The sequence below is a fragment of the Argopecten irradians genome, chromosome 7 (genome assembly GCF_041381155.1).
Source record: "Argopecten irradians isolate NY chromosome 7, Ai_NY, whole genome shotgun sequence".
NCBI lineage: Eukaryota > Metazoa > Mollusca > Bivalvia > Pectinida > Pectinidae > Argopecten > Argopecten irradians.
The window spans coordinates 9,855,563-10,129,671 of NC_091140.1; the positions used below are offsets into that span (position 1 = coordinate 9,855,563).

The 274,109-nt window shown below is 37.0% G+C and overlaps 10 protein-coding genes and 2 long non-coding RNA genes across 32 annotated transcripts; 8 read left to right on the top strand and 4 right to left on the bottom strand.

Annotated features, from left to right (window-relative positions):
• Positions 1-641: 641 nt before the first annotated feature.
• LOC138327503 (anoctamin-7-like) lies at positions 642-63,520 on the top strand. Of its 8 annotated transcripts, XM_069273646.1 has the most exons (28): positions 642-797; positions 9,028-9,515; positions 11,019-11,087; positions 27,442-27,601; positions 28,666-28,766; positions 28,900-28,978; positions 36,363-36,446; positions 37,001-37,334; positions 37,750-37,833; positions 38,575-38,669; positions 38,990-39,111; positions 39,235-39,480; positions 39,956-39,992; positions 40,360-40,469; positions 41,326-41,471; positions 41,860-42,064; positions 42,711-42,840; positions 44,769-44,902; positions 45,056-45,136; positions 46,360-46,371; positions 47,198-47,230; positions 49,035-49,126; positions 49,431-49,469; positions 50,441-50,512; positions 51,225-51,481; positions 51,941-52,070; positions 56,391-56,476; positions 58,051-63,520. In XM_069273646.1, the coding sequence occupies exons 2-27, from the start codon at positions 9,132-9,134 to the stop codon at positions 56,452-56,454; spliced, it is 3,300 nt and encodes a 1,099-aa protein (XP_069129747.1). In that variant the 5' UTR covers positions 642-797; positions 9,028-9,131; the 3' UTR covers positions 56,455-56,476; positions 58,051-63,520. The 8 variants fall into 8 exon arrangements, with proteins under 8 accessions (XP_069129747.1, XP_069129744.1, XP_069129746.1 ...); XM_069273643.1 differs by lacking the exon at positions 56,391-56,476; XM_069273645.1 differs by lacking the exons at positions 49,431-49,469; positions 56,391-56,476.
• Positions 63,521-65,070: 1,550 nt separating this feature from the next.
• On the top strand, positions 65,071-65,589 carry LOC138327505 (uncharacterized). Its single transcript, XR_011209059.1, has 2 exons — positions 65,071-65,439; positions 65,479-65,589. It is a non-coding gene; the product is annotated as an uncharacterized lncRNA (long non-coding RNA).
• A 1,483-nt stretch (positions 65,590-67,072) lies between these two features.
• LOC138327504 (tyrosine-protein kinase Btk-like) lies at positions 67,073-102,329 on the bottom strand. Of its 2 annotated transcripts, none has more exons than XM_069273652.1 (18): positions 102,268-102,329; positions 88,659-89,180; positions 88,055-88,153; positions 87,448-87,541; positions 87,185-87,319; positions 86,284-86,438; positions 86,007-86,071; positions 85,269-85,328; positions 84,607-84,738; positions 84,107-84,228; positions 83,646-83,720; positions 82,835-82,899; positions 82,138-82,241; positions 81,738-81,826; positions 81,036-81,234; positions 80,613-80,731; positions 79,480-79,640; positions 67,073-75,125 (listed from the first exon to the last, which is right to left on the bottom strand). In XM_069273652.1, exons 2-18 carry the CDS (start codon positions 88,803-88,805, stop codon positions 75,033-75,035), a joined length of 1,914 nt encoding a protein of 637 aa, XP_069129753.1. In that variant the 5' UTR covers positions 88,806-89,180; positions 102,268-102,329; the 3' UTR covers positions 67,073-75,032. The 2 variants fall into 2 exon arrangements, with proteins under 2 accessions (XP_069129753.1, XP_069129754.1); XM_069273653.1 differs by lacking the exon at positions 67,073-75,125 and adding an exon at positions 78,929-79,131.
• A 189-nt stretch (positions 102,330-102,518) lies between these two features.
• On the top strand, positions 102,519-110,099 carry LOC138327507 (mediator of RNA polymerase II transcription subunit 7-like). The gene is made up of 3 exons (XM_069273655.1): positions 102,519-102,602; positions 104,804-104,950; positions 108,350-110,099. The coding sequence occupies exons 2-3, from the start codon at positions 104,825-104,827 to the stop codon at positions 108,890-108,892; spliced, it is 669 nt and encodes a 222-aa protein (XP_069129756.1). The 5' UTR covers positions 102,519-102,602; positions 104,804-104,824; the 3' UTR covers positions 108,893-110,099.
• Positions 110,100-110,634: 535 nt separating this feature from the next.
• LOC138327506 (uncharacterized) lies at positions 110,635-133,723 on the bottom strand. The gene is made up of 11 exons (XM_069273654.1): positions 133,253-133,723; positions 130,449-130,603; positions 126,722-126,901; positions 126,059-126,253; positions 125,251-125,373; positions 124,692-124,758; positions 123,961-124,136; positions 122,130-122,248; positions 120,210-121,769; positions 118,227-118,358; positions 110,635-115,381 (listed from the first exon to the last, which is right to left on the bottom strand). The coding sequence occupies exons 1-11, from the start codon at positions 133,641-133,643 to the stop codon at positions 115,165-115,167; spliced, it is 3,315 nt and encodes a 1,104-aa protein (XP_069129755.1). The 5' UTR covers positions 133,644-133,723; the 3' UTR covers positions 110,635-115,164.
• Positions 133,724-133,812: 89 nt separating this feature from the next.
• LOC138327508 (phosphatidylinositol 3,4,5-trisphosphate 3-phosphatase TPTE2-like) lies at positions 133,813-172,978 on the top strand. 4 transcript variants are annotated; one of them, XM_069273658.1, is made up of 15 exons: positions 133,813-133,925; positions 134,821-135,050; positions 135,957-136,157; positions 150,479-150,598; positions 159,834-160,000; positions 160,348-160,412; positions 160,641-160,701; positions 162,506-162,587; positions 162,895-163,045; positions 164,079-164,159; positions 166,111-166,216; positions 166,569-166,666; positions 167,428-167,523; positions 167,838-167,911; positions 168,989-172,978. In XM_069273658.1, the coding sequence occupies exons 2-15, from the start codon at positions 134,833-134,835 to the stop codon at positions 169,098-169,100; spliced, it is 1,632 nt and encodes a 543-aa protein (XP_069129759.1). In that variant the 5' UTR covers positions 133,813-133,925; positions 134,821-134,832; the 3' UTR covers positions 169,101-172,978. The 4 variants fall into 4 exon arrangements, with proteins under 4 accessions (XP_069129759.1, XP_069129758.1, XP_069129760.1 ...); XM_069273657.1 differs by having other exon boundaries at positions 133,824-134,074; XM_069273659.1 differs by having other exon boundaries at positions 133,837-133,915.
• Positions 172,979-173,256: 278 nt separating this feature from the next.
• LOC138327510 (translation initiation factor IF-3, mitochondrial-like) lies at positions 173,257-184,552 on the bottom strand. Of its 6 annotated transcripts, XM_069273667.1 has the most exons (4): positions 184,451-184,503; positions 179,429-179,480; positions 178,236-178,873; positions 173,257-174,895 (listed from the first exon to the last, which is right to left on the bottom strand). In XM_069273667.1, the coding sequence occupies exons 3-4, from the start codon at positions 178,812-178,814 to the stop codon at positions 174,755-174,757; spliced, it is 720 nt and encodes a 239-aa protein (XP_069129768.1). In that variant the 5' UTR covers positions 178,815-178,873; positions 179,429-179,480; positions 184,451-184,503; the 3' UTR covers positions 173,257-174,754. The 6 variants fall into 6 exon arrangements, with proteins under 6 accessions (XP_069129768.1, XP_069129765.1, XP_069129766.1 ...); XM_069273664.1 differs by lacking the exon at positions 179,429-179,480 and having other exon boundaries at positions 184,451-184,552; XM_069273665.1 differs by lacking the exons at positions 179,429-179,480; positions 184,451-184,503 and adding an exon at positions 184,276-184,395.
• A 91-nt stretch (positions 184,553-184,643) lies between these two features.
• LOC138327509 (pre-mRNA 3'-end-processing factor FIP1-like) lies at positions 184,644-217,737 on the top strand. 3 transcript variants are annotated; one of them, XM_069273661.1, is made up of 17 exons: positions 184,644-184,769; positions 185,249-185,279; positions 186,265-186,331; positions 186,942-187,039; positions 187,567-187,622; positions 187,845-187,988; positions 192,383-192,501; positions 192,742-192,802; positions 193,242-193,401; positions 202,084-202,214; positions 202,440-202,505; positions 208,880-208,913; positions 209,128-209,208; positions 212,476-212,556; positions 214,162-214,218; positions 216,269-216,388; positions 216,771-217,737. In XM_069273661.1, exons 1-17 carry the CDS (start codon positions 184,703-184,705, stop codon positions 216,904-216,906), a joined length of 1,509 nt encoding a protein of 502 aa, XP_069129762.1. In that variant the 5' UTR covers positions 184,644-184,702; the 3' UTR covers positions 216,907-217,737. The 3 variants fall into 3 exon arrangements, with proteins under 3 accessions (XP_069129762.1, XP_069129763.1, XP_069129764.1); XM_069273662.1 differs by having other exon boundaries at positions 209,131-209,208; XM_069273663.1 differs by lacking the exon at positions 214,162-214,218.
• Positions 195,598-198,958, bottom strand: LOC138327511 (uncharacterized). Of its 3 annotated transcripts, none has more exons than XR_011209061.1 (4): positions 197,943-198,642; positions 197,281-197,401; positions 196,050-196,982; positions 195,598-195,999 (listed from the first exon to the last, which is right to left on the bottom strand). It is a non-coding gene; the product is annotated as an uncharacterized lncRNA (long non-coding RNA). The 3 variants fall into 3 exon arrangements; XR_011209062.1 differs by lacking the exon at positions 195,598-195,999 and adding an exon at positions 198,817-198,958 and having other exon boundaries at positions 196,784-196,982; positions 197,943-198,022; XR_011209060.1 differs by lacking the exon at positions 195,598-195,999 and adding an exon at positions 198,709-198,928 and having other exon boundaries at positions 196,784-196,982; positions 197,943-198,022.
• A 2,967-nt stretch (positions 217,738-220,704) lies between the features above and the next one.
• LOC138327512 (thioredoxin domain-containing protein 9-like) lies at positions 220,705-223,650 on the top strand. The gene is made up of 2 exons (XM_069273671.1): positions 220,705-220,834; positions 221,507-223,650. Exon 2 carries the CDS (start codon positions 221,526-221,528, stop codon positions 222,192-222,194), a length of 669 nt encoding a protein of 222 aa, XP_069129772.1. The 5' UTR covers positions 220,705-220,834; positions 221,507-221,525; the 3' UTR covers positions 222,195-223,650.
• A 5,625-nt stretch (positions 223,651-229,275) lies between these two features.
• Positions 229,276-230,136, top strand: LOC138326893 (piggyBac transposable element-derived protein 4-like). Its single transcript, XM_069272875.1, has one exon. It carries the CDS (start codon positions 229,276-229,278, stop codon positions 230,134-230,136), a length of 861 nt encoding a protein of 286 aa, XP_069128976.1.
• Positions 230,137-230,344: 208 nt separating this feature from the next.
• LOC138326894 (piggyBac transposable element-derived protein 4-like) lies at positions 230,345-230,965 on the top strand. The gene has a single exon (XM_069272876.1). It carries the CDS (start codon positions 230,345-230,347, stop codon positions 230,963-230,965), a length of 621 nt encoding a protein of 206 aa, XP_069128977.1.
• The last annotated feature ends 43,144 nt before the right edge of the window (positions 230,966-274,109 follow it).

Below are 274,109 nucleotides of genomic sequence, written 5' to 3' on the forward strand. Positions count from 1 at the left end.
CCAATCGTATATAATCACCCTTATGTATATACATGTGTACTTGTACGCCACTAGTTGAAGAATATTAGAATAATCCTTTACGGGACGGACGGACGAAATGTGATTTGAATAGCCAAACATCTGATGATGGTGGGTTAAAAAATTATAATAAATGAAAAGTTGCAAGGTTAAGAAAACCTTTTCAAAAATTCACTTCACTATATCTGTCGATTGGAGTATGGAATTAAAGGTAATTTTTGTACAGATATATCTGAGAAAAGTTAGGGCCATATAAAAAATTAAACACATTCCCATGCTTCTAAAATAAAAACAAAAACAAACTGGCCGGTGCACATGCATTGTCAACTTACGGTAAACGCAATATGCTTTTTTTATCACTTTATGAAGATAAAAGATTATATATATATTATAGACTATAGTGTGTATAATTACAAAATAAACATGTATGGGAATTTTACATTTAACATAATGAAAATGTATATATTTGTTACGGGCCTGTGCGTTTTCTCCATTAAAAGACCCGATAATTTAAATAAAATATGCAAAACAAACAAATTTAATTCTGAATGCGCATGTTAACGCGCATTATTTATAGCAAATTTGCATGATGATGGTGTTTTGTAATGTCGGCAGCAAGCTATAGGATCGATTTGTTTGAAGATGGGAGAAAGCTGTCGAGCAGGTTCTAGCACGTCACCTGTCACCTCAAGTCGAGTTACCTCCCTTTACAACATGGCAACATGTCAACAGCTTGTCGCGTGCTTCAAAATATGACACTTTGTTTTCAACGGGAAAAGGTAAGTTTATGTCTCGTTCTCCAGCTTTTATAGAACTGTCATGTATTGTTTCATGTTAGAACTACCAAACAATTAAAACAAAGACACTTGAGCGTTGTATATCATTATAATGACATATAGAACGGTTACCGTTATTTACCTGTAATTATTAATTAGCCGTACCTGGCTTATCGGAAACCTGGTCGTTTGAACTATGGCTTGGATAAGATTTTGGATTGACGATCTGTTTAATGCTGTTTCGATAAGATTCATATGTTATGCGGCACTTGTTATTAAAATTATAAGTTTTATATATATACAGTATGGGAAGAAATGGTCTACCTGTTTCACATAAGTTGTACACTATAATTATGTTTACATACAATGTACACACAGTGTATTTTTATATAACGGTTATACATGTAGGTCCCTATATAAGGTAATTTGTACTTTGAATTACCGTTAAGAACGCTATTAACATGCTTGTGGACAGATAAGAGAAAAAACTATTGAAAAATTTAAATAAGGTACAATATGAGAATCCTTTTAGTAACTGCCTGTAGTTGATGTATCTGAAGGTAATGGCTGAATGAAATATTGATGTGCTGCCGACGATGATGTTAGCCACATTATCATGAGTATCTCAACCGTTAGCATATAAATGTGTTAGGTCTCAATCCTCTGATGATATGATACATCAAATACCAATACATTACAGCAGGCACATGAAGCTCCTAAACTGATTTCTACGTGTATAATTTTAATACTACTATACCTAATTTAATGTTACTAAAATATTGTGCTATATAAAGCAATTATTACAAGAGAATTCTAAACATTGTATTTAAACTGTACGGTGTCAGGGAGAAGGTGTCAGGGAGGTTGTATTAGGGTGACAGAGTCAGGGAGACGTTGAGGGTGACGGTGTCAGGGAGACGGTGTCAGGGAGAGAGATGGTGTCAGGGAGACGGTGTCAGGGCGACGGTGTCAGGGAGACGGTGTCAGGGAGACGATGTCGGGTTGTCAGTGTCAGGGAGACAGTGTCAGGGTGACGGTGTCAGGGAGACGGTGTCAGGGAGACGGTGTCAGGGATACGGTGGTCAGGGAGACGGTGTCAGGGAGACGATGTCAGGGAGAGAGATGGTGTCAGGGAGACGGTGTCAGGGAGACGATGACGGGTTGTCAGTGTCAGGGAGACAGTGTCAGGTGACGGTGACGGTGTCAGGGAGACGGTGTCGGGAGACGGTGTCAGGGATACGGTGTCAGGGAGACGGTGTCAGGGAGACGGTGTCAGGGAGACGGTGTCAGGGAGACGGTGTCAGGGAGACGGTGTCAGGGAGACGGTGTCAGGGAGACGGTGTCACTGGGAGAGAGATGGTGTCAGGGAGACGGTGTCAGGGCAACGGTGTCAGAGAGATGGTGTCTAGGAGACGGTGTCGGGTTGTCAGTGTCAGGGAGACAGTGTCATAGTGACGGTGTCAGGGAGACTGTGTCAGGGAGACGGTGTCAGGGATACGGTGTCAGGAAGACGGTGTCAGGGATACGGTGTCAGGGTGACGGTGTCAGGGAGACTGTGTCAGGGTGACGGTGTCAGGGAGACAGTGTCAGGGTGACTGTCAATGAGACGGTGTCAGGTGACGGTGTCAGGGTAACGGTGTCAGGAGATGGTGTCAGGGATACGGTGTCAGGGAGACGGTGTCAGGGATACAGTGTCAGGGTGACGGTGTCAGGGAGACTGTGTCAGGGTGACGGTGTCAGGAGATGGTGTCAGGGTGACTGTCAGGGAGACGGTGTGTCAGGTCTGGTGTGGGAGATGGTGTCAGGAGATGGTGTGACTGTCAGGAGACGGTGTGTCAGGGACGTGACAGGGAGACGGTGTCAGGAGATGGTGTCAGGGAGACAATGACCGGGAGACGCGGTGTCAGGGAGTCGGTATCAGGGTGATGGTGTCGCGGAGACCGTGTCAGGTAAACGGTGTCAGGGAGATGGTGTCATTGAGATGTGTCAGGGAGACGGTGTCAGGGAGACGGTGTCAGGGTGACGGTGTCAGGGTAACGGTGTCAGGATGACAGTCCTCCAGACGGTGTTGGGGTGACGGTGTCAGGGTGATGGTCAGGGAGATGGTGTCAGGGAGACGGTGTCAGGGAGAAGGTGTCGGGGAGAAGGTGTCAGGAGGGTGACAGACGGTGTCAGGGTGACGGTGAGGAGATGTGTCAGGTTGTGTCAGGGAGACGGTGTCAGGGGACGACGGTGTCAGGGAGACGGTGTCAGGGAGAGAGATGGTGTCAGGGAGACGGTGTCAGGGTGTCAGGGAGACGGTGTCAGGGGAGACGTGTCAGGAGGGAGACGGTGGTCAGGGAGACGGTGTCAGGGAGGCGATGTGTCAGTTGTTACGGTGTCAGGGAGACAGTGTCAGGGTGACGGTGTCAGGGAGACGGTGTCAGGGAGACGGGTGTCAGGGATGCGGTGTCAGGGCGACGGTGTTAGGGAGAGACGGTGTCAGGGAGACGGTGTTAGGGATATGGTGTCAGGGAGACGGTGTCAGGGTTGTCACGGCACGGTGTCAGGGAGACGGTGTCAGGGAGACGGTCAGGTCAGGGAGAGAGATGGTGTCGTGGAGACCGTGTCAGGTAAACGGTGTCAGGGAGATGGTGTCATTGAGGACGGTGTCAGGGAGACGGTGTCAGGGAGACGGTGTCAGGGTGACGGTGTGTCATGGGTAACGGTGTCAGGATGACAGTCTCCAGACGGTGTGGTGACGTGACGGTGTCAGGGTGATGGTATCAGGGGAGACGGTGTCAGGGAGAAGGTGTCAGGGAGAAGGTGTCAGGGAGAGAGTTGTTGTCAGGAGATGTAGTGACGGTGTGACGGTGTCAGGGAGAGAGATGGTGTCAGGGAGACGTGTGTCAGGGAGACGGTCTCAGGGTGACGGTGGTCAGGGAGACGGTGTCAGGGAACGATGTGGTTTGTCAGGGAGAGATGGTGTCAGGGAGGTACGGTGTCAGGGCGACGGTGTCAGGGAGACGGTGTCAGGAGAGAGATGGTGTCAGGGAGACGGTTGTCAGGGAGACGGTGTCAGGGAGACGGTTGTCGAGTGTCAGGGAGACAGTGTCAGGGTGATGGTGTCAGGGAGACGGTGTCAGGGAGACGGTGTCAGGAGACGTCGGTGTCAGGGAGACGGTGTCAGGGGAGAGATGGTGTCAGGGAGACTTGTCTGTGTCAGGGAGACGGTGTCTAGGAGATGGTGTCTAGGGAGACGGTGTCAGGGTTGTACGGCTTGGTGTCAGGGAGACGGGTGTCAGGGAGACGGTGTCAGGGAGACGGTGTCAGGGAGACGGTGTCAGGGAGAGAGATGGTGTCAGGGAGACGGTGTCAGGGAGAACGGTGTCAGGAGACGGTGTCAGGGTTGTGTCAGGGGGAGACGGTGTCAGGGACAGTATGTCAGCGGTTGAGACGGTGTCAGGTCGACGGTGTCAGGGTAACGGGTGTCAGAGAATGGTGTCAGGGATACGGTTGTCAGGGAGACGGTGTCGGGATACTGTGTCAGGGAGACGAGTGTCAGGGTGACTGTGTTCAGGGAGACGGTGTCAGGGATGATGGTGTCAGGGTGACGGTGTCAGGGTGACGTGTCTGTCAGGTGAACGTGTGTCAGGGAGACGGTTGTGTCAGGCGTGACGGGTGTCAGGGAGACGGTGTCGGGGACGCGGTGTCAGGGGAGTCGGTATCAGGGTGACGGTGTCAGGGGAGACGGTGTCAGGTAATGGTGTCAGGGAGTGGTGTCAGGGATACGGTGTCAGGGAGACGGTGTCAGGGATACGGTGTCAGGGTGACGGTGTCAGGGAGACTGTGTCTGGGTGACGGTGTCAGGGAGATGGTGTCAGGGTGACTGTCAATGAGACGGTGTCAGGTGACGGTGTCAGGGTAACGGTGTCAGGAGATGGTGTCAGGGAGACGGTGTCAGGGAGACGGTGTCAGGGAGACGGTGTCAGGGAGACGGTGTCAGGGAGACGGTGTCAGGGTGAATAATAATATAAATAAAAAATTAAAATAGCGGGTGTCAGTGGGGAGATGGTGTCATTGATGACGGTGTCAGGGAGACGGTGTCAGTCATGACGGATGACAGGTGTCAGGGATGACGGAGTCGGTGTCTGGGCGAGACGGTGTCAGGGAGACGGTGGTCAGGATGGGAGAGGGGTGTCAGGGAGTAGGGTGTCAGGGAGACGGTGTCAGGGAGACGGTGTCAGGGAGACGGTGTCAGGGAGACTGTGTCAGGGAGACGGTGTCAGGGAGACGGTGTCAGGGAGGTTGTATTATGGTGTGTCAGGGAGAACTTGAGGAGACGGTCTCAGTGACGGTGTGATAACGGTGTCAGGGGAGACATGGTGTCAGGGGAGAAGTGTCAGGCCACGGTGTCAGGGAGACAGTGTCAGGGAGACGAGATGGTGTCAGGGAGACGGTGTCAAGTGAGGCGATGTCAGGGGTGTCAGTGGTCAGGGAGACAGTGTCAGGGTGACGGGTCGTCAGGGACGGACGGTGTCAGGGAGCACGGTCTTCTTGTCAGGGAGACGGTGTCAGGGCGACGGTGTCAGGGAGACGGTGTCAGGGAGACGGTGTCAGGGATATGGTGTCAGGGAGACGGTGTCAGGGATACGGTGATGGTGTCAGGGTGACGGTGTCAGGGAGACTGTTTGTCAGGGAGACGGTGTCAGGGAGACGGTGTCAGGTGACTGTCAGGGATGGTTTCGGTGATGGTTGTCAGGGGACGGTGTCAGTGGGGTGACGGTGTCAGGGAGATGGTGTCAGGGTGGACTGTCAAGGGAGTACGGTTGTCAGGGTGTCAGGGGTACGGTTTTGTTGTCATGGGTCAGGGTGACGGTGTCAGGGTAGATGGTGTCAGGGAGACGGGTGTCAGGGTGACGGTGTGTCAGGGAGACGGTTTGTCAGGACGGGTCAGGTCCAGACGTGTGGGTTTGGTGAACGGTGTCAGGGAGACGGGTGTCAGGGAGTTCGGGTGTAGGGAGACAGTGTCAGGGAGACGGTGTCAGGGAGACGGTGTCAGGTGACAGGGGAGGATGGTGTCAGGGAGACGGTTGTCAGGTCATGTCAGGGTGACGGTGTCAGGAGAGAGATGGTGTCAGGGACGGGACGGTGTGTCAGGGTGACGGATGTCAGTGTCAGGGAGACAATGTCAGGTGTCAGGGAGACAGTGACGGTGACGGTGTCAGGGTACACGGTGTCAGGGTTGACGGTGTCACGGGAGACGGTTGTCAGGTTGTGTCAGGGAGGACGGTTGTCAGGGAGACGGTGTCAGGGGGACGGTGTCAGGGAGACGGTGTCAGGGTGACGCGTGTGGCAGAGGTTAGTCTGTTCAGGAGACGGTGTCAGGGGTGACTGTGTGAGACGGTGTCAGGTTGACGGTGTCAGGGAGACGGTGTCAGGGATGGTCAGGGTGTCAGGGTCATACGGTGTCAGGGACAGTGACGGTGTCAGGGAAGACGGTGTCAGGGGTGACGGTTGTCAGGGAGACTGTGTCAGGTGTCAGGAGATGACGGTGACTGTCAGGGAGACGGTGTCTGGGGTGACGGTGTCAGGAGACGGTGGGAGACGGTGTCAGGTGAGACGGTTGTCAGGGATGACGAGGTGGTCAGGGGAGACGGAGTTTAGCGGGTGTCAGGGTGTAGGTGATGTCAGGGAGACGGTGTCAGGGTGACGCGTTGTCAGGGAGACGGTTGTCAGGGAGACGGTGTCTGGGTGTTGCGGTGTCAGGGAGACTGTGAGGTGACGGTGTCAGGGAGACGGTGTCAGGTGGACGGACGGTTGTCAGGGAGACGGTGTCAGGGAGACAGGGTGTCAGGGACGGTGTCGTCAGGGAGACGGTGTCAGGGAGACGGGTGTCAGGTTGTCAATGTCAGGGTGACAGTGTCGCGGAGGGTGTCAGGGAGACTGGTGTCAGGAGACGGTGTCAGTCATTGAGACGGTGTCAGGGAGACGGGTGTCAGGGGAGATGGTGTCAGACGGTGTGACCGGTCAGGCGGTTGTCCAGAGGTCGGTTATCGGACGATTGGTGTCAGGGTTGAGACGTGTGTCAGGCAAGGGTGTCATGTGGAGGGGACTGGTGTCAGGGATACGTGTGTCAGGGAGACAGTGTCAGGGACCGTGTTCAGGAGAGTGGTGTCTGGGAGACGGTGTCAGGGGAGACGGTGTCGGTTGTCAGGGAGACGGTGTCAGGGAGACGGTGACGGTGTCAGGGAGACGTGTTGTCAGGAGACGTCATGTTCAGGGAGACGGTGTCAGGAGACGGTGTCAGGGAGACCGTGTCAGGGTGTCAGGGAGACTGGTGTCAGGGAGACGGTTTGTCAGGGAGACGTTTGTCAGGGAGACGGTGTCAGGTGGACGGTGTCAGGGTGGTGTCAGGGACGGTTTGTGTCAGGGAGACGGTGTCAGGGAGACGGTGTCAGGGACAGGGTGACGGTTGTCAGGGAGAGTGTCTTCAGGGTGAACGGTGTGTCAGGTAGATGGTGTCAGGGTGACAGTGTCAGGGAGACGGTTGTCCTGTCAGGTGACGGTGTCAGGTGAGACAGTGTCAGGATGATGGTGTCAGGGTTGACGGTGGACAGGGGAGACCGCGGTGTCAGGGAGTCGGTATCAGGGTGATGGACAGTGTCGCGGAGACCGTGTCAGGTGAAACGGTGTCAGGGATATGTTGTCATTGAGACCGGTGTCAGGAAGACGGGTGTCAGGGAGGAGGGTGTCAGGGTAACAGTGTCAGGAAGACAGTCTCCAGACGGTTTGGGGTGACGGTGTCAGGGTGATGGTTATCAGTGAGACGGTGTCCGGGAGAAGGGGTGTACAGGGAGGTTTATTAGGGTGTCAGGGAGTCAGGGAGACGGTTGTCAGGGAGACGGTGTCAAGGGTGACGGTGTCAGGGAGACGGTGTCCAGGAGAAGAGAGTCGGGTTTGTCAGGGAGACGGGTGTCAGGGAGACGGTGTCATGGAGACTGAGTCATGGTGAGAGACGATGTCGGGTTGTACAGTGTCAGGGAGACAGTGTCTGGGGATGGACGGTGTCAGGGAGACGGTGGTCAGGAGACGGTGTCCAGGATATCGTGGTTCCAGGGGAGACGGTGTCAGGGAGATTGGTGTCAGGGAGACGAGTGTTCAGGGAGAGAGAGTGGTGTCAGGAGATACAGTGTCCAGGAGAGACAGTGTCATAGTGACGGTGTCAGGGAGGTGACGTGTGTCAGGGAGACGGTGATTCAGGGAGACGTGTCAGGGAGAAGGTGTCAGGGAGATGAGATGGTGTCAGGGAGACGTGTCAGGGGCAGCGGTGTCAGAGAGATTGGTGTCAGGGAGACGGTGTCTGGTTGTACAGTGTCAGGGAGACAGTGTCAAGGTGACGGTGTCAGGGAGACTGTGTCAGGGGAGACGGTGTCAGGGAGATTACGGTGTCAGGGTGACGGTGTCAGGGAGACTGTGTCAGGGTGACGTGTCAGGGAGACGGTGTCAGGGTGACTGTCACTGTGCAGGAGACGGGTGTCATGGTGAGACGGTGTCCGGGAGAACGGTGTCAGGGATAATGTTGTCAGGGAGTACGGTGTCAGGGGAGACGGTGTCAGGGAGAACGGTGTCAGGGTGACAGGGTGACGTTGTCAGGGGAGACTGTGTCTGGGTGACGTGTCAGGGTGACTGTCAAGGAGACGGTGTCTGTCAGGTGACGGTGTCAGGGAGACAGTGTCAGGAGAGAGATGGTGTCAGGGAGACAATGTACCCGGGGAGACGCGGTGTCAGGGAGTCGGAATCAGGGTGGATGGTTGTCGCGGGAGACCGGTGTGGTCATGAACCACGTGTGTCAGGTTGAGGGATGGTGTCATTGCAGACGACAGTGTCCAGGGAGACGGTGTCAGGGGAGACGGTGTCAGGGTGACGGTGTCAGGGTAACGGTGTCAGGAGACAGTCCTCCAGACGTTGTTGGGGGGGAACGTGTCAGGGTGATGGTATCAGGGAGACGGTGTCAGGGAGAGGTTTCGGGGGTAAGAGTGTCAGTGGGAGACGGTTGTCAGGGAGACAAGTGAGGGACTGTGTCAGGGTGGTGACACGGTGTGACTCCAGGTGACAGACTGTCAGTTTGTGTGGACTATCTCTTATAAGTGTACGTAAGAACATTACAAATATTGAGTTATCTAAATATGAAAATATTAGATTCATTTATTTACAATTTTTCCTCTAAACTGCACTTAATTTCTCTTTATAGGAGTAACCAACTGTTTCAGAAAATGGATGTTAAGCTTGGATTGTGTTTCATAGCACAGGGAGAAATTAATAAAAAAAAGTCCATAGAAATCACTACTAGCAACCATGTCTAAGGTAACTAAACCCCGTAAAAGGGGTGTTGGCACCCAGAGAAGTAGACTGGGCACGCTCCTTGAAGCTTCTAGCAGGTTCAAACAAACCCTCAAAAAAGTTAATGAAAATCCAGTTAAGAAAAAGACAGAAAAACGGATTGACATGGTGCTGGTCCATGAGAGGAAGATGGATGATGAAAAGGAAGACGCTGATGAGACAAGGGAGCGTCTACGGAGGGACACTTTACGGAAATGTTTCGAAGATAGGTTACGAAAGGAACAATTCAAAATCAAGGAAAAAGAACATGGGAAAAATGTGTATACAATGTTACATTGTTCATTTGAGAGACTTTGTAAAGAAGCAGAGACTGTAAACTTGGAGATGAGATTAGACTCGGTAAGTATGTCAGAGATTACTTATGTGATGTTGTAGAGTTGACATTCACAGGAAATCATCCACTGACCTTATTTAATGGGGTAGAGGAAGGTGGGGGTTTGGGTTCGATTTGGTTAATTCAGCATCCTATTAACAGCTGGGTCATTTAAGGACATAATTCATGTATATTCACTGTAATTAGCGCACCATGGTTATTTTAAAGAGGTTTTTGCAAACAGCTTGCATTTTTGTTTCCTTATAAGCACCCCCTTTGCTATAATTTTTTTAAGCACCCTGGGTGCTAATATTACAGCTTATACGGTATGCCAGGTAAAATGGTGGTTGAAAGCTGGAGTAACCAGATAAGTCACCGAAGGTAAGGTTGTCACAATAATGAACAGTAGCTTTGCTATAGTTAGAACTAATACTTTTCATGGTATGTTCACAATACATTAGATTGAATTGTTAATTTCACAAAGTGCTGTGCTCCCTTGCTGTTAATGAACCAATCAAAATTTATATCTTAGAATCTATAATGTTTCAGCTTTAGTGTTAGTATTTGTGGAAAGTGCTATACTACTTCCATTACGACTGATCAAACCATTTCCAGTGGTATCCATTACGACTGATCAAACCATTTCCAGTGGTATATGTGTCAGTGATATGGTCAATATTGTTTCTTATTAACAATAGAAACAATCATGGAAATCAGTGATATTGATTTTCAAGTCCATCACATGGTGGGTTATCAGGGATTCACATCATCTCTTATACCTATTTCTTGAAAACACCAGGATTATTCTGGTTCACAAATGTGCCCATATCGGCATTAGAGACATTGAGCATTGACAGCCAAGTAGCTAAATCAGTGGAGGGTCTGACTAATGTTAGGAGGTCCTGGATGTGGAACTGGTCCGGCCACTGTATTTTATCCTCTCATGTTACACAAGTTAAATACCGGTACCAAATTCCTCTTGGTCTTAAACTATATAATTCCAAATTCATTCTGAGTCAGGTTCAGAAACAAATAGCCTGGCACACCATCTTTGATGTTGATCTTGTTCAGTTTGAAATATCTGAGATTTCAAAGAATTTTTACCTGAATCGTTTTGCATTTCTTAAATTTATAGATTCAGGTTTCCATTGGTATATCTGTTAGTTGCCATTCAACGTCTAGTGTGATTGATCGATTAACATGTTCAGAAATCAGAACGGTCAACCAATTAATTTACTTATACACAACAAAGATTTATCTGCCACCTTGATATAGGAGGTTGACAGTGTCCACAAAAACTATGTGAGTCAACTCCCTTTAAAAGTATTATCACAGTTTTGTTAAGTATTAATCCTTCCTTTCATGATTTTCACAACCATTCAGTAATTCAGAAACTCGACACCTATATGATGAAAATATGGAGTAAGCTAGCTTTGATCCCTTTCCATTTGAGACACTAATTTTAACTAGATTTCTGCAGATTCTGGTAACAATATTTTAGGAGTGGTCTATCAATTTTTTTATTTCAGAAAAGTACAGCAGAAATGTTGAAAAATGTACAAAAGAAAGAAAAGGCCAGACGAAAGTCTGTATATCAGGTAGAAATGCTAAACAGCATTTGCATGCTGCAAGATATATATATATAATATAGCCTTTGTGATTGGAATTTAATATACTGCATGTGTTGTACCATTGTTGAGAACTTGTTGTTTGTGCTCATTACTTTGGCTACAAGTACAGTTCATGTTTAATCTGCTAGAAAATATCAAATATGAAATGTAATGACTTATGGTTTCAAATGGTTTGATGACTGCAATCTATACATACATTCCGATCATGTCATTCTGTTCATACATTCCGACATGTCATACTGTACATACATTACGACCATGTCATACTGTACATACATTCCGACATGTCATACTGTACATACATTCCGACCATGTCATACTGTACATACATTCCGACATGTCATACTGTACATACATTCCGACCATGTCATACTGTACATACATTCCGACCATGTCATACTGTACATACATTCCGACCATGTCATACTGTACATACATTCCGACCATGTCATACTGTACATACATTCCGACATGTCATACTGTACATACATTCCGACCATGTCATACTGTACATACATTCCGACCATGTCATACTGTACATACATTCCGACTATGTCATACTGTACATACATTCCGACATGTCATACTGTACATACATTCCGACCATGTCATACTGTACATACATTCCGACCATGTCATACTGTACATACATTCCGACATGTCATACTGTACATACATTCCGACCATGTCATACTGTACATACATTCCGACCATGTCATACTGTACATACATTCCGACCATGTCATACTGTACATACATTCCGACCATGTCATACTGTACATACATTCCGACCATGTCATACTGTACATATATTCCGACCATGTCATACTGTACATACATTCCGACATGTCATACTGTACATACATTCCGACATGTCATACTGTACATACATTCCGACCATGTCATACTGTACATACATTCCGACCATGTCATACTGTACATACATTCCGACCATGTCATACTGTACATACATTCCGACCATGTCATACTGTACATACATTCCGACATGTCATACTGTACATACATTCCGACATGTCATACTGTACATACATTCCGACCATGTCATACTGTACATACATTCCGACCATGTCATACTGTACATACATTCCGACCATGTCATACTGTACATACATTCCGACCATGTCATACTGTACATACATTCCGACATGTCATACTGTACATACATTCCGACCATGTCATACTGTACATACATTCCGACCATGTCATACTGTACATACATTCCGACCATGTCATACTGTACATATATTACGACCATGTCATACTGTACATACATTCCGACCATGTCATACTGTACATACATTCCGACCATGTCATACTGTACATACATTCCGACCATGTCATACTGTACATACATTCCGACCATGTCATACTGTACATACATTCCGACATGTCATACTGTACATACATTCCGACCATGTCATACTGTACATACATTCCGACCATGTCATACTGTACATACATTCCGACCATGTCATACTGTACATACATTCCGACCATGTCATACTGTACATACATTCCGACCATGTCATACTGTACATATATTCCGACCATGTCATACTGTACATACATTCCGACATGTCATACTGTACATACATTCCGACATGTCATACTGTACATACATTCCGACCATGTCATACTGTACATACATTCCGACCATGTCATACTGTACATACATTCCGACCATGTCATACTGTACATACATTCCGACCATGTCATACTGTACATACATTCCGACCATGTCATACTGTACATACATTCCGACATGTCATACTGTACATACATTCCGACTATGTCATACTGTACATACATTCCGACCATGTCATACTGTACATACATTCCGACCATGTCATACTGTACATACATTCCGACCATGTCATACTGTACATACATTCCGACCATGTCATACTGTACATACATTCCGACCATGTCATACTGTACATACATTCCGACCATGTCATACTGTACATACATTCCGACCATGTCATACTGTACATACATTCCGACCATGTCATACTGTACATACATTCCGACATGTCATACGTATACTGTACATACATTCCGACCATGTCATACTGTACATACATTCCGACCATGTCGACCATGTCATACTGTACATACATTCCGACCATGTCATACTGTACATACATTCCGACCATGTCATACTGTACATACATTCCGACCATGTCATACTGTACAATACATTCCGACCATGTCATACTGTACATACATTCCGACCATGTCATACTGTACATACATTCCGACATGTCATACTGTACATACATTCCGACCATGTCATACTGTACATATATTACGACCATGTCATACTGTACATACATTCCGACCATGTCATACTGTACATACATTCCGACCATGTCATACTGTACATACATTCCGACCATGTCATACTGTACATACATTCCGACCATGTCATACTGTACATACATTCCGACCATGTCATACTGTACATACATTCCGACCATGTCATACTGTACATATATTACGACCATGTCATACTGTACATACATTCCGACCATGTCATACTGTACATACATTCCGACATGTCATACTGTACATACATTCCGACCATGTCATACTGTACATACATTCCGACCATGTCATACTGTACATACATTCCGACCATGTCATACTGTACATACATTACGACTATGTCATACTGTACATATATTACGACATGTCATACTGTACATACATTCCGACCATGTCATACTGTACATACATTCCGACCATGTCATACTGTACATACATTCCGACCATGTCATACTGTACATACATTCCGACCATGTCATACTGTACATACATTCCGACCATGTCATACTGTACATACATTCCGACCATGTCATACTGTACATACATTCCGACCATGTCATACTGTACATACATTCCGACCATGTCATACTGTACATACATTCCGACCATGTCATACTGTACATACATTCCGACCATGTCATACTGTACATACATTCCGACCATGTCATACTGTACATACATTCCGACCATGTCATACTGTACATACATTCCGACCATGTCATACTGTACATACATTCCGACCATGTCATACTGTACATACATTCCGACCATGTCATACTGTACATACATTCCGACCATGTCATACTGTACATACATTCCGACATGTCATACTGTACATACATTCCGACCATGTCATACTGTACATACATTCCGACCATGTCATACTGTACATACATTCCGACCATGTCATACTGTACATACATTCCGACCATGTCATACTGTACATACATTCCGACCATGTCATACTGTACATACATTCCGACCATGTCATACTGTACATACATTCCGACCATGTCATACTGTACATACATTCCGACATGTCATACTGTACATACATTCCGACCATGTCATACTGTACATACATTCCGACATGTCATACTGTACATACATTCCGACCATGTCATACTGTACATACATTCCGACATGTCATACTGTACATACATTCCGACCATGTCATACTGTACATACATTCCGACCATGTCATACTGTACATACATTCCGACCATGTCATACTGTACATACATTCCGACCATGTCATACTGTACATACATTCCGACCATGTCATACTGTACATACATTCCGACCATGTCATACTGTAAATACATTCCGACCATGTCATACTGTACATACATTCCGACATGTCATACTGTACATACATTCCGACATGTCATACTGTACATACATTCCGACCATGTCATACTGTACATACATTCCGACCATGTCATACTGTACATACATTCCGACCATGTCATACTGTACATACATTCCGACATGTCATACTGTACATACATTCCGACCATGTCATACTGTACATACATTCCGACTATGTCATACTGTACATACATTCCGACCATGTCATACTGTACATACATTCCGACATGTCATACTGTACATACATTCCGACCATGTCATACTGTACATACATTCCGACCATGTCATACTGTACATACATTCCGACCATGTCATACTGTACATACATTCCGACCATGTCATACTGTACATACATTCCGACCATGTCATACTGTACATACATTCCGACTATGTCATACTGTACATACATTCCGACATGTCATACTGTACATACATTCCGACCATGTCATACTGTACATACATTCCGACCATGTCATACTGTACATACATTCCGACCATGTCATACTGTACATACATTCCGACCATGTCATACTGTACATACATTCCGACATGTCATACTGTACATACATTCCGACCATGTCATACTGTACATACATTCCGACCATGTCATACTGTACATACATTCCGACCATGTCATACTGTACATACATTCCGACCATGTCATACTGTACATACATTCCGACATGTCATACTGTACATACATTCCGACCATGTCATACTGTACATATATTCCGACCATGTCATACTGTACATACATTCCGACATGTCATACTGTACATACTGTACATACATTCCGACCATGTCATACTGTACATACATTCCGACATGTCATACTGTACATACATTCCGACCATGTCATACTGTACATACATTCCGACCATGTCATACTGTACATACATTCCGACCATGTCATACTGTACATACATTCCGACCATGTCATACTGTACATACATTCCGACCATGTCATACTGTACATACATTCCGACATGTCATACTGTACATACATTCCGACCATGTCATACTGTACATACATTCCGACCATGTCATACTGTACATACATTCCGACCATGTCATACTGTACATACATTCCGACATGTCATACTGTACATACATTCCGACCATGTCATACTGTACATACATTCCGACATGTCATACTGTACATACATTCCGACCATGTCATACTGTACATACATTCCGACCATGTCATACTGTACATACATTCCGACTATGTCATACTGTACATACATTCCGACCATGTCATACTGTACATACATTCCGACCATGTCATACTGTACATACATTCCGACCATGTCATACTGTACATACATTCCGACCATGTCATACTGTACATACATTCCGACATGTCATACTGTACATACATTCCGACATGTCATACTGTACATACATTCCGACCATGTCATACTGTACATACATTCCGACCATGTCATACTGTAAATACATTCCGACCATGTCATACTGTACATACATTCCGACCATGTCATACTGTACATACATTCCGACCATGTCATACTGTACATACATTCCGACCATGTCATACTGTACATATATTCCGACCATGTCATACTGTACATACATTCCGACCATGTCATACTGTACATACATTCCGACCATGTCATACTGTACATACATTCCGACCATGTCATACTGTACATACATTCCGACCATGTCATACTGTACATACATTCCGACATGTCATACTGTACATACATTCCGACCATGTCATACTGTACATAATTCGACATGTCATACTGTAATACATTCCGACCATGTCATACTGTACATACATTCCGACCATGTCATACTGTACATACATTCCGACCATGTCATACTGTACAATACATTCCGACCATGTCATACTGTACATACATTCCGACCATGTCATACTGTACATACATTCCGACCATGTCATACTGTACATACATTCCGACCATGTCATACTGTACATACATTCCGACCATGTCATACTGTACATACATTCCGACCATGTCATACTGTACATACATTCCGACCATGTCATACTGTACATACATTCCGACCATGTCATACTGTACATACATTCCGACCATGTCATACTGTACATACATTCCGACCATGTCATACTGTACATACATTCCGACCATGTCATACTGTACATACATTCCGACCATGTCATACTGTACATACATTTCCGACCATGTCATACTGTACATACATTCCGACCATGTCATACTGTACATACATTCCGACCATGTCATACTGTACATACATTCCGACCATGTCATACTGTACATATATTCCGACCATGTCATACTGTACATACATTCCGACCATGTCATACTGTACATACATTCCGACCATGTCATACTGTACATACATTCCGACCATGTCATACTGTACATACATTCCGACCATGTCATACTGTACATACATTCGACATTCATAGTACATACATTCCGACCATGTCATACTGTACATAATTCCGACCATGTCATACTGTACATACATTCCGACCATGTCATACTGTACATACATTCCGACCATGTCATACTGTACATACATTCCGACCATGTCATACTGTACATACATTCCGACCATGTCATACTGTACATACATTCCGACCATGTCATACTGTACATACATTCCGACCATGTCATACTGTACATACATTCCGACCATGTCATACTGTACATACATTCCGACCATGTCATACTGTACATACATTCCGACCATGTCATACTGTACATATATTCCGACCATGTCATACTGTACATACATTCCGACCATGTCATACTGTACATACATTCCGACCATGTCATACTGTACATACATTCCGACCATGTCATACTGTACATACATTCCGACCATGTCATACTGTACATACATTCCGACCATGTCATACTGTACATACATTCGACCATGTCATACTGTACAACATTCCGACATGTCATACTGTACATACATTCCGACCATGTCATACTGTACATACATTCCGACATGTCATACTGTACATACATTCCGACCATGTCATACTGTACATACATTCCGACCATGTCATACTGTACATACATTCCGACCATGTCATACTGTAAATACATTCCGACCATGTCATACTGTACATACATTCCGACCATGTCATACTGTACATACATTCCGACCATGTCATACTGTACATACATTCCGACCATGTCATACTGTAAATACATTCCGACCATGTCATACTGTACATACATTCCGACCATGTCATACTGTACATACATTCCGACCATGTCATACTGTACATACATTCCGACCATGTCATACTGTACATACATTCCGACATGTCATACTGTACATACATTCCGACCATGTCATACTGTAAATACATTCCGACCATGTCATACTGTACATATATTACGACCATGTCATACTGTACATACATTCCGACCATGTCATACTGTACATACATTCCGACCATGTCATACTGTAAATACATTCCGACATGTCATACTGTACATACATTCCGACCATGTCATACTGTACATACATTCCGACCATGTCATACTGTACATACATTCCGACCATGTCATACTGTACATACATTCCGACCATGTCATACTGTACATATATTCCGACCATGTCATACTGTACATATATTACGACCATGTCATACTGTACATTAATACATTCCGACCATGTCATACTGTACATACATTCCGACCATGTCATACTGTACATACATTCCGACCATGTCATACTGTACATACATTCCGACCATGTCATACTGTACATACATTCCGACCATGTCATACTGTACATACATTCCGACCATGTCATACTGTACATACATTCCGACCATGTCATACTGTACATACATTCCGACCATGTCATACTGTACATACATTCCGACCATGTCATACTGTACATACATTCCGACCATGTCATACTGTACATACATTCCGACCATGTCATACTGTACATACATTCCGACCATGTCATACTGTACATACATTCCGACCATGTCATACTGTACATACATTCCGACCATGTCATACTGTACATACATTCCGACATGTCATACTGTACATACATTCCGACCATGTCATACTGTACATATATTACGACCATGTCATACTGTACATATATTCCGACCATGTCATACTGTACATATATTACGACCATGTCATACTGTAAATACATTCCGACCATGTCATACTGTACATACATTCCGACCATGTCATACTGTACATACATTCCGACCATGTCATACTGTACATACATTCCGACCATGTCATACTGTACATACATTCCGACCATGTCATACTGTACATACATTCCGACCATGTCATACTGTACATATATTACGACCATGTCATACTGTAAATACATTCCGACCATGTCATACTGTACATACATTCCGACCATGTCATACTGTACATACATTCCGACCATGTCATACTGTACATACATTCCGACCATGTCATACTGTACATACATTCCGACCATGTCATACTGTACATACATTCCGACCATGTCATACTGTACATACATTCCGACCATGTCATACTGTACATACATTCCGACCATGTCATACTGTACATACATTCCGACCATGTCATACTGTACATACATTCCGACATGTCATACTGTACATATAATTCCGACCATGTCATACTGTACATACATTCCGACATGTCATACTGTACATACATTCCGACCATGTCATACTGTACATACATTCCGACCATGTCATACTGTACATACATTCCGACCATGTCATACTGTACATACATTCCGACCATGTCATACTGTACATACATTCCGACCATGTCATACTGTACATACATTCCGACCATGTCATACTGTACATACATTCCGACCATGTCATACTGTACATACATTCCGACATGTCATACTGTACATACATTCCGACCATGTCATACTGTACATACATTCCGACCATGTCATACTGTACATACATTCCGACATGTCATACTGTACATACATTCCGACCATGTCATACTGTACATACATTCCGACCATGTCATACTGTACATACATTCCGACCATGTCATACTGTACATACATTCCGACCATGTCATACTGTACATACATTCCGACCATGTCATACTGTACATACATTCCGACCATGTCATACTGTACATACATTCCGACCATGTCATACTGTACATACATTCCGACCATGTCATACTGTACATACATTCCGACCATGTCATACTGTACATACATTCCGACCATGTCATACTGTAAATACATTCCGACCATGTCATACTGTACATACATTCCGACCATGTCATACTGTACATACATTCCGACCATGTCATACTGTACATACATTCCGACCATGTCATACTGTACATATATTACGACCATGTCATACTGTACATACATTCCGACCATGTCATACTGTACATACATTCCGACCATGTCATACTGTACATACATACGACCATGTCATACTGTACATACATTCCGACCATGTCATACTGTACATACATTCCGACCATGTCATACTGTACATACATTCCGACCATGTCATACTGTACATACATTCCGACCATGTCATACTGTACATACATTCCGACCATGTCATACTGTACATACATTCCGACCATGTCATACTGTACATACATTCCGACCATGTCATACTGTACATACATTCCGACCATGTCATACTGTACATACATTCCGACCATGTCATACTGTACATACATTCCGACCATGTCATACTGTACATACATTCCGACCATGTCATACTGTACATACATTCCGACCATGTCATACTGTACATACATTCCGACCATGTCATACTGTACATACATTCCGACCATGTCATACTGTACATACATTCCGACCATGTCATACTGTACATACATTCCGACCATGTCATACTGTACATACATTCCGACCATGTCATACTGTACATACATTCCGACCATGTCATACTGTACATATATTCCGACCATGTCATACTGTACATACATTCCGACCATGTCATACTGTACATACATTCCGACCATGTCATACTGTACATACATTCCGACCATGTCATACTGTACATATATTCCGACCATGTCATACTGTACATATATTCCGACCATGTCATACTGTACATACATTCCGACCATGTCATACTGTACATACATTCCGACCATGTCATACTGTACATACATTCCGACCATGTCATACTGTACATACATTCCGACCATGTCATACTGTACATACATTCCGACCATGTCATACTGTACATACATTCCGACTATGTCATACTGTACATACATTCCGACCATGTCATACTGTACATACATTCCGACCATGTCATACTGTACATACATTCCGACCATGTCATACTGTAATACATTCCGACCATGTCATACTGTACATACATTCCGACCATGTCATACTGTCATACATTCCGACATGTCATACTGAATACATTCCGACCATGTCATACTGTACATACATTCCGACATGTCATACTGTACATACATTCCGACCATGTCATACTGTACATATATTACCGACCATGTCATACTGTAAATACATTCCGACCATGTCATACTGTACATACATTCCGACCATGTCATACTGTACATACATTCCGACCATGTCATACTGTAAATACATTCCGACCATGTCATACTGTACACATACATTCCGACCATGTCATACTGTACATACATTCCGACCATGTCATACTGTACATACATTCCGACCATGTCATACTGTACATACATTCCGACCATGTCATACTGTACATACATTCCGACCATGTCATACTGTAAATACATTCCGACCATGTCATACTGTACATACATTCCGACCATGTCATACTGTACATACATTCCGACATGTCATACTGTACATACATTCCGACCATGTCATACTGTACATACATTCCGACCATGTCATACTGTACATACATTCCGACCATGTCATACTGTACATACATTCCGACATGTCATACTGTACATACATTCCGACCATGTCATACTGTACATACATTCCGACATGTCATACTGTACATACATTCCGACCATGTCATACTGTACATACATTCCGACCATGTCATACTGTACATACATTCCGACATGTCATACTGTACATACATTCCGACATGTCATACTGTACATACATTCCGACAATTCATACTGTACATACATTCCGACCATGTCATACTGTACATACATTCCGACCATGTCATACTGTACATACATTCCGACCATGTCATACTGTACATACATTCCGACCATGTCATACTGTACATATATTACGACCATGTCATACTGTACATATATTACGACCATGTCATACTGTACATATATTCCGACCATGTCATACTGTACATACATTCCGACCATGTCATACTGTACATACATTCCGACCATGTCATACTGTACATACATTCCGACATGTCATACTGTACATACATTCCGACCATGTCATACTGTACATACATTCCGACCATGTCATACTGTACATACATTCCGACCATGTCATACTGTACATACATTCCGACCATGTCATACTGTACATATATTCCGACCATGTCATACTGTACTTACATTCCGACCATGTCATACTGTACATATATTCCGACCATGTCATACTGTACATACATTCCGACATGTCATACTGTACATATATTACGACCATGTCATACTGTACATACATTCCGACATGTCATACTGTACATACATTCCGACCATGTCATACTGTACATACATTCCGACATGTCATACTGTACATACATTCCGACCATGTCATACTGTACATACATTCCGACCATGTCATACTGTAAATACATTCCGACCATGTCATACTGTACATACATTCCGACCATGTCATACTGTACATACATTCCGACCATGTCATACTGTACATACATTCCGACATGTCATACTGTACATACATTCCGACCATGTCATACTGTACATACATTCCGACCATGTCATACTGTACATACATTCCGACCATGTCATACTGTACATACATTCCGACCATGTCATACTGTACATACATTCCGACCATGTCATACTGTACATACATTCCGACCATGTCATACTGTACATACATTCCGACCATGTCATACTGTAAATACATTCCGACCATGTCATACTGTACATACATTCCGACCATGTCATACTGTACATACATTCCGACCATGTCATACTGTACATATATTCCGACCATGTCATACTGTACATATATTCCGACCATGTCATACTGTACATACATTCCGACATGTCATACTGTACATACATTCCGACCATGTCATACTGTACATACATTCCGACCATGTCATACTGTACATACATTCCGACCATGTCATACTGTACATATATTCCGACCATGTCATACTGTACATACATTCCGACCATGTCATACTGTACATACATTCCGACCATGTCATACTGTACATACATTCCGACATGTCATACTGTACATACATTCCGACCATGTCATACTGTACATATATTCCGACCATGTCATACTGTACATACATTCCGACCATGTCATACTGTACATACATTCCGACCATGTCATACTGTACATACATTCCGACCATGTCATACTGTACATACATTCCGACCATGTCATACTGTACATACATTCCGACCATGTCATACTGTACATACATTCCGACCATGTCATACTGTACATACATTCCGACCATGTCATACTGTACATACATTCCGACCATGTCATACTGTACATACATTCCGACCATGTCATACTGTACATACATTCCGACCATGTCATACTGTACATACATTCCGACCATGTCATACTGTACATACATTCCGACCATGTCATACTGTACATACATTCCGACCATGTCATACTGTACATACATTCCGACCATGTCATACTGTACATACATTCCGACCATGTCATACTGTACATACATTCCGACCATGTCATACTGTACATACATTCCGACATGTCATACTGTACATACATTCCGACCATGTCATACTGTACATACATTCCGACCATGTCATACTGTACATACATTCCGACCATGTCATACTGTACATACATTCCGACCATGTCATACTGTACATACATTCCGACTATGTCATACTGTACATACATTCCGACCATGTCATACTGTACATACATTACCGACCATGTCATACTGTACATACATTCCGACCATGTCATACTGTACATACATTCCGACATGTCATACTGTACATACATTCCGACCATGTCATACTGTACATACATTCCGACCATGTCATACTGTACATACATTCCGACCATGTCATACTGTACATACATTCCGACCATGTCATACTGTACATACATTCCGACCATGTCATACTGTACATACATTCCGACCATGTCATACTGTACATACATTCCGACCATGTCATACTGTACATACATTCCGACCATGTCATACTGTACATACATTCCGACATGTCATACTGTACATACATTCCGACCATGTCATACTGTACATACATTCCGACATGTCATACTGTACATACATTCCGACCATGTCATACTGTACATACATTCCGACCATGTCATACTGTACATACATTCCGACCATGTCATACTGTACATACATTCCGACATGTCATACTGTACATACATTCCGACCATGTCATACTGTACATACATTCCGACATGTCATACTGTACGTACATTCCGACATGTCATACTGTACATACATTCCGACCATGTCATACTGTACATACATTCCGACCATGTCATACTGTACATACATTCCGACCATGTCATACTGTACATACATTCCGACATGTCATACTGTACATATATTACGACCATGTCATACTGTAAATACATTCCGACTATGTCATACTGTACATACATTCCGACCATGTCATACTGTACATACATTCCGACCATGTCATACTGTACATATATTACGACCATGTCATACTGTAAATACATTCCGACCATGTCATACTGTACATATACGACCGACATGTCATACATACTGTACATACATTCCGACCATGTCATACTGTAAATACATTCCGACATGTCATACTGTAAATACATTCCGACCATGTCATACTGTACATACATTCCGACCATGTCATACTGTACATACATTCCGACCATGTCATACTGTACATACATTCCGACCATGTCATACTGTACATACATTCCGACATGTCATACTGTACATACATTCCGACATGTCATACTGTACATACATTCCGACCATGTCATACTGTACATACATTCCGACCATGTCATACTGTACATATATTCCGACATGTCATACTGTAAATACATTCCGACCATGTCATACTGTACATACATTCCGACCATGTCATACTGTACATATATTACGACCATGTCATACTGTACATACATTCCGACCATGTCATACTGTACATACATTCCGACCATGTCATACTGTACATACATTCCGACCATGTCATACTGTACATACATTCCGACCATGTCATACTGTACATACATTCCGACCATGTCATACTGTACATACATTCCGACATGTCATACTGTACATACATTCCGACCATGTCATACTGTACATACATTCCGACCATGTCATACTGTACATACATTCCGACCATGTCATACTGTACATACATTCCGACCATGTCATACTGTACATACATTCCGACATGTCATACTGTACGTACATTCCGACATGTCATACTGTACATACATTCCGACCATGTCATACTGTACATACATTCCGACCATGTCATACTGTACATACATTCCGACCATGTCATACTGTACATACATTCCGACCATGTCATACTGTACATACATTCCGACCATGTCATACTGTACATACATTCCGACCATGTCATACTGTACATACATTCCGACCATGTCATACTGTACATACATTCCGACATGTCATACTGTACATACATTCCGACATGTCATACTGTACATACATTCCGACCATGTCATACTGTAAATACATTCCGACCATGTCATACTGTACATATATTACGACCATGTCATACTGTAAATACATTCCGACATGTCATACTGTAAATACATTCCGACCATGTCATACTGTACATATATTACGACCATGTCATACTGTACATACATTCCGACCATGTCATACTGTACATACATTCCGACATGTCATACTGTACATACATTCCGACATGTCATACTGTACATACATTCCGACCATGTCATACTGTACATACATTCCGACATGTCATACTGTACATACATTCCGACATGTCATACTGTACATACATTCCGACCATGTCATACTGTACATACATTCCGACCATGTCATACTGTACATATATTCCGACCATGTCATACTGTACATACATTCCGACCATGTCATACTGTACATACATTCCGACCATGTCATACTGTACATATATTACGACCATGTCATACTGTACATACATTCCGACATGTCATACTGTACATACATTCCGACATGTCATACTGTACATATATTACGACCATGTCATACTGTACATACATTCCGACATGTCATACTGTACATACATTCCGACATGTCATACTGTACATACATTCCGACCATGTCATACTGTACATACATTCCGACCATGTCATACTGTACATACATTCCGACCATGTCATACTGTACATACATTCCGACATGTCATACTGTACATACATTCCGACCATGTCATACTGTACATACATTCCGACATGTCATACTGTACATACATTCCGACCATGTCATACTGTACATATATTACGACCATGTCATACTGTAAATACATTCCGACATGTCATACTGTACATACATTCCGACCATGTCATACTGTACATACATTCCGACCATGTCATACTGTACATACATTCCGACCATGTCATACTGTACATACATTCCGACCATGTCATACTGTACATACATTCCGACCATGTCATACTGTACATACATTCCGACCATGTCATACTGTACATACATTCCGACATGTCATACTGTACATACGACATTCATACGACGACATGTCATACTGTACATACATTCCGACCATGTCATACTGTACATACATTCAAGAGAAGTGCATGTGCTTACCTTTTGTCTTGTCTCCCATAGCTAGCTAGCTTCTGTTGTTTTTTGACCACATACATGTATGTAAATATATGTGCTGCATGTGCACATTCTGCGGTGGCTAAAAACTAGTTTTCTTTCAGCATGGCAGATCCTAACCTGAATATTAACCAAAATTTTATTTATTCAAATATTCACCTATAAAAAGTCAGACAATCTATGAATTCTATATGTTTCTGATGTTTAGTAACATGAGTAGAATTTAGCCCATACTTTTTCCCTACATAATTTATTTCTGTAGTTCCCAGTTCTTTGTTTCAATTTTCAGCATGTACCAGTATGTATAATCCCTCCCCCTCCCAACATTATATTGCTGTAGTTTGTGTGCCTCTACCCGTAAAGCTTTTGTATCACAAATTATTTTTTTACCTTAGCAAACATACAAACTTCATTTAAAATCAGTGAATTGTTTATTGAAGAAATAAGTTTTTAGGTGTTTTTTTTATTTATGCTCCTACTTGTTTTTGATTGTTTTTGTTCTCTAATTATATCATGTTATAATTTGAATGTTTTATTCAGGAGTATAGAGGTGAGGAACCTCCCCCAACATCAAGTAAACAGACGTGGAAACAGAGGAAGGAAACCAAGTCTGAAGAGGATAACCAATGCTGTGGCTCATTTCGGGGATGGCTACGGAAAAAAGAGAAAGATTTCTTTGACCCTGATCCTGATGATTTGGGTATGTTGTAATGTTTGTACTGTAGTTTGTAAGTCATGCTCTGTATTTCAATTGTTTATCATTGTTTACATTGATTCTGAAATATATATACAGTAAAACCTAAAATACAGTACATTGAAATTAACATATATGTAAGTTTTGTAGACTTTTACAAGTTGCTTATCCAAGGTGTGACCTTGACATTGATACCTTATTATCTGTAGTTGACCTTGTAGCCCGAGATACTCTGGCCTTGACACCAGACTTAGACATTATGACAGATAGATGTCTGGTTTAGGGCCAGAGCTCAGTAGTACTCGAAAACCTGGAATAAGCCGACGTTTGGTATCGGGCCAGGTACTCTCCGATTCAGACTACTCACAAAATATTACCACCGAGAATCGCCACTTACCTTGGTCTTTTAAACAAAGGAATAATTTATCTACTCATAGCCATCCATTTCATCACGCATGCACGTTCTATTGTGTCAACACAGTAGTTTCTTTTCCGCAACTTTAAATTTCCCTCGTTGTCGTCGCCATTTTCTTGTAGTATGCAAATCATCTTTAATCTCGACGGATTGCTATATTTGGGTAGATGTGATATTCATTTGTTGTATAGACTAAAGTTTGTGGTGCTTCTCGGTGATCAGTCTGAATCGGAGAGTACCTGGCCCGATACCAAACGGTGTCGGCTTATTCCAGGTTTTCGAGTACTACTGCGCTCTGGCCCTAAACCAGACATCTATCTGTCATAATGTCTAAGTCTGGTGTCAGGGCCAGAGTATTTCGGGCTATTGACCTTGATGAACAATATTTGCTGACACGACCTTGATGTCATATGATATTGATCTTAATCAGTATAATATTGGCCTTTACATTTCAGATTGTGTTCACCTTGACACTTAATGGTTTAAATAAAGAAAGAAAATAAGTAAATCTTTAAAATGTAGCATACAATGTACATGACCTTGGCATTATTCATCATTGCCCTTAACAAAGTGTTAATTATAAATATTGATCATAGCACACTGAATAGTTTCTAAAAGTCAGTAAAATCATATTTTTTTACTATATAATTTTCAGAGGACTTTGAAAGTACACCTTTCATTATGGACCGTTACCATATCTACAAGGGCCATGAAGACCCGAACACATTCTTCAGGCCTTCTATTAGGTCTCTACTGGTAGGTAACGTTTATTAAAAAATCATATTATTCCACTCATATGTCTATATGTAAGCTATATTAAGAAATGAATGTAGTTTCTTATCTGACATAGAATTATATAGACACTCAGGAAACCTTTTCTCTGTTTCAGGTAGAACATATTTTGATCAACTTAGATATTCGGCAAGACTTAGAGGCCATGGATTTTCAATTAAAAGATGAGAAAGGACGTGAGTAAATTCAAGAGAAGCCGTTAGATATCAAGGTGGTGTAATGATAGCTTTATAATTGTGTATATTTTAATACATGGTTGATGGGGAAAGGGTTGGATGGGGGAGCGGGATTGGGGGTTGGATTTGGGTCGGGGGATAGGATGCAGGGTCGGGGGATAGGATTGGGGATTGGATGTGAGTGCAGGGTCGGAGGATAGGGATTGGGGGTTGGATATGAGTGCAGGGTCGGAGGATAGGGATTGGGGGTTGGATGCGAGTGCTGGGTCGGAGGATAGGGATTGGGGGTTGGATGGGGGTGCAGGGATTAGGGATAGGGATTGAGGGTTGGATGCGAGTGCAGAGTCGGGGGATAGGGATTGGGGGTTGGATGTGAGTGCAGGATCGTGGGATAGGGATTGGGGGTTGGATGTGAGTGCAGGATCGGAGGATAGGGATTGGGGGTTGGATGTGAGTGCAGGGTCGGAGGATAGGGATTGGGGGTTGGATGGGGGTGCAGGGATTAGGGATAGGGATTGGGGGTTGGATGTGGGTGCAGGATCGGGGGATAGGGATTGGGGGTTGGATGGGGGAGCAGGGTCAGGGAATAGGGATTGGAGGGTTGGATGTGAGTGCAGGATCGGAGGATAGGGATTGGGGGTTGGATGGGGGTGCAGGGTCGTGGGATAGGAATTGGGGGTTGGATGGGGGTGCAGGGATTAGGGTCTAGGGATTGGGGGTTGGATGTGAGTGCAGAGTCGGAGGATAGGAATTGGGGGTTGGATGGGGGTGCAGGGTCGTGGGATAGGAATTGGGGGGTTGGATGGGGGAGCAGGGATTAGGGATAGAGATTGGGGGTTGGATGTGAGTGCAGAGTCGGGGGATAGGAATTGGGGGTTGGATGTGAGTGCATCGGGATCGGAGGATAGTTGGATTGGGGGGGTTGGATGGGGGTGATGCAGGGTCGTGGGATAGGGATTGGGGGTTGGATGGGGGTGCAGGGTCGGGGGATAGGGATTGGGGGTTGGATGGGGGAGCAGGGTCAGGGAATAGGGATTGGAGGGTTGGATGTGAGTGCAGGATCGGAGGATAGGGATTGGGGGTTGGATGTGAGTGCAGGATCGGAGGATAGGGATTGGGGGTTGGATGTGAGTGCAGGATCGGAGGATAGGGATTGGGGGTTGGATGTGAGTGCAGGATCGAAGGATAGGGATTGGGGGTTGGATGTGAGTGCAGGATCGGAGGATAGGGATTGGGGGTTGGATGGGGGAGCAGGGTCAGGGAATAGGGATTGGGAGGTTGGATTGGGGTGCAGGGTCGGGGGATAGGGATTGGGGGTTGGATGTGAGTGCAGGATTAGGGATAGGGATTGGGGGTTGGATGTGAGTGCAGGGTCGGAGGATAGGGATTGGGGGTTGGATGCGAGTGCAGGATCGGAGGATAGGGATTGGGGGGTTGGATGGGGGTGCAGGGTCGTGGGATAGGTATTGGGGGTTGGATGGGGGTGCAGGGTCGGGGGATAGGGATTGGGGGTTGGATTGGGGAGCAGGGTCAGGGAATAGGGATTGGAGGGTTGGATGTGAGTGCAGGATCGGAGGATAGGGATTGGGGGTTGGATGTGAGTGCAGGATCGGAGGATAGGGATTGGGGGTTGGATGTGAGTGCAGGATCGGAGGATAGGGATTGGGGGTTGGATGTGAGTGCAGGATCGGAGGATAGGGATTGGGGGTTGGATGTGAGTGCAGGATCGGAGGATAGGGATTGGGGGTTGGATGGGGGAGCAGGGTCAGGGAATAGGGATTGGAGGGTTGGATGTGAGTGCAGGATCAGAGGATAGGGATTGGGGGTTGGATGTGAGTGCAGGATCGGAGGATAGGGATTGGGGGTTGGATGTGAGTGCAGGGTCGGAGGATAGGGATTGGGGGTTGGATGTGAGTGCAGGATCGGAGGATAGGGATTGGGGGTTGGATGTGAGTGCAGGATCGGAGGATAGGGATTGGGGGTTGGATGGGGGAGCAGGGTCAGGGAATAGGGATTGGGGGTTGGATGTGAGTGCAGAGTCGGGGGATAGGGATTGGGGGTTGGATGGGGGTGCAGGGATTAGGGATAGGGATTGGGGGTTGGATGCGAGTGCAGAGTCGGGGGATAGGGATTGGAGGGTTGGATGTGAGTGCAGGATCGGAGGATAGGGATTGGGGGTTGGATGTGAGTGCAGAGTCGGGGGATAGGAATTGGGGGTTGGATGGGGGTGCAGGGTCGTGGGATAGGAATTGGGGGTTGGATGTGAGTGCAGGATCGGAGGATAGGGATTGGGGGTTGGATGTGAGTGCAGGATCGGAGGATAGGGATTGGGGGTTGGATGGGGGTGCAGGGTCGGGGGATAGGGATTGGGGGTTGGATGTGAGTGCAGGATCAGAGGATAGGGATTGGGGGTTGGATGTGAGTGCAGGATCGGAGGATAGGGATTGGGGGTTGGATGTGAGTGCAGGATCGGAGGATAGGGATTGGGGGTTGGATGTGAGTGCAGGGTCGGAGGATAGGGATTGGGGGTTGGATGTGAGTGCAGGATCGGAGGATAGGGATTGGGGGTTGGATGTGAGTGCAGGGTCGGAGGATAGGGATTGGGGGTTGAATGTGAGTGCAGGATCGGAGGATAGGGATTGGGGGGGGTTGGGGTGCAGGGGGCAGGGTCGTGGGATAGGGATTGGGGGATTGGATGGGGGTGCAGGGTCGGGGGATAGGGATTGGGGGTTGGATGGGGGAGCAGGGTCAGGGAATAGGGATTGGAGGGTTGGATGTGAGTGCAGGATCGGAGGATAGGGATTGGGGGTTGGATGTGAGTGCAGGATCGGAGGATAGGGATTGGGGGTTGGATGTGAGTGCAGGATCGGAGGATAGGGATTGGGGGTTGGATGTGAGTGCAGGGTCGGAGGATAGGGATTGGGGGTTGGATGTGAGTGCAGGATCGGAGGATAGGGATTGGGGGTTGGATGGGGGAGCAGGGTCAGGGAATAGGGATTGGAGGGTTGGATGTGAGTGCAGGATTGGAGGATAGGGATTGGGGGTTGGATGTGAGTGCAGGATCGGAGGATAGGGATTGGGGGTTAGATGTGAGTGCAGGGTCTGAGGATAGGGATTGGGGGTTGGATGCGAGTGCAGGATCGGAGGATAGGGATTGGGGGTTGGATGTGAGTGCAGGATCGGAGGATAGGGATTGGGGGTTGGATGGGGGAGCAGGGTCGGAGGATAGGGATTGGGGGTTGGATGTGAGTGCAGGGATTAGGGATAGGGATTGGGGGTTGGATGGGGGTGCAGGGATTAGGGATAGGGATTGGGGGTTGGATGCGAGTGCAGAGTCGGGGGATAGGGATTGGAGGGTTGGATGTGAGTGCAGGATCGGAGGATAGGGATTGGGGGTTGGATGTGAGTGCAGAGTCGGGGGATAGGAATTGGGGGTTGGATGGGGGTGCAGGGTCGTGGGATAGGAATTGGGGGTTGGATGTGAGTGCAGGATCGGAGGATAGGGATTGGGGGTTGGATGTGAGTGCAGGGTCGGAGGATAGGGATTAGGGGTTGGATGGGGGTGCAGGGTCGGGGGATAGGGATTGGGGGTTGGATGTGAGTGCAGGATCAGAGGATAGGGATTGGGGGTTGGATGTGAGTGCAGGATCGGAGGATAGGGATTGGGGGTTGGATGTGAGTGCAGGGTCGAAGGATAGGGATTGGGGGTTGAATGTGAGTGCCCTATCGGAGGATAGGGATTGGGGGTTGGATGTGAGTGCAGGATTGGAGGATAGGGATTGGAGGTTGGATGGGGGTGCAGGGATTAGGGATAGGGATTGGGGGTTGGATGGGGGTGCAGGGTCGGGGGATAGGGATTGGGGGTTGGATGGGGGTACAGGGATTAGGGATAGGGATTGGGGGTTGGATTGGGGTGCAAGGATTAGGGATAGGGATTGGGGGTTGGATGGGGGTGCAGGGTCGGGGGATAGGGATTGGGGGTTGGATGGAGGTGCAGGGATTAGGGATAGGGATTGGGGGTTGGATGTGAGTGCAGAGTCGGGGGATAGGGATTGGGGGTTGGATTGGAGTGCAGGGATTAGGGATAGGGATTGGGGGTTGGATGGGGGTGCAGGGATTAGGGATAGGGATGGGGGGGTTGGATGTGAGTGCAGGGTCGGGGGATAGGGATTGAGGGTTGAATGGGGATGCAGGATCGGGGGATAGGGATTAGGGGTTGGATTGGGGTGCAGGGTCGGCGGTTGAATGGGGGTGCAGGTGTTAGGGATAGGGATTGGGGGTTGGATGGGGGTGCAGGGATTGGGGGTAGGGATTGGGGGTTGGATTGGGGTGCAGGGTCAGGGAATAGGGATTGGGGGGTTGGATGGGGGTGCAGGGTCAGGGAATAGGGATTGGGAGGTTGGATGGGGGTGCAGGGTCAGGGAATAGGGATTGGGGGTTGAATGGGGATGCAGGATCGGGGGATAGGGATTAGGGGTTGGATTGGGGTGCAGGGTCGGCGGTTGAATGGGGGTGCAGGTGTTAAGGATAGGGATTGGGGGTTGGATGGGGGTGCAGGGATTGGGGGTAGGGATTGGGGATTGGATTGGGGTGCAGGGTCAGGGAATAGGGATTGGGGGGTTGGATGGGGGTGCAGGGTCGGGGGATAGGGATTGGGGGTTGAATGGGGGTGCAGGGTCGTGGGATAGGGATTGGGGGTTGAATGGGGATGCAGGATCGGGGGATAGGGATTAGGGGTTGGATTGGGGTGCAGGGTCGGCGGTTGAATGGGGGTGCAGATGTTAGGGATAGGGATTGGGGTTGGATGGGGGTGCAGGGATTGGGGATAGGGATTGGGGGTTGGATTGGGCTGAGGGTCAGGGAATAGGGATTGCGGGGTTGGATGGGGGTGCAGGGTCGGGAAATAGGAATTGGGAGGTTGGATGGGGGTGCAGGGTCAGGGAATAGGGATTGAGGGGTTGGATGGGGGTGCAGGGTCGGGGGATAGGGATTGGGGGTTGGATGGGGGTGCAGGATCGTGGGATATGGATTGGGGGTTGGATGGGGGTGCTGGGTCGGGGGATAGGGATTGGAGGGTTGGATGTGAGTGCAGGATCGGAGGATAGGGATTGGGGGTTGGATGTGAGTGCAGAGTCGGGGGATAGGAATTGGGGGTTGGATGGGGGTGCAGGGTCGTGGGATAGGAATTGGGGGTTGGATGTGAGTGCAGGATCGGAGGATAGGGATTGGGGGTTGGATGTGAGTGCAGGGTCGGAGGATAGGGATTAGGGGTTGGATGGGGGTGCAGGGTCGGGGGATAGGGATTGGGGGTTGGATGTGAGTGCAGGATCAGAGGATAGGGATTGGGGGTTGGATGTGAGTGCAGGATCGGAGGATAGGGATTGGGGGTTGGATGTGAGTGCAGGGTCGAAGGATAGGGATTGGGGGTTGAATGTGAGTGCCCTATCGGAGGATAGGGATTGGGGGTTGGATGTGAGTGCAGGATTGGAGGATAGAGATTGGAGGTTGGATGGGGGTGCAGGGATTAGGGATAGGGATTGGGGGTTGGATGGGGGTGCAGGGTCGGGGGATAGGGATTGGGGGTTGGATGGGGGTACAGGGATTAGGGATAGGGATTGGGGGTTGTTGGATTGGGGTGCAATGATTAGGGATAGGGATTGGGGGTTGGATGGGGGTGCAGGGTCGGGGGATAGGGATTGGGGGTTGGATGGAGGTGCAGGGATTAGGGATAGGGATTGGGGGTTGGATGTGAGTGCAGGGTCGGGGGATAGGGATTGGGGGTTGGATTGGGGTGCAGGGATTAGGGATAGGGATTGGGGGTTGGATGGGGGTGCAGGGATTAGGGATAGGGATGGGGGGGTTGGATGTGAGTGCAGGGTCGGGGGATAGGGATTGAGGGTTGAATGGGGATGCAGGATCGGGGGGATAGGGATTAGGGGTTGGATTGGGGTGCAGGGTCGGCGGTTGAATGGGGGTGCAGGTGTTAGGGATAGGGATTGGGGGTTGGATGGGGGTGCAGGGATTGGGGGTAGGGATTGGGGGTTGGATTGGGGTGCAGGGTCAGGGAATAGGGATTGGGGGGTTGGATGGGGGTGCAGGGTCAGGGTCAGGGAATAGGGATTGGGAGGTTGGATGGGGGTGCAGGGTCAGGGAATAGGGATTGGGGGTTGAATGGGGATGCAGGATCGGGGGTAGGGATAGGGGTTAGGGGGGTTGGATGGGGTGCAGGGTCGGCGGTTGAATGGGGGTGCAGGTGTTAAGGATAGGGATTGGGGGTTGGATGGGGGTGCAGGGATTGGGGGTAGGGATTGGGGATTGGATTGGGGTGCAGGGTCAGGGAATAGGGATTGGGGGGTTGGATGGGGGTGCAGGGTCGGGGGATAGGGATTGGGGGTTGGATGGGGGTGCAGGGTCGTGGGATAGGGATTGGGGGTTGAATGGGGATGCAGGATCGGGGGATAGGGATTTGGGGTTGAATTGGGGTGCAGGGTCGGCGGTTGAATGGGGGTGCAGGTGTTAGGGATAGGGATTGGGGGTTGGATTGGGGTGCAGGGATTGGGGATAGGGATTGGGGGTTGGATTGGGCTGAGGGTCAGGGAATAGGGATTGGGGGGTTGGATGGGGGTGCAGGGTCGGGGAATAGGAATTGGGAGGTTGGATGGGGGTGCAGGGTCAGGGAATAGGGATTGGGGGTTGGATGGGGGTGCTGGGTCGTGGGATAGGGATTGGGGGTTGGATGGGGGTGCAGGGATCGTGGGATAGGGATTGGGGGTTGGATGGGGGTGCTGGGTCGTGGGATAGGGATTGGGGGTTGGATGTGAGTGCAGGATCGTGGGATAGGGATTGGGGGTTGGATGGGGGTGCAGGTGTTGGGAGAGTAGCAGAAGAGGTAATAAATGAAGGGGAAGGACAAGGTTTTATTGTGGTATTCTTTTGTTTGATAAATCTATAATTGTGTGTTCATGTAAACTGGCGGCATCTCAATTTAGATGAGGAAATATCAAATATAAATGGGAGCTCTAGATGAATAAGGCTGAATCAGATAGTGGACATTCTCCCATTGCACACCTGCGTTTTGATGGGCATGTTGATTATTAATTCTACATGACCTCATAATGCCTTACACTACTGTTATCATCATGATAACAGTTCAGATTATCATGTAGAAAAAATCACTGGTGTTATCACATATCAATATGAGACTTAGATCATATATTCAAGATTGATTTCCCTTCGGGATAAGATTGTATTGAAGATCAGTGATAAGTAATCTTTTCTTACATGTAGTATTGATGGGAAACAAAGGAATCTTAGTCATGATACTTAATACAGAAATGATATGGATATAAGATTTCTGTTTTTTTTTAATTCCTGGATACTATAGCTACAAGACAGTGCTGTGTGTGTTTTGATGATGATGATGACGATGATGAAGACGATGAAGAAGAAAAGAAATTACAAAAGATAGGTAAATATTTTGTGATGCCAAAACCCTGTATCAGCTAATATTCTGTATACCAAAACAATTGAAGACGAATGCTTCTTATTCGAAAATGTTCATAATTCACAAAGGATATGACTTATAAGGGAATTTGAAAGTGTTGACTCAATGTTTTGATGTTATTGTTGCCCTACCAGACAACATGTATTATTAACATTGTAAACTTACCTGATCATTACTTTCATAATTAACTTACCTGGTCATTGCTTTCATAATCAACTTACTGGATCATTGCTTTCATAATTAACTTACCTGGTCATTGCTTTCATAATCAACTTACCAGATCATTGCTTTCATAATTAACTTACCTGATCATTGCTTTCATAATTAACTTACCTGATCATTGCTTTCATAATTAACTTACCTGATCATTGCTTTCATAATTAACTTACCTGATCATTGCTTTCATAATTAACCTACCTGATCATTGCTTTCATAATTAACTTACCTGATCATTGCTTTCATAATTAACTTACCTGATCATTGCTTTCATAATTAACTTACCTGACCATTGTTTTCAGCTTTACCTTACCTGCGGATGAAGGAAGTGTACACTGACTCTTTAATCCTCCATGATGTATCAAAATGCTCCACTAAATATGAGGAAGCTGAAAACAGGCTGAAAAAGGAACATAAAGAAGAACTAAAAAAGAATTTCATCTTTGACGATGACCCGAGAGAAGATTTAGATAAACGATGGACATCACTGTATAAATACCAGCCTCTCATGAAAATACGTAACTACTTCGGGGAGAAGATTGCCTTCTACTTTGCTTGGTCTGGTCTACTGATTACCTCCCTTTGGATGCCGACATTATTGGGGTTTGCCATATTCTTGTATGGTCTCTACCTCAGGTGAGTGGAAGCCTCATTACTCAGTTGACTTCCTACCTGGTGTGTGTCTGTGTGATGAATGTGTCAGGTACAATGTAAACCAATTAATTTTCATGGAGACTAAATTCCCCAATTTGGAGTCGTATGGTTCCACTTTACCTGCATTAACGACACATTTGTGATGATTAATTGTCATGAGTTCTTATCTCTCGCGAAATGCGCAAAACTTAATATCACACACAAATAAAAAGGGATATACATGTTCAAAGAATAACTTAAGAGGTCTACTGGTAATAAGTATGCTATGTTTTCCCCTCCTTCTTATACTAACACTGAAACGCTACCATACTTTACCTGACACTTAGCTCAATTCTACATACTCTATTTCTAATTGATCCATTGATGCTTTAATGATAGTTTCATGTTTCTTCTTCAGTATCACAGGCAAGAGTACAACCTCACCTAAATATGGTACAGAGGTCACGACCCTGGCTCCAAACACCACAGCCGCTCCAGAGGAGTAAGTACAACAGATTAGATCCAATAGGTTCCCAGGGTACTTATGATTAAAAGAAAAACAATAGAGTGCTTAATAGGCTAAACTTTCAAAATTATTGCACAAATGAAAGTATTCCATTTATCAATTGGGGAAAGAAATTAAATTGAGAAACCTACAGAGTTGTTTTGTAATTTAAATTTAGTCTGTAGTTGGTGAAATTGGGGCTTTTAAGATATGGATGGGTGCTTTTTGGGTCAAATTTGTTATTCTTGGATTATGATGCTTGACTCTATAAGTAACAATATAATTGATACAAAACAGAAAAAAAAGACATTCTTCAGGCTTGAATGTATAAATAATTGTACATTGCAGAACAAAGAGTTGATATCTTCTATGCATGTGTTAATCATTAATACATGTACATGTATTACATTTCGCTGAATAGTAATTCAAGGTAAACTTCCTAATAGCAGAAATTTATCCAATACAATGCATTTGTTATCATGATTTCACTGGGAATAATACATGTACCACATGATACCTGATAACAATTGTGCGGTACTTTTATCTCCAGTGGTGATGTAACGTTACCCTTTGTAATCTTCCCACTGAAATGACACAGTGTGGGTGGGATATCATCTTTTAGCTTCATTCCATCACCATTAGACACACTTATAGCTAGTCCTGCACAAAAGTTATCAGATATCACCTGGTCCCATTGCAGATCTTTACTGTGTATAATAATGAATCCACCTTTTGCAGAGTTTCCTCCCTTGCTGCGCTGGCCTTAGATGTTATCAAGAGTTCCTTTGACAATGAAGTCACTCCTTATTTTGCCTTGATTATATGTCTCTGGGGTAAGTTGTACCTGGTAACTACCCAACATCAGATGTTCTGGTTCATGATCTAGAGATTGAAGGGTTGTGATGACATGTCACAACACCATGACTACTAATCACACTACCATGGTCTTCAAGAGTGTTTTGAAGCCAAAATTGATATGAAGTAATACCTATAACTTGTCACACATAAGAACTGGAATTTCATATTAAGACCACTCTGAAAACTAAATTGTAATGCAATATGATATGTTCTTTTTTTCATTTTCATCTGTGTCACCTGTAACCATATAATGAGAATGAAAATTGAATCTGTTTTGTAATTAAATGTTGGATAGGTACTCTATTCCTGGAGCTATGGAAGCAGAAGTCAGCTCGCTGTGCCTACCTCTGGGATGTACAAGAATTTGAGGCCAACGAACCAGATAGGCCAGAGTTCTTCAGTACGACATTCAAGGAGGTAAGAAAGTAGTCATGGAGGTGACAAATACTAGTCAAATAGCAGAAAAATAGGAGATAAAAGAAATACTAGAGTTCAATAGCTGATATACTCATCATATCTTGTATTGGTTGTTTCCTTCAGGACCCTGTGACGAACACCAAGGAGATGTACTTCCCGTCACGGCGACAGAACATACGCTACCTCATCTCTTTCTCCACACTGATGTTTATGATTCTGATCGTCCTCACCAGTGTCGTCTCCATCATCATCTACCGTGTCATCACCAGTGTCGACTACTGCCCTAATATGGACTCCACCTCCTGCCTCCTAGCAACCACAGTGGTGTCATCTGTTCTCAACACTGTCTCAATCCTTATCCTGGGCAAGGTTTGTTTTACAAAGCGGCAAAAAACATCCATGATTATGGGTGGGGCTGGGATTTGGACTTTACCAACAATTCCCTGATTTTACGTTGTATCATCAAAACATGTCATTGTTGGACATGGTCAGATGTAAGAGGAAGACAAATGTCATTGAAGTACAAAGTTATACCTATATGATAACCAAATAAAACTTAAGTCAGAATTTTCTCGTATCACTCCTTTGATTAGCATGCCTTAGAATTGTGTCAGTTAGCTTATTGCAGACTTAAGGCCCTTTATTATGAGACCATGAAGCTGTTCGTGCCTAGCGTATGTCTACAGATACCTTATTTTACATTATGTCTACAGATACCTTATTTTACATTATGTCTACAGATACCTTATTTTACATTATGTCTACAGATACTTTATTTTACATTATGTCTACAGATACCTTATTTTACATGACAACATAAATACTGTTTGATTTACCTCCACAGATTTATGATTACTTGGCAGTTAAGCTGACAGACTGGGGTAAGTTATCTACTCATTTCTTATAACATCTTTCATGTACCGTATTCGACCCAATAACGCCCATGTCCCTATTAGCGCCCCTCCCCCTTTTTGAAGCCTCAATTTCAATTGCCCAGGCATAAATAAAGACAAAAACCACACAAAACTGTATAGATTTGCAATAACTTCGTCTTATTATCACCTTTTCGTTTCCTTTTTTTCTTCAATGTTTTAAATGCCCTGGGCGCTTATTGGATCGAATACAATAACTAATCTTCCAAACATTGTATTACAATGTACATGTAGTTACTTATAAGAGGATTTATCCTTACCATTAGTATATATTGCAGTAAAGTATTATACATCATTTTATAATTTCTTTTTACAGAAAACCATAGGACCCAGACAATGTATGATGATGCTTTAATCATCAAACTTTTCGCATTCCAATTTGCCAATAACTATGCATCCAGTTTCTACATTGCTTTCTTCAGAGGGGTGAGTATTAGTACGGTCAATATATATTGTTTGATATGGCATTAAACTCAAATGAATGCTATTTATGATCTCCCTGTTGAATGATATTCAACAAATGTCTTATAGCCTTCATTTCATTTGCCTGTTGTTGAATAATAATTGATTTTATTTTGAGAAATCCTAGAAGTAAACAGACTGCCCAATCTTTTATGCCTTTTGGAAAGTTCTTGGTTTGGGATAAATGTACCGTGACAGTTGTAACAGTGTTTGTATATTGTAATGTAGCGTTTTGATTACAATGGAATTCTGGGTCTAGGAGTTAACAGAGCACCCTGCAATTAAAGTTGTAACACTTTCTTATTTTATGATGTAGCATTTTGACTACACTGGAATTTTGGTTCTAGGATTAGAGCACCCCACAACTGCAGATGTAAAACACTTTCGTATTTTGTGTTGTAGCATTTTGATTACACTGGAATTCTGGGTCTGGGATCAGAGCACCCTACGACTGCAGTTGTTTAACACTTTGGTATTTTGTGTTGTAGCGTTTTGATTACACTGGAATTCTGGGATCAGAGCACCCTATGATTGCAGTTGTAAAACACTTTGGTATTTTGTGTTGTAGCGTTTTGATTACACTAGAATTCTGGGTCTGGGATCAGAGTACCCTACGACTGCAGTTGTTAAACACTTTGGTATTTTGTGTTGTAGCGTTTTGATTACACTAGAATTCTGGGTCTGGGATCAGAGTACCCTACGACTGCAGTTGTTAAACACTTTGGTATTTTGTGTTATAGCGTTTTGATTACACTGGAATTCTGGGATCAGAGCACCCTATGATTGCAGTTGTAAAACACTTTGGTATTTTGTGTTGTAGCGTTTTGATTACACTGGAATTCTGGGTCTGGGATCAGATTACCGTGACAGCTGTGAGGGGACCTGTATGTCACAGCTTTCCTTCCAGATCCTCACCAACATGCTACTCAAACCCCTCCCCAAGATGTTCAGTGACGTTGTCAAACCGTGAGTAGAGAATCTGTGTTTTAAAGACAGTAATGAATCTAGTGTGAATGCAGAAAGAAAAGTTCATGAGAGATGATGCCTATAATACTCTCTGCATATAACCAAGTATTTCCCTCCAATTCAGTTATATCTTCTTCTCTATAAAAAAAACCTCATTGTTTTCATAAATTTTGCAGGTGTCTGAACTTCAATTTACCAGAATATTCAATGAAACTGTTCTAGAATGCAATCTGTAAAGTTCAGTCAAAACTTTGACCAACTAATTTTAAACATCCTTGAGTCTTTGCATGAATTATACAAAAAGTTTGAGTCAAAATATGATAGTAGTTTCTGTACTTCTAAGGTTGCACATATTCAGATACTACATGTGCTGAATTTTCCATTACAGACTTCTGATCAGACTGTGGAGGAAGCGTCCATCCTGTATGCAGGGTGAGAAGCCAGAATTGTCAGATGACCTTGACATCCAGTCACGTGCCCTTCATTACCCAGAAACCTTGACCTTCATGGATAAAGAGTACATGAAGCCGACTCTTGGTGACTTCACTGTGGGAGAGTACACAGAGAAAATCATACAGTATGGATTTCTAATGGTAAGTGTTGATATCCAGAATTCTCAAACATAAATTTCTCACAAACTTTTTATAAAACTGATGAAGATGCCTATTACATGCCATTTCACTTAAAGAAGGGAATTATTTCACATAATTTGCCAGTATTTCAGTGAATTTGTTCGTTTACCGTATTTGCTTTAATTAGCCCCCCTTCCCTTGTAAGCACCCCTCCCTTTTTCTGGAGAAGTTGTATGAAAGCCCCATCCCATGGATTTAACAATGTTTTACAACCTGTGATGCCACTAACATCAGCCATGTATCCCATATTACATGACCATGAACTTGCCTTTTAACAAGACTTTTACATGTGAATCATGACATAATAATGTATCTCAAAGGATAAAGGGCATATACATGTTTACTGTTACAGATTATCATACCATGAGTACAGATAAAAGAACAAAACCACAGCTTTTTATAGCAATAAGCATGGTTTGACTTTTCTGTCAATGTTTTCTTTAATTTTAGGATAAAGTGCATTAGATTGAAGTTTGTTGTAATTCTTAATGGATGAACCTCATAAAAATATTTTTAGAACTCCTTTCACTTAAAGTTTAAATTATAATTGTCTTTGCTGAAATTATATGTAAAAATCAATGTTGGAAATGTTTCTATATACTTACAGCTGTTTGCTGCCTCCTTGCCCCTGGCGCCCCTCATCGCCCTGTTAACCCTACTCATTGATATCCGTGTTGACGCCAAGAGGATGTTGTGGTGGTATCGCAGGCCGACCGCCACCGTCGCACAAGACATAGGTACAGTATAGCATTGTTATAATAGTCCGACCGCCACCGTCGCACAGGACATAGGTACAGTATAGCATTGTTATAATAGTCCGACCGCCACCGTCACACAGGACATAGGTACAGTATAGCATTGTTATAATAGTCCGACCGCCACCGCCACACAGGACATAGGTACAGTATAGCATTGTTATAATAGTCCGACCGCCACCGTCGCACAGGACATAGGTACAGTATAGCATTGTTATAATAGTCCGACCGCCACCGTCACACAAGACATAGGTACAGTATAGCATTGTTATAATAGTCCGACCGCCACCGTCGCACAGGACATAGGTACAGTATAGCATTGTTATAATAGTCGACCGCCCCACCGTCGCACAGGACATAGGTACAGTATAGCATTGTTATAATAGTCCACCGCCACGTCGCACAGGACATAGGTACAGTATAGCATTGTTATAATAGTCGACCCCACCGCCACAGACATAGGTACAGTATAGCATTGTTATAATAGTCCGACCGCCACCGTCGCACAGACATAGGTACAGTATAGCATTGTTATAATAGTCCGACCGCCACCGTCGCACAGGACATAGGTACAGTATAGCATTGTTATAATAGTCCGACCGCCACCGTCGCACAGGACATAGGTAAGTATAGCATTGTTATAATAGTACTATAGCATGTTAAATAGTCCGCCCCACTGTCACACAGGACATAGGTACAGTATAGCATTGTTATAATAGTCCGACGCCACGTCGCACGACTAGTACGTACGCACACAGGACATAGGTACAGTATAGCATTGTTATAATAGTCCGACCGCCACCGTCGCACAGGACATAGGTACAGTATAGCATTGTTATAATAGTCCGACCGCCACCGTCGCACAGGACATAGGTACAGTATAGCATTGTTATAATAGTCCGACCGCCACCGTCGCACAGGACATAGGTACAGTATAGCATTGTTATAATAGTCCGACCGCCACCGTCGCACAGGACATAGGTACAGTATAGCATTGTTATAATAGTCCGACCGCCACCGTCGCACAGGACATAGGTACAGTATAGCATTGTTATAATAGTCCGACCGCCACCGTCACACAGGACATAGGTACAGTATAGCAATGTTATAATAGTCCGACCGCCACCGTCGCACAGGACATAGGTACAGTATAGCATTGTTATAATAGTCCGACCGCCACTGTCGCACAGGACATAGGTACAGTATAGCATTGTATAGCATTGTTATAATAGTCCGACCGCCACCGTCGCACAGGACATAGGTACAGTATAGCATTGTTATAATAGTCCGACCGCCACCGCCACAGGACATAGGTACAGTATAGCAATGTTATAATAGTCCGACCGCCACCGTCACACAAGACATAGGTACAGTATAGCATTGTTATAATAATCCGACCGCCACCGTCGCACAAGACATAGGTACAGTATAGCATTGTTATAATAGTCCGATCGCCACCGCCACACAGGACATAGGTACAGCTATCATTGTTGTTATAAATATGGCTCTTGTAGTGTTTGCTCCTATCTATTGCACAACATAAAGGGAGTAGTATGGCTGTTTTTCCCATTTTTAGTATAATATGAACAGGTTTGCTGTTCAGTGTTATGGTAGTATGATTTGTTAAGAGGATACTATAAAATGGGCAAGTATTTCCACTTTTACTAGGAGACACAATATGAACATTTATTGCTCAAAGGACACACTGAATACACTCAAACTCATTACATACATGTAAAAGGTTTGGTCATCCAAATGACCTTCAATAGTGATAGTACATTTTAAAGGAAATGTGCGTCTTACTTTTCAAATACAACCAATAGGGGAGTTTCACTGTTTTAATCAGTGTGATCTAGTACCTAGACAATCTTAAAATCACAAAAACATCTTTGTGTATATTTGTGTTTTAGGGACATGGTTCACCATTCTCCAAGTGGTAAATGTCTGTGGTGTTGTATCTAATGGGTTCATCATCGCCTTTACCTCTAGCTGGGGTCAACAGTACGACATTGTCACTCAGCTATGGATCGCCATTGGATTCGAGGTATAGTATCTTCATTGTCTGTGCACATGCAGTCCTTACATTCAGCTTTAATGTTACAATTTGTCTGAATACATTTCAGTCCTGTTCAGATTGTTAACTAACAATGAAACTATGTAATCCGATAACTCTATTTATGATTTTATTTTATTTCAGCACATTGTGTTCGCTCTCAAGTTCTTGCTGGCATACTTCATTCCTGATATTCCAGATGATGTAGCTCTAATGATGAGGAAGGTAAGAATGTAATAATTATTACAAGATTACATGTTGTACAATAGGCTATGTGTAGAAAGCTGTTCGTATTTAAGGCTTGTTCATAGTGAAAAGTTATAAATGCATCATACATTACAAGTTATATATATATACATGCTTATTAAAATGCTGTGTACTTGTACAGTGCAAACAATTTTTACTTGTATTAAAATATCAGCCATTTTCAAAATTTAAATAGCTGCCTTTTTATCCATATAGAGTTGCATGGGAATACTGCTTATCAATTGTACCATATTAGCCTGATAGTTTGGAAAAAACAACTAAAAAAAACACCATAGAAATAATATATAATCATAGATAAAAAATTTAGGAAAATGATGTACATGGACATTATATTATATTAGTTTGCAGGGTCATCTTTATATTTCAGTTTGCAATTTTTGGCATGTTTGCAATACCTTTAATTTCCATGTCTAGCTTTTTCACATATAGACTTCAGCTTTGTATGAAAAGGATTTGCAAATTTTCTTCTGGATCCAATATATTTTCTTATATCTTATGAATCAAATAAATTGTCCAGTATTTAAAAAAAACTTCTTTGTGTAACTTTGTGTAAGTGGCTTTTAATCTGGAAGCTATGAAATAGTATATATATGTACCTGAAAAAAAGTGTGAGGATGGGGGTAGGGCAATGGAGCCCTCAGTGATGATTTCAAAATTTACTGGCCATACTTTAATACATCATATCTGGCACTCGACTACTGAAATATATATGCATGGGCCAAGAAAATAAAGCTGATGGAGTACACAATTAAAAATGATCCTAATTATTTTGACTCTAAAGGGTTGCAATATGCCCCAAATAAACTTGGATACCAATTACCTTTCACGTTGATTTTTATTGTTACTATTTTCATAAGTAACACCTGCATTTTCTTTAATGTTACGGAGTGCAGCAAACAATAACCTCTTCATATAAATAGAAAGATAAAAAAATCAACATTTGTAGTACAAAATTGTTGCTAAATTCAATTATTTCTCACAAATTCACAAATATGAGTGAATGGATTGTACATCATGCAGATTTTTATTGTTTAGCTGACAATAGCTGGGCCATTGTTGTATTTAGACAGCTGACAATAGCTGTGCCATTGTTGTATTTAGACCTTGTAGTTTGGTGTGTTTTGCTATTTTTATTTATGCCTGTAGTCATGGTGATGTGTTTATTTCTTTGTGAACCACAGCATCAGCACTGGGTAAGATTATTGTCTGGCTTTATATGTGAAATCGTAAAAATCTTTGTATATCTGACGTGCAGATCCTCGATTGGTATTTCTATTGATCTGTGTCTTTAAGGTATCAATGGAGATTTCCCCACATGCCCTTACTTTGAAATCCATTGAAAAGCTATTTTGGGCCAAATTTGAGGGGCCTTATAAGAGTAATTATCAATTCTTACTGCTACTGAAAGATGGACAACTATATTGGTAAAGCTAATTTCTTTGAAAATAAATTGTTTTTGAGTTAGCTCTTCACGTATGTTAAAATGGTGTGTTTTAAAATTTGATTATCTCCCCTTGAGAAATAGTGGTGTGATTTATTTGATTATTTCCCCTTATTTAAACAGAAGCGGCCACTAATCATACAATGAGGGTGGGGTAGAACATTAGTGTATAAAAGCTATGTACCTTGTCACATCTTTTTCTGTAGCTTTCAGTCACAGTGTGTATTGACTATCCAATTGTTGCTTTTTCCTGTCTGCTTTACAGTGGGTTTTAATGTGTTAATGTGTTATCAGAAACATAGCAGGACATTTTGATAGAACTACATGTAATGTCCATTTTGATTTTTCAACAAGTGTAAAATATAGTATACGAGTAGGTTCATGTTTGGAAATTGGCAGCTACATGTACCATCTCCAGACTTAGCGGATAAGTACTATAAATGATCTGCATTACACATGCCCAAGTGAATTGAAATGAAAAATAGATTCTATAAAAGTACCCAATGATTTGTGACAAATAATAAAATGCCTTGTGTAATGTGTGTGCTTCATTAATTGTATAATATTGGTTTGTGTAGAAAACAACCAAGCTGGCCAACATATTGGAAGACGTATTATTTTATTGTCAACTTACAATTACCTTATTTGACCCTCTAAATGCCCAATCAATCAATCAATCAATCAATTCTTTTACTGTTTGAAGATGAGATTTTCAAACCAAAAGTAATTTCAAAACATTTTTCAATGTGCGTATCATACATTACACAGTAGTTATTTCAGCAGCTAATTTGATCCTGGTAAACTCTGAGTAAACAAATTCCTTCTAGAGAATCCATTTTTGTGGTTGTAAAACTTTCTGGACATAAATTCCAAAACCTATGCTGTCATTGAAGACAACTTTGTAATATTCCTGTGATTATATATATATATAACTTATTCTTGAATGCTTCACTTGTTCAATGCTTCAAAATCCATTCTTAATAATGTTCTCAAAAAAAGTTCAAGTGAAAGATTATCTATGTACATAATTCAGGTCCATATGTCACGAGAAACTTTGTAATAAAATAATTTCTGTCCGCTTTAGTGAAATGGCGTTAGAAGTAAAATGGAGAATGGGATCGATATACATTTCCTCGTAGTTTTTACATACTTCTTCATTCCATATTGTAGTGTAGGTTAACATTTTGACTAACATTTCATTAAATTCTTGCACACTAACAAAGTAAGCCATTAATCAATTTGCAAAAGAAATCAATTAAAGAAACCTATACAGTTTTCATAGTTTCGATCGATGTATTTAATCGTGGTAAATGAAATTTAGGGTCACTTATAGGGCAGGGATGCTTATTGGGTCAAATAAGGTGTATTTCATATTCATTTATTATATTAATTTGCAATGCTTATTAAATCCATTTTGGTATTGATTGGAACATTTTTATATCTTTTCTTTGTTATTTCTGTCTAACAAATGCTAAAATGTTTTATATACATGTGTTAGAAATTTGAATTACCTATTAAAAATGAATTTTAGATTTGATATAAAAATAAGAGTTTGTCTTTATGAACCTTATACTATTTGATATGAGAGTCTATAGAACAATAAAAACAAAGTATTAATAATTGCCAGTAAGAAAATTTAGAATCTTAAAAAATATGTTTTCACGTGGAATAAAAAGCTAAAGCAGTTTTTGGACATACCAGTACTTGAAATGAAAATTAATTTACCTCCCCCCTACTGGATATTTTAATTTTTTTGTTCAAAACGTATTGTTATAGATCAAATAGTACATATTTCTACTAATCTTCCATGAGAATATGATAATTTAATAATATTTTCAATATTAATTATTCAAATTATAATTTAATTGGAGTACATTTCGTGTCAGTGAAATGATAAGACTAAATCATCCCCCCTCTCAAAAACAATTGTTTTGTATTTTATCAGTGTTATTTTAATCTTTGTTTATCAAACTACTAATATCAGTGATCCATATCAAATAGAATTTGATTAGTTGTAATATTGGTGGAGAACCATTCCCCTGTTCTGTTTAATAAGGTGATCAATGAACTTAAGCTGAAGTATTTCTAATGAACACATAAAATGTAGTATTGATTCAATCTATTTGCAAAAAAAATGATTATAATAAAGAACATTTACCAATAACAGTAACTGATTTCTGTAAGAAAACTAATGATGAGGATGGAATCGACAGAGAATGTTAATCATGAAGAACTATAAGTCAGGGGAGAAAATTAAGAAAAACAATATTTCACAGTAATTCTTTAAAACCTTGGCACAACAATATATTTTGTCATTTTTTATCAATTTATACCGAATCAACTTTTGGTTTTATTTGTGTATTGTTCTCTTTACATTTTAGATTCAGTATTTAATTCTTGGTTGATATTTTCCAGAGGACACACAAACTGGCCCAGATCCTGGAGGACGATAAAGATAAGGAGAGAGAGACCTTTAAGGAGAGTCTGCTACAGAACATTATAAAGAGGTGAGTTATTATAGAAATGGGCAGTCAATCAAATGATAACACTGTTTAAATATCAATTAATAACAATTAATTCAGTCTGCTACAGAACATTATAAAGAGGTGAGTTATTATAGAAATGGGCAGTCAATCAAATGATAACACTGTTTAAATATCAATTAATAACATTTTATTCAGAAAGAATGGAAAAATAACATTTTTATGGAAATTTAAGGAGATGTTTATTTTCTGTAGAGGTTGTTTAGTTACCATATATGATAAGTTACAAATATTTTCTCACAGTTATATTCCAATTTCTACAAAACAGAACAGAGTCATCCGAACAAATTGGTGTGGAAGTGTTCAGGTATATGTCGTGTTAACAGCTTATCAGAATTGTTTTGTAATTATAGTGGAATCCTCTTAATGTCATGTTCCATTTGTCAGACAAAATATGATACTAAGAGGAACATTAGATTAACAGATGGAAGCTTTTTGGTCATTATCATGCATCAATACAGGTGATGTCACTATATTAATTCATGAAAAGTTTCATATTAATTGAAGGTTGTCTTGAATAGGAAATTCACTGTTAAATTTATCTATCATTTCAGAAAGTGACATAAGCCAACATGATATAAGTGGCTTCCACTGTTTAATGATTTTAGATATTTTGAGACTAACTGATTGAGACAGTTTTGCTAAGAACATGAATAATTAAGCTACATGTATATAATTAATCTGCTTACTTTGGCCTTATTTTAACATGGCTTTGGGTTTTAAGTTGATTTAATTTTTTCAAGTGGAGTGCAAAAGGGAGAGTAATTGCTGATCTTTCTTTTCTGAGCTTATACACTTGCAAAAAGTAAAACTGTGCTTTCGTTTGTTTGCCGTTTCAAGTAAAATGAGAATTGTGAGCGCATTAAGATGACAAGTGTACTGAAAGTTAACAAACCAGCTTACATTTTTGTTTGAGTTTAGCCTCTGTAAAGAAAGTTCTGGGATCTCTGTACCCTGTACTACCTTAACAAGTTTTTATTTTTGCAAGCCTTGGCGAAATGAACACAAATTTAAGATACTTTTTATCACATAACTACAAATACCTACATAACAAAGAATTTCACTTCAAAATGAATTCTGAAAATCCAGCAAAGGCCGCTATTTTGTCCCGCAGTCCTCGTAATCCTGACATCACGTCATTTTTCCTGACATTATTTTATTGTTTCTGCCTGACGTCACAATGAATTTCCAGCCAATGATTTTGGAGTAAGCAATATGAAAGGAGGCTTACAAAAACTGAATAAAAAACTTCAATTAAGATATTGTTTACATTTTCAGCGAGGAAGAGTACAGGCGTCGTCAGAGTCGTGGGGGAGACGGTGATGGTGGACATACAGAACAGGTGTACAGGTAAAATGGAATCAAAGTCACAAATGGGTGGATGGGAGGGCTAGGGGTTGGATTAGGAGTGTGTGGGGTGGGGGAGGGAGGAGGGGTTGGGTTTGAGTCAATGGTGGGTGGATAAACCTGTATACAGGTAAATAGTATTGAATGTAATCAAAGTCAGAGGTGGAGGTTGTTGGGGTGGATATACAGAAACATTACACAGGTGGTAAGTACTGTATTCTGATTGAAGCTTCATTCTTCTCATACTTTGTTCAGCTTTATAACACATATATGATATCATACATATATTATATCTGTAGGTTGATCAAATAGAAGGGATGAAGATATAATCATAAAACCACTTGGCTATGACTTAAGTGTTTTGGCAACCGTCATAATGATATGTGCAATAAAGGGCCTCAGTGGCCAAGTGGTTAATATGTCCAGACATAATTACCACAAGTCCTTCACCTCTGTGGGGAAGTTGCCAGGTACGGACCACTGGTCGATGGTTTTGCTTTGGGTACTCCATCTTTCCTCCACAAACAAACCTTGTATATCCTTAAAAACCCTGGCTGTTAATAGGATATTAAACAAATAAAAACCAAAAACTAAATGTAAAATGATAACTGAATAATGAATGATGAAACCTTTAATAATCAGAGAAGAAAGACTGGATTAATATTTAAAATAACAAAGAAAGCACTCTCTAGAATTGTATTTTAACAACTTGCAGAGGAGAGGAACCAAAAAAAGAAAAGAGCAAGCCTGAAGTTGAGAAACCTGTAGCTTTACCTAACCGTAATGATCAGACTCCAGTGGAACAGCCAGAACCTTTCCGTGGAGGTCCTGACCCCTTGACCCCACCAGAGAGCGAGTTCAGAGGTCGATACTCTATAGATCGGCACATCTCAGATGAGGATAGGGAGGAAACACATGTAAGGAAAATGAGGAAGAAGAAAAAGAAGAAGGACAAAAGAAGAAAGAATTACAGTGAGTTTATATATGCAACATTGCCTATGTTTGTCCTGTCCAATCCTCCACCTCTCAGTTCATCTAATCTTGACTCAACACACCTGGTTATGTACGTGTACCAAACTTGATCCTCTGTGACGTTATGCATAGAAATATATAAATATACTTTGTCTACAATATTTTACCTGATTAAGTATCCAAAGATGGCCATTATATTCTTTTAACGTAGTTGATAGAATTGTGTTGTATTATGTGGAGTTAGAGGTGTTTTTATCTTTTAAGAATCAAACTGATGTGCATTAAAATTAATAGATGTAGTTCGAGATCCACAAAATCATGCAGAAAGTTGACCTGTAGATTTAAATATAATAATATGTAACCTGACCACTTATCTTATCAGTTATACATTGTTTTAATAAAAGATCATTGTATATTCAATACAATCAATTACAACAAATATTGAATACTTCTCTCTAGGTGAGGATCAGCTGATCATTGACTGTGACGACTACGAACTCGAGGATCAGGGTGTGAGGTCTAGGAGGCGTGTCGCACCCCTTACTCCTCCCCACCTTGATTCTACACCAGCCAATCAGAAACTTCCAGGGTAGGTATCTAGGTAAAACTTTGTTGTACAGGTGATAGATACTTCTAGAAAGGAATCAGAGAATCATTGTATCAGGTGATTGGTCTGAAGTTCGCCATTCTGGAATGTAAATTATTCAAGTTGCCTATAACCTGTAGTTTGACGACTAGACGATCAGACTTCTGATCTATTATTCATCTGTGAACTTCTCTAGAATTCTTTGTTGTGATAAATGCCTCTTTAGAGATTTGCAGCATCCTTAATTGGTGAAATTAAATGATATTTTGTTAAATCATTGAAGGTCCCGCAAGGGGAACGAGGCACAATTGGAAATGTATAGTATAATTGCCAAAAAAATGATGTAATATAGCAATCTTTGAAGAATCCTTTTACAATAAAAAATGTATAAATTATTACAGTAATAATCCAGAGGTCTTCCAGTATGGAACATATCATTATCCATTATCTAGATAATTCTGTTTTTATCTTTGAGTATTGCAGTTATTGAGTGGTAAGATGTTTTGACATATTACCACAAGCCCTCCACCTCTGGGTTGTGGGTTTGAATCTCTTGCGAGGCAGTTAATTGCCAGAAACTTCACCACTGATTAGTGGCGTACAACCTGGCGCGTCGTCCTTAATTGTCCCTGGCTAATAATGCACCAATCAAACCAAATCTGTTTTGTCTACAATAAATCTGGTCCTAAATTTTATCAAACAAAGGCAGTCTAACTTATAATTCATTTACACTTAGAGTAAAACATGTTTACAAAGAACACACTGACAGTGAATTCATTGTTATAATGTAGTAATTTCCATTCCCAGTCAAGGTTCCTATAAAACGTATATAGTTCATGTTTATAACAATAAACTATCCTTTTAAAGAGGTAGTGTAATGTGGAAGCAAACCTTAAATAAAATCATTGATTAACCATAAAAAATACTATAACACGAAGCAAAAAATTTTCCGGTGCGTCATTTCACATATAAAAGGCGTAAAAGTAATCTCCGTTCAAAAACATACCTTTAGAATTTTCAACTTTAGGGAATTCCCCTTTTTACCGGAAGTGACGTACTGTGAGCAACAGATTACGTCTGTGTTGTGACAACACGATGGCTTCGTGCTCGATGCGTATCCATTTGAAAACATTGTATTATAACTCATCGCCTTTTTATATTTGAATTTATCTTTTTACGTACGTATACAGTTTTTTGTATTCCTAAGCTGAAGTTTTTTTCATGTAAATGTGATAAAAATGGCAAGTTTTCGGCACAAAGGATGACGGTGCATTGTTGCAGCAGGCTGCAGCGGTATCAGGACATCTCGCACTTGGAGACCTCGGTACTTGGGTTTTTTTCACCTCGACATTTTCCCGATATCTCGGAACTTGTCGGTATCTTTGTCGGTATAATGATATAAAGATACATCATTGGCCTAATATTTAATGCCTCAACTATAAATCCTTGTTATATGAAATACTGCAGTAGATTCTACCCCTTTTATAATTTACAGAATACGAACATAAATTGTAAAAATTAAGATTGATTATAATTTTCGACACTTGTTTATACATGTACAAGAATAGTTCTCTTTTCTTTTAAAACTCTAACCAACGACGAAGATCTAAATCTTATGTCATAAACACACACGTGTTTCATGGTACAATAATAATGTACATTGTAGTTCAGACTTCCGAATGTGTCAATTTACGATATATTTATACATATAAATATTCATTAACAACCTTAATGCATGTTATCATTTTTCTTTCAAGTCGGTTAATTATAAGCTCTGCAGTTATCTTTCATATCATACAATAATTAGTTTACGGCAAATTAAATCCTTAAAAGTATCTGTCAGTGATTAATGGTAAAAGATACATGGAATGTAAATTATGCTGTCGACAGACTTTTGAAGCGTGTAGTAACTTACAAAATATCGACTTAATCCCGATCTTAAGTACTAGTTAATCGGTAAGAGAACGAAATATGCTTCAATTTCTTGATTTCAGCATTTTTGAAGATGACCTCTGACAAGTGGTATTTTTTTCTCTATCAAAAACAAGAGAAGACGACTTTACACTTAGTATTACAAAAGTTACTTGCTTTACATCATTACCACCATTGAAAAGTTTGAGCTTCTAATTATACTTCAAGATAAAGATATAAAAAAAAAATAATTGCATCCCGAAAAAATCTGTGGCACTATGTCCTATATGCAATGAAGTACTGAATAAGTATGCACCAAATCAAATTAATTTATCATTTGTGTTAATTAGATACATGTATATACATACGCGATTAAACACCAATTATAGTTCAAATGGTGAGTATCGTTTTATACTCTGTCGGCGGTGGAGCATCTTGAATAAATTGGCTGTAATTTATTTTTCTGATATTCACAACTGGAATATTTGCAATATATTGATCATCGTATCGCTATAAGTCTATACAATGTAACAACCTGTCATTTGACACGAACACATGCATTTTTATGTAATAAATCTTGTACCGAAGTACATGTATATGTTGGGTATTTTTTTTTTTTTGCGGGAGGTCGCCGTAGATCTAGAGGTCCCGCCCCCGCCATAGCATTGGCTACAAGCCTCGATGTTCACGTGTCAGTCAATTATAATTACCAACTGATTGACGAGGTGTGTTCCATTGGTTACTGAATCATTTATTTCTGCAACCAAATCGAAGCATATGATATGAAATGTGTCGCTATACAGAAATCTTCAAGTATATGTTGCAAAAAACTTTAATTTACGTTCCCCGGACTTGTATTTTGCATAACCAGAATAAAATGCCTATCACTGTAAAATCTACTAAATTTGATGTATACGCCGTAAACTCCCTATGAACGGAGTAAATAGTGAACAGCTAACTTTAATTTGATTGCTGTAAAATCTTGCGATATTGGAAATTAAAGCTCAGATATGTCAATGTCTGAGGCACGTTCATGTCTTCTCAGTAACAACTTACAAATGTACCTAGCTTCAGTTAACATTTTATGCAGAGAGAACGTGGTAAACTTTCTTGTACATATATGTTTGTGGTTAAAAAAACTGAAAAGTTACGTGTATTTGGCCTATGACATTGTCGAAATCAATTCTTTACGTTTGCAAATTGCAATTAATTGTAAAATCAGATTTCCTGGTATTGTATAATTTTTTTTTAATATATTTCATGCCTTTTGACATATTTTTAGTTGATTGTCACAGTTTCGTTATTTAACCAAATTTAATTAAATTCCGTATGATCGTAGATTAAAATTTGCAGATTCCATAATAATGGTATGATTTTCCGTGGTCTATTTAATTTATATTTTAATGTTACATGCATTTTTATCGCCAGCGGAACATGATATTGACGTCAATTTTTTGTTAAGCACTAACACAGAATTTATGGAAAATTCGTTGAAAAACGAACGTGAAATTCGACTGAAAATTAGTCAAAATGCATTAAATATCATATATAAGAAAAGTATCAATAATATACTAAAACGAACATTCTTAAAAGTGTGCAATATAGCGATTCCCCCTAATAAAAAGCTATTCCTTCGTTCGCGGTACCGCCAGGTGGTCGCTCTCACTGCCTTGAATGTTGCTCATATGACGTCACAATGCTTCGAAGCCAAACCGGAAGTTGCGTTGATTGTTTTTCAAACAGGTGCAAATGGGCAAATTTCGATCTTAAATATCTCGAAGATTTCTGGATCGATTTTCATAATTATTTTTTTGTTTTTGTTGGATTAAAATTTTCTTTCTGAATAAAGGAAGGAACATTTCCATTACACTACCTCTTTAACAAAGTGATTTTGTTGGTCCTCAAGGCTGTGAGAGGTTCTTTATAACCGTGTCGTACTGTACTTTGTAGTGTTATGGTCCTCGTTGTAGAATGTGGTAGACGATATTACAATATTACAATTTTGTTTGAAGTAAATGATATCTTTTTATACAGTTACTGTTGCTATGGTGATTTGTAGACCATTTCATTATTTCTTACTGGTGATTTGTGGTAGCTAGATGATACACTGTTGCAACAGCAGAAATTTGTGGAATATTTTATATGCATTGTTTCCATGGTAACTTGTGGTAGATGGTAATACATGTTCACACTGTCCATTGCTATAGTGATGTAGTAAATCATTTGTGGAAGAAAATTACACTGTTGCTATGGTAACATTTGTTCAACCATACAAATTACTGTAGTTTTAAATTTCTATGGTCACTTGTACCGTAGTAGCAATATTTAGATAAAAATGATAATTTTACATATGCACATTGTTTCGATAGAGATTTTATGAATGCACTTACATCAATGCACAATTTATTTCAGTGAACTTGCACCAGATGAAATTATAGCAATGATGAGAGCAAAAGGAGCGATTATACACCATTAGTTGCTTATGATAGACTACACCTGTAAGATATGTGGTCCTTATCAAGTGTTTTGTTTTCTTTTAACTTCCTTTTAACCTTTTGGATGTGAATTCTACTGATTTTTGGAGCTAATAAGTTATTTGTTATAGAATAGTTTGTCCATTTTTTACAATGTTGCTCAAGCTTTCCTTACATCAACCAAACACATCCAACAATAAAATAAAAATTTATTCAAAATTCTCCAATATGAGTATATTTTACTGTAACCATGGATATTTCGTAAGGTGCTTATTATTTGCAATTTGCATGAATAAAACTTTTGCAATGGGGTTATCTTCACCATGCATATAGATACACAATCAAATAACCTGTTCATAATTAATGTAAATTTTCCCTTAGCATTAATTTCTAAGTATGCAGTTTCAGTTCAAACTCAAAGTCAGCCTCAAAATGTGAATTTGAATTTTATCAGGTCTTCCCTTCATTTTGTCTTTTGCATTTACCATACCTGTATACATGTACAAGGCCTTCGTATATACTTGTACACAACACATAAATATAGGTCACAGTGACTTGGTTTTGGTATGCAGCAGATGTTCCATCTTACTTAGGTGGACCCACATACCAAGTATGAAGGTCCATTTCCTGATAGCATAGGACCTTAAAGAGTCCAAACAAGCTTATTTTAGACTGAGGATAAATTTAAGGTCAAAATAAAGGTCACATTGACCTACTTTTAATATATCGATTGACCTACTTTTAATACATCGATTGGACCCATATGTATACCAAGTATGCCTTATAGAATAGGAAACATCTAAGATAATGATAATGCTTATGGACGAACACTACACAAACATTATCCCCCAATTCCAGTATTCAACTTAATTGCAAATAATGATTTGGATGTTATGATTGCTTCTAGCACCGATGTAGATGTTTCTGTTCATATTGCTTTGCATTTAAAAATGTTGCTGCCTAGATATTTTTCATTTAGTATTAATTCCCATATTTGTTTTCTTATTTGTTTGTTTATTTCTTACATTTTTTAAATTGGTTTTGTCTTGATAGATGTTATGAGTAATATTTATTTGTCAAATGTTGTATCATGTGCTGGATAAACATTTTTCATTTTCATTTGCTTGCTTACTTTTCAATAGATAGAATAAATGTCATGATGCTTAATTAAAATTTTAATTAATTGTGTTCTTACACTTTTTCTGTGATATAATGTTAATATTCAATGTCAGCATTAGAGATTTTTTTTCTGAATCATGTGTTTATAAGGTTTTCCTACAACTTTAATATAAAATCTTAGATCATTTGATTATAATAACTTAATAGTTTATGTGTTGTTGTTTGTTTGTTTGTTGTTTTTTTTTGGGGGGGGGTTTAATTTTATACAATGTATGTATTAGTATATATAAACTGAATTGAAATGCAGAAAATGAACATATATCATTACCAGAAAAAACTTATTTCATTTTCAGAAATTAAATAGGCACATACATTAATATCATTTACAAGACCTTAGGATATAAAACTATGGATACAGATAAAATGCCTTTAAGATAAAATATTCATATATATCTATTTTAAATATTTGTGTTTTTCAGCCAACTGTCATTTCGAGTAAAAGGACCTTCCGGTGAGGATCTCGGGGAGTATGTTCATGCATCAGAGAGGCGATACCGTTATTACCATGACGACTCTGTCGCCTAAGCATGTGGGAACATGCACTTAGGCAAGAAATGGCTGATTTCTTCAAGAATTTTAATCACTTCCAAAGATGACTTTTGTTTAAATATTTTATATACCTTACAAATAGCAGTTATATTCCTGTGTCCATCTTCCACTCTATACATAGACGGAACATAATGATAAACAATGAAGAACTACAGCATTCAACTGTTCTACAGAGAGATGTTATGTATTAAGATATTACAGAGTTATCCGCCTTTACAGATATTGGTATCGGTTGTAGAGACAATGACGAGAGTTTCACTCACAAAATAATGACGTCACAATGGATACCTACTAGCAAGGGGGGTAACTCTGTAATAAAGATAGAATACCTATTCTGTGAACTCTAATTTGTGACTGTTCTGGCAGCTTCATGATTGTATTCCTAACTTACATAATTTTTAGTGTCTATTTATGTCTAATCATCTCTGTGATATATTGTATATCAGACTGGAAACTTGTTATGTAAAACTATGACCTATTAGATACTTTCTGTTTAGATATGCTTTACATTACTATGGGCAGCAGAGCCAAGAGTTTTGCACATATCTGTTTGTATCTGTGATATTTGTATAGATACACTTGAGGAGACATTGAAGGTGATGGATGTCGTATGATATAAATGTACATGTAGTTATGTTATTTATTTGTTAATTGTAATAAACTATAAGGTGTATATAGGTAACTAATTAGTTAATGATAGTGCTTTATTTTCAAACCACCTAACGAATATTGTGGATGTTTGCTAATAGATTTACTGTATAATATATTGTATTTTTATATCAAATCTATATAGTTGCTATATTCTGTAAAGTTATATACAGGTTATGTATAGTACATTGTCGGTAACCCACGAGTCACCTCTCTACGTTTGTCACAAACTAGAGCTGTAAACGTAGAGTGGTGACTTGTGGGTTTCCAACGGTGTATATAGTATAACTTGTCCAAACCGTCCCTTGTCTAATGGATACCTTTGTATACTGAAGATGTTTATAGTATAACTTGTTCAAACCGTCCCTTGTCTAATGGATACCTTTGTATACTGAAGATGGTTATAGTATAACTTGTCCAAACCGTCCCTTGTCTAATGGATACCTTTGTATACTGAAGATGGTTATAGTATAACTTGTCCAAACCGTCCCTTGTCTATCAGATACTTGTGTATACTGACAATGTATATGGTATAACTTGTCCAAACCATCCCTTGTCTATCAGATACCTGTGTATACTGACAATGTATATAGTATAACTTGTCCAAACCGTCCCTTGTCTATCAGATACTTGTGTATACTGACAATGTATATAATATAACTTGTCCAAACCATCCCTTGTCTATCAGATACCTGTGTATACTGACAATGTATATAATATAACTTGTCCAAACCATCCCTTGTCTATCAGATACCTGTGTATACTGACAATGTATATAGTATAACTTGTCCAAACCGTCCCTTGTCTATCAGATACTTGTGTATACTGACAATGTATATGGTATAACTTGTCCAAACCATCCCTTGTCTATCAGATACCTGTGTATACTGACAATGTATATAATATAACTTGTCCAAACCGTCCCTTGTCTATCAGATAACTGTGAACTGAATTCTGGTGTAATTGTATGGCATTTTCCTTCTGAATATATAGCAATTAAAACTTATATAAACAGGTAACCTCTCTATGTTGACCAAAAATGCTGGTTCTGTGACATTTGGTTTAGGCAAGTTACGCTGTACATGTTTGTACAGGCTAACTTAATGATATTTGTAGTTATATATATATGTCATGTAGCCAAAAGACTGTGATGTTGTGGAATTATAACGGCACATTAGATTTTATATTACTGTGCACTTGTTATTGATTTGTTGTGAAACAGACTCACTTAAACAAGGTGATACCATTCATCAAACATATAGGTGCCCCACCACCAACAGACCATAAACGATACTCATCATTTGAACAATAATTTGTGTTTAATCGTGTATGTATATGTCTTATTAACACAAAAAATAATATGAAATAATTTATTGTGCTTTTGGTAAATGCGCAATCAGTACTTGATTCCATATAGGATATAGTGCCACAGAATTGTTTTAGGACGCAATTAATTATTTTTAATATATATATAATAATAAGCTCAAACTTTTCAATGGTGGTAATGGTGTAAAGTAAGTAGGTTTTGCGACTGAAGAAAAATGAGTAAATCGTATGCTCCTGTTTTCGTTAGAAGAAAAATCCATTTGTCAGCGGTGGAGCATCTTTAATTAACGGTACATATGACATGATCTTCTTAATGATTTTTGTTGTGTATATGTTTTCTAAGATGATCAATGGTATCTCTTTGTTTACATGAGAATATCATTTTCATCTGATATTTAAAAAAAAAATTATATAACAATTAATGATTATAATATACTGGGTTGGATCAAATTAAATAAGAACAAAATCGCTAACTGTCATCCCTTATGTCTTATATGTAAATAAATATTTTGTAAATAAATGCCCGATAGAAATTAGAATACCATAGTGCCATGTAATTTAGCTGTGCACCTTCGTATAGCATAGCTCTAGTCCATTGTAACATATTTTATAATAGAAAATTGTTTGTCTAGACAGTCCGTTTCATTTTTAATGTGTGTATATTTTCATGTAACTATACAAAATTTTTACATTCCTTTATCTTCTTAAAGCTATTAACTTTTTACACTGCGACTCGATGGGAACCTTCAATCCGAAACTAAAAATCATAGAATCTAATTTGTAGATTTTTTTTATTTTTAGCTTGCTCAAATATCTGATGGTGTTACGTGTTTGGTATATCTATATACATGTACTGGTAAATGACTTTTTAACTATCTATTTTCTAAGCAAGAGATATCACTTATATTTAGTGGAAGAAACTCTATATTGTGGGGTTTGAAAATCGTAGATATTGCATAGGGGGACTAGATCAAAAGGACTCAATTTGTTTGCCTAATGATAAGAATATCTTGTACTGGAAATCAGAATCAATCAATATGTGTGTCTGATAGTATCCCTAGAACTTTACAATATAGTTTATACACAGTTTTGTTATTAGCATGACAAGTTTAACTAGCGGTGATGGTACATATATTTATATAGACAGTGATATAGCTATATTTTTATTTATGGATGGGGAGTTTCTAAAACCTTTCATTATTTTGTGATTTCCTATTTCTAATAACAAAATTGATATATTTCTGTACATATTAGAGGAGGTTGCAGTGGCTGAGTTGTTAAGATGTCTCGACTTGTTACTACAAGACCGCCACCTCTGGGTTGCAAGTTCGAATTCCAAGTGGGACAGTTGCCAGGTACTGACTGCTGGTCAGTAGTTTTTCTCCAGGTACTCCGGTTTTCCTCCACCAACAAACCTGGCATGTCCCTAAATGTCCTTGGATGTTAAAGTTATATGTGCCGTATTTTTCATAGTCGTGAATCAAGAAGAGCTTTTAATATGTTAATATGGTATTCAACTCCAAAAGTTACCAACATTTTGAGAATTTCAATACTTTCAATGTATAGGTTTTAATTTTACAAATACAAAAGAGAGCTGAAAATGATTTTTGGTAGTATTGTCAAAAATCATTATATTAACATCTTTAGTGTAGTGAAATGAGTTCATACGGTCAGACCAGGAAGCCATATTATGTCCACAATTTCATTGCACATTTTTACAGTATTATTAATAATTGTAAAGTGATTTCTGAAGGTATGTTTCCATCTAAACGTGTATAAGGCATAAAAAAACAAGAATTTCACAGTGCATAACCAATGCGTTCCAACTAACGTTTATAAGGCATTATATAGGTTTGTCTGTCCATTTGAATGATTTTTACAGCTTTATTCATTAAAACTTATGGTTTTAAATAAATAATTGAAGAAAAAATAACATGTCCAAATTTTCGGCCAGTTCTGCCACCAGCACATATAACTTTAATAGGACGTTAAACTAATAACCTAGTGCATATTTGGGAGAGATGTGTTGCACCTTTTAGATAAATAAATCAAAATTATATCTGATTTTCTGACATTTTTCGCATCCTTTAAGAAATATATGATCCCAAATTTATTTAATTTGACAGACAGATTGAGCTTGTCTATTTGTTTTTCTTTTTTACTCTCTGTGCTCAAATTTTACCCTATTTTACAATTTGCAATTCTGTGTATTGATATTCATGTTTTTATACATGGCATAATGTTCATACTATATATAGGATGACCTCTGACCTTGTTGTCACTGATGTTAGGTTGTTTTTTCTTTGAAGCCATAATCATATCACAGGGTTACAGAGATTTGTAGTAAAACAAGCATACTGTAATACAAAAATGTTCTATTTTCTTTTTTATTTTTAAACTTGTTAAAATTCGAATTTTTTTTCTTGATAGCTATACTGCTCCTACTTCTAACTGTATTCCTGATAGTCAATATTTTCTCAGTTGAAAGCTTTTGACAAACTCTAATGAACTAAAACTATCTTGACCATGTGAAGACGAGCTGCTAACCTCAACATGTAATCAAGTTTAAATAAAGTCTATTATTATTATTAGATGAGTATGCTTGAGCCTGATTTAGTTATACACTGACTCAGGAAAATTGATGAAATATTCTGTGTACTCTAGATATTTCAGAAACAATTTACTAGTTAAAACCAACAATGGCATTATGGTGCTTTGGGTGAAACTAGAACTTATAATTTTGTAGTTATAAAGAGTAGTTGTTGTATTCTATAACCCAGCTGTTTATAATAAGAGTGATTCTAACCTGGGTACAGGTGATTTGTCCTTGTAGTATAGACTTCATTTTTTACCTCGTATAAACTGATGTTTTTTTTATTTCAATTTTAAGTAGAATGGTGAAGCATTGTATTCAATGAAAATGATTGAACAGTTGTAATTTCAAATACTTAATCATTTTATATTTCTAAGTTTACTTCAGATCGACCCATTACAAATATATATGGTTGTGTTGTAAATTTGCCAGTAAAGTATATGTACAACCAAATACATTATATACATGTAGGTGATGTCAACTTTAAACATCTTGGAGGCCACTATCAAACTCCATTTATATTATTTGATGTAAGCAATAAAAACATTTTGTTACTAATGTAGTACATGTATATCTGTGTATTTCTCTGTGATAGATCTGCTGATCAGAAATTTGCATCCACACTAAAGCTGTACTTAGGAATTGTATATGTCTCAGATTATGTGCAGGAGTAGACTTATCTGCAATACATGTATTTTTATGTTTTTAAAGAAATATTTATGATATTATATGCTTTAGTAATGATAAAAACTAATAAAGATAAAAATTTAAAATTGTGTTGGTTGTTATCTATCATGACCAAGCTCTGAGACACAGACTAATTTATCCTTCTAATGACTACAGCAGAAAATCTATAAGGCCCAAGTTGACAACACTAACAATCAAAGTACTGAAAGTACTCAAACATATAAAGTGAGTTTTGGTAACTGCCCATTGAAATACATTTCTGACTCCTTGAAGGATAAGAACATGTCATGGTTAATTCCAGGACATAACATTTGCTATTAAAGGAGAAGGTACGTTAAGACTCGAATACGGCCGCAAAATTAATTCTCCAGTAAAGAACAACATATTTTGCCATATAACAGTTGAATACATTTGCTAACACATTACATCCCGAAAATATCCCGCATGTGCTAATTACGTTCACTATGGCGTCATCAACATGCAGTTTCCCGCCATTTTTTACAAAAATCCTTGAAAGATCATACTTTTTGAGTGGTTTTCTCTAAAAATAAATGTGGCCGCCTTCATGGAGCAGAAAGAGATTTTCACACATTGTGTATCGTGTATTTACGCATATCCATGCAAAATATAAAGTTGCTCCAATTAAGGTAGCGGCCAAATCTATTTCAAGCCTTTTCTAACCTAAAGATGATGAATTTCTAGCAAAATTTGGCGAGAAAAGGAAAATCATCAATTTGATGACGTCATAGGTGGAGCACATCGTGTACATGGTTATAAAAAGTTATGTTTGATGAATGGCAAGTATGAGAGTATTTATTGATGTGAAATTGATGTGGATCAGAGTTAATATTTTTCGGCCTGAAAAATTAAGGCCAAATACTGGTCCTATCATATCTAGTCCTTTACTCCTGAAGAGGTATTCTCAATTCAATACCTCAAGTTTCACACAGGTCAAAAAGTCAAGGTCAGAATAATGTATTTTGTCAACATTTGGGCTTGAAAGCAATTTTTCATTTCTTAACTATTCCTACCCAAACACACAGAGAATGGATAAAATATTCTGAAAACCATGGAAACATAAAACAGAAGGTGACCATTCTTTCTTCATTATAATAGTTTTATTGTGTATTGAATCGACATATTATCAGGGTATAATCAGAAACTTAACATTGGTAAACAAACAATTCATAAGTGGGTCTATGTAGGCCGTATTATATATCTTATTACATTCATAGTATCAAATCATGGACATGTCTAGGCCATGATGGCTATAGGGTACTAGGCTCACCTACAGTGATGCAGTTATTTAACTTTTCTTCATGTTACAGAATATGTTATATCATAGATATAAGTGTCATGTACGTATATATCACCACATAAATATACATTATTGTATTCATATATATATGAACAGTTCAGCATATCCTACTAAATATGCATTTAAAAGCTTAAATATGAAATAAGAGAAGTATGAAGCAAATAAAATCACACCTAAACACACAAATGAACTAAGATTTGATACTAATTAAAATCTAACGAGTTTCTATCTCGAATCCCTAATTACAAACTTAGGAATGGAGAGGTGGATATGTAATGTATCTGGACTGAAAGAGAGCACAGAGCATTTTAAGGAATGGAAATCAAAGTACAAGTTTGCTCATGAAAACAAAAGGCTCGCGCTTAATACACAGTAACATAGAAAGAACAATTTTAGATACTAATAAAAATGTAGATTTGCATTGTACCCGAATTGAAAAAAAGAACATGGAACATTTTAAGGAATGGAAAGAAGAAAATTAAAGTAACATCAAGTGTGTGTTTGTGTATGTGTGGGGAGGGGGGGGGGGGGTATGTGCATGTGTGTTTTCATGAGTTGAATATGGTAGTATTACTACATAACAGAATCAAAGTAGCATATTTTCTGTTATATCTACTACTAACTCACAGACATGCTTAAAATATACCTCTTCATAATAGATGAATCCATTCCCTTATTGAAAGAAGGGTAAAAAATAGATGAATCCATTCCCTTATTGAAAGAAAGCTACAGTGTACTTACGATAATTATAGATTCAAATATAATAATATTTGAGGAAAAGAAAAAAGAAAAATATTCTCGTACAAAACTTAAATTACAAGGAAAACTATGAAAATTTGTAAAAAATAATATTTCAAATCTATAACAAAATTACAATATGCATGCACATTTCTAGTTGGATGATCATCATTCAAAGCCATTTAACAATAATCTAAAAATATCCATAAATTAAATACATAGCAAATTAATCATCTTCAAAATATAGTTTCCTTTCTTAGTCAATGTAATCTCTAACGAAAATATTTCTTATTCATTGGTTGTGTGGAAAGCACCTATGTGTGTATTTTGGCATTATATGGAAGCATATTTCATTAATTTAATGAAATCCTAAGTATTATTACAGGTATACTGGACTACAAAACAGACACAAGTGACTATTAACATACCTGGTGATGGAGAATACATGTTAATATATATATAAAAACACTCAAGCAGCAGTTTAATATGTAATTCAATCTTTGCACGTCACTTAAATATCTGCCAATGCAGGTACATACTGATTGTGACATTATTTTTTCACAAAACCTGGATGTGTTTATATAAACACACTCAAGATGAACAAGACAATACAAATTTACCAGAGACACAAGGGCAGACAACTCTGTAATATGTAAATATGGAATATGTCACAGTAGCTAATCACTAGTATATAGATAAATATGCTAATCAACAAACATGTTATTACATAACAGAACTCATGATACCACACACATTCCATCAAACTTTTGCGACAAGCCAAATATATACAGAATGTTTTACAAAATATGTTGTACACTTTATAGATCTTCTCCATTACATTGCACACTATCACACCGTCCTCAGTTACAGTAACATCTTTAGAATAGAATTGAAGGACAGAATTACTATAACGTAAATATTTTAGTGTTAACCTTGTTTTTGCACTTTTCACTCCAGCATTGTTGCCCTAAAATATGATTGAGTGAATGGTCTTTCTGTATATTGTCTATATTAACCTGGTAGCCATTTTATGGTAATGGTGGGAATTGATCTTTGCACTAACCTGTACAAGATTGTTTTTGCCCTAAAATTTGATTGAACTAAAATAGGTATGTTTTCAATATGCCATTTTAATCTTTGTCTATAATCATATCATATATATATATTATTAACAAACTTGTCTGATAAGTTGTGATATGATTTTCTTTTTCCTACAGTTTTGTCAAAGATATTAACCATACAAAGTCACAAATGTAACAACATTTTTAGAGTGAATTGAGTCCAGGGCTATCTAGCATCCACTTGTAGAACAATGAACAGCTGGTGGGATCAGAGAACACCTTCAAACCTAACAGAGGAAGCTCTATAATAAAACAGGCCTTCCTTACAGCTGGTGGGATCAGAGAACACCTTCAAACCTATCAGAGGAAGCTCTATAATAAAACAGGCCTTCCTTACAGCTGGTGGGATCAGAGAACACCTTCAAACCTAACAGAGGAAGATCTATAATAAAACAGACATTCCTTACAGCTGGTGGGATCAGAGAACACCTTCAAACCTATCAGAGGAAGATCTATAATAAAACAGACATTCCTTACAGCTGGTGGGATCAGAGAACACCTTCAAACCTATCAGAGGAAGATCTATAATAAAACAGACATTCCTTACAGCTGGTGGGATCAGAGAACACCTTCAAACCTATCAGAGGAAGATCTATAATAAAACAGGCCTTTCTTACAGCTGGTGGGATCAGAGAACACCTTCAAACCTATCAGAGGAAGCTCTATAATAAAACAGTCATTCCTTACAGCTGGTGGGATCAGAGAACACCTTCAAACCTATCAGAGGAAGATCTATAATAAAACAGACATTCCTTACAGCTGGTGGGATCAGAGAACACCTTCAAACCTATCAGAGGAAGCTCTATAATAAAACAGGCCTTCCTTACAGCTGGTGGGATCAGAGAACACCTTCAAACCTATCAGAGGAAGATCTATAATAAAACAGGCCTTCCTTACAGCTGGTGGGATCAGAGAACACCTTCAAACCTAACAGAGGAAGATCTATAATAAAACAGACGTTCCTTACAGCTGGTGGGATCAGAGAACACCTTCAAACCTATCAGAGGAAGATCTATAATAAAACAGTCATTCCTTACAGCTGGTGGGATCAGAGAACACCTTCAAACCTATCGGGGACAGGTCTATAATAAAACAGGCCTTCCTTACAGCTGGTGGGATCAGAGAACACCTTCAAACCTATCAGAGGAAGCTCTATAATAAAACAGGCCTTCCTTACAGCTGGTGGGATCAGAGAACACCTTCAAACCTATCAGAGGAAGCTCTATAATAAAACAGGCCTTCCTTACAGCTGGTGGGATCAGAGAACACCTTCAAACCTATCAGAGGAAGCTCTATAATAAAACAGACATTCCTTACAGCTGGTGGGATCAGAGAACACCTTCAAACCTATCAGAGGAAGATCTATAATAAAACAGACATTCCTTACAGCTGGTGGGATCAGAGAACACCTTCAAACCTATCGGGAGCAGAACTACAATAAAACAGTCATTCCTTACTATCATTGGTTATTGTAAACTACATATATACAATGTGAATGGTAGATTAATTAAAGTTATCTATCTTTGTGGGTACCATTAGCTTACCAGTTGTCCTCTTCCCTGAAAATGCTCGCAAACATTTGGGCCATTTTCGTTTATATGACTTGATTAGTCTGAAAAAGTAATTGTAAAAGTTTGTAAAAGTAAAAGTAATTATTTTAATTATAAATCCTGATGGAGCTGCAGATTTTGATACTGGCCTATCAGGGCTTTGTCAAAGCTTGTCTGGAAACCATTATACAAAATCACCAGGTTTGTCATTAATTCAAAAGGAACAACCACCGTGTAGGTCAGATCCAGTAGTCCAAAAATATAAACGAAAACAGCTCATATATGTCACAATTAATTCATATCCACAGGAGCAGATAACTCTCCAAATGCATTGTAATTAAGGTTCTGAACTACAGATCAGATATAGTCATACATTGGATCTGTGATATTACAGGTTTAACTCAGTCAGGACTTAACGACAATCACAACATCTTGGAGAAATTTCTGACAATCTTCGAATATAGGTTGATAATTTCTAAAGATAGTCGGAAATTTCTTCTAGATGTTGCGATTGTACAGAAGAAATGAAACAAAGGCAAGTAAGTCTGGATGAAGATAAGAAAAATCTGTCGTTTCTTTGACAATCACAATTATGCATTTCCCCACCAATTGTCATGATGCTCTCATAAAAATTAATGCAACAATTAATACCTACTCACCAATCATGAAGCTGATTAATTACTCTCAGGCAAAATACACAGGATAACTAGAATATTGAAATGTTTACTGATCATATAACATAAATATGACATCATTTTGGGAAAAGATGGATATGGACAAGAATATTCATAAATGATAAAAAGCAAGTAATTAGAAACATTTTGTTACATGGAATACAGACTCGGCTATTTTCTGAGAGTAAACAAGTTGAACTCACCGAACTTCATGAATATTTGAATCTCTTGATACATCTGTATGAATGACATCACTCCTTGGCCCAAGAACACAGATTTTAGTATATGATATACTATTCAATAGCTAGTAAACTTAATCTCAAGAGTTGAAAATAAATGTAAAAGATGCAATTATACTGCCTTAAAGACAGATAAAAATAATTATTATGACTTGTGATAAACATTCATTAGTGCAATTAGCACTAAAAACATTTAATTTCAGGTTATAGACAATGTCCATACATACATCTACCCCCTCCCCCATCACAGTAAAATAATGTGTTATAACCTTAGCTACTTGTAAATAAGAATTCAATTACACATACTGGTACTATTATGTTTTCATAATTATTTACATGTTTTTGACCATGAGATGGGATTAAGGTACATTATATATGTTAGGTAGGATAATCTCACATCCAGAAGTTCAAATGAATGTCATACGGTAGGTAATTAGTAGCACATCATTTATAATCGTTTTGATTGCATAAATTGTTGACAAAGCATATACATGTCTGTAAACTCTATAAGTTATGGGAATTAGTCAATTGATAAATTCTTCCCCAAACATATCATAGATTTCTCATCATCATATAGAATTTCAGATTCCTTATTTGCTTAAGTTTTACAACTAATTATATAATTCCCACAAAGGTATTAACTATTTTGGTCATATATCTATTACACTGCAATTCATTACCTTCTTACCTGTTTGTAGGGGTTTTAAATTCATTTAATTAGTTTCCTGGTTTATCCTTAGATGACATCGCCTATTACTACGCTCTGTCTCTGGTAATGCCCGGTAGCTAGGGACACTTTTACCTGCCCAAGTAAAATGCTTTTTATTCTCCTATGTTAGTTAGTATAGTGATATTTTACGGTAAAACACTTATTAATTTACATCAACAGAAATGGCACCACAGATTCTGAGACAAAAGCATCCTTTGACATGAACTGTTTGATAATGATAAAGACAGCGAATCATTTACGAGGCTAGCTTCCAAAACTGGAAATCTATCTTTGATGTTGCATTTGATTGGGTTAGCAATATGACAAATTGTTGAAAAGAAAGCACATCCGGAATAACTTTATAGAGAATATGCATAAATACTGACGATTACAACAAATCTATAAATAGGAATAAAATAAGGCATCGGCTTGGTATAAATATGTATAAAAACAGCACTACTGGAATGTATAGCTTGTATCAAACTGATTGTAAAACAGCAAATCCTCTACAATTTATACAAGTAGGTCTAAAGCATTATATATGTACATAATATACACGCTGTACAATTTTACACACACCTCACTCCAACATATCTGTAAAACGCAGTGATTGAGCACAAAATATGTAGTAGTTCTTAACATCGTCCTTTCATTAAAACAAATTTCTTTTGACTAATAATAATGACTTTATACTTTCTCACATGAATATAATGTGAATGAATGATAAATCTTAACCTAATTACTAGTTAATAATGATATACACATTTTCTTAAGACAGATTTTATAATTACCTGTAACAAGATAAAATTACTGTACTTGTAACAGGTAAATTTTCTGTTTCTACACAGCACAACTCTGGCCATATAAAGATAGTTTTCACATGTATTTCTGAAATCATATTGGTTGGCTTTGTATGATAAACTGGCCACTATAATCCAAGCTTAAGGTATTCCAGTATTCCAAACCTTGGTTACTATAATCCATGCTTAAGGTATTACAGTATTCCAAACGTTGGTTATCCCACTAGCTTTCATATAAAGATTATATATACATATACAAGTATCATGCAAACCAAAATTACAAAATCTTAATTTTTTCCTTATAATTTCAGATTAGCTGTTTCACAATAATTCATTCGCATGTGTTTTTGAAAATCTCAATAAAAATGTATTACTAAGTAAAACAAACCGTAAGAATTCATTAGCTGAGGAGATCCAGATAGTTTCAAATAAACAAATTGCTTTCTCTTGTACCTAATTAATAAGAATCTCGGTGCTATACATGTACACACTATTAAACTGTCATGAGTAAATTTCATAGAAAAATTAAGTTATAAAAAGAAAGAAAAAAAGATATTTTAAGTATAAAATTCATTATTTTGATTAAAGTTTTCTGTTTCTACGGCTATTAAAAAAAAAATAGATAAGTTCTATAAATAAGTTCTACGGTTAAGGTTTCAAGCATTATAAAAAGAAAACATAATTATAAGGAATGTTAAATAAAAAGTAAAGGTTTATGAAAATATGCAGCCAAGGTTTACATTTTATCATATCACAACATGAAAATGTTATTAAAGCACAGGTTTTTGGATCATGACAGAAATGTTCATTTGCCATGTCCAGGTCTCTTAGTCTTGCCATAAATCTCTCAACAGAAGTTTGAGACAATGGACCACAATATAAGTATTTGAGTTAGGTTTCACTAATTGAGGAAATAATCAATATGATCAATTGGGGGAGAAGGGGGGGATGAAAAATCACATTCTTTAGCTTGAGGAAACCATAGCTTTGCAAATTAATCCTTTCAAGGTATTGGAATATCACAACATTGCATTCATACTAATTTCTTTAAAAGCTAAGAAATATGGTAACATAATGTCAATGATTGTGTTAAAACAAAGATCTCTTCATGGTACAAAATATATCATGATACAGTAATTACCTAGGAATTAAAACTTATAATAATCAATACTTATGATACAGTATTTGAAATACATGCAGTGCCTTTACTGCAAGCTCTATATAATATTGCATGATTACACATTCTATTATATTATATGTATTCTGTATGCAATCCCCTAGCTTCTAGTGATATATGTACATGTACCAGGAATAGTTTACGATGTCCTCACAGTTTTATATGTACATGTACCAGGAATAGTTTACGATGTCCTCACAGTTTTATATGTACATGTACCAGGAATAGTTTACGATGTCCTCACAGTTTTATTGCTATGGTTATTAAGTTAAATATAAGTGAATATATGATAAATTAATGCATGACAAGGGAGTCAGATAAGTACTTTTACCACATGAACGTTATTATAGCACAATCTCTCAGACACTTGTCTGAATTTTTATAAACAAACATTTGACTGAGGCAGCAGTGCAAAATTTTGACTTATTTCATTGTTATCATATAAAACAAGAGGCCCAGAGGGCCTGTATCGCTCACCTGGTTTTTTGTTAGTAATTATCACAAGACTCGGACAATTAGAAAAATAAGCAAAATTGACTCCCAAAGTTTAATTTTGAATCACAACCATACAATGATGCTATTGATACCATACAAATATGCTATCCAATACATAGGTTCAGAGACAAAGTAATTTATATGTAAATAGTAGCCTAATTGACCTTTTGACCTCGCATCTATTGCCGTCTAAGGCCCCGGGGGTCAGCCCTATCATTTGTACAATTTCAAATCCCAACCCTATAAGGATGCTACCATTGCATTATAAGTGCTCTTCCATTCTTAGTTGCAGAGAAGAAGTCGTTTATATGGAAATAGCTAAATTGACCCCTTTTGACCCCACCCTTCAGGCCCCCGGGGGGTCAGCCCCATCATTTGCAAAATTTTGAATACAAACCCTATAAGGATGTAACCATTGCATTATGAGCGTAATCCCATGTTAAGTTGCAGAGAAAAAGTCATTTATATGGAAATTGACCACTTTTGACCCCGCCCCTCAGGCTCCCGGGGGGTCAGCCCTATCATTTGCACAATTTTGAATTCCCACACTATAAGGATACTACCATTGTATTATGGGTGCTATACCGTGCTTAGTTTCAGAGAAGAAGTCGTTTATATGGAAATAGCCAAATTGGCCACTTTCGACCCCGCCCCTCAGGCCCCCTGGGGGTCAGCCCCATCATTTGCACAATTTTGAATCCCCACCCTATAAAGATGCTACCATTGCATTATGGGTGCTATACCATGCTTAGTTTCAGAGAAGAAGTCGTTTATATGGAAATAGCCAAATTGGCCCCTTTTGACCCCGCCCCTCAGGCCCCCTGGGGGTCAGCCCCATCATTTGTACAATTTTGAATCCCCATCCTATAAGGATGCTACCATTGCATTATGGGTGCTATCCCATGCTTGGTTTCAGAGAAGAAGTCGTTTATATGGAAATAGCCAAATTGAACCCTTTTGACCCCGCCCCTCAGGCCCCCCGGGGGTCAGCCACATCATTTGTACAATTTTGAATCCCCAACCTATAAAGATACTACCATTGCATTATGAGTGCTATCTCATGCTTAGTTTCAGAGAAGAAGTCGTTTATATGGAAATAGCCAAATTGACCCCATTTGACCCCGCCCCTCAGGCCCCCGGGGGTCAGCCCCATCATTTGTACAATTTTGAATCCCCACCCTATAAGGATGCTACCATTGCATTATGGGTGCTATCCCATGCTTGGTTTCAGAGAAGAAGTCGTTTATATGGAAATAGCCAAATTGACCCCTTTTGACCCCGCCCCTCAGGCCCCCGGGGGGTCAGCCACATCATTTGTACAATTTTTAATCCCTACCCTATAACGATACTACCATTGCATTATGAGTGCTATCTCATGCTTAGTTTCAGAGAAGAAGTCGTTTATATGGAAATAGCCAAATTGACCCCATTTGACCCCGCCCCTCAGGCCCCCGGGGGGTCAGCCCCATCATTTGTACAATTTTGAATCCCCACCCTATAAGGATGCTACCATTGCATTATGGGTGCTATCCCATGCTTGGTTTCAGAGAAGAAGTCGTTTATATGGAAATAGCCAAATTGACCCCTTTTGACCCCGCCCCTCAGGCCCCCGGGGGGTCAGCCCCATCATTTGTACAATTTTGAATCCCCACCCTATAAGGATGGTACCATTGCATTATGGGTGCTATCTCATGCTTAGTTTCAGAGAAGAAGTCGTTTATATGGAAATAGCCAAATTGACCCCTTTTGGCCCCGCCCCTCAGGCCCCCGGGGGGTCAGCCCCATCATTTGTACAATTTTGAATCCCCACCCTATAAGGATGCTACCATTGCATTATGGGTGCTATCCCATGCTTGGTTTCAGAGAAGAAGTCGTTTATATGGAAATAGCCAAATTGACCCCATTTGACCCCGCCCCTCAGGCCCCCGGGGGGTCAGCCCCATCATTTGTACAATTTTGAATCCCCACCCTATAAGGATGGTACCATTGCATTATGGGTGCTATCCCATGCTTGGTTTCAGAGAAGAAGTCGTTTAAATGGAAATAGCCAAATTGACCCCTTTTGGCCCCGCCCCTCAGGCCCCTGGGGGGTCAGCCCCATCATTTGTACAATTTTCAGTTAGTAGCCCATAAGGATGCTACCAGCCAAATTTTGTTGAAATCTGACCAGCGGTTATGGAGAAGAAGTCGATTGTTGACGGACGGACGGACGGACGGACGACGGACGACGGACGACGGACGACGGACGACGGACGACGGAAGCCGGACGCCACGGTATGGCATAAGCTCACCTTGGTCCTTCGGACCAGGTGAGCTAAAAATGTTATAGCCAAAATTTCTTTCAAAAACTTTCCTTTCTTCTTTGAAGAAATTGAATTTCATAGTTGGCCATCATATACTCTTGCATTTTGGGAATCTCACTTCAGAAAGATCACCCCAAGGTCATCACACAGATGATAATTATTGCTATCCTAGTTCATAGGTCACTTCAGAGGTCACCTCAAGGTCACATTAAGGTCATCACAGAGGTGATATGGTTATCCTATTTCATAGGTCACTTCAGAGCCAAAAGGTCAAAGCCACATTAATGGCATCATTGCGGACCTGCTGTGTAAGGGAATTTGAATCAAAAGTCATGTTAAGGTCAGCTCAGTATAATCCTGCACATTTGTTTGTAACAGAACAACAGTCCTTTTCCTGTACACATCTTGTGGTGCTGACAATATGAATCACAGATACATCAGTTGTATTTAAAGCTTGATTGTTCCGTCATCACATCAATTCGGAGCGATGAACGGATAATTGCCACTTTCTAAAAGTCCACTAAGCATTTTCAGCAAGTCTACAAAACTTGGGCGCAGATCAGTTTCCTGAAACACAACAGAAGAACAACATTTAGATATTTATTAACACATATGTTACACACATAAATAACACATATCACTTATACATATGTTACACACATCAATAAACACTTACACATATGTTACACACATAAATAACACATATCACTTATACATATGTTACACACATCAATAAACACTTACACATATGTTACACACATCAATAATCACTTATACATATGTTACACACATCAATAATCACTTACACATATGTTACACACATAAATCACATATATCACTTATACATATGTTACACACATCAATAATCACTTACACATATGTTACACACACATAAATAACACATATCACTTATACATATGTTACACACATCAATAAACACTTACACATATGTTACACACATAAATAACACATATCACTTATACATATGTTACACACATCAATAAACACTTACACATATGTTACACACATAAATAACACATATCACTTATACATATGTTACACACATCAATAATCACTTACACATATGTTACACACATCAATAATCACTTATACATATGTTACACACATCAATAATCACTTACACATATGTTACACACATAAATAACACATATCACTTATACATATGTTACACACATCAATAATCACTTACACATATGTTACACACATCAATAATCACTTACACATATGTTACACACATCAATAATCACTTACACATATGTTACACACATCAATATAACACATATCACTTATACATATGTTACACACATCAATAATCACTTACACATATGTTACACACATAAATAACACATATCACACTTATACATATGTTACAACATCAATAATCACTTACACATAACATACACATATCACTTATACATATGTTACACACATCAAAATATACACATATACACACATCAATATCACATACATATGTTACACACATCAATAATCACTTATACATATGTTACACACATAATAACAATATCACACATATATGTTACACATCACTACATATGTTACATACTAACATATGTTACACACATCAATAACACTACACATATGTTACACACAAATTATCACTTACAATGTTACACACATCAATAATCACTTACACATATGTTACACACATCAATAATCACTTATACATATGTTACACACATCAATAATCACTTACACATATGTTACACACATCAATAATCACTTATACATATGTTACACACATCAATAATCACTTACACATATGTTACACACATCAATAATCACTTATACATATGTTACACACATCAATAATCACTTACACATATGTTACACACATAAATAACACATATCACTTATACATATGTTACACACATCAATAATCACTTACACATATGTTACACACATCAATAATCACTTATACATATGTTACACACATCAATAATCACTTACACATATGTTACACACATAAATAACACATATCACTTATACATATGTTACACACATCAATAATCACTTACACATATGTTACACACATAAATAACACATATCACTTATACATATGTTACACACATCAATAATCACTTACACATATGTTACACACATCAATAATCACTTATACATATGTTACACACATCAATAATCACTTACACATATGTTACACACACATAAATAACACATATCACTTATACATATGTTACACACATCAATAATCACTTATACATATGTTACACACATCAATAATCACTTACACATATGTTACACACATCAATAATCACTTATACATATGTTACACACATCAATAATCACTTACACATATGTTACACACATCAATAATCACTTATACATATGTTACACACATCAATAATCACTTACACATATGTTACACACATAAATAACACATATCACTTATACATATGTTACACACATCAATAATCACTTACACATATGTTACACACACATAAATAACACATATCACTTATACATATGTTACACACATCAATAATCACTTACACATATGTTACACACATAAATAACACATATCACTTACACATATGTTACACACATCAATAATCACTTACACATATGTTACACACATAAATAACACATATCACTGAACTGGTTGTTATACTGTAAACCAACTTTCTTTCACATCCTCTTATACTTCCGCGTATTTCGTGATCAAAGTAAATTCACGAAAACTTGTCTGTACAAATTAATATCTACACCATATACATATTGTATATTGGAAGGACTTACCAATTATTAAATCCACGAATATTAATCTTCACAAACTTGTTTTTATGGATTTTTTTTGCCGTGAAACAAAGTTGGTTTATCGTATTATGTACCAAATATGATAAAGAGGGTTTTGGTATTAATAATGATAATAATAATAGACTTTATTTAAACTTGATTACATGTTGAGCTTAGCAGCTCATCTTACACATGGTCAAGACAAATTGATTTATAAATGTTAGTGTTTCAACCATATCATGTCATATAAATACCAACACCAAACAATATCACAGCATGCTACTGTAAAAGGTAAGATGATGAGTTCAAAATATCACAGTATCAACAACAAATGATGAACAAGACTACAAGCTGAAAGCTCCAATAGAATAATGAACTAGAAAATTTATTTAACTGTACTATTTATGAAATTACATAACAAATTGCACACTTTGTTATTTAGCATCAGATCATGATGAAATTGTTAAGAAACTGAGATTTCACTAATTTCTTCTAAGTATGGTAAACATTTAATCAAACGTGGATATCTGAACCCTCGGCAAGCCTCGTGTTAGCCAGACAAAATCTTACAATTGGGTTGTGTTATCTATGTCCACTTGTTAAACCCAGGTAAATTTATGTTACCTGGTAGTCTATTTAAGGATAATCCACTAAAGTTTATTGTCAGTGTTACTATGGACAGTTCATTTAAGCAATAAACTGTTACCAGATTGGACATACAGTTGATATGAAGCCCATCCGGAAGGAAGATAAATAGAATGGCGCCCATTGGGCACCATGAATATATATTTTCGTAGGGATGGGATTCATATCAACTGTATGTCCAATCTGGTAACAGTTTATTACTCATATTTGCATTAAGATCATTCAAATTCAAAACTATACATGTATATCCTTTGAATTTTCCGCTTGCCCTAGTGTTGATGTCACCAAGTTCAATAAACGGAACAGCCATAGCATCAGCATCGGAATACAGTTCGACACAAAACGGTTTAAAACAAGCGAATAAATGAAAATTATGCAATGATATTTTTTAATACATGCTATTTTGTCAGCACGATAATACTATTAGATTTCATAGACCGCACAACTTTAAAATAGCTTTTTAAATCATTTGACTGTTATGTATAGGCGTATTTATACACTACAAATTGTCAGTGACGCGGCGGAAACGTTAAATATCCATACACTTGACCAGATTGGAGTTCATAGCCTGATATATTGCCCATCTGGTTTAACATAGATCAAATGGGAAACTGAAAGTAGAATGGAAATATTGTTGTATGATAATATCGCATTGAGACTTAATTACTATGTACATAGTTCTCCTCAACAAATGAAAATATAGGTATCACGTATACATATGTACTTACCATATACACAATACAATTATTATACAAGGAACTGACCAATCCTGATAGATTTCTATATTAAACTGGATACAATGTACATAGTATTTGTGAATAAGTAGATTCAAGAATACGCATAGTGTATGTATTTGAATACATGTAAATTCAAGATAATACATGTATATATTGAAAATACAATTAAGAAAATTTTCATTATAATTTCAAAAAGAGATATATATGTACCGGTAATGCTTCAGTGAACACAAATACATTCTTATCAAACAGGGGAGTGTTATGCCAAGCATACAGTAGTAAAAGAGGATTAACATGTTAAAATACCCTCATTCTCCAACACAAATCTTAATACCCTAACCGTCCAATTCAATCAAGATCTGCTTCAGTTCCTCAAAATCAGGGCGCTTTTCTGGAGTCTGTACACAGTAAATGATCAATATTACATATCATTGTTACGTATATTGAGTTATGGCTAATGATTCCTATTGTCTTGTCTCCCCTGTACAGTAAGGACTGATAAATACTGCACTGTTTATGTGTTAAGAATCTCATCATGTATCAACAAATCTTAGTAAATACCTAGGCTTTTTTTCATAAACACAGCAAATTTGTTTTGTGGACTATTTATAACAAAATTACTGTTTTACATGGCTCAGAGTTAATCCTATAAAAGAGAGGAGATGGTGTGTTGGGTCGACCCTTCTTCTAAATCTGCACCTGCTGAATGACATTCATGTATATATTACATAAGGAATTATACTGACCTTGTGCCAACATTGCATCATGACTTTGTAAATTTTTTCCGGACATTGAGCTGGTTTTTCTAATCGTTTTCCAGCTGTACACACATAATCCACAACATCCACATTTTTCATTTTATCGTACGGCATCACGCCTCCCGTAAACACCTCCCACATAAGAATACCTGTGTACATAAAATCTCATATTAGGCTACCTGTGTACATAAAATCCCATATTAGGCTACCTGTGTACATAAAATCTCATATTAGGCTACCTGTGTACATAAAATCCCATATTAGGCTACCTGTGTACATAAAATCTCATATTAGGCTACCTGTGTACATAAAATCCAATATTAGGCTACCTGTGTACATAAAATCCCATATTAGGATACCTGTGTACATAAAATCCCATATTAGGCTACCTGTGTACATAAAATCTCATATTAGGCTACCTGTGTACATAAAATCTCATATTAGGCTACCTGTGTACATAAAATCTCATATTAGGCTACCTGTGTACATAAAATCTCATATTAGGCTACCTGTATACATAAAATCCCATATTAGGCTACCTGTGTACATAAAATCCCATATTAGGCTACCTGTGTACATAAAATCTCATATTAGGCTACCTGTGTACATAAAATCTCATATTAGGCTACCTGTGTACATAAAATCTCATATTAGGCTACCTGTGTACATAAAATCTCATATTAGGCTACCGGTGTACATAACATCTCATATTAGGCTATCTGTGTACATAAAATCCCATATTAGGCTACCTGTGTACATAAAATCTCATATTAGGATACCTGTGTACATAAAATCCCATATTAGAATACCTGTATAGTTTTACAGAAAATCCTAGATTAAAGAATTATTTAGGATTCCCATGCCACATTCGATTTGCCCTCTTCTTCAGTACTTCTCGAATATAACTTTCCATCACTTGATCTGCTCTGTAGACCTCTTCCATCTATATACTGTAAAATTTTAGACTTCTCTTCTTAGAAGAGCACAAACTGAGTTGAGCTCTGAGGGGTCAGATTTATACATTCCTGGAATTTTCCTGAAGCTACTGGTATTAAAGTGAAGTTTGAGTTAGACATTAACAAATCATCTCGTCTGTGTCCTTGCACAACACCTTTACTCACCCATTGACCAAACATCTGATTTGCTGCTGAAGCGTGTGAAGCTGAGAACCTCTGGTGACGCCCACTTCACAGGAAACTTTGTACCCTGAGAGCTCTGGTATTCATCATCTAGCACATACCTAATGAAGTAATCAGCATGGCATTATTGTGGATCTATATATAGAGCCTTAATCATTGATTCACTGACAGGTAGATTAAAGTGTATGATACATAATAATTATTTCAATATTAAAAATATCACATATTTTTTCTAAATCACATTATTCTTTATTTGCTCTGTCAGCACTATCCAAACTCAGATGTAATATGTATGGATGGTGAATTTCAAAGTTACAGCCTTGACTTGTCGTGCAGTGATCGTCAATATTCTCAATATTCTTCTTTTTTTTTTTTTTGCAAGAAATAAATCTTAGTGTTTCTTACCTTGCTAAACCAAAGTCTGCAACTTTGACGACTGTATTGTCACCAACAAGACAGTTTCGTGCTGCAAGATCACGGTGAATGAAATGTCGCTTTTCTAGGTAAGCCATTCCATTACAAACTTGGATACACATGTCTAATAGAGAGGCTGTCTTCGCCAGTAGACGAGGCTTATGTCGCCGAAGGTAGGTTAATAAGGAGCCTAAAAGTGAAGTACAATAAATTAGTGCTATGTCATATCACAATTTGAAATTCAGAATTATTGTTGATGGAATTTGAAATCTCCTGTAGTCAGGACATCAAACAGATTGAATGCTGTCTTAGATTAGCCTGACTCAAGATTAGTTATCTGTTCGTTTTTGATAAGATATGTAAACAAATTACTTTCATACAAATGTTATTATCCCTAGTGTTGGATAGTTCAAACTTCCTCAAAACATTTTCTATATAGCCAATTACTTCTGTGGGCCACGATTTTAGACTAAAATAGAGAAAATTACATTTCATATTTAGCGGTTTCTAAATTTTGCTACGTACCGACAACACAGTATTAATTAACTGTAATGAAGGTAGTGAAAAACTACTAGTCACAACCGCATGTGCAGTAAAAAAAAAACAAAAAAAAACAGATCTTGTTATAAAATCCTATTCATATCAAAGAGATGCGTAAAATAAAACAATGTTGCTGCACTGTTAGGTACTCACCAGAGCTCATTAATTCTGTGATTATAAGTAGTGGTTTTGATTTGATTACAATACCATATAATTGTACTAAGTTGGGGTGATTAAGTTGTCTGAAAAGGAAAAAAAAAAGAATTTTAAACATTTCATTCAGTAATTCTGTCTACAGTGCTGCATTATTTTAATCTCAATTTTTTATCCCAATCAATTTAAAATTTGACTTGTGATTCAGTTCCACTGCGATAGTACGTTCCGAGATGCCAGGGGTCATGCTGAAGTGACCCTGAACGGGGAGTTGCTGGATCTTGTAGTGGAGCGTATCGTAGAGCATCCTAGTGGAGCAGAATTACAAGTCTAATTTTAATTAAAATTGCTCGGTAAGAAAAAGTAAAATTCCTTAATTGAATTATTTCCAGTGACTTACGTCATCGTTTTCGCTTCGTCTATGAAACTGTCCTCTGACATTGTGCCTTCTTTTAACAATTTAACAGCAACTGTCATTCCACGTAACTTTCCTTTGTGAACAGCCTATCAAACACAAGCATTTAAAATTATTGTAACTGGTTCCAAATGCTGACTGCATACAAACAGATATTGTATATTAGTAAGGTGACTTTCTCTTAACTAGTCTTCCAAGGTTATTTATTACTTGGCACAATTAGGAGAGGCTTCAGTGCTCCAATCTGATTGGCCTACGATGGTCATAGGATCACATTGGTTGAATGCTTTCACTTACAACCTTGTTAATTTCAATTATTATTAATAACATGCTGAATATATATACAGAAAGTAAACTAATACCATTACTGCTTTTGAATTCATGGTATCTGCTGTGACTGTCAAGGTTGGTTGTTATTGTCTTTAGATTTCATAACTTTACGGGTTGATAATACCCTGACCAATTTTCAAATGGTATCAGTCTAATTGGGAAAAGTTTGGAAATGGTCAAAAATAAAAACTTGACCAAACTGCTTCAAAATTGCCTCTTAAACGTTTGAGCAAAATTCCACAAATAGAAGTTGAAAGGTTGAAATATGACAAGTTTACAAACGATGTAGGTTTGACAACGACAGATCAAGCATGATAAAATAATCAATAGGACATCTTGACCCTCTACATACCCCAAAACAGCCAGATCCTAACTCTTCAAAAAGTTTAACATCACGCGCATCAATTTCAAATTTACCTGAAAGTACAAACAGTTGATATATTGTAAAACATTAACAAGTCAACATATTCATATATTATAATGACTTGAATTTTGAGAAAAATCTCCAATATAAGCCATAGTACTGTAAACATGGATATTTTTGTAAGTGCTTGATTTCACGACCTGCAAGCATACACCTATCAAGGGGCTGTCATTTTCGCATCCAATATAAACTTTTAAACCTTTGATTTTCAGAAACACAGTTAATATATCAACAAAATGTTCTGCAAAGGAAAAAAAATTTTGCAGCAAAAAGGGCTTTGTGTAATAAGTGTGAATTCATCCCACCAATGGGAATGATGGATTCCTGGTCCTTTGTGTAACATGATTAGATGACATGAAGTAAAAGCATTAATCTATTGTAACAGGGTTGATATTTCTTCTGAAGAATAGATGATAGTACTGAAAAGGTTTTACAGGCTTCAGAATTAAATTACTTTGTATTTTATTGGTGTATTTAATGTTATCTTTTGCTGCAGTACAAATGACAGTGTAACATAGTAGAAAGTTAACAAAATTGAGGTAAAAGCATTAAGTAAATTCATTGGCTCTCTTTCTTTTGCTACAGAAGATATGTGACAGTAAAGTGTAGTTTTAACAGATTTCAAAACTCATTGTTAAACTTAAGCACATTAGTACATGTATATCCAAGGGTTGTTCTCCTTAGTTGCAGAAGTTGGTAGAATTTGATTTTGTGTTCGTACAAATCACAGAATACTTACTATGGCCCATTCCTGCTGTAGCTGGAACTGACCGACCTTCTCGGTTAGGTGGACATTTTAACCTGGTAGCTAACCCTATAGAAACAACAAAATACATGTACCTTACAATATTGTATTGATATAATTATTTACTTCTGGTCGTTCAGTAGAACACCAAGTATAGTGCAAGTTTAATCACACCCAAATTATTTGGGATAGATTTTAGTCTTTTGAAGAAAAGGTTACTAAGTTCTTCCAACTTTACACGGAATCAGGCAATAAATGAAAGATGCTGATTTAGGTAACACCGGTAGTGACTCGAATCTGATTGAATTACAGATCCTGATAGAGGATCTGACAACAAGGTCCCATAAAGCACAACAAAGCTAAATGTATAATCATCTGGCATATACCCCACAAACACTTCATAAGAATAAAATGAATTTGAAGTCTCAATAATAGTAAGCTAAAGCCTTTATTACCTCCTGCGTTGTGTTTGTGGTAGTGGATCAGCTCTGATATTGATGCAAATGCATACTTTTCTGATATGAAATATTTTCCGTCATCATTTTTCTTTATATGATAATGCCTCACCATGCCATCACTGCAAACAAAACAGACTTAATCATTACGCAAAATATACATATCGGTTTTTTTTATTGCTACAGTTCTATAAGAGATCTTCAGAGCCCCAAATGAATCTTTTATAGGTTTTATGAAAGATTTTTTCTTTACTTTTGAATTAAATTTTATAACATTGAAACCCTTCATACCAATAAAATCTAAACCAAATCCAAGAAATCATATCCAAAGTAAACTAGGTCATTTCATTGAACGGGTAAAACAAAGGAGTAAAGGGAATCTACAAATAACACGCAACATTTCAAGAAATGCACTTTTACATTAAATGATGGCTTTAAACTTCACTAATCAAAATCAAAGATGGCTGCCCGTCTGTCATTTTGTTTCCAAGGATACTCACTGTTCTAGTGTATACAGAGATAAGGTAAACATTCCAGGAGTACTTGACTCCCGTACCAGGAAACACCCCTCACGCCCTTCATCCTTTAGTACTGACTCACTTCTTTCTCTCGAGTAATTCTTATAATACCAACTGAAACAAAATTAATGCTTTACATGATATATTTAATGAAAGGTAGCGATGTTAGGCAATGTCATGTTTTGTTTAGTGAAAGAACAAAATTATAAAGCTGGAGAAAAACCTCCAGTCTACAACTAGTACCTGGTAACAATCCAACTTGGATCTGAAGCTGATGACCTAGAGGTTGGGGGCTACGTTTACATGTATTGAGGTAAAATGTCAAACAACTTACAGGTAATAATTGGTTGATAACTGCTGCACTACTGAGTTACTTTATGTATATATAAGATATTGCAGGATTTAGATTATAAAAGCATTCTTACCTTTTGAACATAGCCCAATATTACTTTAGATTTATGAGTTTTTACTCAAATCACCAACTGAGCAATATTTACTATCTCATGTTAAACAGAAATGATATAGAAAAGACTAGACAAAAACAAAGAAAAAGAAGGAATCACAGATCGATTCTGTCTTACTAACTTTACATTTTGGCGATGTCAAGAGTCTGAAGAGCTTTATCACCATAAAGTGATACTTACTCAAAAATTTCTAAATCAAATTTTCTTTTTACATAGTTGGATGGAATGTAACCACTTTGGCTGAAAAACAGAAAAGGAATAGAACATCAGTGTAATGCACTATATTACAGGTACTTCTCTCAAATATTTAAACTTGATATTAAACACTACATAGCATTCAGAGTACTTTACATTATTTTTTTGTACATCATTAACATCTTATTGACAGCTGTTATAACAATTCAGACAAAGGGGAAGGGTAGCTGGATCTCATGGAGAAATATCCAAAAATATACTTCTTCAATGTGCCCAAGAAGTGGATTTAGTGTAAACAAAACTACCCTGACTCAGAGGTAAGAAGGTGAAGTAACAAAAGTTCAGATAGTTAACAACTTTGGATGCATAAATTGTCTTTATATTACTACACATATACATTAGGAAATTTATCTTCATATAATCAATGATTTCGTACAGAGATATACATATAAAACAGTTGCCTTTGCTATCTAAATAATCCATGCTATCGCTGCAAGAGCTTGAAATAATTGGGTATTGTTATCCTAAATGAAGCTTTTGCCTACTTTTGAATGAGTCAACTACAATGTCATGCCTTGTTCTCCCTTGGTACATAATTATGTAGGAGTTTCCCCTCGCCACTGAACCATAAGACTATATACAAACTTACCTCCCCTTGTTTCATAACTATGAGAAATAATCTCCAGTATTCCTGCCTACCTATAAGATAGTGTGAAAACTTACCCTCTTTTATTTCGTGAGAGCCACCAGTGTTCTTTAGAATCATCAATTACTTCATACTCTTCCCCCTGTTTATAAAGATATAATATATATAATTGGTGTATTAAAATTGGGACATATAATTTTATACTTTATCTTTATATATTTATCATAAATAATACAGATAAATAGATATTTGATCTCTTCTAGTACCAAGATTGGAAAGTTCATTTTGCAACTTCAGGGTCAACTGACTTCAATGATCCATCCTTAATGACAATTTAAATAATGCTTTACTCACCACCACCAATTCCAAGTCACCTTCCTCTGCTGGTGTAAAGTTAAATATAGCTACAAAGATTTTTTTCTCCTTGACCTCCTGACCCGGGGCAGGTGTTGACCCTGGTACAGCTGGTAGGGGCATATTTGGCTTGTGACTTTTAGTGACAGATACCGCTGTAACATCAATTAAAATTCATTCTTGAGTCTATAATATAGAATATAGGGAATTTAATGTTGTGTGTATATGAATGTACTGTATTTTATTGTTTGTTTGATCTTTAATGGTAAAATCAATCTGATTAATCTACAGATCCTTATAACCACTCCGTTCAATAAAGGAACTAACATTATCCCATACTTGGTAGTGTTCTGATGCCCTTTATAACACCTGTACTTCCAATTAAGTGCATTTCTACACCTTGCTACATCAATTGTACATTTGGCTTTGTTTTGCTCTTTGGGTGAGATGGCTATATGTACATGCACATAATTCAGGCAATTTCAACTCAGTCAAGATCCTGGCAGCAGCAATTCGATTGGTCATTTCCAAAGGTCACCAGAATGTGACCCCTAATGGAATCTTGTCATGCAGATGCTCTAATCAAACGTACTGATAATAAGAATGTATTTTTAATCAGATTGCTGGTACAATGTAAGGTGAAGAACACACATCAGTTCATTCTAACTTTCATTTGATGACTGGTTTGTCAGTTTTATTCAATTTTTGTTAGTTGTAGATATTGAAACTGTTTATCAATTGATCAAATGAAATCTAAACACAACGCCAATTATTTAAGACCTTTACAGGCCTTATGTAAAATCCATTAAAAATTTTATGAATGATATTAATTATCTGAGTACAATTTATCTTAATCAGTATAGATTTATCATGTTGACAAATATAAGAAATTGTTGTTTACGTTTTTCGCTTGTTGTGACCATACAGCCGGGAGCATTCCTGTCTATCTGGTCGCAACAGCTGTATTTCCCTCTACTCTTTGTCCATACACCGTTGTGGTACTTAGGGAAGAAATCCGCTCCTCTTTTTATAGCGGCTGCAAAAACAAGAAAATATCCTCATTTTGTAATATTAAAAAAATACTAGAAAAATAAAAACTTTGAAAGAAATTTCATGAATCTGTTGTTTGTGATTGTAGTTCAATTGTATCAGTTATTGACATACCCTCTCGGATCTCATCTACCCATTCTTTCCTTTTCTGGTCTGACATTGCCACAACATACAGTGTGTAGAACTCACTTCCTTCTGAGTACTGGATCTGTGTACAATAACAAGTCATTTACCTAATTATTACAGATGCTCCACTGCAGACAGAGCATAAACGACACCCATCATTTCAACAATAACTGATGTTTAATTAACACAAAAATACATATAAAATAAATTATGTTGCTTTTGGTACATAGGCATAGTCCCATGGATTATTTGGGACACAATGAATTATTTTTAATATTTTTATCTTGAGGAAAAATAAGGAACTCAAACTTTTCAATGGTGGTAATGGTATAAATTAAGTAACTTTTGTAACTGAAGAAAAATACTAATTTGTCTGCTCCTGTTTTTGATAGAGAAAAAACACCATTCATCAATAGTGAAACATCTTTAATTACTTCTGACATGGGTGTATATGTTTTTGAATGAAAAGATCTTCACATTTTCAATTTTCTGTGACCTAGCAATACAATATGACATTGAAAGTATCTATTATTCACCTACAATGGGATGTTGGTGGTACCAGGCAAACTATAAATTTCACGGTCTGATATTTTACCTGGAAGACATTTTCCTTGTTATCTAAGACATGATCGTCGATATTCTCCACAGCCTTCACTAATTTGAGATCAATAGAACCTTTCACTTTTCCTTGTTTCTGAAATGAAAATTCAAAGAAATTTCACTTTTAGATAAACTGATAAAGCCATATTTCAATGTCATGATGTTGAAATTTTAAACAACTTATGCCTTTATAGAAATTAATTTTAGTGTAATTTAAGTGTGGTAAAAAAATTCAAAATCACTTTGGATTATTGGTTTTAGAGTACCCTGGGAATGGCAACCTGTCACTGCGACCGCAGTAACTACCATGCATCTATAATTAATTATAAGTATGTTGATATTTTCCATGTAAATGTTTCAATTTGTGCATTATTGTATGGACTTAATGTAAACCAACGTTCTTTAGCATGCGATTTACTATTCATTTAAATTTGTCTCCATGAATGATTTTTACAATGAACATATATTCACATTTAATTTCATTCACCCCTTAAGACACATCATATAATTAAGACTCTTCTAAATCAAAGAATAGACCATTATGAATTTCCGGGTGTGAATGAGTTTATGTATTTCTTAATCTATCTGTATAAACCTACCTCTAATGTGCCCTCGTAGTATCTTACATATTCATTGTCCAGGACAAACCACCGAGCTTTGTAGTTCTCTTTTGTTATGAAGGTGCTCTTATTTTGAGACCTTTTCATCATATAGTCCTTTTTATAGCCAACCTTCGCCATTGTCATAATTTATTCAATTGACACTCCACAAGAATTTAAAGTTTAAACTGTTGCTTGCTAGCTTGAATTTTCTCAAATCTGCTTTGGTGAAGGGAGATTACTCCTCCTACTATTTTCTTTTACAGAAAACTATATTCTAAAGTCTCTAATTACATGAATGAAGACTATTTTGCAGGTCTTTTGTTGAGAGGAGACAAATTCTCAAAGCTTTTCTTCTAAGGGGAGACAACTTCAGGTTGATATGTAAGGGAGGACTACTCTAAATTGGTTGCTATATATGAATGGCAGCTATTCCAGACTTGTCAAATATTTGTACCACGCACTGCAGTAGTAAAACATCTTTGTAAAGAGTCTGTCTTCCATCTTCTGTTAAAAAGTGATCTGAAAAATATAACAAAAATTAAAATAAAAAAAACATTACTTAATTTCAAAATATATGGATTCTCTTAAAAGGCATCTTCAAGTTATTGAAAATAATTCACATGCATTTAACTGAAAGATTGCTGTGTTCACACCAAAATGTACATGTATATCAAGCATAACATAGTAGTCAAAACCACTCTCATTGATGATTAACAAAATCTGTAGCAAGTTAATCTGTAATGCTCATGATCAGGAATAAAGAAATTCTTAAAGCAAATGTTGATGTTGGATTGCTTTAATCTCCTACAGTATTACCCCAGGTATACACATACCAGTAGTTGTTTTAATCAGCTACAGTATTACCCCAGGTATACACATACCAGTAGTTGTTTTAATCAGCTACAGTATTACCCCAGGTATACACATACCAGTAGTTGTTTTAATCAGCTACAGTATTACCCCAGGTATACACGTACCAGTAGTTGTTTAATCTACAGTATTACCCCAGGTATAAACGTACCAGTAGTTGTTTTAATCAGCTACAGTATTACCCCAGGTATAAACGTACCAGTAGTTGTTCTTAATCAGCTACAGTATTACCCCAGGTATACACGTACCAGTAGTTCTTTTAATCAGCTACAGTATTACCCCAGGTATACACATACCAGTAGTTGTTTTAATCAGCTACAGTATTACCCCAGGTATACACATACCAGTAGTTGTTTTAATCAGCTACAGTATTACCCAGGTATACACATACCAGTAGTTGTTTTAATCAGCTACAGTTTTACCCCAGGTATACACTACCAGTAGTTGTTTTAATCAGCTACAGTATTACCCCAGTATACACTACCAGTAGTTGTTTAATCAGCTACAGTATTACCCCACAGTACCAGTAGTTGTTTAATCAGCTAGTATACCAGTATACACTACCAGTAGTTGTTTTAATCAGCTACAGTATTACCCCAGGTATACACATACCAGTAGTTGTTTTAATCAGCTACAGTATTACCCCAGGTATACACATACCAGTAGTTGTTTTAATCAGCTACAGTATTACCCCAGGTATACACGTACCAGTAGTTGTTTTAATCAGCTACAGTATTTACCCCAGGTACCAGTAGTTGTTTTAATCAGCTACAGTATTACCCCAGGTATACACTACCAGTAGTTGTTTTAATCAGCTACAGTATTACCCCAGGTATACACATACCAGTAGTTGTTTTAATCAGCTACAGTATTACCCCAGGTATACACGTACCAGTAGTTGTTTTAATCAGCTACAGTATTACCCCAGGTATACACATACCAGTAGTTGTTTTAATCAGCTACAGTATTACCCCAGGTATACACATACCAGTAGTTGTTTTAATCAGCTACAGTATTACCCCAGGTATACACATACCAGTAGTTGTTTTAATCAGCTACAGTATTACCCCAGGTATACACATACCAGTAGTTGTTTTTAATCAGCTACAGTATTACCCCAGGTATACACATACCAGTAGTTGTTTTAATCAGCTACAGTATTACCCCAGGTATACACATACCAGTAGTTGTTTTAATCAGCTACAGTATTACCCCAGGTATACACATACCAGTAGTTGTTTTAATCAGCTACAGTATTACCCCAGGTATACACATACCAGTAGTTGTTTTAATCAGCTACAGTATTACCCCAGGTATACACATACCAGTAGTTGTTTTAATCAGCTACAGTATTACCCCAGGTATACACATACCAGTAGTTGTTTTAATCAGCTACAGTATTACCCCAGGTATACACATACCAGTAGTTGTTTTAATCAGCTACAGTATTACCCCAGGTATACACATACCAGTAGTTGTTTTAATCAGCTACAGTATTACCCCAGGTATACACATACCAGTAGTTGTTTTAATCAGCTACAGTATTACCCCAGGTATACATATACCAGTAGTTGTTTTAATCAGCTACAGTATTTCCCCAGGTATACACATACCAGTAGTTGTTTTAATCAGCTACAGTATTACCCCAGGTATACACATACCAGTAGTTGTTTTAATCAGCTACAGTATTACCCCAGGTATACACATACCAGTAGTTGTTTTAATCAGCTACAGTATTACCCCAGGTATACACATACCAGTAGTTGTTTTAATCAGCTACAGTATTTCCCCAGGTATACACATACCAGTAGTTGTTTTAATCAGCTACAGTTTTACCCCAGGTATACACGTACCAGTAGTTGTTTTAATCAGCTACAGTATCACCCCAGGTATACACATACCAGTAGTTGTTTTAATCAGCTACAGTTTTACCCCAGGTATACACCTACCAGTAGTTGTTTTAATCAGCTACGGTATTACCCCAGGTATACACATACCAGTAGTTGTTTTAATCAGCTACGGTATTACCCCAGGTATACACATACCAGTAGTTGTTTTAATCAGCTACAGTATTACCCCAGGTATACACATACCAGTAGTTGCTTTAATCAGCTACAGTATTTCCCCAGGTATACACATACCAGTAGTTGTTTTAATCAGCTACAGTATTTCCCCAGGTATACACATACCAGTAGTTGTTTTAATCAGCTACAGTATTACCCCAGGTATACATATACCAGTAGTTGTTTTAATCAGCTACAGTATTACCCCAGGTATACACATACCAGTAGTTGCTTTAATCAGCTACAGTATTTCCCCAGGTATACACATACCAGTAGTTGCTTTAAATATCCATCCCTAATACTCATCTTTGTCAAGATCATTTCCGCAAAATTAAGTGCCCACTTAGTAAAATAGCAAGAATGATGTTAATATATAAATTAGGATTTGTAACTTAATATAATAAGTTTTATTTCATAAGATACTGATATAGACTTACAGCTATTCGTGTGTGTCCCAGGTCTAAACATATATATACTATCAGTTATCAGTGCCATGCGATAGCTGGCCAGGTCTGTACATAATAGTCTGGGTTATAGGTATAGGTTTCTCGTTGTTGTGTAATGGTATGTGGTGTCTGAACATCTTATATGTAATGCTAATTGTGAAACTGGTCAGTATTAATTGGTTCAGCGTGTTACTTATGTTATACAGTAGCTATCCATGTATCAGATGTTTCAGGTGTTGGATATCATGGCCAAATACTGATCCCTATGCTCTCGTTGTTATGTATAAATAGAGCTGAGAAACTTATTGGAGCACACACCTTGTGTGTGGCCCCATTTTGGGCCACATGTATCAACAATGACTCTATGTAACGTATGAAATACAGCAGAATAAAATGTGAACCAAAACATCAGAGTCAATCATCATTTCAACGACAATTCTCAACGCACAAGAAGTTATACGGACCCAACAAACAAAGACTACATATACCTGATGGCCACCTATACAACAGCTAAATAATACGACTTTACAAAACAAGATTCAAAAACCATTTTATTATACTTGTAAAGCTTTTTACAGTTAAAATGACTATATGGATATTTCTCCTGCCAATAAGTACCAGAAAGAAGTGGAACTTTTCTTCCCTACAAAAACATTTACATTCATGTGCCACTTCTACTATATACTACCAAGACAAAATGAAGACAAGAGGCCCAGAGGGCCTGTATCGCTCACCTGGTTTTTTGTTAGTAATTATCACAAGACTCAGACAATTAGAAAAATAAGCAAAATTGACTCCCAAAGTTTAATTTTGAATCACAACCATACAATGATGCTATTGATACCATACAAATATGCTATCCAATACATAGGTTCAGAGACAAAGTAATTTATATGAAAATAGTAGCCTAATTGACCTTTTGACCTCGCATCTATTGCCGTCTAAGGCCCCGGGGGTCAGCCCTATCATTTGTACAATTTCAAATCCCAACCCTATAAGGATGCTACCATTGCATTATAAGTGCTCTTCCATTCTTAGTTGCAGAGAAGAAGTCGTTTATATGGAAATAGCTAAATTGACCCCTTTTGACCCCACCCTTCAGGCCCCCGGGGGTCAGCCCCATCATTTGCAAAATTTTGAATCCAAACCCTATAAGGATGTAACCATTGCATTATGAGCGTAATCCCATGTTAAGTTGCAGAGAAAAAGTCATTTATATGGAAATTGACCACTTTTGACCCCGCCCCTCAGGCCCCCGGGGGTTCAGCCCTATCATTTGCACAATTTTGAATTCCCACACTATAAGGATACTACCATTTGTATAATGGGTGCTATACCGTGCTTAGTTTCAGAGAAGAAGTCGTTTATATGGAAATAGCCAAATTGGCCACTTTCGACCCCGCCCCTCAGGCCCCCTGGGGGTCAGCCCCATCATTTCCACAATTTTGAATCCCCACCCTATAAAGATGCTACCATTGCATTATGGGTGCTATACCATGCTTAGTTTCAGAGAAGAAGTCGTTTATATGGAAATAGCCAAATTGGCCCCTTTTGACCCCGCCCCTCAGGCCCCCTGGGGGTCAGCCCCATCATTTGTACAATTTTGAATCCCCATCCTATAAGGATGCTACCATTGCATTATGGGTGCTATCCCATGCTTGGTTTCAGAGAAGAAGTCGTTTATATGGAAATAGCCAAATTGAACCCTTTTGACCCCGCCCCTCAGGCCCCCCGGGGGTCAGCCACATCATTTGTACAATTTTGAATCCCCATCCTATAAAGATACTACCATTGCATTATGAGTGCTATCTCATGCTTAGTTTCAGAGAAGAAGTCGTTTATATGGAAATAGCCAAATTGACCCCTTTTGACCCCGCCCCTCAGGCCCCCGGGGGGTCAGCCACATCATTTGTACAATTTTTAATCCCTACCCTATAACGATACTACCATTGCATTATGAGTGCTATCTCATGCTTAGTTTCAGAGAAGAAGTCGTTTATATGGAAATAGCCAAATTGACCCCATTTGACCCCGCCCCTCAGGCCCCCGGGGGGTCAGCCCCATCATTGGTACAATTTTGAATCCCCACCCTATAAGGATGCTACCATTGCATTATGGGTGCTATCCCATGCTTGGTTTCAGAGAAGAAGTCGTTTATATGGAAATAGCCAAATTGACCCCATTTGACCCCGCCCCTCAGGCCCCCGGGGGGTCAGCCCCATCATTTGTACAATTTTGAATCCCCACCCTATAAGGATGCTACCATTGCATTATGGGTGCTATCCCATGCTTGGTTTCAGAGAAGAAGTCGTTTATATGGAAATAGCCAAATTGACCCCATTTGACCCCGCCCCTCAGGCCCCCGGGGGGTCAGCCCCATCATTTGTACAATTTTGAATCCCCACCCTATAAGGATGCTACCATTGCATTATGGGTGCTATCCCATGCTTGGTTTCAGAGAAGAAGTCGTTTATATGGAAATAGCCAAATTGACCCCTTTTGGCCCCGCCCCTCAGGCCCCTGGGGGGTCAGCCCCATCATTTGTACAATTTTCAGTTAGTAGCCCATAAGGATGCTACTAGCCAAATTTTGTTGAAATCCGACCAGCGGTTATGGAGAAGAAGTCGATTGTTGACGGACGGACGGACGGACGGACGGACGACGGACGACGGACGACGGACGACGCCGGACGCCACGGTATGGCATAAGCTCACCTTGGTCCTTCGGACCAGGTGAGCTAAAAATGAAGAATATAGGGGTATAACTGACACCTGAAATGTGACATTATATGATGTCACTGATGTTGACATGGTAACATCAACTGATCACGCTGACAAAATGGCTGTTCCATTTTGTGGATTAAATTGTCTTTGATAAACGATTTTCCTGGTCTAGCTTAAACAATATGTTAATGCAGAGACCCTAACAAGAGATCCCAGAGGGATCTTGGCCCCCACCTAAGAACGATCTTTGTCTGACAAAGGAAAGAGGGATCTTTTCTCTGCTTTTCAAGCTTTTACTACATATTACTACACATGAAATTTGAGAAAGATCCTTTGACTACTTTCTGAGATATATAACAGTAACAAACTTCAATTATCAAAATCCAAGATGGCTACCTGCCACCATCTTGTTCACTGATCTGTCCTAAAATGCAATATGCAAAACTAGACCCCTAGAAGAACCTGCATATACAATTTAAGACACTTAAAATCCCTTCAGTACATTCTTAGACATAGCGGAAAAAACCTTCAATTGTCAAAATCCAAGATGGCGTGCTGTCGGTCATCTTGTTCACCAATCGATACCAAAATGCAATATGCATAACCAGGGACCTAGGGGAACCTGCACATGAAATTTGAGACAGATCCCTTCAATATTTTCTAAGAAATAGTGGTAACAAGCATCAACTATCAAAATCCAAGATGGCGTCCTGTCGGCCATCTTGTTCACCGATCGGTCCGAAAATGCAATATGCACAACTAGACCCCTAGGGGAACCTGCACATGCAATTTGATTCAGATCCCTTGAGTACTTTCTGAGAAATAGTGGTAACAAGCTTTAACAACAAAATCCAAGATGGCGTCCTGTCGGCCATCTTGTTGACCGATTGGTCCCAAAATGCAATATGCACAACTAGGCCCCTAGGGGAACCTACATATGAAATTTGAGAAACATCCCTTCAGTACTTTCTGAAAAATATGGTGGGTTAAAAATGGGTTAATAATGTAAATAAACAAGAGGCCCAGAGGGCCTGTATCGCTCACCTGGTTTGTAATGCCTAGGAATGTTCTGAATACAGGTTCATTGTTTCTTTTCTGAAGGAATTTGGATATTTACCTCTAATTCCCCTATTGGGCCCCACTCTTTCTGCTCCAAGGGGTCAAAGCCAAAATTTATACAAATTCTGTTAACCCCAAGGATGTTTCTGGGCCAAATTTGGTTACAATCCATGCAGAACTCTAGGACAAGTAGCGATTTATAGTATTTACCTCTATTTCTCCTATTTGGCCCCGCCCCTCCTGCCCCCAGGGGGTCAGAGCCAAAATTTATACAAGTTCTGTTCCCCTTCCCCCAGGATGTTTCTGGCCAAATTTGGTTACAATCCATGCAGAACTCTAGGACAAGTAGCGATTTATAGGATTTACCTCTATTTCCCCTATTGGGCCCCGCCCCTCCTGCCCCCGTAGGGTCAGAGCCAAAATTTATACAAGTTCTGTTCCCCTTCCCCCAAGGATGTTTCTGGCCAAATTTGGTTACAATCCATGCAGAACTCTAGGACAAGTAGCGATTTATAGGATTTACCTCTATTTCCCCTATTGGGCCCCGCCCCTCCTGCCCCCGTGGGGTCAGAGCCAAAATTTATACAAGTTCTGTTCCCCTTCCGCCAAGGATGTTTCTGGCCAAATTTGGTTACAATCCATGCAGAACTCTAGGACAAGTAGCGATTTATAGGATTTACCTCTATTTCCCCTATTGGGCCCCGCCTCTCCTGCCCCCAGGGGGTCAGAGCCAAAATTTATACAAGTTCTGTTCCCCTTCCACCAAGGATGTTTCTGGCCAAATTTGGTTACAATCCATGCAGAACTATAGGACAAGTAGCGATTAATAGGATTTACCTCTATTTCCCCTATTGGGCCCCACCCCTCCTGCCCCCGTGGGGTCAGAGCCAAAATTTATACAAGTTCTGTTCCCCTTCCGCCAAGGATGTTTCTGGCCAAATTTGATTACAATCCATGCAGAACTCTAGGACAAGTAGCGTTTTATAGGATTTACCTTTATTTTCCCTATTGGGCCCCGCCCCTCCTGCCCCCGGGGGGTCAGAGCCAAAATTTATACAAGTTCTGTTCCCCTTCCCCAAAGGATGTTTGTGGCCAAATTTGGTTACAATCCATGCAGAACTCTCTATGACTAGTAGCGATTTAAAGGAAATGTTGACGGACGGACGACGGACGACGGACGGACGACGGACGGACGACGGACGACGGACGCCGCGCCATGACATAAGCTCACCGGCCCTTCGGGCCAGGTGAGCTAAAAATATTATATTATCTTCTATGGAATCTATGGCCTATATATATACATATATATAAAGATGCCAGAGCTTTGCAGACAATTAAAAAAAACATCTCATAAAAGATTGTCTGTAAGTCTTATAATCTATATATATAGACCATAGATTCCATAGGAAGACAGTTTTCTGCTTAAATAACAACAATACAGTACTGTATTTCATTTTGAATTAGTACTGTAGATGCAGAAGATTATACAGTGATTCCTATATATCACTACCATTGTATAATGCACTTACAGGACTTGTTACTTCCTTATCAAAACCTCCAAGTTGTACCAGCAGGGTAAATATGATAATAGTACGTAGATAAGTACAAATGTACAGGATGTGTATTCTTGTAATATCTTGAAGTTCCCCTTGAACAAGCCTATGTAAACAGCAGGTTCTTATATATATATTGTATTATTATACCTCAAGAGAAAAAATCTTGAATTCTAATTGGTCCAGATATATTTAGCATTCCACACAGCAGTTAGCATTACAACAATAGGAGACAATCGACATGTTCATAGCAACCCCCTAGCAACAGGTGATACATTTCTGTAGTGTATTAAGTTTTTACAGTGCAAAATGTTAACCTCTTGAAAACGATGAGCACTTGTTTCTTTTTTATGAAATCTTTGTTTTTTTATTAAAACTTCAAATTTTTTTTTAAACTATTTATTTATACGGCAGTTTTGCCAAAGAATCTGTTTATCGTTATCTTCTGTCAAAGTTCACAGCTTACCGTTTATCCCTTTTCGCTTTCCCTCCAAACACTGTAAATATGTCAGTTTTTATTACATGTATCCCATCAGTGATTAAGAGAACGGAAAATGTACAAATCTTACAAGCGCCTTCAAGACATTGCTAATTTTTATTACAGACAACAGGACGAGTAAGAGTTTTGCTATTTACATTACGTTTGTTACAGTGTTATGGAAGCTGATTTGTTATTTTACTGTCGATGGTAAGTTTTGGACTTTTGCTATTAAATAATATAAATACTACCTGCATTAGGGGTTGACAATCCCTATAGTGTCACCCTATGGATATCACCGAGGTGAAGCTGAGGGTGACAGTGATATTCAAAGAGGTGACACTAAGCACTGTCAGCTTCTAATGCAGGTACATAGTAATTTATATAACAATCCTGATTTTTATGGAAATCCCAGGTTAGCTATACTAAAGATGCAATGATAAAAGCTTTTAATCACTCATCATGCGATAAACAGCTCCCCAATTATTATAATTTGATATAAAAACAAGAGGCCCAGAGGGCCTGTATCGCTCACCTGGTTTGTAATGCCAAGTAATGTTCTGAATACAGGTTCATTGTTTCTTTTCTGAAGGAATTTTAATATTAACCTCTAAGTCCCCTATTGGGCCCCACCCCTCCTGCCCCCAGGGGGTCAGAGCCAAAGTTCTGTTCTCCTTCTCCCAAGGATGTTAATGGTCAAATTTGGTCACAATCCAAGCAAATCTCTAGGACAAGTAGCGATTTATAGGATTTACCTCTATTTCCCCTATTGGGCCCCACCCGTCCTGCCCTCGGGGGGCCAGAGCCAAAATTTACACAAGTTCTGTTCCCCTTCCCCCAAGGATGTTTGTGGCCAAATTTGATTACATTCCATGCAGAACTCTATGACTAGTAGCGATTTAAAGGATTTACCTCTATTTCCTCTATTGGGCCCCACCTCTCCTGCCCCCAGGGTGTCAGAGCAAAAATTTATACAAGTTCTGTTCTCCTACCCCCAAGGATGTTTATGGCCAAATTTGGTTACAATCCATGCAGAACTCTAGGACAAGTACCGATTTATAGGATTTACCTATAATTCCCCTATTGGGCCCCGCCCCTCCTGCCCCCCGGGACCAGTGCCAAAATTTATACAAACTCAGTTCTTATTCTCCCAAGGATATTTCTGGCCAAATTTTGTTACATTCCATGCAGAACTCTATGACTAGTAGCGATTTAAAGGATTTACCTCTATTTCCCCTATTGGGCCCCGCCCCTCCTGCCCCCGGGGGGTCAGAGCCAAAATTTATACAAGTTCTGTTTCCCTTCCCCCAAGGATGTTTGTGGCCAAATTTGGTTACAATCCATGCAGAACTCTAGGACAAGTAGGGATTTAAAGAATTTACCTCTATTTCCCCTACTGGGGGCTCTGCCCCTCCTGCCCCGGGGGGGTCAGAGCCAAAATTTATACAAGTTCTGTTCTCCTACCCCCAAGGATGTTTATGACCAAATTTGGTTACAATCCATGCAGAACTCTATGACAAGTACCGATTTATAGGATTTACCTATAATTCCCTTATTGGGCCCCGCCCCTCCTGCCCCCCGGGACCAGTGCCAAAATTTATACAAACACAGTTCTGATCTCCCAAGGATATTTCTGGCCAAATTTGGTTACATTCCATGCAGACCTCTATGACTAGTAGCGATTTAAAGGATTTACCTCTATTTCCCCTATTGGGCCCCATCCCTCCAGCCCCCGGGGGGCCAGAGCCAAAATTTATACAAGTTCTGTTCCCCTTCCCCCAAGGATGTTTGTGGCCAAATTTGGTTACAATCCATGCAGAACTCTATGACTAGTAGCGATTTAAAGGATTTACCTCTATTTCCCCTATTGGGCCCCGCCCCTCCTACCCCCGGGGGACCAGAGCTAAAATTTATACAAGTTCTGTTCCCCTTCCCCCAAGGTTGTTTATGGCCAAATTTGGTTACATTCCATTCAGAACTCTATGACTAGTAGCGATTTAAAGGATTTACCTCTATTTCCCCTATTGGGCCCCGCCCCTCCTGCCCCTGGGGGATCAGAGAAAAAATTTATACAAGTTCTGTTCCCCTTCCCCCAAGGATATTTATGGCTAATTTTGGTTACAATCCATGCAGAACTCTAGGACAAGTAGCGATTTAAAGGATTTACCTCTATTTCCCCTATTGGGCCCCGCCCCTCCTACCCCCGGGAGACCAGAGCTAAAATTTATACAAGTTCTGTTCCCCTTTCCCCAAGGTTGTTTATGGCCAAATTTGGTTACATTCCATTCAGAACTCTCTATGACTAGTAGCGATTTTAAAGGATTTACCTCTATTTCTCCTATTGGGCCCCGCCCCTCCTGCCCCTGGGGGATCAGAGAAAAAATTTATACAAGTTCTGTTACCCTTCCCCCAAGGATATTTATGGCTAATTTTGGTTACAATCCATGCAGAACTCTAGGACAAGTAGCGATTTAAAGGATTTACCTCTATTTCCCCTATTGGGCCCCGCCCCTCCTGCCCCCGGGGGGTCAGAGCCAAAATTTATACAAGTTCTGTTCCCCCTCCCCCAAGGATGCTTGTGGCCAAATTTGGTTACAATCCATGCAGAACTCTATGACTAGTAGCGATTTAAAGGAAATGTTGACGGACGGACGGACGGACAGACGACGGACGACGGACGCCGCGCCATGACATAAGCTCACCGGCCCTTCGGGCCAGGTGAGCTAAAAATGTTTTTACACATACCTGGAATATTGTGCTAGCTCAAAAGACTTCTACACAGATAATAAAATCTGTTACCTGTAAGTGTTTTAATAACTTAAAGATAATAGATTTTTTTTTCTCGTGCCTCAAAGATATAATAAAACCCATCTATATACCAATGTAAAATTATCTGGTCTTTGGCCTCCTGGTTCAAAGCTGATGAATGGCGTAAAATTTCGCCAATAATCGCGTAAAAGGTACCAGATCGATAGATTGGACGAGATAGAAAAATAGATAATACAGAATACATGTATCTATAAGCCCGAAATATTTAGAAACCTATAAAAGGAATAATACATTTTCAATACAGAGTGATTTACTACAGTAGTGCTCCACTAGCACATATGTAGGGATCATTTTGTATCTGGTTAGAAAGCATTGTAAGTCTACTTTTACACATTTTCTAATCTGAACTAGATTTTCTATGGCAATGCTAGGTCATCAACTCCATGGGGATATCTCTATATGTTTGATATAAGGCCATGAACTCCATGGGGATATCTCTTTATGTTTTATATAAGACCATCAACTCCATAATGATATCTATAGGGTTTTATATAGGACCATCAATTCTATACGGATATAAGGTTGAATATGTAATTAAGGCTATATCTGTTCCATGTTGTTGTTGGCGACATCTGGGAGATTTCTAATAAAGACCATCAACTTTTATTTATATATCATGTGGATATCTAGTTAATATTATAGGTCATCAACTCCATGAGGATATCTATTAGCTAGCTAGGCTATCAACCCAATATGGAAATCTTTTGATCTAGGATTATTGCTACACCAATTATATTCCTAGGATAATTATATCATATATAGGTACTTTGCAATTGTTGACCTGTAGTTCAATTGGAAGCTAGAACAATATCTAGCAAATTTGGTACCAAATTTACATGGAGAGAATGCAAGTTAGAATTACCAGCTAGAGTATAGGCGCAAATGTAACAATGTTGTTGAGTATATAAAATATTAAATGAGCTGTCAAAACTATAGATAAGAACAAGCTATTTACACAGTTAGTCACTAGAAGCATGCAGTGGTAACACTGAAACTATATAAGAAGCAGAGTAGGACCTCAGTAACACAAGGAATCTTTGGTGAGTGGCGGATCTGTGAAACTCTTTCACAAATTCTTTAGTTGAAGCCCCAACTTTAAATGTTTTTAAAAATCATTCAAAGGATGTTTTAAGTTTTATTTTATTAGAGTTTTATTTATATTAGAACATAGTTTGTGCATAGTTTGCTAATTCAAAGTAGATTTTAACAGATCCTAAGATCCTAGATTCTAGCTGTATTATTATGATTCAAATAAAATCTTCACCAAATTTTCTCAGTCATTTTCTGGTACATATGTATCTATTCACTGCATTAAAAGTTAAATCTTAATTTAAAATAATGACAGCAATTAAATGAAATTCATTTTAACCACTAATGTCATGTATTTCAACTCTCTTTTTACTAGGAAGTTAAATTTTCTTGACCTAACTTACACATTTTAGTTTTGACATCAGATTAGAGCGAAAATTGCTAAAAATTGAATACAAAAGTGACTTTTAATAATAAATATCTGTATGCAGAGCCATGCATCAGCAAGATAAGGATTATATAGAATCAAAAGAAGTCAAATAAACTTTTACTTTACCATAAGTCACTTCCTACTTGTCCTCAGAAACATACAGTGTTATTTCCCCTGTCAAAAACACATCCATTTCTAATTTCCGAAATCAAAAAAACAAACGGCATTAAATTTGAAACATAACACCACATAATTTTAAATATACAACAAAATATTTTCATAGTAATATTTCATATTATAGCGCAGAAATAACATACTTCTAAAAACATGAATAAGTCTTTTAAAATGTAAAATTGACATATTGATTTGCTATTGCGTTCCATCATATTTTACATTTTTTAATATTTACTTTCATTGCCTTACTTCCGGTGGAAAGTTGTGCATGATGTTTTAAAACAAAGGTTTGTTTTTACTGATACTTAATATGCAACAAATTATTATTTGTTATTATTTTTACATAACGTATACTGCTTATGCCAGCTGTATGATGTAACAGTAATATGAATATTGCAGCACCCTTAACAGACTGAAGACTGTCGTTCACTTGCATTGTTCAGTCAGGTTACGTTGGGCACATGTAAATGTATTGTTGCTTTTATCAGGTTGGGCACATGTAAATTTATTGCTATTATAGCGATATATAGCTATAATAGCTATATATAGCTATACAAAACTGACTGTAAACAACATTTTTGAAGATAAAAATGCTTCCGCTCAAAACCGATTCCTGAAACTTGCAGTGGTTGTTAATAACTATCATCAGTGATCATTCAAACATATTGAAAGCAGTTTTGATGAGGTATAATTAAGCTAATTAAGTTAATTATTGCTCTATTGTTTCGAACGAAAAGTGGTTGCATAGTGTTCAAATTATCTTTATACACATTCCCTGCAAGTTTCAGGAGTCGGTTTTGAACGCACTTAAAGCATTTTAAATCCAGAAATGTTGTTTTTCGCTAGTTTTGTATAGCTATAAATAGCTATTATAGCTATATATCGCTATAATAGCAATAAATTTACATGTGCCCAACCTGATTATAGCTATATATACTGCAGTATCTATAATAGCTATTTAAAGCTATGCATAATGAGGAAAAACGGTATAAAGCTAGTATATTAATAATCCGAAATAAAAGGCCAAAATAAATAAATTCAAAGCAAAATCAAAATAATTTCTATGGAATATATATTCAGCCACTATAGGGCCTTCTTCAGTCCGAAATAACACTAACACAACGTGTTCGTCTACATGTTTGTTTACATCTATTGTGTGCAGGTACGAAATGTCTCGGCCCGTTTGATGTATACGGCGGGTTATTTCGACCCAACATGCTATGTGCACTAAATCAACCCCAGTGTTTAAACAATGGTTATAACCACAAGATACTTTATCAGATAGACTCGTGTAGCCATAAACATAACACTGACGTATCAAAAGGGGATATTATATGCAATCACATGCACGGTCGAAACGTCCGACATACCAGCTTTTCGAGGTGGCAATCGAAAGAAAAGTTTGACAATCGACTAAGAGTATGTTATTGTTTTGAGACAACTCGTACCTCACACTATTCTGTAGACATAGTGCCTATAAAGCTATGCAAAACTGGCGATAAACAACAGTTTTGAAGATAAAAATGTCTCCGCTCAAAACCGACTCCTGAAACTTGCAGTGGTTGTTTATAACGATCATTCAAACATATTGAAAGCAATTTTGATGAGGTATAATTAAGCTAATTAAGTTAATTATTGCTCTATTGTTTCGAACGAAAAGTGGTTGAATAGTGTTCAAATTATCCTTATACACATTCCCTGCAAGTTTCAGGAGTCTGTTTTGAGCGCAAGCATTTTTTATCTCCAGTAATGTTGTTTTTCGCTAGCTTTGTATAGCTATAAATAGCTATTATATAGCTATATATCACTATAATAGCAATAAATGTACATGTGCCCAACCTGTCAGTTGATATTTTGCTGAGTAGAGAACTAAACATCATACATGTTTGTAAAGTTTTCATGCATTTTTCTATATTTTCTTGTAAAGTGCTATTCTGGCATCCAATTGGTTTTTAAGCATGCAATGTTTTGCATTAAAGCTAATCCCATATATTGAATTTGAAACAGAAAGGGTTGGAAATATTCAACAGTTCAATTGAGGTAACAATTCATTTGTTCAAAGAAATGAAACAGTAAGTTCTATACATACTATTTTATATTTGTCCTGCAACTGCCCCACGTACTGACGGATAACTACTGCCAAATAAACTTGTGCTTTAACTTAAAATGAAATAAGAAGCTCAAACTTTTCAATGATGGTAATGGTGTAAAGTAAGTAACTTTTGTAACTGAAGAAAAATGCTAAATCGTCTGCTCCTGTTTCTGATAGTGAAAAGTCACCATTTGTCAGCTGTGGAGCATCTTTAATCATATGTAAAAAGATTTTTAGCTGTACAAATTTAGGGCACTTGCTATTTTTAGCAAGTTTTAAAAAATGTAAAATTTAAGTCCTTGTTGACAGAATGTCATGCTCCTGTGTATACACTTATACACATTATAATTAATGTTATCTATTTGATAAACTGGTTATAATGCTTTTGTGATTCAGTCCACAAGACACATCAGCAACATGGGAGATACTGGTAATCAGGGCGTCAGCACTAGTGCTTTCCCTAATCCTCCCAACTACTACAAACAGTACACTGATGAAAATGTGCGGAGAGGCCTGGCACCACCCCCACCTCCAGCTGTACAGGTAAATATTCTTATTGGCAATAGCTAGGTAACAATGGGCAAATTCCAATGTTATAGTAATCACAATCAAATCTCCCAGTTTTAAATCTAGATCTACTTATATATACTAATACTACAAGTAAATTTATCTATCTAAGCATTAACCATAATGAACATTATGGTTAACATGTCCACCTAGCTTATAGGTAACTGCTGTCATTTCTACACATAAATATGTCCACATTGTCAAATCTACTGGTAAATATGCCCACCTAGGTAACCACTGTCAACTCTACAGGTAAATATGCCCATCTAGATACATATATACTGTCAAATATACAGATAAACATGTCCACCTAATATGCCCACCTAGGTAACCAACTGTCAACTCTACTGGAAAATATGCCAATTCTTAGGTAAATATGTCCACCTAGATAATTATATAACCACTATCAATACTCAGGTAAATAAGCTCACCTATGTCACCACTGTCAACTCTACTTAAATATGACCATTTATGAAACCACTGTAAATTCTTAGGTAAATACACTCACCTAGGTATAGACTGTCAAATATAGAGATAAACATTTCCACCCGGGTAAGCACCATCAACTCTCATGTTAATATGCTCACCTAGTTCACCACTGTCAACTCTACAGGTAAATATGCCCATGAAGGTTTACCACTGTAAATTCTCAGGTAAAAATGTCCACCTAGGTAACCACTGTCAATTCTACAGGTAAGTATGACCACCTAGGTAACCACTGTCAATTCTACAGGTAAGTATGACCACCTAGGTAACCACTGTCCATTCTACAGGTAAGTATGACCACCTAGGTAACCACTGTCCATTCTACAGGTAAGTATGACCACCTAGGTAACCACTGTCCATTCTACAGGTAAGTATGACCACCTAGGTAACCACTGTCCATTCTACAGGTAAGTATGACCACCTAGGTAACCACTGTCCATTCTACAGGTAAGTATGACCACCTAGGTAACCACTGTTCATTCTACAGGTAAGTATGACCACCTAGGTAACCACTGTCCATTCTACAGGTAAGTATGACCACCTAGGTAACCACTGTCCATTCTACAGGTAAGTATGACCACCTAGGTAACCACTGTCCATTCTACAGGTAAGTATGACCACCTAGGTAACCACTGTCCATTCTACAGGTAAGTATGACCACCTAGGTAACCACTGTCAATTCTACAGGTAAGTATGACCACCTAGGTAACCACTGTCCATTCTACAGGTAAGTATGACCACCAACGTAACCATTGCCAAGGTAAATATGCTCACCGAGGTCATCACTGTCAAATCTACAGGTAAATATCCACACCTAGATATAACCTCTGTCAATTCCTAGGTACACATGTCCACCTAGATAATTATATAACCACTGTCAATTCTACAGGTAAGTATGACCACCTAGTTCACCACTGTCAATTCTACAGGTAAACATGCTCACCTAGGTAACCACTGTCAACTCTACAGGTAGATATGCCCACCTAGGTAACCAACTGTCAATTAACTCTACTGGAAAAAATGCTCACCTAGATAACCACTGTCAATTCTCAGATAAATATGTCCACCTAGGTAACCACTGTCAACTCTACAGATACAACCACTGTCAATTCTGAGGTAAATATGCCCACCTAGATTACCACTGTCAACTAAGTACATGTGTCCATCTTATTCTAGGTAACCACTGTCAACTGTACAGATATAACCATTGTCAATTATGAAAGTACCCCATATGCATGCTAGGTAACCATATCAGCATTACTCACCTGTGTATCCACTGTCAACTCTTCAGTATAGATAATTAATTAAGTAAGTGTACCCATCTAGTTCACCACCGTCAAGTCTACATTTATATACAACAAAAACGCAATCAACAGTTTACCTGTTTATTACTACAGTAAACATAAATTTTGGCAATCAGGGGCTACTCACTCAATACATAGCTATATACATAACATACTCTTACATAACTAAAGTAATAAATAGAGAAGAGGCTTGACCCTGTCGAAACTCCAGAGAAGCGACTTGACTCTAAGTATAGAACTACATAAAGAAGAAGCTTGACCCTGTCGAACTTCAGGGAAGCAACTTGACTTTACGTATAAAAGAGATGGCTAAGCATATATAGAGAAGAAGCTTGACTCCCCAGAAGTGTGAAGAAGCAACTTGACTCTAGTGTTAGCGTAAAAAGAAGACATGAGAAAAAGTTTGACTCTGTACTAGGAGCCAGAGAAACTTCTTGACTCAAAGTATTCTTGAAAATATAATGTATGTGTTACTGATTTATTGGGGGTAATAATTCCCTTGGAATTAAAAGCCAGGGAATTAAAATTAAAAAACTAATGCAGAAGTTACCAAATATTAAAAGCTGGAACTAAACCATACACGCCTAAAGAGTGAGTAGCCCATAACAAAAAAAAAAATACAGACAGTAATGAACATGAGATAAACAGAAGAGAGATAAACATAAGACAGAAAATGGAATCCATAAATAGTACAATGGTGACGCAGGGGATGGTGGGTGGGTGCTTAGAAAAAATGACAGCCACCTCCTACGTCAAACACTGCCTCAAGCTATGGTCAATAATGGTGACCCCCTCTAGGGGATAATCCTGATTGGTCAGTCGCAACCCCTAAACTACTCATTAGCATAATCTATACATAGTACTGTAACATTTGCATACATGATAAGAACAACATAGTCACTTACATAAATCAGTCTAAAAATTTCAAAAACCTTTAATAAAACAAACAAACAACAAAAATATAAACTTAATTAATCCATATAATATATAAAGTTAATTCCAGAGCAAAGGGAAATAACTGTTGTATACAAACTGTAATTTAACATTTAACATGTCAAATTATCATTGTAAACTTAGTAACTCTAGCTCAGATAAATATATATCCACTTATAGTTATCTGACTGTTGTGTGCTTTGTTTGTCCAGTGTTTAAAAGTCAAAAGACTGTTTGTGCATGCCAAATGTGGTTAAGCCTCTCAACAAAGAGGGGTTGAACCTCCTATGAAAGGGAGGATTTCACTGAAAATTTTCTTAAAATTCAACTCCTCTCAAACCTGTAATTGGATTACAACCACAAATTGAGTGTGAAATATGATTATGAGAGGTCAACAGTCAAACCTTTCTAAAACCACCCAATGGACAGAGAAAAATATCTTTATAGTCATGTGGTCTTTATACACAGGTTGAATTGTGTTAAAATTGCTCATTTTGGACTCTAGAAAAGTGATCTTATTAAGTAGGTACCTTTTTAAACAGAGGTGGTCACTGAGGCAGGTTTGACTATAATGGAGTAATTAGGCCATTTGTGTGATGTAGTATATGTTGGTATGAAGTTTTGTAAATATGTGGGTTTTTTCTGTCCTCAGGATTCCTACAGTATGTTTGGTGCCCAGTACACCTCTGAGGATGCCATCATCAGACCACTCGAGTCATTAGGATTCCGACGATTACATCCACAGAACTACGACCATAAAAGAGAACTCAAAAAACTCAACCATTCAATTGTGGTGAACTTTCTTGACCTCATTGATATATTGATAAAGGCTCCAAACTCTCCTAAACGGACTGAGAAATTGGAGGATTTAAATCTTCTGTTCATCCACATGCACCATCTCATTAATGAATATCGTCCCCATCAGGCTAGAGAGACTTTACGGGTGATGATGGAACACCAAAAAAATCAGAGACAGGAAATCGGAGAGCGTTTCAAAAAGCATTTAGATAAAGTGAAGGAGTTGATTCAAACTAGCATTACTCACCTGTCTGATGACTATAGCTTTGATTCCAAGTCTCTGGTGAAAACAGAACTGCTCCAGGCTGGCCACTCAATGGCAGATTACAATATGGAAGTAGAACCATGTGACCAGCTCGATCGCATGATGTGTGACATTGTAGACAGTATGAATTGATGGCATACTTTGTGTTTTGTAGGTGGATATCATAGTAATTAACATAAAATTCACAATTTATAATATATATATATATATAATTCAAAATTATCTAAATTGTAAATTTTGTATTGTTGATCTAAATGTTGTAGATATAATGGTAAAGGCCAAGACAAGAAATATTGTTCTTTGATATGTAAATAAAAGTAAATAGATTGCATATGCATGTGAAGTGCATTTTAAGGATGTATTCTTCTGAGGTTTCAGTCCCGTTGAAGTCTCGTTTCAACATAGATCAAAGAAGTTATGAGATTTTCAAATATAATTTATCAGTATATGTAGCAAGTTGCCAGATGCAAATTTTGTCAAAAAATTACATTTCTATTTTTAATAGATTTTTTTTATACGGGGATTATAAGAAATGGCCCATTTGGCGGCCATTTTGAAATTGTGTCTTTTTTCGCTTCAAGTAGAGCCACAGTTTTACCATTTTTTCCTGAAATTGTTTTTACTTAAATCATTACTGCGCCATCATTTTAAGCTGTATTTAGCTAATTTTTGCTGCAAATCGTTACTAGGTTCGTAGTAATTAAAATATTTAGCATTAATATGTGAAACGATACACTTTTGTGACTTTATTTTAACATTAAATGATAATTTTGGCACTTTTTTTTTTTTATCTAAAATACTGAAAAATAACAAAATTTCAATGGGGCAAAAAAGTAAGCACACAGACCCCCAATTTTTCTTCCTGATTTAGAAAGAACAACCGTTTCCCTATTGATATGCAAAATAATAACAAAAGTTTAATACCAGAACTTTTTCTGTAAAGGGTTGAATTTGGCAAAAATGGCTTCAAATGGTGCATTTTGTAGCTCAAAATTAAGGGGTAGGGGTAGCATATGTTGTTATTCTGAGAAAAAATATTAGTCTATCTGATCAAAACTGGTATATTTTTAAAGAAGACTAATAGAAAATGAATTCTACAAACATTCATACATATCAAACACCTCATTAGGAAATTATGGCTTTAATCTATATCTTATATGGTCAAAACGGCTAAATTCCCATAAAATCCAATATTTTGTCAACTAGGTGTCTTTAAGGGACAAAAGCTCAAAAACGAGCACACGGACATATGTTTTTTCTTCCATTTTCTTTCATGGTATGAACTCCTTTTTCTAAAAATCTATATGAGAAAAAAAGTTTAATACAAGAAAATTTTGACTTCTCATGTGAAGTGCATTTTAAATCATTGAAATTAATGATTGCAATTACAAGAGAAGTCTTTGATATGCAATATTCCAGCTAGGGCTGTAAAATCTATTAATTATATGATCATTAAATAATGTTTTAAAATACTGGCTTAGGAATAATGGATTTTCTGAATAAATTTCAAAGTTTTAAACATTAGTTTGAACTGAAAAGATCTGAAAAGTTTTAAATCTTAGATTTGAAAAGAAACTGAAATAAGTTATTTTAAATTATCTTCTCAAATCAAATTTGTTGAAACCCTTAATTGTTTTAATTGTTGAATCATGTGTAACTTGAAGTAATTGATTGATGTTGGAATGCAACTGTCTCTTGTGAACAAGGGAAAAATAGACAGTTTGAAAATAAAAACTGTTCCAACATAGTTTGCTCTTCAATGTTTCTTGCTTGCAGCTTATATATAGATTGACAAGAGCTGTATATCAAACCTATTAACGTAGTTATTTAGAAGTTTTTGTTATTTGAGCAGATGAACTAAAAACTCTAAAAACTAAAATGCATAAGTGTAGTTTATTTGACAGTTTGAATCCAAGATACATAATATTGCATTATAATCAAAAGAATTCTAAAACTGAAGATTGTTTCAAATATCACTAAAAACAGAAAGATTGCTGACATATACACAATGCATACCTTATTCTCCCCAATAAGCATCCATCTCCCTTGAAGTGTCTCCCATTTCACTCCTCATTTCTAACATACCGTCAAACCTGTATTAGCCACCACACAAGGGAGTAACAAAAAATGACTGCTGAAGTGTCGAGTGCAGTCTGTGATCATATTACTTATAAGAAGATACATCATATTATGAAAAAAATAATTTCAATTAACTGGGACTATCTTGAAAGACTGCAAGTATAAAAAGAATTATTATACATCAACGATGAGTCACAGTTGCTGATTGGTCGAGAGACGTCACGTGTGAGGGCGACAAAACATTGTGTATCCCGCTGAACGGTTCAAAAATCATGTTTCCCCCATGCGGAGTCCCTCGTACGTTTAGCAAGAGTTGTCATTCGTGTAACGGAACTCTCCGAGGTATTCCGATAACAAACAATGGATAACAGACGACGCTTTCGTCCGAGAAAATGTATTAATATTTGTATAATAAAGGATACAGATAACACAATTACACTTGATGTAATGTTTATATGATGTATCGTGCTAAAGGGAGTTGATTTGGGCTGAAAGATACGATAGGTCTAACTTCTGATTTAACAAAAACTATAACATTAGCCCAACATGACAACAGTGTTTTGGGCAAACAACTTAGAGTCTACTTTCTTCTGTAGCCATTACGTTAGAATTGTATACTAGCGCGAGAAAACTTTATTTGTTTGGTATAATAAACAATTTATTGCCCTGTCGGTAGGGAGACATGGCGCTTAGTTTACCTGCGGCAAGTCATATTTCCCTCGGGCTGCGCCCTCGGGAAATATGACATGCCTTGAGTAAACAAAGCATCATGTCTCCCTACCGTCAGGGCAATAAATGTATAGTGTAGTCACATAACAATTGAGAGTAAATTCTAAACAACTTAATAATTGTTTTCAGTAAGCGATCGTTAACAGGACATCATTTCAGTGGCTGCTGCCTGCACAAAACAGGTCAAAAGAGTTGTACACCTATTATGTTTTTGAAATGGAGGGCCGTAGATTCACCGCTCTAGGCAGGTGACCATATATTAAGGTGGCTGTTAAAGACAGGTTTGACTGTATATCACAACGTTAAGTAGTCCCAGTGCTAATCTCCTTTAACACCACAAATTACAACAGATTACACTCACCGAGAACAGTAGCTCTGCTCTTCCTGTTTTGCTTACCAATTAGAGCTTCTCCATATTTCCTCCTATTTTGTTCTAAGGAGTCCCCTTTGTGCTAATTGGGTCAAATATGGTATGTTCAACAAATAAAACTAGCTACCTGCTTATCTAGTACATGTGGCTAGATATAAATTAATTAATATCACATATTGCACAAAGAGTTTCACAACACTTCACTGTATAATTCATAACAGCATGAACACAACTTGGTCAAAAGAAAATAATTGATTCTGATCAATTAGAATGTGATGAGATTCACAGTACAAGGAGAATGAAAACAACAACACTCATTGAACTAATGACTTTTGATTATATGGAGGCCACTTCTACCAAAATTTACTGTAATGTTTCTTACAATAAATACTCATGAAGGCAACAAGTTTTAGCTTTAGCATATTAATCAATTTCAAACACTGATCTGACAAAGGAACAATAAACTACAGAAAGACTTGATTATACTATACATCAGAGGGGATTTACCATACCACCAGAAGGGTTATTATGCAGTAAAAGTGCACCCTATTTATATTAATTATGTTATTTTGTTTTTAAGAGGTATTTGTAAAGGTGCATCAATCTTAGAAATAATAGGTTAAGTACTGCAATACCAAAAGTAACTCCCAACAATTACTAAATTTACAGTGACATCAAGTTCTAAATTCCATGTAAATTCTGGTTTGATATTCTACCACAAAACAAGAGAATTCTAAAATTTCATTTATATGTCAGTTGAGAATATGAGATTCAGTTTATTGTATGAAACTATTATTTTCATATTGTAAATAAAATTTATCATGATTTAATAAATGCAACTGTATCATGTTAATAACAGTTTGTTGAAAAAGAAAAAGATTTTTTTTTTAACTTCATGTCATTACATTTAGATTAATTCTTGATGTGATAATTATTGATGTCAGCAGACTGTGATTGACAAGACCACTTTACCGTGTATATATCTACTGGTGGTAAATTGTTCATCTACAAGGCAAAACAATATCAATTTGATGTTGGTTTAAAGAATTACGTGGTAATCATTGAAACAGGGAATCAAGATTTTTGAAGCAAAAGCAACAAATTGATACTGAGTACTTTTAGCACTGTGTACAACAACATACCAAAGTAATGCTGACTTAATTAACATTCACCAGGCCTCAGGATCATGAAATTGAAATACAACATTACATAAAGTTAGGCCAAACAAAAAAATATGTCTGTTTAGACTTACCCGACCGACCCTTATTTGTTACCCCCAACCCTATTTTTTTCCCACATTTCTACGAAATTTTTGTTGTTGTTAAAAGTCGTGATTTCGATATCAATTCCGGTTCCAGCCATTATTTTAGAGTGAAAGACACTAAAAAAAACTACAAAAAACATTCCGACCAACCGACCCTATTTATTTTGCCAATGTAACCCTAAACAGACATATTATTTTTTTGTCCTTATGTTATTAATGATCGATTAAGTCTAAACTTACTAAGAGTAAGTCTTAAGACTTCTTCATGATCCTGGAGCCTGAAGTTGCTCTAAATGAAAAATCTACATCTTTACACATACAATCCTTCAGTAAGTAGCTGTCAGATCAGTTTGTAGAAATATAATCCACATCACAATTATACAATAGTCATTCAGCTTTCCAATCTTCCCACTTCAAACTAACGACAAATTCATCCACTTCTGGCTACAAATCCTTTCTACTGTGGTTCATACATATGCATCCACTCACTTCTGGCTTATACAGCAAGTTTTCACGATAAAGCTTAAAATTCTGCATCATTTCGGCTTGCATCCCACAGTCCACTTTCAATACAATATCAGCAACTTAACATTCACAGTCACATCGCCGGTACATTCTAAGCTTACAGTACAGTATACATGTCTATCTCAGTTTACAACTTATAGCAATCAACATTCTTCAAAATTTAAATATTTCACATACAGTTCAAGTTTATGATATACAGTACTTTCATCTAACAAGCTTACAAACAGCTACATCCTATTATTTTAAAGTTAAACATATAATCATATAATTTGGAGACCTACCTCACATGATTGGATTTGAATGAAAATAAAGCTCACTTGTGTCAAACACGCCTCCAATGAACACATAGAATGAATAGAATTCTTGTAAGATCCTGATTTGTTCTCCACTTTATCTGACATTTATTATATAAACACTGTTAAATTGAATACTGCAATACATTGTGTGGTCCAGCACTTATACAGTGTACCAAAAATTCCATTTTTATGTAGAACATCAAACATGTAGGTATAGTAACTAAAAAAAAACCACCCAAAATTACATTGGGTTCAAAATCATGTTCTGCAATATTTTGAAAAGACTTTCAATCTTTGTTGCTTGATGAAACGTAAAAATAAAATCTTGAAATAAAATAAAATCATTATTTCATTTGCACACACATCATTTATAAACACAAGTCTCCATCATAAAAGCAGTACATTTTTTGTATGTCCCGATTGTCATTATCCTCAAAACACTCATCGCTCAATATTTCTGTCCGGCAGCGCTCAGTTGTATTTGTGTAAATGAACCAGTACACACAACCATACACATACACTATTATTAGATATAGCAATTAGCTGTCCCTACAGAAAAGAGGAAAATAGGATGTGGACATGACCTTAAGCCATATATAACATCTAAATACTGTATACTAGCTAGTGTATGGTAGCCAGTTATTTTTGCAGGCAGGATATTTTTGGGGACATTCATATATGGTTGCCGAATTTGAACCTTGAAATTGAGAAAGGAATAAATTACCATACATATTTTTATACATTGTATTTTCAAAGCCAGATAGTGAATTTTAAAACTGCTTAAAGGTTTCTTTAAAATTGTGAAAAGCTTATCAACTATATATAGACTATCCCATGTAGACAAAGACTTTTGAGTATATTTGTCAACCTATTACTGAAGCTGTGTAGAATACACCCATTATAGGAAAGCTTGTTCAGAGTTAAAACTTAAGCATTTCTGTAAATACAAAAAAAACCACTAGAATCACATCAGCTGTATTCCTTGTCATCAGATTCAATTTTCCCTGCCAGTTCTTAATATCATGCACTTCCCATTGGTTAAAATCCAAATATGTAAGTCAAATATGTAAGCTTAGTTGGTATGAGTCAACTTAACCAGGTTTTCCGAAATATCCATACATAGAGGTCAAAGGTTAGGGAATCAGTTGATCATTGACCAGCGGTTCTTCGGCCCTCCTGGTGAGAACAATTGTGTCCGAATGTTGGGCATAGTGAGACTTGAGGACATGGAATGTCTTGGACTCCGCGGAGCTACAGGACTGAATGTGATTGGACTGTCTCCCTGGGGTCTTGCTGAACCAAGAGGGAAACTTGAAGAAAGATTGGACTGCTTTCTCGCCTTCGCTGGACTCTGCCAACTAGAAATAAGAAATAAAATATACTAATAATACTAACACAGGATATTTAACAATCATCCAATTATCTTTTATTGTTCTGAGACTACAGAAGATGAAAAATATTGAGTTCAATCTATTGCATTGTATACTTTGGTTTATTGATCTGTCTTACATCTATTGGATGCCATGGTCATATAAAGATATTTCTGATGCGATGTTTTTTTGGCATAGAATCCCCCGAATTGTATGTCAAGAGTACACAGGGAAAAATATCAACTTGCTCAGAGCAGTAGAGGGCTATATTGGTATTATGTCTGATACCTGTAGTAGTTAACATATCCTGACATATAATACCACAAGCTCTCCACCTCTGGGTCACAAGTTTGAATCCTGAATGCAGTAGTTTCCTGGTACTATTTGCTCTTGGTAGTTTTCTCTGGGTACTCCAGCTTTCCTCCACCTATAAACTTCCTTAAATGGCTTTGGCTGTTAATAGGATGTTAAACCAATCTAACCCAACCTATGGAGCCTCAGATGTCAGCTTTACAAATGAAATATAGCAATTATTTTGGTTTGAAAATCTTGTTAACTTTTATTACATCATATTAATTAGTTATCTAGCTTTGTCCATCTACTTTGTCATTTCTAATACCAAATTATTACAGTGTATGTGTTATAACTGTAATTGTTTATGATGTTATTAAGTACAGTTGTACTGCTAGTGTATCAGATCTATACTAAGGACTAGTAACTATAAAATGTACATATATAGAGTGAATTATTTTTGAATGAATGTACAGTTAGTATGTATAAATCACATGATGATTTCCTGCTGATGTGTTATATTTCCTGCCTGTTTCCAGGGAATGTTCCAGGTAGTCTGTGTACTATTGTCATCTGTACTAAATCTTACTGCGTACACATCATTATCCACGTGCGTTAATGAAAAGTGAAAGCGATTTTATTGGTTCCCTTTACTTTTTTATCCTTCTATTATAGTCAATTAAGGACATGTTTTAGGAGGTATGAAAGCAGAACTAGGGGAAAAACCAGAGTCAAATACTCAATACCTGCTTCCAACTGCCCCAGGAGGGTTTCAAACTCCCCACAGGTGGAGGGCTAGTAGTAATGTTGGAGAGTGTTATGTTTTCATTTTTGGCAACAGCTGCAACACCTAGCCCCCCGCCACTCCCCGCCCCCGTAATAAAATTAGTTTATTGTGTAAGTGAGAGTGAGTACCAAGATAGTTGGTTGCTTGTCTTTCTTTTCCATTAAAAGTTTTTTTATCTTAAAGCTGACAATGCAAGTTAAAAAGTAAGCATTTGAGATTTTTAAAAAAATTCAATGTTTTTTTTTTTAATTTGTTTCTGAGACAACCCCTTGCATTTCTAAGGACTAGCAGTTACCATTTTGTTTTAACTCTGCTTGGATACAACACCGGGTACCGACCCTATATATAAAGCATGTGAAACACACACAAATGCAATCAGTCGAATGCTCGCTGTTCAAGGTGTAACAACTAACACCTGACCGGCTCTAGATCTACTATACTATATACTCAAGACGTATTTACTTGTAATCTGAGGCCGTGTCATAAGAATAAAATGGTTAACACGGTCAATGTTTTCTCAAATTAAGTTTCTAAGAAACATATGTAGATCTATACAGTTAAATAAAAAATAATGGATGAACCCATACCTTCTCCATACCTTCTTTCCATGTGCGAGATCCATTTTGATTACAACGTAAACAAACTAGGAAATTCTAATAGCAGATAACATTGTCAAACTAAAAATAAACACTGCACTCACTTGACAAGGTTTCATTGAAGTAATTTTGTCAGCTAGATCCCAAAACATGTGAAATACGAGCTAATAAAACACTTCAATATATATATTAGATATTACACGCACATGTACACGCGTGTGCTTCGGTAGTTTATATATGGAAGCGTCACTAGTTCGGGACGGGTGGTCACTGCACGTGGCCGGTCGAGTACATCAGGTACGATATTATACGTGGAGATATGTGGACAGATTATTATTAGGATTTCGATTCATTTGTGCGAAAACTTCAATTTGTAATACATTTGAATGACAGCTTAGAGGAGTTGACATGTAACATATTTACAGGTAACGGGTTTGTTTATGTTTTAGTAGATGATACACAGTATAGGTGTATATGTACGTGACTGAGTGTAAGTGTGTGCATTCACGCACTTTATATAGGGGTCGGTAGGCGTATTGTATCCAAGCAGAGTTCAAACAAAATGGTGTCTGCCCGTCTTTAGTAACACAAGGGGCTGTCTCAGCAATATTTTGAAAAAAAACAACATCTGCAATATTTTTTTTTAATCTCAAAAGGATATTTTTTAACTTGCATTGTCAGCTTTAAATCAGTACAGGGCATAAACAGGGAGCGTAATTATCAGATGTTTCAAAAAGAATGTAATTTCAATTTTAAATCAACTTTATATTTTAAAATTGCCAGTAATTTCAGGCTAAGCATTTTGAAAATGAAGTTGTTGCATTGATAGCAAAAATGGTCCAAATAATTTTTCAAGTAAGTGTGTTGTGACAGGAAGTGCTCCCAGAAAATTTATTTAGAGTTGATTTTTGAAATTTGACTTCCAGATATGGGAAAATACAAACTCTAAAATTACCATAGGTTATAGTTGAAACTTCTGATTAAGCTATAAATATCCTCTTTGACCATTCATATCGTAATACATGTTCAGTCAAGAATTCAAAATTGTTGAAATTACAGTAAAACTTTGTTAACCAACAACCCTTTGAATTTGTGTGTACAAGTTTGGGTTGATGAGATTTAACTGTATCACATTGTCAGTTATACATCTTTTATTTACCTGAAAGTAGAATCTGTAGCATAGGACAGAGTTTGTATTCTCCATTTGTGAACTGTTGGGTAGCGGTCAGTGTCCACAGGAGCTCCTTCCATGGCCCTATAGGCATCAAGGTCAGCCTTGGTGGGGCGATACCTAGTATAGACAATATAACAATTGTAACATGTAGTTATGTCATTGTGAGGCTGCAAAATGCATGAAATATACAAAGTGAATTTACATTTCAAACAAGAGGCCCATGGGCCTTAGCGGTCACCTGAGTTAAGATACAGAATGAAACAAAGACACAAAAACACTATCTATTGGCCCACCAGGCCCTTGAAAACCAGTCAGTGATTTTATAACTGACTTTTCAATCTATGAAGAGTATCTGGTTCCATCAAATCTGTGAATTCAGAAGATTTTTTTCCTCTTATTTTAGTCAGTTTGACCCCTTTTGGCCCCACCCATCTACCCCTGGAGGTTGGCCAGGACCAATATGGATATGATGCTAAAATGCTATCACAGGGTAATAATTCTAACCAAGTTTGACCTATTGAAAATTAAGCAAATAATGCTCATAAATGTATTTTTCCAATATCAATTAAAATAGATTTGACCCCTAATCAGGGGAAAGTCTAAGATGCCAGGGTCATGAAATTCACAATTTTTGTAAAGGGCCATAAAAAGACCTTCCAATCTATTAAGAGTATTTGGATCCATCAAATTTGTAAATTCAGAAGGAGACTTTTGAAATTTTAGCCATTTTGACCAATTTTGGCCCCACCCTCTGGCCCCTGGGGGTCAGCCAGGACCAATATGGATATGATGTTAAAATACTATCTCAGGCTAATAATTCTAACAAAGTTTGACTCATTTCCTATTACACATGACCAAATAATGCTCAAAAATATGTTTTCTCTATATAAACTATAGTAAACTTGACCCCCCTCCCCAGGGGGAACGTGAGACCCCAGGGTCATATAATTCACAATTTTTGTAAAGGACCTCAAGACCTTTTAATCTATGAAGAGTATTTGATTCTACTATTTCTGGAATTTCAGAAGAAGATTTTTGAAGTTTTAGCCTATTTGACCCCTTTGGCCTCACCCCTCAGGCCCCTGGGGGGCTGGGAGCATATAATTCACAATTTTAGTTGACCTTAGGCTATGGAAGGTTTCTGCAAAATTTCAACATATTTGGTTCAGTAGTTTTGGAGAAGAAGTCGAAAAAGTAAATTGTTTATCGCCATACGACGAACGACGACGGACAAAAGGTGATTAGAATAGGTCACTTGAGAGTCTCAGGTGACCTAAAAATATAAGAAATTAATTTCAGATGGTACATGTCAACGAATCATTTTTCTTTGATTAACAATAATTTTCTAACACCCAAGAACCATAATAATATGTCCTACCCTTCAGTTATTCTCTATATATGATTGGTTTTTATTTCTCTATGGTCACCTTTACATTCGCATACATGTTGTAACTATATCCTGACCATTTCACTGAGGAATAATGATTCTCATGATCATGGAATCATTATGGTAACTTAACCAAAATGAATTGTATACTCAGTGATTTTTCAGGGTTTATTGGGAAAAATGTTTTTGTAAAAAATTGGGAATTTTTAATCGCAAGAAGAGCAGTGTTGGGAAAAAATTTCACATTACTGAACATGGTATTATAGATGATTAGATATTGTAAAACAGTAAACTGAGTCAATTTATCAAAGGGTGACGACAATCACAACAGTTTCTGATTAGTTTTTTTTTAGATTAAATGGGAGGAGAGATTTCCAAATGTATTTGGTTTTCAGCAATTTGATTTTGGAATTTTTTATTGTAATTGGGAAAAAAATAGCGGGATTTGGCATTGGGAATGGGGTCGTTTACCGACCCCAGTTATATAAGGAGAAAAATCACTGATACCGGTATTTATCAAAATGCATCTATGAATATGCTTATCATTTCCATATCTAGTTAGATCTTATCTCTTAACTTACCCATGAATGAAGAACATCTTTGACTTGAGACTATTACCAATAGCCAGTGCCTGTGTGACATCACGTCCAATGAAATTAAACTTCACATCAATAATAGCTGGCAAACTAGCCTCCATATCTATACCCTTGTCCATCTCAATGTCATCGTGGATGACCTTGAATGGAATGTCATTGAAAAGGTGCATCTCTGCTACACTACAGTGGAACGGTATCACAGCAACATCAGCGACAATCGTGTCACTTTTTAACAATTGTTCCCCTTTCAAGTCTACAACAATGTCTTGTCTTGTTATAACAGGAGCAGACCTGTAATTACTCACGTTCTCTAAATTCTTCCTCTCATTCAAAGTTTCAAATAATGATTCGAACACAATGCCTGAAATTTTATCTCTGTCCATTTCTAATGTGACATTGAGTCTATTAGTGGCGTTCTGCCAATCAATACTGGATCCGTCCTCTGAAGGGTCAACAGCATTTTCTTGATCCTTCACATCTATTTTCTTCTTAAAATTGTTAGTCAATTCATTTATGCCATCCTCTAATTCTGAACACTGAGTCAGCAGAGATGGGTCAGGGTCACTTTCAGAACCAAGTGAAGGTTGTTTGTTGCTTCTCCAGTTCATATCAGAATTTGCAGCTGTGGACTCCTTCAATTTTTCTGATTCAAGTGCCTCACGTTCGAGTTTTGTAAGAGGTGGCCGTTTCCAAACACTAACTGGGGCATTGTTTTGATTACTGACTTCTCCGGCTTCATGGGCGGCAATGTGTTCATTATATGTGTCATTAGCCTCCTTAAAGTACGGAACTTTAGAGTAGGGTTTGGTTGACATATATGAGGCGTCCATTGGATAATCACCTGGGGAGGCAATGTACTGGGAACGATTCCCCATACAAGAGGTACACGATACAAACTTAGAGATTCCTCTGGGAGAGGAGCGTGACCGATCCAGGAGAGACAGCTTGGCAAACAAAGCAGACAAACAGGAAATAGGACTACCACTTCCTGTTATACTGTCAGTGGACTGGAACATTAAGTCACTTCGTTCCATTGACCGATTAAGGAGACCTGCTCGTCCATATCCGTAGCTGTCCCCACCAACAGGAGTACTATACAGGTTCTGGTTGTTACGGAGAAAAGAACTTCTCATAGAAGGTGGCGTTCCATTGGTGACACCGTTTTCAAGTTTACATGCACCGCCATTCTGAATATGAGGTTCCCTTTTCGGAGAGTTAAACACTTCTTCATCTAAATCGATGGAGTCAAAATCATTTTCTCTATTAGAGCTTTCTAAGTCTTTTTCAACTTCTTCTCTCAATGCCAAGAGATTCCATGAAAAGTTGCTATACTGGCTTATTCCAATGTCATTTCCTGTTCCACTAACATGGCTCATAGCCAATTGGTCAAGTTTCTCTATCCCATCAGCAATACACAGAGCAATTCTTTGTTTCTGGAAATATTCCTCGAGAAGGTCTAGTCCATCTTCTGAAGAAAGGTCGGCATACGTCTGTAAAAACTCCCAGTACTCAAGCCAAGGAACCTGCATTTGGTGTGCCAAGTCTCTGTGTTAAAGAAAAGGTTTAAATAGCATATGCATATTGGACATTTCAAATTACTATGAATTGTTTACCTTTGTCCTAATATTATCTGAACCAAATTACAAGTATTTCAGAACAATAAAATGTAGCAATGTTAACATTTTTTTTGTTAGCATTGACACTTCTTGAATCCAATGTGAATGTCACTATTTTGTAGGAGTAATGAAAAAGACTAGTCAGGGAAGTTCTTTTCAATTGAAAATTTGTTATACTAACATCCTGTAGATTAATTATCTTGTCTTGTGCCACAGATGAAATGAACATATCATCAATGTTAACTTAGCATATGAAAATCTTTCTCATAACTATAAATTGAATACTGACCGTCCAAGCCGTTCCATGCCTTTGTCGCTGTCCTCACGCCGTGTTATAACAAACTTCCTGCGGATGTAATCCGGACTTCCACTGGGAGGGGTGGTCCATTGTTTGTGGAACTGTTCCGCCTGTAACATGTACAATTGAGATTTATGTGAACTATATGAACAATGTTGGAACTAACAACGAATGAAACTTCCATAATGGAAAGGTATTCCAATGGCCCCTTATATAAAATTGGTTATTTGAATGGCACTTGTGGGTATGTATAGTCAGCTTTCACAGTGTACATATAAAACATTTCTGCCTTCCAAACTTCAGATACATAACAAGAGATCCCAGAGGGATCTTGGCGCCCACTTAAGAACGATCATTGTCTGACAAAGGAAAGAGGGATCTTTTCTCTGCTTTTCAAGCTTTTACTACATATTACCACACATGAAATTTCAGAAAGATCCTTTGACTGCTTTCTGAGATATATAACAGTCACAAACTTTAATTATCAAAATCCTTGATGGCTACCTGTACGCCATCTTGTTCACCGATTGGTCCTAAAATGCAATATGAACATCTAGACCCCTAGAAGAACCTGCACATACAACTTGAGACAGATCCCTTTAGTACATTATTAGACTTAGCGGAAAAAAACTTCAATTGTCAAAATCCAAGATGGCGTTCTGTCGGCCATCTTGTTCCCCGAAGGGTCTGAAAATGCAATATGCACAACTAGACCCCTAGGGGAACCTGCACATGCAATTTGATACAGATTCCTTCAGTACTTTCTGACAAATAGTGGTAACAAGCTTTAACTATAAAAATCCAAGATGGCGGCCTGTCGGCCATCTTGTTAATCAATCGGTCCCAAAATGCAATATGCACAACTGGACCCCTAAGGGAATCTGCACATGCAATTTGAGACAGATCCCTTCAGTACTTTCTGAGAAATAGCTGTAACAAAGTTCAATTGCCTCCACATGGGAATTCGAAAAATCCCAGAGGTGGAGGGCTTGTGGTAATATGTCGGGAACATCTTATCCACTCGGGCCACACGCGGCCCCTACTTTCTGAGAAATAGCTGTTAACAAAGTTCCGGTCAAAATCCTAGATCGCGCCTGTCGCCATCTTGTTCATCGATCGGTCCTAAAATGAAATATGCACAACTAGGCCCCTAGGGGAACCTGCACATGCAATTTGAGACAGATCCCTTCAGTACTTTCTGAGAAATAGTGGTAACAAACTTCAATTGTCAAAATCCAAGATGGCTGCCTGTCGGCCATCTTGTTAACCGATTGGTCCCAAAATGCAATATGCACAACTAGGCCCCTAGGGGAACTTACATGTGAAATTTGAGAAAGATCCCTTCAGTACATTCTGAGAAATAGCGGTAACAAACTTTAACTATCAAAATCCAAGATGGCTGCCTGACGGCCATTTTGTTGACTGATTGGTCCCAAAATACAATATGCACAACTAGGGCCCTAGGGGAACCTACATATGAAATTTGAGAAACATCCCTTCAGTACTTTCTGAAAAATAGCGGTAACAAGAATTGTTAACGGACGGAAGGACGGACGGACGACGGACCACAGACAAAAAGCGATTTGAATAGCCCACCATCTGTTTATGGTGGGCTAAAAAACCATCCTAATATAAAATTGGTGCACTGATTATACCATTTGCATAATTGAGTAATAAAAGTACAAAATGTACAAGATCTATATGCTCTTGATCAAAGGACATATAATGAGCAAGACAATATCCTTAGAGCACTAAATGTATTTCATTTTGTCAATAAATGCCATGATGTTTTAATTTCTGTCTTGCCATCATATTTACATACCCTTGAAGGGGTCATAGGTCCGGCACATGCCTTAACGGCCATCAATGGATCCTTAGGGCTCCATGACGAAAAAGGAACATTCATGGCCGGATTTTTACTGTCAGGTGACCAGGGTGGACCAATCACAGGCTGTGTAGTATTATCTTCAGACCTGACCAGCGGCACATAATACTGACCTGAAGACAAACATACATTTTACATGGATCACCAGGTGCCCAAATGGCGTGTAAAAGTTTTCTCCGGGCACAAAGATGTATCATGTATGTATACATTGTTTTTTGGTTTTTTTTGTAGTGAGAGCAGATTACTATGGAATATACACAGGTTCACATCTTTTCAAAAATCAGGTTCCTTGTGTCTTGTGTGGCTATATATACTGTATATTAAATTTTGCAGGGAGAAAATTTCAAGATCATCCCTTTGATACTAATTTTTGTCAATTTCTGATATAGAAATAAGCAAAACAGATTAATTACCTTACTAGTTATTCTTTCACTCGCAAGTATTTAAAAGTTCACGGAATGCTCCATTCTGAATACAAATTTTTATCTCCTTTCAGACTTCAGGCAGACTATCTCAACTGAGCCTGATGTCAAACTGAGACAAGATTTCTTTTTTGAAGTCAAATTTTAAAGATTCTCCAGAATTGAGACAAAGATGTGGACATTTCATGATGAGTCGTATTGAGAAGTTTTGTGTAAGCAATTCCAGGTCAAACAGAACAATTATACCTTCTAATAGTTCCTTTATTTCATCCTTCAAAGTTTCATCTGGGTTTGTACATCTACTGCAAATCACCTGTCAAAAAATATCACATCAATTAATTCAAAATCTATCAGACTGTCAAAAAATAGCACATGAATTATTTCAAAATCTATCAGAAATCAAAAGACTTTAGCTTGGACAATATATCGATGGGTTATTACTGTATTCGACCCAATAACACCCTGGGCATTTACAAAAATAAACAAATGAAAAGGTGCTTAATAAGATGAAATAATTGTAAACCTAATCAGTTTTGTGTAGTTTTGGTCTTTATTTATGCCCATGCAATTGAAATTGAGCCCTCAAAAAGGAGGTGGCGCGCATACAGGGACACGGACGCTAATTAGATCAAATACGGTATATTTTATGATCCTCATCAAACTCACAGATTTTTTTTAAAAGACATTTACAACACTGATATTACATGCCTTCAATTATATTTATAAGCACTGAAATTTTACAATTACCAAGTATGCGAAGATGTATTTAATCAACATATTGTAGTCATGCAGGACCAATACTTACATCAGAAGCAGTTTGTCCGTTGTTGTTACGGAAGAATCTGTCAACTTTGGGGTGAGACACAATCACAGATACACAATCCTTGTGTCCAAACTTACAGGCAAAGTGTAATGGCGACTCACAACTCTGAAATTACAGAGAGAACAAATTGAGAGATTGAAGTTGTAATCACTGTATGTTATAATAACATATTGCTTCACTCTTTACATGAAAAGTATATACAACTATGTCATTGGTGATGTTTTACTATAGATTCCATGAAGTTAACAGCAAAAATATTTAAATACTGAAACTATGTAAAAGCTACCAATTTTGACCTAACACTACAATGTAAGAAAAAATCCAATTTGGAAGAATAAAGAAATAAATGAATGAATAAATTGAATGAATGAATGAATGAATGAATGAATGAATGAATGAATGAATGAATGAATGAATGAATGAATGAATGAATGAATGAATGAATGAATGAATGAATGAATGAATGAATGAATGAATGAATGAATGAATTATTTCAACCAAAGCAAACTTTTGTCTTGAGCAGTCCAGACCATAAAACAGCATAATGGAGTTGCAAACGAAATCTCAATATCAAAGATATTGTGGTGGTTTTTTTTATGCAATACTGAGAAACTGTTCCAATATAATAAACCATAGTGCAATGTTTAACTCATTCATACGTAAAAACACATTTAAACTCTTAGAATTTAAAGACTTAAACAGTTCATTGTGAATGTTCGGGAGTAAATGGTTAAATATGTAAAACTTCAAAGATAAATCAAGCCATGTGACAGTTGTAGATGTGACCTACCCCTTTGTCTGGAGTGTTGAGGTATAAGTCTACAATGAAGTTGATCCTGTTTGTCCTTGTCTGCTGGGTTTCTTTGGTGTGTGCGTAAAGCTTATCAATTAAGTTTGGATCCTCCAAGGTGTCCAAGATCAGCTGACACATAGCTGGTTGGTTACTCTTGGCTGCCACATGGAGAGCATTGTAACGGGCACTCTCCTAAAATGTCAAAACAGAACAAATAGAGGTAACTATAAATGGTCCAACTGCTATAAGAAATCAGAACAAAAGGCTAAGGGATAGGACTTGGTTACAATAACTTATAGCCATAGGAAGAACTGACAGAGGGATATCACTGAAACATTTGCATGGGATATACGTGTATTCAAATTTTATCTAATCAATTCGATCTTCAGCTCATGTCAACAAAACTCAATGTGTTTACACAATTATCAATATATATTGACATATCTTTGTCACTTGTCATGAATCTATTAACATTTTTTCTAAACTTAACACACAGAATCAAGTTTGTTTTGATAATTTCATTTTTGTACAAAGGGCCATAACTCAAACAAAATAAGTAAATTAATCAATCATAAATTGCTAAGTCTCCTGCAATACCTGGAGAATTTGAATGGGCTTGGAATGGCCCGTTATCACCTAGAAAGAGGACTTCTCCATTACCTGTAAAATGACAGGGGTATCACCACTGCTGATCAGCATGCGAGGGTTTTCCCAGAACATGTTTTCTACCACTCGACATTCTCCCTGCTCTATCTTCTTTCTAAGGGCAGTTAACTCTTGTATCTTCGGAGCTTTGTAGGGACAGCTTTCCACACTTACTCCAGAGGTCTCACTGGTAGCCTTTTAGGAAAGAATTACAATACATATAAACTGAAACCAAGCGGCTACATGAAATGTTGGAAAAGATAGTAAGCAAAGTTACAACGTTAACAGTACCCACTTTTCTTAAACAAGAGGCCCAGAGGGCCTGTATCGCTCACCTGGTTTTTTTTTAGTAATTATCACAAAGACTGACAATCATTAGAAAAATTAGCAAAATTGACTCCAAAAGTTTAATTTTTAATCACAACCATAAAATGATGCTATTGCTACCATAAAAATATGCTATCCAATACATAGGTTCAGAGACAAAGTAATTTATATGAAAATAGTAGCCTAATTGACCTTTTGACCCCGCATCTATTGCCGTCTAAGGCCCCGGGGATCAGCCCTATCATTTGTACAATTTCATATTCCAACCCTGTAAGGATGCTACCATTGCATTATGAGTGCTCTTCCATGCTTAGGTGCAGAGAAGAAGTCGTTTATATGGAAATAGCTAAATTGACCCCTTTTGACCCCACCCTTCAGGCCCCCGGGGGGTCAGCCCCTTCATTTGCAAAATTTTGAATCCAAACCCTTTAAGGATGTAACCATTGCATTATGAGCGTAATCCCATGTTAAGTTGCAGAGAAGAAGTCATTTATATGGAAATTGACCACTTTTGACCACGCCCCTCAGGCCCCCCGGGGGGTCAGTCCTATCATTTGCACAATTTGGAATACCCACCCTATAAGGATGCTACCATTGCATTATGGGTGCTATCCCATGCTTAGTTGCAGACAAGAAGTCATTTATATGGAAATAGCCAAATTGACCCCTTTTGACCCCACCCTTCAGGCCCCCGGGGGGTCAGCCTCATCATTTTGTACAATTTTGAATCCCCACCCTATAACGATTCTACCATTGCATTATGAGTGCTGTCTCATGCTTGGTTTCAGAGAAGAAGTCGTTTATATGGAAATAGCCAAATTGACCCCTTTTGACCCCGCCCCTCAGGCCCCCCGGGGGTCAGCCCTATCATTTGTACAATTTTGAATCCCCACCCTATAAGGATACTACCATTGCATTATGGGTGCTATCCCATGCTTGGTTTCAGAGAAGAAGTCGTTTATATGGAAATAGCCAAATTGACCCCTTTTGACCCCGCCCCTTAGGCCCCCGGGGGGTCAGCCCCATCATTTGTACAATTTTGAATCCCCACCCTATAAGGATGCTACCATTGCATTATGGGTGCTATCCCATGCTTGGTTTCAGAGAAGAAGTCGTTTATATGGAAATAGCCAAATTGACCCCTTTTGACCCCGCCCCTCAGGCCCCCCGGGGGTCAGCCCCATCATTTGTACAATTTTGAATCCCCACCCTATAAGGATGCTACCATTGCATTATGGGTGCTATCCCATGTTTGGTTTCAGAGAAGAAGTCGTTTATATGGAAATAGCCAAATTGACCCCTTTTGACCCCGCCCCTCAGGCCCCCGGGGGGTCAGCCCCTTTTTTTTTTACAATTTTGAATCCCCACCCTATAAGGATGCTACCATTGCATTATGGGTGCTATCCCATGCTTGGTTTCAGAGAAGAAGTCGTTTATATGGAAATAGCCAAATTGACCCCTTTTGACCCCGCCCCTCAGGCCCCCGGGGGGTCAGCCCCATCATTTGTACAATTTTGAATCCCCACCCTATAAGGATGCTACCATTGCATTATGGGTGCTATCCCATGCATGGTTTCAGAGAAGAAGTCGTTTATATGGAAATAGCCAAATTGACCCCTTTTGACCCCGCCCCTCAGGCCCCCGGGGGGTCAGCCCCATCATTTGTACAATTTTGAATCCCCACCCTATAAGGATACTACCATTGCATTATGAGTGCTATCCCATGCTTGGTTTCAGAGAAGAAGTCGTTTATATGGAAATAGCCAAATTGACCCCTTTTGACCCCGCCCCTTAGACCCTCGGGGGGGGTCAGCCCCATCATTTGTACAATTTTGAATCCCCACCCTATAACGATACTACCATTGCATTATGAGTGCTATCTCATGCTTGATTTCAGAGAAGAAGTCGTTTATATGGAAATAGCCAAATTGACCCCTTTTGACCCCGCCCCTCAGACCCCCGGGGGGGTCAGCCCCATCATTTGTACAATTTTGAATCCCCACCCTATAAGGATGCTACCATTGCATTATGGGTGCTATCCCATGTTTGGTTTCAGAGAAGAAGTTGTTTATATGGAAATAGTCAAATTGACCCCTTTGGACCCCACCCCTCAGGCCCCCGGGGGGTCAGCCCTATCATTTGAATAATTTTGAATCCCCACCCTATAAGGATGCTACCATTGCATTATGGGTGCTATCCCATGCTTGGTTTCAGAGAAGAAGTCGTTTATATGGAAATAGCTAAATTGACCCCTTTTGACCCCGCCCCTCAGGCCCCCAGGGGGTCAGCCCCATCATTTGTACAATTTTGAATCCCCACCCTATAAGGATGCTACCATTGCATTATGGGTGCTATCCCATGCTTGGTTTCAGAGAAGAAGTCGTTTATATGGAAATAGCCAAATTGACTCCTTTTGACCCCGCCCCTTAGGCCCCCGGGGGGTCAGCCCCATCATTTGTACAATTTTGAATCCCCACCCTATAAGGATGCTACCATTGCATTATGGGTGCTATCCCATGCTTGGTTTCAGAGAAGAAGTCGTTTATATGGAAATAGTCAAATTGACCCCTTTTGGCCCCGCCCCTCAGCCCCCTGGGGGGTCAGCCCCATCATTTGTACAATTTTGAATCCCCACCCTATAAGGATGCTACCATTGCATTATGGGTGCTATCCCATGCTTGGTTTCAGAGAAGAAGTCGTTTATATGGAAATAGCCAAATTGACCCCTTTTGACCCCGCCCCTCAGCCCCCTGGGGGTCAGCCCCTTCATTTGTACAATTTTTAGTTAGTAGCCCATAAGGATGCTACCAGTCAAATTTTGTTGAAATCCGACCAGCGGTTATGGAGAAGAAGTCGATTGTTGACGGACGACGGACGACGGACGCCGGACGCCGGACGACGGACGACGGACGCCGGACGCTGCGGTATCCCATAAGCTCACCTCGGTCCTTCGGACCAGGTGAGCTAAAAACATTTTGATGAGTAATGATCATCATGAATCAAAATTAATTGATAATGCAGTTAAACCTTGAATGAGAATCTAAACCTTATAACACAAACATACTCGAAGCATGTATTTTTCATTAGATTTTAACTATATCTTATGTTATTGAAACAATTCAAAATTCAACAATGACCTTGCAATTGACAACTTATCAAGATGCCATGGTTAAACTATCACAATAAGAAGTAATTATAAATAAATTAAAAACAATTTGTATAATCAAAATCTTGTAATAATTTGGTTGCAGGATTCATTATACTTGCATAGATATGTAATTCAATTTTTAATTCTGTACACAACAAATTACAAAAATTTCAAATATTTCTGGTATATCAAATTAAAACTGTTTTCCTCTCAGAATTGTGGTTTAATTAAATAATCAGAAATACTAATTCACACAAAATTTAATACCTTTGGTTCTTTTTTCCAAGGTGAATTGACATCAGCAGAATTTAAGGAAAATTCATCTGCTTCCGACTTTGATTTGAATACTTTAAAACGTGCTCCAGTGTATTTCTTAACTGTTTTTAAGGCTAAATCTTTATCCGTGAAGACGAAGCATTTATCTGCAAATAGAAACAGTGTTATGATTATATACGTAAAAATACTACTGCTGCACATTAGGGCTTGGTATTGATCAACAAGAGGCCCAGAGGGCCTGTATCGCTCACCTGGTTTGTAATGCGTAGGAATGTTCTGAATACAAGTTCATTGTTTCTTTTCTGAAGGAATTTGAATATTTACCTCTAATTCCCCTATTGGGTCCCACTCTTTCTGCTCCAGGGGTTCAAAGCCAAAATTTATACAAATTCTGTTAACCCCAAGGATGTTTCTGGGCCAAATTTGGTTAAAATCCAAGCAGGACTATATGACTATTAGCGATTTACAGGATTTACCTCTATTTCCCTTATTGGGCCCCGCCCCTCCTGCCCCCGGGGGGGTAAGAGCCAAAATTTATACAAGTTCTGTTCCCCTTCCCCCAAGGATGTTTGTGGCCAAATTTAGTTACAATCCATGCAGAACTCTAGGACAAGTAGCGATTTATAGGATTTACCTCTATTTCCCCTATTAGGCCCCGCCCCTCCTGCCCCCAGGGGGTCAGGGCCAAAATTTATACAAGTTCTGTTCCCCTTCCCCCAAGGATGTTTGTGACCAAATTTGGTTACAAACCATGCAGAACTCTAGGACAAGTAGCAATCTATAGGATTTACCTCTATTTCCCCTATTGGGCCCCGCCCCTTAAGCTCCTGCCCCCAGGGGGTCAGAGCCAAAATTTATCCAAGTTCTGTTCCCCTTCCCCCAAGGATGTTTGTGGCCAAATTTGGTTACAATCCATGCAGAACTCTAGGACAAGTAGCGTTTTATAGGATTTACCTTTATTTTCCCTATTTGGCCCCGCCCCTCCTGCCCCCGGGGGTCAGAGCCAAAATTTATACAAGTTCTGTTTCCTTCCCCCAAGGATGTTTGTGGCCAAATTTGGTTACAATCCATGCAGAACTCTATGACTAGTAGCGATTTAAAGAAAATGTTGACGAACGTACGACGGACGCCACGTCATGACATAAGCTCACCGGCCCTTCGGGGCAGGTGAGCTAAAAATGATATGAGACATAATTTTACATATTGTCAATTCAAATGCACTACAATTTTGATGAAAACTCCTGTAATCTGGCAAAATGTTTGGAATTGATTTCCCCACTTGACATTATCGTCTAGATATGACTATTTGTGTTAAACTCTGTCACTTTGCATATAATCATTAACTATGAAAAGGCATTTCTGGTGTATCGAGGGAACACAGATTTTTGATACTTCCTTCCGATTGAAATACTCTTACTTGAATGATATCTTAGAATAAATTTATATGGACAAGAATTTCTGAATTTTAACAAAAATGTAAGTTAAGTTGTTAATATATACAATATAATTAAAACATGTTTAAGTAATGATAACCGATTTGTACCAGCTGTATATTGGATATATATATTGATCCAACCTTAACTTGATTCCTTTTTCTCAAAAAGGTTTTTTTTTTCATTAAATGAAAGAATTTAATTAGGGGATATTGATGTTACATCTATTTTAGATTGTACAACATGCATATGGCTAACTTTAATAGGCTTGTATGACACAGTTGATAGAGCCTTTAGCTGTAGCTGGAGACTTGGGTTCAGTCCCTGGTTGGGGCACTCGACTAAATAATCAATTTATTAACATGGTTTGAGTCTCTGCTGAGATTTAGGGAATTTTAAGGAAAACAGGGGGAGTAGTGTAAAAGGAGCAGATTGGTACTGCAGTAGTGACTTAGCTGATGATCCATTGATTACAGAGTTGTGGATTTTCACACCAGAGATCTAGACCCATTTTTGAATCCTGGTTGGGGCATTCAATACAGGAATGTGTATTTCCCACTGTCCTTCTTCAGTTCATAAATAATATAATTATAACTTCATATATTGTGTCAAATTATTTAATATGAAATATTAAAGTAATTACCATTAGCTTTGAAGTGGCATTTATTAGCTTTAAAATTGATGCAAAAAAAAAAATATTTTCAACCAGCATAATCCAAGGCAGACAACACATCTAACAGTTTTTCTCTCTCAATTATTTCCATATGTCATCAAATTCAGTACAACCTGTCTATAAAGAGTTAATCAAAGGCCACTCCATGGATAAAGAAAAAAGCCTCCATGGATAAAGAAAAAAGCCTTTTGTTTTAAAGTTAAATGGTGTTTACATCTAGTCAAATTGTGTTGAGATTGACCATCAATATTATAATAGACCAAAGATCTTATTTGGAGCCGTGTTCGTGGTTGCTTTAAGGTAATGATTCATGATCACTGTACATAGGCATGTATTTCTATAACATGACTCATTGTCACCATGAACATTCCCTTTAATTCATTAGTCTACAAGTAACAACTATTATGATTTTTGACTAAACAATAAAATAATGCATTTAGGATTTAATTTGGCCATGATTTTTCATATTTTTTTTTATGTTTCAGATATAAACACATCCAATTTACTTAGACTGGCTTTTATGACTGAAGCAATACCTCGGATTGTCAACATAGATAAGCTGGGGAAAAATCAATAAATATCTTTAAAATAATTAGGTTACTGAACACTCTATTGTATAGCTATAGCCCGACAATGAAAGTACCATCACAATTAGAATAATTATCGTTATCAGTGGTGTAGGGTTTCACCTTCTATATCATCCTTCTGGAAAGCATCAGGTAAACTGACTCCATAAAAACTTGATGCTTCCAAATCACAGTCCTGGGATTTTTCACCCTCTGTCGAACTTGTAGGCAAACCATTTGACATTGGTGCACCAGATTGACTGTTAGCGGCTTCGACGCATTCATCATTGCTTTTGTCTACATTATTCTCATTAGACGACGAAATCTGTCCACTGTCTTCAGGTGTTCTCGAATTTGTTGTTTGTTGGGATGCAAGGATTTTTCTTGCCAAACGTTTTTGAAATAATGCAATCGTCGTAGGTAGGATCGGTCCGACACTCTCCCCATATTCTTTCAGTTGCGTCCTGAGATCGTCTGCACTAAGTTTTTTCACTTGATCTAAAATGTCCTCCATTATTTTTAGTTAGCCGACGTAACTAACCTAACGAGAATCCCCTCGCCTGATATTTTCATCTCATTTTCGCCACTTCCGCCTCTTTACTACCAAACTTGTTTCGTTAACGGTTTTCTGATTAGTTCACTGTTAAACGTCATCCAATGAAATGTCTCGTTACATTGTTACGAGATACAGAGTTGAGGGACGAAAACGAAAAACGTGAGGACAGTTGCCTCTGGCGATGTGAAGTCCCGAACTTCAGTGGAAAGTTTCTAAAAGAAGTTTCAGCTGTTTGATAAGGTTTATACTAACTTTTGTTTTATGTATTTTGCGTAAAAATTAATACGTTATTGTGTAAACACGGATTCATTCGGCACCGTTCACGGTGTGAAGCAGACGCTTTTTTGGAGAGTTGAGAAACACCCCCTTTTTCTTTTGATCATTTTCAAGTGTGTTCACAACAACAACTTTTGGAGGGTTGTCATAAAATCTCACATGTGTAAAATGCTTTAATATAAATTGAACAAGATGTCTTCTACACACAAAACAGTGTTTCATTGATAAACTGACAATATAGGGCCTATAATAAGTCGTCATATGAATAGTAGCTAAAATTAGGGTCTTTGAAATTTAGTAAAGTGAATAACATAGGCTAAGGCTACAATGCATATATATGGAACAAATATGTACTCCTAACCATATGTTATACAAAGTCTATTCAAATTGTTGAATTTTTAAGTCAGTCTGCATCCTTTTAATTTATATCAAGACACATAAAATGAATAATATAGAATATCAATTAGCAAAAGAAAATAAAATAAAAGTAAACAAAGAAAATAAATACAATACACTTTTTCAGATAAAGTAGTTTAAAGCTGCTTAAAAATGATTTTTAAAAACATGAAAAGGAGAAATTAGACTTCTTTTTTTATTTCAAAAATCATACATGTATTCAAAAGCGGAAGTGTGCATGTTTTCTTTTAAGTTGAAATATTATTTGTTCTTATTGCTGAACTTTATAACATGATATCAAATTTGTCCTTACGATAATTTCCCAGTTCATATCCTAGTCTAGTAGTCTTTATTACTCTAATAAGTAAAATGCTGTTTTGAAAATCATATTATAGTTTAAACAAGTCATTTACATGTACAAATGTACATATTTTGCACATGTATACATCATGATGTTTTATAGGTGTTTGCCATCATGAGTAACTATGAACGGTTTGGGTCTGACCGTGGGGAGCCGGAAGGAGCAGCTGAAATTGATGTCACCACGGTGGAAGGCCAAGATATTAAAGACACTCATATACAAGTGGATGACAAGGATGATGGCAGACAAGTGAAATTCTATGATTCTGAAAACAAAGCTGGATTGGAATACATTGAGGATCCTGCTATGAAGACTGAACTTACTGGAATAAAGTATATACATAATTGTGGTCAGAGCTACAAATCAATTAATTGAATGTCAATCTGGTTAGATAGTATCATAGACAAATCCTCTAAAATTACTTCACAATTAATACCCTAAAAGAATATACTGTATTTATTTCTAATGGAAATTAAGTGTTAAACACTTGTTGATCAATGTATTAAGATGTAGATTTTGAGTAAGAAAATTATTTCAATGTTATGTGAAATGATAGCATACACAGCATTCCAAATTAACGTCTGTCCATCTACCAGTGATCGGCAATTTCACAGTAGCTTAAAGATGCTCCACTGCTGATAAATGACATTTTTTCACTATCAAAAACATGAGCAGACGATTTAGTATTTCTCTTCAGTTACAAAAGTTACTTACTTTACACCATTACTAAATCGTTTGCTCATGTTTTTGATAGTGAAAAAATACCATTTGTCAGCGGTGGAGCATCTTTAAGGGCAGACAATTTTTGCCATGCAACTGGTCCTTTGATCGGCAACTTTTTTCGTCTAGTTCTGATAGAGTACTAAAGATATACAAAACAAAAATAGCAGTAGCATTGTAGAAAGGTTGACGATCAGACTGTACAAAACTAAATTTCATAATATCTGCATGGTTTATAATTTTCAGTCAAATTTGTTGAGAGCGCACAAAACTAAAACAGATATGTGGATTTTTTTGTTAGTAAAACTATTACTTTGCTAGTACATTTGTATATAAACTACAAGTATGAATTTTAACTTTGTAAGGACCAGTAACTTTTAATGTCAACCTGTCCTTATGACCAGCTGGAAAATATCCTTAAGGGGGAACAATTATATATATAGGCATACATTTTTACCGTTATCAAGTCTATGGCCCACATCAATATCATAGATGATTCTGTTATTTTTCCTCATCAGATTTATCCAGTCCCAATTCAAGGCAGTCATCGAGCATGTGATTTTCCGTATAGTGACTGTGCTTCTGATCCTGCTGGATTTCATCTTAACCATTATCGGTTTAGCTGACACTGACAATGCCAACAGTGGTCTGGAGATTGTTTCTCACTGTATCATCAGTTATTTCCTCCTGGAGGTGGCAGCACGTATCTTCTACCAAGAGTAAGTTAAAGTCCTGCTGTATACAGTAAAGGCCTATTTATTTTTTATGTGTAATTTAAATCTTGTCCCCCATACAGGCTCTGAGTATCCACTTATCTTAAAGGATTTGTGCAGCCTAAATTTTTTTTTTATGATACGTCAGGATATTGCTTTAGATGAATGAAAAATCAAGTCCCACCCAACGAATCGTCTAGCTTTTAGCGCTATCGGTTGGTTTTGGTCGTGATTTACGGGTAGTGTTGACTGCAGTTCAGAGGTAATGAGCTAGGCGGTCACGTGGTCTTGTGATGTCAGAGTAGTCCATGGATACACCTAGGTATGCCTAGTACTATACATGTATACAGCATTTATACATATACGTTTATAGATCTACAATATGAGTTTTTCGAATAAATGGTTATTCTAGCTTTATGATGTAGATATTTTCAGTTTCAAAACATTCCATTTACTCCATTTCAGACATTCAAACAAGCATTTATCGAACTTTAGATTAGACAATCAGTCCAATTTTGATAGATATATCAAAATGATGTCCGGATCAGTCTGGACTGAGATTAAGATAGCATATTATGTAAATTTCTGTGTATTAAAAACTGTATAATGTAATACTACATTTTTATGAGTAAACTCACAAAAATAAGCACGATTATATCTAGAATGCGTGTTTTTATTTCAAACTTCTGTCATAACGATGCAAATATGGCATAGTTTTTTGATTAAAATAAAATGTGGACGGTTGTCAGTAATTATGATATATTGGAGTAACGGTACCGAACTTAAACAGAAAAATGATATAAATATCTATATTGTTGCCTTTGAAACTTTATCCATAACGTTAACTAAAAAGCAGAAATACATCATTGATATTTCTGATATATGTTTTTAAATTACAGTATAAGTGTAGATTAAAAAAAAAATATCATTATTTCAAAATTATACTAAATCCTTAAAGGCCCATTACCTTTCCGGAGCAAAATATAAAGGTTTCTTAAAAAACATTAATGACATCAGAAAATGCATACCTATGACCTAAAATAAGGTTACGACACCAAACATATGCAAGATTTCCTTCGTAATATATGAAAACATTTGAGAGTCAATTCGCTGTTTTGCCGTCTGGCGCAATGATAATCAACTACAGCGCGGTACTTAGGACGACGGCGGGAAACATAATACGACCCGCTTTATGAAAATAAACATTTTATTTATTCTAATCAAATCGTTCAGAAGGTGATGATAAATGTAGTATTAACGGAAAGCTAATAACTTTTGCAACTCTACAAAATTATCGATCTTGTTTTACATTCCCATTTTAAAAATTAAAAGCCGTTTCGGAAAGGTAGTGGGCCTTTAAGATAGCCTATTTATTGTTGATCCTTTTGTATATATCATACCGAGATTTAAAAAGTGTGATATATGAACATACTTAGTGATATTTAAATACCTTATAAATAAGTTTCTCCAGCATGTGAAAACTTTTGAACTTGCAAATGTTTACGGAAGTGAGTGTAATCCCTCATGCAGAGCCAGCAAATTAAATACGAAACTAAAACCTTCCTAAATTAACACTGACCAATCGGCACTATAAATGATGGTATGACTGTAAATTTTACTCTTATTACTATCTTTTGAAATGGTTCTGTAAGATATCATCCTGATTTCAATACTAATTGAAATAATTGAGAATACGGAAGCGTGCAGTCAGTAATCAAATATGGCGGCCACCTGTGGTTGATTGGCCTACTCAGTCGGCTTTCCAGCTAATATCTTGGACAATGATTAAATCTAAATGCCGAACAGATACACAATAGACTTGATTGATACCACTTGGAATTACACAAGGTATGGTTAATTATTTGATTGTAAAAACATCGTTGTTGATATCCTCATTATAGTTTCACCGGCAATTCACAAGCTAACTAGGCCTGCCATTGTGTAAACAAAGTGTCAATCATCGTGTCAAACTCCTCTCGCCAGTTAATTTTAATGAACAGAATGTTGTTTTAAGCACTGATAAACAATAAGAACCGTTTGATTTTGTTCTTCAAAAGTGTTTGGAGGCAATGCAAAATATTGTGAACGAGGATACAAAAACTGAGATTTTTTTGTTGAGATTTTTTTGTGTAAATATTTTTTTTTTCAAAATGAAACTCAAAAACGCACCTGCGCACTATACGCGGGTGCGCACTATACGCGCAAAAATACGGTAAGTATATTTAGTGTGGTAATGCTGTAACCCTTCTTGTATGATCATGACTATACATGTAGATTCGAAACGGTGAAAATACATGCTTAGAATTCTTACTAATACCTTAGAAATTACGGAAGATTGCTATATGCCACGATTCCGTTATTACAGTATTTGATTTGAATATTTTTTAAGGTTAAACCTTTAGTTGAAATAGTTCTTAGAACCATTTTTGTTTCTGAATAAGTCAACTTCCATTATTGTTTTACCTGTGTACGACATATATATATATGTGTGTGTGTAATATATATTCCTAGGTATGATCAAGGATATTTCATTTCCATTTACTTCTACATCTTCATTTTAAAAATGGAGATGACAATAAAAAACTAGCATAGAAGTACAGGGTTTCCATAATTCAAATCACAATCCAAATAATGGATGCCCTAACCTGATTGACAGTAAGACAATACCAAATACCCGATACAGTCCACCGAATAGCAAATTGCCCGTGGCCAGGTAATTACAGGTGAGTTTGATGAATGGCGTTGTGTACAGGTAAACAATATCCTGGTCCAGGTATTACATAACCATCAAACCAAAGGCATGGCTAATTATATATCTATATCGGTGTATCTATTCCTACATCGATTTGAAATTTAAAGCGACAGCACTGTCTAAAATAATTTGTTTTGCTTAATATTTCAATATTTTGATCTTTTAAAATATAAAAAATAAATTATTTCTACCACATGTTGAAACGTATTACGGTATTGTAATAAATGTATATCAATTTATTCGGTTAGCAACACACAACACAACCATCATATCCTTGATGCTTTAATCAAGGATGTCTTTACTTGTTACGTAAAATTTCATTTTACAGTCACAAACTTTGTAATTCACAATGTATCAAAGATGCAGCTACAGAAAAATATCTAATTAAAGCTTATTCGTTGCTGAACTCCTCGACAAAAAAAATCCGAAACTTTTATTTCTGTGCGGATTTTCTTTCATAATTACACGAAGATACCTGCTATTAGAGCATAAATTAGAGTATTTGAAACATCAAATTTCACTCTATTAGTTATTTACATTCAAGCCAAAGTTATTGTACGATTAACTTCACTCAAAAGTAATCTTAAAAAATCGTTGATCGGCTTTTCCTGTGACCGTCGATATAAGTGATACTGTAAAATCATTACCTGGGTAATTTTCGTGGGGGTTTAATTTTCGTGGATTTCGTTTTTTGACCAAAATCAACAAATTTACATCCCCACCAAAATACATATACCTTTACCAACGAATCTACATCCCCACGAAAATACATATACATACCTATACCAATGTCATGTAAGTTTATGCGTTCATACATTGTAGGATGATTAGTACCTGAGCACTGCATAAGGTCTATTTAATTCGAAATTTAAAACAAGAATGACAAGTTCAAAGTTGGAAAATATTGTTTAAACAAAGATAGTTTTCAGAATTTCACAGACTTCAATTACATGTACCAACTAATGATTGATTGAATATATCATGAATCTATCAATGTGACACGGTAATTGTTTGTTGGACACATCTGTATAAACACTAGCTGAGTAAGAAGCTTAAAGTCCCAACATCCGTATCTGTCTTATTTTTTTAGCCCACTATAATCAGATTGTTGGCTATATTCAAATCGCCTTTTGTCCATGGTTCGTCGTCCATCTGTCCTTCCATCCGTCCATTAACAATTCTTGTTACTGCTATTTCTCAGAAAGTGCAAAAGACATTTTTTTCAAATATGATATGTAGGTTTCCCTACGGCCCTTGTTGAGCATAATGCATTTTTGGACCGATCGATCAACAATATAGCCGACAGGCGGCTATCTTGGATTTTGATAGTTAAAGTTTGTTACCGCTATTTCTCAGAAAGAACTGAAGGGATCTGATTCAAATTTCATGTGCAGGTTCCCCTAGGGTACTTGTTGTGTATATTACATTTTGGGACCGATCGATCAACAAGATGGCCGCAAGCAGCCATCTTGGATTTTGATAGTTAAAGTTTGTTAAAGTTTTGTTACAGCTATTTCTCGGAAAGTACTGAAGGGATCTATCTCAAATTTCATGTGCAGGTTTCCCTAGGGCCCTAGTTGTGCATATTGCATTTTGGGACCAATAGATCAACAAGATGGCTGACAGGTCACATCTTTTTTGGATTTTGATAATTGAAGTTAAACGTTTCTTACTGCGACATATCTCAGTAAGTAATGAAAGGATCTTTCTCAAATTTTATACAGTGGACCCTCGATAATCCGGACACCTTCGTTCCCAGTCTAAACCGTCCGGATTACGAGTTTTCCGGACTGCCGAATTCCGTGCTCTTAGTCAATTAAATTGTCACGTACGAGTTACTCCCCTTGACCTTGTTATCGATGACAGGCTTTTATGTAATATATGTGTATTATAATCAATACTTCGTTTGTTATGTTTTATAGGTATTTATATATCATTACGTTAAGAATAATAAATAAACGTGTTTCTTTTTCAAAATACGAAACCTAAAGCCATAGTTAATTGTATACTATGTATGCATATAGCAACGTATCCCACTCTTGATCTGTCGTACGGCAAATTGCCTAACCAAAGATCAATATCATCTACGTTGTTGGCATAAAAAAACTATGATAACAAATAGTTGTGAACACTTTAGGAACTCAAATAATTGTTATTTTGTATAATGTGTGTTTTTAATGACAATTTCTACAAGTCTTTGCTTTCTGACTTACAGACGTGTGTAACAACCACGTGCCCGCGTTCACTTCCAACTTCGTGCACAATGTCACACACTTTATGGCATGTGCCGGGCGCCGTAGCCTTTATATCTTATACCACAGACGATGAATTATAATAGATTTACATACATTTAAAACTCTTATTAATTTTGTAAGTATTATCTCACTTTATTGTATCTGATACTCATATCGATATATTCTGCACGCGAAACAAGTAATGTATCTACAGCATATGTACCCATACTCAATCTCAAACTTCATGTTTAAAAAGCGTGTGGCTAAAAATATATATTGCGTATCTCAATTACAACACTGAAGTTTGATCTCCTATAGAAAACTAATGAACCGTTACATGACTGCATGTACCCGTGTGAAAGGTGTTCAGGTAAACGCCCGTGGCTATAACCTGGCAGCCGTCGTTATGACAACACACTCAGTGTCAAATGATAGTGTGTATTGTACACATGACTGAGATGGCCTTGGATTTTCTCGGCACGTGGCGACAACAAATTGTCCGGATTATTGCGAGAATTTATTAACGAAAATTACGTTCCGTTCCCAAAATGGAGTTCCGGATTCGGAATACGAATTTCCGGACTAGTGAGTATAAATAACGTTACGGAAATCCGTTCCCTGACATTTCCGTCCGGATTGTGAGTTTTCCGGACTATCGGCGTCCGGATTATCGCGGGTCCACTGTATGTAGTTTGAAGTAAAAGTTAGAAAAGCAGAGAAAAGTTCCCTCTCTCCATTGTCGGACGTATATCATTCTTTGGTGGGCGCCAAGATCCCTCTGGGATCTCTTGTTATGATTTTTAAGGATATTTAAAAAAATGCTGTTGTAAATCATGAAGAGACAGGACTAAATCAAAGTTAAGATGAGTGGTAATGATTCGGAAACTTTTGATAAAAGTCAAATAAATATTGAACATTGCTAGGTCGGTCCCATTTTGTCAAACAAACCGAAGTTAGCCGACATTGTAACAGTGTTTCCGAGAACATCATGTGACTACAGTAACTATGTAACATCTGTTCGAACTCTTCTGAGAAAGGGTCATGTACTTTCTGACTTCTGTTCAGCAATAATCATAACTTTTATGGCGACCAGTTTAAAATGAAGGCATGTTTACAAGTATTGATTTAAAGTCACTTTCAACAACTGCTGTACCAAAGTTATTAAGAAATCATTATGAATATTCTTAATATGATATAACTCTATTTCAGCTACATCTACAAATGCTAGGGCTTTTAAGCTCACCTGCCCCAAGGGCAAGTGAGCTTATATGCTATGGTGCAGCGTCCGTCGTCCGGCCGTCCGTGTCAACTTTTCCATTTAAACAACTTCTTCTCCAAAACTTGGAGACCTAGAGTCCTGAAATTTGACATAGCATGCTGGGATGAAAGGCTACCAAGTTTGTTCAAATGAATGACCTTGACCTTCATTCAAGGTCACAGGCTTCAAATAGGTGAACATCTTTAACAGACTTTTTCTAAATAACCAAGAGGCCTAGAGACCTGAAATTGGGGATGTAACATGCTGGGATGAAGGACTACCAAGCTTGTTCAAATGCTTGACCTTGACTTTCATTCAAGGTCACAGGGGTCAAATAGGCTATAATCTTTAAACGACTTCTCCTTAATAACCAAGAGGGCTAGAGTTCTGATATAAGGCACGTGGCATGCTGGGATAGAGGGCTACCAAGTTTGTTCAAATGAATGACCTTGATCTTCATTCAAGGTCACAGGGGTCAAAAAGGCTAACATCTTTAACTGACTTCTTCTTGATAACCAAACAGCCTTGGGACCTGATATTGGGCCTGTTGCATGATGGGATCAAGGGCTACCAAGTTTGTTCAAATGAATGACCTTGACCTACAAGAATAACACCTGATAGTGCCACTTCCATTGATATTATCCTTACAAACAACCCCAACCTAATAACTAATACTTTTGTATCACCACCATTCTGTAGTGACCATTCATCAGTTCATGCTCAAATTTCTCTTTCTGTTTTTAAACAGGTGACTTATAAAAAAACTATATTAAAATATGACGAAGCTGATTTTGAAAGTATGAATAATGCTCTCCTTAATATTGGCTGGTTGAACTTATCAACACTTCAAGACCCAGACACATTTAACTCATTTATTATAGACTCAATCACCGAACAAGTCAGCAGTTTCATTCCGACCAAAATTATTACTGTGCGCCCAAATGATAAGCCCTGGATGAATATATAATACCATCAGATTAAAAATGAGACAACGCAATAGAATACATAGAAAAGCTAAAATAATTAATACCCCCCACTACTGGGAACGATTTCGTTATCTTAGGAATGAAACAATGGACTTGATTGGTGTGGCTAAAAAAAACTACATCAAAAAGCTTGAAAATTGTCTAAATGAAAACTCAGTCCCTCCAGACAAATGGTGGAAGATAGCAAAATCTATCACTAACTTCACTAATAAATCCTCTTCTATTCCACCTCTTGAATCTGATAATCAAACCATCAATCATCCTATTGATAAAGCAGAAATCCTGAATAATCATTTTAGTAATATTTCTACATCTTCACCAAACCTTGAATTACCTCAGTTAGCACAGCCCTATATACCTTACTCACTTACTAATATTCAAATCACTCAACAAGATGTATCTGACCAAATTAGTAATCTTAATGTAAATAAACCCCCTGGACCAGACGGTATAGTTCCTAAAATAGTAAAACATTTGTGTAACTCACTTATTCTCCCTCTCAGTCTTCTATTTAATAAAACTCTGGATTCAGGAATAATTCCAATTAGTTGGAAACAATCAAATGTAAATGCTATATATAAAGGGAATGGGTCATCTAATGATGTTCAAAATTATAGACCTATCTCGATAACCTCTTGTTTCAGTAAAATAATGGAAAAAATAGTATTTAAATATCTCTACAACTATCTAATGGACAACTCTATATTATCTAAGCATCAGTCTGGCTTCATACCAGATGATTCCACTGTTAATCAACTATTGTTTATTTATAATGAAATTGTTAGCAATATGGACCAGGGTAAGGAACTTCGATTTATTTTTTGTGATATAAGTAAAGCTTTTGACAGAGTATGGCATAAAGGTCTTTTACATAAACTCCAGATGTATGGAATAAATGGAAATTTACTTCTATGGTTCGACAATTACCTATCTGATAGATTACAAAGAGTGACCACAGAAGGCTACTATTCACAGTTCAAGGTTGTAAATGCTGGGGTACCCCAGGGATCAGTACTCGGGCCTCTTCTTTTCCTCCTCTACATCAACGATATCACTGATAATCTTTCAACTAATATCAAACTTTTTGCAGATGACACCTCCTTGTACGTAATTATAGATGAAAACCCAGCACAAGCAGCTCAAGCACTAACAACTGACCTCTCTAACATTAGTGAATGGGCAAAAACATGGGACATCAAATTTAACCCTAACAAAACTAAATCAGTACTATTTTCCAGAAAACATAACAAAAACAGCCCCCCAATAAACTTCCAAAACAATCAAATTACTGACACATCTGAACACAAACACTTTGGGCTTACACTAAAGGACGATGCATCATGGAAACAACATATCCTTAACATATATGAAAAAGCATACAGTAGATTAAACATTCTTCGTTACATTAAAAATAAAGTAAATCGTCAGTCATTAATTAAAATTTACACAGCATTTATTAGGCCAATCTTAGAATACGCAGATATAATATGGGATAATTGCACGCAACAATCAAAAGACCTTTTAGAATCTGTCCAATTAGAAGCAGCCAGAATTATTACAGGACTTAGGTCTGGAACATCTCACAATAAACTTTATACAGAACTTGGATGGGAAACACTATCAGTAAGAAGACACAAACACAAACTAATAATGATGTACAAAATAATGCATGGCCTATCACCACAATACTTACAAGATATCCTAAATCCTTTCAATAACATTAACAATCAAAACAATAATGGCTATGCTCTCAGACAAACAAGAATATTTAATCCACCAATATGCAGAACTAATAATTATTTTGATAGTTTCATCCCACTAATGTGTCGCACTATAAACACTTCTGATAACAATCTCTTTAACTCTCCTTCTCTCTCAGCCTTTAAACACCAACTTAATAAAGATGTCCCAGTTGTAATTGAATCGACCAAAATTTTTAAAACAGAAGGTGATAGAAGAGCTAATATTATTCTTTGTCAACTTAGAAATTTGTGTAGTAATCTTAATTCCCACCTATATACTGACCATCTATCTGATGATACATCTTGTGCTTGTTCTTTTGAAAATGAAACTATATCCCACTATTTCCTCGAATGTCCTTTATATGACCAACATAGACTTTCCCTGTTCACCTCCATTAGTAGTTATGCAAATCATAACCATATTGATATCAATATTCTTCTTCAAGGCTGTCCTGACTGTGATAAAACTATAAACAGACAGTTACTTCACGATGTTCACCTATATATATGTAAATCTAGACGTTTTAATCTCTATATGATTTAAATTAGCCATGACATAAGTTTTTGACATAAGTTTTTGAAATAAGCTTTTGAAATTTTAAGATTCTCTTTAAAAAAAAAAAAAAAAAAAAAAAAAAAACAACAACATTTGAATAACGTTGTATAAATTCTACTCTAATTATCCTCTGATAAAGATATACTTGGAGTATTTTGTTGAGCATGGTTGTTTTAATACGGTTACTTTGTTTTATTCTATATACAGCATACACTTATCTTATTAAAAGAATATACATGTATATTTTCAATTATTTTCAGGAAATTTAACAGTATTGAGAGCAATGACAAGTGTATATATATACACATGGACTGTTGGTCATTGTCTGTCAATATCTGAGTAACATTTGGTCTAATTAGTAATATAACATGTTCTTGTATTAAAATAATAGCTGTATTTGTATTATGTGTGTTGTGTGAATGGAGTATGCAAAAGAGTTATCTCCCTTTATCTGTTGTAAAATTTCATTTCAAAACTTAAATATAAAATCTATAATTGATGTAAGTTTAAACTATTACTTTTGCCACCATTGGAGAGAATTTATATAGGCTTTGCCTGTTATTTAATCCATTTGACCTGTAACATCTTTGTCAATAAAATTTGTTGAAATGAAATGACCTTGACCTTCATTCAAGGTCACAGGGGTCAAAAAGGCTAAAATCTTTAAACGACTTCTTCTTAAATACCAAGAGGCCTAGGGACCCGATATGGGGCCTGTGACATGCTGGGATCAAGGGCTACAAAGTTTGTCCAAATGAATCACCTTGACCTTCATTCAAGGTTACAGGGGTCAAATAGGCTAAAATCTTTAAACGACTTCTCCTTAATAACCAAGAGGGCTAGAGACCTGATATTGGGCATGTGGCATGCTGGGATAGATGGCTACTAAGTTTGTTCAAATGAATGACCTTGACCTTCATTCAAGGTCACAGGGGCCAAAAAGGCAAAAATCTTTAAACGACTTCTTCTTAATAACCAAACAGCCTAGAAACATGATATTGGGTCTGAGGCATGCTGGGATCAAGGGCTACCAAGTTTGTTCAAATGAATCACCTTGACCTTCATTCAAGGTCACAGGGGTCAAAAGGGCTAAAATCTTTAAAAGACTTCTTTAAAACCAAAAGGCCTAGGGACCTGTTATTGGGCCTATAGCATGCTGGGATCAAGGGCTACCAAGTTTGTTCAAATGAATGACCTTAATTTTCATTCAAGGTCACAGGGGTCAAAAAGGCTAAAATCTTTAAAAGACTTCTTTAAAACCAAAAGGCCTAGGGACCTGATATTGGGCCTATAGCATGCTGGGATCAAGGGCTACCAAGTTTGTTCAAATGAATGACCTTGGTCTTTGTTCAAGGTCACAGGGGACAAATGGGCTAAAATCTTTAAACAACTTCTTTTTAATAACCAAGAGGCAAAGAGGCCTCTAATGTGCTTAAGGATGATATAAATTCTTATTTACTCTATTTGTTAAGTATGAACCATATATGATTACCAGATTACAGGTGAGCGATTCAGGCTCATTGGGCCCTTGTTATAATTTTTTGAGGTGGAAAAAAACAACATTTTATTGCCCAGACAATTTTAAAGAAGCTGCCAGGGTTAACGTTGGGGCACTGGGGTTAGCCTCCTCACAAACAAATGTCACCACACACGAGGGCTTTCAATCATCACACACACATTCATCCCCACCTAAACACATACAAAACTCTCAACCCTTTCATTCTGAAGTACATAACTTACATATTTAACATCAACAAAACTTTCATCCTGGCTCTCACTCAATTTGATTCTCACTATCATTCTTTCATACAGTACCATTATGATATCAACTTTTCTTATAATTTATATATTTGCTGTAAAACCAAAAACATAAATGAGTAAATAAAATATAAACAAAGTGATATGAAAATAACTGACTAGTAAATTCATAAATAAATACTTTTTATTAAGTAAATAAATAAATAAATAAATAGATAAATAAAGAAATATAATTAACTTACATTATATATAATAATAATAATAAAAATACTGTAATAGATATCTTCATAATTAAAATTGTTCTGAAATCAGAATGATTTTTTTAATACAACGCGACTAGCGGTTGTATTAATGCTATCTGGTTTACTATTGATGTGTAAGACTGAGTAGGACTTGCCCTACAATGACATCTAGTGGTGACCTCTTGAACCATTTCATTCATAAACTTCCATTCATAAATTCCCTATTCATTGAATAATATTCCTTTGGACCAATCAGTAGTCATGGGAAGACTGCCTGCTGATTGGTAGAATACACAGAGTGTGTATAGAATACACAGAGTGTTATATAATACACAGCCCATCTAGGTCAACTGTTGCTTGCTGGTGACTCCTCTGTCCAACTTACATAATCTCTGTTAAATGATAACTTACTATCTAAGGCTTATAGACATAAGAGTTTTAAAGTAAACTAATCATATGCCCTTTTTGTGTACTTTAAAATAATGTTTTTAAATGAATGTTAAACACAGATCTGAGGTAGAGGCAGAATAATGTATAAGGCTGCCCTCATATGTGCATGGTTTTACCAAAATAGGTGTATGTGCAACATAAGAAACAAGAGTATATTGAGGATAAAAACTCATTTTAATGAAGACTTTTGTTTTCTTTGTAATTTTCATGTAGGAACTTTAATGAAGAAAAATGTCAAACAAAACATGTATTTTCTGTGATCAGTTGAATGTTCTTGAAATAATTGATATCAAAGTCTTTATAATATGGTTTATATATTTTGATTTTGGAAATTCATCTGATTTCATTTTTATTTTTCTGTTTCTGTTGCGTTGTATTTTGCAGTACTTCGAGTACTTTGATTAAGTGTTCCAGCTAAATTAATGTAGTGTAACTTACTCACACTTTTGGAGAAAATCGACTTTTTGTGTCCCTATTTCCCTTATGCAAATAGTCACTGTTGCCATACTTAGAAGGTCTTTATCACTTTGGTGTTTATTCCCGTGGAAAACAAGCGTTCTGATGCCCTTTGCGGGTTAAGTCCATTTTACGAATTTTAAATCAACAAAAGAAGCGGGAAAATATCAAGAAACAATGCATTTTCAGCACTAATATCGACATTAGTCGGGCACAGAACTCGATACCGGATAATAGGAGTTTCCTGTAATAGTTGCAATAGGAAAATATTACGATGTCAGTAAATAAATGCTTAATTTCTTTCGTTTGATTCAATTTCTAAATTTGATGACTTGATCCCGAACATTCCAGTGACGTCACTTTTAGTAGGAATGAATGAAACGGCAGGCAGTCCCGTCAAACAGTGACGTCACAGTCACCGGAATGACATCGCTTGAATATTTCCCACGGTAGTAAAAAGGAGTACACACTCATTCTGTTTAGTGAATGCATTCTTTTCTTGATCATCAAAGAAGCGTTTCGCCTTGAGCGAAATTGTGTAAATAACAGGCAATTTGCTTTCGTTTTGAATACCATCTTCTGTATGCATAATGAAAAAAAAATACAGGATTAACAGAATACACGGTCACTATCTTACAATACAAGTTTTATTTTGGTGTCGACAGGGAAAACCGAGATAACTCGGCAAAACCTCCTCATCTCATCTCATCGCACAAACGAAACCAGCATCGATATTAATTGTAGCAAAATGAAAATGTCCAGCGTTGGAAATATTGCAAGTACATTCATTTTTTATATACACAGTAAGTAATTAGAATAATCATTTATTTCATCTAGACTAAATAATTTGCAAATCCCATACATCGCTTCCAAGGCGACGTCCTTGGCCTATCGCTACCCATGATGCTCTCGATCGTGGTCTTATATTATGTAACTTTTTTGATGGGATATCAAATCTAGATTTATCTGTTTTCGACAGTTAAATTTCTATGAACATGTGTAAAACAAGCAGTCTCAACTGCTATTCCGAGACCGTTAATGCAATCTTGGTCACCTCAGCTACAGGGGCACGCAAATTATGACAGAAACGTTTACTAGTAAATTGATAAGTATGTCATTTAAAAGTATTGGAGACCTTTTGATATCCACGTGTAGACTATATCATGACGTTTCAAGTGACAGCTCGTATTATTTTTTGTGAAAAATGAATTATACATATATGTTATAAAATTCGGTTAGTTTTTTTTTATTGTCATTATTGTTATATACACTGTATGTGATATTTAAACGAAAACACATATTTTACCTAGGAAGCCAATGATATATATAATGTAAGTATCGGTTAGCTTGATAACAAAAATAATAATAATAATAATTGCCATGGTTGGTATAATGTATATATATATTAATTATAAGTGGATTGATTGTAGATGTCATGCTATAGACTATGCATATTATAACAGAATAAAAAAAAAAAATAAAAAAAAAAAAAAAAAAAAGTTATGTTTGCGCCAGTTATGTGCAATGTATCTTGTATACATCACAAATATAACTAAACATAAATGACATCATTAAATCATCAAAACATAATCATTAATTTATCATACATAACAGGCGCACATTGTTATTCAGGTATTAATTTACAACATAAGAGGAAAGCACTCTGACATGGATAATTCATAAACTACTTAAATTAAATCAAATGGCCCCCAAATGCTAGTGCTGACTTGTACACGAGTCTATATTTACAGTCAAACCTGTGTATAATGACCTCCAACTGGACCATGAACAAATTATCTTTGTAGCCATGTTTTTTTTGATACACAGGGCTAATTTTGCTGAAACTGACTATTGAGATAGTCTTTGTATGTAAATCATTTGATCTGGTTTTAGGAAGCAGTTTTTTACAAGCGTGTTTGATGTGATAGATGGTGTAGTGGTCCTTGTCTCTTTTATCCTGGATATGGTATTTATTGCGCTGTCAACGAGTGATCCCGACCTTGATTACCTAAGGTAAGCATAATCTTCAGCAATAAAAGTGAGTGGTATCAGATGATATACTAGATTTGGATGAAACTGGTAAAGGCTCATTGTTATTGCTATATTGTTTGTTTTCCACAATATTGTGAAGTCACAAGTTATAGTTACTGGTATACCTTGTTACATAGAAATACAAATAGAAATCTAAAGGAGTTTTCTCTATGCCCTGGCACTGGCAGTGTAGAAATAAATTTATTTTATGTTCCTGATTATATACCCTTACCTAACAAGATAACAAAATTTTAAAACCACTTATATTTAATTTTCTCCTTTTCCATTCACACACTGCAGATATTTGGACTTGCATAAATAACCAGCTATTCTGTATTTGCATGTTACAGAGTTATCTGCTCTTGCAGGTAGGTATTGATTGTGACGTCATGTGTTTGCGAGCGTAACGTCACATTTCAGAGAAAAACAACGTGAATTGCGCTCACAAAAATAATGACGTAACAATCGATTCCTACCTGCAAGGGAGGAAAATTCTGTAATATGCAAAGACGGAATAGTGAAACATGTTTATAATGAACATGCTTACAACAAATTCATGGTTATAACATAATGATACTTATTCTCCATCAATGTTTCTCTATGATGTCTGTAATATACTACAAACTATGTCTATAATGAAGTGTTTTCTTTTTTCCTCAGAGGTTTGTTATAACCATGTTTTAGTGTATCATTCATGAAATAGATTTGTGTCTTCGGCGGCATGCTTCAGTGATATAGCACTATAAAAAGGGCAACAGTTCCACTATACAAGAAGACACAACACGAACATATAGCATTCCCCCGAAACACGCACCTCGCACAACATACACGCAACACACCGCATACATGGGAGGCCGTCCTTCACATGACCATAGCTGTTAATAGGACGTTAATTAATCAAACAAACAAACAAAAAAGTTATAACCATATTTTAACTGTAATGTATCGTTCCTGAAATAGATTTGTTATAACCATATTTAACTATAATGTATCGTTCCTGAAATAGATTTGTTATAACCATATTTAACTGTAATGTATCGTTCCTGAAATAGATTTGTGTTATAACCATATTTAACTGTAATGTATCGTTCCTGAAATAGATTTGTTATAACCATATTTAACTATAATGTATCGTTCCTGAAATAGATTTGTTATAACCATATTTAACTGTAATGTATCGTTCCTGAAATAGATTTGTTATAACCATATTTAACTATAATGTATCGTTCCTGAAATAGATTTGTTATAACCATATTTAACTGTAATGTATCGTTCCTGAAATAGATTTGTTATAACCATATTTAACTATATACTGTATCGTTCCTGAAATAGGTTTGTTATAACCATATTTAACTATATACTGTATCATTCATAAAATAGGTTTGTTATAACTATATTTAACTATATACTGTATCATTCATAAAATAGGTTTGTTATACTATATTTAACTATATACTGTATCATTCATAAAATGTTTGTTATAACCATATTTAACTGTAATGTATCGTTCCTGAAATAGATTTGTTATAACCATATTTAACTATAATGTATCGTTCCTGAAATAGATTTGTTATAACCATATTTAACTATAATGTATCGTTCCTGAAATAGATTTGTTATAACCATATTTAACTATAATGTATCGTTCCTGAAATAGATTTGTTATAACCATATTTAACTATATACTGTATCGTTCCTGAAATAGATTTGTTATAACAAATATTTGTTAACATATTTAACTATGTATCGTTCCTGAAATAGATTTGTTATAACCATATTTAACTGTACGTTCCTGTATCGTTCCTGAAATAGGATTTGTTATAACCATATTTAACTATATACTGTATCGTTCCTGAAATAGGTTTGTTATAACCATATTTAACTATATACTGTATCATTCATAAAATAGGTTTGTTATAACTATATTTAACTATATACTGTATCATTCATAAAATAGGTTTGTTATAACCATATTTAACTATATACTGTATCGTTCATGAAATAGGTTTGTTATAACTATATTTAACTATATACTGTATCGTTCATAAGATAGGTTTGTTATAACCATATTTAACTATATACTGTATCGTTCCTGAAATAGGTTTGTTATAACTATATTTAACTATATACTGTATCGTTCATAAAATAGGTTTTGTTATAACCATATTTAACTATATACTGTATCGTTCATAAGATAGGTTTGTTATAACCATATTTAACTATATACTGTATCATTCATAAGAATAGGTTTGTTATAACCTATATTTAACTATATACTGTATCGTTCATAAAATAGGTTTGTTTATAACTATATTTAAACTATATACTGTATGAAATAGGTTTGTTATAACCTATATTTAACTATATACTGTATCGTTCATGAAATAGGTTTGTTATAACCATATTTAACTATATACTGTATCGTTCATAAGATAGGTTTGTTATAACCATATTTAACTATATACTGTATCGTTCATAAGATAGGTTTGTTATAACCATATTTAACTATATACTGTATCGTTCATAAAATAGGTTTGTTTATAACCATATTTAACTAATACTGTATCGTTCATAAAATAGGTTTGTTATAACATATTTAACTATATACTGTATCGTTGAATGAAGATAGGTTTGTTATAACCATATTTAACTATATACTGTATCGTTCATAAAATAGGTTTGTTTATAACTATATTTAACTATAATGTATCGTTCCATGAAATAGGTTTGTTATAACCATATTTAACTATATACTGTATCGTTCCTGAAATAGGTTTGTTATAACCATATTTAACTATATACTGTATCGTTCATAAGATAGGTTTGTTATAACCATATTTAACTATAATGTATCGTTCATGAAATAGGTTTGTTATAACCATATTTAACTATATACTGTATCATTCATAAGATAGGTTTGTTATAACCATATTTAACTATATACTGTATCGTTCATAAGATAGGTTTGTTATAACCATATTTAACTATATACTGTATCGTTCATGAAGATAGGTTTGTTATAACCATATTTAACTATATACTGTATCGTTCATAAGATAGGTTTGTTATAACCATATTTAACTATATACTGTATCGTTCATAAGATAGGTTTGTTATAACCATATTTAACTATATACTGTATCGTTCATAAATAGGTTTGTTATAACCATATTTAACTATATACTGTATCGTTCATAAGATAGGTTTGTTATAACCATATTTAACTATATACTGTATCGTTCATAAGATAGGTTTGTTATAACCATATTTAACTATATACTGTATCGTTCATAAGATAGGTTTGTTATAACCATATTTAACTATATACTGTATCGTTCATAAGATAGGTTTGTTATAACCATATTTAACTATATACTGTATCGTTCATAAGATAGGTTTGTTATAACCATATTTAACTATATACTGTATCGTTCATAAGATAGGTTTGTTATAACCATATTTAACTATATAATGTATCGTTCATGAAGATAGGTTTGTTATAACCATATTTAACTATATACTGTATCGTTCATAAAATAGGTTTGTTATAACCATATTTAACTATATACTGTATCGTTCATAAGATAGGTTTGTTATAACCATATTTAACTATATACTGTATCGTTCATAAGATAGGTTTGTTATAACCATATTTAACTATATACTGTATCATTCATAAGATAGGTTTGTTATAACCATATTTAACTATATACTGTATCGTTCCTGAAATAGGTTTGTTATAACCATATTTAACTATATACTGTATCGTTCATAAGATAGGTTTGTTATAACAATATTTAACTATATACTGTATCGTTCATAAGATAGGTTTGTTATAACCATATTTAACTATATACTGTATCGTTCATGAAATAGGTTTGTTATAACTATATTTAACTATATACTGTATCGTTCATAAGATAGGTTTTGTTGTTATAACCATATTTAACTATATACTGTATCGTTCATAAGATAGGTTTTGTTATAACCATATTTAACTATATACTGTATCGTTCATGAAATAGGTTTGTTATAACCATATTTAACTATATACTGTATCGTTCATGAAATAGGTTTGTTATAACCATATTTAACTATATACTGTATCGTTCATAAGATAGGTTTGTTATAACCATATTTAACTATATACTGTATCGTTCATAAAATAGGTTTGTTATAACCATATTTAACTATATACTGTATCGTTCATAAATAGGTTTGTTATAACCATATTTAACTATATACTGTATCGTTCATAAGATAGGTTTGTTATAACCATATTTTAACTATATAATGTATCGTTCCTGAAATAGGTTTGTTATGAACCATATTTAACTATAATATACTGTATCGTTCATAAGATAGGTTTGTTATAACCATATTTAACTATATACTGTATCGTTCCTGAAATAGGTTTGTTATAACCATATTTAACTATATACTGTATCGTTCTAAAATAGGTTTGTTATAACCATATTTAACTATATACTGTATCGTTCCTGAAATAGGTTTTGTTATAACCATATATTTAACTATATACTGTATCGTCATCCTGAAATAGTTTGTTATAACCATATTTAACTATATACTGTATCGTTCCTGAAAATAGGTTTGTTATAACCATATTTAACTATATACTGTATCGTTCATAAGATAGGTTTGTTATAACCATATTTAACTATATACTGTATCGTTCATAAATAGGTTTGTTATAACCATATTTAACTATATACTGTATCGTTCATAAATAGGTTTGTTATAACCATATTTAACTATATACTGTATCGTTCATAAGATAGGTTTGTTATAACCATATTTAACTATATACTGTATCGTTCATGAAATAGGTTTGTGTTATAACCATATTTAACTATATACTGTATCGTTCATAAGATAGGTTTGTTATAACCATATTTAACTATATACTGTATCGTTCATAAGATAGGTTTGTTATAACCATATTTAACTATATACTGTATCATTCATAAGATAGGTTTGTTATAACCATATTTAACTATATACTGTATCGTTCATAAGATAGGTTTGTTATAACCATATTTAACTATATACTGTATCGTTCATAAGATAGGTTTTGTTATAACCATATTTAACTATATACTGTATCGTTTCATAAATAGGTTTGTTATAACCATATTTAACTATATACTGTATCGTTCATAAGATAGGTTTGTTATAACCATATTTAACTATATACTGTATCGTTCATAAGATAGGTTTGTTATAACCATATTTAACTATATACTGTATCGTTCATAAAATAGGTTTGTTATAACCATATTTAACTATATACTGTATCATTCATAAAATAGGTTTGTTATAACCATATTTAACTATATACTGTATCGTTCATAAGATAGGTTTGTTATAACCATATTTAACTATATACTGTATAAAGTTGTTCTATATACTGTAAATAGGTTTGTTATAACCATATTTAACTATATACTGTATCGTTCATAAGATAGGTTTGTTATAACCATATTTAACTATATACTGTATCGTTCATAAGATAGGTTTGTTATAACCATATTTAACTATATACTGTATCGTTCATAAAATAGGTTTGTTATAACCATATTTAACTATATACTGTATCGTTCATAAGATAGGTTTGTTATAACCATATTTAACTATATACTGTATCGTTCCTGAAATAGGTTTGTTATAACCATATTTAACTATATACTGTATCGTTCATAAGATAGGTTTGTTATAACCATATTTAACTATATACTGTATCGTTCATAAGATAGGTTTGTTATAACCATATTTAACTATATACTGTATCGTTCATAAGATAGGTTTGTTATAACCATATTTAACTATATACTGTATCGTTCATAAGATAGGTTTGTTATAACCATATTTAACTATATACTGTATCGTTCATAAGATAGGTTTGTTATAACCATATTTAACTATATACTGTATCATTCATAAGATAGGTTTGTTATAACCATATTTAACTATATACTGTATCGTTCATAAAATAGGTTTGTTATAACCATATTTAACTATATACTGTATCGTTCATAAATAGGTTTGTTATAACCATATTTAACTATATACTGTATCGTTCATAAAATAGGTTTGTTATAACCATATTTAACTATATACTGTATCGTTCATAAGATAGGTTTTGTTATAACCATATTTAACTATATACTGTATCGTTCATAAGATAGGTTTGTTATAACCATATTTAACTATATACTGTATCGTTCATAAGATAGGTTTGTTATAACCATATTTAACTATATACTGTATCTGTATCATTCATAAAATAGGTTTGTTATAACCATATTTAACTATATACTGTATCGTTCATAAAATAGGTTTGTTATAACCATATTTAACTATATACTGTATCGTTCATGAAATAGGTTTGTTATAACCATATTTAACTATATACTGTATCGTTCATAAGATAGGTTTGTTATAACCATATTTAACTATATACTGTATCGTTCATAAGATAGGTTTTTGTTATAACCATATTTAACTATATACTGTATCGTTCATAAGATAGGTTTGTTATAACCATATTTAACTATATACTGTATCGTTCATAAGATAGGTTTGTTATAACCATATTTAACTATATACTGTATCGTTCATAAGATAGGTTTGTTATAACCATATTTAACTATATACTGTATCGTTCATAAGATAGGTTTGTTATAACCATATTTAACTATATACTGTATCGTTCATAAGATAGGTTTGTTATAACCATATTTAACTATATACTGTATCGTTCATGAAATAGGTTTGTTATAACCATATTTAACTATATACTGTATCGTTCCTGAAATAGGTTTGTTATAACCATATTTAACTATATACTGTATCGTTCCTGAAATAGGTTTGTTATAACCATATTTAACTATATACTGTATCGTTCCTGAAATAGGTTTGTTATAACCATATTTAACTATATACTGTATCGTTCATAAGATAGGTTTGTTATAACCATATTTAACATATACTGTATCGTTCATATATAGGTTTGTTATAACCATATTTAACTATATACTGTATCGTTCAAAAGATAGGTTTGTTATAACCATATTTAACTATATACTGTATCGTTCATAAGATAGGTTTGTTATAACCATATTTAACTATATACTGTATCGTTCATAAAATAGGTTTGTTATAACCATATTTAACTATATACTGTATCGTTCATAAGATAGGTTTGTTATAACCATATTTAACTATATACTGTATCGTTCATAAGATAGGTTTGTTATAACCATATTTAACTATATACTGTATCGTTCATAAAATAGGTTTGTTATAACCATATTTAACTATATACTGTATCGTTCATAAGATAGGTTTGTTATAACCATATTTAACTATATACTGTATCGTTCATAAAATAGGTTTGTTATAACCATATTTAACTATATACTGTATCGTTCATAAGATAGGTTTGTTATAACCATATTTAACTATATACTGTATCGTTCATAAAATAGGTTTGTTATAACCATATTTAACTATATACTGTATCGTTCTGAAATAGGTTTGTTATAACCATATTTAACTATATACTGTATCGTTCATGAAATAGGTTTGTTATAACCATATTTAACTATATACTGTATCGTTCATAAATAGGTTTGTTATAACCATATTTAACTATATACTGTATCGTTCATAAAATAGGTTTGTTATAACCATATTTAACTATATACTGTATCGTTCATAAATAGGTTTGTTATAACCATATTTAACTATATACTGTATCGTTCATAAAATAGGTTTGTTATAACCATATTTAACTATATACTGTATCGTTCATAAGATAGGTTTGTTATAACCATATTTAACTATATACTGTATCGTTCATAGATAGGTTTGTTATAACCATATTTAACTATATACTGTATCGTTCATAAGATAGGTTTGTTATAACCATATTTAACTATATACTGTATCGTTCATAAGATAGGTTTGTTATAACCATATTTAACTATATACTGTATCGTTCATAAAATAGGTTTGTTATAACCATATTTAACTATATACTGTATCGTTCATAAGATAGGTTTGTTATAACCATATTTAACTATATACTGTATCGTTCATAAATAGGTTTGTTATAACCATATTTAACTATATACTGTATCGTTCATAAAATAGGTTTGTTATAACCATATTTAACTATATACTGTATCGTTCATAAGATAGGTTTGTTATAAACCATATTTAACTATATACTGTATCGTTCATAAAATAGGTTTGTTATAACCATATTTAACTATATACTGTATCGTTCATAAATAGGTTTGTTATAACCATATTTAACTATATACTGTATCGTTCATAAGATAGGTTTGTTATAACCATATTTAACTATATACTGTATCGTTCATAAGATAGGTTTGTTATAACCATATTTAACTATATACTGTATCGTTCATAAAATAGGTTTGTTATAACCATATTTAACTATATACTGTATCGTTCATAAGATAGGTTTGTTATAACCATATTTAACTATATACTGTATCGTTCCTGAAATAGGTTTGTTATAACCATATTTAACTATATACTGTATCGTTCATAAGATAGGTTTGTTATAACCATATTTAACTATATACTGTATCGTTCATAAGATAGGTTTGTTATAACCATATTTAACTATATACTGTATCGTTCATAAAATAGGTTTGTTATAACCATATTTAACTATATACTGTATCGTTCATAAAATAGGTTTGTTATAACCATATTTAACTATATACTGTATCGTTCATAAGATAGGTTTGTTATAACCATATTTAACTATATACTGTATCGTTCATAAAATAGGTTTGTTATAACCATATTTAACTATATACTGTATCGTTCATGAAATAGGTTTGTTATAACCATATTTAACTATATACTGTATCGTTCATAAGATAGGTTTGTTATAACCATATTTAACTATATACTGTATCGTTCATAAAATAGGTTTGTTATAACCATATTTAACTATATACTGTATCGTTCATAAGATAGGTTTGTTATAACCATATTTAACTATATACTGTATCGTTCATAAGATAGGTTTGTTATAACCATATTTAACTATATACTGTATCGTTCATAAGATAGGTTTGTTATAACCATATTTAACTATATACTGTATCATTCATAAAATATTCAATAATATTATCCTAATTCTGATTGGTTTTAGGTTAGTTGTCATTGGTCGAGTGGTTAGGATTATTAGAGCAATGAGGATTCTTTATCTGATGGTACAACAACGACGTCATGTAGCCACAGCCTCTCGTCGTGTTGTATCCCAGAACAAGCGGCGATACCAGAAGGATGGATTTGATCTGGATCTCTGCTATATCACAGGTAAAATGACTGTTAAGTAAATTTCATTGGCAAAGTGTCATATCCATTATATCATTGCTACTGGAATATGTTATACTGATTATACCCCAGATTTCCGCAGCAAAGTACTTGCAGCAATGTTAGGGGGTTGGAGGAGAGTGGTAATGGATTCAGGTTGTCCTAATGTAGGCATAATGATTGACTCAACCGACTTCTCCTCCTTAACTACTGGAGAGATTTCTATAAAAATTGGTAGCAATAATCCTTACACCGTGTAGATAAGATATATGTAACTGTTTTCTGCATTTCTTCTTTTTAGATAAAGGTCATTCAGAATAGAGTTGCTAATTATTGTTTTATTTTTACAGAGAGAGTGATTGCTATGTCATTTCCATCTAAGGGTATGATGGCAATGTACCGGAATCCAGTGCGAGTAAGTCATACATTGTGTCACTTTCACTAGAAATTCAGATTAAAAGTTTGAAACGATCAGAAAAGCTAAGCATTTTTCCAGTACCTAGACCTAACACAATTTGCAAACAATATATTTTTTATACCTCTATTATGAACTTAAAACATAGTGACAATAGTTCATGATATACAGAATAATACATACATGTTTAAGTAATATAAATAATGTTTTTATTACATTTCCTTTCAGGAAGTTGCACGATTCTTTGATGAAAAGCATAAAGATCATTACAGAATTTATAACCTTTGCAGTAAGTTTTGTTTCTATTTATGCAAGTATTTATTTGTCAATGATCTCATGTTCAACTTTTGACTGTGTATTGTGTGCCATTTTCAAGAATCATCTTTACCAATTTACCATTAAACAATCATCTCAACATAATAATAATCATATGGCCAAGAGTTTTCATAGCATGTTTGAATGGTGAACTTTGACCTTCATCCATATGATCCCTTGGGCCTAAAATCTAAAAAGACATGGCACGGCGTCCGTCGTCCGTCGTCCGTCCGTCAACATTTCCTTTAAATCGCTACTAGTCATAGAGTTCTGCATAGATTGTATCCAAATTTGGCCACAAACATCCTTGGGGGAAGGGGAACAGAACTTGTATAAATTTTGGCTCTGACTCCCCGGGAGCAGGAGGGGCGGGGCCCAATAGGGAAAATAAAGGTAAATCCTATAAAACGCTACTTGTCCTAGAGTTCTGCATGGATTGTAACCAAATTTGGCCACAAACATCCTTGGGGGAAGGGGAACAGAACTTGTATAAATTTTGGCTCTGACCCCCCGGGGGCAGGAGGGGCGGGGCTCAATAGGGGAAATAGAGGTAAATCCTATAAATCGCTACTTGTCCTTGAGTTCTGCATGGATTGTAACCATATTTGGCCACAAACATCCTTGGGGGAAGGGAAACAGAACTTGTATAAATTTTGGTTCTGACCCCCTGGGGGCAGGAGGGGCGGGGCCCAATAGGGGAAATAGAGGTAAATCCTATAAATCGCTACTTGTCCTAGAGTTCTGCATGGATTGTAACCAAATTTGGCCACAAACATCCTTGGGGGAAGGGGAACAGAACTTGTATAAATTTTGGCTCTGACCCCCCCCCCCCCCCCCCCCCCCCCCCCCCCGGGGGCAGGAGGGGCGGGGCCCAATAGGGATAATAGAGGTAATCTTATAAATCGCTACTTATCCTAGAGTTCTGCATGGATTGTAACCAAATTTGACCAGAAACATCCTTGGGGGAAGGGGAACAGAACTTGTATAAATTTTGGCTCTGATCCCCTGGGGGCAAGAGGGATGGGGCCCAATAGGGGAAATAGAGGTAAATCCTATAAATCGCTACTTGTCCTAGAGTTCTGCATGGATTGTAACCAAATTTGGCTTGAAATGCATCCTTGGGGGAAGGAGAACAGAAAATTGTATAAATTTTGGCTCTGACCCCCTGGGGGCAGGAGGGGCGGGGCCCAATAGGGGAAATAGAGGTAAATCCTATAAATCGCTAATAGCCATATAGTTCTGCTTGGATTTTAACCAAATTTGGCCCAGAAATATCCTTGGGGTTAACAGAATTTGTATAAATTTTGGCTTTGACACCCTTGAGCAGAAAGAGTGGGGCCCAATAGGGGAATTAGAGGTAAATATTCAAATTCCTTCAGAAAAGAAACAATGAACTTGTATTCAGAACATTCCTAGGCATTACAAACCAGGTGAGCGATACAGGCCCTCTGGGCCTCTTGTTTCATTTACAAAGAGATCCAGAAACTGGATATTGGGCCTGAGGTGAGCTGGAGTGAAAGGCGATATTATGTTTGTTTTAAGTGATTAACTTGTATCTTCACTCAAGGCAACAAGTGGTCTAATTAGAGACTTCTAACTTATTAGAATTTTAAGAGACCTGATGAAGGCCGTTAGAATGTTACTGGATGGAGGCAAAATATCTTCAAATGATATATGGTAGGGGAATAACTCTGATTACATTAAGCTGAGTGAGACTTCTAACTAAAGCTAAAAAGGTATACATGTATATACAAGTGAAGGTATAAATCTGATTACAGGTGAGCGAGACTATGACGAAGAGTTGTTCCATAACCGAGTAGAGAGGGTTTTTATAGACGATCACAATGTTCCAAGACTAAGGTAAATTAGATGTTGTTTTCATAGTTATTTGAAATTAATTGTACTTAGCAATTCAGTTCATGGGTGTGAATTTAAGTTATTGGTTAACGACAGCAGTGGTGTATGAAACTTGCTTTGAGGTGTCCTGATTTTAATTGTGTTTTTCCTATGGGTCAAATCCATCCTTTCAAATATAGAAGAATTAACAGCTAATTTTGTCTGTGGAATGATCAAAAGTTGATTCAAAGTAAAATTACAATGTAATAATTTCCTATGAAATGTTACTGTGTTCTGCAAACTTCTATATATGATGTTTTAACATTGACAGTGAGATGGTAGATTTCTGCGCCAATGCCCGTGAGTTTATGAGTGCCGATCCACAGAACGTGATTGCTATCCACTGTAAGGGAGGAAAGGGAAGGACCGGTACGATGATCTGTACCTGGCTCATCGACTGTGGTCTGTTTGAGGATGCAGAGGTAAAGTAGACAGCAATATCTGCCATAGTTGATAGTGTTATCCCCTGTTGCTAGAGGTAACTGTCTTTTCCCAGGTGAGGAAAAAGACAGCTCATGCAGAGCCCATTGTTGACAACATAAGCAATTTTGATACATGACAACACTCTTCTGTGATTATGGCATAATGAATATGTTTCTGAACGATTGTAATTTCATTATCTGTTGTTAAGATATGGGAGTGAAAATAATCAAACATGGGTTTGTCAAGTGAGAGATTTTGAATGCCAGCACTCTGCAAGCTTGTGTTGACTAGACAAAATCTTCCAATCAGGTTGAAATATCCCTGTCCACATGACACACCCATGTAAGAATCTATTGGTCAAAAATCATGATGAAAAAAATTGTCACACCCATTGATGAAATTGGACAGTGGGGGTTATAATGTTACATGAGTTTATCCTATCTTCTGATATCCTATCAGCTAGGTCGCAGTATACAGGATTTGGAACATTAATTTGTAATAGTTATTGCTATTTTCAGTGATACTGAACATAACAAGTTTATGCTGTCAAATTAATAATAATATAATGGTGTCAAATTAATAATGTGGTTCAAAGTAATAAAGAACTGATGTGAATACAGGTTTCAGTTTTTTAATTGCACACTTTGACAGCACATGCTTGTGTTTAAACAAAATTCTGGCAATGCAAGCAACGTGCTGAACGGCAAAAATCTTTCATTCTGGTTATGATATCTACCGTTATATCAACTTGTCAGTATTTGCTACTCTCAGACCAATAGAAGGTTCTGTTCATTCTAACATATATTCCAGTGCCTTATCAACTTTTGATGTCCAAAATATAATTGTTCTCAGTTCTTATCTGACATATGGAATTATATTTCCATACTTCTACCTAGCCTTCAATAGATCAAAAGTGAAATGGTAAGAAGGCCTTATCCTGGTATGTAGCTTTACAAAGAAGTAACTGAATGAAGACTGAATATATAATTATTGTAAATTGAGATTATCATCTTTGAATTTTATATTTCACAGGAAAGTCTTGACTACTTTGGGGACAGAAGAACAGACTTGACAGTTGGCAAAACGTTCCAGGGTGTCGAGACTCCAAGCCAGGTATCGCTAGGCAATAGAACTTATATCTCCTGAGTAAAGAATAGAATCCCTCATCATTTATTAGTGAATACAAAAAACTGTAGGAAGAAAAATACAAATATTTCATCACTGTGTGGACAGAAAATTATAGATTCCTAAAATTCATGCTTTAAAATAATGAATGAAATTGTGACAGCAACAGTAACCCACAAACTTTACTGTTAATTAAGTTCACGTCTCACATACAACAATTTGATTTTATCATAACTTTTTTGGCTTATGTATTTGAAACATATTTCTTGATATCTTTAAATGCACACAAAAATTGTTGGTTAAAGTGAATAGTCGCACAAAGGGAGGATAAAGTCGGTAAAATGGTGTTGTAATATATCCAGTATAAGAAATAGAAAAATAAATCTTACTACCAAAATCGCTCTGCATGCGAAGAAATTTATTTATATTATAGGAATCCTAAAATGTCCTCCTGGCTAGCTATGTCTGTGTTGACATTCCCACAAATGACATGTTCATATTTTCAGAATTTATTTTTAGAACTGAGCTAAATTTACATGGGGCTTTTCCACAATTTCAAAAATCAAAACTGTACAACGTAAGCAGAACTTGACCGTTGTTTTGATATATTAAGACTTTTGGAAGGCCGACAAACACATTTAGATTGGTTTCAATGCCCGAATTTTCACTTTAACAGTAATGAGATAGCATTAAATCTTTACTAAATGATATGACTGATAAGCCTTTTGTGAAAATGAAGAATTCTACTACAGTAAAACCCCTATAACTCGAACAGCAGGGGACCAGATCAATAATCCGAGAAATACAGGGTATTCGACTCATCCGAGTTTGGTCATGATCGATCATTGACAGTCAAAATGTCTGGTCTCCCTATGACAAGCAATGCATTGCAATGACATTTTAATTACATTAATTTCAGCATTTTTGATTTTTTTATGAAAGTGTTTTTTGATAGCAATATCAAGTTGAAAAAATATGTATTACATAAAATGAGGTTTTGAAAATACTGACGACAAAGTAAATCAAATGTAAACGATCGTCAAACGTTGTACAAAAAATTACCATATTGGTTAAAACAGACAATGTGTACAGTTTTGATGATTTAATTATCAAAAATCATTTAACACATTTACAATATAAATACACACTATAAAGTTATTACCCAGCATAGTTACTAACAAACAACAATACCTTTCTTAAAAAAGCGTTAGGTTACACGTGTTCAGGAGGAAAGTTACGAAAATACAATATGCGGGAAAAGATACGGAACACACGGGAAAAGATACGGAACACACTTGTAAAAACGAATATGGGTCAATGTGATTTGTACTTAGCACTATCAAATATTGGTATCGTTTATATTTTTTGAAAAAAAAAACCTCACAGAAATTAAAAATGATATTGAACTTATACAGGAAGTCAGACGTCAACGATTTTTTCCGACTCTTTTGTCACTTCACAATGCATACTTTCTATTAACACGAATCAACATCTTCCGTATTTTCGTATTTAAGCGAAGATTATTAGCCTTTTCTGAAATATTCAAATATCGTGTATGTAGGTAATAGTGACACCGTTAATCCCTTAATTACTTGGCTTGATACGATACCTGTATAAACAAAGGTCGTGAGCTATTATCCATGACGGACGGTGCAGTCAAATATGACACAGGTAAAAAATTATCAAGGGCCGAGCACCTGTTCGACGAATGCATGGGGATATATTTCTGTTCAAGGAATAAGGGGTATTCGACGAATAGCTGTTCGAGCTATCCAGGGTTTTGTTACATAGATTATATAGGGACATGGTCGGGACCGTACGACCAGTTCGACGAATAGGAGGTATTCGAGGAATCGGGGTTCGAGTTAAAAGGGTTTTACTGCATATAAAATGGACATCAAGAATCATAAAATAAATGTTTCTATTAATTGTTTTTCAGAGTAGGTATGTGGGATATTATGAAAAAGTGAAGAAAGATCTGAAAGGCCAACTACCTCCACGGAAAGAGAAGAAAATGACGTCTGTGAAAATTGAAGGTCTTACAGGTAAGATATGCTATATGGCAATTGGAAACTCAATCTGATTAAAATACAGATCCCCATTATACACTACGTAGTGTATAATGGGGATCTGTATTTTAATCAGATTGTTGGAAACTAATACTTAAATCATATTTCTTCATTTTCTTGACTTTTATGTCTACGCCATGAAGTGTCCTCCTGTTCTCTATCCTCGCCCCTCTCATTCCTGGCCCGGTGTCATATGGAGGCGGAGTTTTATGTTACTAAAATTTCAGTCTTATAGAGCTATTTCTATGTGATGATTCAATATGATTGCCAACATTCCACAATTCACATATCACAGTGGGTGAATCTTGTTTTGTAACTGTGATTACAGGTGTAGGAAATGGAGATGGATCTGACTTTTCTATGGAGATTCGAGTTGACGGACTCCTCATATATGAATGCCGATTTGGTGACAACATTAACTGTCAGGTAAGACAGACAATATCATCAATAGATTAAATGTTCATATTTTACACCTATATTTTTTTTGCTCATCTAAACTATCAATAATAGTTTAGTCAGCAAAATATTGTTCTTCAACATCTGAACCAATGATAGTGTCAGGAATCTTCAAGTTGTGTGGACTCATGGGCAACATTAAGTTTATCTGTGTATTAATATTTAAGTGACTTAGCTTGAACATCATGGAAGTTTTTATTGTTATTAAGGAAATAATTCAAACTGATCAAAATGAGTTCAGATTTATGAGGTTCACATGCAATTGTTTGATACCAAGCCTCTCCAGTGTGAATATTATGTTGATATTTTAGTTGTAACCAACAAAATGCTTGACAATGTACTAATTTAGAATTTATTCATTTTGAAATAATTTGTTCAAACTTAATAAAATCTTAAAAGTTGTACAAGCTCACAATTGCAATTTTCAACTGCATTCATTTTGAATTAATGATTAATCATATAATAATTTCATAATCAAGTACCGTAATTTTAAACGTAACTTACCAGTATTAAGAAGATCTTCATGAGGTGCAGCCTTGTTTCTCTTTTGTTTGGCCTTACAGTGATAGAAGTTGAGACTGGTAGACTGATTGGGTGGTTTGTTGTAACGTCTGATATTAAAGGTCAATTAGTAATGGTAGATTGGTAGGACTGATCCTGTGCTAATACCACACACTTTTGTCAATATCATTAAAATACCTCAAAATATCAAAGATCTATTCTATTTACAGATGATGAAGTACACGGACAGTGATAGTATTGTGGTGAACCTACAGAATTCTCCTACCTTATTTGCTGATGTCAAACTTCGGTTCTTTTCTTCTGCAGTGAGTACTAAACGCTACTGTAGGCAATTAATCTGTCGTTATAAGTGATTTGCATGAAAATCAGATGAATAAGTGAACTTCTTTTGTATTCAGTTAATTTATTTAAGTACTTTAATTTTATAGCTGTCTTATATGCCAGTCTGATGACTGATTAATTTTATTGTCAAATTGTCGATACAAAAACATAATGATGATACCGACATTTCACAAATTAGATAGGTATACATATCTTATTATACATTGTTATTTTCACGGATAACTGTCTAGTAAATGAGTTACTACTTTTATTACCAGACTCATCATATTTGTTTCAGAAAAACATTCCAAAGATTTATGACAATTGTGCCTTTTTCCTCTGGTTCCACACCTCTTTCATTGAAGATAATCAGTAAGTATAAGCCATTTTAAAATACTACTAGACCCAGAACTCTTTTCCTTGATAAAGAAACAAGACTCCCATCCCTTGGTCCTTCGTTTTGCACTTTTCATTTCGGGATTTATTTTAAAACAAGATGGCCAACAGGTGATTATCTTGAATTTTGAGTTTGTTACTACTTAATATGAGAAATCAAGAAGGGATCTCATTCAAAAGCAGAAACAAATAATTCATATTTCATTTCCCTCAGATAGATTATTAAGTAGTGGGTGCCAAAATCACTCTGGAATTAGGTCAATTAGTAAATACTGGTGCAACCAATTCTTCCCCTGCCCCCACCCCCTCCACCCTGCTAAACATTTCACCAGGGAAAGGATCGGCTAGCTGAAAATTTCCCTGGGTAGAGAATACCGTTAGCTAGTACTTTATTTTCCACAAGGGAAAACATTGGCTACCTGATTTCCACCCCCCCCCCCTAAAAATAGGTTTGGGAATGATCAGCTAGCCAATATGATAATTGAGAGGACAGGGGAGAATCAGCTAGCCAATTGTTTCCCCTTGAAATCAAAACAAAAGACTAGGCGGAAGAATCAGCTAGCCAATAGTTTCCCCTTGAAATAAAAAGACTAGGAGGAAGAATCAGCTAGCCAATAGTTTCCCCTAGAAATAAATAGACTGGGGGGAGAATCAGCTTGCCAATAGTTTCCGCTTGAAATAAAAAGACTTGGCGGAAGAATCAGCTAGCCAATAGTTTCCCCTTGAAATAAGAAGACTTGGCGGAAGAATCAGTTAGCCAATAATTTCCCCCAAGAAATAAATAGACTGGGGGAGAATCAGCCAGTCATTAGTTTCCCCCAATTAAAAATAATCCAGACAGGGGAAATAATCAGCTATTCAATAGTCCTCTTCCCCCCTCGAAAAAAATTGAGGGGAGATGGAAGAATTAGCTAGCCAATTCACCTCGGAAGAAAAAAATACTAGGGAGGGGGTGGGGGAATCAGGAAGCCAATTCTTTCCCTAGGGAAACTCTCAGAAGGGGAAAGAATTACAGATTATTGTATTATTTTCTATTGATAATGTCTTTTGCAGGCTCCGCTTGACAAGAGATGAAATAGATAATCCACACAAGAAGAAAGCGAAAGAAGTTTACAGAGAAAACTTTGCTGTGGAACTCAAATTTGAAGATGCTGACGACGATTGAGCTGTGGAGTATAATACTGACCGAAAAATGTTTAAGTTAAGGGTTTTGTATGTATTCTGAATGGGAAGGTATTACTTTAATTAAATTGCAGCTGTTACTTTTGGATCAATCATGAGAGAGAGTTTTTTTTCCATGTTGTCAGTTTTTGCTTTGCAGTGAATCCTGAATTGAGAAGAAAGGGGGAGGTTCAACTTATTAATGCTTTCTGATCAGGAGTAAGAGGTTTATTTGTGAACCATGGTAAGTTTTCTAATTCTGGGACAGTGTTTGATTGGAAGAGGATTATTGAATTTTGGATTATAAGATCTATATGGCAATTGTATTTACTAGTTACTTATTTCTCAACAAGTTTTCAAGGAGAAAATATTCTGGCTATTATTAAGTGACACAAAGTGAGACATACGATATGCATTACTTTGAAAATTGCTAGCAGATTTCTTTCACATTAGTACTGATACAGTGAAACATACTGGTTACTAAAACCAGAGATGTGATAGTGAATTAAGAGTATCAGAGGAAGAGTACAAGAAGAAACGAGTTTTCTGACTGTAGATGATTTCTCACAGGGAATCAGATCATAATGATAGTGTATGATGATATCCACAAGGTTTTCTTAGTGAAATCATTTTTGAAAAGGTTGATTTTTGACTGAAAGAGAATAATTGTCTGCTGATTTTCATTTAGTTTTGAGGAAACATTTTGTCTGTACATTCTACTTTGAATCATATCTCTGTACCTAATGCTTTGGAAAATGGGTAATGCTCATCTTGTTATTCATGTAGTTATCCTTTCAATATCTTATACATCACTGGGTAAGGAGAGGATAATGGAGAAGGATTGTGATAATCATGTTGTACGTGCATTTAAAAAGTAAATTAAATATGGTGTAGACTCAACTACAAACAGAAAACTAATGCCTAATGAAATAATATTTGACTGAATCAGTAATGAGATTTTTTACTTTAACCATTCCATCATCAAGATGTTGTGACACAAGTTGTTAATTAGCATGTACGCAAAATTCAATATTGTATATTTCTATACATAAAGGGGAGACAATCTTGTTATTGCTGGCAATAACAACCCACAAGTACTTTTGCATTGCAAAAATTATATTTATATTTTCATACACGAACCAGTTTTGTGATCCTGTTTTTATATACTCTACATTCCTTTGAAAGTTGAATTTGTTACTGTAGTTGACAACTATTAAACTTCATTTTGTATCAGAGGTTTAGATATGTACAAGTTGTTATGTGTACAATTTATGTGTTTATACACAATATTAGTTTACCAACAATTGTTAGTGAGGTTCTGTTTAACAATACATATTTATAGTTTTAGCTGAAAATGATTGAATCATTTTCTCTAGTCACTTGGAGTGCCACAATAGTATTTGTAACATTTGATCTTCACATCTACCCATTTATGTATAAAAAATTTGTTAGTAATCAAATTAAGTTTATGAAATGCTTTTACTTTCAGTTTACTTTCAGATATTGCTTACAAACAATGCTAATCACAACTTCTAGTTGTGTTGACAGCCACAGAAGTTTAAGTTCCAAAATTATGTAGAAATTTGTATAACTTAGTGTTATGATTGTGTATTTGGTACACGGTATATAGTTTGACTATTTGACTAATTCTGTTAAACTGTTGGTGTTATTTGAGTTTTTTCCTGATAAGTATAATCCTTAACATTATAAATAATAAGTATGAAACAAGCAATAATTTGCAATTGAAAAATTCTAGTCAATTTTATACATGTAACAAAGAATTTTATTTTGTTGATAATAAAAATCAATAATCATGTATTCTACTTTTATGTCACTTGCAAGGTGTTGAATTTCAGTGTTATTAAATTGATTTTCTGTCAAATTTGATATGATTGGAAGGAACAACGTAATTTAGCCAGTACACACACATTCTGATTTCTTATGATTCTTACAGTTTTGTAATTAGCTGCTTTAAATATTACTTAAAATTATGATATTTGATCAGTTATCAAATTCAATGCTGCTAAATGGAATGTGCAATGCTTCTTTACAAAAAAGCAGTTGTGATATTCAAGTGTAATTAAATATACTGTTAACGGATTTTTACTACAAAATTAGTATATGCTTTACATTAACATGTATGGGCTACTTGTACACATATATGGTGCTTGCAGTTTTTTGTTGATATCTTGTTTTATTAGAATCAGTAAGAGGAAAATTTTATTCATCAGCTCATAATAATGTAGCTAATATATTAGTGCAATTTATAGTTCTTTGAACAAAGTGTTTGATTATTATAAACTTTTATTTTTTTCAATGCTCCATGAAAGCAAAGTTTGGTCAGTATATATATTCTGATGATTTTCAGTTTTGAAATTATATTATAAATGTTATTTAATATCTGTTACATGATAATTCATTATATCATCGTGAAATGGTCAAGTTAAATGTTTTTAAAAAAAAGTTCTATTATATTAAAGATGCTCTACCGCAGACAGAGCATAAATGATATTCATTATTTGAACAATAATTGGTGTATTATCGTGTATATTTATGTCTAATTAACATAAAAAAAAAATATAAAGTAATTTATTTTGCATGTGGTGCATGCGCAATTAGTACTTCATTCCATATAGGATATAGTGCCACGGAATTTTTTCGAGATGCAATTAACTATTTTTCATATTTTTAACTTGAAGTAAAATTAGAAGCTCAAATTTTTCAATGGTGGTAATGGTGTAAATTAAGTAACTTTTGTAACTGAAGAAAAATACAAAATCGTCTTCTCCTGTTCTTGATAGTGAAAAAATACCATTTGTCAGCAGTGGAGCATCTTTAATGGCCAATTGTGCAATGATTGTTGTCACTGAAAAATTAGACAGAAAATATTATAACAATAACAGTACTATATAAAAGCACTGACGGAACTTGATTTTTTTTGTTTGTTTTTGTTTTGCCTCGCTACTTGCCGTTTAACTCCTAGCTCAACTTCAATGTAAAGAGAACTGACTTAAGGTTATAAATTAAACAATTAAACAATACTCTGTACTGATGATCAATGTAAAGAGAACTGACTTAAGGTTATAAATTAAACAATTAAACAATACTCTGTACTGATGATCAATGTAAAGAGAACTGACTTAAGGTTATAAATTAAACAATTAAACAATACTCTGTACTGATTAGTGTATTGCATCTTAAATTCATTAGGAATCAAAGACCTTTAACTTCAGTTTTGGCTGTAGGTTCTCTTTCATGCCCTGAGGGAGTTTTAATCCTAATTAATGAGTTATTCATAATTAGTACGACTTATTGAAACGGCAGTTACAGCACTCGGTACAAACATAGCACAGATTGAAAATAATTATCAAATGCAAGCTTCTGCTTAAAATTTTTTTATACAGCTGTATATTATCTCACTTCAGTATGTAAAGAGAGGAGTTCTTTGTTTTTATCGGTTTGGTTGCTATGTAAATGCTGCAGGTCATTTCTTTTGCATGGCTTTTTTATTACAGAAATAGGGAAAAAACGTAACTAGCTAGCTATATAGAGATCGTGTGATAATAGGTCCAACCATTAAGTAAAATGTTTAGTGCAGATGTTTTCATTTTAGACACATGATTATATTTAATTTAATATTAGTGATTTTTCTGAACTGCTTCATAGGACCATTCATTGAATGAAGTTACATTTTTGTATATATAATGGAGCTTTTAATGTGATAATATAAATCAGCATACTCCCAAATCATATTCACAATATACTCATGTTTTGACATATTGTCAAACTTTAACAATATGTAAGGTTGTTATTTTACATTCCAATGACTACCATATTATATGTTTATATTTTCACTTATAAAATAAAGATCATTACATGTGATCATTTGTTTTTGTATGATTATGTATTTTAATTATTTTGATGGCAGTAATTTCCAGGTCGACTGTTAAGGTGTCAAAATCAGTCAAGAAGGGCATTGCTGAGTTTCAGTTATATAACAAGGTTCAACTGGATATCACTCTACCAAGCTACATAATCCTGAATCACATCCAAGTTACTAGTATACAGATGAAAGTCCTGATGTATAATTATATAGCACATCATTATAGTGGATAAACAGCAGAAATAATTCTACTTGAAATGAGACATGAGAACAGAAATTTAAGATAAAATAGACTCATTTATTACAACGTACAATAGATCTTAAGGACATTGTATTGTCAGCTTGTTGTTCAACTATGGCTGATGTCGTGTCTCTACAGCCGTCATCTAAAATACAGTTCAAATTTATTCTGACGGGCATGGTTAAATATTTCTGGTTTCTATACAAAGTGAATGCAGAAGGAGTGATATGAAGAGAAACTGTTCCGAAGATGCAAAAGAAACAAAATTTAAAATTAGTGTTTCTGGTACTAGTGATGTCACCCAGATTCATCCCCCTCTGACTCAAAAAAACCAAGGACATAGTCATTCAGATCCCCCGCCAATGGAGAGCTAAATCAATTAATGCATTAATTTTATATGCTAGTAAGAGTATAGGGAAAAATTTTAAAACCCAACTGCAATTGAAGAATACATACAAAACATATTTATGTTTTTTTTTTAACAAAGTGAAACCATCTTTGAAAACATTTGCTTCTTTGAAAAATACCAGAATTGATCTTAGCTTTAACAAAGTTCAGCATCTAACAGTGTGATTTTTTATTTGTTTTAAACAGCGATGAGTTACATAGGAATTAAGTGAATGTTCATAGTAATTGAGTTTGATATATCTGAGTTTTACTGCATGCATATTAAATAAAAAGTAAAGCATAATACAAAATTAGAAGTCCTACATAAAATGTGTCTATGAAGTTTCATGGAAATATCTCTGCTGGTTTTAGTGTTGTGCTCCGGAAACGATTCTTACAAAAAAATCTGCCATTTTCAGCAATGTTTCCATGGTTACAGAAAAAAGTACAAAAAGTGAAAACCTTAAAATAGCAAAAGGCACTACTAGACCATAAGACCAATGTGTCTATGAAGTTTCGTGGAAATATCTCTTCTGGTTTTAGAGTTATGCTCTGGAACGAACCTGGTACAAAAATATGATATTTTCAGCAATGTTTCCATGGTTAAGGAAAAAATGCTAAAAATGAAAACCTAAAAATAGCAAAAGGCACTACTAGACCATAAGACCAATGTGTCTATGAAGTTTCGTGGTAATATCTCTACTGGTTTTAGAGTTATGCTCCGGAAACCATTTGTACGGATGGACGGACAGACGGACGGAACCCATTTGTATATAATAACAGCCTGTTATAGATCAGTGGACACTGCTGTCTGGATAATACAATAATCTTTACATAAACAAATAAATATCTGAGCAATAATCCTTCATTAAGATATGTCATAGACATTAATCCTCTTTAAAGTCATTGTGGTAAAATCAAAAATACTTCATAACTGCGTGTCTGAAGTATTGAAACTACACTTCTGTGTGATCAATATCAGAGAAGGGAACACCAACACAGATTTTATATTGTAAGCAATAATGACACAGTTCATTGTAAATTTTTTTCGCACTGATGGTTCTGTTTTCTATTGGATCCTTATAATCACCTCTGATTTATTTGTTAACTTGTGCTGTCTTCCCTATCACAGTTTCATTACTCTGGTTTACTTTGGCTTGTTTTTCTCCTGATTCTGAAATTCTATTACGTAATTCCACTTTCCCTTGACTACCCTCGTCACCAAGGTGATGTCCTTTAATGCCTCCACACATAAAGCCATGATTTTCTCAGCATCCTCCTTTGGCTTCTAAGAAAACAAAACAAACATACATGTATTTACTAACAGTATAGAATGACATTTCTAAGACTTAATATTTTTAGCTCACGAAGGGCCGGTGAGCTTATGTCATGGCGCGGCGTCCGTCGTCCGTCCGTCCGTCCGTCCATCGTCCGTCCGTCTGTCCGTCCGTCCGTCAACATTTCCTTTAAATCGCTACTAGTCATAGAGTTCTGCATGGATTGTAACCAAATTTGGCCACAAACATCCTTGGGGGAGGGGGAACAGAACTTCTATAAATTTTGGCTCTGTCCCCCCCGGGGGCAGGAGGGGTGGAGCCCCTCAGGGGAAATAGAGGTAAATCCTTTAAATCGCTACAAGTCATAGAGTTCTGAATGGAATGTAACCAAATTTGGCCACAAACATCCTTGGGGGAAGAGGAACAGAACTTGTCTAAATTTTGACTCTGGTCCCCTGGGGGCAGGAGGGGCGGGGCCCAATAGGGGAAATAGAGGTAAATCCTTTAATCGCTACTAGTCATAGAGTTCTGAATGGAATGTAACCAAATTTGGCCACAAACATCCTTGGGATAAGGGGAACAGAACTTGTATAAATTTTGGCTCTGGTCCCCCGGGGGCAGGAGGGGCGGGGCCCAATAGGGGGAATAGAGGTAAATCCTTTAAATCGCTACTTGTCGTAGAGTTTTGAATGGAATGTAACTAAATTTGGCCACAAACATCCTTGGGGGAAGGGGAACAGAACTTGTATAAATTTTGGCATTGACCCCCCGGGGGCAGGAGGGGCGGGGCCCCATAGGGGTAATAAAGGTAAATCCTTTAAATCGCTACAAGTCATAGAGCTCTGAATGGATTGTAACCAAAATTAGCCACAAACATCCTTGGGGGAAGGGGAACAGAACTTGTATAAATTTTGGCTCTGATCCCCGGGGGCAGGAGGGGTGGAGCCCCTCAGGGGAAATAGAGGTAAATCCTTTAAATCGCTACAAGTCATAGAGTTCTGAATGGAATGTAACCAAATTTGGCCACAAACATCCTTGGGGGAAGGGGAACAGAACTTGTATAAATTTTGACTCTGGTCCCCTGGGGGCAGGAGGGGCGGGGCCCAATAGGGGAAATAGAGGTAAATCCTTTAAATCGCTACTAGTCATAGAGTTCTGAATGGAATGTAACCAAATTTGGCCACAAACATCCTTGGGATAAGGGGAACAGAACTTGTATAAATTTTGGCTCTGGTCCCCCGGGGGCAGGAGGGGCGGGGCCCAATAGGGGAAATAGAGGTAAATCCTTTAAATCGCTACTTGTCGTAGAGTTCTGAATGGAATGTAACTAAATTTGGCCACAAACATCCTTGGGGGAAGGGGAACAGAACTTGTATAAATTTTGGCTCTGACCCCCCGGGGGCAGGAGGGGCGGGGCCCAATAGGGGTAATAAAGGTAAATCCTTTAAATCGCTACAAGTCATAGAGTTCTGAATGGAATGTAACCAAATTTGGCCACAAACATCCTTTGGGGAAGGGGAACAGAACTTGTATAAATTTTGGCTCTGGTCCCCCGGGGGCAGGAGGGGCGGGGCCCAATAGGGGAAATAGAGGTAAATCCTTTAAATCGCTACTTGTAATAGAGTTCTACATGAATTGTAACCAAATTCGGCCACAAACATCCTTGGGGGAAGGGGAACAGAACCTGTGTAAATTTTGACTCTGGTCCCCCGGGGGCAGGAGGGGCGGGGCCGAATAGGGGAAATAGAGGTAAATCCTTTAAATCGCTACTAGTCATAGAGTTCTGAATGGAATGTAACCAAATTTGGCCACAAACATCCTTGGGGGAAGGGGAACAGAACTTGTATAAATTTTGACTCAGGCCCCCCGAGGGCAGGACGGGTGGGGCCCAATAGGGGAAATAGAGGTAAATCCTATAAATCACTTCTTGTCCTAGAGTTTTGCTTGGATTGTGACCAAATTTGGCCATAAACATCCTTGGGGGAAGGGGAACAGAACTTGTATAAATTTTGGCTCTGGTCCCCCGGGGGCAGGAGGGGCGGGGCCCAATAGGGGAAATAGAGGTAAATCCTTTAAATCGCTACTTGTCGTAGAGTTTTGAATGGAATGTAACTAAATTTGGCCACAAACATCCTTGGGGGAAGGGGAACAGAACTTGTATAAATTTTGGCTTTGACCCCCCGGGGGCAGGAGGGGCGGGGCCCAATAGGGGTAATAAAGGTAAATCCTTTAAATCGCTACAAGTCATAGAGCCCTGAATGGAATGTAACCAAATTTGGCCACAAACATCCTTTGGGGAAGGGGAACAGAACTTGTATAAATTTTGGCTCTGGTCCCCCGGGGGCAGGAGGGGCGGGGCCCAATAGGGGAAATAGAGGTAAATCCTTTATATCGCTACTTGTAATAGAGTTCTACATGAATTGTAACCAAATTCGGCCACAAACATCCTTGGGGGAAGGGGAACAGAACCTGTGTAAATTTTGACTCTGGTCCCCCGGGGGCAGGAGGGGCGGGGCCGAATAGGGGAAATGGAGGTAAATCCTTTAAATCGCTACTTGTCATAGAGTTCTGAATGGAATGTAACCAAATTTGGCCACAAACATCCTTGGGGGAAGGGGAACAGAACTTGTATAAATTTTGACTCAGGCCCCCCGAGGGCAGGACGGGTGGGGCCCAATAGGGGAAATAGAGGTAAATCCTATAAATCACTTCTTGTCCTAGAGTTTTGCTTGGATTGTGACCAAATTTGGCCATAAACATCCTTGGGGGAAGGGGAACAGAACTTGTATAAATTTTGGCTCTGACCCCCTGGGGGTGGGAGGGGTGGGGCCCAATAGGGGATTTAGAGGTTAATATTAAAATTCCTTCAGAAAAGAAACAATGAACCTGTATTCAGACCATTATTTGGCATCACAAACCAGGTGAGCGATACAGGCCCTCTGGGCCTCTTGTTATATTAAGTTTTCACTTAATCAGTCACTACGTATCGGTGATGGGTGTCCATTTACTGGTGTCCTTTTTTGTCTGTATATTAAAGTTGTTTAATGCCAGAATCAAATCAAATGTCAATATAACTTTTTAATAAGCAAAGAATAAGCTTTGAAAGAGCTTGAAGAAAAATCAATATCTAGTTTGGTATTCCTTGTATATATATGTGCTTATAATAGTTAGTTTTCATTCCATGATCAGAAAATTATATAAATAGCTTAATTAGAATGAAAGTAATTTACAAATACAATGTATAACAAGAGCTGTGTGAGTAAAGATTGCCTCTGACATGTTTAAAGACCTTATAGTTAATCATGCAAGTACATTTTAGTATAAACATGCCACCTGATCCTATATACTTACTCCTTCCAGAGGAGTTCTCCCTTTTTTTGCACCATATCCTTGAGAAGAAAGGATAACTCTCACAGCCAAGCCTTTTTGAACATGTCGCAAAATTGTTTGTAGTTTTGTACTCAAGTCATGCTCTTGAATATTAACTCCTAGATTAAATTCTTTCATCTTTTCAACTTTATATTTCAAAATTTCTTTATGAAAATCATCTGCTGATAAAAGTTTATATTCATCCATATCTCCTGCTTCTTCATCTGGGATGTGGAACAATTTCTTTCCTTCCTTGTGTGCCAATATTTTTGCTTTCTTTAATGTCAGTTTCTGTCTCGTTTTGTCATCTATGACAAGCACCATTTTGGATTCTGCATCTGTTGAAAGGAAACGAATATCTCTAAAGCTCTGGCTTCCCTTCAGTTGCCGGTAAGAATCAAAACAGACTCTAGATTCAAACTGTGTCCACTTGGGCATACATTGTGAAGTGGAAATCTGATGTAGGTCAAGTCTATTCAGTAAATGGATTTTTCTGGGTATTAGAGAGTGTACTGTTGCACACAGAGTCTGAAGTCTACAGATACAGGGAGAGGCAATCATCTTGTTCAGTTTGTCCTCTTAGTTCATGTGATCAGTTATCATTCAATCCCAATTAATATCTGAAAAGAAATCAAACATAATTAAAATAAAAGACACAATTATGACACTTTATACAGGATTTTCTTTCCTACAGAATTTGGAGACGCATTTTGGCCCCGTTCTCCATGAAAAGTCTCTATTACTCCCAGTTCACATTCTGATCTTTTTTAGTCACTTCCCTTGTTTCACTCCATCAGTACCTCTGATTTTGGACAAAATTCTGTTAACAATCCCTTTTGAAGGTCTATCATATGAGGTCACTTTGCGAACGGCTTTTGGCCAGTTCAAGCTGTGCTTTCTATTAGAAATATGCCGTTGAACTCTAGCGTAGGTCAAATCTGTCACATGATTAGATGTTTTTATTAGGTAAAGAAAGATGACTATATATTATATAGTACAATTAGACCAAAAAGAAAGAAAAAGCAGATTTATTTGACTACAATGTTGGGGGCTTATACAGGGGTACTACTGTATATGATATGAGAGGTCAGCCTATTTTTATCCGACACTATTTTGATGACCGTGCCGTCAGAGAGTATGACGTAATGTTTCAAAAGTGTCTCATTGTGCTATACCTCTATGATTGTTGGAGTAAAAGTAGAGGCTATGATGACTCAGTTGTGTCTCCTGTTAATAAAGGTAGAATTGTGTAACAGTTTTGATTAGGATTGCTGGCAACCAGGAAGTTCAATCAGTAGAACGTAAGGTTAAATGTAGTATTTGTGAGGCCAGCCCTGGATTAATTATGTGCCTTTTACCAGACCTACTGAAACTGTACTTAAAGATGCTCCACAGCCGACAGAGCAAAAAATGATACTCATCTTTCGAGCACTAATTGGTGTTTAATAGTGTGTATATATGTCTAATTTACACAAAAATTAATACAAGATCATTCATTTTGCTTTTGGTGCATGTGAAATCAGTGTTCATTCCATATAGGATATAGTAGCACAGATTTTGTTCGGGATGCAATTAATTTTTTTCATTTTTTCAATCTTAAAGTAAAATGAGAGACTGAAACTTTTCAATGGTGGTAATGGTGTAAAGCAAATAACTTTTGTAAATGAAGAAAAAAACTAATTTGACTGTTCGTGTTTTTGATAGAGAAAAATACATGTACTTTTTGTCAGCGGTGGAGCATCTTTAAAAGTAAACTAATGAGTCGTTTTATTACTAGGCATTCAAACCACGTCATGCCGATGTAAGGCTTTTTTTACTCTTTACTTTATAATATAAACTTGCTCTGTTGTCTACACATATATATATTCCGTCAGGTGGCTAATTCTTAATAAAACAACATACACAGAAATATTAAATTCAATTGCCACAAAATATATTCTAATCAAAATCCGAAATATGTATTCCAGGAGTTTGAATTCAACTTATATTTCCAATATAATCTGAATAGTAAGTTAGTAACTACATATGTATATAGTAAATTTCCTCAATGTATATTCCGAAAAGCTGAAGCGAAGTAAAATAATTTTTATTAATTAAAAGTATGTTTCCCGAAGTATATATCGAAATAATTATAAGATGTCATAGTGTTACAAAATCAGAAACTAAACTCACTATACACAACACAGTTTTGAATAATATCTATAATCCCAGTACTACACAAAACTTCTAATCTCTCCAACAACTCTTTTCATACCGGCTATTTTGAACTAATAATGACATATCACTTTCTACATTTAGATTTACATGTACTACAAAATTCTGAGTTAAGAATGACATCATATACTCAATATAGAACCCTCCCTGGAAGTGACCACCACCACAAACTACCCCCTCCCCAAATGACCTCATACTTATTTTTAACCCAAAAGTCGAAGCTGTGAGAAATTGACCAACTAAGCCCAAATCAGAACCCAGCATTCTGGGAACTGGGCATTCTAACTCCCTAACAATGACCTCCTAGTTATTTATACACTACAGTGTCCAGATTCTGTATTATGAACTAACACACAAAGGACAGTTATACATTCACTACACATTAACTAACAAATTCTAAAATCTACTGATAATGCTAACTCAACTAGAGAACAGTGAGAACACTACATGAACTCTTATCTATCCTATTATATTATTAATTAGGAATTACTTCATACAATTATCGCTGACTATAAACTGACACCACACAGCACAATCAAAAACCAAAGGGGTATAATCCAAGGGACATAACATAGTTAAGGGACATAACCAAGTTAAATACTCCAAAAGGAGTACAAATGATACAACTTTTGATCTGAAAAAATATCAGGCACAACAGCAATATGGCATACATAAACATGTATGCCACATTGCTGCTATGCCTGAGCCTGAGGAAAAAAGGATACTCATACTGTAGCTAGACTAGTCTACATAGTTGCTTTTCGTAGTTTGGGCATGCACACTCCCGCATATGGGGAAATATAGTCATTATATATGCCATTTAAAATTATGACATCCTTTTTGATAAAAATGTTACATCTTCACAACTTTATACATTTTCATTTCACAGAAATGCTCCAGCATTTGGACAAGGATTTATAAGTGAGAAGAATTTGTCACTGTCTCTTTACACTACTAAACACCATGCAAGATGCCTATGAACTGGGAACTCAACAAATACTTGTCTTATTGAGTCAAACGAAACACCAATGTAAAGTTACATGTAATTAAATCTAAACTTGCTTTAAGGACAGAAGTTAGAAGAAATGTCTTAATAAGGGCGCAGCCCTTCGTGCCCGAAGTGTGAAAAGCACTTCTATGGTAACGCATACATGAAAATATAAGAAACAAGAGGCCCAGAGGGCCTGTATCGCTCACCTGGTTTGTAATGTCAAGTCATGTTCTGAATACAGGTTCACTGTTTCTTTTCTGAAGGAATTTTAATATTTACCTCTTATTTTCCCTATTGGGCTCGCCCCTCCTGCCCAGGGGGTTCTGTTCCCATCGGGGGGCTCTCAAAATTTATACAAGTTCTGTTCCCATTCCCCCAAGGATGTTTGTGGCCAAATTTGGTTACAATCCATGCAGAACTCTAGGACAAGTAACGATTTATAGGATTTACCTCTATTACCCCTATTGGGCCACGCCCCTCCTGCCCCTGGGGGGTCAGAGCCAAAATTTATACAAGTTCTGTTCCCATTCCCCCACGGCTGTTTGTGGACAAATTTGGTTACAATCCATGTAGAACTCTAGGACAAGTAGTGATTTATGGGATTAACCTCTATTTCCCCTATTGGACCCCGCCCCTCCTGCCCCCGGGGGGTCAGAGCCAAAATTTATACAAGTTCTGTTCCCCTTCCCCCAAGGATGTTTGTGGCCAAATTTGGTTACAATCCATGCAGAACTCTAGGACAAGTAGCGATTTATAGGATTTACCTCTATTTCCCCTATTGGGCCCCGCCCCTCCTGCCCCTGGGGGGTCAGAGCCAAAATTTATACAAGTTCTGTTCCCCTTCACCCAAGGATGTTTGTGGCCAAATTTGGTCACAATCCATGTGGAACTCTATGACTAGTAGCGATTTAAATTAAATGTTGACGGACGGACGGACGGACGGGACGGACGGACGGACGGACGGACGGACGGACGACGGACGCCGCGCCATGACATAAGCTCACCGGCCCTTCGGGCCAGGTGAGCTAAAAACACAATCTTCAAAATTCAATCCTACACACTGACAGCTTCAGTTTGTGGCCGCCATTTTTTTATCCATTGTAAAAAATCCTGACACATGAATGCGATGCTTTGAAGTGAGCTCATTATAGAGAGCGCAGCAAACTCTTGTGATAGAGGTGTCTCAGTAACGTTATTCTATGTAAATCATCCAATAGTAGAGTTGGAAAACTTTCTCAAAAACCGGTAACAGGAAGTCAACAAAAGATCCAGCATCGCGCAAGGCAGTATCCAAAGTCACACTCTCTGTCTCGTGTGATTACAAAATCACTCTCGCGTGATTACAAACAAGTAACGCTTGGAAAAATTCAAAATGAAAACATTAGTGAAAGATAAATCTTTCAATTTATTCTTACCTGAATCTAACAATTACATTTTGTCCTGAATTTTAACTTAAAAGCCGTTTTGCGTGAGCAGTTGCTTCAGAATTTTCCGCTTGGCAACAAAGAATGACGTTGAGATATAATTTGTAGCCGCAGTCAAGTATTTTTGCAGAAAGTGAAAGTAGAAGTTTCCTATGTTTAATATTGTTTTTCTTGTTATAAACTCAATGGCAGTTATCCAGGAAAGCTATGATTCTAATAATTAATAATTATATAAATGGTTTCTATCAGTACAGTTAGTCAGCGCACACAATAAGCAATTAGAACAAAACACATGTCAATATCGTTAAGACTGATGGGTCAGGGGAGATAACTCTTTCGCCGTTAGAAATCCTTTATTTACCTGGTATATTTCTATTTAGTAACAGTTTTAAAAAACCAACAAACAAACGAATGGATTAACTGCTGCGCTCTCAGAAAGGCTTTGCCTTAAATTATATTATAATCAAGCGATTCAAATGCTTTTAAGATACGACGAACTTTATCTTTATCCGGCAGAAGCTCAGTGCTGTTGCTCTTTATTTACAAGTGTTCAAGCGATAAAATACATACAGTCCAATATAATATCACTTGACCAAAAACGGCATATCTGTTACGGAAAAAAAGTTTCTTTCTTCTCTTATGTAGGGTTCCTTCTCAAATGGGGGGTTTGGGACAAAGATAGAGTGTGAACATATGAATAAAAAATAAACAGAAAATTCGGCTCTATTATTTTAATAAATTGAACTTTTAAACATTGCATAATTAATATTAATGCTTACTGAAACATCTGGCGGTGCTCTTTAAGGCCTTGCCTTCAGTCATATTAATTTTGTTAAAAAAAATACGAGAGCTCATGAAATGACAGCATGCTTAAGAAATTAAGACGGTAACCCTCGCACCCACAAGCTACATTAAAGTCTGTGCTGGGGGATATCAAAAGAAAATCAGTGACCGCCCAACGTCACGGTCAGTGCACAAACACAAAAGCTCCTGCACCGTACTTGCCCCAAACTCAGTGTGACTTATTCTTCTCATATACGTATTTGATTTGGATAACTAAATGATAACTCAAACTCAGGGCTTTTCTTATCGGTAAGCTTAGTCGTGAAGGAACATGTACAGTAATCGTGATTTAGGGGGAAAAATCCACATAAACATTTATAACAACACAATCATGAGGTATTCGTCAACAGCTCCAGACTTTCGAAAATCTGGACACACAATAAAATATGCAAACAATCACGACTACTGCTCCGTCACGACTACTGGTTGGGTCCCAGTACATGCCTACAGTACAGCAGTAGGTCTAGTTTGGTTACAGTACAGTGTATACACATACGTAGCGTTAACTCTTATCGTGCACAAATACTTTTGAGGACAAATGTCACTTAACCATAAATCTCCCAAACTTCCTAGCTTATCGAGTTTGCTATGAGATTGTAAGTCATTTTTGTTAGTACAGAAAGAAGGTTGCCAGGTCTTCAAAACATACGTGACATGTAACATTTGAAAATTGTAAGTCATTTTTGTTAGTACAGAAAGAAGGTTGCCAGGTCTTCAAAACATACGTGACATGTAACATTTGAAAACCTTCAAATGTCAACTGGGCGCTGCCATTGCGAGCCTGGATGATACGACCGTAGTTTCGTAATACCACAATTTTATCTTTGTTATTCATTTGGGATAAAGCTTTACGTTTGTAATTTATCAAAATATATCATCAAAAATATGTCTTTGAAAAGTTTATTCAGGACCATATATAAATACATATCATTCTCCAAAAATATCGAAACTAAAAGCTGGCATTTTAAAATATAAAAATGGCGGCGGTTGAAGCACCGGCAGCGCCAGTCGCAGGAGAAGACGACGAAGCCTGGCTTTATGGGGGTATTACATTTGGATATGAACAGTGGTTTAATTTTTCTTGGTATATGCAGGAGTCAGTATTTCACATATTGTATTTGTCACGCATCAAGTGTTACCTTATGGCGGAATCCTTACTACACGCACATGACTTGTCCAGGTTGGGGAAATCTGCCATATTCAGCTATATAGCTGATATCAGCTACTCTAGCTCATAACAGCTACTATCAATAGCTCATTTCAGCTATTCGGAAACAATATGTTTGTCGACGTGTCAAATACACAAAGTCGCATTACAAATTTGCTTGACACACATGAATTATAACATTTTCACCGCTGTATGTTTTGCAACGCTATTATCAACGAGACGTAGCTCTGTCTGACGACGACCATCTCAGAAATCTTTTGTGCGTCGTTCAGAGCTACGTCATCGCAGCTAGTCCTGAGTCTGCTTTATAAGTTATTTTGAAATAAGATAATAATTACTTAATTTGGTCTTTCAGATGAAAACAAAGAAGGAGCACAAGAGAATGGGTAAGTGTTATATTACTAGCATGGAGAGACATGTTTACCTAAACCATTATGTAAATTTGATACTTTATTTATCCTCATCATAGCAACCTACAGTACTATTGTAGCAGAAAAAAATATCACCTTCTGTGTGACTTACAGTAGACGATTATCTTCCGCTACAACGATATTGCTATCCTGATCAGGAAGCTAGCTGAAAAGCTAATATGAATCATGCACGGCATGGAAAGAGCGAAGCTCTACTTGTGATTTTTATTTTCTATTTCATGTTGAAGACATAATTTAGAAATAAAAGGACGTACTTCAAACTAAAGAAGTATATGATATTATAATTGTCTAGAAAACCAAGAAGTGAACACAAAAATTCGGATTTCTCTGTGTCCATGCAAGGCCAGGAGTGCCGCGTCATCCTCAACTCATCTGGTATTATGGCGAGAATATATATCTATGTAATTTCCCCCCGAGGAGTTCCGGATGGTGCCGCGTATGCGAATCCTACGATTTCGCGCCATTTGGTGACGTGTTGTGACGTCATGATTCCTTGTGCTCATCTTCGCTTGAAGGATATTTTGACTACATATCATAGCTTTTAATTTTCGAAGTGATATTATTATTATTCAAAAAAATAATAAAAAATGTTTCATTTCTCCTGTTATGAATTTCCATTAGTTAAATATATATTTACATGGGAGAGCAGTACCGGAGCAACGCAGGTAAAACCGGAAGTACGAAAAGATTTTAGCCATCCATGCCTGCAGGTCATTGATCTCAATATGTACTTTTGCTTACGTACATGTTACCGGAACAGAGCTTCGATTTTCGACGCGCTTCGAAAGAGCTTCGCTCTTAAAAGTCTTACAATATCAACTAATCTGTTCCCATATAATTATCCATTTGTTAAGTTAGAGTTTTAGATAAGTTTTACAATATCTATCAATCCATTCCTGTAGCCATATTTGTTAAGGAAAGTTTATCATTCCATGAATAGTGAGGCCCCAGAGGTAACAGAGGGTACAACAGAGGAGAAGAAAGAGGACAGAGAAGCAGGAGAACTGGTAAAAGCATTTCAGATATATTTCTTACATAATCTATGGTCATTACATGCTTGTCTTCTGTTATCTTGATGGTAAGAAATTTCATAATTAATATTTTGATTTAGTTTCATGTATAAATTACATTTTAAAGTATAAAATGATCACAATGCATCTTGCATTTTTTGTTTATTGATGCCCTACAGTATTTTATTGTTGGCGGAAAGATTATTTTTCTGAGAGAATGTTCCATGTTTAACTAAATGCAGACCAAAAACCTTTTCCTTGTTGTCTAGTATAGAGCCTAAATGCAGACTTAAAAACTTGATCCTTGGCTTCTGTTCTTGCACTTGAGTTCACAGATATCTAGAAAATTTATGTACTACAATGTATGTCCATTGTAGATCAATAACAGTGATATTTGAAAATTTGTGGTCGTATTATCCATAATTCTACAAATTTATAGATGTAGCTGAAATATTATTATTTAGATAGTAATACTTTGGAATTGGTTAATATTTAACATTGCTTTCTTCAGGAATGAAAAAAAAAGTTATTGTGCATTCATATATACAATGTATGCTTAAATTCTTAGAAAAGTAAAGTTTCTTGATTTATTTTATTTGATTTACAGAGTGGGGAAGAAGAGTCCCAGGAGAAAGATGATGACGATGATTCTGATGATGATGTTCAAGTGACAATTGGTGACATACAGACATTTCCTTTGAATGAGTAAATTATTATTATTGATTATTAAGTAGTAGTGTAACTAGAAATAGTCCCTTAGGTATATGTTCGATCATTGAGTCTAAATTCACTTGTGAGCTTATACATCATAATGAACCAACTCTACTGGGAAGTAGGTTTTGTTTCTTAAGTTGTACAGTTATCTCCGCAGATCAATTAAACAAAACCAAAAACATTGACTGTTCTTATACTAGTTGTAAAGACTGCCTTAAAGACTTCTGTCTTGGTAATGTTAGATAGACTATTTAAGAATTATATCAATGGTAGTTCAGAAAGTTATAATCTTTTGAAATAATAAATTGGAAACCAATTTGTTGTTGAATGATCAAGGATACGCCCTCTAGTTTCTGATGCAGCTGCATATTATATAATTATGACTCCTGTAATAAAACTTACACGAGGAATCATATATTACATTACGTCGGGTATATTTCTTGTTCTTAAATTTTCTTTTTTACATAATAATTCTGCCAAGATTACATGGACACAGACCTGTTTTATTTCTATTTTAGAGCTCCCAGAAATTTGTTCAAAGCTCAAGGTGGTTATCAAAAGTCAGCAGGGGCAGGTAAGCAGGGGATATGATTAATATTTTACTGGTCAGCAATGAAGACTGCTTCTTATTAGTTAAACATAATCCAAAACACATATTCTACAGGGAGTCCAAAATGTGATCTGAAGTTCTTTTATCAATCAGAAGTAAACATTTAATAATTAAAGTCTCAACTTTTTTCCACTGACAGGCAAGATAACATTTCATGACACCTAACTGTTTTATAAACGTTTACAGCTGCTGCATCAAAAGCCCAGACTGGAACCACTACCACAGTGAAGGGTGTAGACTTAGACGCTCCCGGCACCATCAATGGTGTTAATCAGTTTGAATTTGATCTGGATGGACTGCAGGCTGATGAGAAACCCTGGAGAAAACCAGGTATTCAAGTATACAAGAATTTTCAATTCTCTTGAAATGCCTTATTTTATCATGAAACCTGTATATGCAAAAAAAATGATATTTTAGTGGATGGTCCTATATAGTATAAATTTCTTTATTCAGAAAAGATGGCGTGACGTCACAGAAAGTTTACATCCGGGTCCTCAAAGGTACAAACACAGTATGGCGACTAATAAAAACAATAACAGATACGTACATCCCTGCTACACAATCGATACGTTGACAAAAGTATACACTTTCATACTTGCAAATTCTGATTTTAGAATGTTTTCTGATTGTTTCAGAGGTTGACAGACATTTATATTTTTATATTTACAATTGTTTATTGCTAAATATATCTGTAGATTTAGTGTTGAAGCCAGCTTGCGAAGCGGTGCCGGGCCGTCACAAGTACCCGTTTTTTGTTCACGCGTAGAAATCCATGTAGTGAAAAAAGTTATGAATAGATAACTGATTTCAATGTATTTTGTTTCTGTTATACATGAAAAAGCTGTTCACAATACTATTTAATATAAATATAACGAATGTGAACCACCTGGCCAGACCACGGCCGCTCGTGCATGGCTTCGCTGGTAGATCACCTCGGGCCACAGCCCATAGTTGGGAAATTAATAATATTAATACGTAATTACCAACACATATCTCAATAAGTACTTGTAAAATATATATATTTCGTTATTTTCCATGTATATCTTGTTTTAAAGGAATGGTATAAGCCACTGTGTTACACGTAAATGCAGATCTATATGTACATGTACGTGCACGTACAGTATGGCTGCCGATATCTCGAAAAAATAAAATGGTGAAATCGTTCAATTTCATGCTGTAGAGAGTTTTTTTTTTTAATTTTTGGTCACTTTTATTCCATGGGCTGCTATGTGAAGTCCCACATTGAAGTGATGTTACTTTTAAATAATTTGAATACATGTTAGATAGACTACAATATAGCTAGATCGTAGTACTGTAAATGCCGACCAGGACACATTGCGCACGGCTTCGAGAATCCTAAATTACTCGAAGTTTTGTTTTAAAATATTATAAAAAGTAACTATAAACTGACTCATTTGTATGTCATTAACTAAATTCCAAAATTTCTGACGAAAAAGTTATCCAGAATACGTAATTTTGTGACTCTGAAAAATGACGAAATTCGGGATCTCGGCAGTACTGTACGTAATGGCTGCCGTGCGCTTGGGGTAAATTTTAGTTTGGTCATAATCACACATCATAAGGTGTTTACCAAGTAAGACTTAGACAACAGTAATCGCTTATTAAAATGTCAGTATGATATTTCGGGAAACTTGGAATTAAATTTATAATTTCAAGCTGATATTTTTAGCTCACCTGGCCCGAAGGGCCGGTGAGCTTATGTCATGGCGCGGCGTCCGGCGTCCGTCGTCCGTCCGTCCGTCCGTCCGTCCGTCCATCAACATTTCCTTTAAATCGCTACTAGTCATAGAGTTCTGCATGGATTGTAACCAAATTTGGCCACAAACATCCTTGGGGGAGGGGGAACAGAACTTGTATAAATTTTGGCTCTGTCCCCCCCGGGGCAGGAGGGGCGGGGCCCAATAGGGGAAATAGAGGTAAATCCTTTAAATCGCTACTTGTCCTAGAGTTCTGCATGGATTGTAACCAAATTTGACCACAAACATCCTTGGGGAGGGGAAACAGAACTTGTATAAATTTTGGCTCTGGTCCCCCAGGGGCAGGAGGGGCGGGGCCCAATAGGGGTAATAGAGGTAAATCCTTTAAATCGCTACTTGTCCTAGAGTTCTGCATGGATTGTAACCAAAATTAGCCACAAACATCCTTGGGGGAAGGGGAACAGAACTTGTATAAATTTTGGCTCTGACCCCCCGGGGGCAGGAGGGGCGGGGCCCAATAGGGGTAATAGAGGTAAATCCTTTAAATCGCTACTTGTCATAGAGTTCTGAATGGAATGTAACCAAATTTGGCCACAAACATCCTTGGGGGAAGGGGAACAGAACTTGTATAAATTTTGGCTCTGTCCCCCCGGGGGCAGGAGGGGCGGGGCCCAATAGGGGAAATAGAGGTAAATCCTTTAAATCGCTACTAGTCATAGAGTTCTGAATGGAATGTAACCAAATTTGGCCACAAACATCCTTGGGGGAAGGGGAACAGAACTTGTATAAATTTTGGCTCTGGTCCCCCGGGGGCAGGAGGGGCGGGGCCCAATAGGGGAAATAGAGGTAAATCCTATAAATCGCTACTAGTCATAGAGTTCTGCATGGATTGTAACCAAATTTGGCCACAAACATCCTTGGGGGAAGGGGAACAGAACTTGTATAAATTTTGGCTCTGACCCCCCGGGGGCAGGAGGGGCGGGGCCCAATAGGGGAAATAGAGGTAAATCCTTTAAATCGCTACTAGTCATAGAGTTCCGAATGGAATGTAACCAAATTTGGCCACAAACATCCTTGGGGGAAGGGGAACAGAACTTGTATAAATTTTGGCTCTGATCCCCCGGGTCAGGATGGGCGGGGCCCAATAGGGGAAATAGAGGTAAATCCTTTAAATCGCTACTAGTCATAGAGTTCTGCATGGATTGTAACCAAATTTGGCCACAAACATCCTTGGGGGAAGGGGAACAGAACTTGTATAAATTTTGGCTCTGATCCCCCCGGGGCAGGAGGGGCGGGGCCCAATAGGGGAAATAGAGGTAAATCCTTTAAATCGCTACTAGTCATAGAGTTCTGCATGGATTGTAACCAAATTTGGCCACAAACATCCTTGGGGGAGGGGGAACAGACCTTGTATAAATTTTGGCTCTGACCCCCCGGGGGCAGGAGGGGCGGGGCCCAATAGGGGAAATAGAGGTAAATCCTTTAAATCGCTACTTGTCCTAGAGCTCTACATGAATTGTAACCAAATTTGGCCACAAACATCCTTGGGGGAAGGGGAACAGAACTTGTATAAATTTTGGCTCTAATCCCCCAGGGGCAGGAGGGGCGGGGCCCAATAGGGGTAATAGAGGTAAATCCTTTAAATCGCTACTAGTCATAGAGTTCTGAATGGAATGTAACCAAATTTGGCCACAAACATCCTTTGGGGAAGGGGAACAGAACTTGTATAAATTTTGGCTCTGGTTCTCCGGGGGCAGGAGGGGCGGGGCCCAATAGGGGAAATAGAGGTAAATCATTTAAATCGCTACTAGTCAAAGAGTTCTGAATGGAATGTAACCGAATTTGGCCACAAGCATCCTTTGGGGAAGGGGAACAGAACTTGTATAAATTTTGGCTCTGACCCCCCGGGGGCAGGAGGGGCGGGGCCCAATAGGGGAAATAGAGGTAAATCCTTTAAATCGCTACTAGTCATAGAGTTCTGCATGGATTGTAACCAAATTTGGCCACAAACATCCTTGGGGGAAGGGGAACAGAACTTGTATAAATTTTGACTCTGGCCCCCTGAGGACAGGACGGGTGGGGCCCAATAGGGGAAATAGAGGTAAATCCTATAAATCACTTCTTGTCCTAGAGTTTTGCTTGGATTGTGACCAAATTTGGCCATAAACATCCTTGGGGGAAGGGGAACAGAACTTGTATAAATTTTGGCTCTGACCCCCTGGGGGCAGGAGGGGTGGGGCCAAATAGGGGATTTAGAGGTTAATATTAAAATTCCTTCAGAAAAGAAACAATGAACCTGTATTCAGAACATTACTTGGCATTACAAACCAGGTGAGCGATACAGGCCCTCTGGGCCTCTTGTTAATATTCTGTCAATGTTTATACGTAGGTCTAATGGCGACCTTGTTTTTTTCTCGTGGCGGTCGAAAATGGAGTATAAACAGAGTAAAATATATGAATGCCAGATGTTTATATTTATATAATATTGTTAAATATTATTATTTACACTTTTAAAAATTAAAATAACGCAATGGTTCTCGGATTGCCGTACTATTTATTACAATAAAATGTAAACAAACATCTCAAGCGGCTGTGTTCCCACATGTTTATGTGTACAGATATACGGAGTTGTACCTTTGAGCGCCCGGATGTACCTTTGTGTGACGTCATCGCCATCTTTTCTGAAATCTCCTATTGGTTTTATATTGCCCATACAAACCATGCTATTTTGATAAGGGAAAGTAGGATTTGCAATCAAAGAAGGGCTGATACATGCAGGCATTAAGACTCGCTGCATTAATTTCAATTATGATACAGTAAAACAGCTATAGCAAACCTGTGGTAACTAATAAAATTGCTTCATTATAAGCATAGTTTGTTACACCCATTACAAACATCTTATTGGGACCTTGGTGTGGAGTGATAAGTTCTACATTATAACTATGAATTTGTTGTAGGTGGTCGTTCTAAACATGTTTTAATGTAAATTGCTTTGGTATTGTATAGGTGCCGATATTACAGATTATTTTAATTATGGCTTTAATGAAGACTCGTGGCGTATGTACTGTGACAAACAAAGAAGACATAGAATAGACGCTAACCCCGGAACAGTTACCAGAATCTATGTAAGCATGCACAGGTTTCTCTGTATGGCCGAAACAATAGTCAAGAGTGTAGGTAGTGGTGATGGTGATAATGGTACATATGCATTTTGTTTTGTGATTTACTGGAAATTTAAAGGAAAGAATAAGTCTTGATGCATGAGATGATAACTTTTAATCAATGTAATTTATATGTAATTGAATTCCACTTGTGTTTAATAAAAAAAATATGATTTTGTCTTATTCCTATAAATTATGATTTAGGTACACCAGCCAACTTCTTCAATGAGCAGGAATGACAAGAAAGATGTGCTACACCCACCAGGTCTGTTACTGATAGTAATGGTTACCATCAATAGCTCGGTTTCTCCGCTATTCATTCCTGGAAAGAAGTAAATAAGTAACAGGATGTTTAAGTTTATTTCCAGCATACACCTGGAACAACATATTAACAATTTATATTACTTTTATTTATAGTCGGAAATTTTTATCAGCCGATTGGCTGATTTCAGCCTTTTTGACTTTCAGAAAATAGGTCCCTGGTACATGTAGTTCCATATAATTTTCCCCCAAAACATAAATTTCAGCCTTTTTCAGAATTTATATTACTTTTATTTATAGTCGGAAATTTTTATCATTTCATTAAGACCAATCTATTTGTAATTAGAAATTTTGAAATTCAGAAGCTAAAAAATCTGGGTAATGTGATTTGATCTTGATCTGAGTAGAAGTATATATGTTTATGGATATATTTATCACTCCAGGTACAGAGACTCCACAGACAGTGCCTGTAATTGGTTCTCGTGGCAAGACTAACCCTACGCCTAGAAAGATGGCTGGGACGATTGATGTTATAGGCAGTACAGCAAGGGACTCCCGACGGCCAGACACATCATCTATGGGTGACCCAATACCTGTGGCAGGGTAAGTACAGCCAGAGACTCCCGAAGGTCAGACACATCATCTATGGGTGACCCAATACCTGTGGCAGGGTAAGTACAGCCAGAGACTCCCGAAGGTCAGACACATCATCTATGGGTGACCCAATACCTGTGGCAGGGTAAGTACAGCCAGAGACTCCCGAAGGTCAGACACATCATCTATGGGTGACCCAATACCTGTGGCAGGGTAAGTACAGCCAGAGACTCCCGAAGGCCAGACACATCATCTATGGGTGACCCAATACCTGTGGCAGGGTAAGTACAGCCAGAGACTCCCGATGTCCAGACACATCATCTATGGGTGACCCAATACCTGTGGCAGGGTAAGTACAGCCAGAGACTCCTGATGGCCAGACACATCATCTATGGGTGACCCAATACCTGTGGCAGGGTAAGTACAGCCAGAGACTCCCGATGGCCAGACACATCATCTATGGGTGACCCAATACCTGTGGCAGGGTAAGTACAGCCAGAGACTCCCGATGGCCAGACACATCATCTATGGGTGACCCAATACCTGTGGCAGGGTAAGTACAGCCAGAGACTCCCGAAGGCCAGACACATCATCTATGGGTGACCCAATACCTGTGGCAGGGTAAGTACAGCCAGAGACTCCCGATGGCCAGACACATCATCTATGGGTGACCCAATACCTGTGGCAGGGTAAGTACAGCCAGAGACTCCCGATGGCCAGACACACCATCTATGGGTTACCCTATACCTGTGGCAGGGTATGTACAGCCAGGGACTCTCGATGGCTAGACACACCATCTATGGGTTACCCTATACCTGTGGCAGGGTAAGTACAGCCAGGGACTCTCGACGGCCAGACACATCATCTATGGGCGACCCAATAACTGTGGCAGGGTAAGTAAATCCTCTCGCTATAATTTCAATGAAATAATCAGCAATCAAGTTTATATTCGTGAATTACATGTAATATAGAACATTATAGCATTATAATGAGCATCAGTCAGTCTATAAAATATCATTTAATCAATCTCTATAGCGGCAAACACCACGAGGTCTTAATCCGAAAGTTTACAAAAATAAGGCTTCGGTGAATTGCATCATGGAATACACAGTTAACACACTAAACGAAGTCGATTGATACAGTAACTCTTTACACAAAGATATATTTAATACACAAAATATATTAAAAAATAAATATATAGAGAATACATGGTTAGTATCTTACAATATAGACTTCAACTTAGGAAAAGCCACGATGACGTGGCTTTGCCGAGTCATATTGGCTTTCCGTGTCGAGCACCAAAATAAAACTTGTGTTGTAAGATACTAACCGTGTATGCTGTTTAAATTATCCTGCAACAATTATGACATTTAAAACGAAAGCAAATCGCCAGTTATTTCCTTGATTCTCTCAAAGTGAGACCCTTCTTTGATGCGCAGGAAAAGATTCGTTTAGGACACCGAATGAGAGTCTACTCCTTATTTTACTGCTGTGGGAAATATATAAGCGCATTCGCAAACAGTAATAGTATTTGTTTTCAGTTTGTAATATCCCTGAAACAATGTGAAAATACTGGAAAAAAAAACTATTTACCCATCAAAGAGTTACTTTACAGTAAATACCTTTATTATGAGCCAAGAAAAAGATGACACCGCCATAAGAGATTTTCGATATCCTAAAAATGGCGTCATTCCTGTGAATTTGACGTTACTTTTTAGCAGGACTGAATGATGTTTCATTCATCGTAAGGTTAAAGTTCGGGGTCAAGTGAGGAAATGTTCCGTCAGATGTGGAACAAATTCACTTGATGGTATTGATGGATAAAGCATTTCGTATTGACGGATAAAGCACAAGTTTATCCGGCAGTAGTTATCTGTCAGTATGTCGGGCAGTTGCAGGATAAAATCCATTCCTATGCATATTGAAGAAAGTATTTTACCGGCGTACTGAAATATGAGTGAGAGAGAAAACATGATCTGGAACTTGCTCACATGTTACACATATGTCGGTCAACAGGGGAATTTTCCAGAATCTTGTCGCTATGATTTCAATGAAGTAATCAGAAATCAAGTTTATAAACGTAAGTCACGTGTAATTTTGAACATTATACCGAGTGTAAACATCACACAGTTATATCAAAATCATTTAATCGATCTTAGTAGTGGCAAACACTACGAAATCATATCCGGAAGTTTACAAATACTGGGCCTATCCCATACCGAAATAAAGTACAAAAAAAGTACACTAAAAAAAGGTCAAAAAAAGCATGCTTTTTTTGACTCAATTTGGAACCGAACTTACCTCCCGGTTCCAAAATGAGTCAAAAAAAGTACAAAAAGTACTAAAACAGGCTCATAAAAGCATGCTTTTAGTACACTCTATTGTTTTACACCATACAGAAAAAGTACAAAAAAAGTACTCTGTGGGGGGAAAAAAGTACAAAAAAAGCACACATGACCGTGGCATGTGTACTTTTTTTGTACTTTTTTTCATCCAGAAAAAGTACTATAAAAGTACAGTACTTTAATAGTACTTTTGAAGGTAGGCCAAAAAGTACTAAAATAGTACAAAAAGTACAAAAAAAGCACACTGTGTACTTTTTTTGACCTTTTTTTCATCTAGAAAAAGTACTAAAAAAGTACAGTACTTTTTTTGACCTTTTTTTCATCTAGAAAAAGTACTAAAAAAGTACAGTACTTTTTTTGACCTTTTTTATCCAGAAAAAGTACTAAAAAAGTACAGTACTTTTATAGTACTTTTATAGGTAGGCCAAAAAGTACTAAAACAGTACAAAAAGTACAAAAAAAGTACTTTGTGGCGGAAAAAAAAAGTACAAAAAAAGCACACAGTGTACTTTTTTTGACCTTTTCTTTTGTCTAGAAAAAGTACAAAAAAAGTACAGTACTTTTTTTAGTACTTTTCTATGTAGACCAAAAAGTACTAAAACAGTACAAAAAAAGTACAGTACTTTTTTAGTACTTTTTAACAAGCTCAAAACAAATTATAAACTGTATGAAAAATTTACTACTGATGTTGGTGGAAAAGTACCAAAATAATTAAGAATACAATATGAAAACCCAGGTGTACTCTTTCACTAATTTCAAATACTATGATAGAAATCTTATTTATTGATGGTTATAGGTGCCTCAGCTCACCTAGATGGACCTATTAGTATCTCTTATAACACAGAAAAAGTTTAGCAATGTTTTTCTTAAATGAAGATGCAATTCAAGGTTGTTTTTTTTTTGTTCAAATAGACTTGTCTTAGTTAGTGCAGTGTTTTTTATGTGACACACAATCCAACCAAGATGGACCCACACATCAAGTTTAAAGATAGTACCTGGACATGGTAATGCACAGAAGAAACAAATAAATTAAGGGCCACACTCTGTTCAATATTTACAACACAGCATTGTATTCAGAGATAAAACATGTGTAAATTGTTGAACATTGGCATCAGGTTTTGTCACAATGTTGTCTACAATATAAATTTCAATATGTCAATGCAATGAAATCCTGTCCAAATCTTTTCCCCTTGATCACTGTCCATTACATGCTGTTTTTCATTCCATTTTCCTGGCAGTGAAAGCCTGAAAAAAGACAAAGACTTGTGCTGGAACAATAATGTTTATGGATATATTAAAATGTCTTATTTTTTTGTTTGGTTCAAATAAATATTTGCTTTAATTTTATACCATGCCATGTGTATGTATGTAACAACGTAAATTCCTCCATTTATTTTTCGAAGCACCCGCCTATATGAACGTACAATGAAGCCAGATACACTCCACACAGGATTACTGAGTTTTAGTGTCTAAAATGGCATCCATATTTTTACATAATTGCTAGTAATAGCAATCTGAAACCAGGATAGATTGAAATATTTACCTGCAAAAGTGGCTTGATGACAGCTGTGGATTTTCAGTCTCTTTGATGAGGTGCATTCATTTTCAGTCATCAGCTATTCATTTGTTTTTGTTGACTGTTTCTTCTTCATAATTACTGTATTCTGAAAAGAAAGAAAAAAAATAGGATGTGCAATATGGATACAGTGTGAATGCATATGGTACAATAGTATACTCATAAAAAGTTCACACATGGCTAGATTAATTAATCAAAAATAAATTTACAGAACTAAATTATTTTAGTGTTTTTATGTACGCATGGCGCAGCGCCGTGCCCTTTTTACCTGACGCCATGCCTCGATCTATAACCCAGCCCTGTTTGTCCCCAGTACAGTTTTACTAAACTACCAAAATACCAGGCAGTCGCTTGATAATTATGTAAACAAAAGAGGTGTGACCACTCCCTGACCCCTGATCAACACCCCAGTGACCCTACTGCCATTCTGATAAATGACATTTTTCTCAGAGTGTTAATTCACTTAAATTGTAAGTCTCAATGAAATATTACTTAACAAAAAAGGAATGCAAAGGTTATGTTTAGATGGTAAAATAACTCTTTTTATAATGTTCATACATTGTGTATATCAGTCATCTTAAAATATTTAAATATTCACATGTTACCACCATCCTTTTATTAATATTTACCTGTTTAAATTAGGCATATTAATGTTATGTCTTTAACCAGTCTGCCCTCGATCATTATCACACACTGATCTGCAATTTGCCTGAAAGGAAAAATATGAGGTTATATATACATGACCTGATTGTATGGAAACACATGTATGAATGTGTATACACATTTAGATTTAATTGCAGGACTTAATTGACTGATGGACAGCAAAATGTAAATATGATAGGATTACATCATTGAAACATCATACCTTCTTGTCAAAAAAATGTCGTGAAAACAACGATATAATTGAATATGAGCATCACACTCACATATTTAAGTTAATAATGTTATTTCATTACCCATGTTTTCAAGAAAACAAATATTATTTCCCAATCTAATTAATCACGATGAATAAAGTAAAGTTTAAAAAAAAAAAAAACATAAAATAAATTATGTACCACAAAACGAAATTGTGGGCGATAATGAAGTGAAAATGATATGGAAAGTTCCATAGTTTTTTAATAAAACTTGTGTCCAGATACAATTTGTTGGATGTTTAATTGATTTATAACATTTAAACCCCCCTGCCGTGTACATTTTCTTGTGATTTGAAATTGGAAATGTTGAAATTTACAACTGAACGGCAATGAAATAATTGCCAAGCCCATTCAAAAAGAAAGCACAGCTATGTAAACAAAAAACGATGTCTAACTTATTTCATAAACTGGGTGTTTTAATTGCATCCAAATGCTTTCAGAACGAAGTAAACAAGTAACAGAGTAAGAGAAATGAACTTACCGTAACTCCATCGGTACTGTGTTCACCAGCTAGAGTTTGAGGAGATCGATGGTATTGTAACAATAAACAAAAAATAAATAACCTCGTGTCTCTGTGCAAACATCCTACCTTCTTTCGTTGTTGGCCCAGCAGCCAGTTATATTTGTTTGTTTACATTCTGCAATCAGCTGACAGACGTAAACAAATATGGCCGCCAGCCAGCTGTTTCACATTCTGTGTTTCCCGCTCAAATAATCACGTGACAAACACATGTGGGACCGCTTACGTCTTTCACAAAGGAATGCTGTACTATAATATTTCTAAACAAAATCTCTCAATTCCTCACATTTTATTATTAACTTAGGACAAGGAATAAAAAACGCAAACAAATGAACTGGTATGCTGATAAATCCACATTTAGTTGCTGTATTACAAACAGACACCTGTAGGCCTCTTACGTGATTCAAAAGAATGTTGTACGATCCTATCGTCTAAACCAAACCTCTTAATTCCTAAATTTTTGTTGAGAGTTTGTGATAATATATCAAAACAGAAAATATACGAACTATTATATTAATAAATCCACCTTTTGACGCGAGGTGTAAACCAATTTATAATCACGACAACAGAGTATTTGTAATAAGAACCATTTCCGGCATGTCGTGAAAAGATCGAGATTTTTATATAAAAAAAAAGATAAACAAAACCCTTGTTTTGGCATGGTTTGGAGGAACTTTTTAAAGTATCAATTTCATCGTTGTGATGCTGGAAAGATTATATAGTCACAAGCTATTTATCATCGTATAAGACCATGTATCTGACCAGAAACATCCAGGCCTACGTAAACATGAGCCGTGAGTGTTTTGTTGGTTAGCCTACTATGATGTCCGAGTCGGTGTAAACAAATGAGTTGATAAAATTCCATTGACAAATTCATCTATGATAGCTTGTATTTCCTTTTACATATAAATCAGACCGATAGAATATTTACGTCAACAGTGTGTGCAACGGAGTATCCCCGGCATGTCTATTTCTTTTGGTTAGTTTGTTGAGATTTTATACTGAAACCATTTAATCATTATATGAGGATGGAAATACTTTCACTAACTATTTATTATCGTATGGGACCATGAGTCTGACCCAGGGGAGAGTTTTGTTAGGTCCGTGCAGAACAACTAATGTACATGTGTTGGCTTGTTTACCTGGTTGTAAATCGTTATTGTGTGTGAAACCACTGGTCAGAGACAGGCGATTTGTGTGTCAGTGTGCACGTGACTGTCGATAATTAAGACTCTAATTTTAATGCATCTTATGCTGATCACATAGGCATTGGTTTTATGTAACATATATATACATGGGTCTAGTGTATACTACTACATTTTAACTCATTTAGAGAGAAAGGGAATTGGAAACACATTTCAATAATATTTTAAGGTGAACACTTATATAAACACATTTCAACAATATTTTAAGGTGAACACTTAAGTGATTAGAAATAATTTAAACATTTATGGTAAAGAAATGAAAATAAAAACTTAGCATTAAGAATGTAAAATTATTCAAAACATCATCTGCAACATTCACTTATTAAATAAACATCTTAATTACCGGTAGTTGAATTATATTTCTTTCTAATGTTCAGTTGTAAACAATTTTTAATTAAATATATAATTTTGTTAAAAAAACTCTCCCTAAAAAAATTGGAGTAGAAAAAAAAATCAAAATAAAAGTACACTGAAATGGTGATGCCTTATGAAAAATTCTAAGTCCCAAAAAAGTACAAAAAAAGTACACAACATTTTTCATACTCTGTGAAAAATTCTAAGTCCAAAAAAAGTACAAAAAAAGTACTCTGAACATTTCCCATTCATCCTGTGAAAAATTCTAAGTCCAAAAAAAGTACAAAAAAAGTACTCTGAACATTTCTCATACCATGTGAATAATTCTAAGTCCAAGAAAAGTACAAAAAAAGTACTCTGCAAAATGACTAAGTCCCAGAAAAGTACAAAAAAAGTACTCTGCAAAATGACTAAGTCCCAGAAAAGTACAAAAAAAGTACTCTGCAGAATGTTTAAGTCCAGAAAAGTACAAAAAAAGTACTCTGCAAAATTTCAGAGTCCAAAAAAAGTACAAAAAAAGTACTCTGCAAAATTTCAGAGTCCAAAAAAAGTACAAAAAAAGTACTCTGCCCTGATGGTGTGTCCGGAAAAAGTACTAAAAGAGCATGCTTTTTTTGTACTTTTTAGAAAAAGTACTAAAATATGTCACTAAAAGCATCATAAAAGCATGCTTTATTTCGGTATGGGTTCAGTGAATATTGCATCATGGGATGGCAAGTTAACAGAAAACACTCTAAACAAAATCAATTTTAGGTTAATGATGCAAGCCTTGATAATAACAGTAAACCTTTACACATCAATATAATTAATACGTGAATTATATCAAAATAGAGATAAAATAAACTCATATGCATACTGAAGAAAGAGAGTAAGCATGGATTCATACAGCCGCTATGTTTGTTTACATACAAGTAGGCTTACATATTGGCAGAGTAAACAACAAACGGAAACATGACCAAATCCATTTTGATGAAGATATTTACATCATTGTGAGTTTTATTTGTTACATATTTACAGTACAAGTTTACGGTTGGATTATGTTACAGTTGAGTGAATCTTTTAATTGGCGTAATACACATGTACACAAGTCTGATGGGCAGTGGTAGAAAAATTGTGAAGCGTCAGATTGACGCACGCCATGTAAAGATCATGCGTCAAAATAAATTTTGCTGCGTCAATGACCTGAGGTCTCAGGTTAATGGATGCCCTGGACAGTTTTCGTGATTTTAATCGATCGATAGACATTACCGTACTTCATTAGAGATCAATCGTATACAAAGATGGTTATGTGGGTGCATGAGCCTAACTTTTGGGTGCGGCTTAATATATAACAGTGCGTCTCATATGTGTACAAAACTGAAAAAAATCGTAAAAAAAAGCCTCTGCCGCTTATACACAGGTACGGCTTATTATCCGGAAAATATGGTAACTATGTTGTGATCTTGGGAAAAATGACTGCACAAAGGAAAATTATTTTACCTCTCTTGCTTCCTATTTTGACCCATCAAGAACTTTGAAAGGTCATCTGAATACCTTTGTAAAACAAAGCGAGAATAAGGATCCAAATTTTAATCAAATTGACAAAAAGTTCCAGACTCCTAATAAAAGATATGACTATTAAGGTGTTTCCAAACTTGATGTTAGTAATGTGATCATCCTTTGGAATTTCATTTACACTAAATTAAGACTATAATTCATGTTCATGCTTGCAAAAAATGAGCAAAGTCTAACCAATGCCTTGTGTTATTTTGTTCATGTATAAATTGTATATTTTCAGCAATAGGAAGACGTACAACACCTCTGTGCCTCCCCCGGGGATGTCTGTACCACCCGGAATGCCACCGATGCCAGACTACTCTATACCCCCTCCAGGCATGCCACTGCCCCCAGGGATGCACCCACCCCCAGGTAACACACTGCAATATATCCTTCAACATATTTCTATATTTTCTATAATTTTGATATATAAAAATACTTATCTCATATCTGGTATTGTCACCAAGGATATTTTGCCCCATACCTGAATCTGACTCCATATATATTTTCTCATCCAATAACACATAGTTATGATAATATCAGTTTATTATGAAGCCCCTATAGGACACATTTTACGGACTTTTATCTTCTTTGCAGGAACAGCCCCTCCTGGTGTTCCACCTGGCATACCACCTCCTGGATTTCCTCCTGTCGAATTTGATGGTAAAATCGATTTTTTTTCCAGGCATTAATCGTGTTCTTATACATGTATGACTGGTTATTATATAGACATGACTGATTATCTTTAAAAGTTCCTTTAATTGTCTTTAAAAGGAACAATTAGATATTAATTGGTTCTTTGTTTAATCTGTTTTGAATATTCTAACAGTTTGTTTTTGGCGAGGATCACCTCGCCATTGTGATCGTGGTTGCAAAATTCTCTTTCAGTCAATTTCCTCAATATGATTGGCTTAGAACTTGCTCGCAGATACTAGCGCTCCTAACGGCAGTGTATTCAACAACTTTGATTTTACCGGGAATTTTAAATAGCAAATTTTGAATATGAAAGTTACTGAAATAAGCGTATCTGTAATGTTGAAATAGGAGAAGTAGATAACTGCTTTCATATCCTTACCATATACACTATCCAAATGATCTTAGATTGGAAAATTTTCACTTGAATTGTTTACAATGTATCTAGACTTTCCGTCCCGAAAATGTTGTTAACAATGCATGAAGACGTTTCGTCCCGAAAATGCTTCGCTTCGCCCCACGCGTTTTGTCCCTACTAGTGACAATTATCCCGCAACGGAAAAAAACGAAATCAATGTTTCACCTCAAACATCAAAATTTTTACAATAATGATTTTTGTAATTTGAATCATATTAGTTCGGGAGCAAATAAATCTCAGGACGAAATGGAGATTTGTTTATCACGGCTGCGTTATGCCACATGTACGTGTAAATCCACAATGGAAGAAAGACAACTCTAAGAAAATTTAGGATAAACTTTGTAAACTGATCAAATAGCGCGTGAGAGACGATGAACATTTTCTAAATGTCCAAGGTGGCGTAATCTTCCAACTTACGGCAGTTAATAAGGTATGAATATTTACCACATCCATAATTATCGATAATTTTATAAGCACATGTATACATTATCAGATTATATATACATATTATAGCACGTATAGAGGTTGTCACTAAAGACATTTTAGCCACTTTCATCACATGTAGGCCTACAGGAGCTTGACGCTCTGATAATATATATAACGTATTCAGTAAACTACGTAATTAACGAAGTATTTTTGGTCCGAATGACAAAAATCATACATGTTCGTATAACTCGAAGTGAGATTTTCTTGGACTACTTCATTTGTAGATCGATGAAAATGCCGATTTCTTTTTCATAATTCTTCCGTAGAACGGCACTTAAAAAGCTGTTTCAATCTACAACAAACGTGGAGAAAACGGTTAAATGTTTAGCAATTATCCTGAGTTATATTATCAACAATCAGAGATTAGTTATTAAAACTTACATAAACATACTCCCGATTCTCACTTGCATTGTGTGATCACTCGAGCGGAACTAATCTCTACCACCTGGCACAGTCTTACAAAGGGGTGTTCTCTTAACGCCAACATATTTATCAACAACAGGTAGGTGTTGTTTTAGGAAACAATAGGAAGGCAATTATATACTGTTTCATATAAGCTGTCTTTATTTTCACCTGTAAAGTCACTTGAGATTTACCTGTATTTCAATCAGTATCATAGGTAACATTGGTGGGTTTTGGATAAAAATTCCTTCAATATATTCCGTATTATATACAACGTAAATTATTAATCAAAGATAATCAGTGCTTTAATATGCTAAGAATTAATATGGAGCTACATGTGGATTATTAAGAACGATGCATTTTGAGTTCCAGGTGAAATATTTTTTTACAAATCATATCTTAATTTTATCAGAAAAAACAGGTTTCTTGATCAGTGTATATTCTAATGTAACAGTATTTTGTTTTGACATAGGAGTTCCAGTAGGGCTACATTCTTAGCCAACTTTCATTTCTTGTGACCATACATAGTTGCGCATGATTTCTCTTATCGCATAGACGTACACCGTGAAGTATTTGGTTAGAAAATGAGTGGAGAAAAACAATATAACAAAAGTTTAAATTAATATTGTCGGAAATTTTGACCTGTTGATTATAGTTTAAGTTGGTAATCTATTGAAGCCGACACAAACACACATATATGATGTTTTATAAACATTGGTAATAATATATCATTGGGGTTTAATGCTCTATATGTATTTTTGATACAAAATATTTTTAGAAGTCACTTAATAATGTAAAAATACTAAATGAAATGAGATTGAAGACTGTTACTTAGGGTCTTAACCATGTTCATTTTAATACACATTATAGATGTTAATGTTGCAATACTGGCAAAATTATTTCAAGTCCATATGTTGAAGGTCTTGTAATTCTCAAAATGTTGCAAACTTTTAGTGCTCAGAATACCAAATTAACAGTTTTCTAATTTTTTTCTGTTTAAAGATTATAGTACATATACCAATTTGTATCTAGTAACAATGTTTGACCGAAATTCAACCATAGGAAAGAAATTTATATGTTATTTCTAACATGCACAAAAATATATAATTTTACTGCGCTGTTAACGGACAACAGTTTAATTATTGGGTGCTCTTTTGCTATAATGATATACAAATGTACATGTACATTTACATTGTAATGTAACATCACGCTGATCTAGAAATACCATCTTAGGATAAGAAAGCAGGAAAATTATATAATTATGATAAATGATGCATCCTAATGCAACTTTCAAAATATATTGTATGTTCTGTTAACTTAAAAAGGTCAGTCAAGTACAAGTAAAATTTGGAAATCATATTTGACATAAATTCACTTACTCTTTGGTAGGTTATTAACGCAGATGTTACATGTACATGTACTATATATGTATATAAGGTCACTTAACAGACATATATGGAAGACCTTGTTGAAATATATCACGTTTCAACAGGCAAAAGGCTTATATTATTTCAAACTTTTAATCAAATTGGTGTTACACTAAGTTGAAATTGGATAATTCCTTTTTGGATTTTTTCTTTGATATTATTGAATGGTAAAGTTACTTCCATGTGAAATCAGTTTCAAAGAATTTTGCTGATTTTAGTATCAATCTATTGAAAATCTAATGAGAGTTATACCAGAGATTTTAGATATATCAAGGAAATCTTTAAAATTCTTGAAATAAAATCATTGTGAATTTAATTTAATTTCATTCATAGATTCTATTGTTATATTTTCATAGATATTAACAGAAACATATTATGTATATATGTATTTGATATTAAATATGAACACTTATTGAAATGAAAATTAATCAATATACACTAAGATAAGTATCAACACCGGTAACTTTTACAGGTAAATTTACCTGTGGCATTGGGTCTGCCTTTAGGAAAAAGACTATAACCACTGTCACAACAAACTACCCTACAGCTAAATCCAAAATGTTGGCGTTCAGAGATACACCCCTTACAAATGCAATCACACAAAAGCCTACACGATCACTGTTTTTGGTGCGATTACATCTTTGAGTATGAACACTACTAGTTCTTTGAACTTTTTACTCGGCAAAATAAACTTATCACCGTGCCCATGCACACATGCATATGCATATACTTATACTTCTGTGTGCACATTATCAGATACATTATATGACAACTGCTGTATTACAATCAATTTATGAAGGACAAAACTCTAAAGAACAGGAGGACTAAAGAACAACAGAAAATAAATTTCAATAATATTTACTCTAAACTGGTATTGTTATTTATAAAAAAAAAGTTTAATTATATGATATTAGCCTTTTCGGTAATTACTCTGTTAATACATTTATTGTTTTCTATGTTTTACAGAATGTCTACATGCAAGTATCATTTCAATTGGAACCAGTCCAGGAGAAAAAATGTGTGAACAAAATGAAAGAAATCATTTTCAACTGTGGTAGCTTAATACTGTAATAGTTTTTTATATGAAAATAATTAATATCATCATATTCAAATTCCATATATATAATACATTTAATGTTGTAAACATTTTTGATCCAAATAATTACCATCATCATCTTCATTCCATATATACAATACACATTAGTGTTGTGATTTGTGAATTTTACTTTAAAATGCATATACTTGGTATTTGTTTATTTTCTATGACATCTACATGCTTGAAATAAAAAGAATAAATAAAACATTAAATTTATAACACAATATGACATTAGTTGTTAATATTTTTAGAAAACATATTAAGATTATTGTTAATAATACACTAATCATCATCTTCGGCATACTTTATTCAAAATAAATTAGATATTAATTTGCATAACACAGGTTGTCTTATGTTTTCCCTCCTTGACTATCAATCTTCTCTGATCACTCTGAAAATGGTGATTTTACCTTTTTCGGTCGCCACATGAACTGCCCTTAAATCAATTATATCCAATGCAATGAGACAACTGCATTTATTATAACGCTGTAAGGCAATTCTTCAAGATCAGCTTACATTGTTAATTTACATTGAACATATACGTGCACAGCATGGTACCTTATTTATATCTCCTTTCCTATTTTCAATATACCTTGATGACTTGGAATCTTATCTGGCGGAAAAAGAATGTTAATTGTCTGACAACTATTGACAAATTATTTACAGATAATATTGAAATGTATCCCAAACTTTTATCATTTTATATGGCGATGACACTGTTCTACAACAAATGTTAAACGGATTTGAATAATATTGCATTACATTATTGCATTACATGGAAATTATAATCTAATATATCAGAAAGATAAAAGTTGTAATATTCTCAAAACGTAAATTGGCCCAACAACACCAGTTTACGTTATGGGATATAGAATTATTTTGATAAGAAGGGTATACATATCTATGTATATTTTTTAACATTAATGGTAGCGTTTTTTAAGAAAAGGAAAAAACTGCTGAACAAACAATTAAATCAGTGTCTACTATTTTTAAGAAACAAAGGAAAGTATCCCTTCCTGTTGATTTTAAACTGAAAATATTTTAGTCACTTGTAATGCCAGTTTTGTTATACTCATCAGAAGTATGGGGATTTGAAAATACAAATATTGTAGAAAAAATCATTTGTAATTTCCTCAAGTTAAAAAAGTGTATAAAACAATTCATGGTTTATGGCGAGCTAGCAAGACACCCAATTGATATTGGAATAAAATGTAGAATGATTACTTTTTGGCATAATATATACTTAACATGAAAATAGACCAGACGTTTTTAGCTCGCCTATTCGAAGAATAGGGGGAGCTAATGTTGTCACCCCGGCGTCGGCGTCAGCGTTGGCGTCCCATTTCACGTTAAAGTTTTTGAGCAAGCTTCTGTTTCGTCAATTGTTTAAGCTTAAGTCATCATAAATGTTTCTGATTTTATTTTCCTAATGTGTATGGATGCTGAACGTGATAATACAACCAATTTTGGGCCCTATAGGGTTTTTTTGAGTCTGTTAATTTGTCATATTTCACGTTAAAGTTTTTGAGCAAGTTTCTATTTTGTCTATTGTTTAAGCTTAAGTCATCATAAATGTTTATGATTTTATTTTCCTAATGTGTATGGATGCTGAACGTGATAATACAACCAATTCGGGGTCCTTTAGGTTTTGTTTTAGTCTGTTAATTTGTCATATTACCATGTTAAAGTTTTTGAGCAAGTTTCTATTTTGTCTATTGTTTAAGCATAAATCATCATAAATGTTTATGATTTTATTTTCCTAATGTGTATGGATGCTGAACGTGATAATACAACCAATTTAGGGCCCTTTAGGTTTTTTTTTAGTCTGTTAATTTGTCATATTTCCATGTTTAAATAGTGAATACTTGAACAACAACTTCTTCTGAATAGGCGAGCTTTGCTGTTCTCCGACAGCTCTCGTTTAAATGGCTGTAAGATGTTTAAGATATTTTATCAGAGCTAGTTTAAATCATGTTTGGATATATTAATCAACTTGCTGTTTTACAAAAGACTAATTACATAAACTTGTTAAAAGTAGACCAATTGACCAGTTTATTCAGAAATGGTATGACTATATTGATAAGTCTTCTAGAGGACTGACATATTCTATATTTAAGACATTTTGGCATAGAAAAATATGCCTCTTGTCTGTCTCTGCTGCAAAACAATACTTGTTAACTGATACTTTGGTCCCAGGAACTTTATGAGAATAGCAATTCAGAATGGATATTTTAATTGGCATCAAATTAACAAAGAAAAGGTTAAAGATGCTATAAAGTCATTTGGCATATAACACCATAGGAAATATTAGAATGGGCTCCTAAGAGTGTAGTATATATGTTTCTTATTTAACACCTTGGTGTCCAAGGAATCCTCAAAAGTCCAAACTGGAAGGAACAATAGCAAACTTTATTTCTTATTGTCCAAAAAAATGTTGACTTTAGAAATATATCCTCCAATCATTGAGTTTAATCTGTTTTGAATATTCTAACAGTTTGTTTTTTATGTTTTCCAGCCTACTACCCTCCTACAGGACAGACGTCTGTTAGGTAAGTATATAGAAAATCTTAGTTTTACTCCATGCAATTCATTTTAGACTTTGTTATTATTGCTCAGTTTAACTTTGCAAAATATTTAATACATTTTTAAAGTGAAATCATATTTTATTTAATATAATGATACTTGATAGGAGTTTGATTTATCAATTTGGTCATTGGAATTAATTTAATTATTAAATTTATCTACTATAAAAAAAATTTTTAGCAGCCATTATGATGACAGAAATTTCTCATCTCACTCTACATACACGTCCAGTTACAACCAATCAAATCCCTGGGATAACAAGTAAGTCCAATTACTGTGATCTAATACTCTTATCCATTAATCCTAGTCATTGACTTAAGATATACAAGTCAAGCCATATCGTATAGTCGTTATTTTCACAGAGATGACATTGCTTTGATCTAGGTTTATAAGTTAAGCCGTACCGTATAGTAGTTATTTTCACAGAGATGACATTGCTTTGCACTAAGATATATAAGTTAAGCCTTACCGTATAGTAGTTATTTTCACAGAGATGACATTGCTTTGCACTAAGATATATAAGTTAAGCCATACCGTATAGTAGTTATTTTCACAGAGATGACATTGCTTTGCACTAAGATATATAAGTTAAGCCTTACCGTATAGTAGTTATTTTCACAGAGATGACATTGCTTTGCACTAAGATATATAAGTTAAGCCATACCATATAGTAGTTATTTTCACAGATATGACATTGCTTTGATCTAAGATATATAAGTTAAGCCATACCGTATAGTCGTTATTTTAACAGAGATGACATTGCTTTGATCTAAGATATATAAGTTAAGCCATACCGTATAGTAGTTATTTTCACAGAGATGACATTGCTTTGATCTAAGATATATAAGTTAAGCCTTACCGTATAGTAGTTATTTTAACAGAGATGACATTGCTTTGCACTAAGATATACAAGTTAAGCCATACCGTATAGTAGTTTATTTTAACAGAGATGACATTGCTTTGATCTAAGATATATAAGTTAAGCCATACCATATAGTCGTTATTTTAACAGAGATGACATTGCTTTGCACTAAGATATATAAGTTAAGCCATACCGTATAGCCGTTATTTTAACAGAGATGACATTGCTTTGCACTAAGATATATAAGTTAAGCCATACCATATAGTAGTTATTTTAACAGAGAGATGACATTGCTTTGATCTAAGATATATAAGTTAAGCCTTACCATATAGTCGTTATTTTAACAGAGATGACATTGCTTTGATCTAAGATATATAAGTTAAGCCATACCATATAGTCGTTATTTTAACAGAGATGACATTGCTTTGAACTAAGATATACAAGTTAAGCCTTACCATATAGTAGTTATTTTCACAGAGATGACATTGCTTTGCACTAAGATATATAAGTTAAGCCATACCATATAGTCGTTATTTTAACAGAGATGACATTGCTTTGATCTAAGATATATAAGTTAAGCCTTACCATATAGTCGTTATTTTAACAGAGATGACATTGCTTTGAACTAAGATATACAAGTCAAGCCATACCGTATAGTTGTTATTTTCACAGAGATGACATTGCTTTCACTAAGATATATAAGTTAAGCCATACCATATAGTAGTTATTTTCACAGATATGACATTGCTTTGATCTAAGATATACAAGTTAAGCTGTTGAATTTAAACCGTATAGTCGTTATTTTAACAGAGATGACATTGCTTTGATCTAAGATATACAAGTTAAGCCATACCGTATAGTCGTTATTTTCACAGAGATGATGACATTGCTTTGATCTAAGATATACAAGTTAAGCCATACCGTATAGTCGTTATTTTCACAGAGATGACATTGCTTTGATCTAAGATATATAAGTTAAGCCATACCGTATAGTTATTATTTTCACAGAGATGACATTGCTTTGACAGTTTGCTTTGATCTAAGATATAGAAGTTAAGCATACTGTATAGTTATTATTTTCACAGAGAAATTGCTTGACATCTAAGATATACAAGTTAAGCCGTACCGTATAGTCGTTATTTTCACAGAGATGACATTGCTTTGCACTAAGATATATAAGTTAAGCCTTACCGTATAGTAGTTATTTTCACAGAGATGACATTGCTTTGATCTAAGATATATAAGTTAAGCCATACCGTATAGTGTTAGTTATTTTCACAGAGATGACATTGCTTTGATCTAAGATATATAAGTTAAGCCATACCGTATAGTAGTTATTTTCACAGATATGACATTGCTTTGATCTAAGATATACAAGTTAAGCCATACCGTATAGTAGTTATTTTCACAGAGATGACATTGCTTTGCACTAAGATATATAAGTTAAGCCTTACCGTATAGTAGTTATTTTCACAGAGATGACATTGCTTTGCACTAAGATATATAAGTTAAGCCATACCATATAGTAGTTATTTTCACAGATATGACATTGCTTTGATCTAAGATATATAAGTTAAGTCATACCGTATAGTAGTTATTTTAACAGAGTTGACATTGCTTTGCACTAAGATATATAAGTTAAGCCATACCATATAGTAGTTATTTTCACAGAGATGACATTGCTTTGATCTAAGATATATAAGTTAAGCCATACCATATAGTAGTTATTTTCACAGAGATGACATTGCTTTGATCTAAGATATATAAGTTAAGCCTTACCGTATAGTAGTTATTTTAACAGAGATGACATTGCTTTGATCTAAGATATACAAGTTAAGCCATACCGTATAGTAGTTATTTTCACAGAGATGACATTGCTTTGATCTAAGATATACAAGTTAAGCCATACCGTATAGTAGTTATTTTCACAGAGATGACATTGCTTTGATCTAAGATATACAAGTTAAGCCATATCGTATAGTCGTTATTTTCACAGAGATGACATTGCTTTGATCTAAGATATATAAGTTAAGCCATACCGTATAGTAGTTATTTTCACAGAGATGACATTGCTTTGCACTAAGATATATAAGTTAAGCCTTACCGTATAGTAGTTATTTTCACAGAGATGACATTGCTTTGCACTAAGATATATAAGTTAAGCCATACCATATAGTAGTTATTTTCACAGATATGACATTGCTTTGATCTAAGATATACAAGTTAAGCCATACCGTATAGTTGTTATTTTCACAGAGATGACATTGCTTTGCACTAAGATATATAAGTTAAGCCATACGGTATAGTAGTTATTTTCACAGAGATGACATTGCTTTGATCTAAGATATAGAAGTTAAGCTGTTGAATTTAATAGCCCATATGAAGTGTTAAATAAACCTGAGATTTCCTTATGAATAGTTGTGTTATGGTCTTATTATAATTATAGAATACTTCTTGTTATCTCCCTTCCGAGAAGGTATTGATTGCGATATCATTGTTTTGGGATCGGATTGAAACTCGGATCTTTTTCTATGAAAAATGTAACATTATACTCACAAACAAATGACGTCACAATCAATACCTTCATGTAATTGTAGATAACTCTTTGATATGTAAAAAAAATCATTATATAACTGACATCATCCCATGTTTGTATTGTATTACAGTCGGCAGGAAGGAGGTTACAGATGGGGAAGTGACTATATTAGGGAGCGTAGCCCCGCCCGATCGGAGTCCGAATACAGCAGGTTGGTTAAAAATGTCTTATTTGGACTTTCTACCGTACAGTGCTGGGATTTCCATTAGAGATTTACATAATTTTCATCATATGAATTCTTATGATTAATGATCATATATAACCCTTGGCAAACCACGTTTTTAGCCCACCATCATCAGATGGTGGGCTATTCAAATCGCCTTTCGTCCGTGGTCCGTCGTCCGTCCGTCCTTCCGTCCGTCCGTCCGTCCTCCGTCCGTCCGTCCGTCCGTCCGTTAACAATTCTTGTTACCGCTATTTCTCTAAAAGTACTGAAGGGATCTTTCTCAAATTTCATATGTAGGTTCCCCTAGGACCCTAGTTGTGCATATTGTATTTTGGGACTGATCGGTCAACAAGATGGCCGCCAGGCAGCCATCTTGGATTTTGATAGTTAAAGTTTGTTACCGCTATTTCTCAGAAAGTACTGAAGGGATCTTTCTCAAATTTCATATGTAGGTTCCCCTAGGACCCTAGTTGTGCATATTGCATTTTGGGACTGATCGGTCAACAAGATGGCCGACCAGCCGCCATCTTGGATTTTGATAGTTAAAGTTTATTACCTCTATTTCTCAGAAAGCACTGAAGGGATCTTTCTCAAATTTCATATGTAGGTTCCTCTTGGACCCTAGTTCTGCATATTACATTTTGGGACTGATCGGTCAACAAGATGGCCGACAAGCAGCCATCTTGGATTTTGATAGTTAAAGTTTGTTACGGCTATTTCTCAGAAAGTATTGAAGGGATTGGTCTCAAATTTCATATGTAGGTTCCCCTTGGACCCTAGTAGTGCATATTGCATTTTGGGACTGATCAGTCAACAAGATGGCTGCCAGGTAGCCATCTTGGATTTTGATAGTTAAAGTTTGTTACCGCTATTTCTCAAAAAGCACTAAAGGGATCTTTCTCAAATTTCATATGTAGGTTCCCCTAGGACCCCAGTTGTGCATATTGCATTTTGGGACTGATCGGTCAACAAGATGGCCGCCAGGTAGCCATCTTGGATTTTGATAGTTAAAGTTTGTTACCGCTATTTCTCAGAAAAGCACTGAAGGGATCTTTCTCAAATTTCATATGTAGGTTCCCCTAGGACCCCAGTTGTGCATATTGCATTTTGGGACTGATCGGTCAACAAGATGGCCGACCGGTGGCCATCTTGGATTTTGATAGTTAAAGTTTGTTACCGCTATTTCTCAGAAAGTATTGAAGGGATTGTTCTCAAATATCATATGTAGGTTCCTCTAGGACCCTAGTTCTGCCTATTGCATTTTGCGACCACCATCTTGGATTTTGATAGTTTAAAGTTTGAAAAGCAGAAAAAAGAATTGTAAGTTTGAAAAGCAGAGAAAAGATCCCTCTTTCATTTGTCAGACATAGATCAATCTTTGGTGGGCGCCAAGATCCCTCTGGGATCTCTTGTTAATTGAGGTAGATATATTGTATTGGAAATGTCATTAGATTATTAATTGTTTGGGGTGTTTGGGTGTTTAGAAGTTTATATGTTTATGACTATTGTCATGATGAAAAAGAAAACCTGAGGCCTTTTGCTTGATTTCCTACAATGCTAACATTAATAGTATTCGTTTACTATAAATAGCCCCCGCAGTGAGCGAGACTATAGTTATAGTCGTGATCGCAGGCGTGACCGAAACAGGTTTGTCATCTTTACCTGTGGGTTTGGGAGATACTGGATTGCTTTTACAATTTCTGAAACAATTAGGCTTTCAAAGCATTTAATAACCTAAAAGAAATCAAACTTATTTTGCATATTTGAACCATTCAATTTCAAAGAGCTCTTCACAAATTAACTGACTGACATTTCAGGTATGTGTTAGGACTGTTAACGATTTGATGTCATAAATAAGATAAGACATTTGAAAATTTAGTTATGTTTTCCATATTTTCATTATTATTTTATGTGAATTTGATGATAACATCAACACTATATAATGTAGCTTTTACAGTATTTGCAAATATCAAATCAAATATTTAACATAATTAATGGCAAACACAAATGTCATTTTCATGTCCTACAGTGGGTATGTAGAAACCAATTGAAGACCATATCTTGAAGTTATATGAGAGAAATTGTGGAAGCAATCCACAGTTATAAATGGTTATGGGCAGTCTTTGCTTGTTGGCAGATTGGGAAATAAATACAGTTTCTAAACGTAAGAATTCATGTCATATTCAGTGACATTTCTTCTTTCAAGAATTGTATTTTGAAAATGGAATACTTGTTTGTCAGATGTAGGTTTTAAAATTGCAGGTATGTCATAAGCTCATATCTATATGTATGAATTGGTAGCATTAAAGTTGGGAGATAACTTATGTGAACCATTTCTAGATAACTCAAAGTTGTTACAGTAACCATAACGAATGTTGAAAATAGTGTCTAGATTAAAGTACTGGTAGTGCATGCAGCCTTTTTAGGTCATGGGTCAGGATGACCTATAGTCATGTTTCGTCCGTCGTCGTCCCGATTTGGCTGAAACTCGCATGAAATTATCCCGACATAGTCACGACAAAGTGTTGTTATTTTTCGGGGTGATCCAAAATCCAAGATGGCCGCCACAGCCGCCATCTTGAAAACACATTTTGAACTTTCAAGTTCTAACGGTGCGATTTGGCTGAAACTCGCATGAAATGATCCTAACATGGTCCTGACAAAATGTTGTTATTTTTCGGGTCGAACCAAAATCCAAGATGGCCGCCATCTTGAAAACGCATTTTGAACTTCTTCTCAAGTTCTACCAGTGCGATTTGGCTGAAAATCGCATGAAATGATCCTAACATGGTCCCAACAAAGTGATGTTATTTTTCGGGTAGAACCGAAATCCAAGATGGCCGCCACAGCGCCATCTTGAAAACACATTTTGAACTTCTTCTAAAGTTCTACTGGTGTGATTTGGCTGAAACTTGCATGAAATGATCCTAACATGGTCCCGACAAAGTGTTGTTATTTTTTGGGTCAATCTGAAATCCAAGATGGCTGCCACAGCCGCAATCTTGAAAACACATTTTGAACTTCTTCTAAAGTTCTACTGGTGTGATTTGGCTGAAACTTGCATGAAATGATCCTGACATGGTCCTGACAAAGTGTTGTTTTATCTCTGGTTGATCCCAAATCGAAGATTGCTACCATGACACTATATCCAATTAATTTCCTATATGATTATTGCCAAGGTAGTCAGATGACCGTTAAGGCCCTTGGGCCTCTTGTTCTCATTTAGAAGAAATCTTATTGATTTAATTCTTCTAATTACCTCACTTCCAAAATGCATCACTTTGTTGCCATTCACGAATTAAACTACATGTATTTACATTCTTAGCCTGAATGCTTGGGATTCCTGGTGGTAATTCAGACTGTTTATTTGTTGCTGTAACTGATTTCATATGGAGGTGTGGCATATACATGTAGACATCCTAGTTCCAGATATATGCTACTATTTAAGTTAATATTGAAATGCCAAACTATTATAATCTTGAAGCCAATGAAAATATTTTACTATTTGATATAGGCTGTCTATGCCTCTTTTAGACTAAGCTATTATCAATGGTTTTCAATTAAGAGAGATACCAGATCTTACTCCATGTAATAGATCCCATTTAACATGTTTAATACTTGACTGTGTAAAACTTTCTACTATATCACTGCTATGTCTGGTTTGACTATGAAAACTGTGACTGTGTTTTGTGCATAGGGATACATATTGGAGAGACAGAGACAGAGACAGCTACAGGGATAGAGACAGGTCAAGGTCACGTGAACGAGACAGACCTAGAGATCATCGCCATAGGGATGAAAAACACAGATCACGAAGGTATGTCATTGCTTTAATATTGATGTATGCATGATTGCATGTTACAGTAAAACATATTTAAAGCAAACATGTGTTTACAACATATCGATGGTATAATGTAGCAATATTCATTCCCTGTCAATGTGTTTATAATACGTGTATACTAACTATGCTTATAGTGAAATGATTTTGTCCAAGTATTTAATTGTCATTGGGTTTTACTGTATACCCCTCAAAATTTTGCTCATTTCAAATCCACATATACCTATGTATAAAATGGAAAGTATGATGACAAAGATAATTTGTATAGCTTGTCACGGTTAGTATCAAATTAACACTCCACAAAATTTCACAACTTTACTGCACAATACATTTAATACTAAATTCCTTTTCTCTTTATTAGGAAGCACAGAGATGATGAAGATTCTGATCACCACCGCTCTAAACATAAGAAAAGTAAGAAGTCAAAGAAAGATAAGGATGACGATGCATACGACCCGTCTAATCCGAGCCAGGAGGACATGGCTAAGGGAGACTAGACTAGTATTTGTTGCTGAGAAAAGGACATTTAGTTGTACTCTTCTTCGTTACATCATGGACATCTGTAACAGCATGGACTTATATTGTTGCTAACAACCGGATGTCATATTGTAGTCATTTTCATTACATCAGAAACTTGTGTTGTTGTGGCTTGATGGAGATCATGTTATTGTATATCTGTCTGAATAATATAAAAGACTTGTTTTGTTGCGAGAAGAGAAAAATGTATCATATATTCCTCCTTGAGTGATGGACTGTTATGTTCTTGACAAAAGAATGTTATATCTGCCTTTGTTACATGATAGTGCTGTCTGTAGCTTTATATTGAAATTCTTTTTCATCAAAGAGGAAATTAAATATACCAGAAATTGGTTCTCCTAAATATATAAATCATTTTATCTGTAACAATTCAGATTAACCTGTCTTGGAATATACTAGAAGCGAATTGTTTAGCAAGGTACATGTAGTGTAATATTTACTATGAGTATGGAAGGTGTTTCGGGGGAAATTGACTAATATTAGATCAAGGATCAAATTTAATGAAGTGTGATTTGAGTAAAATATTCTTAACTAAATAATGTTTCACAGTTTAAGAGAACTGCAAGTGTATGGCCTCTCAAAAAAGATAAAAGCTAAGAAAATATTCGACAATGATGTTTTAATCAATTATGTAGAGATTGAAGTGACAAAATAGTGACGACTGTAAGCAAGCATTTACAACAATGTCAAAAATAGCAACTTTAAATTGATACATATTAGTTTATTTGTTGTTGATCATCATACAAGACATCATTGTCATTAGCCATTGAATAAACACAAATGTCATATTATAGGAACTTCTTTGTTGTTTTTGTTAATTTAGAGAGTTGTACACTTCAACAATGCAAAAGGAGAAGGCAAACGACTTCTGAAGAAAGAACAAAAATGTTGAGACATTTCCTGTTGGTAGTGATCTTTATCTTAGTTATTTAAATCAAAACAATAAAAAGAAGACACTAGAATTCTGAATGTCTTGGTCACTTAAATATTGAATAAAATAATACGGTATCAGTAGGGAGTCCTCTGTAATCACTGGCAGGGGCCTAAACACAAATACAACCATTATACATCATGTCCGAGAACCCATGGAAAACATGTCATCATTGGAGCCCAGAGATAATCTAGTAGAGGTATAACTTCAAAACCAAATGTTTATGGTCATGAGATAAATCTTGCAGCATATTTATGGTCATGAGATAAACCTTGAAGCATATTTATGGTCATAAGATAAACCTTGCAGCATATTTATGATCATGAGATAAAGCTTGCAGCATTTTTATGTTTATATCGCCTAAAGTTGTAAATAGTGTTTGCAGCTCATGCTTATGGTTAAAGTTGGTAAAGTGTCATTTGGTACGGCATTTTAAGATTTTTTTAATTAAAAAAAAGAGAAATCTAACTATTTATCATTTGCAATTTAGTAACGGAACACAAAATGATAGTATGCATTTTCCCTACATCGTAAGTAAGTCATCGGAACCCCCGGAGTATCGAGGATGAGGAACTGCTAACGGAACGCCTTCCACTTTGACTTGGGACTCAAGACCTGATGTGATGGTGATGTCAAGATAGTTTTGTTTGTCTTGTCTACATAAAAATAGTGTAATATGTAAAATGTGCCATAATTTTGACTTGTTATTTTTACTTCATTAAACTATTGAAAAACATAGGTTTGATGAATTAAGCTGTGATTTCAACTATTCCATTCAAATGGACAGACAAAAATGTACGATGCCTTATAAACATTGGTATAAACATAAACACAGGATTGTTGCACTATAAAATTCTAATTTTTTATGCCTGATGTATGTTTAGATGGAAACATACCTGCAGAAATCACTTAACAATAATGTAATTCTCAAAATGTTCGTAATTTTGATGGTGAATACTGTAACATATCAAAAGCTCTTCTTGATTTGCTAGTATGAAAAATATGGCACATATAATATAACTTCATAACGAATAATTGTGTTTTAGATGAAGTTTCGTTATGGCTGATGGTGAAGATGCTTTTACTATGACAAAAAGCAGAACAAATTATAGACCATACAACTTTACTAACTCGTAATTATGTTTTATTGAGTTTTTGTGGCGAGTGATGGTGAGGAGTTACCGTGATTTCTGTGGGTAAAAACATATTTTCCAAATGTCCCCACTAATGTTGTCTAGATCTTTCTGCATTGTTTCACAATACCTTTTAAGATTATTACCAAGTGTGCTACATATATATATATCGTCAGCTCAAACTACATGTACATGTACGGCCGAGGACTGTCCTGGACACACCTGATTGGACTGGTGCATTAACGAAGGAACTATAATCTCATACAGCTAGAATTACTGCCGGAATACGAAAGCTAAGTATTATAAGTATTTTTCATTCTATCCGAGGGTCATAAAATGTTGTAAAACCCGAGGCTAACTCGCAACTTGCCTCTCTAAACGCGCACCATTGGCTGTGTGCTAGAACATCCAATGTATTTTACACAGCAATGCATGTCAAAAATATGACAACCATTGCTTAATTATAATTGGTGTGATAGGTATGAACAATCATTTTAAGGAAGAAAAACCGGTATTTTCATAATTTCAACATGTCCAGTTTGTCGAAATTGCCTGGTTAATGTTTGGGTATGTACGTGTTGCCATATATAATAAATACACAACAGAAATAATACTTAAATTATGAGTTGAAAGAAATGCTTGCATGCTTCATTTTTCCATCCAATCTATTTTAGCTAATGGAAATTGAAGTTTCTTACTGTATTGTACGTATTGTATAAGAATACATTATTTTATTAAAATAAAAAAAACTTCCCTGGACACGTCATATTTTACTGTATATTTCATGCATTTCAGAAAATATGGGTTCATTTTTTTCTAATAAATTGTCCTTCAATTTCGTGTGAAGGTGGAAAAATATTTGCAAATTCTGTAGAAAAAATTTATAGATCTACTGTTTTTATACATTAACTTATGTTATGCCTCACCGCCGACAGAGCATAAATGATATTCATTATTTGAACAATAATTGGTGTTTAATCGTGTAGATATATGTCTAATTAACGCAAAAAAATAATATAAAATAATCTATTTTACCTTTGGTGCATGCGCAATCAGTACATCATTCCATATAACATATAGTTCCAGGGATTTTTTTCGGGATGCAATTAATTATTTTTGATATTTTTAACTTGAAATAAAATTAGAAGCTCAAACTTTTCAACGATGGTAATGGTGTAAAGTAAGTAACTTTTGTAACTGAAGAAAAAGACTAAATCGTCTGCTGCTGTTTTTGATAGTGAATAAATATCATTTGTCAGCGGTGGAGCATCTTTAATTATATATAGGCCTATTTCGATATTTGTATAAAAGTACGAACACGTCAAAAATCTTACAAAAAACTAAATATAGGAGAAATACAAAATGTATTTCAAATCTGAAGAAAATATTACTACAAACTTCTGAATTCTAAGAATATGATATTAAAATTTGTCATGAATTTATACAGTAAGGTTACAGTACACTGTTAAGTTTTAATGTTAGAAGTAATCTATGATGTGTCTAAGAGCAGTTGTCCGCTGTCTGATATCATTGAATCACGTTTTAATTTGATACACTTTTCGTCACTTCATATCGGTACCACGTGTTTCTGTTTTGCCATGTGGGTGATGATGACGTCACATTGTTTTGAAAAATAGTGTTGTTAGGGTCATCGCGGTTTTCTTACGGTACTTTTGATTGGCCACTTAAGACAGGAAGTCAATTCAATGGGCCAATCAGTTTTGTGATTTCTGCTGTCGTTGGGACAGATTCAACACACGTTGGGACCGGTCGGACGTATCTACCGTTTCTGATAAAATTACAGACTTAATATTTTAAGGGAAGGTATGTATAAGTAATAATTCAGTGATAATTAAGTACAAATATTTCTATTGTGCTATTTGACGGCGTTTAGAACGTGGAGATACTCGTCAAAGTTCAGTGACTTGACATTTTGTGTGATCCCACACTGCTTGACATTTTGACAGATCTACTGCTATTCGTACTTTTGTCTGAAGACTCAGAACCATTAGCATCGTAAACTCGATCATTGTCTCTGAAATATCATGATTTTAATTGAATTTATGTAAATGTGATGTTCTATACATCCTTAAGGGGAGATAACTACAGTAGCTAGAAACCGAAATAATTAGCTATTTGTGTGGTATTGTGCTAGTAGCTTCAAACACTGCCCGATTTATAAATATCGATGAATTTAAGACTAGTCTTAATTCAATATAATCGGTTATCAGCCCATTTATTTAGGTTCTGATATTACAAAATTATCATAAAAAATATCCCTGGTATTTGATGCATATGAGTATGACTCACCCAACTTGCTACTGTTTCAGTACATACATATTTGCAGAGTAAATGAATAATATTTGTTGAGGTACAGCTGTACCTTGTCACTGATGATGGCTCATGTTAAGTAAAAAAAATGTAATAGTCAAAAACTTTTATATTTACTCCAAGTATGATTTTTATCAGATTTTGATCTGTTAATTTATGTTACAGGTTGTTATCAAAAATCAAGATGAATGCTGGTATAGAAAATGCAATGGAGCAGCAACTGCTTCATGCTGCTAATGTGATGGAGCAGCAAGTTGATGCTGAAATTCAAAAGATGGAACAGATGGATGATGATGATTTTGAATCCCTTCGTAGAAAGAGAATGGACACTATAAAGAAAGCACAAGCACAAAAGCAGGACTGGCTAGCAACAGGTCATGGCAAATACTATGAAATTGCCAATGAAAAAGAGTTCTTTGACGAATGCAAAAAGAGCAAACAAGTTGTCTGCCATTTCTACAGAGACAGTACATTCAGATGTAAAATTATTGACAAGCACCTTGCCATTTTAGCCCCAAAGCACTTAGAAACAAAGTTCATCAAGATTAATGTTGAAAAGTGCCCTTTCTTGGTAGAACGTCTCAGAATTGTTGTTTTGCCGACCTTATGTATTGCTAAAGATGGCAAGACCACAGATTACATTGTAGGATTTGATGACCTCGGAGGCAAAGATGACTTTCCGACAGAAATGATTGAATGGCGTTTGGGTGTGGCCACCATCATCAACTACAGTGGTGATCTGTTGACCCCACCAGGAGGTAAACCAACAAAGAAGCCTGGTATACTAGGACATCAGAAGAAAATTATCCGTGGTGGTGATGCTGGTGACAGCAGTGATGAAGATGACTGGTAGATCAACAAAGACATTGCCCAAAGTTTTAATCAATTAGTGTCTATCATATTGAATTCAATTGGTCAGACTCGGTCAATACATCAGGTCACATCTCTTAATGAGGATGACCTATAATTTTGGATTTTTGTGTCAAGATCCTTTTGATTCAAATTATGACCTTATGCTATTTATTGTAAAAAATGTTTATTATTTATGTACCAAAATGAGTCTGAATGGAAAATATCTTATTATTTGAAGCAAGCAAAACAGAACTATCTAATTTTTAATCTAAAAAAATAGCGTTCTCGACAACTATACACAAAAGCAATGTGTTCTGGAGTTATCCCCTTTTTTTATTAATTCTACATCATTGACCTAAATTTTACCCCTCATCATCAAACATTTAAATAACTTGTAAGCATTCATTACAGTGCAAACAAGTGTTACAGCTTTTCATGATAAAAGATAATAAATTCTGCATCTATTTGTATCTTTTCTGAATTGTTATGATTAACGAATTTATCCAAAGTGACTTCAAATACCATTTTAGATAAACAGCTTACACTGGCCAAAGCTATGTGTTTGGCAATTTTACAACAACATAGTTTGATTAAAGATGCTCCACAGTACCACCGACAAAACATAAACGATACTCATCATTTTAAAGGGACAATTTAGTCTAAGAGAACATTAAAGTGAATAGTCGGGCAAAGAAAACCAGTCTAAATGCGTTCATTGGCCTTCCAAAAGTTCTCACATATTAATACGACGGTCAAGTTCTGCTTAGTTTCCCAGTTCTGACCATTAAAGTAAAGAAAAGTTGAAAGCATTGAAAGTGAGGCTGCGTGGAAATGTAACCATGGACATTGTGAGCTGGGAGTACGTTTTAGAATTTCCATACTTTAAATTAATTTCTTCGTACGCAGACAGATTTTGACGAGAGATTTTATTTTTCCATTTCATAAGAAGTTATACTGGATACATTCACACCATTTATACCGACTTAAGCCATCCTTGCCCGACTGCTCACTTTAAAATTAGTACATATATCGGGAAAAAAACAGTTGTTATGGAAATTAGATCTGTCGGTTTTACTGTGATATGCCGGAAAAGCCCATGGTTGTGACATGTGTTTATATAGATCTATATGTTCAAACTCGCTCGCTGTCCGCCATTACACATTGTGGTCGAACTTCTTGTATGCCGAACCCTGTCCCTTGCTCGTAGAGTAATGCAACTTTTGTCTAGAACTGCTCAAATCGCTCTGACAGTAGTTTGTTTACCTTATTAGATGAATTGTCTTGCCTAAAAATCATTTTATCACCGTGTCAGTGGTTATGTAGTTTATTTGTTTAACGTGCGTGACTTTGGCTCGGGTATGGGTACAGCGTCTGTATGTACCTGCTTAATCGTATTGATCAACGATTTGATATTTCAACGATATTAATTAAAATACTTAACAATGTCGTGGAATTTGTCAATGTTTTACGTTATATGTTTCATAAGAAATGTAGAACAATACATTTATGCTATATTTTGCTTCTTAGTCATGTAAAAAAAATTAGTCTGAGTGAATTGTCCCTTTAACAATAATTGGTGTTTAGTCATGTATATATATGCCTAACTAACACCAACCAAAAAAAAAAAATCATTTTGCTTTTGATGCATGCACATTCAGTACTTCATTCCATAGGGCATAGTGCCACAGAATTTTTTCGGTATGCAATGAATTATTTTTTAATATTTTCATCTTTAATTGAATTAGAAGCTCAAACTTTTCAATGGTGATAATGGTGTAAAATAATAACTTTTGTAACTGAGGAACAATACTATTTCGTCTACACATGATTTTACTAGAGAAAATAATACGGCCAGTATAAACTTAATGTGTTTTATTTTCTGCTGAAAAGTGAGAGTTATTGAGTGAATGTGAGTGATCTGCCATAACAAATAATTAAATGTGTAACTCAGAAGTATCCTTCCTTATCATCATTCAGCTGTATTTAAATTTTCCCACGAAACTTTGTGCATAGTTTTATGTACTTATTTCATTTATTGTCATTGTCATCCAGACAGTTCAGCTGTATGATAACTTGCATGAATTCACTGAACATCAGACAAACTTTGGTCATGCATTTGGATGTCCTTTGCAGATTTAATTTGCCGTACACCAAATAAGCAACTGACTTTCTCTGTAATCAGTAATATGACTGGTTTTACTATGATGTTTTTTTGTGTTTTTACACACAAGATATTTCATGTGGATAAAAATTCAGAAATACAACATAATGTGTTTGAATCATTGTGTTTTAGTTATGGAAAACAATCTTTGGTAAGGTTTTATTTATATACTATAACTAAAGCCTGAAATACAAATTCTAAATTATATACTAGAAATATTCAGCAATATCATACAGAATATCACTGGGGAACCAGATTAGGGTTACTGTAGATACCCAGATCCAAATCCAACATGGCGACAGTACAAAAATGCAAGGAAATTGTTCTGTCTGTTCACAAAATAGATGGGTATCTTTCTGGCTTCGATTGTGACTTGTAACAATATTAGCATTTGAACTTTTGAAGCATGACTACGTGAGTGAATATAGGAGATACTCAAAGACAAGTACCGGTAGATAGATTTTGATCTACACTTTCTGTGTTTGCTGGTATTCATTCTGAGGATAATGATGATAAATAGTTTTTCTTTTGTGGCAAAAACAAAAAATCAGGGTTCATAAATTTGCTATTTATGTATGGAAAAGCAAAGATGACAATTGGAAGGAAGGTTGATATTTTGTGTATAGCTGTATATGTATATTGTTACTTGACATAAACTGTACCAACAAATTACACTCCATGAATAGGTTGTTGGACACCTATGAACAGAACTTTCTTCTTTTGACGTTGTGGTGAAATTCTCTATAATTACCAGGTAATTCAAACTCCCCCATCTGCATTCAGTATAGTCATCATGCTCCGTCCGTCGTCGTCCGCCGTGCATAAACTTTTCATTCAAACAACTTCTTCTCAATAACCAGAAGTAGCTTTCTGGGATGAAGGGCTACCAAGTTTTTTGAAATGAATGACCTTGACTTTCATTCAAGGTCACAGGGGTCAAAAAGGCTAAAATCTTTAAACAACTTCTTCTCAAGAACCAGAAGGCCCAGGGTACTCATATTTGGCCTGTAAGTTGCTGGGATGAAGGGCTACCAAGTCTCTTCAAATGAATGACCTTGACCTTCATTCAAGGTCACAGGGGTCAAAAAGGCTAACATTTTTAAACGACTTCTTCTCAAGAACCAGAAGGCCCAGGGTACTCATATTTGGCCTGTAGGTTGCTGGGATGAAGGGCTACCAAGTCTCTTCAAATGAATGACCTTGACCTTCATTCAAGGTCACAGGGGTCAAAAAGGCTAAAATCTTTAAATGACTTCTTCTCAAGAACCAGAAGGCCCAGGGTACTCATATTTGGCCTGTAGGTTGCTTGGATGAAGGGCTACCAAGTTTCTTCAAATGAATGACCTTGACCTTCATTCAAGGTCACAGGGGTCAAAAACGCTAAAAAATCTTTTAACGACTTCTTCTCAAGAACCAGAAGGCCCAGGGTACTCCTATTTGGCCTGTAGGTTGCTGAGATGAAGGGCTACCAAGTTTGTTCAAATGAATGACCTTGACCTTCATTCAAGGTCATAGGGGTCAAAAACGCTAAGATATGTTTTTATTGAAACAATAAAAGAAGGCAACTGGCCATGGGATGCACCCACACCCCTAGTCCGCTAAGGTTTAGCGGACTACCAGACCCCTAGAAGCTCTCAAAAAACTCTCAAAAAAATGTAATGAGGACCCCTTTTGCTATACATTTCCATTTTTTTTCATACATTTTCTATCGCATTTGGTTCTCCCTTCGGTTTGATTTTCCATTTTTTTTCTTTACACACATTTTCTTAGGACAAATAAAAGTCTCCTATAGAAGCATTCAAAGTCAGTAGTGATGGTGAATACCTAAACTACTTTCACTTGTAACTGGCGTTTTGAAAGTACACACACATTTGTGCATTGATAGTCGGATTTAATACCAGACTTAAATGCTGATTCAAAAATGTGTAATATATCTGTTAAAAACTGAAGAACGAAGGGCATGACATACATTATGTATAGTCAACCAGCGAAGACCCATGGCCAACTACGTTTCCTTCCACCCTCTCCCCATTTTCTTTTATTGCTAAGAATATCGAGATATAACATGCCAATATTGAATATTAATGACAATCGGAATTATCTAGCTGATATACAATATATATAAGCTTGGGAGTTTACTGGTTTTTTGAGTTTTTGTTTTTTTGAGGAAAAAGTAAATACTTGAAGGGATTTACATTGTACCCTTTAAAATAAGCGATTGGGATAAAACCTAACTTATACGAAAAAATATAATTATTCCATTGCGCCTGGATACAAGTAGATAATCTATGTCAATGCATGTACATGTACGCACATTTAGAGTATAAAATGATAACGTTAATATGATAATGGAGCTTTCTGTCACTAAGCTTATGTATCTAATTCCTTATTCTTTTCCCTTTTCCCTTCTCCTTTTTTCCCTTTCTCCCTTCTTTTCCTTCCTTCCCCTCTCTCTCCTATTTTAGGGGTGGGTGGCGTACGCCTGGTCGGCTGGTCCACCCCCCTCCCCCCCTGCCTGTAATTATAAGCGCCATCGGACGCCCTCCCTTTATTTCCGCGTTTAGGCTTAATTAACTAAAAGTATTAGCTTCCCAAAAAGCTATAGGTGGGCTACGGGGAAGCTTAACTCTTTGATTGGACAGAATATGGAAATTAAACAATGATATGACGATATTGTTTAGCAATTTTAATTGTTCTGTTGAAAGCCATTTTATAATTTGTGAGCTTGTGTTATAGTGCAAGGTAGCCCGGTCTAGCTAGTGCAGACGAACAGTTTTAATAATACTTTTGCTTCCAACAAATTAAAAAGGGTTTTATGCAGAGATTGCTAAGCTCAGAGAAAAGGCAAAGAAAATATTGAACTTAATCTTATATGTTTCTATGTTTTTCTATGGTCCGTTTTCATTCCGCTTTTAATATGTACTGTCATCCAGCGTTTTAGTATGTTCAGTTGTCTGATTATTAATGTTACACGATGGTGATCTAAATCAAGGATTTATAAGTGAGAAGGATTCGTGACTGTCTCTTTACATTGCTAAACACCACGCGAGACGCCTACAAATGTATGAACCGGGAATAAAAACCGTTTTTCTCAACAAATACTTGTCTTATCGAGTCAAACGAAACACCATTGTAAAGTTTATTAAATTTCACGACATTTATTACTTGCTTTAAAGACGGAATATTTAGAGAATATGTCTTAAATTTTTGTTAAAAAAATCGACAGCTCATGAAATGACGGCCCCGCTTCAGAAAGTAAGACAGTTACCCTCGCTCCCGCAAGCTACATCAAAGGCTACGCCGGCGGATATCAAAGGAAAATCATTCGTCGCCCAACGTCACGGTCAGTGCACAAACACAAAAGCGCCTGCCTTGGACTTCCCCAAAACCCAGTGTGACTTATCCTTCTCATATACGTCCTTGTCTAAATTAAATAAGAAATATAAAAGTAATGTCTCGAACATGGTACTTCTATATATGTTCCATCTGTAAATGGAACCAGATTTAATTAAATGCCCGATTGCAAGCGCACATGTGACCATGCTTTATCAGGAAGATGGCGTCCGAATTCGGACAGATTAAAGTCTGTTTCCGTAATTCGTTTTAATATTACTTCAACAGATCTAGACAGTGCTTGTAACACACCGAACATCCTTCTGATTCAAGCGTTCTTGCTACATGGCTATCCTGCAAGATGGCGTGATTTGCATCCGATTCTAACTACTAGTTACGCCTCAAGCGACGTAGCAACAAGCGGCGTAGCAAAAAGCGTTGTCCAGCGCTCGCGAACGCCATGTCATGATATTCTCGGAAGCGACATTGATCATGAGCGACATGCTATTGTAAGAGTGTGTTATGGGATCCCAGAACTGTGTCAGCTCCAAAGCTGCGTGAAACGTGTGGATTACTGATTGGTCAATAAAATAAGAATGCTAATACGTCATTGAAACGTGCTGACATGCGGATTATTATACACCGAAAATGAAAGTAAACTAAGTGATAGCAAAAATGGCGGAAAAACCGTTTTTCTCAACAAATACTTGTCTTATCGATCAAACGAAACACCATTGTAAAGTTTATTAAATTTCACGACATTTATTACTTGCTTTAAAGACGGAATATTTAGAGAATATGTCTTAAATTTTTGTTAAAAAAATCGACAGCTCATGAAATGCTTCAGAAAGTAAGACAGTTACCCTCGCTCCCGCAAGCTACATCAAAGGCTACGCCGGCGGATATCAAAGGAAAATCATTCGTCGCCCAACGTCACGGTGTGCACAAACACAAAAGCGCCTGCCTTGGACTTCCCCAAAACCCAGTGTATATACGTCCTTGTCTAAATTAAATAAGAAATATAAAAGTAATGTCTCGAACATGGTACTTCTATATATGTTCCATCTGTAAATGGAACCAGAATTTAATTAAATGCCCGATTGCAAGCGCACATGTGACCATGCTTTATCAGGAAGATGGCGTCCGAATTCGGACAGATTAAAGTCTGTTTCCGTAATTCGTTTTAATATTACTTCAACAGATCTAGACAGTGCTTGTAACACACCGAACATCCTTCTGATTCAAGCGTTCTTGCTACATGGCTATCCTGCAAGATGGCGTGATTTGCATCCGATTCTAACTACTAGTTACGCCTCAAGCGACGTAGCAACAAGCGGCGTAGCAAAAAGCGTTGTCCAGCGCTCGCGAACGCCATGTCATGATATTCTCGGAAGCGACATTGATCATGAGCGACATGCTATTGTAAGAGTGTGTTGTAGGATCCCAGAATTGTGTCAGCTCCAAAGCTGCGTGAAACGTGTGGATTACTGATTGGTCAATAAAATAAGAATGCTAATACGTCATTGAAACGTGCTGACATGCGGATTATTATACACCGAAAATGAAAGTAAACTAAGTGATAGCAAAAATGGCGACGGCCGATGAATTGCCGCATACACAGAATGTTATGGACGACATGATCAACTCTGATAAAGTCAAAGTTGAGGTGTTTTCGGGTGATAACGATTCTGGAGATGATGATAGGGAATCGGACATTGAAATCCCGGACATATATAATTCTGATGCCGAGGAATCGGGAGGTGAATCTGACGACGAGCCCGCCATGATTTTCAACGACGATGACTGGTATAGTGATTTACACAATGTTATTGTCCGCCCATTTATGCAGCCTACCGGCCCTGTATTGCCCGAAAATTTTGATACTGAAACCGCAACTGCTAAGGATTACTTTGACCTTGTGTTTAAACCGGAAATTATGCCTAAAATTGTTGAAAGTACGAACGGTTATGCAGAATGGAGAAGCCGTCAAAATGATAGACAGGACCAGGCCTGGTATGAGATCACCGAAAATGAACTTAACGCTTACCTAGGAATAAACATTTTTATGGGTATAAATCAACTTCCCTTCTACAAGGATTACTGGTCAAAAGATCAATTTATTGGAAATGAAGGAATTAAATCAGTTATGACTGTTAACCGTTATGAAAAAGTTACTAAATATTTCCATGTAAATGACAGAAATCATGAAGATGTGAATGACAAATTAAACAAGGTGAGACCAGTTATTGATATGGCCAATGAAAGTTTCAAATCATCGTATAAGCCAAGCAAAAATGTTTCAGTAGATGAGACGATGATCAAGTGGACTGGGCGACTATCTCACAAACAATATCTTCCTGCAAAGCCAATCAAGCGGGGGATAAAGGTGTGGATGCAGTGCGATGCTGATACAGCATACCTGAACGAGTTTGACATTTTATCTTGGTAGAAATACTGAATGCTCGCAGCATGGTTTGGGATATGATGTAGTCTCAAAACTTACTGAATCTTTGGAAAACAAAAATCATTGGGTGTTTTTTGATAACTATTTCACAAGTGTACAACTAGTTACTGATTTACTTGCAAAGAAAATTTACTCGTGTGGCACAATACGAATAAACAGACGGGGATTCCCAAATGACCTGAAAAAACTTAAGATGAAAAGGGGAGAATCTCAGGTGCGTCAGCTGGGCAATTTAACTGCAGCAGTATGGCAAGGTAAAAAGCCAGTAGCTTTTCTCAGCACACTGAGTAATCCGCTTGAAAATGTGGATGTAAACAGACGACAAGGACAACAGAATTTGCTCATGACACAACCTCACTCGGCACACGTTTACAAACAGAAAATAAATGGTGTCGAACGACATGATCAACTGCGTACTACCTACCCTCTTGGAAGAGACAGTAAGAAAGCCTGGAAATACATCTTCTGGTTTATTATGAACTGTGCTATTGTGAATGCCTTTATCATGTTTAATCTTGTGTCAAAACGCCAAAACTCTAAGAAACGGTTCACACACCTGGACTTTCGGTGTGAGCTTGCTCACCAGCTAATAGCTGGCTTCAGTGGAAGGAAGAGAAAGGCTAGAGAGCTGGTTAAACAGGTGCAAAATGTTGAGAACTATCCTGGACATGAATCAGTGAAGTTTGGATGCAAAAGGAGATGTAGAGTACATCTGAGTAGGAAAGAGCGGAGAGAAACATACTTTGGTTGCAGAGTGTGTAACGTCCATTTATGTAAAGAAGGCTGCCACTTTCTTTACCATTCTCACAGCTAAAAAGGTGAACAATATAATTTTATAATAAATATGTTGGTTCCTTTGACTAATTATGAAAAAATCAGAAATAAGAAACACTTTATTTTGTGTAAGTAGTTGTTTTATTTCTTATTCAATATTCAATATAGAAATTTGCCTGAAAATCAAACAAAACAATTATAAAATTCATACCATATTGAAGATGAAGTCTTAATGATTTCAAAAATATATACAAGTACATGTATGTATGACTTTAATATTAAAAAATGTCAGTACAATAATTTCAAATCATTAAGAGAAACAATTGACCATAATCATAAACTGCCTGAGGAAATAACAACATCAAACAGTTGTATGTGTCGGAGTGTATGCTGCCTAGCAACAATGTTCGCTGCAGCAGTAAATGTATACATTGTTGCAATAAATGTCTGTGTGGTAAAGAGCTGAGAGGACCCTTTGTTAATAATGCTCATGGTGGTCATATTGTCTGTTGACACAATCACAGTTTTATTACACCACCAATATTGCAAGCCGTTTGGGTTTTTACCTATTGAAATGAAGATATTTCTATTTAATTAAAAATATCTCTATTTAAAATGAAGATATCTCTATTCAATTAAAGACATCTGTAATTTAAATTAAATCGAGGATTTTACCAATAGGTGTTAAAGACCTCCTTTTCCAAATCTCAATTAGTGATTTGAGTTTTATTAGTTTTTTGTCATAATTAAGTCTAGAAATCTCATGAAGATTTACACTAAATTCTATTCCTAATAGTGTGAATTTCTCCTTCCCCCACTGTAAATTTAGCTCAGGTAAATAACAGTCTTGACTGTACCTTTTGCTCCCAATCTAAACTACCTGAGTTTTTAGGTCATCTGACCGAAGGTCAGGATGGCCTATTGTCATCGCGTTTCGTCCGTCTTCGTGCGCCGTGCGTAAGACTATTTATACAAAAGCCTACTCCTCCTTCATTCTTTGATGGATTTCATCCATATTTGGTTTGAAACATCATTAGGGAAGGACAATCATATTTTATATAAATGAGCCTGGTCTGACCCCTAGGGGCTGAGAGGTGGGGCACCAAAAGGGCAAATTTTCTTATTTTAAGCTTTAAAATCCTACTCCTCCTTCATCCTTGGATGGATTTCATCCATATTTGGTGTGAAACTTCATTAGGGAAGGACAATCATATTTTATATAAATGAACTTGGTCCGACCCCTAGGGTCAGAGGGGCAGGGCCTCAAAAGGGCAAATTTTCTTAATTTTAGCTTTTAAATCCTACTCCTCCTTCATCCTTGGATGGATTTCATCCATATTTGGTGTGAAACTTCATTAGGGAAGGACAATCATATTTTATATAAATGAGCCTGGTCCGACCCCTAGGGTCAGAGGGGCGGGGCCCCAAAAGGGCAAATTTTCTTAATTTTAGCTTTAAAATCCTACTCCTCCTTCATCCTTGGATGGATTTCATCCATATTTGGTTTGAAACATCATTGGGGAAGGACATTCATATTTTATATAAATGAGCCTGGTCCGACCCCTAGGGGCTGAGGGGTGGGGCCCCAAAAGGGCAAATTTTCTTATTTTAGCTTTAAAATCCTACTCCTCCTTCATCCTTGGATGGATTTCATCCATATTTGGTGTGAAACTTCATTAGGGAAGGACAATCATATTTTTTATAAATGAGCCTGGTCCGACCCCTAGGGTCAGAGGGGCGGGGCCCCAAAAGGGCAAATTTTCTTATTTTAGCTTTAAATTCCTACTCCTCCTTCATCCTTAATGGATTTCATTCATATTTAGTGTGAAACATCATTAGGTAAGGACATTCATATTTTATATATTTGAGATAGGTCTGACCCCTAGGGGCTGAGGGATGGGGCCCCAAAAGGGCAAATTATCTTATTTTAAGCTTTAAAATTCTACTCCTCCTTCATCCTTGGATGGATTTCATTTATATTTGGTGTTAAACATCATTGGGGAAGGACAATCATATTTTATATAAATGAGCCTGGTCCGACCCCTAGGGGCTGAGGGGTGGGGCCCCAAAAGGGCAAATTTTCTTAATTTTAGCTGGCCCACTTCCTGTTTTAAAGTTTCACTCTCTGATCTCGATGAAAATTGGTCTATAGGGGTTTTAATTGATGCCGAACAACGTGCAAACATTTTCGTAAAGATTATTGTATTCCAAGATGGCCGCTGGCCCACTTCCTGTTTTAAGGTTTCAGTCTCTGATCTTAATGAAAATTGGTCTATAGGGGTTTTAATTGATGCCGAACAACATGCAAACATTTATGTAAAAATTTTGGTATTTCAAGATGGCTGCTGGTCCACTTCCAGTGTTCGGGTTCATTTCAGATCTCAATGAAAATTGGTCTAAAGGGGTTTTAATTGATTCAGAAGGGGGAACTTTAGGTGAGGACAATCATATTTTATAAAGGACCAGGCTAAGACCCATGGGGATAGTACGGCGGAGGTCCAAACTGGGAGCTTAGCTGAAATTTGGCTTTAAAATCTGACTCCTTATATTAATCCTTGAATGGGTTACAACCATATATGGATGAAGGGCAACCAAGTTTGTTCAACAAATGACATTTACCTATTTCAGAAACTTACATATTCAACTAAGGAGTTCCTTGTATTATTTATATTAATTGTTAACCACTACTTTATACTGTGACTTTGTTGTTTTGTGCCATGAGTCAGATGACTGTAAAGGCCCATGGGCCTCTTGTTTCTTCATTCATCTTTAATCCTGAAATTATTGCGAATTCTTTCAGTTCACGAACTGATTCCTTAAGTGACCTCTCATTTCCATCTAGTATAAGTGATGTATCGTCAGCGTATTGTGATAATAAAATAGGACAGTTTTCAATATTCATACCCTTTATATTTTCATCATTTCTTAATTTTGTGGCTAGTACTTCTGCACAGAGAATAAATAGGTATGGTGCCAATGGGTCCCCCTGTCTACAGCCCCTCTTAATGTCAAAAAATGAAGATAAGTTACCCCCCCCCCCCCCCCCTGATTTATTGTAGGGTAGCAAACCAGAGAAGAACAGCCTGGCCATGGTCTATATTTTTATTAAGTGGGGAGCCCCTGTTTTGAGCCATGCATAAACAATTAAAAATCAAATATATTCTGAAATTGTTACATTCAATATGGAGGGTTTGATACAAGTTTCATTTTTTTCAAAAATAAACATAACAAAAATGGGTTAGAGATTACAATTCTGGGCTCCTCCGGAAGTGCGTCTTGACCGGAAATGCTAGCTTTACTTGAAGGAAAATCCATGGCGCGGGTTTAGGCAAAAATATTGAAAAATCCACCTAATCGACCTATAAAATAAATTAGCTTTTTTTGCCATTGTGATAGAAGTGCTCAATTTAAGGTAGGTCTTAAGAAAAAAATTGAGTACAATTTTCTGCAATTTTGGGCTAAAAATCATGATATTTTGCAATTTTTCAGGTATTTTTTTGTTGTTACCATGGTATTCACATGCATGAATAAGCGCAGAATATGGCCAAATCTGTATCAAAATATCAAATTGTAATTGCAAAAGTTGTGCTGATTAATTATATATATACTTTTGTACAGGTATTTTTTACAGTTAAATGACTATATCTATATTTCTAAGGCATGCGCCTTAATTTCATAGATTGTCCAAATCTACTGTTTTCTGTTACCTAGAGTGAACATTTTTGTGTAAAGTTTTAAACCAATGAATAATACTTTTGCCAAAACCAAAGAGAACAAGAGTTTTTTCAATAAATAGCCAAGAAACTGAATCAAACGCTTTTTCAAAATCAATCATCAGTAGCATACCCGGTATATCATTTTCTTCAGAATATTGCATAATATCATATATCAATCTTGTGTTCACACCAATATAACGTCCTGAAATAAAACCAGTCTGATCATCATTTATCAATTTATTAATAACAGTTTTTATTCTATTGGCTATAGTTCCAGATGCAATTTCGTAAACAATATTAAGAAGCGAAATTGGTCTCCAATTTTTGATAAAGTGTCTAGGTTTTTCTGCTTTAGGAATACAAGTTATAATTCCTTGTCTCTGCGTAATTGAAAGTTGCCCTGTCTGATACCCAAAATTTATCGACCTTATAATAAAATTACCTAATTTTCCCCCAAAACATTTAAAAAATTCAGTTGTGAAACCGTCCGATCCAGGGCTTTTATTGTTTTTCATATTCTTTAAAGTATTACCTGCCTCTTTAAAGTTACTAAATCATTAGATTTACATAGATTTATTAAGGTTTTTGACTTCCTACAAACGTTCTTATACCTGAAATTAGAAAGTTTTCAAAATTACCACATTCAATTTGAACTATTGGCAATGTTTATCAACGTTAAAATATCGCCAAACACAACAAGAAATTGTATCTGTCGGCATTGACTGTATTTGAGTTCGAAATCGAGGTCGCTGAAAATCTCATCCGGCTAATGGATATAGATGTAATAACAACACTAAGAGGCAACTTATATATTTTATCGGTTACATTGGCCTGATTAAGCGTAATAGCCGATACATTTAGCACAGGTGTTCGTTTCTAGTATTATACTTATATTAGAAACGAACACCTGTGCATTTACAGCTTATCTCAGTGGCGTGGAAGATGAAACGTAATTGAGGGTAGGGGGAGGGCAATGTCCTCAATATTTGGACCCCCCTCCTCGCCCCGCACCCACATGAGGAGATTAATTCTTTAATTCAACACACAACCATAGTCTATATACTTTATAAACTTTTTTCATATAGATCGTTGTTGCTATCATCCCAGGATGGTAGCTATTAGAATCGGTCGCTTTGCCTGCCATGTTGTTGGGATTTCACATGGTTATGAATAATCTGTTTACTTTGATTGGCAGGTCAAAACGATTTACGTGTGTTGATTGGTTACTTGTTGTTGTAGATTTAATGTGTGTAAGGTGTACTAGTGGGGAAATTATTGCAAACAAATTATCATTATATAAACCCAGAGAAGTCCGAATATTTTTTTTGTGTCGGACATTATTCTCAGAAAATACACATGGCGGCGCTACACGTACTGAATAGAATCTTTTCAGAAGCGCGTGGAGGATCTTATATAGTCTAACTAGTACTGTTAGCTAGATGATCATGACCTACTTGTAAAAACTGTCCGTTAAAACAAAGTTAAGCTTTACTTAGGGGATATATGTGGAACTGTATGCGCTAAAGTAAAGTACAGTTTAAACGAAATGTTATGCTTGTTTCAATGCGTATTTAGTATTTCACCAACTTGTCCAAGTACATGTACATTGTATATGTATATCAGTACAGTGTATATTAGACGGAAAACGTACTTGGTAGCATTAGAAAAAGGCCCACTACACCTTCTGAACAACTTTATTAAAATAGACAAGACGTTAAAGTGAATAGTCGGGCAAAGAAAACCAGTCTAAATGCGTTCATTGGCCTTCCAAAAGTTCTCGCATATTAATACGACGGCCAAGTTCTGCTTAGTTTCCCAGTTCTGACCATTAAAGTAAAGAAAAGTTGAAAGCATTGAAAGCGAGGCTGCGTGGAAATGTAACCACGGACATAGTGAGCCGGGAGGACGTATTAGAATTTCCATACTTTAAATTAATTTCTTCGTATGCAGACAGATTTTGACGAGAAATTTTATTTTTCCATTTCATAAGAAATTACACTGGATACATTCACACCATTTTTACCGACTTTAGCCATCCTTGCCCGACTATTCACTTTAAGTTTCATAACGCAGGTCGTATTATGTTTCCCGACGTCGTGTGAGTTGAATATTTCTGCGCCAGGCGGTAAAACTTCGTCAACTTCATTAGTGTTGTAACCTATCTTTGGCCATCATTATCAATTTTACTATGTTATAATTGTTTTAAAGGCCCACTACCTTTCTGGAGCAAAATTTAAAGGTTTCTAAAAAACGTTAATAGCATAAGAAAATATATATCGATGGCATGAGATGGAGTTACAACACCAAACATATGCAAGATTCCCAGCGTAATATATGATAACAGGGGAGAGTCATTTTGCTGTTTGGCGCAGTGATAGTCAACAACCAAGCGGTATTTAAAGATGCTCCACCGCTGACAAATGGTATTTTTTCAATATCAAAAACAGGAGGAGACGATTTTGGATTTTTCTTCAGTTACAAAAGTTACTTACTTTACACCATTACCACCAGTTAAAAAGTTTGAGCTTCTAATTTTAATTCAAGTTACAAATATGAAAAATAATTAATTGCATCCCGAAAAAATTCCTTGGCACTATATATCCTATATGGAATGAAGTACTGATTGCGCATACACCAAAGGCGAAATAAAATATTTTATATTAATTTTTGTTTTAAGTAGGCATATGTATGAAGAATATCATTTATGCTCTGTCGGCGGTGGAGCATCTTTAAGACGACGACGGGAAACATAAAACGACCCGCGTTATGAAAATAAACATTTTATTTAATTGAATTAAATTGTTCAGAAGGTGATTAGTTTAGTTTTAGTTTAAACATATTTTATTGACATAAAATGACAAAAGGATAAGTCATTAAGTTTTACCAACTTATATGCGGCTTCTCCTGAAATATAGAAAATATAAACATACATAAATGAATAGTCACGTGATTACATGGAACAAAATAGTATGAATTCACATAAAACACCAAGAACATTAAACTAGTAAGAGAGAGGGAGAAAGATAGAGATTAGTCCCATTAATCGGGTTAAGAAATTGATTTGTACTATTAGTATTCGTGTGATACCATTATAATATATAAAACAAGCGATGAAAAATGGGGAAAAAAATCTTGACAACTTGTAATGATATAGGAAATAAGTAAGAGAGCGAAAGAGAGAGGGGGGAGAGAGAGTGTGAAAGAGAGAGAGATAGAAAGAGAGAAAAAGATAGATGAAGAGAGAGAGAGTCGATCAATCAAATCTACCCGTTCTTACCAGGAATTGCTGTACAGCTTTTGCAATTTTCATGTTATTAATGATTGAAATGTTAAGATCACCTTTGCATAGAATATCAATGTTAATGGCGCCTTCGTACCACGATAAATCAGTGTTGAGAAGTGCTCGATGATTGGCATACAAAGGGCAAACAATAAAGAAGTGATAGCTGTCCTCACAGGGATGTCCACACTGACAATATGCAGAATCGGTAAGATTTGCTCTAAAAAGGTCATATTTCAGGGAACTTGCTCGGTTTCTTAGACGACAATGGAGGATATTAAGTTTTCTTGATCCATATGTTGCAAAAGGAAAATTAAAGTTTGAATTTGTTTTCAGGGATTTCATCATATTGAATTTAAAAGAATTTATGGAAGGAGAATTTCTAATGTTATGGTCTAAAACATTCCAAAGATGTATAGTAGAGGGAAAAAATGAACTTTGAGATAATTGTAACCTGTAGTAGTGTTCTCTTATTTGATATGCATTTCGTAAGTTATAAGGGGTTAAATTACCAACATCATCAGGCAATATATCTATGAGGAAACTTGGTGCCATACCATGGACTATTGAATATAACATCGAAAGTTTACGAGCTTCACGTCTCTTAGAAAGTGGCAGCCAACCGGTTTCGCGGTATAAAAACTCAGTTTTAGTAAAAAAAAACTGGAAGCCCTGTAACAATCCTTGCCGCTTCTAACTGAATATTTTCAAGTTTTAAAGAATTGTTTACTCCGCAGTTGTCCCATACTTCACACGCATACTCAAGCAAAGGTTTTATATAAGTGAGATACAGTTTTTCCAAGTTATTTCTTTTTAGAATTAGTTTAAGTTTGCGTAGGGTTGCTATGTATTTAGTTACTTTACTTGTGATATATTCTATATGGATATTCCACTTACAGTCGTTAGTTATAATAACACCGAGGTGTTTGTGATTATTAGTAAAATGAATGGGAGTGTCATCAAAAGTAAGGGACGGGTTATACGGTAACTGACGATTAGATATGACTAGAGCCTCTGTTTTAATGGGATTGAATTTCATCAACCAATCTTTCGACCAAATTTCTAGTTTCCTTAAGTCCGATTGTGCTTCGTTCTCGATTAGAAGTAAGTTCGAGGATGAGTAAGAGAGTGATGTATCGTCTGCAAAAAGCCTAGTTAGAGAAGCAAGATTACAACAGATATCATTTATGTATATCAGGAAAAACAAGGGTCCAAGTACAGAACCTTGAGGAACACCAGCAAGTATTGTTTTAAAAGAAGATAATGATTGTTTTACAAAAACCGCTTGTTTTCTGTTACTCAAGTAGTTACTTATCCATCGAAGAAGTTGACCTGATATACCGTAATTGTTCAGCTTATGTATGAGACCCTTATGCCATACCCTGTCGAAAGCCTTCGAAAAATCACAAAATATTAAAATGGAATGTTCATACTTTTCTAAGGAGGTAATTATTGAGTGGTAGATTTCAATAAGCTGATGTGAGGTAGAATGCATGGATAAAAATCCTGCCTGGTATTTATAGATTAAGTCATTATCAATCATGAAATTATAGATGTATTTATATACTACACGCTCAAATAATTTACCTATACAGCTTAGAAGAGATATTGGTCTGTAATTAGACACAATGCTGGGGTCATTAGATTTAAAAATAGGCATAACATGAGCAATTTTCCATGCGTCAGGATATACACCAGACGAAAGGGAAAAATTAAATATAATAGACAGAGGCACACAAACTTCATTTGAGGCCAACTTCAACATTTTATGACTTATACCGTCAGGGCCTGACGCTTTTTTAACATTTAATATATCTAAGATTTCACTGGGAGCAATATTTATTTCGGATAAAACAGAGCCAGTACGACTATCAAATAATGGTAAATCTTTATCTAATTCATTTGCCGGTAAGTTGGAAACAGAGCTAAAATAATTATTTGAAAGTTCACATTTACTGTCGTTATCATATATCATTTCGTTAGTGGTACAGTCCAATAACGGGGATATCTCTGTGTTCTTCTGTCCTTTAAGTATATTTCTAAGAAGTTTCCAATATATCTTGGGATTGTTATTGTTATTATCTATCACTGTATCGATATTATCGTAGAAAATTTCTTTTGCCCTTTTTATCACGTTATTCACTTTATTTCTCATATGCTTATAATTACTCCTATTTCGATCTGTCCTATGGTTAAAAAGTATTTTTTTTAAGTCTATCTCTTTTTCTCATAAAGAGTCTGAGGAGGCTATTCATCCACGGTTTGTCTGTATCTCTGACCAGAATTTCTCTGCAAGGAATACATTTTCTTATAGCATCAAGAAATGTTTCAGTAAAAAAACTACACATTTGATTAACATTTGGCATATTGTTCAAAATATCAAACCACGGGATACTGCTTAATGTGGTCTTTAGTTCCTCAGCATTAGCATGCTCGTACTGCCACACCTTTCTTTTATAAAAGTGGTTAACTTTTACTGGAATTTTAATTATTACAAATGCTGCATCATGGTCACTAACCGCTCGCCCAGTGCTTTGCACACGAGTGTGACGCTGAATTTTGCTGAGTGACGTACATTGATGACATCCGGATGTTGTTCGTTCAACTGCCTTGTCCATGTCGAGGGCGAAGAAATAGCGATGTACAACGGCTTTGAGTTGATGAGTTGACGGGTAGTCCAATTTGATATGGAGCGACGTCAGAAGACCTTCCAATACGTTGCGCGGAATGATTATTCGTTCACGCTGTGGTTCAAACGGGATATCTTTCTTCACAATCAAAAGTCCGTCTTGTGCAATTGAGGCAGATTGTAGATAACGTTTGACGTCCTTGATATTTGTGAGTTTTTTTGACGGCCGTGTCCCTTGTTTCAAGTGGGCATGTGTGCGACGCAGGTCAGAGCATTCACTCTGAATAGATATCCACGCAGGTCTGCTTATGTACGGCAGCTTCACCGAGTCGTTCAACACATCTTCTGTGGTAATGTGGCGTACCACAGAGCTTTCGGTGTACCGAATGAACGAACAAACTTGACAGTTGGGCTCTTCACACTCTGCGGCATTCCGGCTAGAAAAGTCCGACGGTAAGATAGCAGCACCGGCGACATGTCTGATAGAAATTTGATATCGACTAGCGGTAGCCAAAAATGTGGAGACACGCGGGCTAGCCGAGAACTCGCCCCTACACAGTTTTTCGTAAGCTTCCACACATGGTTTACTGTCTGTTAACACGCAAGCCGAAGCCGTAGACTGGATAATATAAGGGCTGAAGTGTTTTATAGCGGAAGCAATCGAAAGGGCTTCAATTTCACAGGGAATCCATAGACTCTGATTCTGTCGCAGTTTGGCACTGAAGAAGCCGGCAAGCAGTAGTTTATTACCGCGCGCGATGTACAAAGTCGCTCCCAGACCTTTACACTTGACTGCACCGTCGGTGACTATCCACAATTGGTCGTTTGATCGCGGTAATGTTATGGACTCTTTGGTGCTCAAAGCGGTCTGAGCTTTACGGAAAGACGACAACAGTTCATCGGACCATAATATTTTGTCTTTCGACTCCCTTCCAGCAGTAGCGCTATCGAGTGGCGATATTAAAGACGAACAGCTTTTTATGACGCGTGCGAGTACCTTATAGGCTCCAACGAAAGAACGCAGACCAGTGACTGTTGTCGGTGGTTCACACGAGGCGAGTGCGGCGATTCTGTGTGCCGATGCTCTGAGCGTTCCTTGACGCCAAATCCATCCGAGGATTGTGACTTCCTTTGGTGCAATTACGGTTTTGGTCGAGGAGAGATTCAAGCCAGACTTTTGTAAGGCATCCAGTAATCGACCGAAGTTTGATAGCAATTCCTCTTCCGAGTTTCCCCCGCAATAGAGATCGTCTGCTACTTTCGCAACGATTCCTTCTTGAACGAGATGACCGAGAACACGGCATGTCAATTCCTCCAAAGCCGTTTCAGAACCGGGCATACCCATGGCAGACCGGGCATAAACGCGGACGCCTCGAAACGGAGTCACACTACACCACAGTACTTCATAGAGTTTTTATCAAGCGGGATCTGGTAAAACGATTTTGTCAGATCTGTGACGGCGATGTAATTCCATTGTGCGATCTGTCTCAACGTGGAGTCCACATCGGGCATGAGCGATGGTTGGGGTTTACTGTACCGTCCTACGTCGGCGAACGCGGTAACTAACCGAAACCCACCGTTAGGCTTTTTTTTACGAGGAAGGATGGATTCACATACTCTACATTTACGCTCACATCCTCGGGGCGACGAAAAACGCCCAGACCCTCGAGCTCGTCAAACTTATTTTGAAGTTCATCCAACTGGTGTTTACTATATTGGGGCAGTCTTCCCTTCCTCTGAGGGGGTTGTACCGGGCCCATATTTACCGTAGCCTTCAATGGACCAACAGCGCCGTTATAACCAGAGAAGGTAGGGTTGAAGACACTATCGTGTTGACCTAACAAGTCTTGAAAGCGGGATTTCACATCTCCAGACAGAATATTATCAGGGTCTAGGTTTACACTGTCAGAATACCTAACGTTTCCGGCTTTTTGAGTTTGAGTATTGGTTGACATGTTCATATCACTTAACGGTGGGAGCGGTTCGGGGCAAAATGTCGATCGGATTTTGCACAGGTGCTCGTTTCGTTTAACAGTTTGAGGTTCAGTAGTAAGGTTGGGTATTCTGATTGTCCCTGCCACGCTAGATACAAGAGACGGTGGCGGCAAGGAAAACGGTTCATCAGTCGTGGGGTGAGGCTCTATAGAGAAAGTTTCATCAGAAGGCGCAACATCGTCAGGGAGTTTCACTTCAAGGAATTCGCCCGGCCATACAGTGGTTGTTGTGGCGACCGGAGCACGAAGAACTTGTGCACGCTGTACGATGGGTTGGTTTGATCCTCGTAGCTGGGAACCATACGTGTACGCGTAGTTATCGCCTATGACTACTTCATGTCGAGATGGTCGGATAGAGATGTCGTTTGTCTCCATAAATGGGATACCCGCGAGAACATCTGTCGCGATATTGTCCACAACAAGACCTTCGAAAAACAAATCATGACCATTGTGATGAAATGAGAAGCGCGTTTCACCGATAACGTGTAATGCGGAGATACCGTCAGTCTGACTCACGACATGTGATGACTTGTTTACATGTACGCCTAACTTAGCAGTTATTGACGAATGAATCATGTTGCCTGTCGCGCCGCTGTCAATCGTTAAACGAACTGTGTGATGTCCATAAAAGGCATCGAGATACGGTGATTGGCGGATTTGTACCCTATTCACACTAACTTCGACACGCGCGGTATTGGAAGAATCGGAGTCTTCTTCGTCACTGGGTGCAGCATCCGAATTCATAACACATCGCGCTTTAGCGAGGTATTTTCGATCATTCAAGGGTAAAAATGTACATTTACTGAGGAAGTGTGTGCTTTGCCGGCCTGCTTCCTTACAGAGGGGGCACGATTTCGATGAAACGGTAGCGCGTGAACGCGGGGTGGGCTTGGGCGGAAACGCGAGACCTTGAGATCGAGTGTTCGATATCGCTGCTCTCATCACTTTGGCATCGTCGCTAGCTCTTATTTCATCTAGCAATGAATCTAAAGCCTGCGATATTTCCGGCTTAATTGATGCAAGAGTTCGTGTTCTCAATTCGGTACCGTACCGCTGTTTAACAAGACGAGGAAGTTCAGGGTTTATTAGGCGAAGCCATGTTAAGACTGCCATGTTTTCAATGGTGGGAGACAGTTCTTCATCGTCAGCGATTTCTTGTCCGTGATGAGTGATTCCCATGTCGCGACGAAGTAAATTATCCTCAATAAACGCCGTTATTCTCTGACACAGGTCTTCCGGCCTTTCATTAGCTTCGAGTGTTATTGACGCGAAATCGATAAAGTGAGCCCCGGTCGATTGAAATCCGAAGTGCAAGCGAATTGTCTGCCAGATTGACGGGAGAGAAATTGAGTTCTTCACTATGGTACTTCGTGAAATTATAGGACAAAAGTTCGCGATTTGACCCAACATCATTTCAAGTGCACTGACTTTCTGTGCACGTGTTTTCCTCCGTGCCTGGGGGACATTATTATCGTCGTCAACAAAATCTCTATGAGGAGTGTCTCTGGTCTTTTTCTCCCATTGCACGCCTTCAACAAGAAATGGGGCGAAATTAGCATCGAGTGACAACGTGTACACCAGGTTTTGCCTCCAATTTTCAAAAGAGTTTATTGTCTCCACTTTACTCAGACACCACTGTTTTGGTGCTCTATTTTGGTTCGCCATTTTTGTTGGGCGAATTGACTTACACAGTTACACACCACGCTTGCGACCCGGGTATAATGTTTATACGCTGTGATTAAATGTCTCTTACAGTTCAAAAGTTCATCCGTTTGCTGATGAAAAGGTGTGAGTAAGAATATCCGGAATTTACTAACAATATACTGGCGCTCGATGACTTTAGAATCGACCACCTCGTTGATCGTATGGTTATTTGAAATAGTATGGCTGACTGCCTGTTCGATATGGGGTTTCATTGAGTCAAGCAATAAACTCGAGACCAAGGTTGCTAATGACGGTGCCAACATTTCGGCGAACTTAGATAAAAAGTCTGGAGTAAACATCATCTGCTGATGTGCAAAAGCTGGATCAGACATAAGAGCTACTGACGGTGACCCGACACAAGGTGAATGCCCCTGCATGTATATTGGAGGTGGGGTGGGGAAAACTGAAGACCTTTTCGACTCAATATCAATAGGCGATTCAGGGCTACTCCGTTCCTTTCTTTTATTGTCCGTTTGAGCTAACGTACTAACAAACACATGCGCCTGTTCCTGTGATATGTTGAGTGACATACCTGCACAAACACTGAACGTTAGGTACGCGTGATGTCGTTCAACCAGTTTCTAAAAATAACTCGTCGTCGGATAAACCACCGAGTACGTCGCCAACAAATTTTCCAATTTCTACAGAATTTCAATATGTTCATAAGAATTGATCATCACTTAGTAGATTTCCGTAGAGAGTGTCAACAAATGCGAAATACCACAATAATGAGATTCATCTAGAAATATGAGTTCTAGCGAAATTTTCACCACACACCTTACCCCACGTCTTTACAGCTCAGCCATCACGTGACCTTAGGTGATGGTAAGTGTAGTATTAACGGTAAGTTGATAACTTTTGCGGTTCTATAAAATAATCGATCTCGTTTTACATTCCCATTTTAAAAATTAAAGGCCGTTTCGGAAAGGTAGTGGGCCTTTAAAGATACTTTTATTTTTTGTTTCGGGAAGGTAGCCTAATGGCCCTTTCACGATTATCATGAAGTTGATTATCTTTTACATTGAATGTGAAAGCATTTAAAGTGAATAGTCGGGCAAAGAAAACCAGTCTCAATGCGTTCATTGGCCTTCCAAAAGTTCTCACATATTAATACGACGGTCAAGTTCTGCCTACGTTTCCCAGTTCTGACCATTGAAATAAAGAAAAGTTGAAAGCATTGAAAGCGAGGCTGCGTGGAAATGTAACCACGGACATAGTCAGCCGGGAGGACGTTTTAGGATTCCTGTACTTTAAATTAATTTCTACGTACGCAGACAGATTTTGACGAGAAAGTTTATTTTTCTATTCCATAAGAAATTATACTGGATACATTCACACCATTTTTACCGACTTTAGCCATCCTTGCCCGACTGTTCACTTTAAATTATCATTCTTCAAAAATGAATTGTCATAAGAACTATGACAGCTAACTGTGAACAGAACAATTCGTCAAGCTTTCCCATTATTGCTTCCTAATAGATATTGCTGTATGGTAGCCTTCTTAGCTTTTTGGGAAGCTAATACGTGTATACATTTATAGACAGTGGCGTCGATAAAAAGAAATTAATGAATACGCAAATTGCAATGCGAGCGCCGAAGGTCCGATATTTTGGTGTTTGGTGGGGCCGAGAGTCTCCTACGAGAAGAAATATTACGATTTAGAATGGCTAAGATGAGTTTAACGATGCATTTTGATGAATTTGCGAACGCCGAATACGCGAGAATTTGGTGTTTGAGGGGTCCGTGGGTCTCCCCCGGGAAAAAAATATTACGATTAAGAATTTTACGATGCATTTTGATGAATATGGGAGGGCTCGAACGCGCGAGATTTTGGTGTTTAAGTTGGTCCAGGGGTCTCCCCCGGGTAAAAATATTACGATTTAGAATGGCTGTGATGAGTTTTACGATGTATATTAATGATTTTAAAGCGTTCTTAACATGATACTTTTTTATTTAAAGTTACCTGCATTTAGAAATGATAATTGTGAATGTCATCATATCATTATGCAACTCTGCTCGATCTGAACATACCGGCTTTACACCATCGGCACATTGTTGTTTAACTCAAAATAATAATGAATTAATTGTCTTGCTATGTCATATAAACAAATGAATCTTTTAAGATACATTTTTCAAAATAGTACGTAGAATCCCTTGATTGACATTTTTAGTCTAGTTCATGTGTATTGAATTTTTACTGTTAAACGTTTCAACATTATATGCATACACGAACGTTTAAGGAAATGCGCCACGCAGCGGAAAATTATCTAAAGTACGAAAATGTCAAAAAGACATGTTTGCCCCCGTACTGGGAAACGGGGAGGCAATTACTGACCCCCTGCAACCTCGACCCCCACCTTCCACACACACCCCTGCTTCCTACGCCCCATCCTCAATATTCCAGGGGTTCCGTTCACTTATGATCTCTACACCCCTGGACTATCTCATAGTGAAATTGAAGGCAGCTCAGCGGAAAACATTTGACCAATCACAGGCTAGCAAAGATTTCCTTTGAAGACTACAGAGAGAGCGACGCCTAACACCAAAGCCACACAGTTAACCACAGTGTACCGTTATACGGCTCTTTTGATGTACATCGTATGACTAAATTACCTGTTCTATTTTGTTTGCTCCAGTTTTACTATGAGATAGTCCAGGGGTGTAGAGATCATAAGTGAACGGAACCCCTGGAATATCGAGGATGGCGTTGCGCATGCACATAGGGGTTGTTTACACTCGCCGAAAGATAATAATATGAAATAGCGACTAGGTCGTTCCTATTTATTTTCAGTTTTTCTCCATTTTGAACAAAATTGTCGTACAAACTTTGAAATATTGTTATTAACACAAAGTACACAACTTTTACAATTAATTTCAGTCCTATAATTCTTTTTATCTTTTATTACATGACTTTTTAGCGATTTAGTCCCTTTAAGCGAAATTTCCCCTTCTAAATCGTCAGACTCATTTTTGGTTAGTTTTGGAACATCATAATGATTAAGATACTGATTTAAATTAACATTGTGTGCATCAGTTGTATTTGAAACATTATATAGATTTCTATAAAAAGAACAAACTTCTTCCAGTATGTTTTCCTGTTTAGATACAATGTCTCCATTATCATTTTGTAGTTTTGGAATATTTTTTGATGTATAGTTTCTATTTTCTAGATTGAAAAAATAACTTGTGGGTTTTCCCCTTCTTCTGTCCATTTGGCTCTTGCTCTTATGAAACTTCCTTTAATTTTATGGGATCTTATCTTTATCTCACCTGGCCCGAAGGGCCGGTGAGCTTATGTCATGGCGCGTCGTCCGTCGTCCGTCCGTCCGTCCGTCCGTCCGTCAACATTTCCTTTAAATCGCTACTAGTCATAGAGTTCTGCATGGATTGTAACCAAATTTGGCCACAAACATCCTTGGGGGAAGAGGAACAGAACTTGTATAAATTTTGGCGCTGACCCCCGGGGGACAGGGGGGCGGGGCCCAATAGGCGAAATAGAGGTAAATTCTTTTAATCGCTACTAGTCATAGAGTTTTGAATGGAATGTAACCAAATTTGGCCACAAACATCCTTGGGGGAAGGGGAACAGAACTTGTATAAATTTTGGCTCTGGTCCCCCGGGGGCAGGAGGGGCGGGGCCCAATAAGGGAAATAGAGGTAAATTCTTTAAATCGCTACTAGTCATAGAGTTCACATGAATTGTAACCAAATTTGGCCACAAACATCCTTGGGGTAAGGGAAACAGAACTTGTATAAATTTTGGCTTTGAACCCCCCGGGGGCAGGAGGGGCGGGGCCCAATAGGGGAAATAGAGGTAAATCCTTTAAATCGCTACTTGTCATAGAGTTCTACATGGATTGTAAGCAAATTTGGCCACAAACATCCTTGGGGGAAGGGGGACAGAATTGGTATAAATTTTGGCTCTGACCCCCGAAGGGCAGGAGGGGCGGGGCCCAATAGGGGAAATAGAGGTAAATCCTATAAATCGCTACTTGTCCTAGAGTTCTGCATGGATTGTAACCAAAATTGGCCACAAACATCCTTGGAGGAGGGGAACAGAACTTGTATAAATTTTGGCTCAGGTCCCCCGAGGGCAGGAGGGGTGGTGCCCAATAGGGGAAATAGAGGTAAATCCTATAAATCGCTACTTGTCCTAGAGTTTTGCTTGGATTGTGACCAAATTTGGCCATAAACATCCTTGGGGGAAGGGGAACAGAACTTGTATAAATTTTGGCTCTGGTTCCCCGTGGGCAGGAGGGGCGGGGCCCAATAAGGGAAATAGAGGTAAATCCTTTAAATTGCTACTAGGCATGGAGTTCTACATGGATTGTAACCAAATTTGGCCACAAACATCCTTGGGAGAAGGGGAACAGAAATTGTATAAATTTTGGCTCTGACACCCCGCGGGCAGGACGGATGGGGCCCAATAGGGGAAATAGAGGTAAATCCTATAAATCGCTACTTGTCCTAGAGGTTTGCTTGGATTGTCACCAAATTTGGCCATAAACATCCTTGGGGGAAGGGAAACAGAACTTGCATAAATTTTTGCTCTGACCCTCTGGGGGCAGGAGGGTTGGGGCCCAATAGGGGATTTAGAGGTTAATATTAAAATTACTTCAGAAAAGAAACAATGAACCTGTATTCAGATCATTACTTGGCATAACAAACCAGGTGAGCAATACAGGCCCTCTGGGCCTCTTGTTTCTAACTCTTTCTTTTTTCATTTAACTCATCTAAGTTCATAATTTCCTGTTCCTCAAGATCTATGCTTTTTTTCCTAACAGAATCTTCCTGAAAATTTTGCTGCTTTTTCTTAAAGGCTGAGTGTTTCTAGGAATAATTGATCAGTAATCGTAAATTGGATCTCAGAATTAGAAGTAGTTTCAATGTTATCTAAATCATAAATAGGTAGACAGTACTGTTTCTTGACATCCTCAATACAATCATTTACCATTTTCAAGTATTCTAAATCATGTGTAAGTGAGTTATTAAATTTCCAAGTTCCTTTACCTCTTTTAAAATTATTCAACTTCATTAGTATTTTTGGAAATGAATGATCCGATCTGTAGCCAGGGTCTATACCTGAATAGTTAACACTGGGTAATAAACTTTCTGAAACAATAAAATAATCTAAACGTGCTTGCTTAATTGGGTTCTTTTTTCTCCATGTAAATCTCTTGACATTTTCATGTTCTCTAAACACATCAATAAGACCAAAATTGTCAATTATTTCCAAAAATTATCTCTAGCTTTAGGATTATTAATATTTGTATATGTGTTGTCATAGTCAAGATCAGGATTTAGAACAAGGTTAAAATCACCACATACCACATATAATAACATGTGCATAGTTGAATTCTTCTAATATATCAGAAATTTTTTCATAGAAGTCAGGACTGTCCTGATTAGGACCATATATATTAACAAGTAAAATATGTGAACCTTCAATTTCTATCTCAAGTGCTAAGATATTTCCAGGCTTGTCAATCACGAGAATTTCCACGAAAAGATGAAAAATAAGCATTAAATCAAAAGTATCTTCGATAATCAGAAAATCGTCTAAATATGCGATGACTGTCACATTAAAATGAACTTTCATGATATGACACACCGACAAACTCAGCTTTTGAAAGTTTTTTGAGCTTTTAGCATGCCCAAAAGGTAATTTTGTGTCACAGATATATTTAATTTTCTCTTTGTTTCTGGCTTCCAGATTGGCCTATTCATTTTTTTTCATTCCACGATGAAAAAAAAATCAGAGAATGGCGCGGAAACCCGACGTTATCGTGACGTCACAATAGAAACATTGACGTTGCGTATTGATGTGGAAAAAATAATTTCTTAGAAAATAATCAATGGAATCGTACGTATAAACCTGTATAATTTTATAAAGTAGCCTAGAAAATTAATTATAAATAAATTTTGTTTGCAAACCTTTGTGAGAATCTGCTACGCGGATTCACACATTTGCAAACAAAATTTCTTTCATACCCCGATGAAATTAAAAAATAGTGACTTCAATACTTAAATGATGGAGATCTTTCTCCCTTAACCGTGCACTTTGAGCCTGTGAGTGCAAAGTCTGAAGGGTGAATTTTTACTGAGCGGTAGGCACTTTTTAAATCCACTTTTGCTAAGAAATCACCTGGTTCAATAATAGAAATAACACTTTTTAAATCCATATAAGAACAATCTGTATCCGAGATATTCATAACCATTATGAATACAAACTGAACAGAAGTAAATTCCATGAGCGCTATTCATTGGCTATGAATGCCAACTGAAAGACGTTCAATGCTTTTATTTACATTTGGTTACAATTTTGTGATGAAATCCCAAGGAATTTTGCATCTAAAATGAAATAATCATTCGTTATTAGAGTTATACTTGATCATGTATGTGTCCATGTATGCGTCAGTATGTCGCCAATTATTATTATCTATATCTAATTCACTTTGTGTGTCTTTTCAGACCGTGTTCATTGCCGAATAAACACCTTAAGAAGTAAACGGACTTGAGTCCCATTTATGAACACGGTGAGATCTCGACAGTTCATCCTACCACATCGCTACAATGCCAGCTGTTGCCTGCCCTATCCCCGACTGCGACTTTGTCACGGAGGACCTGAACGCCACTATCGTTGCGGCACTCATCACGGCTCACTCCGCTGTACACAACTCGGGACAAGCAGCAAAAGTTGAGAAAGTAAAGCGACCAACGCTCAGCGCCGTAGGAACTAGTGAAGAGTGGGCCTACTTTGAATCCCACTGGTCTGATTACGTTAGTGCCACGAAAATAACGGGACGCGATAAAGTAGTTCAGCTACTTGAATGTTGTGACGAACCACTCCGCAAGGATTTAACTCGATCTGCTGGTGGTAGTCTCGCGGACATACCTGTTGAAGAGGTTTTAACCGCCATTAAAAAGCTAGCAGTGCGCGAGGAAAACACAATGGTCGCAAGAGTAGCATTACATAACATGCGACAGGTTCGCGACGAAACCGTCCGAAGCTATGGTGCCCGTCTTAAAGGACAAGCCGGTGTCTGCAAGTTTGTAATGAAATGTCCTGGATGTGCTAACGACGTCAATTACACTGATGCTATCATGCGCGATGTCCTAACACGCAGGATTTCTGACCCGGAAAAAAGCTTGATCTGCTCGGACACAAGAATCAGGACATGACTCTCGAGGAAGTTTTCCGACTCCCACCCGGTTGAGGCTGCCAACAGTTCATACAGGTGAGGCAAGTTTGACAGATCACCACCAAAGGATACATCTAACAAGACAGATCCATGTGCGTATTGTGGAAAGAAGGGTCACGGCAAATCGGCCCCTGCTCGAATTCGCAAAACCGAGTGTACAGCGTATGGACACACGTCATCGACAACATCATTTTGAAATTTTGTGCAGAAGTAAGGATAATCCAAAACCATCTGATCGAGGCGCGATTTCTGGCTATGGCCGACACTGGATGCCAGAGTTGCCTAGCTGGCCTCAAAGTCATTCGCCGTCTTGGTTTACGCGAATCTGAACTCATACCGGTAACAATGCAGATGCACACTGCTATATACAGTGGCATCAAAATTCTCGGAGCAACAATTCTTCGTTCGGTGTCCGAAGACAAGGCAGGCAATATCAAGGAGACGAGACAAATGACTTGAAACTCATGGTAGATCCCGACGCGAAACCGGTTGCCCATCACACACCTGTACCCGTTCCGATTCACTGGCAAGATGCAGTGAAGGCTGGATTAGATCAGGAGCTCCGTCTTGGGGTTCTCGAACCCGTACCGATCGATGAACCTGTCACTTGGTGCCATAGAATGGTAGTTTGTGCGAAAAAGAACGGCACACCTCGACGCACCGTGGATTTCCAACCCTTGAACGCGCACGCCACTCGCGAGACTCCCTACACTCCTTCACCATTCCACCAAGCGCGATCTATTCCACACGGAAAGAAGAAGACATTATTTGATGCTTGGAACGGTTATCACAGTGTACCTATTCGCGAGGAGGACAGACACCTGACTACATTCATCACACCTTGGGGAAGGTACCGCTACAGAACTGCGCCCCAAGGCTACATCGTTTCAGGCGACGGGTATACTAGACGTTATGACGAACTTGTCTCGGATATCCCTAACAAAACCAAGTGTGTCGACGATGTGCTCTTGTGGTCAGACACTGTTGAGGAGAGCTTCTTTCAGGCCATACAGTGGCTTGACATATGCGGCCGTAATGGGATAACCCTCAATCCTGAGAAATTCCTATTCGCAGAAGACACTGTAGAATTTGCGGGATTTGAAATCACCAGCGATAGTGTTCGACCATCACAGAAATATTTACGTGCTATCTTGGACTTCCCTACGCCGAAGAATATCACAGATGTGCGATCATGGTTCGGACTAGTCAATCAGGTATCATATGCCTTCAGCATGGCCGAGAACATGCATCCATTTCGTGAATTACTCAAGCCTGATCTACCATCTAAGTGGACTGAAGATCTCCAACGAATATTCGAGGAATCTAAAATCGTCATCGCAAACGAAATTGAAATGGGTGTTCGAATTTTCGATCCAAGTAAACCAACGTGCCTCGCGACGGATTGGTCGAAGTCTGGAATAGGATTTTGGTTGCTACAAAAACACTGTGCGTGTACCAAAGAGAGTCCCCGGTGCTGTTGCGATGGATGGAAAGTAACACTTGTCGGAAGTCGGTTCACGCACGCCGCGGAAATGCGCTACGCGCCAGTTGAGGGAGAAGCTTTAGCCGTAGCGGATGCTCTAGATAAGGCTCGACACTTCGTTCTTGGGTGTGACAACTTGATCATAACGGTCGACCACAAACCGCTTTTGAAGCTATTTGGAGATAGATCTTTGGAAAATATTCCGAACAATAGACTTCGCAACCTCAAGGAAAAGACACTACGTTATCGGTTTAGAATGCTACACGTACCTGGCATACGACATCTCCAGACATCCTATTGGCGATCCCGATAAACTCGTTCTCGAAGATGACATTGCAACTATGTTCTCATCAACCACTGACTTCAGTGTACTACATGGTTTACGCACCCCGTCCTTCGGATTAGCTTTTGTCGAGGAACATGTCATAGCGGCAGCTTCTACAACACTGAATGCCATCGATTTACGTTCCGTAACATTGGATTGTGTCAAAACAGCCACCACAAGCGATGACAACATGCAGGCGTTACTCGCGTTGATAGAATCCGGTATGCCGAACACTCGGCATGAACTTCCGAAGTTACTACAGGAGTATTTCACACTCCGTGACGACCTTCATACAGTAGATGGTGTGGTACTTTACAAGGAGAGAATAGTCATTCCACCATCACTTCGACAGGAAATATTGGCCTCTCTACATTCAGCACATCAGGGGGTTACATCTATGACTTCAAGAGCTGAGGCTTCAATATTCTGGCCTGGGATCACACCTGCCATCGCGTCGGTTCGGGCATCATGTAATCACTGCAATCTTAACGCCCCGTCCAACCCGAGTGCACCACCAATGCCTTTGACCACGCCTGACTATCCGTTCCAATGTGTATGCGCCGACTACTTTCATTACATGGGATGTAACTTTCTCGTAATCGTCGATCGTTATTCTAACTGGCCAATAGTGGAGAAAGCGTCCGATGGTTCTAGCGGCTTGATAGAAAGCCTCCGAAGGACATTTGTTACTTTTGGCATTCCAGATGAACTGGCCTCAGATGGAGGTCCAGAGTTCACTGCCATGAGCACACAACGATTCCTCGAAAACTGGGGCGTTCACCATCGACTATCATCAGTCGCCTTTCCTCATAGTAACTGTCGCGCTGAAGTGGGAGTCAAAGCAGTGAAGCGATTGAGCATCGGCAATACTAGCACCAGTGGCGATCTTGACACTGATGCGTTTCAACGGGCTATTCTCCAGTATCGTAATACACCTGACAGGGACACAAAACTTTCCCCTGCTATGTGCGTGTTCGGTCATCCTATACGGGACATCATCCCTATACCACCAGGTCGGTACATTCCACATAACACATGGATGGAAACACTAGCAGCCCGCGAAGAAGCGTTAAGGAACCGACATATGCGTGATAGCGAACGTTGGTCTGAACATACTAAACGTCTTTCGCCACTGGTAGTTGGAGATCATGTGCGTATCCAAAACCAAGTCGGATCCCATCCCCTCAAATGGGACAAGACCGGTGTTATCATCGAGGTTCGCCAATTCGACCAATATGTAGTTCGGGTTGATGGGTCTGGACGTGTTACCCTGCGCAACAGGAAATTCCTCCGAAAATACATCCCTGTTATTACCCCTCCAGCGCGTCTGACGATCGATAAAGACATTGCCATTGGCCTTCCTCATTGTGTATCGCTACCTACCTCAAAAGTTTCAGAAACTACAATTGCTGAGAAAGGGAAGGCTTTTAGTAAAACACAATTGCTAGTCCTACTCCTTTCACACCGACGGTTACTAGAAATGAGGAACAATTATTTCGCTCATCACCTCATGTAAATCACGATGCTCCGCGATCTGTAACGCGCGACACCCAAAGTCGTCGCCATCTGGAATTCAACTCTCCATCAAGTTCAAAGGACAATCGTAACCGAACTCCGCTCACAGTGCCCCCTAGTCCTATACCTATACCACAGACTCCATCACTCACACCCGTCCGTAAATCTGGTCGTACAACAACAACACCGGCGTGGCACTTGGACTATGATATGCCTGGATGATTTGACATTCTACTACTCAGGACATTTGTGTTGTACTTTTTACAGACTTTATGTTCATTTTATGTTCACTTAGACAAGTAGTTTGACATATTAGTGATTGTATATCAGTCTTTGCCAATAGTACTCATATTAGTGATACTTCACCGCCAAAGACTTGGGGGGAGATAGAGGATTATATGTTATACTTGATCATGTATGTGTCCATGTATGCGTCAGTATGTCGCCAATTATTACATCTAATTCACTTTGTGTGTCTTTTCAGACCGTGTTCATTGCTGAATAAACACCTTATGAAGTAAACGGACATGAGTCCCATTTAGTTAACGTCATGGATGGAACAGCCATTTGAACAGCCGTCTCCCGTGATCGCTGGCACGACAATTGTGACGTCACAATGATAATCAGGGGCGTAGCTAAATACATGTGCAAGCCCCGGCGAGGGGTCTGGGGGCCGCCTAAGCCCACAGCGGGTCCAGGACAGCGCCCTGGTTGGGAGGTTCAGGGGGACGAAGCCCCCGACGGAAAATTGTGTTCAGAAATTGTTTAGCCGCGAAAATGATGTTTGATAATGCTTGGTATTGCTAAACCAGATATATCAAAATCAAAAGTATATGTCTGTTTTCTACCTGTACCTGATTATTATGCGTTAATGTTTAGTACAAAGTGTATGAAAATCTCATGATAAGTCCATCATGTATCTTGAGTGACTCCAAGGGGATTCGAAAATGGTTTGACGGAACTTTCTTACGTTACGGAATTTTTTTTTTATATGTAAAAATCGAATTATACATAATTATACGTGAAAAAAAGTGAATGAATATAAAAACAGCGCCTCATATTATAAGGCATAAAAGTCGCACTGATAGAAAAAAAACAGTATGCGAAATTTTGTCTACTTAAAGTCTGTCTTGACGGGAAAGGAGGAGTGTCAATTGGGGCCTCTGGTGGCCATGACCGATAAGCATTATTTTTTGTTTAGATACCCGGGGTTTAGGACATCATGATATGACATATGATTAAGGTTAGTCCTTTGTGAGTTAGGGGGGGAGGTTAAACAGGAGAGGCAATTTTCTGTTTAGTCCAGTTTTGTTGGCACTAATTGATATTTTTAAATGATTGCTCGTGAATTCAAATGCATTTATATGTTGAAAATAAACATTTTGGAAAATATAACTTAGTGTCAAAATATAGGTCACAGTGACCTAATTTTGTAAAATGTCAATTTTGTAAGAATACAGTTCATCTGGTGCCACAATTCACAAGAAAAAATGTTATATATCATGTTAGATTACATTTAAGTATTGAAGTCACTATTTTTTAATTTCGTCGGGGTATGAAAGAATTTTGTTTGCAAAATGTGTGAATCCGTGTAGCGGATTCTCACAAAACTTTGCAAACAAAATTTATAATTAATTTTCCAGGCTACTTTATAAAATGAAATAAGTTTACACGTATGATTCCATTGATTTTTCCAAGGGATTATTTTTTCCAAATCAATACGCAACGTCAATGTTTCTATTGTGACGTCACGATAACGTCGGGTTTCCGCGCCATTCTCGGATTTTTTCCCATCGTGGAATGAAAAAAATGAATAGGCCAATCAGAAAGCCAGAAACAAAGAGAAAAATAATTATTAAGTAATATGTTTTTAAACATTTTCGCTGTCCGTTGTTATTGTTCAAATTGTTCAATATCAACTCATCGACACTTGCAGCGGCTCCATTCTCTTGACCTTGACCTTGATCCCTAGAATTGTCTGGTGTCACGTAATCTTTTGCGAGTTCCGTTCGTATTTTGTCCTTTTCTCATTAATTTGCCTTCATACCATAATTTTTCTCTGTCGACTCTCCATCGTTATGATCGTCCACGTTGTCGCCATCACTCCCCGGCATGGGTCCATGTTCTGGCATCGTCAAAGATTCGTGGAATTCATTGCTGAATAAACACCTTATGAAGTAAACGGACATGAGTCCCATTTAGTTAACGTCATGGATGGAACAGCCATTTGAACAGCCGTCTCCCGTGATCGCTGGCACGACAATTGTGACGTCACAATGATAATCAGGGGCGTAGCTAAATACATGTGCAAGCCCCGGCGAGGGGTCTGGGGGCCGCCTAAGCCCACAGCGGGTCCAGGACAGCGCCCTGGTTGGGAGGTTCAGGGGGACGAAGCCCCCGACGGAAAATTGTGTTCAGAAATTGTTTAGCCGCGAAAATGATGTTTGATAATGCTTGGTATTGCTAAACCAGATATATCAAAATCAAAAGTATATGTCTGTTTTCTACCTGTACCTGATTATTATGCGTTAATGTTTAGTACAAAGTGTATGAAAATCTCATGATAAGTCCATCATGTATCTTGAGTGACTCCAAGGGGATTCGAAAATGGTTTGACGGAACTTTCTTACGTTACGGAATTTTTTTTTATATGTAAAAATCGAATTATACATAATTATACGTGAAAAAAAGTGAATGAATATAAAAACAGCGCCTCATATTATAAGGCATAAAAGTCGCACTGATAGAAAAAAAACAGTATGCGAAATTTTGTCTACTTAAAGTCTGTCTTGACGGGAAAGGAGGAGTGTCAATTGGGGCCTCTGGTGGCCATGACCGATAAGCATTATTTTTTGTTTAGATACCCGGGGTTTAGGACATCATGATATGACATATGATTAAGGTTAGTCCTTTGTGAGTTAGGGGGGGAGGTTAAACAGGAGAGGCAATTTTCTGTTTAGTCCAGTTTTGTTGGCACTAATTGATATTTTTAAATGATTGCTCGTGAATTCAAATGCATTTATATGTTGAAAATAAACATTTTGGAAAATATAACTTAGTGTCAAAATATAGGTCACAGTGACCTAATTTTGTAAAATGTCAATTTTGTAAGAATACAGTTCATCTGGTGCCACAATTCACAAGAAAAAATGTTATATATCATGTTAGATTACATTTAAGTATTGAAGTCACTATTTTTTAATTTCGTCGGGGTATGAAAGAATTTTGTTTGCAAACTGTGTGAATCCGTGTAGCGGATTCTCACAAAACTTTGCAAACAAAATTTATAATTAATTTTCCAGGCTACTTTATAAAATGAAATAAGTTTACACGTATGATTCCATTGATTTTTCCAAGGGATTATTTTTTCCAAATCAATACGCAACGTCAATGTTTCTATTGTGACGTCACGATAACGTCGGGTTTCCGCGCCATTCTCGGATTTTTTCCCATCGTGGAATGAAAAAAATGAATAGGCCAATCAGAAAGCCAGAAACAAAGAGAAAAATAATTATTAAGTAATATGTTTTTAAACATTTTCGCTGTCCGTTGTTATTGTTCAAATTGTTCAATATCAACTCATCGACACTTGCAGCGGCTCCATTCTCTTGACCTTGACCTTGATCCCTAGAATTGTCTGGTGTCACGTAATCTTTTGCGAGTTCCGTTCGTATTTTGTCCTTTTCTCATTAATTTGCCTTCATACCATAATTTTTCTCTGTCGACTCTCCATCGTTATGATCGTCCACGTTGTCGCCATCACTCCCCGGCATGGGTCCATGTTCTGGCATCGTCAAAGATTCGTAGAAAACATCTTCTTTGTCACTTTCATGGGACTCTTTCATTTTGGAGGGCGTTGATAAACCCTTTTAGTCTTGCTCCCGCTCCCGTTCGCTTGGTGCGAGCCCCGCCGTTACCTTCAGCCATATTTCATGAACATTAGCAGAAAAATAACCAGCCTTTAGCATGGCTGTTGAAGCACATGTGATATGTAAACGAGGCGCAGTAAAACATTGCGAAAGTACAACAATTTTTTGAAGCACTAAAAATACATAATGCGGGCAAATAGCGAAATGACAATACTAAAACTATATTTAAATGTAAATAACACATCAAAATCCAAGATGGCTACCTGTCGACCATCTTAACTTGCTGACCGATCATTTCCAAAATGCAATATGCACAACTAAGGTACTAGGGGAATGCACATGAAATTCGAGACAGGTCCCTTCAGTACTTTCTAAGAAATAGTGGTAACAAACTTCAATTATCAAAATCCAAGATGGCTTCCGGTCGGCCATCTTGTTCACTGATCGGTCCGAAAATGTATCACGCACAACTAGGACCCTAGAGAAATCTGCATGTGCAATTTGAGGCAGTAATTCTTCAGTAATTTCTGAGAAATAGCGGTATCAAGAATTGTTATAATAACGGACGGGCGGACCTCGGACGAAAGGTGATTTTAATAGCCCACCATCTGATGATAGCGGGTTAAAACATCACACATCACTTATTTCACACACAAATATATATAATTTTACACACAAACCATAAAAAATACACACAAATATATTTTTTTATACACAAATATATTTTTCACTCACAAAGAAAATATTTTTACATATAATTATACACAAAATTACAAACAAATTAAAAATATTATACACATATAACGATGTATTATGCTAGGTTTACACTATGTTCCCGGCGGCCACGGCAGCCCCGTTCCAGGCCACCGTGGACAAAACGTGGTGACCGCGGGACAACGTGAGACAACGCAGAAGGACGTGATAGACAAACGTGAGCGGTTGTGATTACCGTGGATACCGTGCCAGATTTTTAAACTGTCAAAAAATTTGCCACGGCAGTCACGGTACAGATGGTGAACGCCACAGGACGTAATAAAACGGGATTGACTTAACAAAACGTAACAGTGCGTTCGAGGCCGTAACAAAACTTCCAGACGGTCCGTGGTGGAACGGGCAGCAAGCACGTTCCCCGGAATCTCACGGTGATTTCAAGTTTTGTGACGTTCTGTTGCGTTTTTTCCACGTTTTATCACGGTTGATGCAGATTGGCTGCACGTTTTGTGCCGGTTTGTTCAGGTTTGTCAAGGTTTTGACGGCAAGCCAAGGTGGATGATAGCCGTTTCGATGCGTTCTGTCAAGGCACATCACGGCTTGTAGCGGTTGAAAGCCCGACGTGATACGGCGTGTTACGTCATATTACGGCCTTACGTTGTAAGCAATACGTGATGGGGTATCATTGTCTAGCCTGGTACATATTTGATACTTCTTGGAATTATTTGTATTAATAAATAGAAATAATCATTATCAAACACATTTAAACCATCAAATCATACCAAAGCTATTATTGGAAAAGGCAGATTAAGTGAGAACCATAACAGAAAAAAAATAAAAATATTGGCTATAATAATTATATATTTGTACCAATATAGTTAAGACTTTCTTTTCTCATAACATATTTTGTAATCAAAACCTGTTTGAAATGACATTTTGGGCAATAATTATTGTTTCATTTGCTCCAAAAAAGCCCGGCATCAGACTTTCATCCCTAGTAAGCCGTGTCGGACCATCGGAGCTTGATCAAAACGTGTAAAACGTAGCAGACCTCATCAGATCGTAACAGGCCGAGAGAGAACGTAGTGGTTTCCTTGATAGACCGTGCTAAAGTCGTAGTGTACCTTTAACCTCCGGGAACAGCACTTTCCCCTATATCCACGGTACACCACGTAATTCGTAAAACACCGTGGCAAAACTTCACAAGACCTAACTCAACTTGAATACAGAGACAAAAATATCCAAAATTCCACGGCGCACCACGTTTCGGGCAAACGGGACTAACGTGGTCGCCGGGAACATAGTGTAAACCTAGCATTACAAACAATATTTTAACTCGTATAGATTTACGTCATTGCTTAAATGAAAGATAAACATTTCCGATATACGGTTGTGAATAATTTGTAACATGTTAGTTGGAATAAATGTGTTTTTTAAAAGGTAGGTCGTTAGAATTGTACCTGCTGCACAAATTGCATGATCGTAAAAGGCGACTAAATTTAGGATCTTTTCTTTTCTCTTCTTTCTAACTGACTTTATTCTTCCTAGCGTCTCCCTTGACACTGCCTCACTTTTGGCCTTCTGTTGCACGCTCGCCCATGTGAGGTAGGTTTTTGGTTCTGTCCCCTGGCCGAGACACACCAAAGTCTATAATAGTGGTAGTTTCTACTCTTGGTTAGCGTACTGACTGGTTCGCCCGTTGTCAGTATAATGTGACTGGGGTGTGTGTTGCTTGGTGTCTTCGGCAGCATGCTTCGGTGTTATAGCACTAATAAAAGGGCAACAGTTCCACTATACAAGAAGACAAAACACAAACATACCACAGTCTCCCAAAACACGCACCTCGCACCTCATACACACTACACACCGCAGACATGGGAGGCCGTCCTTACATAACCCTAGCTGTTGATAGAACGTTAATTAATCAATCAAACAAACAAAGTGCCTTTTAATCGCTTAAAGTGAATTAGAGTGCCTGCCGAAGGACACGTGACCGAGTTGCCAGCCCTACACTATCTTATTACCAAGACATGCTGTCAGATGATCATCGTCGATAACTTTTACTGGCATTACAATCCAAGATGGATTTTCTTATGGAATAAAAGTTAGGAACTTATTGTTAACAAACCTAGCCTGTATCCAAAAGATATTAGAAAATTAAAAAATTGATAAAAGTGCTCGAAACAAAACACTAATGCATGCATACGCGGAAATATTTGTGTACCATAAAACCAAAGTGCGGAGATGGGTCACGTAAACAGATAGGTTGTCATCGAGAAAACAAACATTAGTTGATGACTACTGGTTTGATATAAGTCAATGTACAATTAATTTTGCGTAAGCTAAATACTGGGCTACATTTATTACATGTACATTAATATGTACAAAATGTACATGTAAGCATTCGACGCACATAAATTATAACTTCATCTCCCGATATCAGTGTTCCTTTGAAGAGGTTATCGTGAAAGGTCACGAAATACATTTACACATAGACAAAAATTAGACACGGAAGCCTATGCGTGTGATCTATATTTTTGGTGTTTAAAGCTTGAAAATTTAACCAAAATGTTCCCGTCAGGTAACGTCACGGCTTGGATTACAATTTTATTACGCATTTCACGGTTGTCTTAATTTACCGATAAAATATGTTTACAATGATATAAACAAAAATAGCATAACTAATATAATGAATACAACACTGACATGGAAGGTGGGAGAGAGGAGGTGGGGGAAGGGGTTCGCATCTTTTGTACAAGTCTTTAGCTTTTTTGTACAAGTCTTTAGCTTTTTTCATTAAATACCGTAAACATTTGCAAACAAAGGTTGGATAGTAGTTTGTGGTATCGGGTATCAGTGGCGGAGGAGGGGGTACGAGTGTCATTGGTATAGTCATTGTTCGGGTGGTCTTTGGAGGGACTCATTTTGATTAGCACATGAGTTAATGCTGTGCTTTGGTTGGTTAAGGTAGACCTCTTGATGAAACGTTTGACGTAAAAGTGAACATGGGACGTTATGTAACAAGCGGCAATTGGTATACATATTGATAATGTATATTTTGTAATTTGCAACTGAAAAGGTCATTTTATATATGAAAATGAGCAACAAAAATGTACTTTTATATGCTTATATAGCCAACAACACTAGACAAAGCGTTTTGGTATTAGTACGTCCTAAACGTAATGTCGTTGACTATGGGAGGGCATTTTCGCATTTGGGACATTTGCTTTGAATCCTGTAATTAAATTACCGTTTTATATCTGCATATGATTTCTCCCTCAGATAGTTATATTGAACATGTACTTTGTCTTTGATTGCTTATTGTCTACTTATATACAAATAACTACAAAATTTCCCTAAATGATTACTTAATATCGGTCAGATGGTTACATACTACTTTGGAATCAACTTCTCTAGCCAAGGGTATTAGTCCGATCCATTCGCTACTACAGAGAGGATCGGACTTATACCCTTGGCTATCGAAATTGGTATGGAATATACTACTTCATATTGTAAAGCATGACTAAATGCATCACGGTTAATGCTTAACCGCAAAGTACTTATTACGCTAAGTATCACCAATACCTTGCGACGAAAATACCCTTTTCAAGAGTAAACTTTTGTGGGAGCTAAACAATGGAAATTTTATTTTCACCTTTTAACAAGCAACCCTCTTATTTAGGCCCTTATACGGTTGTAAAGCTGATGTCTCCATATACATTATGAATTTCATAATTCCCTACACGTATATTCCTAATCAAGCCGACCACTATTGTCTCGCTTAATCGATATCTCGTAAACATATACCATGCATGTTTTGTTTCTCATTATCAAAATCATTTCAATATTCGTTTTGATTTACATTAATTATATGAATAATTTTACATTCACGATAGATAGAAATGATATTATGTGGTGATACTAACATTTCGTTATCTTTTATCTCGACATTTGTAACATCTATCAGTAACAGTCCAAACAGGCAAACCCGACTACACTAACAACTTCGTTAATTTATACACATGAATATAATGCATTGTTCATGGATTTCACACTGTCTATTACTGAAGAATATGAGATGAAATATATGCTAAAAATAACACAATAAAAAACCGTAGTATAGAAATGAACTTGTCCACGAAATACATGTACATCTATAAAGGACATCTGTCTGTAACGGACAGATTCATCAACCCTATTAAGTGAAATGCACTATAATTGACTTCTGTATAAAGGACATCTGTCTGTAACGGACAGATTCATCAACCCTATTTAGTGAAATGCACTATAATTGACTTCTGTAGAAAGGACATCTGTCTTTATAGGACAGATTCATCAACCCTATTTAGTGAAATGCACTATAATTGACTTCTGTATAAAGGACATCTGTCTGTAACGGACAGATTCACCAACCCTATTTAGTGAAATGCACTATAATTGACTTCTGTATAAAGGACATCTGTCTGTAACGGACAGATTCATCAACCCTATTTAGTGAAATGCGCTTTAATTGACTTCTGTAGAAAGGACATCTGTCTTTATAGGACAGATTCATCAACCCTATTTAGTGAAATGCACTATAATTGACTTTTCTATAAAGGACATCTGTCTGTAACGGACAGATTCACCAACCCTATTTAGTGAAATGCACTATAATTGACTTCTGTATAAAGGACATCTGTCTGTAACGGACAGATTCATCAACCCTATTTAGTGAAATGCACTATAATTGACTTCTGTATAAAGGACATCTGTCTGTAACGGACAGATTCATCAACCCTATTTAGTGAAATGCACTATAATTGACTTCTGTATAAAGGACCTCTGTCTGTAACGGACAGATTCATCAACCCTATTTAGTGAAATGCACTATAATTGACTTCTGTATAAAGGACATCTGTCTTTATAGGACAGATTCATCAACCCTATTTAGTGAAATGCACTATAATTGACTTCTGTATAAAGGACCTCTGTCTGTAACGGACAGATTCATCAACCCTATTTAGTGAAATGCACTATAATTGACTTCTGTATAAAGGACATCTGTCTGTAACGGACAGATTCATCAACCCTATTTAGTTAAATGCACTATAATTGACTTCTGTATAAAGGACATCTGTCTGTAACGGACAGATTTATCAACCCTATTTAGTGAAATTCGCTATAATTGACTTTTGTATAAAGGACATCTGTCTGTAACGGACAGATTCATCAACCCTATTTAGTGAAATGCACTATAATTGATTTCTGTATAAAGGACATCTGTCTGTAACGGACAGATTCATCAAACCTATTTAGTGAAATGCACTATAATCGACTTCTGTATAAAGGACCTCTGTCTGTAACGGACAGATTCATCAACCCTATTTAGTGAAATGCACTATAATTGACTTCTGTATAAAGGACATCTGTCTGTAACGGACAGATTCATCAACCCTATTTAGTGAAATTCGCTATAATTGACTTCTGTATAAAGGACATCTGTCTGTAACGGACAGATTCATCAACCCTATTTAGCGAAATGCACTATAATTGACTTTTGTATAAAGGACATCTGTCTTTATAGGACAGATTCATCAACCATATTTAGTGAAATTCACTATAATTGACTCCTGTATAAAGGACATCTGTCTGTAACGGACAGATTCCTCAACCCTATTTAGTGAAATGCACTATAATTGACTTCTGTATAAAGGACATCTGTCTGTAACGGACAGATTCATCAACCCTATTTATTGAAATCACTATAATTGACTTCTGTATAAAGGGCATCTGTCTTTATAGGACAGATTCATCAACACTATTTAGTGAAATCACTATAATTGACCTCTGTATAAAGGGCCTGATTGTAACGGACAATTCTTCTATGCCCCTTTGGCGTGCTTTTATAGACAGGTTTGAACAAATTATACTTTTTTATTATTGTTTGAAGACCCGACGTTTCAATGATAGCGTACAGCGTTTTATAGGCAAACGTGCTTATTATTTTGGCGTAATCAATTTTTAGCGCAAAATCAATTTACGAAGGGAAATCACAATGATTGTCAATGATGCGCTGAAATTATACTCAGCGCAGTCATATTTCAGAACAAAATTTCCAATTCGATGAAAAGATTTTTCATACAATATGTATATATATATATATGTTTTCACGATATCGTACTTCGAACAAGAGCAAAATTTGAACTTTTTATTCATATCAGACGAAAAGATAAATAAATGAAAAATAAACAATTAATAACTAAAACAATAAATAAATAAAATGTAGTAACTGCATATGATGAAACCGGGAAGTTGAGGAATTCGACAAACTAATTAAAAACATATAGACTGTTATGAATATTTATCTCTTTTAATTAGCATACTGAGAAAATCAGCATTCATTCGCTTATATAAAGAAGGCCAGATGTTATATTGCGGCTTGTTCTGAGAATAAGAGATGTCTGAGAAATATATTCTCCGCGGAAATCAAATGAGTGCTGGCAATTACTCAGAGGAAAAAACCAAAAGGTAGGTACTTAAACACAAGATAAGTATTTACATCTATCAAAGGAAAGAATGGTCGTTTTCGTTTTATATTCTTGTTTTCCTCTTTCTTTGAAATAATTATATACGAAACCTTATATAAGTGTTCAACTATCAAATTCAATATGACTACTGTCCGACATGACGTGTTTGGATTTGTTGCAAAATGGATGCACAACTAAGGACCAAGCATATGTTATTTCCTGATCATCCACAAAAATGCGATATAAAATTTCAGAGAGACCCTTTCAGTACTTCAATGTCCATGGTGACTGCCTGTCGATCATCTTTGTTTTCTAAAGGGAAGCCTACACATGACATGTGATGAAGAACCTTGAAGTGTTGTCTAAAAGTTCAAAACAGAGGTTGGCGACCCGTCATCCATCTTGCCATTGGATCGGCCCCTAAATACAATATATACAACTAAGGTCCAGCCTACACATGACATTTGAGACAGATTCCTTCGGTATCAAAATCTATAATATAACTCAGCCGACACTCTCGCTACATTGTCAATGTGGTAGGGACTTGCTATAGTCAAATTCTGCCTAGATCGTATTATTTTATTGCCAATGAGGTCACCTATGCTCCATTGACCATATTTGGCAAAATCAGTAAACAGAGTCACCAACGCTTAATATCAAGAAAACAACTGACCAATCGCAGGCCTGCATACAGGGTCGAAGGAAGCAGGAGGGCAGGGTTGGGCAAACATGTCTGTTTGCGAACCCCTTTCCCTCATTTTCGAGTGAAATTTACTTAAAATGCTCGTTTGAAAGAAAAAAGGGTCCCCCTGCATATAAAACATTCAAGCACATAATGTTTAAACCTTTATTAATGAAAATTCAGAACTCACGAACTAGACTTAAAATGTCTATCACGGGACATTTCTACTTTAAAAAATGTTTCTTAAAAGATTAATTTGTTTATATGTCTTAGCAAGACAAACATTTCATTATTATTTTGAGTGCCGATGGGGTGAAGTCGGTATGTTCAGATCGAGCAGGGTTGCATTATTGTATAACGACATTTACAATTATCATTACTAAATACAGATAACTTAAACTCGAAAAATTAACATGTTAAGAACGCTTAAAATCATCAAAATACATCGTTAAATTCATCTTAGCAATTCTAAATCGGATTATATTTTCCCGAGGGAGACCCCCCCTGACTCCCAAACATCCAAAATCTCGAGACTTCGGCGGCGCTCGCACGCTAATTTGCGTATTCATTAATTTCCTGTTAGCGACTCCACTGTCTATAGATGTGTACAAATATTATATGTAATGATAAATGAAAAATGAATATAAAATATGTAAGTATATCCTGTGGGTGCGGGGCGCGCGTGGTGTGGAGTGGGGAGGGGTGGTTTACGAAATATTGAGAACCTTTGTCCCCCCCCCCTCCTTCACCCCAATTACGTTTCATCTTCCTACGCCACTGACTCTCTTTGAAGATTTCATAGAGTACAAAATTATCTAAACTGTCCAAGAATTGTTTATAGACTTACGACATACCACAGACGATAGCCGATTTGAAAAGCCTCTCAGCTGTTGACGGTATGCTAAAATATACATTTGACATTGTTATTTATTACAAACAGAATTTACATATGTATAAAAGGAATATAAAACAAGCAGAAAACAACGAAAGAATGGTTTTAAGATAATGATTGTAAACGGTCATTCTGTCTAGACAATCAATGTGATATATGTTGAGATATAGTGTTTTAGTATTAAAGTATTACGCTAGAACATATCATTAATTAGTCAGTGAAAATAGATAATGAAAATATTCGTGGGCTGACACAGGAAGAGCAGGGACCAGATCATATTGTTAAAGGCCCACTACTTTTGTGAAACAAAAATTAAAAGTTTCTTTAAAAACAATATAATATACGAAAATGTATATTAATGACCTAAGGTAATGTTATAACACCAATTAAATGCAAGATTCCCTGCGTAAACTATGTTAACTGAAGATTCATTTCCCTGTTTTGCCGTCTGGCGCATTGATCATCAACCGATGCGCGGTAATTAGGACGACGGCGGGAAACATAAAACGACCCGCGATATGAAAATAAGCATCTTATTTATTTTAATTAAATTGTTAAGAAGGTGATGATAAGTGTAGTATTAACGGTAAGTTAAAATTTTTGTGACTCTATATAATTATCAATTTCGTTTTAAAAAATCCATTTTAAAAATTAAAAGCCGTTTCGGAAAGGTAGTGGCCCTTCAAGAAAAATGTCAATTACAGTTTGATTTTAGTTGAACGCTCGCTCCTGTGAGAAAGACACCATGGCATGCATTGGTGTCTGGATTCTAACAGCCTACCTGCTGGCCAAGAATCAAGAAAGTTTCAGATTGTCAAACCTGGTTCAATTTCACATTTAGCTTCATGCCTAAAATACCGAACATTTGCGTAAAAGTTAGCCATTTCCACCCACACACCACAGAGAAACATATTTAAGCAATGAACCATCTTCCTATGGTATATATATAGACCATAGATGCCAAAGGAAAATAGTTTAATGCTTATATTTACATTATCAACTCATTTTAGACCCTTTGCATTAAAATTGGTCAAGCTAGACCAGGAAACCCGTTTATCAACGACGATTTGATGAAACAGCCATCTTGACGGTGATCAGTTGACGTCACCACGTCAACAATCTCAACATTTGTGACGTCATAATGGTCACGTTTTGGGTGTCAGGTATACCGTCCTATACTTTAATTTGCCTTGGTTAATTTGTATAGTATAAGTGACAAGTAAATGTAAATATTATGACCTAGATCTAGGTATTCTATGTCCATTCCAATCATGCATCTGGCGGAGGGACATGGAAGTCTCGAACACTGTTCTTACTCCAGAATAGACTTGTGTTTCCTCTGATGGTGCGCCATCTAATATTATTTTTATTACACTACACTTATTGTTAAAATGAGTCATGTATGGTCCCTAAAGTTATCCAACGATTGGAAACTCCCAACCAGCGCGAAATCTGCATTATGTGCGCTACCTATGTATAATCATTTTTTGCAATTGTTGACCTTCAACCTTAGATCAAATCTTGGAATTATTTATTGAATGATTTGCAATTATGTGTTCCAAAGACCGTATATAATGTATAGCTGGATGATATACGCGCGTCAACATTTGAAATAAAATACAATTTGATTTTAGCAGTTTTATGTTTTCGCAATCTAGCTTTAAATATGGTCCACCACCGACAGAGCATAAACGATGTTAATCATTTTAACAATAATTTGTGTTTCATCGTGTATATATATGTCTTATTAATGCAAAAAGTAATACAATGTAAAACCTACTTTATTTTGCTATTGGTGCATGTGCAATCAGTAGTGTATTCCATAGAGGACATAGTACCACGAAATTTTTTCGTGACGTAATTAATTATTTTTAACATTTCTATCTTGAAATTAAATCAGAAGCTCTAACTTTTCAATGGTGGTAATGATGTAAGATAAGTTTTTCTTGTAATTGAAGAAAAATACGAAATCGTCAGCTCATGTTTTTGATAGAGGAAAAATATCATTCGTCAGCGATGGAGCATCTGTAATGGTACAGGTAAAGGTATAGGCCTATGTGATTCACATATTTCTCAATAATTTGCAGATCAAATTTTCACGATCGTAGTGTTCAATGTGCGTCGAAATCGCGGAAATATCCAAAGAGAGTAACCAGCTATACGGTATATACAGTAATATATAACTGATTGAACAGTTATCTCATATTGTTATCAATATAAAAGTAGTTAATTAATAATACTTCATACAATAACAAAGATTTATAAGTGAGACTTATAACTCCTTGTACAATAACAGAGAGAAGGGGAAAGAGGTTATCAGTATTTTGATATAAAATATACAAACATATAATATAATGATAATGATCATAATACTAGAGTAATGGTCTTTTCCAGCTCGGGTGACAATCACATCTGTAATACTAATCCTCATGTCATGCCATACAAAACTGATCTAATGTCTATCACATGGTGTCTCTCTCCTTGTCACTCGTTGATCCTTCTTGAATAACTCGTCACAATACATGTGTCACCCGAGCCGGGAAGGACCTGTTTAAATTTTTAAACAAAAATAGTAATATAGTATTCTAATTAAATCTATTTGAATCTTTAATAAACTGCTGAGTGGATTGGCAAATAGTTTTGTTTTCTTGATTTGACAACATAGAATTTCCAAATAGAAGTAGATTTAGGTCCAGCGGGATAAAGTTATTAAGCTCACGAAATAATTTTACACGTTGTTCTGCATAATTTATACATACGAAAAAGAAATGATGTGCATCCTCGATACTTTAACCACATTTAAATTAGCATGATATAAATCGTTATTTAGAGTGCTGGATCTATTTCTTATTCTGGCATGCAATATATTGTATTTTCTATCACCTATAAGATAGTAAGAGGGTATTTGTGTATCTCTAAAACTGAGAAGGGAATTTTGAAAAGCCAAAAATGATACAATTTGTCTAATTTCAAGGTCCAATTGATTCCATAGTTGAATTGTAGAAGGAGAAAAGGAGGAGTTTGTTAGCTGTAGACGACAGTTTGGTAAAGAGTAATTATCAGCATTACGAAGGTTATATTGAGAATTTTCTGAGGCTAGAGGCGGAAGAGGAGCTGTTAGGTAATCAGGTGTTAAGTTATATTTTATCTTGTAAAGTAATAGTAATTTTTCTTCTGGATCTTCTTTTTGAGAGCGGTTCAAGTCCAGTTTCAGAGTATAAAGATTCTCTGCTAGTGTAAGATGGTAATCCAGTAATTACACGAGCAGCTTCTAGTTGGAGTTTTTCAAGCCTGTCTGCATCACCGAGAGTACACCCATCCCAAACCTCACAACAATATTCAAGTAGAGGAATGATATATGAGTTAAAAATTCGATATAAAGTTTGTCGATTTAAAATGAATTTAAGCTTTCGCAGAATACTCATCTGCCTTGAAACTTTTTTTTACAAATATCTTCAACATGGCTTGTCCATTTACATTGTCCGTCTAATATATGACTCCCAGGTGTTTATGATTATCAACAAAATTTACACAAACGTTATCAAATTTAAGATCTATAGCATAATCTAATTCAGAATTATAAATAAGTAATGCCCCAGTTTTTGAAGGATTGAACTTAACTAACCATTTTTGCGCCCATCGTTGAATGTGTACCAAATCATTATTAATTACAGTTTCGATATTTAAAGGGGATGAATTAGAATATATCAACGATGTATCATTTAAATAGTATAGGACCTAAAACAGAGCCTTGTGGAACACCGGCACTTATACTTTTAACAGACGATTTAGAATTTCCAACACAAACCTGTTGTTTTCTATCACTTATGTAATTAACTAACCAATTAAATAGATTTCCACATATACCATAGTTTGCTAATTTCACTTCCAGTCCCGTGTGCCACACACGATCAAACGCTTTCGATATATCACAAAAAACTAAACATGTAGGATGCGAAATTTCAAGGTTTTCACATAAAGTGTGATACATTTCTATGAGTTGATGAACTATAGAGTGACCAGACTGAAAACCAGACTGAAATTTGTATATTAATGAATTTTCAATTAAATAATTATTCAGATATTTTACAACTAATCTTTCAAAAACTTTCCCGGCTGTACAAAGTAATGAAACTGGTCTTTAGTTAATAAAGTCATGTTTATCCCCTTTTTTGAATAATGGTGTTACAAGAGCATGTTTCCGTAGTTTCCAGTGAAGACCTAAATATGGGAGACAGAGGGAAATCTACAGATAATGCTGTATTTTTTGACATGTAATGACTAATAGTATCTATGACTACAGCTTTATTTATATTCAATGATTTTAAAATGTCGATTACGTCATTTAATTCAACCTGTGTGTCGGAAATAGTAGACTGTGTTCGCAGTTCTATCCTCGGTAACTCAGTATTACTGTCGTCAATCGTAGAAATGGAAACAAAGTAATCATTGAGAACATTAGCTTTACCATTATCAGTCATTACAATATTACCATGTATATTTCTGATAGGAGGTATAATATTAGAACCATCTGATGTTTTAATTAATTTACGAACTATTTTCCAAAAATTATGGGAATTAGAATTTGAATATCGGTCTAAAATTCCATTAATATCAGCATAGAATATTTCTTGAGTTCTTTTCTTCACATTGTTCACATGATTACGTTGTTTACGGAAGTTTAATAAATTTCTGTCGGTTCTGTGTTTTATATCATTTCAGAAGTCTATTTCTTTTCCGAATTTCTCGTCTCAAATTTGAGTCAAACCATGGCTTGTCATTAGGTTTAATTGTTACTGTCCGAGTCGGTATACATTCGTCAGCGATCTCTAAATATCGTGATGTAAAAATTTCACACATGTCATTTGGATCATTTGCAGTCAAAAATAAGTCTACCCAGTCCGTATTGTCTAATTTAGTGTTGAAGAAGTCATAATTTGCATCGTTATAACATCTCACTTTTCTTTAATATGAAGTTCTAAAATTGGTTCTAATAGTCAATTCAAACGTTATCGCTTTATGATCAGAAATAACACTGTCTATGTCAATTACATCAACTAAAAGTACACGCGTCCGAGAATGATCAGGTCAAGTAAGGTCGAGCTGTGTCGTGTTACACGTGTCGGTCTATTTATGATATTCGATAGGTGGAAGGAGTCAAGGATGTCAATGAGTGCATGGTGTCTACCAACAGTTAGGATATCGACGTTAATGTCACCTAAATCACTACATGTGGAGTTTCATTCCCCAGTAAGGGGGGGGGGGGGGCAAACATGTCTTTTTGCCCTCAATTATTCCATTTCATTATTGGCAACATATATTCCCCACCTGTCCCCACTTCTTACCCTCCAACTCATCCCTTTACTATCTCCTTTTCCCCTCCCACCCATCCCGTTTCTGACTGTTCTTTCCTTTCCTAACTTCTCTCCTGTAAATGTAACATCTTGTCTTCCCCATGAATAAAAGTGTGTGTGGAAGGAATGAAAATAAAAACAAAAAGACAAACATTATATGTAATTATAATAAACACATCATGTATAATTTAAATATTCTAATAAGAAAGTGTGAGGGTGTATGTGTGTATCAGGGTATGTGAGTTGTATGTGTGTATGTGTGAGTGTGTGTGTGTTTGTGTGTATAGTGTGATGTGTGGGTGTTGTCTCGTTGTTAATGTTATATACATGCACAAAATTTGAAAAATAAAAAAAAAATTATAAAAAATTATTTTGAGTTACACAACAATATGCCGATGGTGTGAATCCGGTATATTCAAATCGAGCTGGGTTGCATAATGGTAAGACGACACTCACAATTATCATTTCTAAATGCAGGTAACTTTAAATCGGAAAATTAACGTGTTAAGAACGCTTAAAAATCATAAAAATACAAGACCCCACAAAAACCTAAATCTCGCGCCTACGGCGCTCGCATATTCAAGAAAATGCATAGTAAAACTCATTTCAGCCATTCTAAATCATAAAATCTTTTCTCGGAGGAGAACCCAGGACCTCCCAAACAACAAAATCTCACGCCTTTGGTTCATTCAAATTCAACAAAATGCATCGTAAAACTCATCTCTGCCATTCTAAATCGTTCATTGTTTTCGCGGGGGAGACCCCTGGATCCCCCAAACATCAAAAACTCCTTTGGCGTTCGAAAAATTATCAAAATACATTGTAAAACTCTCTAACATTTTAAGTTGCAATATTTTCCAGGGGATACCCCCGTACCCCCAAAACCCGTACGCTAATTTGCGTATTCATTAATTTTCAGGGTACAAGGATTATATGTAATAATATATGTGGGTGCGGTGAGCGTGAGTGGAGGGGGAGGGGGGGGGTCACGAAATATTGAGGACCTTTGCCCCCCTCCCCCCATTACGTTTCATCTTCCTGCGCCATTGTTAAATGAAAAATGGAAATGTCGTTTTTTTGCTCAGGGCCGGGATTTGGGTGGATGTCGTTACTAGATCAGATGAGAAGTTGTAGTATGAGTAGAAAGCAAGAATTGTTTGTAATAGTAGACAGAGTTATATGGATGGCTAGTAATAACGAAGTTATTAAACTTATTACGCTAGACCATCATCTTGTAAATAGAGTACCTATAGATATCAATATGGAAAAATGAATAGTAGTGAGTATACCGTGTGTACGTTGGTAGAAACAACCAATAG

Bases quoted from the DNA above. Each gene is read 5' to 3' on its own strand.
- LOC138327510 (XM_069273664.1), bottom strand. From the start codon at position 178,814: ATGATTGCCTCTCCCTGTATCTGTAGACTTCAGACTCTGTGTGCAACA. The intron at 174,896-178,235 runs GTAAGTATATAG...TTGTTTTCTTAG, and splicing joins GGAGAACTCCTCTGGAAGGA to AAGCCAAAGGAGGATGCTGA.
- LOC138326894 (XM_069272876.1), top strand. From the start codon at position 230,345: ATGAAAAGGGGAGAATCTCAGGTGCGTCAGCTGGGCAATTTAACTGCA.
- LOC138327506 (XM_069273654.1), bottom strand. From the start codon at position 133,643: ATGGAGGACATTTTAGATCAAGTGAAAAAACTTAGTGCAGACGATCTC. The intron at 126,902-130,448 runs GTATTAAATTTT...CTTTCCTAAAAG, and splicing joins CTTGGAAAAAAGAACCAAAG to GCTACCAGTGAGACCTCTGG. The intron at 124,137-124,691 runs GTATAATTGTTC...GTTTGTCTTCAG, and splicing joins AATAAAGGAACTATTAGAAG to GTCAGTATTATGTGCCGCTG.
- LOC138327508 (XM_069273658.1), top strand. From the start codon at position 134,833: ATGAGTAACTATGAACGGTTTGGGTCTGACCGTGGGGAGCCGGAAGGA. The intron at 150,599-159,833 runs GTAAGCATAATC...GATTGGTTTTAG, and splicing joins CCCGACCTTGATTACCTAAG to GTTAGTTGTCATTGGTCGAG. The intron at 164,160-166,110 runs GTATCGCTAGGC...ATTGTTTTTCAG, and splicing joins GTGTCGAGACTCCAAGCCAG to AGTAGGTATGTGGGATATTA.
- LOC138327504 (XM_069273652.1), bottom strand. From the start codon at position 88,805: ATGACAATGGCGAAGGTTGGCTATAAAAAGGACTATATGATGAAAAGG. The intron at 88,154-88,658 runs GTAGGTTTATAC...TTTTCATTTCAG, and splicing joins ACTACGAGGGCACATTAGAG to AAACAAGGAAAAGTGAAAGG. The intron at 84,229-84,606 runs GTGAGTATCCTT...TTTTGTTTGCAG, and splicing joins TCTCTGTATACACTAGAACA to TGATGGCATGGTGAGGCATT.
- LOC138327503 (XM_069273643.1), top strand. From the start codon at position 9,132: ATGTCTAAGGTAACTAAACCCCGTAAAAGGGGTGTTGGCACCCAGAGA. The intron at 49,470-50,440 runs GTATATGTCGTG...TTACATTTTCAG, and splicing joins ATTGGTGTGGAAGTGTTCAG to CGAGGAAGAGTACAGGCGTC. The intron at 52,071-58,050 runs GTAGGTATCTAG...TGTGTTTTTCAG, and splicing joins GCCAATCAGAAACTTCCAGG to CCAACTGTCATTTCGAGTAA.
- LOC138327507 (XM_069273655.1), top strand. From the start codon at position 104,825: ATGGGAGATACTGGTAATCAGGGCGTCAGCACTAGTGCTTTCCCTAAT. The intron at 104,951-108,349 runs GTAAATATTCTT...TTCTGTCCTCAG, and splicing joins CCCCACCTCCAGCTGTACAG to GATTCCTACAGTATGTTTGG.
- LOC138327512 (XM_069273671.1), top strand. From the start codon at position 221,526: ATGAATGCTGGTATAGAAAATGCAATGGAGCAGCAACTGCTTCATGCT.
- LOC138327509 (XM_069273661.1), top strand. From the start codon at position 184,703: ATGGCGGCGGTTGAAGCACCGGCAGCGCCAGTCGCAGGAGAAGACGAC. The intron at 187,040-187,566 runs GTAAATTATTAT...TTTCTATTTTAG, and splicing joins CAGACATTTCCTTTGAATGA to AGCTCCCAGAAATTTGTTCA. The intron at 212,557-214,161 runs GTTGGTTAAAAA...TACTATAAATAG, and splicing joins TCGGAGTCCGAATACAGCAG to CCCCCGCAGTGAGCGAGACT.
- LOC138326893 (XM_069272875.1), top strand. From the start codon at position 229,276: ATGGCGACGGCCGATGAATTGCCGCATACACAGAATGTTATGGACGAC.